At 41.6% G+C, this 272,065-nt stretch overlaps 16 protein-coding genes and 2 long non-coding RNA genes across 31 annotated transcripts; 7 read left to right on the top strand and 11 right to left on the bottom strand.

The window, feature by feature from the left end:
* Nucleotides 1–24,830: 24,830 nt before the first annotated feature.
* Nucleotides 24,831–28,427, bottom strand: LOC135440027 (trichohyalin-like). Its single transcript, XM_064698985.1, has 2 exons — nucleotides 25,174–28,427; nucleotides 24,831–25,109 (listed from the first exon to the last, which is right to left on the bottom strand). Exons 1-2 carry the CDS (start codon nucleotides 28,425–28,427, stop codon nucleotides 25,058–25,060), a joined length of 3,306 nt encoding a protein of 1,101 aa, XP_064555055.1. The 3' UTR covers nucleotides 24,831–25,057.
* Nucleotides 28,428–30,740: 2,313 nt separating this feature from the next.
* LOC135440055 (uncharacterized) lies at nucleotides 30,741–31,622 on the top strand. The gene is made up of 2 exons (XR_010438228.1): nucleotides 30,741–30,929; nucleotides 31,029–31,622. It is a non-coding gene; the product is annotated as an uncharacterized LOC135440055 (long non-coding RNA).
* Nucleotides 31,623–33,425: 1,803 nt separating this feature from the next.
* On the bottom strand, nucleotides 33,426–43,372 carry LOC135440085 (NCK-interacting protein with SH3 domain). Of its 2 annotated transcripts, none has more exons than XM_064699093.1 (9): nucleotides 42,196–43,372; nucleotides 41,025–41,332; nucleotides 40,785–40,934; nucleotides 39,513–40,721; nucleotides 38,515–38,712; nucleotides 38,345–38,453; nucleotides 36,170–36,379; nucleotides 35,936–36,108; nucleotides 33,426–34,554 (listed from the first exon to the last, which is right to left on the bottom strand). In XM_064699093.1, exons 1-9 carry the CDS (start codon nucleotides 42,197–42,199, stop codon nucleotides 34,363–34,365), a joined length of 2,553 nt encoding a protein of 850 aa, XP_064555163.1. In that variant the 5' UTR covers nucleotides 42,200–43,372; the 3' UTR covers nucleotides 33,426–34,362. The 2 variants fall into 2 exon arrangements, with proteins under 2 accessions (XP_064555163.1, XP_064555164.1); XM_064699094.1 differs by lacking the exon at nucleotides 42,196–43,372 and adding an exon at nucleotides 41,484–41,614.
* Nucleotides 36,718–37,491, bottom strand: LOC135440089 (ESF1 homolog). The gene is made up of 2 exons (XM_064699100.1): nucleotides 37,335–37,491; nucleotides 36,718–37,256 (listed from the first exon to the last, which is right to left on the bottom strand). Exon 2 carries the CDS (start codon nucleotides 37,241–37,243, stop codon nucleotides 36,875–36,877), a length of 369 nt encoding a protein of 122 aa, XP_064555170.1. The 5' UTR covers nucleotides 37,244–37,256; nucleotides 37,335–37,491; the 3' UTR covers nucleotides 36,718–36,874.
* Nucleotides 43,373–45,276: 1,904 nt separating the features above from the next.
* Nucleotides 45,277–68,666, bottom strand: Gclc (glutamate--cysteine ligase). Of its 3 annotated transcripts, XM_064699095.1 has the most exons (6): nucleotides 68,499–68,666; nucleotides 67,436–68,008; nucleotides 48,545–49,171; nucleotides 47,377–48,476; nucleotides 46,240–46,421; nucleotides 45,277–46,173 (listed from the first exon to the last, which is right to left on the bottom strand). In XM_064699095.1, the coding sequence occupies exons 3-6, from the start codon at nucleotides 49,167–49,169 to the stop codon at nucleotides 45,990–45,992; spliced, it is 2,091 nt and encodes a 696-aa protein (XP_064555165.1). In that variant the 5' UTR covers nucleotides 49,170–49,171; nucleotides 67,436–68,008; nucleotides 68,499–68,666; the 3' UTR covers nucleotides 45,277–45,989. The 3 variants fall into 3 exon arrangements, with proteins under 3 accessions (XP_064555165.1, XP_064555166.1, XP_064555167.1); XM_064699096.1 differs by lacking the exons at nucleotides 67,436–68,008; nucleotides 68,499–68,666 and adding an exon at nucleotides 54,094–54,223; XM_064699097.1 differs by lacking the exons at nucleotides 67,436–68,008; nucleotides 68,499–68,666 and adding an exon at nucleotides 49,421–49,473.
* A 304-nt stretch (nucleotides 68,667–68,970) lies between these two features.
* Nucleotides 68,971–75,583, bottom strand: LOC135440087 (nudC domain-containing protein 1). The gene is made up of 3 exons (XM_064699098.1): nucleotides 75,445–75,583; nucleotides 69,562–70,890; nucleotides 68,971–69,493 (listed from the first exon to the last, which is right to left on the bottom strand). The coding sequence occupies exons 2-3, from the start codon at nucleotides 70,865–70,867 to the stop codon at nucleotides 69,009–69,011; spliced, it is 1,791 nt and encodes a 596-aa protein (XP_064555168.1). The 5' UTR covers nucleotides 70,868–70,890; nucleotides 75,445–75,583; the 3' UTR covers nucleotides 68,971–69,008.
* Nucleotides 71,601–73,016, top strand: p24-1 (p24-related-1). The gene is made up of 2 exons (XM_064699099.1): nucleotides 71,601–71,785; nucleotides 71,875–73,016. Exon 2 carries the CDS (start codon nucleotides 72,002–72,004, stop codon nucleotides 72,764–72,766), a length of 765 nt encoding a protein of 254 aa, XP_064555169.1. The 5' UTR covers nucleotides 71,601–71,785; nucleotides 71,875–72,001; the 3' UTR covers nucleotides 72,767–73,016.
* Nucleotides 75,584–78,304: 2,721 nt separating the features above from the next.
* On the top strand, nucleotides 78,305–81,783 carry LOC135440026 (uncharacterized). Its single transcript, XM_064698984.1, has 2 exons — nucleotides 78,305–78,343; nucleotides 81,178–81,783. The coding sequence occupies exons 1-2, from the start codon at nucleotides 78,305–78,307 to the stop codon at nucleotides 81,781–81,783; spliced, it is 645 nt and encodes a 214-aa protein (XP_064555054.1).
* Nucleotides 81,784–89,821: 8,038 nt separating this feature from the next.
* LOC135440025 (putative mediator of RNA polymerase II transcription subunit 12) lies at nucleotides 89,822–92,681 on the top strand. The gene is made up of 3 exons (XM_064698983.1): nucleotides 89,822–89,827; nucleotides 90,057–92,078; nucleotides 92,139–92,681. Exons 1-3 carry the CDS (start codon nucleotides 89,822–89,824, stop codon nucleotides 92,679–92,681), a joined length of 2,571 nt encoding a protein of 856 aa, XP_064555053.1.
* A 2,328-nt stretch (nucleotides 92,682–95,009) lies between these two features.
* Nucleotides 95,010–98,197, bottom strand: LOC135440042 (probable cytochrome P450 28c1). The gene is made up of 5 exons (XM_064699006.1): nucleotides 97,988–98,197; nucleotides 97,106–97,451; nucleotides 96,229–96,639; nucleotides 96,042–96,168; nucleotides 95,010–95,618 (listed from the first exon to the last, which is right to left on the bottom strand). Exons 1-5 carry the CDS (start codon nucleotides 98,173–98,175, stop codon nucleotides 95,158–95,160), a joined length of 1,533 nt encoding a protein of 510 aa, XP_064555076.1. The 5' UTR covers nucleotides 98,176–98,197; the 3' UTR covers nucleotides 95,010–95,157.
* Nucleotides 98,198–100,387: 2,190 nt separating this feature from the next.
* opm (opossum) lies at nucleotides 100,388–101,819 on the top strand. 2 transcript variants are annotated; one of them, XM_064698989.1, is made up of 2 exons: nucleotides 100,388–100,544; nucleotides 100,614–101,819. In XM_064698989.1, exons 1-2 carry the CDS (start codon nucleotides 100,542–100,544, stop codon nucleotides 101,331–101,333), a joined length of 723 nt encoding a protein of 240 aa, XP_064555059.1. In that variant the 5' UTR covers nucleotides 100,388–100,541; the 3' UTR covers nucleotides 101,334–101,819. The 2 variants fall into 2 exon arrangements, with proteins under 2 accessions (XP_064555059.1, XP_064555058.1); XM_064698988.1 differs by having other exon boundaries at nucleotides 100,391–100,544; nucleotides 100,597–101,819.
* Nucleotides 101,820–102,358: 539 nt separating this feature from the next.
* Nucleotides 102,359–103,074, bottom strand: ND-B18 (NADH dehydrogenase (ubiquinone) B18 subunit). Its single transcript, XM_064698996.1, has 2 exons — nucleotides 102,952–103,074; nucleotides 102,359–102,880 (listed from the first exon to the last, which is right to left on the bottom strand). Exon 2 carries the CDS (start codon nucleotides 102,877–102,879, stop codon nucleotides 102,526–102,528), a length of 354 nt encoding a protein of 117 aa, XP_064555066.1. The 5' UTR covers nucleotide 102,880; nucleotides 102,952–103,074; the 3' UTR covers nucleotides 102,359–102,525.
* Nucleotides 103,075–103,305: 231 nt separating this feature from the next.
* On the top strand, nucleotides 103,306–164,880 carry hiw (highwire). Of its 2 annotated transcripts, XM_064699063.1 has the most exons (22): nucleotides 103,306–103,703; nucleotides 104,078–105,173; nucleotides 105,280–105,663; nucleotides 106,566–107,670; nucleotides 107,727–108,429; nucleotides 108,510–108,649; nucleotides 108,880–109,397; nucleotides 109,817–110,903; nucleotides 110,964–111,161; nucleotides 112,135–114,757; nucleotides 114,829–114,976; nucleotides 115,052–115,154; nucleotides 115,585–115,720; nucleotides 151,667–151,780; nucleotides 151,849–154,475; nucleotides 155,858–156,369; nucleotides 156,928–158,298; nucleotides 159,437–160,828; nucleotides 160,895–161,236; nucleotides 162,665–163,129; nucleotides 163,222–163,415; nucleotides 164,183–164,880. In XM_064699063.1, exons 1-22 carry the CDS (start codon nucleotides 103,633–103,635, stop codon nucleotides 164,664–164,666), a joined length of 15,813 nt encoding a protein of 5,270 aa, XP_064555133.1. In that variant the 5' UTR covers nucleotides 103,306–103,632; the 3' UTR covers nucleotides 164,667–164,880. The 2 variants fall into 2 exon arrangements, with proteins under 2 accessions (XP_064555133.1, XP_064555132.1); XM_064699062.1 differs by having other exon boundaries at nucleotides 109,817–111,161.
* LOC135440074 (uncharacterized) lies at nucleotides 117,801–128,329 on the bottom strand. The gene is made up of 5 exons (XM_064699065.1): nucleotides 128,271–128,329; nucleotides 121,822–122,275; nucleotides 120,243–120,620; nucleotides 118,839–118,998; nucleotides 117,801–118,774 (listed from the first exon to the last, which is right to left on the bottom strand). Exons 2-5 carry the CDS (start codon nucleotides 121,984–121,986, stop codon nucleotides 118,071–118,073), a joined length of 1,407 nt encoding a protein of 468 aa, XP_064555135.1. The 5' UTR covers nucleotides 121,987–122,275; nucleotides 128,271–128,329; the 3' UTR covers nucleotides 117,801–118,070.
* Nucleotides 131,441–147,226, bottom strand: be (ben). The gene is made up of 6 exons (XM_064699064.1): nucleotides 146,551–147,226; nucleotides 137,259–137,529; nucleotides 136,299–136,453; nucleotides 135,939–136,228; nucleotides 134,014–135,107; nucleotides 131,441–132,451 (listed from the first exon to the last, which is right to left on the bottom strand). Exons 1-6 carry the CDS (start codon nucleotides 146,770–146,772, stop codon nucleotides 131,994–131,996), a joined length of 2,490 nt encoding a protein of 829 aa, XP_064555134.1. The 5' UTR covers nucleotides 146,773–147,226; the 3' UTR covers nucleotides 131,441–131,993.
* Nucleotides 164,881–173,144: 8,264 nt separating the features above from the next.
* Nucleotides 173,145–233,069, bottom strand: eag (ether a go-go). 9 transcript variants are annotated; one of them, XM_064699025.1, is made up of 16 exons: nucleotides 232,633–233,069; nucleotides 202,331–202,457; nucleotides 196,894–197,006; nucleotides 190,334–190,465; nucleotides 189,422–189,552; nucleotides 188,673–188,816; nucleotides 185,403–185,499; nucleotides 184,978–185,324; nucleotides 184,760–184,915; nucleotides 184,597–184,669; nucleotides 183,320–183,519; nucleotides 179,270–179,522; nucleotides 178,764–179,176; nucleotides 176,965–177,255; nucleotides 176,564–176,581; nucleotides 173,145–175,191 (listed from the first exon to the last, which is right to left on the bottom strand). In XM_064699025.1, exons 1-16 carry the CDS (start codon nucleotides 232,709–232,711, stop codon nucleotides 174,031–174,033), a joined length of 3,735 nt encoding a protein of 1,244 aa, XP_064555095.1. In that variant the 5' UTR covers nucleotides 232,712–233,069; the 3' UTR covers nucleotides 173,145–174,030. The 9 variants fall into 9 exon arrangements, with proteins under 9 accessions (XP_064555095.1, XP_064555093.1, XP_064555097.1 ...); XM_064699023.1 differs by having other exon boundaries at nucleotides 189,422–189,555; nucleotides 232,633–233,068; XM_064699027.1 differs by having other exon boundaries at nucleotides 189,422–189,534; nucleotides 232,633–233,068.
* Nucleotides 233,070–233,175: 106 nt separating this feature from the next.
* LOC135440091 (uncharacterized) lies at nucleotides 233,176–255,260 on the bottom strand. The gene is made up of 3 exons (XR_010438233.1): nucleotides 255,221–255,260; nucleotides 254,601–254,836; nucleotides 233,176–233,227 (listed from the first exon to the last, which is right to left on the bottom strand). It is a non-coding gene; the product is annotated as an uncharacterized LOC135440091 (long non-coding RNA).
* Nucleotides 255,261–259,123: 3,863 nt separating this feature from the next.
* pdgy (pudgy) lies at nucleotides 259,124–270,868 on the top strand. Its single transcript, XM_064698999.1, has 5 exons — nucleotides 259,124–259,737; nucleotides 265,923–266,133; nucleotides 267,640–268,182; nucleotides 268,259–268,373; nucleotides 269,497–270,868. The coding sequence occupies exons 1-5, from the start codon at nucleotides 259,462–259,464 to the stop codon at nucleotides 270,137–270,139; spliced, it is 1,788 nt and encodes a 595-aa protein (XP_064555069.1). The 5' UTR covers nucleotides 259,124–259,461; the 3' UTR covers nucleotides 270,140–270,868.
* The last annotated feature ends 1,197 nt before the right edge of the window (nucleotides 270,869–272,065 follow it).

Raw genomic sequence — 272,065 nt, 5'->3', positions numbered from 1 at the left:
AGACAACTTAGAACTAACAAAACTATTAATATTTCTAACTTCAACATTCCAACTACTTCTACCTATTTAAAGCGAAATGAATATAACACCATATCAGATGATTCAATGGATGATTCTGATCTTTAAATATAACTAAGCTCCACTTTATCTCTTCCAACGGCTACTTTAACAATTACATTGAACTTTTATTATTAATTAAACAAGCCAATCCGGATATTATATGCCTACACGAGACTTATGTCAAATTGAATACTACTCAAGTTGCAACTGCCAAACCCTTATTATTATTTTTTTATTTTTCCAATAATTCTTCCAGTCTCCATGGCGTTGGTATACTTATACGGCAAAACAACACACACGAAACTATCAATTTGATCTCACCCTGCCTGCTCCATGGGCATTGAGCTTTAATCCCATCCGAATATAATAATATTTAACTCTTATATACACCCCAACCAAAGAGTATTAGCCACAGATTCAATAAATATTGTAGAGTCAGCTCAAAAACCTATAGTGTTTGTCGGGGACCTTAACGTTTGGATCCTGCGCTCGCAATTCCAAAGGTTATCAATTTGAAGATCTCATTTTAAATGACTGTATGGTTCAGCCCAAGTCTCCAAGATCTGAGAAAACAAAAGGAGGTTCTCTATCACAACTACATAAAAGCGAGATCCTTGTTTAAAAGAGAAGCAATTAGTGCAAAACGAGAATCTTTTGGCAATTTCACCACTTTCCGATATCAACAAATTAGTCGGGGTTTTCCCAGGGCCTCTTAAATCCATCAGAGCCAATAATGTAGAGCTCCAAAATTCGGTAGACATTGGCAATGCATTTGGAGCTATGTGGTCCAATTATTCCAGGGATGATAACTTCTCTAATGTGTATAAAGTTAATGAAGAAAACTTTCTCTCTCTCTCTGGTATATTTACCTAACCACATATCCTTAGATTCGACGTACCTTGAATCTGCCCTGCAGCACGCAAAAGGAAAAACTCCTGGTTTTGACAGCATCGCGTACACTATGCTTCGAAACTTGCCAACAGAAGGAAAGCAAAGAATTCTAGAAATTCACAATAGAATGTTGGATGCGGGTAGCTATCCGCATACTTGGAGAACGGCTACAATAATCCCAATCCTTAAGCCAAGCAAACCTTCCTTTCGTCCCATATCCCTACTCTCCTGCTTGAGCAAAACAGTGGACAAAAGTCTAGCCAAAAGGATCATGTGGTACCATTGACACCCTATTGCATATCCATCAATACGCGTCAGATGCCCTTTCAACCGGAAATCATGTAACCATCCTGGCTCCTGATTCCGAAAGGACTTTTGAGCGCGTTGAAGTGCACACTGGACTAGTAGGTCCTAAGACCTTTAACCTCGTGAAGGCTCTCGTGACCAAGTGATCCATCCGTTTTAGAGTTAATAAGACCTTGAGTAATTTTTATAAATTACCCAACGGCATTCCACAAGGATCTCCACTCTCTGTGGTATTGTTCATGATTGCCTTCCATTCCTCTCACTCAATAATATAATACTAAAGCACAACAAAATGCAACTCTCTGTTTACGCTGACAATGCCATTATCTTCTACTATTCTGCTATTCCTTACCTTTAAACAAATACTTAATGATATCGTAGAATCGGGGCGAATTCTCAGGAGCCACACTTGCTTTAAACAAATGCAAACTATTCCATACATATTGTACATATCCAACTAGAATATACATCTCGTCTTAAAGTTCTTGGCCTTACGCTCGACAGAAGACCTACGTTTAAGCCACACTGTGTCAATCTTAGAGATAGCCTGAATATCATTAAGTTCCAAGCTTTCCCTTGTCCAACCAACATCGCTAGTTCATGCCACAAGAGCCTTAGTACTGACCGAAATCGACTATGGGCAATCTATGGATGCTGCGCGCCATTCAACATCAAATTGTCCCCTTCCCCCCCCTAACTCTCTTCTTACCACACCTACTCACAATAATGTCAAATTACTAATCAAATTCTTAGACATCAATAATATACTAAATAGCATATAATATACTATATATAATATAATATGTATAATACTTACAATATTATAATATATTATATTATTTTTTTTTTTTTTGTCTAATAATTAATCACGTAATAATAATAATAAATTATATTACTGTACTACAGCTAACTGAGTTTAAATTGGAGTGCATTTTCTAGCACATGATTCATTCTATTTTTTGTAATTGAGCTTATTTCGAAGGGATCAAAACTGGAGGAAACTTACCAAGGTAACACATGGAATATGGGTATATAATGGGTATATAATGGTTTTAACTTAACAGGAAAAACCTTCGACTCCATAAAGCATATACATACATATGTACATACATTATTTATCGGGACCCTAAACCATCTGTATGAAGGCTTCGTTCTCGAAAACTATATGAGCTGGAGACTTGGGCAATAAAATGTACATATACTTCAAAATCTGCTCCTATTTCGACTTTGCAATTCAATTTCTTAGATTTAGATAGATTTATTTTTTGGATAACTCTAACCATTCCTCCCAGAAGCGAACAATACCAAATTTCGAAAGATACAATCTAGGGGGTGCTACTTATGTTTAGACCGTGAAAGTACTCTCAAGTACACGATAAAAGAATTTCAAGTTATCCAAAAACGCGCTTAACATAATTTTGGGCAAGGAAAAGAAGAAGAAGAAGAAGAAGAGCAAGGACAACTCGGGGCGCTCGGGCATACCCAACTAGAGCACCCTCATCTGTCTCCAGTGTGAGAATTTAGTTGGGGTTTCTGGGGCCCGGGGCATAATCTTGGATGCAATCTAAATGGGAATCGAGAAGCGATGCTGCCCCCCACGTAGAGCCCAGAACAGCTTCATCAACGGGAGCTGCTCCGGCTGTTAATAAATCATTTGGACGCCAAGGCGTCATTAATGCCGCTTTAGCTGCTGTCGGGAATGGGCCAGTTTATTAGCTTGCCAGCCAGTCTAGAGTCTAGACTACGCAGCATGTCCTGTCTCTTGTCCTGCCATTGTTCGACACACACCCCCTCACACCCTCTCCCCTCTGCCTTTGTGTGTCGTTTAATGCGCTCAGTTTAGTCGGCTTTTGGGGGCGTGGCCGCTGGGTGTAATGCTGTGCGAGCTGGTGGAGCCAGTCGACAAATTTGAGTCAATGGCTTGGAATTGCGATATGCCGCCGTCAAAGACATTTTCATGGCGCACCCGCATCCCCTTCCCCTCCCTGTTACCCACCCGGCACATTCTCATCAAGTGATTTATGCAGCCAAGAGTACAAAAACAATAACAATAATAGCGACTGACTCTGCAATTTGGCCACATAATTAAATTAGTTGTTGCAGAGCTTTTGTTTCGAATGCCCTGTATTAAAGGCTCAAATGAGGTAAATGAGGCTACCGAGTCGCCTTACGAATATGGCTGAACAAAGCTGTCATCATTTTATTATTATTTTTTGTTCATTATTCTATTATGTACAGGGTATTTTTAATGCGGTATACCCGCTCAGTGGAAAAGTATTGCAAAAAAAAGTGGCACAATATGGTCACATATTTCCAGGCTCATATAAAAACCATTTTTATCCCTTGGTTATCGAAATTTTAATTGTTTTATACCCTGTAAAATGTGAAGGGCAATATTGCAGCTGTGCTAACGTAGGTAGGCTTTTCTCTCCTATGGAGGCGCACAGAAATAAAGACGACGATATTTTTTATGGCTACTCCGCAAGTCTATTTTAGTTTGCGGCCTTCCGCTATTTTAGCAAAATCGATAAATATCGATTTTAAAAATTACAAGAGCTAGCATTACGTTGGCTCTCGGATGGATGTGCACACCTTGTAAATACTCTATGGCAGACTTACCCCAACCCTAGCCCCTCCCAACCCTCCTTCACCCCACACTCAATGGCCTTCGGATAACCATTTATCGATCCAATGTTAAATCAATAACTAAATAGGTTCAACATTTAGAAGCTGGGCGTATTTCTAGCAGAAATACTTTCCATTTTAAAGGAATCGTGGAACCTTTGAACCCTGCAAATTCGATAGCCTGACTGTTAAGCACGGGCTCCAATGTTTTAAATGGACTTTAAAACATTTTAATTGAAAACTAATTTCGGATCGATTTACATTAAAAATATTTACAGTAGTTGTTTGGATAACAAGAAGTTGCATATATTTGAACAGGCCACAAGTGTGTGCGGATGTGTGTGTGTGTGTGTGTGTGTGTGTGTGTGTGTGTGCAACATGTGAAACAATTAAAGCAGAAATTCAGATTTGGTTAGACAATGCACATAAAATGGCTCCAGAGTCACGGATGCGTGGCAAAGGCGTTTTCGTCGCTGCGGTCAGGGTCGTGCCACACAGCCGCTGCCGCTGCCGCTGCCTCTGCCGCTGCCTCTGCCGCTGCCACAGTGCCACGTAATGGCGAACTCAAAAAATACCCAGTAAATGCATGAGGCGAAAGAATAAGCAACCAAGAGTTCGCTAGTCGGGGGCTGCCTGACTAGGTGGTACCCTGTAGACAACGATGGCTGCCTTCTGGCTCTCTTCTCTCTTTCTCTCTCTTCTTGCATTCTGAAGTAACTTCGGTGTTTGGAGTCCGATTCAAATGATTTTTTCAGTGCCTAAATAAGTCAGCGAAATATATGCCGATACCAAAGCGCAAACGGGTTCTTAACAATTTTGGCTGGTAAGAGATGAGATATCCATGAATAACAATATTCTTATTATACCAAATTCCTATGTAAACTATAAGAGAAACTATATACCAAATGTGCTGCATCTTGTTCTCATAATTCGCGAGTTATGCTTAAGAACATATGTCGCGAATTAAAGACTAATTTTGGTTTTTTTGGAAATGATAAAAAATATGGAATATGAAACAAAATCGATATATACAAAAAAGAGTATGAAGAGAGCTCATGGAGCAGGGGAATACATATTTATTTCAAATCTCTAGCCCTTGTGGTTTCCGAGATTGACGCGACGGACGGACGAGCATAGCTAGATCGACTAAGCTCGTCAGCCAAATCAAGATATATACATATTAATATATTGACAGGTCGAAGCTGTCACCTTCTGCCTGCTGCATAGATTTGCAAATACATTATACCCGTTTAAGCCATTGAAACTGGGCATAGGGTATAATAAGCAAATCGTTAAGATTCGCAAAGTTTGTACTCTGCAATTGCAAGCAGATTCACACACACACACACATGTGTGTGTGTTCGCACATGGCTGGAGGAGCAGAGTCGTTGGCACCATAAGTTCAGTGCTCATTGTTAACACCCTATATGTTTAAGCACACCTGCATATGTACATGAGTGTGTGTTCAGCTACACACACATCCACCCGCACACACACAGTGTGTGTGTGCGTGTGTTGCATTCTATGTTTTCATTTGCCATAGCTGTGGCTGCTGCTGCCCATTTGCCCTTTTTGGGGCAGGTGTGAAATGCACCTCGCGCACAGTGGGACAAACTGAAGTTTGTTTTTTACTTAATGTCATGATTTTGCACCAAGTCGTATCGAAGCCGAAAATCCAATAGATGATTAACCGTAAATCTAAACCCAAGCAAGAATATGGATATATATAGACGATGGAATTATTATATACAAATATAATTGAATATACTGTGCCGAGTAACGTTTCGAAACCAATTCTAGCTTCACAGATAGTAAAAATATAATTTACGAACCGAACTTTTTAGGCGAGGCATTGGCTTTAACTGTAAATTGAACCACCGAAAAGGGTTGAACCAGCGGCTCGCAGTCTTGACCTAAATTATGAACTTGTTCAACAGCATCAACAGTGTGACCAAGCTAGCAAAAAACAAAATAGGATTGATTTGCGTTTTGGTAATCTGCGTAAGTGTTGGTAATGTCTGAATATCTGAGCTATACCACACTAAATAAATTTGGGCTCAACTAAGTTTGATTCGTGGTAAATAAAATATGGGGAATGCGAGTTTCGAGCCGGTTCGTTTCAGTACTAAAGACTTACCCATATACCCATACACATATGTTTATTTTAGGCTCTAACCAGATTTGGCCCTAAGTTAATCGCATTGCTGCCCACGGTGCAGCCACAGCGCAATGCCTGGATCCAGCAGCCGCACAGTTACGTTCATATGAGTGCGTTTCCGTAATGTATGTACACAGGCGGGTGTGAATGTGGGTGTGAGCGGGAGCGTGAGCGTGGGAGGCGCTGCTGTATCTGGCCCTGGAGCTGGAGCTGGAGCTGGAGCTGGAGCTGAAGCTTATGACTTAATAAATACTTCCCAGTGTGCGCAACGTGGCTGGCAATTTAATAACGAAAGCAAACGGCATGGAAAAACAGTAGGAGCTGCTCCAGAAGGGGAGCAGCGGGAGTTGAGCAGCACAGCAGAGAACAGAAAACAACAGAAGAAAGACAACACTTTTGATTTACTCATATGCATATGCCACATGCCACATACCACATGCCGCATGCCGCATGCCGCATGCCTCTGCATTCCTCTGCATGCAATTCCCGGCTCTGATTCTTTCAATATACCTCGCACTATTTGGCATTTTAAGCACCCTTCCCGTGTCCGTAGCGCCGTTATTTTATACATGTATATACATAAAAAGTATCGTAATAAAGCTGTTAAGACCAGATGCCTTTCTCTATATTTAAGACCCTTTGTCCCATCTGACTGATTGGTTATCAACGCGCAGCGCAAACCGTAAAAGCTGCTAAGCTGAGACGGGCTTTTGGAATGTGGAAAAAGCGTGGAAAATGATTGTGTGATAGTTTCTTTTTTGCCCTGCGATAGGCCTTTTCGTCGAAATGCACGATTCCTGGATACGGCGAGTCGAAGATTTTTAGGCAATCTATTTTTTGTAGTAAAACTCAATGAAAACGTTTTTCACTCATTTTGAAAGTTTCACACGCAAATGTGGAAAAGTAGCGGAAAACGTTTGTATATAAGTTTTTTGGTTCCTTCACACTTTTCGTCAAATTCATGCGTGGATATCGTGAGTCGAACATTTTTTGTGCGAAGTTTTAAGTTGTTTCGTTTTATTTTCAGAGCTCTACAAATAACTTTATGAATATGTGTGTTTCGGTCAGTTAGGAAATTTCACACACAAGTGTGAAATAGTCGCGGAAAACTCAACTGAAATGTTCTTTGTTAAAATTAGTATGCTACGTGTTTCACATTTTTCGCAAATTTCACCCCTCTTCGATCGAAAATGTGGATCAAACGTTGGACGAAAGTTTTTTTTTTTTTTTTTGTTGGTTTTAACATTGTCACCAACGTTGATTACAATCATGATTTGAGCCACATGAATGCAGGTAGCTGGTTCTAACCGTAGTACGAGCTTTACCCAGTCTCTCTGAACGTTAACGAAATTCGAGGAATACGGACATCAAAGCTGAATAGATAAAAGCAGCAGAAATCAAATATAAATTAATTGAAATTCCAAATGGAAAATGCGAAAAACAAAGACATAAGGACTTTGCTCAAAGCTAAAAATATAAATATATTTCGCTTAATTATGACATAGCAATTCACTGATTATAATAACGCGCCAGGTCCTCAAAGGTAGTCCCCAACTATTGTCGGACTTGGCATTTTTTGACTAAGGTCTGATGCTGGCGGGTGGCGGGTGCCGGGAGGGGGCAAGGGGCGCCTGTCCCCTAAGTGTGCTGGGTGTAAACGGTTCGCGATGCTGCTAAATATTTGTTCTATCAAATTCAATTAAAGTTGACATGGGTTCACAGCTGGCCAGAAACAGAAGCAGCATCCAGAAACGGGACCAGTTCCAGACAAGGACACGGACACGGACACGGACCCGGACCCGGACCCGGACCGGACCGGAATGGCGTTGCCAGGCAGAGGCTCAGCCGTTGCCAAAGCCGAACCAATGGGGGTGGGTCAAAAGTCAGAGACGTTGCCACAGGACACTGCAGTCTCAATTAGTGATGGGCGTGCAGCGTGCTTCCTTTTGCTGCAATACGACACGAACACGAAAAAGAGATTTCAAGCAAGACACGAGACAGGAAGACTCAACTATTTTCATGGACTCTTTTGGGATAAATCATCAAGTTACTTATGTAAAGATTTACTTAAAGATTTATATGCAAATCCCGCATCAATATTCTCTAATATATGGTATAAATCCATAAGGTATTGTTTTTTTTTTCTGCATAGGATTAAATATTATTAAAGTTAAGAATTAAGGGCTCAAATAGAATAATAATTTATCTATAAACTATTATTTAATTATTATGTTCTTTTGATTAATACTTTTTTTTGTTAATAAATATATCTTCCTATATACTTGTATGTTTAAAGGTATTTTTCGTGTTAAGTCGCGCTTTTGTATTGTTCAATTGCCTTGAGTGTTAAATCATGCGAAAGGTTCTTGATTCGTTAGTGCCAAGTCATGTTAAATCTGTATTACGTTTCGTGCTTAGTCGTGTTCATTGGTCGTATTGGGTCGTGTTCTTCTTGTGTGACATTTGGCATGACTTAGCCACATTGAGTTAATGTTAGATTTATGATTAGCTTATTGAGTCTTGTTAAGGGCTGATTTGTCGTGCTAAGTCGTGCCTAGAGTGTCGTGTTTAATCGTGTAAAGTCAGGTGTTTCGGCGTGTTGGGTCGTGTTAATTCGTGTCACTTAATACTCTTACTCGTGCTTACTCGCGTTGGGTCGTGCACGATTGTGCTTAGCTATTTTGACACGCACGCACCAGCGCTGCTTCGACTTCGTGCGTGCTCGTGTCAGGCCAGAAACCAAAAATCACGCGCCCATCACTACTCCCAATGACCGCTCGAGTTGCCTGAAACCAATATTTGATTCAATTTGAACACGACAAACACACACGGTTCCGCCCAGCGATATTCGCGTAAGGAGCCGGCCGGGACAGCGACAAAACACGGTCAAGGCAAAGTGAAATTCAAAGGAAATCCTCATAAAAGAGGCTCCAGCCAGCATGTTGGCGGAACGGGGCGTTTTTGGGCGTGGACTGGGGAGGGGCGTGCCAGTGTGAGGCGAACAGTTTGCACTGATACGCACAGCAGGTCCTGCTGTAAAGTTGGCAACGCCCTCGACCCGCGACCCTCAGCAGGAAGAGGCGCAGCAAACACAGGGCCGTAATAAGACACTCGGAGCCGAGGAAAGGTTCCAGCGTTCACGGAGTTTTTTATTTTTATTTTTTTGGGCAATTGCTGTGCTGTGTTCCCTAAATTAAAACGGGCACACACAACAACGAGAGAGAGATGGAGAGATGGGGAGATGGAGAGAGGGAGAGAGGAAGAGAGGGAGAGGGGGAGTGACTGTTGCTGCCTCGGGGCCCGGAAGCGCAAACACAAAATTTACAACTGGCTGGCGCGCTGCTCAAGTCCCATTTTGATCTGGCAAACAGCTAGCAGGAAGAGTGGGCCAGGCACTGGCCCAGCCCAGCCCAGTTCAGGCCGGACCGGACCGTACCGGGCCGTACCGTATCGTTCCGTTGGCCAGTGTTGGCGACTTCTTCTGCAAGTCGCTTTCCAAAACTGAATTCCGGTCGTGGCCGCTGCTCGAGTGTAAATTTGCTCGTTAAATTTGTTGGCACTCTCGACTAATTTGCACTTGTAACGCAACGGGCCAAAGGGCCCGGCATGGTGAGTGCCTGCACCAGGGTGGGTGGGCAGCTGTGAGGAGGCCAGGGGAAGTGTAGCTGCGAATTGCTGGTAAAAGTTTTTATACCCTTAACCAAGTGGCAAGTGCGTAGATGGGCATCATGATTTTGTGCAGGCAGTAGGCGGCATCTCCGAGTCCATCTGGCTATTACAACAACTAGAGACTTCCAATTAGATATATACCTTTTCGTATACCCCACGCAGCACGCGCTTATCATTTATTTCTCGATATCTTCCCTTGTTTTCATTAAATCGATTTATATCGATTTTAAAGCAAGCTTGTTTTTTTCCTTTGGTATATGTACATATATGTCACTTTTTGAATACCTCCCTGTAGTTAATCACTAAAATTTTCAGAAGTATTGGACTGTCAAGACCGAAGTTATTCAAGGCTGCATTTTCACATAAGGCGCGCTGCTTGCTTTGCATACAGAAGGGAACTGGAATGTTTGCTCGGCGCTGGGACTAGGGTATCTGCTAGTTGCGCACTCCCCACTAGTGTGCTCTTGTTTTGCATGTATTTTTTGTGCTACATTCGGTTGGTAATTGAAAAGACAACTGGCCAAGAAAATGACCAACAATCGATTCGTTTGGGCACAAACTAAGCAATTGCAAATATAGTTAACATCTTTGCTAGAAAATATTTTATAGTTAGTTGCACAGTTAAGTACAAAATTATCTTCTCTCATTGAATATTCAGTTAAAAGTAGTTCAGTTGGTCCTCAAATGAATCGCATAATTATGACTGATGAATATCCCAAGTATTCAATATTATGTTATTGGATTCTGGAAAACATTCGATTAAAATCGGATTCTGATTTCTTAGAAATAAGTCCAAATATTATTAATTTTATGGGATAAGTTCGTTGGATAAGTTCGTTCCTGTTTCCTCTCTGAGACCCACCTTATGAGAAATACATTCCTGTTTAACTTCGGTGTTGCCTGTTCGAGGTTCATGAAACTTTCAGGACATGAATATAACATCCAGATATTTGTGTAAATACCAAAGCTCAAGATTATATATTCAAAAATTCCATGTTTAATCATTTCGAGTGAAACGGGGTCTTGAAATATTCTGGATATGCATGTATACTCCAAGATATCCCACATTGGAAATGTAATCAAAAGATGGAGGATGTCGATTTCGCAGATTTGAAACAAACTGGATGTACATTCCGAAAATTCTAGCTCTTGTAGCCCAACAACACATTGTGAAAAGTTTTCGAATAAAAGTAGCTTGAAGTCTTAAAGAGCGACCGCAGCCGCTAAGCACTTGACGATGTATCTGATGGATAGCAGGATGATTGGACGGCTGGGGAAGGCATCTGGGTAAATCATATTGTTGGCGCCTGGCCTGGCCCCAACAGCCTAAAGCCACACCCCCCCCCCCCCCCCCTTCATCACTCAATGAAATGAATAATTGTGGCACATTATGCTGCATTGTTATACGTCAACGGCAAATCAGTTGCTAAATTAATCGTATTGAATTCATTGGAGGAGCCAGCTCCACGAAGCCAGCTCCATTTGCGCAGCCTGCCTGATTGATGGCCCCCGACTATAAACAGATATACTTACATATATACCATATATCTGTGTGTATATGTACATACATATGTATGTATGTATATACACACATATCGATGAGGCACTGCGTCAGTGGCAAGAAGAACTTTTGCGGAACTGGAGGAACTGGGATTGGGTGTGGGATTTGCGGATTGGCTTCTCGCTCTGGGAAGCTCACTGATTACTGCGACCGCTGGCGCCTATTTGCGGACTAAGAGCCTGGCGAGCCAAGCCGAGCCAAGCCGCTGTCTCATTATTATGCAGCTCATGAGTCTCGTTAGTGGCAAAGTTATATGAGCATACATCAGCAAGCCGCACAACTTTCCAACATGCGGCGGCTGTGGGCGGGAGGGGGAGTGGCATCAGCGTGGGAGGCGGCAGCAGCCTGTGGGACTGCGGCTGACAGAGGCTGCTCTGCCCTGCTCTGTTCTGCCCTGCTCTGCAACTGCGACGACGAGTTGCAGGCGGAAAGTGTTAAGCACAATGTAGTAAATGCTACCAACTTGGCCAGTTGGGCGACCAACAACCTTCCCCCCCCCCCCCCTTTTTCCGCCAGAGTGTGGCCCACAATATTGTCATAGGGCCAAAAGAACGTTGCACCGTGGGACCGGGAGTTCTTGAGAGGTAAGAAATTACGAATTTTAGTGATCTCTTTAAATAAAATTCAAATCAGAACGAATTTCATCAATTCATTGAATTTATTTCAAAATTACCCGGCGTTGCTCGATTCGAATGCATAATATGAAATATGCAAGTGACTGTTTGTATAATTCCTTGTCTGGGTTTCGAATTTAAACAAACAAGTTGTTTCTTTATATTATCCAATACATTTCGACTGCCCTGTTATGTCTTGCATCTACACGAGAGTTCGATCTCCAGACTTCGAGCTCAGTCAAGGAACACTAAAGACAGCTTTATAGTTAACCAGTTTTTGGTCTTATCATCTCTGAGATGGATGGGTTCATATATGTATATGGACAGTCGGACGGAGGAATAGAAGAAGGCGCGGACAGACAGCAAAAGATACATGGCTAGATCGACTCAGCTGTTGATGCTGATCAGCAATATATACATACTTTATGGGGTCCAAAAAGCCCCCTTCTGCCTATTTCATACATATGTTAGCAAATATCTAATTCTTTTAATACACTTCGAAAGGGTTCACGTTCTAAAACTGACAAGTACGATGCACCCTGTAGACGTGCCACCCTGTGTGGACATTCAAATAAAAGCTTAAGAAATTCTCTTTCTTTTTAAATTTGGGCAATATGCCATTGTTTATGATTTTGGGAAAGTGAGAAGTTTCCACGGTGCATCTTCAACTGAACAGGACGCAGCTCAGCAGCTGAAGGCGCGTCCATGTGGCGGAAGTGGCCCTGGCTTGCCGACTACCCCTCTCCATTGGGCACACATCAAACCAATAGCCCCTCCTCTCCTTGCCAGCCGCCCCTTACCGAACGACCGCACACACAGTCAATGCGAAGCTTTCTTGAATTCGCCGCAAAAGTGTAACGGGGCGAATTTGTCACAAACGCACCGCCAACACGTTCGGGTTTTGGTATCGGTTTCGAGTTCGGCTTTTATTTAACGCTGTACGCTTGGTTGATGGGGCGGCGGGGGCGGGGTTGGAGACGAGATTGGGTTTTGTTTTCAACAAATCGACTATGTTTGCACAGTCGAAGCGAGTGCCTTGCCCCTCCCCTACCCGACAAAGCCCAGCCAGCCAGTACGCTTGTTAGCTATACCTTCGAGAATGTTGAGAGAAAGCGTAACTACACTGTGGAAAAGGGGGGGAGCTAAAAGTTGCGTTTTCTATCAGCTTGATATTTTTAAAAGACTATCAAAAAAGTGATTATCATTTAAACATGATTCTGATTTCAATTTTCATTGAATTTAATTAATTTTACAGCAGAATATATTCATTTTCTAAAAGAATGCAGTAGATTTTTTCTTAAACTTTTCGGTAAAATATTCAATTTGAAAGTAACACCAAAAATATAATTGGCCTAAGAAGGAAACTTCAATAATATTTCGCAATTTGAGCTTAACCACCAGAAATATATTCAAATATTATCTGAATATATTTTAAGGTTAATGTTATTTCAATAATTTTGAATAGATATTAAAAGATGACATTAGTATTAAAGCTCGACAAAAGGATTCTGATTAAATATTACGAATGAAATGAATGTCATCTCATGTTTTATGTTTCCAGCTTGTAAGACTCCTTGTAAATTTTGAATTTAAACTAAAAAAGTAAGATTGAAGTTCTAAACAAAGAAACATGTCTACAAAAGTGCTACCGAATCATAAAGTGTCGAACACATTCATTTCTCACAGTGTATAGCACTTACAGCAGACTCAACTCGACAACACGATTAGCTTTAATTAGCTGCAAGTGGACAACGAGAGGCAGCTCGAAGTGGACAAGGACAATGAACACATTGGCCCAAGGAATTCAACTGAATGCCTGGCGACAACAGCAACAACTAAGTCTCTAATCGGCATTGCCCGACTATGAGCCTAAGCTCAGATGACGAGCTGCCGTGCAAAATATTCGAACTTCTAATCATACACCAAGAAACACACACACACTATTATACCTGCTATGTCTTATGTAAGCTTGAGCAGCTCGGTGCTTATTGTCCGATCACTGTGGAATTTTCAGTGCCCAAAGCGCAAGGCTCTAGCTTAAGGAGTAAAATTCTCTTTACTACACTTTGGGGAGAGTGAGAAAAACTATCAAAAAAATCTGATAGCCCATACAAGAACCTACATATAACATCTGCTGCATCTAGCACTTTAAAAACCAGTCTGAAAATCGATTTACCATCGATTTTGTGAACATCGAACAAATATAAAAAACTCGTGAAATTATATGAAATTTTAAGTCTCTAGCTTTTCTAATCTCCAAGATCGATCAGGAATATATATGCAAGTGAGGTTTGGTGTACCGAATGTCGCCTGTGACATACATTTGCACAAAACCAATATACCCTTTTTGCCCATTTTCATGGACAGGGTATAACAACAGCGCGAAAGTCGTCGTTCCAATTCAATTATCCAAGTTGTGGATGCTGTTGATCCACCCACCAACCTTACACACCCCCCTCTCCCTTGTCACATGCCCCCGGCCCCTCTCCCTCACCCTTCCGTGTCATTTGCGGCATTTTGTGGCATGAGTTATGTGGCAGCTAATGGAGCCGAAATGAAGTCCAAATGCGAGTGATTTGTGTAAAGAAATTTGATGGCCGATGCGATGATGTGGCGAGGAACATGTGCAAATTGCAGCGATTTATGGCCACGGCCTCGAGCACAATTGGCCAGGTGGAGCGCCACGCGCTGCCGACAGCCAGCCACGCCCCGCTCCGCCCCGCCCAGCGGCGCAAGTTAACTGTTTAACAAGGCAGCAACAGGAGCAGCTGCTGCCAACAAAATGCATCCCTCGGGTGCAGTTGCTGCCGGTTGCATCTGTTAAAATGCGCTGCAATCGTTTCTGGTAGCTAGGCGACCGGCGGGGCGGGGCAAGGTGGCAGCTGCAGCGGCACCATTGTGTGCACTCAGCTGGCCGAAAGCGCAGCGCAGCAATAATTAGCAACAACTGGGGACGGTAAGTGGAACGGGGACGTGGACGGGGAAGGGGACGTGGGCGGGGAAGGGGACGGGGACGGGTACGGGCTCTGATTAAGGCAGAGCCAGCGAATGGATGCCACATGCTGCAGGCGGTTGGGCTATATGCTACGTGACGGGGCAATTTTGTGCGCCGCACTTAATTGAAACGAGCGCCAGTTGCAATTATTTTTCAGTCTAATTCCGAGCTGCTCCTCGGAGGCCAGCTCGGAGGCCAACAGCCACACGGCCAGAAGTTGCCAAAAAAAAAATAACCAACAAAAAATAAAATAAAAGCCAAGTTTCGGTTTCCATTTCAGCAGCAGCTGCATCAAAGTATCCGCATTCGCATCCGCATCCGTATCCGCCTCCTCATCCGCATCCACTGACCCGCTCACGTTCTAGTCCGTAATCTGCTGTATTCAATTTCGCATCGGCTGCTGCTCCAAGTGAATTGCAATTCCAATTGAATGCAACAAATAATAAAAAACTTGTTATCTTTGGCAACGTCAAGAATTAAATACCCTACATATCTAAAGCACCTTGATGATGATTTGGCCTAATCTTTAGTCATATGAAAATCCCTTAAATAATCAACAGAAGTAGAGAAGCATGTTCGAGTTAGAACTAGAGAAAGAATAGAGAAAGCTAGAGAGAGACAGAAAGGGAAGAGAAAGGGAACAGCATGAAGTTATGAAAGTAAGAGAAGAGATGAAGTTCATTTGATTTCCAAGACGAAAACTTCAGTTAACACTTATAAACCAATCATGGTAAATTGCAAGGCTTACTTGAATTCATGAGAATCACATAGAAGGGCTTTCTTTTAAGAATACGTTTTAATCGATTGGTAAAAAGCAATTATAAACTTTCGCTGTGTTTGATATTAGGGAACATATACATACATATATATATATATACATATGCAATAAATAAAAGTAAACTTCATCTTTAAATCGAATTATTCACTTTTTCCGGTTTCCTTCCTCTGCTATCTGCTCCTTTCCTCTCAAGGATTTTATTTAACCGCTGAATCACTTTTAAACGAAATATTTTACATAGATGATTGAAAATGAGATTGAATTTGATCTGACAAATAAGTAATAAAGTTGACAGCAACAGTTTTGCGCTTGGTGCACTTTTTGAAATCAATCGGAAACGTTTTCATTATATTATTTTCCGATCGGAGGAAAGTAAAGCTCTCGCCCAGTCATCCGGTTTTCCCAACAGCTGCAGTAAAAATTGCATCATCAATCAGATAATCAATCAGTCGGTCAATCAGCCAGAGCAAACAGTTTTATTTATATATCTAAGCATCATATGTGTATTTGGCATTAGGACATTAATGTCCTGCTGCAAAGGGTAGCCGGTGCCTGGGGTTACGATTTGGCAGCTACACGCCCACTGCCCTCCGCCCTCCGCCCACTGCCCCCTGCAACTGTCCAGGCTGGTAACAATTTCAGTTGACGCTTTGCAGCTTTCATACAATTTTCGCGTTTAATTAGCTGCAACGTCATGCGGCCGCAGTGAAGCGCAGCGCATTTGGCCAGCAGCTTTTGGCCATTTGCCAAATTCGTGTCTATGTCCGTTGCAATATGCAATTTGTGTAACCATGTCGCAGTCCATCAACACCTTGTTATACCCTGTACCCGCAGCAGAATGTGCGACCATAAAAGGGACATCATTAATTTGTCCTTACGTATGTTACAGGCAGCGAGAAAGAGGGGCAACTGCGAACCCATCAAGTACTATATATATACATATATATTTTCTGATCAGGACGGCGAGCCATGTTGATCTAGAACACGGAGATTAAAACAGCTTAAGATTAGAGCTATACAAAATTGCACATTCAAGTTTTCCTTTCATTTTCGCAGCATCGATAAATATCGAATTTAAAACAAGTTTTTATTCAGGCATAACTCGAAGACTATAAGAGAAAAATACTCCAAATTTGGTAAGAATATTCCATTGTTTAGATATTACCCGCACATGCCCCCTTCGAAATGGAAAAGCCCCCATTTTTTAAGTTCAAGCCTTGCGCTTCGGTATGCACACACATTTGATCGACATATGAATGTACTGAAAATTTCATAATGATCGGACCATAAGCACCGAAGTTATTTAAGAATGTGTAGGATCGGTGTAGGTATAGGGCGGAGGAAAGCAGAAGCACAGCTGCTGCGACGACCAGGCTATGTGAGCGCTGGTTCCAGGGTATCATGGGGACGGGATTGCACCCGACTGTCTGCCCCGTCCGCTTGTCTGGCCGCAAAAATTCAATTTGCCACACGCTCTGTTGCACAATGGATGAACATGTGGCTGTGGCTGCGACTGCGACTGTGACTGGATGCGAATGCGAATGCGGATGCGGATGTCGATACAGTTGCCAATGCGAACTGTGCCAGGGGCCACCACGCAACGGTGGCCAATTGGACCTCGCCTACAGCATCAGAGGGGTTGGGTGGGGGGGTTATGCCGATGGGGTTGGGCACTGCAACTATGTAAATTTCTAATTGAATTTTTCGTCCCCCTGCAGGCAGGCGGCATGTTAAAGTGCAAGTCAAGGCTTACAACATTTGGGACAAAAAGTCGCGGCAAGTGCAACTGGGGCAGTAATAACGGCATAACGGTAAACTGTAACGACAACCATTTTTTTTATTGCATTGCGCGAAAAATCAATTATGTCCACGACTGTAAAACTTGAGAGGCCCCCCAACTGTCAAGTCTGCACAATGTTGTGCTGAAAAGCTCGGGATCTTCGAGTCGCATAGTCAGATTTTTTTATGTTTCAGTTTAACTGGCTTTTATTAGAGAGCTTTCAAGCTCCATTAACTATATTAGAGCTTTAATGTGCTTTTAAAGTAACTTTATCTTACGCGATCAAACAGAAAAGCTTTAGGTCAAATCTTGGAAGTTGTTGCCGCATAATCCGACTTCTTATGTTTTACTACGCTTTTGGAGAGCTTTGAAAGCATCTTACCTTAATTGATTGTATTCATTCGAGATTAGAGCTTTAATATGCTCTTAAAGCTTCTTTCTCTTATGTCAAGAGCTTTGAAAACTCTTTGGAAGCTTTAAGCCAATAACTTGGGTTTCTATAGATATTCTTGCCCTAAAATCAATTCTCCTTTGGCTAGCAGCTTTCATGTGCTTTCACTTTTGATGATTCGAGGCTGAAATTTGCTTTTTAATCTAACTGCTGAGCGTTTAGTGAAATTATGCTGTAACTTCAGACCATTTTGCCCAAAACATTAACTTAATTTCACTGTCGAACCTCAAAGCTTAAAGCTGGAGTAAATGCACTTATTCTACACTAACTTTTTGCTTTTTCACAGCTTTAATTTTAACTTAACACAGCTTTTACAATTTTGTCTGGCTTTCAAGCGCTTCCATACGAGCTGAAAGCTTTTAGTGAAAATTAAGTGAAAAAACGAGTGAATTTCTAAATAACTTAAATCTTTCGATATCGAACTACTTTATTATATGAGAGAGAGAGACCATCGAGGGTATTCAGGCTTCAGCGTGGCATAGTTAGCCGTCCTTGCTTGTTTTATCTATGTTCAAGTATTACCCGTGGCAAGTGTGTAGGTAATGCTTTCCAGAGAAAATTGCAAGGCTATACAATATGTTAAAAGTCCTTTTGACCACTGCCTCTGGGGGGAGTCCAGCTCTCTGTCAAACACTAGTCCATTCGCTGGCCGCCCGATATCCACCCCACTTGTTACTCGATTTCTTTGCTCTTTGCTTTCTAGGCCCCAACCACTTTTTCCTACTTGCCTTATGGTATCAGCAAGGACATGCCACTCGAGGGTGACTTGAGATCCTTTTTCTTCTCTTTGCCAAATTGACTTTGATTTGCCGCTGCTTGGCGTCTCCAGCTCGAACTGAAGGCATTTGCCGTGTCCTGAATGCAGCCATTTTTTATGCTTCGTTGCGCAACAGCTCCCGCACACACACACACAGACACTTGGATTGGGCATTTGTTGGCACACACAACTTTTGCTGGCAGCCACCAAACCCAGTCAAAGCAAAGCGATTGTAAGAGCGCAATCTATAAATATCTAAAAATCCCATAAAACTCAAGGACGTGGCATATGGCAGGTGGCATGTGGCAGGTGCAACGAGCTGGGCGCGCCAGTAAATGTCATCATTTGGGATTGTGTGCAGCAGCAGCATCTTCAGCCGAGCCCTAACTCAGCTACAGAACCCACAGCTGAGCGTCAGGCCAAGCACGGTAGGGTTATGTAGGGTAGTGCAGGGTAGGGTAGGGTAGGATACGGCTGGGTGGTATACTGACGGTAGAGCCCCAGGCCACGCAATGAGTAGTGGGTAGCAGTGGGGCAAGTTAGGGAACCGTAGTGAAAGGTCGAATATGGTACGGCTGCTAGAGCGCCAGGTCGCGCAACGTGTAGTGGGTAACAGCGGGGGTAGCTTTGGGGTAGTGTACAATATAGTTAAGTAGAGAAAGGTAGTGTAGAGTAGAGTGGAGTACGGTAGGGTAGAGTAAGGTAGGATAGGGTAGGGTAGAGTAAGGTAGGGTAGGGTGGAGTAGAGTACGGTAGGGTAGAGTAAGGTAAGGTAGGGTAGAATAGGGTTCTGTAGTGTAGAGTAGGGTAGTGTAGGGTAAGGCAGGGTACGGTAGTGTGGGTTAGAGCAGGGTACAGAGGGTAAGGCATCAGACCATGCAACAAACAGTGAGTAACAGTGGAGGCAGGCCAGGGTAAGGTAATTGACGGCTGGTAGAGCTGATTGCGATAGGGTCCTGCCTTGCGCCTACCAATTGACTTGCGGTTGCAATTTATGTTACGGCTGCTTTCCAATTGATCAATTCAACAACGAGCAGTGGATTATCAAAACTTCACAAGGCGACAACATGAGTGTGGGTGTGGTTGTCAATGCGGGTATCGGTTGGGGGTGTGTTTGTATGTGTGTGTGTGTGTGTGTGCGCTTAGACAATATTTGTGGATGATTGCATGCTTGTGCAAACGGCTTTCATGTACGTGAACAGCAAATTTATTTGCACGAATGCAATGGATGCTGCTGCAATGTTTTGGACCCAGAGAAAACCCCAACGACCCAGACAAACGCCCAGGCCCCTACGCTAGCCCCCAGTCGAGCTGAAGCTGTAGTCGCTTCTATTTAGAAAATTTGCCTGCGACTCTGCGTTGCGCTGTCAAAGTTTGCTTCGGCGCCGGCCTGACGTGCACCATAAAAGTCTGTTGCATAAACCAATTTCCCATTTGCTCGCACAAATGCATCTCTGTGGGCGCTGGGGGCGTGGCAAGCCAGAGTTAGGCTGCTTGGGCCTTAACTCAGTTTTGGGTTGCTTTGCCGGCGCGATGGGAGCGAACGAAGGGGGGGAGTTGTAGGGTGGCTGATTGCTCGTGGGTGGGGATTATGCAAACGTTTGGCGCTGTCAACGCAAGTTGTTCGCATTGGAAATTCGATTCGAACGCAACTGGCCCCAACTCCGCTAGCTCCCGCCTGCAACCCACCCCCCTTCAGGCAAATCGTCGCTGATAACGTAAACCGCTTTGATTTTTATTTAACTGCACATTTCGCTTAGGGCGTCGCAGCTTCAATGGCATCCCCCCTCCCCCAACTCCGCCTAAAAGTTCTACTGTCCTATTCCTCTATAACACACCGCCCACCCCCCCCCCTCCTCCTTCACCGACCGAACTAACTCCTCCCACTGCAATCTACCAATTTCTGAGCCCCATTTCGCATTCAGCTCTATTGACGTTTAATGGCAACTTGTGGTGAATTTTTGCTGTCGTTGCTCGAATTGCTGCGGTTTTCTGAACCGAATTTTCATGAATTTTCACGAATTTTACCAGTTGGCAATTTCACAATGTTTTTTTTTCGTTCTGTTTTGTGCATTTTCCATTTTCCACGTATTTCTTTTATTTATGTATTTATTTATTCGCTGGCTGCTCAGTTGCCGTTGAAATTGATAATTTAGAAAATTGCTAGCAAATATCAGAGCAAATGTCGCGACACCCACTCCACTCCACCCAAACACCCAACCCCCCCCACCCACAAAACCAACCCGACCCGCAATCATCGATGCGGGCGTAAAATTTGCTGCATTTGCCAATCAATTTGCAATGGATTTTGAGCACGCGTCTATCCAGTCACACGATACCCCTATTGGATGCCCAAATCATTAAGCATATGCTTTGCATAATACTCTGGCAATATGTTTTTAAATTCTCAATGCAAAGATCAAATTGTTAATATAATATGTTGCTAAGCATTCCAATTAAATACGATTATTATATATTTAGAGTAAAAAGGATATATTAGTAAACATTCTTTAATATCTATATATACAACTTTGCAACCAGACTGACTGACTGACTGATTTACTGACTGATTGACTGAGTGATTGACTGGTTGACTGACTGACTGACTGACTGATTGACCGACAGACTGACTGATTTACTGACTGATTGACCTACAGACTGATTGACCGACAGACTGACTGATTTACTGACTGATTGACTGAGTGATTGACTGATTTACTGACTGATTGATTGACTGATTTACTGACTGATTGATTGACTGGTTGACTGACTGACTGACTGACTGATTGACCGACAGACTGACTGATTTACTGACTGATTGACCTACAGACTGATTGACCGACAGACTGACTGATTTACTGACTGATTGACCTACAGACTGATTGACCGACAGACTGACTGATTTACTGACTGATTGACTGAGTGATTGACTGGTTGACTGACTGACTGACTGATTGACCGACAGACTGACTGACTGACTGATTTACTGACTGAAACTCTTTTGCTTACCATCCGAACGGCCTCGAACTCATATTCAAAGATCTTTGTTCAAATTCATTGGAGGGGTACTTCAAACATTTCGAAAAATCCATTCCTCCTTAGTGTAAATCGGGGTCCAGGGATTCGACTCAAAGTATACTTAACTTTGGTATCGATTGCATTTATCCAAGCATAATTGGCAAATGCCAGTTTCGGATGGAGCTCAAATTCAGTCTGCAACTTTTAAATAAAAATATAATTATTATTAGTATGTTAATATTATTATTATGAGAGTTGTCTTATATAAATTTAAAAAAAAATAACGACAAGTCAAGGTTTAAACGAAAAGCTGGATGCAAGGCTTTGGAGAGCTAGTTTCACGAACCGAGCCCAAAGAAAGGAACATTATTAAGCACATTATTTCCTCATATAAAGTAACTTAAGAAACTCCAATAAATCTATATAAAAAAAAACATACCTTTAACCTTACTCTTCAAGGTCTAGAAATCCCAGCTCCGTAGCCTGGCAATCGTAATCAATCAGGGCCGACTTTAGCTTCTGAAACTTTCTCACACAGCTGACTGCTGCATTTAGTTAACTCTGTCAGCACTGAAAAAAAGGAGAAGCGCTTACCAACACTTTCTTTTTCTGCTACTGCTACTCTGCTGATGCATTGCACCCACTGCTTATGGGAGAGCAGCCCATTAAGAGTGTACGTATCTATTTGGCGCTTTGCTGTTTATGTTATAAACAGTACAGGGTATGACAATTCTGTCACTGGGCTTGTAACAAATTGAGTTACTATTTATATAGATGTTAACGTGACGCTAATCGGGAAATTATATAGAGGCGAGCGTGTGTCTAATTCAATGTTTAAAGCTCCAGTGTTATATTTTACGTTTAACAACACGCACCAATAATTTTATATATATGCATATATATAGGATAAATGAGAGGGTATTCGGAGTTTGAGACGCACCGAAAATAGAACATTACTTTCTTGTTTTTATTGAAATTTATGATTTCTGACACAAAATTTATGTTGTTTTGCATTATGTGTGTACACTTTTGTGTGTGTGTGTGGTTAAAAGCATAAAATAAACCTCGAATGCTCGTAAAATGGCATACGTACAAACCCCAAACGACCCCACGCGGAACCCGGACTCCGTAAATACCATCGCCTTTTTTTTTTTTTGTTTGTTCAGTTGCGCTTCTTGAGCCCTTCCGGTAGTCTAGCCACACGTATACACGGGCCAAATTGCCCAAACCCTGTCTCTCCCCTGGCCACCCTCCCCCCCCCCTTACCCCTTCCCATACTCACGCTATCACTTTCGGTGTGCGTGTGTGTGTGTGTGTGTGGCTTGTGCGGTTTTCATTTGGCCCAGCGTTGGCGCCCAGACCAACGCGCGTGAATTATTTAATTCGAATAAATATTGAAAACTCAATTTTTTATGATGTTTTCTTGTTGGTTTATTGCGCTTTTGTGGCATTTTAATATCGAATAACCTTGCCCCGGCAAGTGTTGCCCGTTGTCTGCCTGTGCGAGTGTGTGTGTGTGTGTGCGTGTGTGCGTGTCTTGAACCTACAGTCAGCCCGAGTGTGCTGCGTGTGTGCTGCATGTGTGTGTAAATAAACAGCCGTAAAACTCAAATTATTATACTTATCCACATAATAGTTAAGATACACATGAAAGTTTATTGATGCCACGCACACAGTTTATCGTTTATCGCCTTACTCCACATTTGTAAATCGATTGTCTTTTACACAGTTTATCGCTCTGAAATACAATCGAGCTACAAATTTGAAGCGATGCCAAACAATTTCGAGCTAATTATGTGAGAGAAGCAAGCGATTATATAAAATGGCGCCCAACGTGGGACGCAGTATGCAAATCATTTTTAATTGTATTCCAAGAATAAGCGCTTCAAGAGATTTTTATGCTCTTAAGTACAAGATAATTAATCGATAAGTACCGAAAGCTGCTTTAAAACTAATTCCACTTGGACATTTAAGGCAAGCCCTAGGCAAAAGCGTACCTATAAAGCCAAAATGAATTCAGACTAAGTCGACTTAGTTTATGAATAAATATAACATTCACCTTAACTATACGAATTGAATGGGTCAAACTCAAGAATAAGAATGAGAAGGATCTTTGTCGTCTACTTAAAATATTTTTAGCATAGAACGTTCAGGAATTTATAAAATGAGTTATGATTTTAAAGATGTATGAAAAGCCAAGACTTGAACCAAAGCCTGGCATCATAAATGTGGAGTTCCTGCCACGAATCGAACCACTGACAGAATTTGGGTTTGCTTTTGCAGACTTACCTTTAAATTGTGTTCGGTTTTGAAGTCATGTGTAAAATTGCAGCCCTATGCACTTGAAATTGTTTAGTTTTACTGTAATCCCTTGCGGGGCAATACAAATGGGCAAGTCTTCGTCTCTTCGTCTTCCAAATAAGTAGATGTGCATATACATATTTTAGGCCATAACTGTACGAATTATCCACACAACTGGACTGAAAACAGAAACAAGCAAGTCCGTCTGACCATATGCCCGTGTGTTTGTTTTGTGTGTGTGTGTGTGTGCTTAGCCATAAGTTGACTGTACACACATTTACTATGCGAAATAATCCCCAATAGAAGAAAATTGTGTAAAATTTTGTGCTGGTTCCACTGATTAAGAATGGCTTACTGGCTGGTTGTCGGACGATGCCAGTCATCCAGTCATCCAGTCAGTCAGTCAGTCAGTCAGTCAGGCACCCCTGGGGAAATCCTTTGAAAACCGAAAGATGTATGGACCATTCCAGCATCTAATATGTGCGAATTTTATCAACAACGATACTGTCTGCCATACAAAAGGCGCACAAGGATGAAGGCAACCGACATGGAAAATCGCAATAATAATTTTCCATTTCGTCCTTCTGTTTGTCTGCGTTTCTCTCTCTCTGTGTGTGTGTGTGAAGGGTGGCTCCTAACTCTTAAGTGGGTAATACTCGTAGTTGTAACCGCATACTGTATGCATGGTATGCCGGGTCCGGGCATGTGCCCAAATATGCCAAGTGGACAATTGCAGTGGCCAGTCCCTGCAGGCGGCTTCAGGAACTGTGCAATGGGCTCTGGTGCTCCAATTAGATGTGATTTTGGGCAACGACCATTGGCGGCGAAATCTGACAGGCAAATTGAAACAGACTCCTCGCTTTGCATATGCTCAACTATATATAACTTATATTTGTTTGTAGTTCAGTGTAGATTACAGTTTCCGTAACAGTTGGAATAAATTGTACAATGCGTTTACAGATACATCTCAGATCCACTCTCGGCCTTAAACTCGTTGCTCATTAGGTTATACGATATTGGGGGTACATGGGGCTCATAGGTACTTTATGCGTATCAGTATATCGGGTTTCTCGTAAAGCCTTGTTTTAGTATCTTAGCATTCAACGGGATGCAGAAAGCCCCGGATATGTTCAGCCAGCCGGTTTCTGCATAGCAATACAAATTCTGTTAATATTACTGATATCAATTAATAAGAAACCGAATGCTTACCCCAGATGCTGTCCCTTACGGCTGGTCAACTTGGAATACAGTACTAGCAATATCAGCGCCTGACCAGCTATCAAGAGTCCTTGTTTGGTGTAGTTGTTGCTTATCCAGATACTGGGCTTCTTGTTTTCCAGATTCTTTTCGGCATACAGTTCCGATAAGCCTCGTTCCTGTCGCCGTTGGGCACTCAACCTGCTGTCTTCCAGATTTTCACGACCATAAAGATTATCACGCGCTTCTTGTCGGAGGCTAACGCGTTGTTCTCGGTTAAGATTATCTTGACGCAGATCAGTGCGTTCTCCATGCCGAGCGGGATCGGCGTCCCGCTCTTCTCTATCTGATACATCACGCTCCTCGCGTCGAAGATGGTTGCGTCGGGTTTGCTCGTCATTGGCATCGGACTGACGATTGACTCGTTCCTGCCTTCGTGTTATATCTTTCACCTCCCGTCGCAGATCCTCCCGATTATCTTCATCCACACGTTCTCTTCGTAGAAGGTTGGCACGTTCCTCACGTCGGAGATGGTCGCGGTCATCCTGTCGGCGATCGCCGCGTCGTGCTTCGATGTCATTTACATTACGCTCCCGATTTTCCTGTTCCTGTCTTTGTGCTAGGTCGTCCTCCATTCGTCGCATCGCCTCACGACTCACACGCCTTTCCGTGCGTTCCACATCGACACGTTCCTCTCGTTCCACCAGTCGGTTATCGACTCTATCCTCTCGTCTGCGATCATCACGTTCTTCACGTCGGGAAAGCTGTTCTTGTCGTGTGCCTAAACGGTTCCAAGTATCGAACCTCTTAAGCTCATCTCGCTCCTTTCGTCGTGTCAGCACATTCTCTATTCGATTTACTCGCAGCTCATGTCGCTCCACATCCGCAATTTGGCGGGTTGCACGCTCCTGTCCTCGAATTGTCTGTCGGCGATCGTCGCGTTCCTCCCGTGGAGAGAAATCATCTTGTCGCACTTCTGTGTAAATAGTATGACGATTTGTATCTCGATCTTCACGATCTTGTCTTCGAGAAACAGATCGTTTCTCACGTCGTAGATCGTCTCGTTCCTCACGGCGATATAGCTCTTCCTGTCGGACTTCAACCCGATTAATCTCTTCACCATAGCGAGAATCCAACCCGTTTTCTCTTTCCTGCCTTCGTGTCAGTTCGGTTTCCTTCCGTCGCATACTGTCTCGATCCATTCGCCCTTCCAGTTGCTCAGTGTTTACAAGATCGAGTTCTTCTCGCTCCTGTCTTCGAGAATCATCTCGTTCTGCCTGTCGGAGAACTTCTCGTTCATTGTGTCGATTTTCATGCCGAACTTCCACATGGTCCCGTTGTTCTCGCTCCTCTCTTCGAGATACTTCTCGTTCCTCACGTCGGAAAACGTCTCGTTCTTCATTTAGGAGGTCATTACGTTCCTCCCGTCGAAAATCATCTTGCTTCTCCCGACGGCGATCATCACGTTCTTCACGTCGAGCGAGATTGATGCGTTTCATGTGCCTGTGCGTTACATCAAGTTCCGCCTGACGCATGCCCTCTCGACTGACTCGCCTTTCCATACGTTCTGTATCCAAACGTTCAACTCGTTCCTGCCGTGCAAGATCGTCGGATTGCTCCTGTCGGGGATCCTCACGTCGAGCGAGATCTCCACGTCGTACTTCCAGGTCAATGGAACTACGCTCACGACGTTTACTTTCTTGGCGAATCGGGTCAGTCCCCACTTGTCGCATATCCTCTCGACTCACTCGCCTTTCCATACGATCTGCGTCCACACGTTCAACTCTTGCCTCACGGCGACGATCATCGCGGTCCGTCTGTTGGTTAATCTCGCGCCCCTCCCGCAGGGATCGATCGTTTCTTTGTGCAGCTCGAGTATCCACCAGCTGGAGATCTTCTCGCACTAGACGGAAAGAACTTTCATTTTGTCGATTTAATTGCCTGTCTTCACGCTCTTGTCTTCGAGATACATCCCATTCTTCACGCCGGCTATCATATTGTATCTTACGATCATCACGTCTAACAAATTCATCTTCACGCTCTTGTCGTCGGGATGTATCTCGTTCTCCTTGACGAAGATTGGTTCGATCCTGTCTTCGGATATCATCGCGCTCCAGTTGACGATAATCTGTCTTTTCGTCTTTCCGGAGATCAGCAAGGTCTTCTTGACGATAATCGGCGGGCTCTTCTCTTCGGAGATCTTCGCGATCTTCTTGGCGAAAATCGGCACGTTCTTCTCTTCGGAGATCTTCGCGTTCTTCACGAAGATCGGCGCGATTTTCTCTTCGGAGCTCTTCGCGTTCTTCTTGACGAAAATCGGCGCCTTCTTCTCGTCGGAGATCTTCCCGTTCTTGATGAAAATCGGCTCGATCTTCTCTTCGGAGATCTTCACTTACTTCTCGACGAAAATCGACGCGTTCTTCTGTTCGGAGATATTCGCGATCTTCTCTGCGGAGATCTGCGCGTTCTTCTTGACGGAAATCGGTGCGTTCTTCTCTGCGGAGATCTTCGCGTTCTCGACGGAAATCGTCGCGATCTTCTCTTCGGAGCACTTCGCGTTCTTGACGAAAATCGGCTCGATCCTCTCTTCGGAGATCTTCACGTTCTTCTCGACGAAAATCGACGCGTTCTTCTGTTCGGAGAACTTCGCGATCTTCTCTTCGGAGATCTTCTCGTTCTTCTTGACGGAAATCGGTGCGTTCTTCTCTGCGGAGATCTTCGCGTTCTCGACGGAAATCGTCGCGATCTTCTCTTCGGAGAACTTCGCGTTCTTCTTGACGAAAATCGGCACGTTCTACTCTTCGAAGATCTTTGGGTTCTACTTGAAGAAAATCGGCGCGTTCTTCTCCTCGGAAATCTCCGCGTTCCTCCCGTTGAATATCATTTCGTTGAATTTCCATGCGACGGTCTTGACTGTCTTCACGAGCATCCAACTGGACACGTTCTTCCCGCTCTACTCGTCGTGACAGCTCGTTCTCCACTCGCCGAAAAGAACGTTCAGTCTGCAGATTGTCTTCTCGATTCAACTGGCTGCTGCGATCCTCGAGCTTTTCAATGCGCTCACTTGGTTGTCTATAAACAAGATGCTCGTCATAATCATCCATCTCGCTTCGGCGACTTTCCATCAAACGATGCAGTGGCTGTAGAGTACACTGCTGCTGACGGCTGCTGCATGCCTGGTTGTTGGCCTGGGCAATCTCCAAGCTGCCCAGTTGGAGAAGGAGTATAAGAAAGTTAAGCCTCATCCATTGTCGGTTAGCGGCCATCCTGGCGTTGCAGTTACTCCCAAGTGAAGACGTCTTTCAGCTACAGTTATCAGCACCGGTCTTGGGATTGAAGTGGTCTCTGTGGTAGCCGTTACTTCAGCAAGCCTCGAAGCTCGAATGACTTATCCGGTTGCCTTGCCGTGTATTTATACCAAAAGTTTAGCCCAGGACTCTGTACGGCAACGCCCACGCGGCGCTTGAGACGCAGTATTCCAAATGAACCTCAATTTCCCGTTGATTGATTCAATTTCGCTTATCGCACATGTGCACCACTGCGCTTTGGCCAAGGCAAACGACTTCAGCACCAACTCCGCTCAAGTGGGTCTAATGTGTCAGGGCTGTTTTCAATTTAAGCATTTTATGAATGAAATTCATTTAGACCCACTGAGCCTGCGACGTCACTGATGACAGTGTAGGGTAGTCTATTGATTCCCATACCACTTGAGTCCCGAGGAAACAGGAATAATTTAATGGAAAGTAGAGCGGACGCATATATAGTATACAAAGTTCCAGACATTCACTTATGTGTCTGTTATAAACACATCCGCTCAACTTTCCATTATATTATTTCGATTTCCCCAAGACTCAACTAGTATGGGAATCAATATATATACATATATATATTGTATACCCTTGTAGAGCGCATTATAACTTTGTTATGAAATATGTAACGCTTAGAAGGAGACATCTCCGACCTCAACAGTCGAGTAGATGGCCATGCCCTTCTGTTCGCCTGTCTGTTTCTATCCTTCTTAAAGGTTATATTTTATCTATGACTTAGGCTTTAAGTTATAGAAACTTTTTAGATATATATTTGTTATTGCGTACTCACCGGTAAATTCACACGCATGATTCCCTTATCGTCATTTTTCAGTTGGCAGGCGACGAACTTTCGTTTAAACACAACTCTGAAGAAACAGAAAAGCAGAGATATTGGCTTATAAACGCAAATTGCTTGATAAACCTTACTTGAATTAGTGAGAATCGCGTAGTAGAGCAATATTTCAAAATACGTTTCTTGTTCATTCATATACTCAGATGTATTTGAATATATGCAAACAAACATGAATGCATACGATCGTAATAGTTGTTACTTTTATTTTAAACATATAATAAGACATAGTTATGTATACAATACGTACCAGTTTTTTTCAATGGCTACATTTAAAATTGATGCCGCCTCCTCTGCCAAAGCCATAGCCACGGCCACCTCCATATTTGAATCTGCCTCCTATATTAAAGCCACCTCCTTCTTAGTTGAAGCCGTGTCCTCCTATATTAAAGCCACTGCCTCCTTATTAGCTCAAGCCGACGCCATCTCTATAGTTGCAGTCGTCTCCTCCTATGTGAAAGCCGCCTCCTGCTTAGTTGCAGCCGCCTCCTTCAGTATTACAGCCGCCGCCTCATATACTTTAAGTGAAGCCTTACTTGAGTTTATGAGAATCGCGTAGTAGGGCATTAGTTAAGAATACGGTATTTTTTTAATTCGAACCGCAGCTAGAGGTAAACTTTGTCTTGCATATAAACATACAAAATATATGCATACAATCACATACATATATAAATGCATACATATTTATATACATGCATCCACACATACAGAAATGCATACATACGCACACATACATGCATGTATACATACATACATACATGCATACATGTGCTGCATCTTCCCAAACTATGGGAAATTCCTTCTTCGGTGCTTTTAGTCCGATTGTTCTAAAATTTTCTAGAGGCAGGTATTCGTAAATTCAAATATTCTGGATTTGTGCTCAGCTTGAAGATGCTTAGATATGATGAAGAAATCCAATCTGAAAATGATATTTAACAAGATTGTCTAAGCGGGATGAGATATGTAACTGAGGATGTCGCTTGTTGCCTGTTGCATACTTTTGCGCAAGTCCAATATACCCTTCTCTCGGCAGTTCAGTGAGTGAGTTCGGGGTATAGAAACCATTACCATTACATTGCATACAAGAGAGCACAATTTATGTGTATGTGTATGGAACTTTAGATTTAAGTACTCTAGACCAATCTTTCCAGTCGAGCTCACTCATTCAGAAAACTTTATATAAACATATTTTTGTATGTGCAGCTATATGGGCCTCAATATTTTATATACTAACCACTGGAACGGAATAAAGTAGAGGCGTGTGACGTCAAAGCTATATATCCCGGGCAGGCTCTTCTTAGCCCGGCGCTGCGCCTAGGCCGTGTGCACAAGTGCGATAAGCGCGCCTGCAATCAAAATCGAATTAGGGCGCAATTGAACAATATGCTGGCTCAGTGTTGGACAAGCGCTAAATAAATGAATTAGGTTAGATGCGCATCGGGGCGTTAAATTGTCTCCACCAGCGACGCAAATGCGACCCAGCCGAATCGCTCCTATAAAAGCAGCTGCCAGTGTTCCACACGCCCGACAATTGTGCTCCAACCTGGGGCCGAGCTGGAGGCGCCGCGTCCTCGATGCGGCGGCGGCGGCGGCAGCCGCGAGTCTACCAGGTGAGCTAAGGAGCCTACCAAAAGTCAATCCTAATACTTGGTCACACCTTTTCAGCGACTCGCAGCAGCAGCTATTTTTTTTTGAACAACACTTTTAAGGACTACCCTACTAGCAAGGAAGATGTGAGTCGCCGCTATGGAAAATTGAAAAAATCAAATCAAATAAAATTCGTTAAACTTTGTGTTCCTTGAAGGAAATTAAGCACAGCTACAGTTGCAACCATTTGTTAACCGGCCCAAAATGGATGTACGTAAACTACTTAACCCCATATTTTACATATATGCATCATAATATATATATACATATGTATAACTACGCTAACTCAGCGATCGTATACCAAAGTTAAATGTTGCTGTTGTTTGGGATCGTATTGTCAACAGAATATATATTATTGTCAAGATTCGACTAGCAATCGACACTATTACTCAATATCTATACCATATTACTATATATATATATATATATATGATATATGTATTCGTTCAACTTATTTGGCTATTGTTACTATTATAACTATGTATGTCATGCCTGTAAAGACAACATACAAGAAGCACATATGATAATATACTTACACAATATATAAACGTGTCCATGTTCGGCACAGGTATTCTATAAGCACAGAAACCACTCAAAACCTATACTCGTAAATCGCAAAATAAACTCCTATTATCCATATGTTGAGCAAACGAAAACTTAAACCTATTGTTATTATTAGCATTGAATAATCTGTGTGGCTATTTCAGCAAACTTTCTGCTTGGGGCTTGGAATTCTCAACTAGTTACAGCTTCGAGTGAAGGCATTGACAAGCCCAGAGTCGATAGAAAAGTCTGCTGATGAAAGCTATAGTTGCCAGATATAGTGGATGCCAAATTAATCAAGAACCCAAGAAATGATCAAAGACCCAAACCTCGTGAAAATCAGATGAGATTTGAATAAGGTATAGGGGTGGAAATTTTGATCATATCTATATAGGATATTAGAGGGTACCATTTGCACATGAATTTTGACCAAGAATAATGTTGTCAGATTAAGATGCCAAATTGATATAGAGGCCAAGAAACGAACAAAGACCCAAGCCTCGTGAAAATCAGATGAGATTTGACCAAGCTATGGGGGTGGGAAATATTCACCTATGTCTATATAGGATAATAGCGGGTATAGCCCGGATTTGCCAGTGGCACATTTAAAATAAATTCTCTGAAAGATCTTTGAAAATGAATTTGTGGCCGATCGCATGGTAAAGAAAAAAGTTGCATACAAATGTTTTCAGCGAAACCTCGTCTTAACGTGCACCTTCATCAGTCAGTCAGTCAATCAGTCAGTCAGTCAGTCATTTCATAATAAAATTATAATAGATAACATTTTACAAAAACTTAGTTCTCAAAAGATAGTTACCATGCGCCGCGATGCGGTCCATTGCGAACGATTCCAATATATAAACTGCCTGCAATAGAAAAAGAGACTTGGCTGTTGGTACTGATCGAGAATATATATATATATATATGCTTTAAGGATTGTCAGAGATCTTCCTCTATGTGTTACACATTTTATGAGAAGCTTAGTCGAAAGTTAATTTTTTTTTTGAAAGTTTATATTTTTATTTGTTATTATATTTTGTTTACTCTTTACAATTATTGCAATTTCATTGTTTGTTACATTTTCAATGCCCTTTGCTGCGTTGCCATTTTGAATTGTCTTCTTTTAGTTTGTTTTCATCAATAATTATTTAATATTCGTGTGTGTGTGTGTGTGTGTGTGTGTGTGTGTTCTCCTTGTTTAAAAATGAGCAAATTAACAAAGTTGTAAATTGTTTGCTAATTTTCATTTAAATAGTTAAATGTTCATTTAAAATATTATTTCCGTTCTTGTTATTGTTGCTGTTGCTGTTGTTGTTGTTGTTGTTGTGGTTGTCATTTGAATCGAAAGAGTTTAAAAACGTGGCACATTTGCATAAATTTGAATTATAATTTGTTATTTGTTTTGAATACGATCCTTTGTATATTTGATTTAAATGTGCGGCTTATTAATCGCATTTAGCTAGTTTTGTTGTCCTCGGTTTATCGTGTTATTAATAATTCATTTGTATTTTGTACATTCCTGTTACTTAATTCAATTCAACAATGTTCTTATATGTGTTGTTTCGTTTTTTTTTTTTCTTTTGTTTAACAATAAACTTAATGGTTTTATCAACTTTGTTACCAATTTTAAACGTCTTACAAATAAACAAGTTTTGATTAAAAACACATTTAAAATTTCACTTGGCCAAAGTGCGTTTCGATTGGTTCGAAAGAGAGAGAGAGAGAGAGAGAGATAGTGTAATATATAGGAAGAAATAGAGAGAGAGAGAGAGAGAGAGGGGGCTTGCGAATAAGTGTGTGTGTCAACAAATTTGTATAATTTTCTATTTGCTTTTTTGTTTGTTATTAATATAAATTTTCTTATGTTTTTTTTTTAAGGTTCGCTGTTTATGCTGAGCTTTAACAACAGTCGTCGATTTTGTGTTTTGTTTTTTTGTTTTTTTGGATTTGTTTCTCATAGATTATATAAACAAATTTAACATTAGTTTCGCACTTCGATTTGATTTGATTAAATATCATTTCTCATATTTATTATTGATTGCAATTAACATTTCATATTTTGCATTAAACATCATTTTCATAGTGAGTTTATAATTTTTGTTAATTTTTTCTATAATTTTTTTTAATTATTTTTTTTTTTTTTGCATGCCATTTGTTTTTTAACTATAAATTTTGATGTAAAATTTGTGTCTTGTTCGTTCTATAAATTTGGTTGTTAATCTCTAAAAACTACATATATATATATATATATATATGTATATATGCATGGGTGTGTATATATTTGTATTATGCACTAAAATAGTTAAAACTGAAAAATGCCTGCATTTCATATTGCATAAACAACATATGGTTTCTCTATAATTATCCAAACAGCATTGTGATAAATGTTAGCTTTGGCTTCATTTGCTTTATACCCGACTTAAGTGTAAATGTTGTATGTATATTATAATATTGTTCGTGATATACTAGAGCATCTATTAACTAGTGTGTGTATAGCTCTATATAAAGATTGCGCTCAAGCGCAACATATTTGAATTTTCATATGCAAATAGTTGGCTGTCTCATAAGATACGCTACAAAATGCCGCAAAATGGAACTTAACTTAAAACAATTAAATTTGTATAATAATAGTAATAAATAAATGTTCGCGTCAGTTGTCAGAAATGCAGTTCGAAAGTTATAGAATGCTGCTAATGCCTGACCTAGAACCTATAAAATTGATAAATTTGAAAATGTTGTTGGCTCACTTTGTTAGCCTCACTAGCAACGCTTTACATAATATTACTTTGTTTAATTTATAGTGTGTGGTTTTTCTATTTTGTTTCTGTTTTTGCTTTCGGTTAGTTGGGGGGCTTATGCCTTAAACAACTGGGGAAATTCGTTGGCTATCTCGCGCACCAGCTGCTGATCGGATGCGCTGCATTCGGTCTCCTCGCAAAAGATGCGCGTAAAGATCTTCATCAGATCATGCTTGCGATGCTGATGCTCCTGATAGTTTGTGTTGCGCAAGATGCGACGGCACAGCTCCAAATAACAAGGGCGTGTCTGCCAACAAAAGAGACAGACAGAGAGAGAGAGAGAGAGAGAGATAGGTTAGTCGATTTTATTTGTCCATCTCATCTTACACATTAATTTCACAATTACAAACAAAATTGTAAGAAACATCAAGAAGTATCTCGCCTTGTCCGGCACATTTAAGAGCCCCATATTTAGCGCTGGCTAAGAAACTCTTTACTACTCTCCTTCATATACACTGTCCCGCCTCTATTGCACAAAGAAAACTTGTTTTCATTTAATATATGTAAAAGACAATCCCACATTTCCCATTTGAGCCCTTAGAGCCTTTAACTTCGTGCTCAGTGTGCCAATGTTAAGCACACCACGCTGCAAATTCGAACCATTTTAATTAATATCCACTAATTTTCAATTTATTTTTTATGTATTCAATTAGTTTAGAGCTTTTTCTTTGTGAATAGTTACTGCTGAATTTGAACTGGCCACCTGACGCTTAAAAGACAGCTTAATTTAGAATACAGCTTTTTAACCCTTGTAACCCATTCAATCATTCAGACAGTCAGGACTATCCCTTTTAAGTACGAATAAAACCAATTTTAAACAAGTAAGAGGTTCTAGTCGGGAGCTCCCGACTAGGGGATACCCTGAACCGTCTTCTTCCGACAGGCGATAGGTATAAAATGAAAGATACTTGATATATATACATATACTATTATGGAAGCTACATGTCAAGTTTGGTGACTCTAGCTCATATTATTTGCCGAAATTGCTCAAATAACAGGATCGATTTCGAATATCGGAAACAAACTCGATCTGCGCGGGCACTAGGAGGACCTACAGCTAAAATTTCAAGTCTCTAGCTCTTATAGGTTCTGAGATCCTTGCGTTCATACATACGGACAGACGGACAGACAGACAGACTAAATCGACTCGGCTATTAATGCTGATCAAGAATATATGTACTTTATGGGGTCGGAGATGCTTCCTTCTGCCTGCTACATACATTTGCACAAATACATTATACCCTCTTTACCCATTTTCAATGGGTTCAGGGTATACAAAATGAAAATTGCTGTTGATTTTTGAACCGGCAACCTACCACTTAAGGGGAATCTTCAATTAGAATTCAGCCTAAGACTGACCAATAAATTAGTCAGACAGTCAGGCCGAACCCTTTTAAATACGAACAGCAAATCTAACAATTGAAAGTAACCGCTTGTTGGTCACGCAGACAACACAACTATATCTAAATTGTCTTTGATGCTTTTCATACAAGCTTTAGCGACCGTCTTCCCTCAATTGGCGATGGACTATTACAAAAGTCCGTCTCTACTTTCGAGCCTTACGTAGCCTAAAGTTGGTCAGTCAGTCAATAACCTTTTTTTTATAGATATAAATAGGTTGTACGTACCGCACTGCCTGCATCCAAATCGGACAGCTGACGCACCACAATATCAATTAGCACCTTAATGTCATTGGTATAAAACATGCCGGCCGTATCCGGATGGCTGAATATGTCAATAAACATGCGCAGCACCGTATTCATATGCTGATTATGATGCTTCAGCAGACGCGTCGGATCATCTGTCGCAAATTGGAAAACGGAATTGAGTTAAGCATAATAATGCAGAAAGGAGTCGCTTACCCTCTCGATTGAGCAGCAGCAATAGCTTCTCGGTGAACACCTTGGCCGTGGGCAGATTTTGCATGGCCTCGATGATCACATTGACCGTATGCTCACCAAATTGTTGATTGAAGGCAAGTATGAGGGCAATTACCATATCCACCAGCAGCTCCGGATTGTTGCCCTCAACAATTTCCAGCAGAAAACTGGCAAAGTGCACGCCCAAATAATCTGCAAGGACATATTGAAGAGTTTTTAAATATGAATACATCAAAGAGTATAAACAATTTATAACATTCGCATTGGCTTTTCTTAACTTACTTAACTAGTTTCTAAAAGAAGAGTCTGGCAAGGTCGTTATTCGTAGATTATAGAAGACGACACACTTTCCCCAAGTCCAACCGTTGGCAGTTTCCGTAATCAACGCACACACAGACGAATGGACCCTAGAGGCGGACGGACGGACGGACTCAAGTTTTATCTCGATCAAGAATAAGCACTTTTATTTTATGGCATACAAACTTCAATTTTTACCCATTTTAGGTGGGTTTAGTTTATGAAAAGAAATATTTGTAATCGCGTTGCATATCGATTTATTTGTATTTATTTTGTTGGTTTTTGTATTTCTTCTGGAAGGTCAGCCGGTACAGGAGCAGATGGCGGTTCGTGTTGCGCGTCCTCAAGCCGCAGCGACGCTCCGTTACTTTATCTTCTTACGGACTCAATTTAAGTTTCCTCCTCCTCGTCCTCTTCCTCGTCATCCTCGTCCTGCTCGCCCTCCGAGTGAGACTCGCTGGTCGGGGTGCCCGTGGTATCGGAGCTGGTGTCGGTGTCGCTCTCACCGTCCTCCATGGTCTGCACTGCCTGGGCGTGGACAGTCGAAACGTTGTCCATTTTGGGCAACTTCTGCTTCTTCTTAAGCTCCTCCAGCTTCCTTTTGTCAGCTGTGGCTTCTTTCACATTTGGACTTGTGGATGGATCGACGGACGGGTCCACAGTTGTATCAACGGTTAGGTCCACGATGGGATTAACGGACGGATCCACAGAAGGATTCACGGATGGGTCAGCGGATGATGGATTCTCAGTTGGATTCATTTTAGGTAAGCACCTTATGTTTAATCATTGACGAGAAATAAAAAACAAGCACTCAATTTCGTCGTTACGAGAAAACTAAACACAGACTCACTTATTCAATTCTCTACGGGAAAAACTATTAGCTTTTCTTGCTTTGTTTGTCTTTTTCTTTGAGAAAAATTGAATTTTTTAGTTCTGCTCTCAACTCGACTGAGATCAAATCACAAATGAAATGTTTTTATAGCTTGAGACGAGAGTCAAAACTGTTGGCAAAGAAAAAAATGCCCGGCCAACTTGATGTTCAATAAAAAGTATTGTAAAACGCGTAAACAGTGCTGTCTAATAGTGTTGATAAACCGTTTCAGATATGTTCTTCCTATGAGTTATAATATTCAAAGTCTTAATCTAACTAAAAACTGTTTTGGACTTGTCGAATGTAAAATCAAGTGTGGAAAATTCATAAAAAATAAATATATTCAACTCTTTTGATCGGATCCAAAACATTTTCAAAGATCTCTGTGAAAACTCATTGAAAAAAACCTCACCAAATGTATAATGCGATACAAAGCTTCTACGAACTAAAGTTTTTCCGGTTTCAGGCTCATTTCCAAAGTCCTACATTGTTTAAGAATACGTATTGCACCGATTTTCGGTTCATAGCTGGATAACGCTCGTCGGCATATAACATATTTATAATTCATTTGTCGGAAGCTTTAAATATTCAGTCTGATGCGATTTTGGTGTGGGAACCAGAAATTGGTTGGCACACGTTGCCAAAGTTTGTCGTTTAGGCTCGTGATATCAAGCTTTATAATTACAAAATCAATAAAAATCGATTAAAAGCGGCCCTCACACAAATATGCAATTATTGCTAAGCATTGCCAATTGGTTGCAAGTTGGCTAAACCGAGGACACCTTTTTATAGAACTATAAAGGTTAAAAGTACACAAACATTTTAAATGTACAGATGAGAAAGGTCGCCAAGTGACCAAGTGACAAGTCAGAGAGAATTGCGAATATCTACCCAAAAATATCTATCTATATAGAGCTATTAAATATAGATACGGCAAACGTCAGGCACAAGTCTTAAATCTATATAGCTTAATGCTAGGAAACACGCACCCTGATGATTCACGGGCATGGGCTGGCCCAGCGAGAAGATGATGGTTAACATTTTCACCAGCTGCTTAAAGCGATCCAAATTGGCAAAGTGCGTCTTCATATCCTCCACCTGAAATGGGAAACAAGCTAATCAATCTGATGTGATCAAATGGCTGGCAATGCACACTCACAATCTCCAAAGGCAGCACCGAGGTTAGCAGTATGTCAACAATGATGTGATCCAAGTGGCAGGCAGCTGTGAAAGTCTTGAGCAAGAGTTGTTTGATGGACCAACGTGTCTCCATCTGATAGTATTGCACCAGATTGATGAACATCTGATATTGATCGCACGACATCTCGTAGCAGCTGATGTTCTCATCAGCGTTATTCTGCAAAGACAGAAAACGGCAGCCGAGATAATCGGCCGATATGTATAAATATATATATATATATATATATATAGGTCGATATATATAATATAAATATATCTGTCTGTTTCTACTCAATGTCATGAATTCTGACGAGAGACTAGTTTAAGTAGAAACAGACAGACAAACGCAGAAGGCTTTTATAGACACGACTGCTAATACGGATCAAGAATATATATATATATATATATATATATACAATATGAAGTCTGTGAAGTCTTCTTCTAAGCGTCATTTGACAAATTTTATAATAACCTACAAAAGGCTATCAGCATCGACATGCGAAATTTGGTGTATTCAGTTCGTATGTCTTTAAACTGTTTATGCCAAAATATCTGGACTGAAAATCGATATTTATCGATTTTGGCGCAACGGTAGAGGTTCGAGAATGAAATTAGTTTTATATGAGCTTAGTATGTGAGAACTTTCATATCACATTTTATGTCTCGTGTTTTGATCTCCACGAAAGGCACATACATATAATCGATATTTATCGTTTGGACAAATGGGCAAAGCTATCGGACGTAGAATGCATTTGATCTGTAAGCGAGACGCTATATGCCAAGCTTACATAATCACAAGCAGAGGGAGATGGCTACATCGATGCATATCAATAAATATTATGGGGTCAAAGATGTCTCCTTCTATCTGCTTCATACATAAGCATAGCACACTTATTTCTAATCATTTCTGATCCTTTTCTCTTAAACAACAAAATTCGCAACTAATTCAGCGAATGTTTGGTCCCTATTTCTGCTCACCAGTATTTCGACGAGCTCCTCGAGAAACTGTATAATGTCCTCCTCGTCCTCGTACAGCATCCAGGTGCGCTGTTCCGTATCGTTCTTGCAGTCGGCCAGCTGGGCGAATAGATATTGCAGTCGCTTGGAGTCGTGCGTAATGCCCAGCAGCTCTTTGGGTGTGGCCACCTTGCCGGTGACATGCACGGCAACTGCCTCCAGATACGGATTGATGGCGCCATTGTATAACTGCTCCAAGCTGGTTAGGACCACGCGCAACGCCTCGCAAGACAAATCGAAGCTTAAATTCGTATTGCGACGCAAGGCATCCACAATCTGATACACATCCGATGATTCCACCTTAAGCTGGCCACGCCCATTGCTGGCGCCCGCCGCCAGAATCACGCCGTGCCGATGCGACAGCGATGCACTCTCGATGCTCTCATCCAACGCCTGGCTATTATCCGCACAGCCATTGCAGCCGTCGTCGCTCGCCTCGGACTTGTCGGGCGCACTGTCCGCGCCCTGGCTGAGGCTCAGGCTGAGCTGATCGTCGTGGATGGCTGTGCCGCCGCCGCCGCTGCCGCCGCCGCCGCTGCTGCCGTTGTGCGGCTTCCCTGCTGCCGCTGCAGATGCTGCTGTTGTTGCGGTTGCCGCTAACACGGCCGCAGCAGCAGCAGCTGTTGATGTGGCTCCGTTGCTGGCACTCAGCTGGCTGGTCTCCTTGTAGGTGGTCACCACATCCTCGCTGGTGGTCGTTGTTGTTGTTGTCGTCTCCGACGGCTCTGAGGTGATGCTGTTGTCCTGCGCCACATCCGAAACGGACGCGGATACCTTTTGCGTTTGCGTAGCGGCTGCTGATGCCGCCGCAGCAGCTGCTGCGGATGTGCTGGCCACCAGTGGAGGCGCCGGCAGCGGTTGCTGCTGCTGCTGCTGCTGAGGCGTTTGTATGGTGCAGCTGCTGCTCGGCAGCTGATGCATGCTGCCCATGCTGGGCGACTCCGGCATCGACTGCTGTGGCGCACTAACGCCCACCGCCGGGCTGGACATGCTCTTCTTGCTCATGTCCAGGCGTTGCATGGCAGGCGGACTATTCTGTTGCGATTTCTGCTGATGCGGATGCGTGTGCGAGTGCCGGTGCGAGTGGCTGTGGCTGCCGCTCAGCTGCTGCTTCTCGCTGTAGCTGTGCGAATAGGACAAGGATGAGTCACCATCACGCTCCGAGCTCTCCTGTTCAAGTTAAACAGAAAATGTGTATATTGATTACATAATTTAAATGGCTAGCCAACAGACCGCATAAAGCCGCTCCATGGTGTGCTTCTTCTCGCGCAGCCTGTCGAGCAGCTCCTCCCTGGACATGATGCCATTTATCTCTGGCTCAGTGCACTTCTCCAGCGACTCAATCGAAGAGTTGAGAAAGCTGATGAGAAAGTCATGTTCCACCTGTGAATAGCAGAATGAACGAATTTGATTAGACTGCATTTGGCCAGGAGGCCAGGAGGCCCGGACGCCTGAAGGCAGGCGACACTTTACCTTTATCTTCATTACGTAATTGGATGGCACAAAGCCAATGTTGCCCTTCATGCTGACCACCTGCCACCAGTTACGCTGACGTGCGGACGTCTGATAGAGTATAAAATATTCGCCCTCATCGAAACTGATTGTTTTCGGATAAACCGCTTGGAAATCGTAGAGTGCCTTCAGCATCTCGATGCCGTTGCCCGTATCGATGCCGCCGCTGCCGCCAACTGCGTCAGTTGCTGGCGCTGCCGCTGCTGCTGCTGTCGTTGCTGCTGCTGCTGCTGCTGTTGTTGTTGTAGGCGATGTTGACGCTGCTGCGGCTGCAACAAAAAACAGAGCAACGTGTCCTTTTAGTTAAGTTCGTTTACAATAAATGCTAAAGGGGCGTAAACAGGACACACACACACACACACACACAGACACACACACAGACACACACACACACAAATAAACAAACACATAAACACACACACGAACAGCAGAGCGCAGCGAGGCGTGTTTCGTGTTGGATGCGTTGCAGGCGGCTGGGCTTTTGCCTGTGCTTGCGGCCCTTCCTGGCAGCCACGCGCTAAAAAGTTCACTGCCGAGGGCCCAAATCGCTGACGGACGCTTTGGCCATGCCGACACACATACCCCTAAACACACACGCACACACACACACACAGAAAGAGAGAGAGTGCGAGGCTCGAGCGCATAAACGAACGGCGCCTGCAGACGACAGTTATAAAAGACACAAACAAGAATAAATACGAAAAAGGAAAAGCGTAAATGCCGAAGAAATTACAATAGCGCACAGGAAAAATGCAATTTTCATTTGCAGTATCCTTGTAAGCCTATTTAGCTGACATTATGTTCGCCCCACACTCGCACACATAAAAAGAAACGACAAAAAAAAAAATGAAATAAAATAACAGGACATGCCACTGGCCCGCTCTCGCGCTCTCAGCGGCTTGCGCTCACGCGCTTGCTTGCTATTTCTTGCTCGCTTGCTCTCTCTCTCTCTCTCACTTACTTGCGCTCTCGGCGTTTTGTATCTAACCCATTCAACTGCCAATTGTTACTGTGACCATTGTCACCAGCAAGCTCGACGACACTCTCCACTACACACACACAGGCACAGGCACAGGTAGCCACATTTAACTACACACATGCAAATTCGTCAAATGTTAAACAGCCCACTTACCCATATTTTTTCCACCACACCTAGGCTTTTTTTTCGCTGTATGTCCCTGCCGTCCTTTTTCTTATTGTTCTTTTTATGCCTGTTCCAGTTTTGACGTTTGCCGTTACCAAGGACGTTACGTTTATTCGACTTATTGTTACACTTTGCGACACTTGGCAACACTGTCTGCTGCCGCTGCTGCTGTTATTGTTATTGTTGTTTCTGTTAATGGGCGTTGTTGACGAGTCTTTCTTGTAGGCAACACTTTATGGCTATAGCTTTGGGCGTGTTCCGTTCCTTGTCAGAAGTATGTATGTGTGTCTGTGTGTGCACATGCGTGTGTGTGTGTGTGTGTTTGTTATTTACAATTGCAAGTTCGGCTGCAGTGTGCAGTTGCTTTTTATCACTTGTTGTCACTGGCTGCCAAAGGTGAGGGCGGGGTCACTTAGTTTTTAGCAAACATGTGTCATAGCATCCATCCCAACACTCCGCCTGTCGCCAAACGAACGAGTCCCGATTTGTGGCAATTAATTGCAATTTCGGATAAATTTACCCCGTTTTAGTTTCTAAGCATATTTTTGCCCGATTTCTTCGCCTGCCCAGTTTATTGTTTCGCTATCATTATGTGTTTTAAAGAGCGGCACACACACACATGCGAAGCGTCAGTGCGAAAGCTGAGCAAAAGGATTCAACGAAGCTTCGTACTGCACGGACACATGTACATATGTACATGTATACACATGTACTCCGCCGAAAGCACTTACACACCCTCACGCGCAGCGACGCGCTTACAGTGTAACGGTATTTTTCGTGTTTGTTTTGCTCGGAATGCGGGATGTGAATCACAAAACAAATTACATAGTTGCAATGACGCATGCACAAATTAGATCCTTTGCTTACAATACAAATTGCGGTTGATGATTGATAAAAAGCACGCCGTAGTTCACAAAAATAACAAAGAAAAATATGAAAACAAATCGCTTGCGGTTGCTTGCAGCTGATTTTCTTATTCAATCAATTGTTTTGACCAATGCAACTGCATTCAAACATGTGGACATGCACACAAATACACAACACTTAATGCAATGCTTAATAGCTGTACTAGTGCGCGAGCATTGTAACTTAACATTTAAACGCACGTTGTCTGCCAAAAATAACAAAAATATGTATATGGCAATTGAATGTTAATTTTGGGGCTTGGTATGTAAACAAAACGACAAAAACAACGCAACGCAGCCCAACGTAGGGCTAACATGGCCTGCTAACATCAACAGCGCCCTGTACAGCGCAACACAAACGCAAAACGGAGCAATGCAAACGCAAAATGAGTAACGTTCACTCTGTAAACTAAATTAAAATCTGTACGCTGATCCACAAGCAAAAAGGCGCTAAAACCGACTATGCGGCCAATTGTTTTTCTCTTGCGCTAGTCATAAAGAGAACAAATCATATATTTTGCTGCAAAGAACTTTTCGTTATACTTTCTCTTTTATTTGCTTTCAGTGATTGGTATACATAAGTATGTATTTAATAATATGCACTTGAGGTTATCAAAATACAGTTTGTGCTCATGGGCAGGGCAGGAAAAAATCAACACGAAGCCAAATACAATATATAATATTATTAAAAATATATCAACTTAAATGCTGTGCACAGCATGCCATGTGCAAGACAATATTCAAGTGCTGTAAATTTCATTTAAATTGGCTAAAAATATTTTTGATTTTTTTTTTAATTTTGTTTTTTTATTAATTTTTTTTAATGCCAAAACATGTGTGTGTGTGTGTGTGTGTGTGTGTGTATAACTATATTGTATAAGTACAATGTGAATTGTTTCAAGAATTGTTTTTCCAAGTCAATTTAATATATATGTATTGGTGTTTATTAGCAACTTTTTGATTTCTCTATTAACGCTAGTCTAGTAAAAAGTTCATTGTTTTTCCCTAACATTGCTCCATTCCAACTATTTGCTTGTCTCTAATCATAAGTCCTAAGTACATTTTGCGAATTTGAAACATACATATATATATATATACATATGTATATACATATATATACTCTTTCCATTCAGAAGGCATTTTATCAAAATGTTGTTTTTCATTATGCTCGTATATAAATTTGATTTGCTTTCATAAGTACTATATTGTAAGTGGCTTGTTTAAAGAACAACGTTTTGTTTATTTATTTTTTACTTGTTTTTTTTTTTATATATATAAATATCTTCTTTATTTTTTGCACAACAAATTCGCGTAGAATCAAGCGTCAACAATAGTTTTTTTTTCTTTTTTTTTCAATTTGTTTGTTTTATTTATTTTATTTTATTTTTTTTTTTGCTTGGCTTGCGGTCACAATAACTGCATTAATAATATTATAATATTTATAATAGTAATAATAATAATAGCAATAATAATAATAATAATAATAATAATAATAATAGCAATAATAATAATAGCAATAATAATAATAATAGTGTTCGTGATACAATTACACACAGACAATAATAAATTATAATAGCACAAGTTTCTCTCTCGTTTTTTTTTTTTTTTGTTTTTTTGTTGGTTGTTTTTTTTCATATATATGTAAAAATTTAATAACATTAGGCCACAGTTTGTTAAATGAATGAGTAAAATAAAAACCAAAACAATATAAAAAAATATGCGTATAATATGTGTAAAAAAAGAAAATAAAAACAAAACTTGTTGTTCACTTTGCAAAAAGAAAATAGAAGAAATCATTTGTTTTTACTTTCAAAAAATAAAATAGAAAATAGACAATTTGTTTTTTACTTTGAACTATTCCGTTATGTTTAGGTGATTTTTTTTTGTTTAAATTTTTTTTTAAATTTTTTTTTTTTTATTTTTTTTTATTGCGTCATGTGGACCGGCACTTGGTTGAGATTTTGCTAGCTGCGCCCAGAATTGTTGGGCGTGTGTGTGTGGCATGTGTTGTGGCACGTGCGGCACGTGTGGCACGTGTGGCCTGGGCTTGCAACAACTTCAAGCACTTGCGGCTATATCATAGTAATAATAATACAAACATACGCATGCATATATACATACATATATATATCTATAAAAATCTATAGTTACAGTAAAAAATTGATTTAAAAAACATAAAAAAATATATTTTAAGCATTAAAGTAGCCAGATCGAGTAATGTAATATTTGTTGTTTGTTTTGTTTATTGTTTGTTGCAACCCACCAAACATGCCACGGCGGCGGCGGCGGCTGCTGCTGCTGCTGCTCGTAGCCAGCCAGGGGCCAATGCCTTGCCTTGCCTTGCCTTGCCCCATTGTTGCCTTGCCCCCTGCCACGTGCTGTTGCTCAAATTAGAAATTGTTAGAATTATGCTACAAAAACAAATATTAATATTGATAGATTTTGCAACGCCCCTTTTCGAACCGAAATCGGAGCGATGCCCATTGCCCGGCGTTGCACGCGCTTTGCACTCCATACACAGCTCTCACTCTCTCTCACTCTCTCTCTTGCTCTGTCGCTCTCTCTCGGCTGTGGTGCAGCCAGTGCTGAGCCTGGTCTGCGCTAATCCCCTCCAGCTGTAAGCCTTGCCACGGGCTCAGCCACACAATATATATATAAATATATATAGATATATGAATATAAATATATATATATGTATATATATAGATATATGTATATGTAATGTATGTTGATTTGCTTTCATTTTTGCTGCTGCTGCTTTTGTTGTTGTTGTTGTTATCGTTTTTGTTTTGTTTGTTTTATAGTTGTTGTTGTTGTTGTGTGTGTGTGTGTGTGTGCGCGCGAGTGTGTGTGTGTGCTTGAGCTATATCAGCGCAATCATTTGTCCTCACAGCAGCCAGTCTTGGCCAGCTGCTTCTGGAGTGCGGGCGGAATGAAATCTTTCGTCTTGGAATGATTGCCCTGGCCAAGCAGCGCCGGCTCCACATGCTTGCCCTCCTGTATGCGCTGTATGCACTTGAGCAGATCATAGTTAATCCGCTCGCTAACCACCGAATCTTTTCTGTAATATCAAAACAAATGCATATTGAGATAATTTTCTAGAATTTTGTTGCTCCTTAGCACTCACTTGTAGTCCGGATGGCTGAGCACCTGTTCGCGTATCCAGGTGGCCGTTGTGATTAGCTCGCCGGCGGCGCGCTTCTGTATGAAGCGCAGATACTGTTCAATGGTGCAGTGCGTGTCCGTGTCCACCTCCATGGACTGCAGATAGCTGCGTATTAGCGGCACCAGGCCAGGAAATACACCAGGCTGCAAAAGAGTTAAGTGCAAAGTATTATTCGTGGTGTCTGCATATTCAAAATGTATTAGAATACAGCTCGCTTCTAGTTTATATTGTTATTCTATTAAAATCTTTTATTTAGCTAGAAGCACAGCCCCAACATGGCATCTAATTCTGTTGTTAATTCTATGTTTCATATACATATTCAATTTGATTCGGGTATAACTCTCGACTTCCTCTCTTTTTTTTACATAAACAGGGGCATTCCCTTAGCATATCTCATTTAGCTGTTAAATTTGGACCACTGTTAGACCAAAGTAACAGCGCGCTGTTATTTTACCAGCTATAGCTGAGCTAACAGCACTTTAACATTATATACGTTAAGTAATATGGAAAGCAGTGCACTGCTTGACTAAAGCAGTTAACCAATTTTATCTTGTGCCCGGTAAGTTAACACGTACTTTTAAATTGTATTTCAAAAAATGGTTTATCTAAATGTTAGACAATTGCAGCAATATTCCAGAAATTAACAACTTTTTGTTTTTTTTTATATTTTTCTTTAAGCTATCATAAAAATTAAAATGTTGGACTCTTTTGTTGTAGGTAAACGAATTACTTTTAATATATTTTTAAAAGCCGAAATCTAATTTCGCTTGGTCTAAATAAATTTGTAACATTTTCGTCGAAAACAATAATCTAATTCTGCAGGCTGTGAAACTTGCTATGACTTATTTATGTTACCCAACGCTGTCTTCTTGTTTTTTGATATAGAAAGAAAAATTTACCATTGACTTTAACAATAGCATTTTGTAGGCATATTATGTCTGCACAAGCCCTTTCAATTTGCTTAGATGTTGCCAGGCGTTGCCACTTTTGCAAACAATGTTAACATTGCATACAGAGCAGGCAATGCCCCCTAACATGAGATTTAACCGGGAACCTGAGCAAAGTGCATAGTTGGTGTTGTCCAGTTGAGAGACTTACCTTGCCATTGAAGATCTCATTGATGGTCAGCAGCTGGAACAGCTCGTTCTCCTCATCATCCGTGTCGGTGTGATCGCTGTCGGCACCGTTTTGAGTGTGTGTGCCATTGGCGTTGACATTCCCATTGCCATTGAGTCCAATGCCATGTCCGTTCAGCTTGGCGGTGCCATTGTAGAGTGGCTCAGCATTGCAGGCTTCATCGCTGCTGCTGCCATTTGTGGCGCTCGAGGTGCCATTGAGCTGGACACAGGCGGCGCGCTGTTCCGTTGACTTGGACGATTTGCGGAACCAGAATTTCTCCTTGCGGCACGCGTCACGCTTCTGGGCCGTCTGCATATTCTCGTCGACCTTGCTGATGGGCGTTAAGAAATTGAGCTGATACGATAAGATGACACGGGTCAGGAGCACAACAAAACAGACAATGGCCGCATTCTCAAAGTCCGAGATTTGCGCCTCGCACGGACGAAACTCGACGCGCCAGCCAATCGAGCTATTTGGTGGCGGTGGCTTGAAGCGCATCGTTTGCCAATTTGTCGATTGAATGTTCTCAAAATGATCGGTGTCCTCCTTATCATTCTGATGGACCTTCTCGCTAAACAGGGAGACGGTGTCCCTGATGAACAGATGGGCCACATGCTGGGCCAACAGATGATCGATGCCGCCCTCGACTAAACGCTTGTACACATCCTCATCGTATGTGAGCTTCACATCATTGTATTTGGCACCCTCCGGTGACAGATACGAATCGATGGAATCGTAACGCGATTTGGCGATATGAAATTTGCTATCTGTTAGCGGTTCAAGGCCGCGCTCCTCCAATGTACGACAATCCACCGAGGAGCTAATCACATTCCAGCGGCAATCCGATTCGGTTAGATAGCCCCGATAAACCGGCGAGGCGGCGGTCAATGCCAGCATGATCGGGCAGAGCGGTGCCAGTTGATCGTAAAGACGACGTGCCTCTGTTATGTTGCATGCCTGAAAGGTCAATTGGAGGCAGCAACAGCCCATGCCAAAGCCCATGGCATCCAGCAGCACAACATCCGGTTCTCCAGGCGGTGCACCCTCGACGGGCAGCTTTGTGTTCACATCCTTGAAGACTGCAAACGGCAAGGGGAGAGCATTAGCTACCATTAAATATATATAATAATTTGATTTGGATATTTACCCTTCAGCTTGATGGAGACCTTCTCGCCGCGTCGCATGCGTATGTTGCGCGTGAGCGTCTTGAAGCGTGGATGGCCCGGAAAGATGGCCTCGTCGGGAAAGTAGAGGGAACGCGCAGCGCTAAGCGGATCCTCGGGCCGGGGCTGATACAATGGATACGTAAAGTTTGGCGCACCAAGACGTGGAAAATTTGTTATAGACATCACACACTCGTCGCTGGCCAGCAGCTCGGTGACCTCTTCGCGACGATAACGCATATTCGCCTCGACCAGATTGAAGTGGGCCATAAGGCCGCCAAATGGCTTGCCCGGCGTGCCCTCGATCATGTAGGCGCCGTATTCGGGGCGCCACAAGGATTTCACGCCCTTCGGATCGGCCAGTTCCTTTTCATTGAGCTTTGCCAGCAGATCCTTGGCCTTGAGTGCGACACGTGCCACCTGCTGGTCATCATCGAACTTGACGATTATATATTCAACCTCATCGCCCCATTTGAGTATATCGCCCTGGCGATCCTTTAGTCTGTGATACAGATTTATGAACTGATTGACGCCATGCTCCCGTACATGATTTGCCAGTTTTTTGGTCTCCTCCCAGGAGAGTGGGTTGCCCTCGCTTAATAGGCCCATTGCTGCAAGGGAAGAGAGTGAGAGTGAGATGGTGATACAGTCGGAGACAAAAATAGAGAGATAAGGACACGAAGAGTGAAAGGAGCAAGGAGAGAGACAGATAAACAGATAAACAGATACAGTTAGATATGGAGGGAGAGAGAGAAAGAGAGAGACAGATAAAAAGACACAGAAAGAGAGTTAGACAGAAATAGAGAGAGAGAGAAAGAAAGAGAGAGAGTGAGTATCTGTTCTATTAGAGAGTTTGTCACATTTGAGATATCTTTGGAATTTTGAATTTCTAAATAAAATGTTAGCCTTCGGCTGACTTTCAATTGATCAGCTACTCTACAATCCCAACTGTCTCTATAATACATATATATGTATATTCCTGGTCAAGAAACTCTTTGATTGAGTGCCAAAATAATCTTTGAAGCAATTAAACACAATACACATTTCAAGATTCCAATCGTATGCAATATAATAGAAACCATATCAAGAGCCCCACAAATCGCGTCAAAATAGCTAATCGGTCAGATAACTGGCAGATGATGATAGCCCGTGTCCATGTCCATGTCCGCAAAAGCCGACACAGCAACAGCGGCAAAGACCCCAAACGCCAACAGTATCTATGCGAGCTAATTCCACAGTTAATGTATCGCTAAAGACCTGAGAAACCGTAACTTAATGCAATGAAAATCGCATAGAAGGGCGAAGGTAAACTTTATGCAATGAAAATCGCAAAGAAGTGCCATTAAGGGAGAAAAGAAAAACAACATAAATCTATTTAGGCAGCAAATAAAATCTTTGTCCAAGTTTTAAGTGTGACTAGATTTATAGAAGTTATGAGCCAAGGCAGAATAAATTCGATGACATATCCTTTGCATACATCTATTTGATTATATGAGAGTAAGAGTATTTAGTTAACCAACAAAGAAAAATGAACTGTACCTTGCTCTAGTCAAGTGTTTTTCCCATGCCTCATGCGATTTTGGATTTCCGATGGATCTTACGTTTATTGTTATATAAAAATTATGAAAATAAAAAAAAGTTATATCGTCTAGCCGCGATTAGATGTATTTCTGCTGTATTTATAACTATTAGCAAGGAGGCTACGAAATTTACAACATTTCGATTCAATTAATTGATGAGCACAACGAACAAAAGAAATGGCAAATCGATAATGCGCACCACACCCTGACCACACAAACACACACTCACACACTCACGCACACACACACACACACACACAGTACAAACCTTTGTAATAAAAACAAAAATTAATCAAATTATTGATAAGACATATTATAACAGTGCATAGGTAGTTTTTATATGTATACATAAAAATAATATATATTTATATGTATATATGTACATATATTAATATTTATGCATGTACGCGTTTATTGTGCCCGGAACCCATTGAAAAAGGTTAAGAAGGGCATATTGGTTTTGCGTAAACGTATGTAACAGGCAAGATCTGGGTACTACGAACCCGAAGAATAGGTCTCTATATTTGATCAGAGCGACGAGCTGAGCCTAAATATCCCTTTCCATCTGTATTAATGCATTTATATTGGAAAGTACAAAAGCTACAGACTTCTCATTTATAAATATACTTTCACCAAAGTCATAAAACGAAACGAGTTTATCAACTTCTTTTAAGATAGCTTCGTTCTTTTTTATAATATCGATAAATATCGATTTTGAGACTCGATGGTTATTATGGCTAGATATGCTAAACTTCTTAGGTATGTTCTCATAGCGTGAGTTAATCAAATTTCATTCGATATCTACGCTCATGTTCTGATTATCGATAAATATCGATTTTGGAACAAGGTTTCTTAAGGCAAACCTCAACGATTATTGAAGCTAGATACGCCGAACTTTGTAGCTAGTTTCTCGTAGCCTTAAGCGGAGTGAATTTATCACATTTCTTTCGATATTTACGCTCAGTTTACTAATATCGATAGATATCGATTAGTTTACTTTTACAGCTCGAGCCTTGCGCTTTGGTTGACTGTTGAACTGACTGTCAAAGTTTAGGACTGGAGGCACAGCAGCTCGGCGTTAGGTGTAGGGCATCTATTAGTCGTGCACTCCCCACCGGAGCACTCTTACTTGTTTGTTTATGGCCACAATTGTGCGCAATGTGTCTGTATTTTATTTAGGGTACTCAAAGAGCTGTTGCTGCTGCTGCTGCTGCTGTGCGACACTTGACTTTAGTTGATTGAATCATGCACTCAAATGGGTATTTGCCAAACAGCCGCCTCTCCCCACCTGCCACCCCCCCCCCCCCCCCCCCTTCACACTTGTCATAGAGCGAGCCGCCGGGGTGGTCCCGCTGACACACTTGTTATGCGCAGATTTATGGCCAATTCAACTGGCAATATTAACAAGAAAGACAAAGCCGCCAAACAGGGCAAGCGCCGAAGTTTGTATACCCTAGCATGCAAACAAATTGTATATATAGGATATATGGTAAGCTGATCTTTAACCAAATCGTGTCGGAGAACAAAGAGGCTTAGCTTGATAATCGGTCAATTCATTTTGATATATATAAATATATATAATATACCTATATGAAAGGCATATTGAAACTTGTATTTGTGAATTTGTGAGTTGGGATATCTATTAAAAGCGAGGCAGAAACCAGATTTTGCATATTTGAATTAACTTCAAACGAGCCCTAAGTCCAATTATTGGAATAAAGAAAAGTCGTTGGAAAAAAAAGAGCTGTCGTAATAATTTTTGGTTCGAGGTCAACTTAAAATAATAACAAAATAAATTGTTTACTTCCATTGCCTATTTTTATTTTTTTTTTCGACCTGACCTCGAGACAGGCCGCATTAAAGTCTCAAGCCGTAAGGTTGTTTATAATCTGGAAAAAACTATTTGAATTATTAGAATCGAGTCCAACTCTGTAAAACATAATAAGACCTATAACTGTTGAGCGGGGTCAGGATAGTTTCTTTTGCTTACAAGATATAGAAAATGGTATTGTATAGCATAGTCCAGTATAGTATAGTATATATAGCACAGTATACTATGGTATAGTAGAGCATAGCAATTCGAATTGCACAATTTTGATTTAATATATTTGTCTGAAAGCAGCTATGCCAAGTCTCATCAGCGTCTCCTCAGTGAGAGACTAGTTACAATAGACTCGAGGCTAAATATAGGAATAAATGTGTGGAAGGAACATGTTTATAAGAATCAAGTTATCTCTGCTAAATGACTATGACAAGGGTATTAAGACCAATTTGTGGCACTTTTAGTTGGGTTATAAAAAGAAAGAAGATTAAAGAAGATTGTATTTCTATACAAGGTCAAACAAAGGGTTCTTCTTAAAGAACTCGGTTACAGATTTCGTATTTGGTTGAGATATTGTTGAAAAAATATAAGAATATTTCGATCTGGCAGAGTTGCATACATATGTATGTCTATATGAGAGAGAATGAGAGACTAGTTGACAGACAAACAGAAGCCCGATTATCAACTCGGCTCGTTGTAACTCGCACATTTGATTTGGCATATTTGTAATGACCGTCGGTTAGGGTATCAGAACGCAACAACAACAATGGGCAACAAAATGTGACTGCGTCTATAATTGCAATTGCAATTGAAACCGAAACCCAAATACCGAATCGAAACAATTCAGAAGACTGAATTGTTGTGCTGTCGCATTATTATAGCTATTAGGAAATACAAAAATCGTTCGCTTGTGACAACAATTTCAGTTTCCAGCCAAACTAGTTGCAATTACAAGCGACTGCGGCAAGCCGAAGTTGAAATACTCTATTAAAATAGGGAAATGCACTTCAACAAGTAATGGAGTAGAGCTTGCTCAAGATATCTGAAGAGGGAAAAAGTATTTCATACAAAAAGTGAATACTCGAGCCGTCTTCCTTCTTCTATTAGAACTATGTATATATCGACCCGACTTCCTTCATGCTTTAAAGAGCTATATGATTTAATAGATCGCTTCTAAAAGGTATTTGTTTGTTTGTTAGCATATATATATAATTCAGATGGATCATTCCGATGGTAGCTATATAATGTAATGACCCTATGTTAAAGAGGTTTTAATCATATATAAGACGGACTTGGTCAACATATTTTCATACACTTCACTTGTGACCGATCGTTCCTATGACAGTTATATGATATAGTTGTCCGATCCGAACGTTTTCGAGTTATGTATCTGCATTAGAAAGACGCGCCCAGGCGAAGTTTCATGACGCTAGCTTTAAGAATGACAGACTCTTTGGCACAGAAGCACACAGAAGGACAGATTAATAAAGGCCAGGCAGTTGATATGGATCAAGAATATATATATATATACATATATACTTCAAGGGGTTACGCACTGCAGGACCAATTTGTTCTACCCGCCGCGGAGGCATAGTAAAGTTCTTAATTAATTATGCAAATGTTAAAATCCGCTCAAATACACAACAGATCATTTTCAGCTTGCATATATACTAGATATACTATTTGGATATATACTATATTGTATATAAAGCTGGCAAAAGTTAACAATTTGTCAGCTGCACGAGTTGTCAGTCACATATGAGTTATTGCCATTGGTTGATTTGAGGTTTAGCTTCGACTCGATTCGATCTGATTCATTATTCAAATGCATTTCGTAATGCACGCGATTGATTAAAGTTGATAATCATCTAGTTTTATGAATAAAACAATTATTGAATCTTATTGAAATAGCACATTGTAAGGCAAGGAAATGTCGGAACCGAGTTGGGCATAGTTCATTGATATTATATTCAACCGACTCGAACTCACAATCAACTAAATTACACGATATATGCCTTTAATTATAAACAATGTTCACTTTCACAGATACAAAAACAACAAAAAGAAAAATAGGCAAAAAAAAAAAAAAAAAAGAAAATAGAGCTGGAAAAAACTCGGAAAATGAATATACCTTCAGGTTCGTCGGAGTTAGTTGCACGTTTATAATAATACTAAGGATACACTCTCGCTCTCTCTCTCTCTTGTAAGTTGCGCCCCTTTGAGGCACGGCCCAACTAGAACTTGATCGCTTCACGGCCAAACGACGACTAAATATACCCGCGGCCAGACTCCAGCTTATTATGCAGCGGATGTGGACGACGCTCGGCCAGCGGACAGGCTGTTCGTATCATGAGTCGAGCGGCCGATCCATCGATCCGTATCGATCGTACCGCCGCTGCCGTTGCCGTTGCCGTTGATGACGACGAGCCGCTGACAACAACACCAAAGAATATACCTTGCCGGGGAGCCACCGTGGGGCAAACATCGCAAAAACTTGGCGAGCTCCAATTGATTTGTTTCAGATATCTTTCAAATAGTTTATTATAGAAGATTCAAAGTTCTATGTCGACTTCGTTTATGAGTTCTTGAAAAACAAACAAGATTTTCTATTGCAGCTACAAAATATAGTCAACCGATCTGACCGATTCCGGCATATATACTGTCTGCAATAGAAAGACGAGGCTATTCATGAGCATACTTTTGAACTGAGCGACACGGCCAATATGTATATAACGATATATATATATATTTAGATATACTTAGGATATAGTCATCCGATCTGGACGATTTCGACATATATACTATCTTCCATTGAAAGACTTGCCTATTCCAAGTTTCATGACAATAGTCTTACAACTGAGAGACAAAGCTGTTCATATTGAACAAGAATATATATAGTCATCCGATCTGGCCGATTTCGAGATATACACTGCTTGCAATAGCAAGACGAGCCAGACAATAGTTTTAAAACTAAGAGACACGACTGTTCACACCGATCAAGAATCTATATATATACTCATGATATCAAAAATGTTTTCCTCAATTCCAAAATATATGCTATTTTCCCAACAGGCAGTTAAAAAGGCAAAAGAAAGTAAAGTGTTTGAGTTAGGTTAGAGATAGAGTTTTCCAGTCCCCATTTTTGAATGGAATAGAACAAAAGACAAGGATCTAAAAGTCAATCAAGAGATATAGATGAAAAGTGGCAACAGTGCACATTTATCTTCAAGCCAAATATTTAACAGCTAGATAGGAAACAAAGTTTGACAAAAAACTGTGAAGTATTTCAATCGCAAGAAAATGTTTCATTTTTGCAACGAACACATTCAGTTGGTTCCACGGTGCACAGGGAAGTTCTGCCCATTTGGGGGCTCTCATATCTGTGGAGGAGCGGATGTCGCCACAGTTGTGGCCAGGTCGAAAGGCGGGGTAGCGTATTGTGGCACTTGAAACTATTGATTGCCATTATAATTATTTGGACTATGTAATTTATTATGCATATTTAATACCAGGCGCAAATAAAAATACTTTGTCTAGAGTACAATATTTTTTCTATTTTTTTTTATTAAATATTTTTTTTTATTATAGATTTCAATTGTTTGATTTGGGCGGCATTTTGATTTATTACACTATAAAGATTATAATTAGAAGGTGTCGTAATTTGATAGACCATAACTAATGCACAGTAGCTACATAAAAATAGGTATTATACGAGGGTAGATCAAATCATATATTCCATTTAATTAGATCGTATATTAAATATGTAAGATTTCACATGGCTTATCAAACGTTTTAGGTATTGAAAATTTGGGGCAGAAGTCAACAAGAAAACTTTGGAGTATTTGTTGATTGTGATTAAGTTAAGTTAAAAGTTAAAAGACAAAGTTGATGAAGCTAAACTTCCAGCAGGTGGCAACACTGCACATTTATCTTCAAGCCAAATATTTACCAGTTAGATAAATTACAAAAAAGTTGTGAGATTTAGTTAAGCTGTCGGTTTGAAGCCATTTAGATATATGGTTCGCTATTAGGTGGCAACACTGCACATTTATCTTCAAGACAAATATTTACCAGCTAGATAAACGACAACACTCAACGGGCCGATAAGCTAATCAGAGCATGTTGAAGTGCTTGTTAGGCACGTGCTAACGTCTACCAACAAATATTGAATGTGACATAATATTCTCTTCGTTCAGCCCTCGCATTTATAATAAATATATACCTATATATATATATGTATATATATACATATATATTAAATACTAGTTGACGCATTGTAAATCTCACCGAAATCAGCTCAAGCTGAATTATTTAAAGCGGAAAAAAAATACAAATATGAATGTACTTGGATGCCGTTTTAGTTTTACCAGAATATCAGTTGAAGTAGCACTTAAATAAATTGAATCAAGAATGCGAACAACAACATCTATCGAGGAGCGGAAGGTGGCCGAAGGTGATTATTGGTGACTGGTAGCCGTTACCTAGATGGCTGGGTAGGTGGGTGGGTGGGTGGTATGTGGTGTGGTGTGGTGTGGTATTGGATTGGATAGGGTAGTGTGCTGTGTGGTGTGTTCTGGTGTGGAGTGGAGATATTGGGAACTGTTACTTTGTTTGTTTTAGCATCGAAAAAGGCGATCCGATTGCTGTTCTTGGTACAAAACAGTGGAACAGCTGTCAGATTGCGTTTACAATTGAGTACATTATGCATCAGCTGAAGTTCTATATAAGATCGAAATCGTATAATTCTGTGGTTCGGCCTCAGCCGCAGCTGTGTCTAATTATAACGAAAAAAAATATTCCACACAAACACACACAGATAGCCACAGAGCTTTGTAATTCGTTGAAACTTGTCATGAACCGTTAATGTAATCCAAAATCGACTTTAAAACCAACAATTAACGTCTAATTGGATGCTATAAAAAATTATATGAGGTAATATAATGTGACCATGGAGGGCAAGGAGCGACATTGCATCTAATAGAGGAAGATCATAGAGATAAGTACATACTCTTATAGATATAGATATAGATATAGATATAGATATAGACATAGATATAGATATTGATATAGATATAGATATAGATATAGATATAGATATAGATATAGATATAGATATAGATATAGATATAGATATAGATATAGATATAGATATAGATATAGATATAGATATAGATATAGATATAGATATAGATATAGATATAGATATAGATATAGATATAGATATAGATATAGATATAGATATAGATATAGATATAGATATAGATATAGATATAGATATAGATATAGATATAGATATAGACATAGATATAGATATTGATATAGATATAGATATAGATATAGATATAGATATAGATATAGATATAGATATAGATATAGATATAGATATAGATATAGATATAGATATAGATATAGATATAGATATAGATATTGATATAGATATAGATATAGATATAGATATAGATATAGATATAGATATAGATATAGATATAGATATAGATATAGATATAGATATAGATATAGATATAGATATAGATATAGATATAGATATAGATATAGATATAGATATAGATATAGATATAGATATAGATATAGATATAGATATAGATATAGATATAGATATAGATATAGATATAGATATAGATATAGATATTGATATAGATATATATATAGATATAGATATAGATATAGATATAGATATAGATATAGATATAGATATTGATATAGATATAGATATAGATATAGATATAGATATAGATATAGATATAGATATAGATATAGATATAGATATAGATATAGATATAGATATAGATATTGATATAGATATTGATATAAATATATGGATATAATATCATCATTTGGTCAGGCTATGTGTAACACATAAAAGAAGACATCTCCGATAACATAAGGTTTGCATATATTTCTGATCAATACCAACAGACGAGTCGAAACTTTGCTTAAGTTTTTTGTTTCTGTTGAAGTACCCAAACAACCAGATCGGATCACTAAAATATAGCTGCCACAACTAAGTTCTTGTACGAAAAATTATCTGTATACCATGAATCCATTGAAAATTGATAAAAAGGGGGTATGATTATTTTGTGCCAATGTATGTAACAGGCAGTAGAAAGCATCTGCAACACCATAAAGTATATATATTCTTGATCAGCATCACATACACAAGTCGATCTAGCCAAGTCCGTCCGCCTGTCCATCCGTCCGCCCGTCCGTATGTATGAACGCAAGGATCTCAGAACCTATAAGAGCTAGAGACTTAAAATTTGGAATGTAGATCCTCCTAGTGCTCGCGCAGTAGGATCGATAATCGATAAAAATCGATATCGAGCTAGAGTCTCCAAGCTTGACAAGTATCTTCCAGAATAGTATATAAATGTCAAGTATATTTCATTGAAAACCTTTCGCCAATGCAATTGCAGTTGATTCGTATGCCGTGCTATTTTTATGTGCTGCGATTTTAGTTCATTTTTTTCTATTGAGAGTCTAGATAGGCTGGTGTAGCTCAGCATTTACATACTTTATTATACGCCGAACAGAAGTGTATTCAATCTTAAGAATTAATAATATAAAAATAATTGAATGCAAATAATAAATAAACTATAAAAACAATTTTGTGAACATGAAGGAGAACAACAACAACAAAATGGGATTAAATAAAACTTATTAGTCAGCAAAACTTTTACTTGTTAGATGAACATAAATATTGAACATGAAATAAAATACTTCGTAATAGCAAAAAATAAAAGAATAGAAAGTAAAGTAACGAAAATCTTTCGGGTAATAATAATGTGTTTAATATCACAAACAAATCTGAACAAGGTTAAATTTGAATACATTGACAAATAATTCGGCAATATATAATAATATATAGAAACAAACCCAAAAGAAGTAAGAATTAAAAGTAATTACACATGAAAGGAAAAAACTCGCATGACTTTTTAATCATTTCAAGTGTTTTCGACTTGCGATTACGTCAATTTCCTTACATATCCCTCTCTTCAGGTGATATTTTTATATATGTACATAATTAAGGGTAATTAGAAAGAAAAGAAAACCAAAAGGAGGTAAATATATTTAAAGGGTTGACAACAGAGTTAAATTAATGAGAAAAAAAAAACAGGTAAAAGTTATATAGATAGTCGTGACTGACTAGCAGATACCCTGTGCCCAGGGCAGAGCTGACATTATATATATATATATATATACTATAATAGGGTAACTATGGGAAAATAGCTTCGGTATTTATTGTCCCATTTAAATGAAATTTTCACGGCACAAATGTGGCTTCCAAATATGTCAAAGAATCAAACTCGACAATTGGTTTTTCTTTTTACAATTTTCGGTTTGACGAAGGGCGGATAAGATGAAACTTTTCTCATCTGTGTATACTCTACAAGAGCATACCTACAAAGTTAACTCTACCAACTCTTTACACTTTCAAATTATGTTCAAAAACCGATATTCCAAATCGATATTTATCGATAAAAAAAAACACGAAAATGATTAGCTATATGCGAGTCAAGTTTGTTAATCTTTCGAATTACTTTGCTCTTCGTTCAGATCAAAAATCTAAAGTCTGGCTTGCGCTCCTTTGCCTGTTACACGCACTGCCAGCAAACTAATCGACCCGCTTTGCCACTTTTCACTGAGTGCAGGGTATAAGGAGAAGAAGTAAAAAGCACTCGAAAGACAGAGTTATCAATTGAAGTGCTTGGAGAATTCAGTACCTGTCAATCAAGAGTTTCTTCTATTTCCTTCTGATTAGGGCAAAAGGCGAGTGGACTATTTATAAAGATTATTATATTAAAGATACACATAACAATATACATATATACTTGAATTGATTTCCTCTAGCACTAAGCACAAAGAAATACATCAGCGCTTGGCACTAAAAATTGTGCAGGAACCAGTTCTGATTGTTGGGCGAACAAGTTTTTCCCCAAACTTTAAAGATAAATGCAGGCTCGGGCTTTCCACAAGGTAACTTTCGTGCGTATAGTCCTTGGCATTCAATTGTGCTTTGTTTTTATGTGCTGTTTATCACATGAGCCGAGCGCTACGTAAGGTACTTTGGAAACATTGTTGGAAAGGCAAAATAAAAAACTAGAAATTAGATAGCGTGGGTGTTTTTGAGTGCTACCGCTTGTAGGTCAAATGTTTCGATAAGAGTCGCTGTAAGTGGACCCGTTAATAGTTTTTTTTGCATAGCTCGACGTCTACTCATCGAGTCAATTAGTTATTCAAGCTGTGTGTGGCTGTTAATCAATTCCAGCTATATAAGATACAAAGAGCGTTCGGAACAGAGAAAATTAACTGGCTTTGTATGTTGCAAACGATTTTTTTGCTATTTTTAAGCAATTTTTGTTTAATTTGAACCGGCGACTTCTCGCTTGCTGGTTCAACGCTCAGAATTACAAAACAAGGCAGGCTCACGAAGTCTCATTTTGTTGAGCACCAGGACAAACTCTTCTATATAGCTTCTATTACACATGTTTGTTTATTTAGATAAGTTCTCAGGTATCTGTATTATGCACACAGCTGACCTGACCAACGCAATTTATATTGCTTTGAGGGGGGGGGAGGTGGAAAAAAAACGTTAAAATACTGCAAAGTCATTTAGGAGAAATACCAAAGTGTGTCTGTGTGTGTGTGTGTGTGTGTGTGTGTGCTTTAGTGGAAACTATAAAAATAACCTAAGCCATGTGTGTACGAGCGAGAGCATGATTCACCTTTGCGCACGGCTTGAATTTCGCTAATTGCTTTCGACTCTTTGTTTGCACAATACCTTGAGGCCATTAAATGGATAAGAAGGTAGTCATAAAATGAAACAATTTTATGAAATAGGCCACAAATGCGTACAGACCAAAGAAAATTCTATTTATATGCCTTTGCGGAAGGCATTCGAATTTTGTCGTGACTTCTGCAAGGCAAATATGTTTTTTTTTTTACCAGCATCAAGACCTGAGTTTTTATAGTCATGCCTGTCGTTCTAGTCTCAAAACTTTCATAGATCTCGTCCTGCTGTTGCAGATCGTATCAGTTCACTATATTAAATAGTTGCTGTGGAAATTATCGATCGTAACTCAGCAATCATTGAACTATTCTGCTAACATATTTGAGACCTCGCATGAAATCAAACCTTATGACTAGGCGAAGAATCGATTGGAAACGGTTTATAAGAGTATTTAATGTTCGGCTTGCCCTAATTCATATTATATCATAGTAAAGCTTTTTCTTATTAAATTACACATTTAAATGAAATAAATAAAAAAATATAAATAGTAATAGGATTTATCCATCTTTAAATTACACATGTATATGTATTCCGAACTTTCTATAAAAGTCATTCGATAGCAAGCCCAATTTTCTGAGGGCCTTACGTAAATCTTATAAATTCATAGCTTGCAAATGAATTATAACAAATAATCGAACTGATAAAGTATAAGAAACATTATTAATTTATGAAAGTGCTTTAATTAAAGTATTGTGCACAGGGTATCCCTTAGTTGAGAACCTTTTAACAATAATATTTCCATATGTTTTACTGCTAAATTTGAGTAATATCTCAAAAAAAAAAGCTATGATAAGCCGCAATTGATAAGCGAGTGTTGTAAAATAAAAGGGGTGGTCGGGAGAGGGGGAGCGGTCAGGTTAAAGGTGTGTTTGCGTGTGCTTCGTTTGATAAGAAGCGAAGATAAATGTTGATGAAGAGCAGATGAAGATCATTTACAGCGCAGCTTATTGTCAGTTGACATTCGCAAAGCCCAAGCGGCGTATACGTAATGTCGAAAGTCGCGAATCAAATGCGGAAAGAAGCAAATACATAAGAGAAACATCGAAAAGCAAAAACAACAACAAAAACAACAATGAAGGCAATTTTCAGGGCCAAACAATGTAGGCACATGAAATAGAAAACATACAAAGTCTACCGACAGATGCAAAGATACAAATGTATCTAAATGTATGTCTACATATATGTGCATACATATATGTACATATATATGTATGTATCCAGTTAGGTTTATCTGCAACGGAATGTAAACAAACTGTGTTTGCCGTATTGTAATAGGCAATAGGAAATTGCAGTCGTTGCACTTGAAATAATTGCACGCCATACAAGATTACGAAAGATTACGTATACGACGCATAAGCCGGGCAAAAATTACGAATCTAAGCAAATAAATAAAACTAAAGAACTAAGAAGAGGAGACGGAAGGAGGACACAAACAATTTGCGACGTAATTGAAATCTATGAGCCCGTTCAAAGCGAGCGAGCGAGTGAGAGAGAGCGAGAGCAGAGGCTATTGTTGCATAGATAAGTCGTGTGTGGGGCCCCAACAGTTGAATACTAGACACGCGGTTGCTCAATCACACTCAAACATATACAATATATACATATATATATATGTATATATACACATGTATATGCATGTGTGTCTGTGCATATACGTTTGTATGTGTGCATGTGTGTTCATTTATGAATATGCTACTCAGAATTTGGCAGCTGTCAATACAGAAATATGCCCGGTTGCATACTGTTTGCTCTGACTGACTGATGTACAGATTGACTGACTGACTGACTGATGGGCTGACTGATTGACTGACTGACTGATTGAATAACTGACTGATTGAATGAATGAATGACTGACTGAATGACTGACTGATTGACTGACTGAATGATTGACTGACTGACTGATTGAATAACTGATTGAATTAATGAATGACTGACTGATTGATTGACTAACTGACTGATTGACTTACTGACTGATTGACTGACTGAATGATTGACTGACTGACTAATTGAATGACTGATTGAATGAATGAATGACTGACTGATTGACTGACTGACTGACTGATTGATTCACTAACTGACTGATTGACTTACTGACTGGTTGACTGACTGATTGACTGACTAACTGGCTTACTGATTGACCGTCAACGCTCAGCTAAAACCGTTAGAGCTGCGCAGCTGAGCTTAGGGCTTAATACGTACGAATTTAGGCGTAAGTTGGAGTTATGATCGGATACGCCTCAAACTTAAGGCTAAAGTTTTACATTTAAAAAAAATGAATATGTTTTTTTTTTTGCCAATTTTAGCAACATGCGCGAAGAGCTTCAGCATGTGTAATTTCATACACTCGCCTAAATCCACGCTTCATGGTGGAAAATGGGGGAATATACCCCAAAAGACTTGATTAAACAGCTGCGACTGACAAATGGTCGGCAAAAAGATGGCAAAACAGATAGGAATTCCATTGAATCACAATCACAATTATTATTAACGTTCATTTAGCATTTGATTATCGAGGCATTTCAAATAATACACATTGAGTTATCTAGAATTTAATTTCGTTTTGCTTTCTTTTGTTTCTATGTGAAAATGTTATTTGTGTACGCATAAACAGAATCCACATAAATGACAGCCACACGTGTTAGCCCCAGTTTTTTCAGTATTTCGTATTTTATTTTGTTTTTATTTATTTTGTTTTGTGTAGTCTTATTAATAACTACAAGAATCGAACCTGATATGGAATTCTTGAAAGCACTTGTGCAAATGCAAATGACGATGAAACTTCAATATAATATTTATATTATACATTTTTAATTTTGTTTTAAAAAATTTGTTTAAACAGGTTTTCATTAGTAATACGCAGGCAGGCTCTACTAGCGAGTGCTCTAACTAACAGATACTCTTTCTTTGTGTTTATTATTTTGAAAAGATATTCACTTTTGGTGATCGGAAATAATTTCACAGTTTGTTGTGGATTTTGGAAATAAATTCACATTTTCTTGTGGATTTTGCATGATTTTATGTGAGATGCAAAATTTTAAATATTTCATTTATTATAGATTATAGATCAATTTTGATATATTTTTATTTTTATTTATCTATTTCATATATTTAGGCTGTAAGTTCTGATGGGTTGGCCGAAATAAATTTTCGGAATATATAACTAAAATATTTTGTAATTTTTTCTGTGTTATCCTATCTAAGAATAGTCACAATAGCTACAGGGTATCAAAATTGGATTTGTGCAATGATTGTTGTTGTTGTTGTTGTTGTTGTACTTTAATCATTTATCTTGTCAATTGCGTAAAGTAAGCGTGCAAATAATTAAAGCACTCAAAAACTAAACATCAGCTCTTACAATGACGCACTGCAAAATAATTGCAAAACACTTTTGTCATCAACATCATCATGATGATGAACATTATGATGATAATGATGATGATGATGACGATGACGCACTAGAGCAGATATTTATCTGAAATTCGTTAGGTATTTTTCATTGTCAATTAAACAACAGAAGCTCAACTGAGCTCACAAATTGAAAGGGAATTAGTTTGTGGGAACAGAGGAAAAATGGTTGCTTCAGTTAAAAGTGCACGACTAGCAGTTACCCTGTTGTTTCTATACAAATGCGGCAAGCTGCCTACTTTATACAGTTGCTGGTGCTTCTTCTTTTTCCCTCAGACTCACTCTATAGGAAATGGTTTCTTGAATAACTTCGGAGTTTATTGTCCGATCTTCATCGTCTTTGCAGAGCTTCAAAGTGGCATACAAAAAGGTGTGAATACCAAAGCACAAGGCTTTTGCTTGAAAATTATCTCTATTTTAGAGTTTTGGGAAAGTAATATAGACAATTTTGGATCTATGTATACTATACAAGAATTGTTAGCAACTCTTCCTTCTAGCACTTAAAACCTCCTAAATGCTTAAAGAAAAACCAAAAAACGGTACGTCGTTATAGATGTTTATCGATTTCATAGAACAGGGGACTTAAGACGAAGCCAGGTCACTAAATTTTAAGACTCCAGCTCTTATTTTCCGAGATCGTTGCGTTTACGGACAGACGGATACTGTTAGATCGACTCAGCCGTTAATGCTGATCAAGAGTATACTTTATCGAGTCCGAGATACTCTTTTTGCCTCTTAGATACGTTAAACAACAAAAAAACAATTCTACCCTTTCGACACATTTTAAATGGGCTTTCAAAATGCAAACATATTGAACCACATTTCATGTCGCTGTCAAAATTTTGCACATTTATAAAAGTATAGAAGAAAAAAAAATAAGTAAAATTAGCACAAAGCGAAAATTACAACTTTTCGCATCAGTTCAGAAATGTATTTCCTGGCGACGTTACCTAATTAGCTAGTCTAAACTCTTGTCGTGCCCGAGTGAAACTCAAAGGCTTGAGGCTGTTTGCAGGGGCTGTGGGGTACTGAACTGGGGAAAACAACTGTTAGATCTTGATGACAATGAATGATAAAACGTCAAGATGTCCAAGAGTGGGTCGTATTATCTTAAAACTGGCTAAAAGTTTTTACAACGAAGCTTAGATACGCTTAAATATTTGACAAGATAATTTAGCCTTTTATGGTTTTATGTCTATAATCTATTATCTTATAATCTATTGAAATAGATATGTATGTATTCCCTTGTTAGAAAAGCTCCTTTTGTGAAGACGAAGTATAGATTTCTTCTTCTTGAATTACATATATTCTTTTAAGAAGTTTCAAGTTCTTCTTGAGTAATATTCTTTTAAGTAGTTTAGAGTTATTTTTCTGGAATTATACACTCTAAACAAATAGTTTTCAGTTAATACATATGTCAATATGAATTTCATCATATTTTATCTGCATTTTTTTTTTCATTATTCGCGAACCTTCCTAGCTGTAGGTAATTTAATGACTGTTTTCAATATATCGAATTTCTAATCTACTTTATTTAGCTATTTGGGAAAATTTGCAGAGATAGCTAAACTAGTTATTCAAATTAAACGGGCTACTTTTACGGGCATGAAGATCCAAAGAAATAGCTAAATTCATTTAAATTGCAAATACATAGCTTCTGCAATTAGCCAAAAAGTTGGCTTTCAAATAGCTGAATGTGCAACACTGATAAAGCGAATAGGTTTTAGCTCTGTTATAATTTTTGATTATATGTACATACATACATACATACATACATACATACATACATATGTATGTATTTCATCACATCTCATCATAGGGAACTTGCAGTTCGAGAAACTTCCTTAAGTTAGTGTTTTTCTTGTCTCTCTCTTCTTTCCCCCTCTCCCTTTTCTTTTTTTGCGTCGTCATTTGACATTGCGATTAGCCCAAAGGAAGGTGGCGTCAAGCAGCCGGGGTCGGGGTGACAAGGTCGACTTTTGCACACAATAGATAAACAAATAAAATAGAAAACGAAACAAATACAATAAATAGTTATCTATGTATATGTGTTTTACGGTTACTGCGATAAACAATACACACGGCACATGGCATGATTCCGATACCAATCGATCGTGTCTATGCGTATCTGTCATGTGCGAGGCCAAATGCAAGCACGGTCGTGTAGTGTCGTGTCGTGTCGTGTCGTGTCATGCCCTATTGTGAGTCATGGCGCGTTGGCTATTTCTGCTGATTCACGATGATGTTTGAGAGTCTTTGGACAACATGATATGCTAATTCTCAAATTTGCCAGTGCTTGCTGTTGTTGTTCGGTTATCTTTAGTTTGGTGTTGTTCTTGTTGTTGTCTTGTGGTGAAATTGCAGCCCATGTGGGAAGCACATAGAAAACAGATACCAACCAATACATGCGTGCGTTCGTGCGTGCATGCGAACATGTATATGTGTTAGTGCTGATCTCTCTCTCGTGCGCTCTGGGCGATTAACTCTCAATTTTGCGAGTGCCTTGAACTTCACAGCTTCCACAGCCACTCCCGCAGACCCGTAATCCACAAGCTTGGACTTAAACCAGTTTAAAATGTATTGTACTTTTTGTTTATCACACGCGACTTGTGCATGAGTAATGCGGGAGTGACGTCACAGCAGCAGTAGCATATATATGTATGTATATTGATTTTTTTTGTTGGTTTGCTAAGCTCGTTCTCAGCTAATTGGTGATCAAAAATAAAAAAAAGTTGCGCTGCTCTCAACTTAAAAAAGTTGCCGATTTTGGCATGTGAATGACTTCACAGAAATGTGACAGGCAATAAATCGCGTATGATATGTAGGTACATACATATATATACATATATGTATATGCTGTGATAAGTTTCTAAGTCGATTAAAATATCAAATTAGAAGCTTCCAGGCCAAACGCTCAAGGCCACTGCTGTTCCAGTCCAATTGGACAGTGTGTAAGCCGTACGCCTCAATCAAACACATATGTATGTACGCACATACCCATCGGCATGCACATAAATTTGTATGGAAAGCTAATGTCAAGGTTATGCACGGCCTGGAACTGGACAACAAAACGCGCTACTTAAACAACAAAACTAATTGTCATGTAATTACGAGCCAAAAAATCAATAAAAAAAAAAAAACCCAAACCCACTTGTAGAGACTGAAATTACGCACTTATTCAAATAATGGACACATTAAACACACATGCATGCGCATGTATAGTATAAGTAGCTTGTTAGAAATTACGGCAAACACTTACCGGTAAATGCTGTAGAACAATGATAAAAGCAACAAACGCGTGCGCTCCAATCAGAATTTTTCGGCTTCTTGTTGGATGCTGCTCAGCTGTTGCTCTCGGCGTTTGAATTATATGAAGCGGGTGAGGAAACCTAGCGGCGGCGGCGGCGGCAGCGACGGCGGCGTTGGCTGCACAAACAAAAATGACCTGTTTGTTGTTGGTGCTGCTGCCCTCGCTCTTATTGTCTGCGCTGCTTACGCTGTCTCTTTTGCTCGCTCTCGCTGACGCTGTCTCTGTGTGCCGTGTGTTTGTGTGTGTGTGACCGCGTGCTGATGTTTTTCACACACGTTTTGATTCTGATTTCGAATGCCGATTCAGAATTTATTTTTGTTGTTGTTGGTTGTGTAACCAAACGACAAACTCAACTGACCAACGTCAATTTAACGAACTTCTCTTTAATTTTTCCGATTTTTCGCAGCTCTTGCTGGTTGGCGCTGTAGTTGTAGATGTTGTTGTTATTGTTCTAATTTGCACTTCTGTTTGTGTTCTTGGGGTTTATTTTAGTTGATTGTTTTGCCACGATTTCACAATATGCTTAATAAACAAAAGAAATTCATATACATATACATACATTTAGTATCATCTAAGCTGAATGTGTGTCTGTGTGTGTGCGTGTGTGTGTGTGCATGAAAACAACAAAATGTGCAGGCCGCGTGTTTTTTTCTTCTATTTATTTTTGTTTTTGTATTTGCTTACTATGTAACTACCGTTACAGCTGCAACGTCAACTCTGGCGGCGACTGTAATGTCGGCCGCACGCTTATGCAGATTTTAAATATTTATTAATAATAGACGCTGTTCGCACTAAAAGGAAACACATACATGTGCACATTTAAGAACAACAACATAAATGTGCGGCTGGGCCTTTTAAGACTTTTTTTAATATCGCATATGTACTGTATGTACGTGCATGCACATGTACGCATGCATGTGTGTGTGAGTTGTTCTAATTAGAAGACGCTGCTGCTTTGAGTGTGTGCGTGTGCTTTAATGAGTGTGGGTGCGCTAGCGATCCAATTGCTTACTGCTTATAATTCGCTTTTCCGATCCGATGTCTGGTGCCGCCACCAACAATTTCACAATTCCACAAAAATGCACACAATGTTTTTAACTAGAAATTTCACTTGAAACTCAATTTAACGGCGGCAATAACGATTTTGTTTCTGCTATGTGTAAATAGTTGTTAATTTCTAATTGCCAGCGTGAGAACGACAGCGCTATTTAACACAAAAATTCCAAAAAAAAAAAAAACAAACTAGAAAACCTGCCACTGCGCGCGGCTATTTATGTAAAAAAAAAAGGTTGTACGCATTAAATGCATGGTGCTGCCAGATAACGCAAATGCTCCAATACACCATGCGGTGTATATGGCAGCGCCAACAGCTGATAGTGTTGCAAAGCGCGCGCGCGCGCGCTCCCAAAAAAACCATTTCAAATTTCAATATGCAAATGAATAAAAATGATGTATAATAAATGAAAAGATGATGGGTCATTTTTTTTTCTTTCGTTTTTTTTTTGTCCATTTTAAATAAAAACTAAACCTGTAGATAGAGTACAGCATGTTCGGTGAGCACCGTAATCACATTTGTTGCAGTTACCAGACCCAGCACCTCGCCCAGATCGTCGTCCAGTGTGACCAAATTCTGTTTGCCAATAACCACCTGCGGACCGTTGCGATTGCGCAGTCCCCCGGCGGAATCGTAGCGCGGCTTATAAATGAACACATGTCGATAGCTCTCCGAAATGACCGCATAATCCAGCTGGGGGCAACAGTCAATAAATTTACGCTGCTGCTTGGATGCCTGCACATAGCCAAACGCATGCAAATTGCCCTCGTGCCGGACACTCCATTCGCCCGGCTTCGCCGGCTGATATAATTGCAGCCAAACGGACGCGTCCACGCCCTGACGTGTAACAAATGCCGCCGGATAGCCGGCGCGCAGCGAGGTGGCAAACAATGGCGGTATCGCGCCCATGAATATCGTGTGCGTAATCCCAGATGTGCTCAGATTGAAGCGCACTGCGAATGCAGACGGATTAGCAAGGTGTGTGTGTGTGTGTGTGTGTATGTGTGTGTGTGTTGCATACCCATTTTGATGTCATCGTCGCTGTTGCCCAATGGAAAGTCACATTCTTCGATGGGATCCTCGAGATTTGGTATGGGCAGACGCTCTGGCTCCGGTTCGATATCCATTTCGCTATCGTCCTCCGGCTCCGCCGGCTGCTCCGCCGGCTGCTCCTCCTTCACCGCCTCCACCACCACGTGCTCTGTTTGCAGCAGTCGCGGCCACTGCTCCTGCCGCTGCTTGACTAGCGTCAGCTGCAGCGTCTGCCCCTCCACCGTCCAGCTGGTCAGCTCGTCCTCCACATCCGCATAGAGCACGCCCTGCAGCAGCGTCTCTTCCCGCCGCTTCACCAGCGCCTGCCGCGGCGTACAGCTTATATTGAATTCATCGCGTGTGGCGCCCGATCGCAATGGAAAGCGCACGATCACATCCTGCTCTGTCTGCGTCCAGCTGTAGCTGGGCTCGTTGTCATGATTTAGCTGAGCCTCGGCAGCAGTCGCTGCCGCCGCCGCCTGCTCGGCCTCGGCCTTGAGCTGGGCCAGCGTCTGGAGCTGACCATTGGAGCAGACGACCAGGGAGTCGGCGCGCGGCTCAAAGGCACAATAGTATATTGAGCCGGGCGTCTCCAGCTGCTCGCACAGCTTGTACGACCAGCTCGCCTCGGGCTGGCTGTCCAGGGTCCAACGCGACCAGATCAGCTGCATCACATGCACGTCCGCCTGATGCGGCGCGGCGGCCTCGCGTCGCCTCACATGGCCGGCAATCAGCGAGATTTGCTTGCGCTCCTGCACCATGTCCAGGCGCGCATCGTACAGCACAAATCCGCGCTGCTGCATGTCGTTGGTGACCGGCGATCGGGTGACCAGCTGCCAGCTGGTGTCGCGCATCCGATCGCCGGTCTCCAGCAGATGGAAGGTCAGCATGCCGTCGCACACCACACAGTACTTCTCGGATATGAAGCGCAGCGTGTAGTTGTAGTCGCCGACCAGATGCTGGTACCCATCGCCGTGATCCTCGCGTCGCATCGTGTAGACGACACGCTGGGCGCGCGGCTGGCCGTGCTGCTCATCGTAGGAGCAAAGGACCAGCTGGTGGGCCGTGTTCATGTAGTAGCTGTTGTGTCGGGCCCACGGATCCGAGAAGAGCAGATTGTGCTTGGCAAAGAGCTCGACGTGCAGCAGCGAATATTGATTCAGGTGCGGCTCCAATTTGAGCGGATCGCGATCGAAGCCTTGACGGAGCACCGGCACCGCATCAAAGGAGAGCTTGTACCCGTCGAAATTGGGGCACAGCAGATTGCGATCGACAGTTAGGTCCACCACCGGCATGCTGGCGAATCAATTGGCAATTGCTATGAGCCAAAACAAAAAAAAAAACAAAAACACAAAATTCAACAAACAAAATGCTTTCAATTTCGATTGATGCACAGTGTTGCAAAGCGGCGATCAGCCTGCTGTCATGTTAACGTATCTGTTCAAATAACTAACAGTGTGCCGGCATGATACTTGCATGAGCATGTTGTGCTGCTCTTGTGCTATTATGTTAGCGTATCTGTTTAGGCAATTAGCAGTGTGCCGGCATAACATGTTAATGTTAACGTTATGTTAGGGTTTCTGTTAAGCCAATTAGCAGTGTGTTGGCATGACACTCGCTCATTTAATGCAGTGCTCTTGTGGTGTTCTGTTAATGTTTGTTTTGGTCCAGTGCTGTTATCTAAGCTGTGTTGCCGGCATACATCAGGGGTAGCCATGTCAAAAAACATCGATGTATCGACTGACAGCAAACGATTTTTTTTTTTTATCAATATTCTTATGTGTTTTCATTTAAAATAATATAACTAAGAATTCTTATTGAGTTAATTTGGTTAAAACACCAAACACGCGTATTACATAATTAACGTTTCTGTTAAGTTATGGTTAACAGTTACAAACGTTGTTATTTCTAAAATTGTGCAATATTTCCTTATCAATATGTCCCTGTCAAAATATATATCTATACAGCAAGTGTCATTACCGCACAGCAATTGCCAGCGCTGTTAGCTCAAGACATACGTGTTCTTTGCAACTCTGCGCGCACAGTGCTGCACAACGCACGCCCCAAATAAAAAAAAGTGTTGACACGTTGACAGAACATTTGGCCCGTCTTTAACGAGGAATTGACTATTATTTTTGTTGTTATATTTACAGCCAACAATCGAGCCGAACGAACAGTCGAGCGACAAAACTTTGCACTAACGAATTAAACAGGTGAGCGCCGGCACTCGAAAATTCGCTAGAACTTGAATAGATAATAACTTGTATGCGTGTATGTGTGTGTGTGCGTGTGTTTTTTGCAGCTGTAACTGAGCAAAAGCCGATATTGACGCAGGATTTGAGGCTTGTCAGCTGCTGCGTGGCAGCAAATGCTCTTTTTTAGTCAATAACTAGCCGCAAATACCAAATAGAGAAAAAGAAAATAGCGAAATGCGCGACGAGCAGCTGAATAACCAAAGCAACAACTGCAGCAGCAACAACAACAGCAACAACAACAACAACAACAGCAGCAGCAGCAAGAAGAAGAACAACAGCAGCAGCAGCAGCAGCAAAGTGAGAAGCCCAATGTTGTTGCTGTCGCTGCTGGTGCTGGCAGCGCTGCTGCAGTGCAGCTCCGCTGTGGAGTTCACATTCGATTTGGGTGACAATGCGGAGGATTGCTTTTACGAGGAGATCAAGCGCAATACGAGCGCCTATTTTGAATTTCAAGTATCCGCCGGCGGTCAGCTGGATGTGGATGTGGTCCTCAAGGATCCACAGAATCAGATCATCTATTCGCTGAACCGCGCCACCTTTGATAGCCATCAGTTTACCGCTGAGACAACGGGCGTTTATACCGCCTGCTTTAGCAACAAGTTTTCGGCATTCTCGCACAAAATCGTCTACGTGGACTTTCAGGTGGGCGAGGAGCCGGCCCTGCCCGGCGTCGATGAGCACGCCACGGTGCTGACCCAAATGGAGACATCATCCCAGGCGATACACAAGGCCCTCAACGATATACTCGACGCCCAGACGCATCATCGTTTGCGCGAGGCGCAGGGACGCAAACGTGCCGAGGATATCAATCAGCGTGTCATGGTCTGGGCCTCGCTGGAGACGGCGACCGTTGTCCTGATCGGACTCATACAGATTTTGGTGTTGCGCAACTTCTTTACGGATCGCAAGCCCAGCCAGGCGCGCTATGGTCGTCTGTAATCTGTAATCTGTAATCTGTAATCTGGATGAACTGGAGCACGCAGTGGGAGAAGCGCAACCATCTCTACCATATAAACATACATACATATATATATATATATTAAATTTTTTTTTATTATTTTTAATTTTATGAAACTGTTGTCAGGCTAACTTCTCACATGTATTCCCATTGCCCAGCAAATTGTAATTGATTTGTTTATAAGCCCTTCCCCACGTCCAGCCCACACCGAATGTATCCTACACCCCCGCCACCCCCCCCCTCAAAAAAAAGAGAAATGTTTTTCTTAAAAAACACAAACAAGCAAAAAAAGAAAACTAAACAAAAATACAAGAATGATGCGGTTTTTTTTTGCTGAAAGCTTTCGCATTTGGCCGAAGACGCTTGTGGAGAATGTGATGCCATAAATGTTTGCCATAAATTATGGACGCTCGTTATGGCAGCACTGGCAGGATGCCACCGTTATAGTTGTTGTTGTTGTTGTTGTTGCTGTCTCGCTTTGCAGGAAGCAATAGCTATTACCTAACAGGCGGAAACCAACAGAGCCAGAGAAAGATAGCAACTGTTACAGCTGCCGTTATTGTTGTTGCCGTGGCATTTGGCACAGAAAACATCATATTTCGATCAAATTATTATGCATACATATTTATTGCCGCAGGGCAAAGCGGCCCCGAATTTAACTAAAACAAAAAAAGAAGCAGTAAACAACAGTAAGACAACAACTGTATCAACAAGGAGCGCGTCAGAGCGAGAGAGCGCAAACAATCAAACACACACACACACACAAACAAACAGTTGCTTAGCTGTGCTAAGCTGAGCGACGGCGAATTCGATGCGGCAATTTCGGCGGGCTCATAGTTCAACCGTCGCAATTTGTACAAACGAAAAAACAGCAACATAGGCAAGCGTGCTCTAGTCGGGGGTGCACGACTATTGGATACCCTATACCTAGCTGAAGAGTTCATATTTTCTCTCAATTATGAAGAAACGGGTAGAGGTAACCATAAGTTGAATATTCTGGATCTGTGTATGCTCTACGAGAGCCAAGATACTACATTTGATGAGTCAAGCTCTATCTCTAGGTCAAACCAGTATTTCGATATATGCATGTAGATTCTTATCGATTGCATAAAAACGAAAATAATCTCGATATATGAACGTTATAGGTGGATCTACGGTCAAGATTTCAGTTCACATATGTACATACATACATATGTATGTAGTTCCCGACATCGACACGTTCATACAAAAGCACATGGCTCTAACGGACTAGAATAGCATATACATACATATGTACATATGTGCGTATGTGTGCATGTATATACATATGTATTCCTTTTGCCTGTTACATACGTTTGCCAAAAATGAATTTACTCAGCTGCAGCCATTTTCAATGAGTACAGGGCATACAAAAAGAAAACAAGTTTTGTTCCAACTGCGATGACAGCGTTCATTTAAATGAGCCGCAATCTGTGCTGCTGCAACAACAACAACAACAACAGCAACTTGAGCGTCGCTGCCTGACCTGCTGCTCTACTACACTACAGAGAAGCAGCACTACAGAGAAGCAATGCCGCTCACTTGCACCAATACAAGCACAGATCCACACACGCACACGCACACATACACATGCATGCATTTGCCTGCACATAGGTCGAGGTTGTCGCGATTTTGGATGCTGCTTCCTCGTTGGCGGCTTAAAACAAAGGCAGCTAATGCATGTCGAAGACTGAATGCCCTTTCATTTCATCAAAAGTAGCTTCAAACAAAGAATTGCAATAGAAACAAAAGAAATAACGATTACATTTGGCACGCCATTAATTAACTAAATATATGTATGTATATTTATGTGGCTTACAAATGCTTTTGAGACAAAGCTTTTTTTCCGATCCATTGTGTTTATTACGGCCATATAGTAAACCGATTTAATACGGTTGTGATTAGTTACCTTAAAAAAAAAACAAAAACGTTTTCCATACAAACACCCATTATTTAACCGATTTTTTCAATAGAGATATACGATATAATCGTACGATTCTGATGGGTTTTTGGATACATAATAGGAGCATAATAAGGTCTGTAAATGCCAAGTTTGGGCCAGTTATGATGCGAATTAAACAAGTTTTTCATAATAGAACTGAAATTTTGACTGATTAATCCTATGGCAGCTATATAGTTTAGTACTGATAGAAGTTTCCTCATACAAGTATGTATATAAGGCGTGTTTGATCAAGTTATCTGTAAAATCAAGAAAAAATAAAAAATGTTGCACCGCTTCATGATACTTAATATATACTTCTGAGATCCGGATGATCTGCATTGGAAAGAGCTACCAAATAACTGAGAGACAAATGTCAGATAAACTCGTCTATCGATACCGATATAGAATATATATATGCACTATATGCTCAGCGTGTTCAATTATGCGTTACACATTTGGCGACAAACTTTGAATACCCTCAGGAAGTGTATAAGAAAAAGGAGACCAAAGATGTGTCGCAGTGGATGCTGCTGTTGCCAGCGACGGGCGGTTAGCACTGAATAGTGCATACCCTGCATTTTCAGTCTATGGAGTGTTTTTAACTATTTTCTTTTATTTTTTTTATTTTTATGGATCATCGAATCATTCGTTGAATACTTCTCTATACCATATGAATAATCTAGCTGAATGCATACTCACATTTTATTTATCCACGTAAAAACTGGTTTTCGTTTACAATTTACAAAAGTTGTTCTCAATTACCAAAACTAAATTTAGCAGCCTTTCGATTGACACACAATTCAAATTTCTATCAGAGTTTTTTTTTTATGTAGTTTTTGTTTTCGATAGTATTTTTTCTAAACTTTGTGTGAGGTGCAAAGCGATTTCTGATTGAGTTCAATAATTTTCATAATTATCATTATAATCGAAGAGATTCGCTCAACAAACAGTATTTCGATATCGATTTTTATCGATTGCTTGGAAACGGGGCAAGTTATCGATTATCGGAAACAAACTCGTAATTCGAGGGCAGTAGAAGGACCTACGTTCAAAATTTCAAGTCTCTTGCTCCTTTGGGCTCTGAGATCCTTGCGCTTATACATATGGACGGACAGACATAGCTCGATCGACTCGGCTATCGATGCTGATCGAGAATGCTTCCTTCTGCCTGTTACATACATCTGCACAAATGCACAATACCCTTTTTACCCATCTTCATTCAGGGTATAAAAAGTTAGAACCAGCAAGCTTGCCCTGAAGATTCAAATACCTGGCATACTATTCAAATACTATGGGGTATAACAAGCCGCATCACCCATTAAACTGGAAAAAAAGGGGGAAATAGTAAAGTGTTCGCATATTATTATTAATACAATGCACTCGTATCTCACGCAAAGCGATTTATGCTCGGGTCTACGTCAAACAAATGAGGGGAACCTACCTCCTATATCATTATCCCAAAACGGGCTGCCATTGACAGTTGCCAGTTGCCAGCTGAGAGTCGCGGCTTTTTATACCCTGCATCCATTGAAAACGGCTAAAAGGGGTATAATGTATTTCAGAAAATGTGTGTAACAGGCAAAAGGTAGCATCTGCGTCCACAGAAAGTATATATATTTTTGAACAGCATCAATACACAAGTCGATCTAGCCAAGTCCGTCCGACTGTCTGTCCGTCCGTCCGTCTGTCCGTATGTATGAACGGAAGGATCTCAGAACCTATAAGAGCTAGAGACTTAAAATTTGGAATGTAGGTCCTCCTAGTGCTCGCGCAGTAGGAATTTCTTTCCGATAACCGATAACCTGTTCCGTTGCCAAGCAATCGATAAAAATCGATATCGAAATACTGTTTATTGAGAGTATCTCTGCAATTTTAAGAGCTAGAGTCTTCAAATTTGACATGTAGGTTCTAGAGTAGTATATATATATATATGAAGTATCTTTAATTTTTTACGGTGATAGAAGAGGGTGCAGGGTATCTGCTAGTCGGTAGCTCCCCACAAGAGCCTCTCGCTTGTTTTTATATGCCTTTTCGGTGTCGTGTCTTGGCTTCTTCACGCTTCTTCTTCTTCTCCTGGCTTATATATATGTATTTCGTGGATCTGGTCTCGATGATTTGCAACTGGCATCGAGAGACTTGGGGGATGACTCGCGACGTTGTCTTTTGGCCGCCTGCACTTCATTTGACTTCGGCAGCAATTTCGAGCTTTTTTCTTATTTACTTTTTGTTGTTTATTAATTTGGTTTTAACTTTTTTTTTTTCGTACTTGCTTGCCGCTTACCCCTCCCGGCGATTGTGTAAGTGCCGCTGATTGCAGTTTTATGATTGCATTTTGTTTGCCTGACAAAATACACAATTTGCAAATTCGCATTGTGCGTAACCAGTTGCCGCGGCGCGGGGGATGAGTGTGGCAGGGGGAAGGGGGGTGGGGGGGAGAGAGAGGGTATTTGGAAAATATGTTTGCATCATCTTGACAATTTTCTTGGAAATGTATCCCGATTGAATAGCTGAAAAGCTTATTGAAAGCATTTCATAACATTTTTGTGCTCTGAGGTTTTTTTCTCTTATAAATTTATTGCAATTTCTTGTGTTTTTTTTTGATTTTTTTTTTTTTGTTTTATTTCTGCATACCAAAAATATCTTATCAGCTCGCCTTATCATAATTGTAGCGCGTTTTCTTGACACTCAGCTAAATTAGGTTCCACTTCACAAATGCCGCGACGAGTGCTCAATTAAGACAATTATTTCATATTAATTTATGTTTGTTCTATTGAAAATATATTTCATATGTTGCCAAAGTCTGATAATTGAGAGTTCAGACAGTTTATTTACACAAAAAGAAAATATCTTAACTAATTGGGAAGGCAGCTGAAACGTTCCGTTTTCTTCTCGCCTAGTTCAATTCCAGACAAAATATATATAATATAATAATAATAATAAATATATTATATTTGTTTTTAGATCAGAAAGAGTAGAAATTTCCAACTTACAATACGTCTCCGGATTTGGTTAATCCAAAAGCGTATAAAACTAACCTACTTTGGATCAAAAAGCTTCTTTTTTTAAAAAGGAATTTTAACAAAGACCTCTGAATATGAGTTTAAAGCCTATCCGGATCGGCAGAATAGTTGCATGCAACAAATTTCCGCTTAGTTTCCACAGTTGTGCGTGGAATTCCCATGATTCGTATTCATTAAGTTCTTTTGTAGCGCTTTGAAAATAAATTAGAAGCCAATCGGTTAAAACTTAAAATTTAGTCGAAAAAATAAATTTGTGGCCGATTGTGGATGGCAAACTAAAAAATTGTATGCTACCGCTTTTCGCGAGTTTTCCACTCTTGCGGGTGGAATTAGCCCGAATTAACGTGCACGTCCATCACATAAGATAACCTCTAGGTTTGAGCTGTGCGTTGATAATCGATCAGTCACTTATAATACAACAATCAAGAGGCTCTAGTCAGGAGTTCCTGATGTTCAAAATTGTATTTTTAAATTTCCAAGGCTCTAGCTCTCATAGGTGCTGAGATCTTGCGTTTATACATATGGACTGACAGACGGACATGGCTAGATCGACTCGGCTATTGATGCTGATCAAGAATGTATATACCTTCTGCTTGTTACATACATCTGCATCTTGTTGGTGTTTTGATTTATGGAAACTTTGGACCCAAGTTTCGCTTAGCTGAAAAATGTAATCTTTCCACTTGCTAAGACCCAAGACTTAGGCTATCAAATGCTTTTGTATATATGTAAGGATATATGTAAGCTAGAAAACAATGGGTTCAGGGCTAGCAGCTGGCTTGCCGCAAATCTCGTTTCGCGGGCATTGAAGCATTGAATTTCTCAAGTATATATTATATATATGTTTCAAGTCAGCTTGACCATAAAGTCACTTAGCTAAGCAGCTGCTGACTAAAAATTGCCTTCGCTGCCAATTTGATGAGTTTTGCGGTTCTCACAAACGCTTACGCGAAGGTGTTCAACAAATTGTCTGACCCTCAGCAAATGATGCATATAATTTGCAGTTGAATTCCAGGCAAAAGCGATTCATGTGCTCGCTGTGCGATTTATAAATTGCGTATACGCTGCGTATGCGTGATATTTGGACAGATTGCGCATACGCAGCGTGTGGCAGGCGAATATGCTAACTAGAATCGAGAAGCGGCAGCAAGTGCTGCGATTTGCGAACGTGCAACAAATTTAAAGAAAACAAAAAAAAAAAAAAAAACAAAGGCAGATGTTAATCAACTAATGGCCAGCAGCGGCAACAGCAACAGGTAAAAGGGGCAACAAGTTGCAAGTTGGGCTGCAGCAGCCGTTGCTTATGTAATGGGAAAGGTGCAGTTAATGCTGTGGCTGAGGTTGCGGCTGCTGCTGCTTCGGCTGCTGCGGATGCAACACAAACAAGTCGCCACCAACGCTGGCAGATGCTGCTGTTGCTGCTGTTGCTGCTGCTGCTGTTGCAGATGGGACAGCAACAGTTTGTTGCCTGTTATGACTTGTTGCCACTGCCTGGCTGGCTGGCTGGCTGTATAAGGGCAGGGGTTATGGGAGCGGGGGGGGGGGGGGACTCTGCGGGCGTCTGGCTGAGTCTCACTTTCGCCTAATGGCAATGATGCGGCAGCATTTGGCCCATATTGCCAGGCACACTCACACCAACACACACACACAGCGAGAGAGAGACAATGTTGCAGACGGTTGGCAATAATCATGACAACGGCGGGAAAAATCGTAGATGCCACACACCGCAACACACCCCACGGCCTGCCTTGGTGCATGCATAGCGAATGGTTTTTGGAAAAACGTTTTTCCGGTTAATGTGTGCCAACTTGGTAGTTGGGTATAAAAGTCTGCTCAGCCAGCTCTGGTCATGTCAGTGTTGTTTCGTGCTCCACTCCAAGCAGCCAGCGCAGGATATCACAAGAGCAACAACATACTTATATATAATTATATGTATATATATATATATATATATATATACCGATCAATCAGTTAACAAAGTAATCGCATAATTCAACGTGCAGCCATGAAAGTACGTACGGTGCCTTTCGAACGTGTCAATTTACTCGCCGCGTGCAACATTTAAATTTTTTTTTTTTAATTACAATTTTTTATTTATTTTTTTTATATTTTTGTTGTGTTTGTGTTGCCAGAGACTTGAGGATTATATTGGTTTATTGTTGTTGTCGCCAGCTAGGACTTTATAGTTTTTAAAGTCACAGTTTTGCATTCACAGGGAAAACAAACTTGGTTTCACACGATCACTTCCATTTCCGCAAATTGTCAACAAGTGCAGTTCACGATACCGAAAATCGGCTACAGTTTTAGAGTCACTGTTTGTAGTTTACAATTTTAGAGTCATAGTCGAGAGACTCACAGTCAGAGATTTTTAGCTCGACGGATCACAGCTGAGTAGCCGCAGTAGCATATTTAGTTTAACGTCAAGGATCTAGGTTTTAGAGTCACAGTTTGATTTATCAGTTATCGAATCATAGGCCAAAGAGTCTCAGCTCAGGGATCACAGTTTTAGATTCACCGTTTGTAATTTACAGTTGAAGAGTCATAGTCGAGAGAGTCACAGTCTCACAGTGCCAGCTTAAGGATCAAAGTTTTAGAGTCACCGTTTGTAATTTACAGTTGTGAAGTCATAGTTAAAAGAGACACAGTCTCAGAGTCCCAATCTCAAAGTCTCAGCTGAAGGATCACAGTTTAGTGGACACATTAGCAGATTTAATTAAAAGTAATAGTTTTCGAGTCACTGGCCAACGGGCACAGTTTGCGAGCTATAGCCCAACAGTTGCTAATAGTTACACATTTTAAATTCACAGTTTTCGAGTCACCGTTTTAGAGTCACAGTCAATATATTTAGAAGTTCAGCGGCACAGTTTTGAAGGCGCAGTAATATGTTAAGGGGATTAGAGTTTGAGAGTCGAATCTTAGAGTCACAGTTTTAGAGCCCCAGCGGCATGTTAAGGAACTTAGAGTCACAGTTTCAGAGTCAACGACTAAAGGACACAGTTTTGAAAGTCCCATGTCTTTCAGAATCACAGTAATTGAGTCACAACTTAACAGGCATAGCTAAAGAGTCACAGTTTGCGAGTCACAACAAACAAATCACAGTTTTAGAGCTATAGCGAATAGATTTAAAAGCTCAGAGGCACAGTTCTAGAGCCATAACAGTATATTTGCACATTTAGACTCACAGTTTTGGAGTCCACCATTAAAAAAGTACAGTTTGAGAGTCACATAGTTGTTGCTAACTGTAACAGTCATTGTTGAGAAATCACAGTTGGCGAGTCACAATTGTCAAGTCACAGTTTTAGAGCCGCATAAGTATATTTCGAGGCTTAAAGTCACAGTTTTAAGGTCAACGACTCGCAGTTTGAGAGTCATGTAGTTGTTGCTAACTTTCCTGTTGCTTTTTCCATTGCAGGCCTTTGTCTGTCTACTGCTGATTGGGGCGGCCAGCGTGACGGCCAAGCCTAAGCCAGGTGGTGGCGGCTGGTCCTCAGGCGGCGGCGGTGGTGGCGGTGGCGGCTGGTCTTCGGGCGGTGGCGGCGGCGGAGGACATGGCGGCGGCGGCGGCGGCGGTGGCGATGTGCAGGTGATCAAGGTTATCACCGAAAGCGGCGGTGGTGGCGGTGGCGGCGGCTGGTCCTCCGGCGGCGGCGGCGGCGGCGGTGGTGGTGGCTGGTCTTCGGGCGGTGGTGGCGGCGGACATGGAGGCGGCGGCGGCGGTGGCGATATAAAGCTCATTAAGATCATCAGCCTGGGCAGCGCTGGCGGCGGCGGTGGCGGACATGGCGGCGGTGGCGGCGGCGGCTGGTCCTCCGGTGGTGGCGGCGGCGGCGGCGGCGGCTGGTCCTCCGGCGGTGGCGGCGGCGGCGGCGGTTCTACCAAGGTCATCAAAATCATTAAGCTGAGCGGCGGCGGCGGCGGTGGCGGCGGACACGGCGGCGGCGGTGGCGGCGGCGGTGGCTGGTCCTCCGGCGGCGGCGGCGGCGGCGGTGGCTGGCAGCCAGCTGGCGGCTGGGCCTAAGCCCGACCAACCAACAAAATTAGCCAGGCGCCTGTAAATACTGTATATAATTGAGACATGATTTTTTGTTAATTGTTGTTAATTTTTTTTTTTTTTTAATTTTTTTATTGATTTCACAAAATTTTCTATGTAAACGAAAAGAAAAAAAAATGTTGTAATTATTTAACCAAATGTATTTTTTTGTATTATACAATATTGCACATCGTTTGGCCCGAAACTCGGCCAAAAGACTACCGAATATTTGCAGACAATCGAAATAAATATTATCAACTGTTATTTAAAAATTTGGCGTCTGTTGTCTTTAAAACCGCGTAGATCCATAAATCAACAACTGAAGAATCATTGTGCGCTGATAATGATATAATGCCGGCCCGCAAAGCGTTTTGTTTAAAGCCACGCGAAGAAAAGCTGCTCTAAAGTGATTTTAGTTTTTTTTTTTTTTTATATATTTATAGCTCTTGTCGGGCGCGATTTATCAAAGGTTGAGCAAAAGAAATGGGTCTGGCGTATGCGACGCGCTGATGACCTCTGTGTGTGTAGATGTGCGAGAGTTGGACCAGCAAGCGAGAGGTTGCCGGCTCAAACCCAAAAGCATTCTTTTCTCTATAGCTTTAATATTTGGTCTTTGGGTCTTAGATTTCGACAATTACACAATTACAATTTCTCTTCTATTTATTATAATAGATTTTATTCTAATTTATCCTAAAAGATATAGAAATATTCGTGCTGAAAGACACTTCTATGCCAGAAGGGTTTCTCCAATATTTTGATCTTATATATATCATGTATTCTCGTTAAATAATTTATTTATTACAATATTATACAAGATTTATACTATGCAATATTATGTTGTATCTGATTCCTGAACCTTGAACCTGCATTCATGTCTATAAGAATCGAGAAAGTAAGCATACCGAAGATTTAATACCCTTGCACATGTTGTGAGAAGGTTGAACTCTTGTAAATTCGGAGTTTTGATGAAAACATCTAGGAAAACAGAATATTTTGCCATACAAGAATCTACTTTTCGACCGATTCTTCCCATAGAGCTATATAATGTAGTATATGTAAGCATATCAAGATATCTTGATAAACAAACAAATGTTTAATTTTCGATCGATCGTTCCAATGGCAGCTATATGATATAGTGCTACGATCCAATTCCGACATATGTACGGGCAAAGTTGGCTATATCCAATCGGCTATTGCTGCTGATCTAGAATATATATACCTTATAGGTTCGAAGATGTCTTCTTCTATGCCTTACACATTTGATGACAATAATAATAATACCCATAAAAATGTTTTCTAACGTACTTTCCCATGTTTGACTTCAGCTTAAATGTAACTCCTGCTGCCCAAATGCGTGGTATCTTCTCGTCGAGCATGCCTGAATTGCCTGCCTGGCCCTGGCTTGTCGCCTGCCAAAGCTATTGTTGCCAAATTGCTCAATTTGTTAATAACAAATAAATAGTTAATAAATGGCAATTAGCAAATGGTAAAATGTTGCGAACAAAAAAAAAAAAATAAATAAATACAAAAAAAAAAACAAAACGCGCGCGTGCTTAGTTTTTGATGCGTTTTTAGCCGCTGGCGTTTTTCTGCTTGGGCCACACACGTGTCGCCATAGATTTTTCCCAACGAAAAGCTGCATAAAAACAAAAAAAAAAAAAAAAAAACAAAAAAACCAAAAACCGAAACTGAGAGCCGCGCCGTGGCAGGTGAAAGGTCGCCGTTGTTGTGAAGGACATGTGTAAATGGTGTGATTGAACAACGATTGAGCGATTGATTGATGTAATTGGGTTTAATCAAACTGCCAGCACAATTTGCTAATGCTAATTATGAGAAGCCATAGGTAGGCCAGAAAGCTGATGCGACCAACACGTTTGCCACACATTAAAAGCCCATTAAAGATCAGCCAGCCCCCCTCCCTTCCCCGTCCGACCGCTGCATTAATTGTGTGTTTCCCCATCCATTCAGATTTGCATCCATAGCCATGCATAATAGATGATGCCAATCAATGAATCTCAGGTTCCAGCTTAAAGCAAAAAATCGAAATGAACTAAAACCGAAACACGCCCCAAAAATCGGCGGCGACGCTTTGGCTGTCGCGGCTGCTGCCTGTTCCCAAAATGCTCGATGCTTTATGTATCAATTAGCTGGCTTGGCAACCCAGCTGAGGGGGGAGGGGGGACGGGGGGGGGGGTTTGTGGTGCCTGCAGGGGCTCAAGGTGGGCAAACCGCGAAGAGCCCAAACAGCCAACCGACAACTTCAGCGCCTAACGCGAGGCGTTCGTTGAGTTGTAATATCTGAAGCATACGTAAGTTGGCAAACCGGTTACTTTTATTGTGCTGGTTCAAACCCGAAATTACATTTTATAGCTTCATTTTCCCTATGAACCGAACCGGTAGCCGGTTGGTCAAGAAATAGTTAAAAGGCAAACCGAATCCCTATAGACATCATAAAAAATGAGAATGAGGAAGAGGGAGAGAAAGAGAGAGAGAGAGAGGGAGAGAGGGAGAGAGAAAGAGAGATAGAGACGGAGTTATAATCAGAGATAAAGGTTATAAGCTTCCGTCAAACAAAGCATGAAAACCGGCTAGGCCTACTTGTATATGTGAGAATCGCATAGTAGGGCGATATTTGAAAAGTTAATTTTGTGCAGCACAGTAATATGTAAAATAGAGTAGGTAAGTAGGCTAGAATTCCGCGATTATCCTCAATCAGTCGATCAATAAGTGAGCATCAATCAGTTATATATATATCTTTATAGATTCTTTTGTGTGTTTGGATTGATTTTGATGCATTTTTGCTGTGAACCTCAACTTGGATCTTGTAGGTAGCGCTGCCATTGAATGCTTTTTTATATTATATATTTTGACTGTTATTTTTTTAAAAATTTGTATAAAGATTTATCCTCCAAATACCCGTTTCCAATCATATATATATTTATATACAGATGGATATAGTTGATATATTTTTATATCGAGTGCCCCTCGCTGCGAATTTCATATTCAATATTGTTTTCCCTTTCTTTGCATATGTTTTTTGTTGATTTTATTTTGTTATAGTGTGTTTTTTTTATGAGCACAGGCATTGGCATGCTTTTTGTTGGGACAACTTTTGGCATTGTTTTACGGGTGTTGCCGTTGCTACCTGATTGTTTAGCTGGGGATTGGGATTGTAATACTCGGCGATACAATAGCTATACGAGTATCTTGTCTCTGACATTAACGCGCCGAACACTTAAAACATTGATAAATAGGCTTACAAGACAATTCATGTAAATGCAAATCGACAAAGACAAAGGGAAAAGATGGGGAAAAAATGACAAACAAAAAATATGCCAGCTTTGGCCTTTGGGTATATTATAGATTAAATATTTGTTATGATTGAAGAAGAGTTGAAATTAATTTATTAGCTTGAATCGATTTTAGAGCCTTGTTTGAATAGAATAACATCAAAGAAATACCAATAACTATTGCGCAATATAATAATAATAAAAAAAAATACTTCCATAGTAAACGACAATCATGTTAAAGTGGTCTAGTCGGGCGTGTCCGACCAGAATATACCCTGCCGTTACATATATCAAAATACACACAAACACAAACTATCTATATCTATAGGAAATGCATTCTTGGGTAACTTCGGTCTTTATAGTCCGATATTTATGAAATTTACTTCATAAAACATACCAAAGGGCATAGCTGGCACTTCTAAATCTAGGTGTTTTTCAATTTCTATAGATAACGGAGGAGGTATGCCAAAAAGTGCTATATGCTTTATGTGTGTATTCTATGCTAGAAGCTGCACGTCCAGTTTGGTGTTGCCAGCTCTTAAAATCCTGGAGTTCGTGCCTAAAAGACCAAGTCACACCATCGATATTTATCGATACAATTTTTAAAAAGGAGATATCGATTAAATATTAGCTACTTGTTTTTATATTTGTAGTCTTTAGCTTTTATAATCTTCAAGTGCTTAATGAAGACTCACAATCGATATTTATCGATAGTTGTAAGCAACGGGCAGGCGCTATCGAACAAATATAAAAAACTTTTTATTTTTGTTCAAATTTGTAGTCTTTAGCTTGTATACAAATAACAAATAAGGTTGTTTTCCAAATTTAAATTTTTTAAATTTTAAAATCTTCGAGTTTGTGCTTTAATGACCAAGGCTCACAATCGATATTAATCGATATTATAAAACAGGCAGAAGATATCGAATAAATATCAAAAACTTTGTTATTTTTTTCAAAAGGTTGTTTATCGATATTTATCGATAAAATAATGAAAACGGAACGAGGTATCAAACAAATAAAGCAAAGGGTTTTTTTTCCAAAATTTGAATCTTCGAGTTTGTGCTTAAATGACCAAGACTCACAGTCGATATTATGAAACAGGCAGAAGATATCGAATAAATATCAAAAACTTTGTTATTTTTTTCAAATTTTAAGTCTTTAGCTTTTATAACCCCCGAGATAATCCACACAGAATGACAGATGATCCACTCAGCGCGTCGTACTGTCCAAAATAAGAAAAACTCCATGAGCTGAGCAGATGCCTCCTTCGGCCTGTTACTGGCAGCTAGCCTTTTGTTAGTCATTTTATTAGATTATTTTATTTTGTATTTTTATAGCATGTCGATAAACAAATAATTTGTTAAACAGATTTCGGTTGCTTTTGTTGTCCGTCTCTTAGGGGTGGTCAGTTATGGCCCATTCAGTTGGCCAACTTGTTAACGTTTTTTGTCTCGAACAGTTACTTCAGCTCCGGCCTACTAGCTTAATTCATGGGCCAAGGTTAATTGTTAGGAAAGTGACACAAATAAATATAGGAAAAACAACGAAAAATGCCGAAGAAATATGGCTGGAAAAATATTTTGATGTCTGTGCCATTGATTGACATTGAATAAATTTTTATGAGTGATTCGGAAATAGATTTGGATGCATTTTCAAAAGTGAAAGTATTCAAAATTAGTAGCCGAAATGAGTGTGTGAACATCTGCTTCTCCCCCCTTCGAATTGAAAACCATTTTCAATATTCCCACAGCATTCGTGCGGCCAGACGTAACGCGAGCCAGAAGGTTAACCAATAAGAAAAAAAAAAACCAAAATTAAAAATGTGAATGAAATGTGATCTGGTTTAAGCGTGAACCAAAATTAGTTAGTCAAGCTTAGATGTATTATGGATGTCATTGGCATATATTGCTGACTCTCAAATTATTGCAAATTCATTTCGCTCGACAGATACTTATCATATCCAAAGAGTGAAGAGAATAGCTTCGAGTCTATAAAGTACTATGATATAGGAGACTTGAAACTAGCAAAGAAGGTACAGAAAGCGGGAGGTATGCAGAATCGGATATATATTTATAATCTAAAATTAGAGAGTCTGAGAGAGGAGAGAGAGAGAGATAGAGAGGGGGAGAGAGATAGAGAGAGAGAGAGAGTAAGAGTAAGTATAAGAAGAGATTAAATTTATTGGGTTCCCAACACATGAAAACTTCTCAGGCTTACTTGCATGCATGAGAATCGCATAGAAGGGCGATATAAACAAAAATATTTATTAAGTCTGCAGTTGAACGACAATAAAAGAATGAAAGAAATATTTAAAAAGAGTAAGAGTGGAAGCAGAGATAAAGTTTATTGGATACGAAATACATTTGTGTATATAATACTTAACGGCAAACTAAGAAAACTTCTCAGGCACATTTAAATTCATGAGAATCGGATAGTAGGGCGAGAAACGATTTTCTTAGTCTGCAACTAAACGGCAAAGAAACAAAAATTTATCTGCGTTTGCTAACGAAAAAAAGAGAATATATTCATAAGCAAATACACACATATATTGATTTATGTATTTGAGCATGAAGTATATTGAACTCCTTATTCTTCTTTACGCAATATTCTTAAACACTTTGCAAGTAATTTTGAAAATGAATTTCTTTTAGGCAACAAAAGGCTCGAAATCATCAAAATAACGTGCATTGAATGAAAAATGACTAAGAAAAAGTCAATATAAGTTTAAAGCTTAACAATTAATTTAAATTTTTATTTCATTGATTTTTAGCTGTGTATTAAAAGCGGTATAAAATAAAAACTTGAGCTATTCCACGAAGCCGAGTCTCGAGATTTTGTGCATAAAATATATACAAACAAAATATTTGTTTGAAAATTATAAAAATTTGTTTATTTGTCATTTTAAGAGGGGTTCGTCTCAATTAATTGCTGAACATGTCCAATAAATGAATATTAATGCAATTTAATTAAATTATTGCCGCTGCCGTGCCGTATATATATATATATATATATATACATGATCTATTAGATAATGCCGCGGCCTGTGCCAAATGCAATGCATATAAAACTCTTTCATCAATATTTATAGACAACATATTTAAGAGCTTGGCCCAGAGGCAAAGGCACACCCAACTTCGAGACGTTCAGCCAGCATTTTATGGGCCCGCATAACGATAAGACGATAGGCGATAGGCGATAGACTCGTATGCATCGATATCACTTCCCTAATGAGCCGACACGTATATTAGCACATAATTAATTGCCTGGCATTAAAAACTGGCCGCAGCTACCAGCTAAGTATATGGTATACACCCATTTCCCCTGCCCGAATCGGAACCCCTTTAAGCTAATGATATAATAATTTTGATTTTTAATTTATTTTATTTTTATTTATATTTTTTTTGGCATTGTTAGGCAATGACAGAAAACTTTAGCAAATATTTTCGTAAGACGCAATCAGATTAAATGAGGCATATCTGCATATGGACGTACCAAGAGCTGGAATACGCTCTAGATAGGGTATAATGACTGTGCGCCAAACTATGTAACAGGCAGAAAGGGGCAGTTCCGATCCCATTAGATCGATCTAGTCGTGTTTGTCTGTCATTTGGGACTTCAGATTTATCTATCGATATCTCCTTCCTTTTTCTAAGTATCGATAAATATCGATAGGCAGAAAGGGGCAGTTCCGATCCCATTAGATCGATCTAGTCGTGTTTGTCTGTCATTTGGGACTTCAGATTTATCTATCGATATCTCCTTCCTTTTTCTAAATATCGATAAATATCGATTAGTATAGTAAAGTATCGAGATAGTAGAGTAAAGTATAGTATATAATACGCCTAAAAAGGAAAGAAAAACTCCTTGTGCTTATATTTAGCCGCTGAAATTCGCAAAAAGATCGGACTATAAGCACCGAAGTAACTCAAGAATGCATCTCCCATAGATGTGTGTGTGTGGCAAAGGAAGAATTCACTGATTGTAGGGTATCGCCTAGTCGCACACGCCCGCCCAGAGCGCTCTTACCCTCTTTCGGACTTGCAGTCCTTCTATACATATATGCATTGGGCTAACCCAGTTTGTTCTCTAAACAGTACAAAAAAAAAGCAAGAATTGAAAAAGCAAGAAAATTGAAATTCAAACAAATGAAAACAAGTTTCATGAATTTGGATGATGCACAATTTGGGGCTAAGCTTTAATTATGGAGCTAATAAATTGTTGTTGTTGTTGCTGATGTTGTTGTTGTTGCTGTTGTTGTTGTTGTTGTTGTTGTTGTTGTTGTTGTTGGCATATTAATAGCATCCGCACTGCGCATACATCCGCGGAATTGGCATAGTGTCGAATTTCGGAGCATTACGAATGAAATGTTTGTAATAACTCAATAAATAATTTGCATTTCAAGCGAGCTAGAGAAAGAGAGAGCGAGTGAGAGAGAGAGTGGGAGAGAGAGAGTGGGAGGGAGAGAGAGGGAGCGAGCTAAAAGCTGAAGCGCAGCTGCCAAAAATGTTGCGCATGCGCCACGTTGAATTAATGAAAGGCCAGCGCAGTGTGTGGACCATGGCATTGGGATGGCATCAAAGAGACACACACACACACACACATGCAGAGCCAGAGCTACTGAAGACTGAAGCAAATGCTGAACTAATGCGCGCCCTTGTATAAAATGCGTGGCCCGGTGAAGCTGGGCCATCATTGAACGATTGGACATCGAGGGCTCAAGCACGACCAACGTGAAGATGAATGTAAGTGCAACAGCAGCAGAAACAGCAACAGCAGCAGCAACAGCAGCAGCAACAAGTGCAAGTGATCAGAAAAAAAGAACACAAAAAAACTAAAAACCAAAGGACTTAAAAGTGTTATGCAATATAAAAAATATGTTATGCAATTTCTAAATATCACAATTTACATAGTAGAATTTTTTTTAATGTGCTAATTTTGTTGTCTATTTTTGTTTTGTTTTGTGGCCAAAAGTTAATTGGCGCCTTGTTAACGCTCGCCGCCGCCTGCTCGCAATGTGGATTAATCGCTGCGGATATATCGCTGAAGCCGCCGAATCGGTTCGAGGAGAGCAGCTATGGCAATTCGGGCTATCAGATCTTCGAGGTGCACAATCATTACGAGGGCAAGGCTCGTGCGTCGTATCTGCCGCCCGCGCAGCCCAGCCACGAGGAGATACACATACATCAGCAGGCGCCACAGCAACATGCTGCCAGTGCAACGGCAACAGCTGCCGACGATGACAACCTGGATGTATCGTATCTGAGCTTTGCCGATGACGATGGCCATTTGCAGGCAACTGTTGCCCGACCATTGCCGGTGGCAACTGTTGCCCGGCCATTGCCGGTGGCAACTGTTGCCCGGCCATTGCCGGTGGCAACTGTTGCCCGGCCATTGCCGGTGGCAGCGACTGCAGCTGCTTCGGTGCCGTTTCCCTCCAGCTATCAGCATGATTTTCAACGCAAGCAGACGCAACAGCAGGCTGTGGCTTATAGCGCGCAGCCCTATTTGCCGCCCACTGCTGCCACGCCCAGCATACAACAGCAGCAGGTATATCAATCCACAGGCAGCGGCAGCTTGAGCTCCGTGTTAAGCTCAACGGCACCGCAGGTATTCTCCGAGCCACCAGCAAGCTATCAGGCGCCTGACTATTTGCCACCCACCGCCAGCAGCTTGGAGCAACAGCAGCAACAGCTCGTCCCCAATCCTGTCTATAGGGCCAACGATTACTTGCCGCCCACAGCAGCAACAGCTGGCAGCTATGCACAGCAGCAACAACTGCAGCAACAGCAACAACAGCAACAGGTGTATCGTGCACCGCCCTATTTGCCACCCATCAGCAGCAACAGCATTGCCAGCAGCAGCAACAGCATTGCCAGCAGCAGCAGCATCGCCAGCGGCAACTCGCTGCAATCAAATTACCGTGCGCCTGGCTACCTGCCACCTGGCTATGACTTTGCCAATCCAGAAATTTCGCAGCAACAGCAGCTGCCAGCAACGCAGCAACTCGCACAAACTGTGCCGCAAGCAACACTGCCACTGCCAACGGCGACAACAGCTGAATATCATGCTCCTGGCTATTTGCCGCCTGGCTATGACTTCAACAATCCCAATCAATTACCATTGGATCAAATCATAGAACAGCCACAGCTGCCAGCACAGACAGTTGCTGCCGTGCAGCCAGCAACAGTTGGTGAGTATAGTGCACCAGACTATTTGCCGCCTAACTACGATGGGGCCAAGACACAGCCACAGCAACAGGGCAATCACAATTATCAGGTATCGCAGCAGCAGCAACAGCAACAATTGCAGCTGCAGCAGCAGCAGCAACCGTTGCAACAGCAACAACAGCTCAGCCATCCTGGCGCGCTGCCAGAGGGTTATGAGTTTAGCAAGCCCGAAAACTTTGAGGCCGCCATTGCCGAGCTGCACAGCCTGCAAACGCAAACGAAATTGCTCAAACAGCAGCAGCAACAGCAGCAGCAGCAACAGCAGCAGCAGCAACAGCAGCAGCAGCAACAGCAGCAACAGCAGCAGCAGCAATTGCAGCTGCAACAGCAACAGCAACAACGGCAACAGCAAGTGCAGCCACGACGTCAGGCTGTCCAACCTGGCTCTAATATAATTTACGGCGTGCCCAAGCAGCAGCAGCAACAGGTAAGGACAACAGCAACTGCAAGCAGCACGCTGGCAGCAGCAACAACAACAGCTTATCGGGCGCCCGCTGTAATTGCCGCCCCACTGCCCGCTCCGCCCACACAGCACACACACATACACGCGCTGAGCAGCTATATGAACACAGTACAGCCGTATGCACGCTACGGACAGCCACAGCAGCAGCATGCACAGCAGCAGCATGTGCAGCAGCAGCAATTTGTCCAGGTGGCGCCAATGTACCGTGAGCAATCGAAGCGTCCGCTCTTCTATGCGCCAGCCATGCCCTACGCTCGCAATGCACTGCCCACGCAGTACCATCAGCACCATCACATACATCACGTGCAACGGCAACACCAGCAACAGCAGCAGCAGCAACACCATCAACAGCAACACCAGCAGCAGCAGCAGCAGCAACAGCAGCAGCAGCAACCGCTGCAGCTGCCACGGCCTGCGCTCAGCCTGCAGGCGCAACAGTCGCTGCAAAAGTTCATGCCACGCGAAATGCAATTGGCCGTCAATGTGGCTGTTGCTGCTGCCGCGCCTGTTGCACGTGGCAGCTCCAAAGTGCGCACCGTACAAATTGTGAAGCCGCATGCGGTGCGCACATTCAAAGTGCTCGAAACACTCGATGCTGCCGGCGTGAAGACCATCAAGATACTGGGCACCAGCAATGAGCAGCCGCGCGGCCAGCATCATGTTGTCAAGGTGGTCACGCAGGATGAACACAATGTGGAGAATCACGTGCAGACGGTAAAAATCTACGATGATCAGCAGGAGTATCAACAGCAGCAGCAGCAGCCACAGCGCCAGCCCCAGCCCCAGCCCCAGCAGCAGTCGGTGGCGCCTCACGGTTACCTGCCACCCTTGGCTGTGGCCAGGCCACGTGAGCGCGTTGTGCGCCAGACGAGGCCGCTGCGTCTGCTGCCCGTGCCCAGGCATTGAGATAACCAATCCGCCTCCCACACACACACACACACACAAACTCACACACACACTCACGCACACAGCCGTAGCACTGATTAGTTGTTTAATTTCATCATATCGAATCGAATTTGTTAGCGTTTTGCGCGCTGTTTAAAACGCGCGCTTCATTATTTGAACCTAATTTCTATGTTTTTTTTTTTGCTCGTTCAACTTAACCGATTTCCTAACTAATAAATTTACTTATATATATGTACATAAATTGAGTTTTCATTGTTTGTCCAGAGCATGGCCGACTGGCAGTTACCCTGTATCTGAGAATATTCGAGCGTGATAAAAAGACTGAACGATAGACAGAGAGGCTGGCTGACTCACTGATAGACTGACTGAATGATTGACTGACTGACTGACTGACTGACTGACGGACTGACTTACTGACTGACTGACTGATTGAGGTACGGACTGACTGATTGACTGACTGACTGACTAACTGACTGACTGACTGATTGACGTACGGACTGAGTGATTGTCGACGGACTGATTGAATAACTGACAGACAGATTGACTGACTGATTGACCGACAGACAGATAGATTAGTTGACTGACTAACTGACTGACGGAAGGATCGACTGAGTGACTAACTGATTGATTGACTGACTGACTGACATGCAGACTGATTGCAGGACAGAATGACATGGCTAAAGAGGCTCAGATCGAATATGTCTCTCAACTTTTGTTCAGCTACCTCTGTAAGCCATATCATACCCATTGACGCTCTTTTAATGGGTATAGCGATCAATCGCTTTGCGAAGCTTAAGCTGCGCTTAGCTGACCTTCGCCGCATTTTCGGTTTTCGATTCGTTTTGTGGGGTTTAATTTAATGTTTATCTCTAAATTGGCTAATACGGCGCGGCCCTAGCAACAGGGCTTAGAGAAAGTCACACGAACACTCATATGTAAATTTAATAGTTGGCGGCGCTTTGTTTGCCTTAGTGCTGTGACATGATATTTGGCTATGAAAATTCAATGAAAAACCCACAAAATGGGCCGCAACAATGGGAAACTCGAACAAATGCCAATCAAATCATAATCAAAGCCCAATCGATGCTCGTTCATTACAACTGATTGATCAGTCGTCTCTCTGGCTCTGTCCATCTCTTTCACTCTCTCTTTGTTACTCATGACTTTTATTGCCTTGTGACATAACTGGGATGACACACAACTGGGCTACACCCAGACCCAAGTGACGAGCCAATGGGCCAATGTCATCGGGTGACGGGTTTATTTGTCAGTTTGTCAAATGTTTTGTCTTTCCTTTTTTTGTCTACTTGTCTCAATCTGTCCACATGTTTATCTTTCTATTTGTACTCATTGATCTCGGGAACTGTTACAGCTAGAAAGGCCGAATTTGTTATGTTGACACTTGTTTTGGATTTTGTGTCTTTTAACTCTCAAACGGATGCAATCGCATGCCCTGTACTTGGATATGTTTTAAGAGCGGGTAGCATGCAATTGCTAAAGTATGATCAAAATTATAATATAACTATATATTAGCATTTATCGTGCTTTCCAGCTACCTGTTGAACTCTCAGCACGAGGTCGTCGAGATGTTAGGAACAAGTTTTGTTTTGGGTATTTTGGAAGGGCGGTAACCAAACGCGAAGTACTCTCAATCTGTGTATACTTTGCGAGAATCTACAAACGAAGTTTAATGCATAGAACTTGTAAATTCTTCGAGTCTTTAAATCTATACTTTTCGATATGATGTAAATGACAAACCGTATCGATTTTTATCGATATGATGAACATTTATCGATTTTAATCGATTTGATAAACATTTATCGATTATTACCGATATGATGAAAATATGAGGAGATTTTGATGTAAAAACGTCTGTCTTGAAATCAATATTTATCGATATGATGTAAATGTATCGATATAGATCGATATGATGAACATATATCGATTTTTATCGATATGGTGAAAAAATGAGGAGATTCACATGCGGAAAAAAGCATGTCTTTAAATCAATATTTATCGATATGATGAAAATGTATCGATATTTATCGATATGATGAAAATGTATCAATTTGTATCGACATGATGAAAATGTATCGATATTGATCGATGTGACGAAAATATGAGGATATTCAAAGGCAAAAAATGGCATGTGTTTCAATCAATATTTATCGATATGATAAATTATTATCGATATAATAATAATATAAAGAGATGCATATGCAGAAAAAGGCAGCTTCAAGCCTTTCAAAGTAGATCCTATGCCTAAGCAGTCAACTTTTAAGACTAAAGCTTGTATTTTTCTAATACATGTGATTTTATATCATCTGGTCAGAGTTTAATAAGGTTTCGATAGGGAATACAATAGCTATTTAACTAAATAGTGCAAAAAAAAATTCCTCTATGTACATGTGAGCGCTATTACATAAGGTTAACCTGAGGCAACAGTACGGGGCATTGCCTAGTCTATCAGACTCATCTATAACACACTCACTGCCTTCGGCCTGTTGGGACGCGCCTTTAGGTCCAGCCAAATGCCGCCCTTGTGGGCGCCCACAAAGATAAACGGATCCAGTTCGATGCCATCAAGGGTACGTCCATTGACAAGCACCTCGTACCGCCTGACAATGGCCGCCAGCGCGGCCTTGGTTTGGGTCAGGCCCAGGCGTATGCCCACACACTGACGCGGTCCGTTGCCAAAGCCCAGAAAGACGCCCAGCTGTTGGAATCGCTTGAGACCGCCATTGAGAAAGCGTTCGGGTCGAAACTCTTGCGGCTCTGGATAATAGTTGGGATCATGATGCAGTCCATAAATGGGTATCATGACATTGTCACCCGGATACATTTGCAGCGGGCCGCTGTGATGGCTGCCATGAAAGGTGTAGGGCTCTGTGCAGGTCTTGGAGGCCCAACCGCCAGCCGGATAGATGCGCAGGCTCTCTGCAAAAGGATAGAGAGAGTGAAATCTATTACAAATAAAGCACAAACATTAATATGCACACAGGTGTATGTGCGTATCATAAATGCTGAAACAAGAACGTTTACGAATGAAGCACAAAGAAGAAAATACGAAACATAGCATAGCGTGTGTACATGTGTGTAAAAGATAGAGGAAGCAAAAGTTGCAACAAATGCTAATACGAAAACGTTTACGAATGAAGCACAAAGAAGAAAATGTAAATCGATGCACAAACATACACATAAGCAGATGTAAAGGGAGAGAAAGCAAAAGAAACCGCTTACATATTATGCTTAAGTACTTGCCAACACAAAAACGTTTACGAATGAAGCACAAAGAAGAAAAGTTAAGCTTCTATGTATGCATATGTGAGCAATGTTAGGTAATGTCCGAATTTAACCCACCATTTAAACAGGCACTCAAATAGGGCAGCTCACTTAACAGCTCAAAGTCGGGCAGCAGTTGATCTGCGGCACAGGCCTTGTCCAGCTCCAGCCACAATCGCTGCTGGCACTCCGGATAGCGGCCGAGCTGGGAAGAAATAAGCCGCAGCTTAGCTCAAGTTTGTGCTGATTGCGAAAGGCGACTCACGAGTAGGAGACAATGCGCAATTGTCGAGGATGTTGTGTCCAGGCCATCGAACATGAAGGTCATCGCATGCGATGTCAGCTGTGCTTCGGTGAGCTGATAATCCCGCTGCATGTCCAGCAGATGATTGATGAAATCGTTGCGCTCCTGTCGCTTGCAGCGCCTCAGACGGAATGCCTCGTGCAGCAGATCGCCAAAGAAGCGATCGTATGTGGGCGGTATGACCTTGGGGCGCAGGCAGCGCGGCAGGCGCGGAAAGAGGCCGTTCAGGGCGCCCGCCAGGGCCAGCCGGTAATTATCCTCAGACATCGCCTTGTTGTGCTCGGCAACGGGCAGCGGCGCATCGGTAAAGCTGCGTGCCTCGATGCCCAGAACGCAGTCGAAGAGATTCTCGCTGGTGAAGCGCAAGCCCAGCTGCAATATTAAGCATTAATAATGATAAAACTTAAAGCTTTTAGGCTTGGTCAGCTGTAAGCCTAAGCTTTCATTTGTAGCAAATTTGAAAAGCTTCTGACTTAAAGCTCTCGCCGAGCACAATTAAATTAGCTTAAAGCTCGCACTTGTGGTCGGATTATTAAGCTTTCAAGTACCAAGCGCTAATATGCTTACTTAAAGCTTTAACTTTTATGAAAGCTTTCGCGTTCAGGCATTTGAAAGAGTCAGATTATTAAGCTTTCACGCTTAAAGCAGAAATTTGCGTACTTAAAGCTTTAACTTATATTAAAGCTTTCACGTTAAGACATTTGGGCGAGCTTTTAAATTTTACTTTTAGCAAAAAGTCTAATTGAAAGCTTGCATGTGCGCTGTCAACAATGCATTCGGCTGTTGCAGCGTTGAAAAACAGGAGAAAAAATCGCACTATTATAAACGATCTACTCACATCCATGCCATTGTAGGGCTGACCGCTCTCCGACAGCTGATCAATGTAGGCGCAGAGCTTGCCACAAATGCGCCGCATATTGCTGTAGGCATTGCGTATACGCCCGCTGGTCAACAGGGGCGAGAAGATGCCCCGCTGCACTCGCCACTCGTCCCCGTCAAGCACAAAGGGATTGCACGAGACGAGCCTGTCCTTGTCCGTGTCAATCATGCGCGACGCATCGTTGTTCTCAAAGTGCCGGAACGCGCTCACGAACACCTCGTTCACCAGCTTGGGCTCCAGCAGCAGCAGCTTGGGAGCTCGCACCAAATAGGTACCCACATAGCTCTCCGTTAAGCGATATTCCCTGAAAAATATGATGCGGAAGCCACAGTCAGAAATCAATTATTTTCTTATAAATACAAGATACTTGAAATGCGCAATATGAATTCATCCTACGCTCATCTTTTTTGGTTTGATAATGCCTTTCATTTTCTTAATATCGATAAATATCGATTTGTAGTCATGTTCTCGAGGATTATAAGCGCTGGAAGTGCCAAATTTGGTATGTGGATTGTTGCAAAGCAGATATAGATAAACAGTTTTTCACCTTTTGTATATCTACCCCTGTTAGCCCGAAATTTTGGAAATAACTCATCTTGAAAGGTAGAGCTTTGTGCTTTGGTATACACGCGCTTTTGAATGCGTTATTTAGGCCCTGAAAATCTCGTTAGGATCGGACTACAAGCACCGAAGTTACTCGAGAGTGCATTACCCATAGATGGTAGATGGGGCAAAGGAAAAGAAGAAGCATATCTGTTGTATAGAAATAGCTAGAATGCTTATCGATCGACTCCATTTTCAGTGCCCAGTTTTAACTAGTATTTCGTATCCCTCACTCACATGTAGAGATCGCGCATATCGTTCAGAAAATGCCGGCGCGGCCAGACCATGTTGGGAAAGGAGCCGAGTAGCGGCAGGGCGCGCGGCTCGCGAATGCCGCGACGCCGCCAATGCCCGAAATTCCATACCAGAAACACGTAGAGCAGCGAGAGGAGTGCGATGAGGGTCAGCAGCAGCGCCAGATACATGACAGCAGCGATTCCGGGCAAACGTTCGGCGGCAACTGACGCGAGGCTCTGTCAAGTGCCGGCAATCGGAGCTCCGCGAGCAACAAACTTTTGATTGGGCTACGGATTGTACGCCTCCGCTCGAGCAATCAATCAAGTCACAGCTGCTAGCTGTAGGCAGGCATATCATTGCGTAATTTGACTAAAGCACGACAGTTTCCATGGCTGAGTGACGTCGGGAAATTGGGCATTCCCATTATCGAATTAAACGCTAAGTGGCCCGGCTGAAGTGTGTAAAGTGCATTCAGAGCTTGTTTGGATAAACAAACGTTGTAAGTAAGCGTAAGCGTATACGTTATATTGTGTTTATCGATAAATGCAACTATCGATTAGCGATAAATATCGAACTGCGATTCATAGCTGCATTTCGAAATGTATGCTGTATTACGTTATATTTTGTCTATCGATAGGTTCAACTGTCGATTGGCGATAAATATCTTCAATCGATTCATAGCTGCATTTTGTTGTATGTTGCATAAGGCTATACGTTATATTGGGTTCATCGATAAATGCAACTATCGATTGGCAATAAATATCGAAGAGCGATTCATAGCTGAATTTCGAAATGTATGCTGTATTACGTTATATTTTGTCTATCGATAGGTTCAACTGTCGATTGGCGATAAATATCTTCAATCGATTCATAGCTGCATCTCGTTGTATGTTGCATAAGGCTATACGTTATATGGTGTTTATCGATAAGTGCAACTATCGATTGGCGATAAATATCGAATTGCGATTCATAGCTGAATTTCGAAATGTATGCTGTATTTCGTTCGCATAAGACTATACGATATATTGTGTATATCGATAAATGCAACTAACGATTCGCGATAAATATTGAAGTTCGATTTATAGCATTTAGAAAAATTCCAAAGGATTCCCTTTTAATCCATTAAATAAGTCATTATGCATCTTTAGTTTTTTTTTTATAAGTAATACCTGCTTCGCCTAACAAATCACAACTATCGATAGTTTAATCGATAGTTTTTAGTATCTGCTCTCGCAACAAATATGCTTACAGTACATATTATATATTTTACTCTCAATTAAAATCTTAACAAATTTTTCGATGTTTTATTAAGCATTGATCTTTTGTTGTTTCAAGTTTCAATCATCGTTGCGCGTTTAAGTATCAATCAATCATCCAAATCGTTTGAGCGGCCACAGTTAATATTTGTTTTGACTGGATCGATTTATAAACAGCTCTTTTAAGCCGGTAGCCGAGTATATTAATCACAGCTCTAGCAACAGACGTAACTTGTTAGCAATGCCCGAGAAGAAAATTCCCATTTCACCTTTGCACCGGCGACATTGACATTGTTTCCCGGATCGTGACCGATTGACTGTTAACTGCCGGCAATTCGGTATCTAAATTTAGAGCCGCTTTTAAAGATACTTTTGCACTTAAGTATTGCAAATGGGTTTTACAATATGTGAATGGGCTATGTTTGATATCCGTAGCACGCAACAGTTAAGGCTAATAATAATAATAAGGCTAATAATAGCTTACAGTCTGCAGTCCATATTTATAATATAAGCTGTATTTTCATTGAGTTTCATTCACGATCATATAAATCAATTGTCAGTAATAATATCATCATAATAATTAATTTAAAACTATGATTATAAGCAATCAATTAACTAAATATTCTCAAAGATCTTTGAAAATGAGTTTGAGGCCGGATCGCATGGAAAATATCAGCTTCCTAGCTCTTACGGTTTGGGCTTTGCGTTGATCTATATTATATTATTTGGGATATTTCAGGGTACGATTTATACATGAGTTTTGAAGAGTAGTATAGTGTCGTAACTCGCACTTTTTGAATTTCTCACCATTTGCTGGCGCCATCTGTTGGCACTGGCAATAAACGTGGGATAGCATTTTTATTGTTATGGGCATACATATTCCGAGCTCTTTTCCACAATCAAATAAGCAGGATAAATATGTCTTTGGTGCTCAGTAAAACCTTATAATATGAATATGTTTTAAGATATTAATGCGAATAAATAAACATAAATCTTACATTTGTCTTTTGAAAATATTCATAATTTTAATAACACTTACCAATTAGCTACTGGCGCCATCTATTGAAAAACGTCAATATACCTCTGCCAGCCGATATATTGTAGCCCTCACAAAAAAACATCGAGACCTTGTTGCACGCAGCAAATGTACATGAATATGTTGTGAGTGCAATTCCTTGGTGAATGCAATCGATGTGCGATATTTTTAAAAATAGTATCAACAATCATAGTGGATGTATCGCCATTTTCAGGCACACCGATTCGCGATTCGCATTTAACTTCTATTTACCCGAATTGAAATGGTAAGCGGAATGGTAATTAAAGCAAATGTTATTATGCACGCTATTTACTAAGCATTTGTCATGGCACAGGTGAAAAAAACTTGCCTAACCTGGCTGGGCCTTGTGGCGGCGGCATCGATGCTTTGGCCAATGGCCCTCGTCAACGGCTTTGACAAAGAGATGACGGTTTATGTGGAAGCCGGCAAAAAGGAGTGCCTATACCATACTGTCAAGGTTGGCGAAACAATTGACTTTGAGTATCAGGTAATTGATGGCGGCCACGGTGATCTGGACATTAGCTTTGCGCTGCTCGATCCCATTGGCCTGGTGATTGTCAGCGACTACAAGAAGCCGGAGAACTTGCATCAGCACCAGGTGCAAAAGGATGGCGACTATCGCTTCTGTTTCGACAACAGCTTCAGCATGTTCAACCGGAAGACCGTCTTCTTTGAGCTGATCGTGGAGCGCGAAGGCGATCAGCATCATGGCGATGAACAGTGGAAGGAGGTCAATGAGCTGACTGGCCTAACACCGGACGAGTATTACGACATGAAGGTACAGGATATTATGGACTTCATTGGACGCATACGCATGCAGCTGACCAAGGCGCGACAGCTACAGGATCTGTTGCGCTCCCACGAGGCGCGTGATCGCAACCTGGCCGAGGCCAATTTCCAAAAGGTCAACAACTGGTCACTGCTCCAGATCAGCGCCATGATCGGCGTCGGCCTCATCCAGGTCTTCATGTTGCGCAGCATATTCGAGACACACGGACGCATGCATCACTTCTGGCGCAAACTGGGCATTTGATGAGGCAGCCAGCGTTTGAGGGCGCAGGCCCAATGTTTGTCCTCGTAGCGTTTACCAAAGATGTTTGTTTGCATTTAATCAGGGCAACATTTGTAAGATGCAAGTTGTTAAATATTAGTCACAAACTCCTTATCAGTGTCAACAACATAGTTAATAGCTTTAATTAGGACTGTGTGCGTGTGTGTGCAACTGTGTGTGTGTGTGTGTGTGTGTGTGTGTGAGTCTGCATTTATTATACAAAAGCAATTGTAATTTAAGGTTAACATTCGGATTACTCTTGAATGATCATTATGGAATAAAGCGTTGACCAACTGTTTCACAAAATGAAACTGAACCATATATAAATCTGCGCCATATACAAGTATTTCGCTTGACCCTTGCGATTCTCAATAAGTTAACGTTTCGTAAGGCGAACAAGTTGTTGAACAATTTGACTCTCTGTATTCAATAAATTAAATAAAACTTAGCTAGTCTCTGAATACCATATCATTCAGCTGTTTTGAAAACATTTCATATTTTTACCAATGTCTGTGAAGTAATCGCTCGGAAATTGAGAACATTTTTATTTTTTATATATTAATCTTTTAAATGGGCCAATTGGTCCAGCTTTGTGCCACCGGCAAATAGAAGATGATCCTATTATCCGAGGAGCCAATTGGCCCGGCCGTTTACCACCAGGGCATAGGCGACGGCCCCATTTGGCCAGGTCTTGGCCTGGAGCAAACAAGAGTCAGCCGAGGAGCCTATGGTTCCGGCCGTGTAGCGCTGCGGGATGGTATCCAGCAGTCAATTCGATGTGAGAAAATTAAAAAATATAAGAAATCCTTGAAAAGTGCTTGGGCAGACCGACATGCGCTCATTCCTAAGGAGTAGACTCTCAAGCTTTCCGTATGCGCTCCCGATGTGGTCGATTTTAGTATAGTTAAGTTAAGTTTTAGTTAATAAGTCTGCACTTAAAATTTCCATTTGTGGTTTCAACAGTTTTCGTGCTCATTTAATTTACTAAAAAAAAAAAAACAGATCCATATTATTACTAGGCATAGTATTTATTGAAATTTCCGCTTGCGACGGGCAGTGTGTGGAGTGAGTGGGCGGGTTGTGTTGACCGCTCCGCACGTTGGATGCTTGCAAAGTTGCCCACAGTAAACGCTGCTGCTCCGCTTGCCGACTGAACTGAACCGAACGCTTAAGCTTAGCCCTGCTTGTTGAGACGCTTCTGGCGCTCCAGCAGCCGGCGTTCCCGCTCGAACTCCTTCATGCGCAGCACATAGTCCTCGTATTCGCAGGTGAGATAGTCATGCTTCTCGTGCGCGCACTGGTAGACGAAGGGGAACTTGTCGGCGCGACAGGACTGATAGGCGAGCAGCTTGTGGGCACAATAGTCGCGTGCATCCAGTGGCAGCTTGGCCGATTCCATCTCCTCTTTGGTGGCAATCATGACGCGCTCCTTGCGCGACTCAAAGCCCAACATGGGATCGAAGCTGGGCACCACATCCGGCCCGGGCGTTACATCTGGCTTCATATAATGGTTCAGAGCGTTGCCCATGCTGTGCTAGCGTTAAAAACACACACGTTAAATCCATGCAAAATGCAATTGAATATAACAAATATAAATTACGTAAAATGTTTTCCTCGATTGTTGCTGCTGCTGCTGCGGCGCTGCTGTCAGTTCAGCTGTTGTTGTTGTAGGCCGTTTGACAGCTGTTGTAATGCAGGGCTGCAATCACTAAACATCGTGCAAGAACAATCGATTAATATCATTAGAAGTTTTTTTTCAGCGCCCACAAAATTTAAATTATAGAAAGGCACGCTAACCAAAAAAAATATATATATAACAGAAACTCACGTACAGTTTTATTAAATTTTCAAATGAAAACGGCATTAAATATATAATCGATAGTATCGACATTTCCAGGCATTACAATCGCGAAGCATGCGAATGTCCTGTTGCAATTAATCGATAGATTTATGGCTCGTATAGCCAGTGGTGCAAGCATACAACAAGAAATATGCATTAAGTTTCGCTAATAGAATAGTTAATTACTTAGTTATTTTGTAAATTTTTGTGCAATAAATTTTAGCCAAAAATCAAGCTGACAAGCGTTCAGCTATTAAGTTATTGTTGCTCCGGTGGCAAGCGCGCGCTCTTCTCCCACAAAATAAAGCAGAAAAGTGTCGTGTCGGTGTGTTAACGGTATAACTATAACGGCATACAGATGTACATACATATGCATGTATATATGTAAAACGCATACATAAAATCGATTTTGCAAATTGTTGAACGTCTTGCGCAAAAGCCATGGTTGGATTATTGAATCCAATGAAATATGGCGATCATTTCTACGAATTATATACGAGCAATACACGCAGGTAATTGTAAATAATGTACGGCGGGGTGGTGACGGCAGCGGCAGCGGCGGCACCGACATTGCATTGGGGGTTGGAAAAATCGATCGATTTGCGGCGCGGTGTAATGTATATTGTATGTAGGTCTTCAACCCCTAGCAGGCGGTCTGTTTGTCGGGGTTGAAAAGTTGGCGCCTGCACTTATGCACGACAAGTGGGCAGCACTGGTCGCAACAGCTGATCGATAACAGCTGAGCGTTGCCAATCGGCTGCAGCACCCCGACCTGCATTAATTCGTTTGTTGTTAAATCAATAAAGCTGCTGGATATGAGCAACAACATAATCGATACAAATTTGTGACCCACTCTCTTTCCCGCTGTCCCTCTTTGTAATTGCAGAAAACTGCAAAATGAGCGCAAGGCTCTCACGAAGCGCAAGAGCCGCAAGGAGAAGTCGGCTGCGGCCCTGGCAGCAGCTGCCGCCGCCGCTGTGCTGGATATCAATGGCGGTGGCGGTGGAGGCGGCGCTGGGGCTGGTGGTGGTATTGTAAACCCATTGGATCCACCGTTGGTTAAGGATCAGCTGCTGTTTATACCGGCATTTCCCGTAGCGCAAATTGAGCTCGATCCGAATGCATCGAAATTTGCGGTATTTTCGGCCATTCGCTCCACGGTTCTGGAGGCAGAGACACGCTTTGCGCTCTTTCACGAGGGCAATGGACATGGTGGCAATAGCTCCGGATCGGCGCTTCGAAAATGGAGCGGCAATATGGGCTCCTCGTGCTGTCTGGTCTGCGCCAGCAGCTGCATGGTCAGCAATCTGGTCGAATGCTCCTGCCATGCGCAGCATGCCGTGGGCGGCGGCGGCGGTGCCGGTGCAGCTGGTGCCGCTGGCGGTGCAGCATCTGCTGCTGGTGCTGCCGGACAAGCAGACAAACGGACAGCAAACAGCGCCAATAGCGATGCCGACTCGGATGCAGAGGAGCCGGAGGAGCGCGAACCGGTCTATGCCACAGTTCCGCTCATTGTCGGTGCCGGACTGCGCAGTCTCTTCGAACTAATTGCGGACGCACGTCATATCCAGCCGCTGCTGTGCACCAAGGCGCTCAAGGCTCTGCTCGATGTCATCCAGGGCCAGCAGCCGGAATCGTTTAAGCTCGAACCGGAGGATCTTATCAATCCGCTCTACGACCTGCTGCTAGATCTGGCCACCATGCCGGCGGCGCTCACATCCAGCACCGGCGCCGAGGCCAACTGGTCGGCGATGGCATGTGCCGCCCTGCTCGGCCTGTGCATTGCACGCGGCGACACGGGCAAAATGCTTAAGGCGATTGCCGCCATGCTGATGTCGCCCAGGCAGCTCTCAGCACAGATTATCCAGCTACCCGCCGTGCTGGCTGCACTGCAGCATACGGTTGTCAGTGCGGCGCTCAATAAGCCAACGCGTCCCGACTTCCATAGTCATGGAGTGCCGCACAATTCCCTGGTTGATGAGGTGAGTACGAAATGTAATACACTCATGGAAAATGCGTGGAAATGTGGTAGCTACAAGTTAAGTTAAATGTTGTTTTCTTTCTAATTTATCTTTTCACATTTTGCAGTTCGCCTTGAAGTTGCCCTCGCTGACGGTTCCACAGCAGCACACGGCGCCAGCCATGGCCTGCGATGGCGTCTTTGTTTATGTCCTTTATGGCGGTGCATTGTTAAAGATTGGCACCGGCTTCGGTGGCTCCTACAAGGGGCACATCTATGCACAGAACGACGAGTTCTGTCGCGAACGCAACGCCTGGCTGGGCTACAGCGGCGGTCAATTATATTTTCGGCGCAATTGCAAACGCAGCGCCGATCAGCTGCAGCTGGTCGGCATGGACACGCTGGCGGTCAAGTCAATGAATCCACTCAATATGCTCTCGATGCGCGAGGGCCTCAACTATGTGCTCTTCACGGACGACGATTCATTGCATGCCATTTGTAGCAATCGCGATGTGAGTTTAAGTCAATATCCATTAGGGGTTCTTTCTTAATATTATTATACCTTTTAGTATAATCATAATAGTAGTCTATTAGTTAACTTCACTAAACATATATACCCTAAGAATTAACAAGTTAGTAGCAAATTTTTGTTAATCGACCATTTGAGGAGCTTATCCTTAACATTCCTTCCAAATTTGGTCGTATCTGTGCCAGATATAGTTCTTTCTTGATTTTTCACGCTCCCCAGTGGGCATAGCCCTGTAAACTGAGCAATATTTTACGCGAATATACACAAGTTTCGAGTCTCCAATTCCCAGAATCGATATACTCTAATCACTTTGAGAGCAGAGTATAAATATTCGCATAATTTGTACAAAATTTAATCCTTATTTTTGGTAACTTCATAGAAAGTAAAATCTCGTATAGCCTTTTAGATATAGACTACGTAATACATAAAAAAAGTATATATCTTTCAATAACTTTCAACAAAGTTTTCACCCATTTAGGTGAATTTAAAACGTTTCTGTTTCATTTCAAGCAGCTTTCACAATATGTAGGAAAATATGAAATCCGAAATTTTTGTTATTTAAAAAATACATATACTATTTATAACTGCAACTAATAATGCACCGAAAAAATTGACCGCAAAGCGCAAGTGCTAACAAAATAGCTTGTGTAACTCGCGCCAATTGCAGTTGTAGGCAAAGCGGCTTAAAAACTAACCCGTATCTAGGCGTACGCCCTTAAAAAATGATTGAAAATTAATAATTTGAGCCAGCGACTTCTTGCTTGTCGGTCCGACGCTTCCTTTAGGCTGTGCGTTGATTCCTAAACTTTCAGTTAGAACAAACTATTTGATATGCTTGTAATGTTACTAATCATAATTTTTCCTGTTACTCTTATTGCCTTGCAGGACACGCTGGTGGTTAAGAAGCTTAACCTTTATCACAATAGCTACAGCAGCGAGCCGCCGCCGTTCGAGCTGCCGCTGCAGCTGGCGCGCAAAAAGTTCCGTACGCTGGGCTATGCGGCATTCGAGGACGAGCTGCTCAATCAACAGCAGATCCAGCGCATACAGTCGGCGCACAATAGCTTTGAGCCAAAGTTGCCGGCGCCGTGTCGCGATGACGATGTGCTGGGCATGGCCTGCGGCAAGGAGTTCGGATTGGTACGTGCCAGCAATGGGCGTGTCTACTATTATGGCAAGTCGGCGGCGCTGGGTCTGAAATGTGTGGGTCGCACGCCCACACTGAAGCTGACGGAACTGATTGTCTCGAAGGCGGCGCACATTGTGCATGTGGCCGTGGGACACGATGGCATACATGCGCTGCTCGTGAACGATGACGGCACCGTCTATTTTGCGGGTACGGCGCGGCGTGGCGAGGATGGCGACAGCTCCAAGAATCGACGCCAGCCAAAGGCGGTGAAGCCCAAGAAGATGACCAAAATCGATGGCCATGTGGTGGTGCATGCCGCATGCAACAATGGCACCTCCGCCTTTGTGACCAAAACGGGCAAACTGATCATGTATGGCAAGGATACGGCACACTGCGATTCCATGGGCTTTGTCACCGAGCTGCTCGATCAGCATGTGACCAAAGTGGCGCTGGGCAAGGCACACTGTGTCGCATTAAGCGCCAAGGGGCAGGTCTTCACCTTTGGCCTGAACAACAAGGGTCAGTGTGGGCGTGTCTTCAACAAAATGATGCCCGTCCGTGATGTGCCCAGCTCTTCGGCGGCCTACGCCCTGCTCGGCCTGCACTCCGACAAGCTGCGCCACAAACTGGACTTCTCAACGCTCTGCGACTACGATGATCATAATTTGGTTCAGGGCCAGTGCCGTGTCTGTGTCATGTGCCGCGAATGCACCGGCTACAATGTCAGCTGCGTGTCTGCGCTGAATGTGCCGCTGGAACAGCGTCTGGCGGGCAGCATTTGTCCCTGCGGCCATGGCGATGCTGGCTGTGCCAAGTGCGGCCTGTGCGCCGCCTGCGTTGCGCTGCAGGAGAGCGAGATTGGTAGGTGTCAATGTTTCTATTTTTATTTGGTCCAAATACTGACGACTTGCCTTCAGTTGCAGCCGATGCGAAGGCGGAACTGAAGCCGCTGCCCGGTGAACTGCAGCGTCAGCAGCGCTCCAAGACGCTGATCATGCGGCGCAAGGAAAAGAAACCCTCGGAGCTGGAAACTGGCGCCGCTGGTTGCACGGGCGGCGGCGGTACACCCACCGATCTGGAGAAGGATCCGCCGCGTGTGGCGCCGCTGGCACCGCAAGTGCTGCAGCTACCAAGTGGCTCGCCGGTGGTGCAAGTGGCCTGCGGCCTACACCACACCGTGGTGCTCACCCTGGCCGGCGAGGTCTTCACGTTTGGCAGCAATCAATACGGCCAGCTGGGCAGCGGAGATCTGCAGGCGGTCACCGGTCCGATACGCGTACAGGTGCAGGGCGCCATTAGCCAGGTGGCTGCTGGCAGCAATCACACGGTGCTGCTCACGCACAAGGGCATTGTCTACACATTCGGCAACTATCAGAAGGGTCAGCTGGGTCGCTTGCCCAGCGAATATGGCCAGAAGACGGTGCCCAACAGCGCTATTGCCCAGCAGCAGCTGCTGCAGCAACAACAGCAGCAACAGCAGGAGGAGGAAGCTGCCACACAGGAGGCCGCCTGTGTGCTGCCCGGTGGCTCAAAGGAGACAATTCTTATACCGCCCAATACGGCTGCTCTCATAGCGCAGCGTCAGAAGTTTCTATGGAACTGTGCGCCCGGTGCCGTCTTGTAAATACCTTCTCCTTATTCCATTTATTCAAGAACCATCCATAAGTATATAGAATTTATACATAATCTTTACTTTGTAGCGGCCTGGGCCCCAGCTATGGCAAAAAGGTAACCTGGATCGGTGCCAATGGCGACCAGACGTTCATCAAGATTGACGAGTCGCTGATCACCGCTCAAATGCTGCCCAAGATGCATGTGGTGGCCAACAAAAAGACCATAAGTTAGTATGCAACCAATTAAAATAAGTAATTATCGAAGTTTAAATACCCTTCTGGAAAGTGCTTGAGAAGTGTAGAGAACGAATGAGTCCTCAAATATTAGGTTCTACTTCACAATTTGTCTAATGTCCATAAACCGTGAGCCGCAGGATATTTGCCATTCTTCTTGCAAGCGATTTGATTTATATTTTATGGATCATCATTAATTCATATGCTGTTGTTTCTCTTCCAGTACTCATACCAAGCATACCGCTGTCATTTAACACGCTCTCCATAAACCGAAGCGATGGCAGCTGCACACCGCATTATCACGGCCAAACGAACTTTGCGCAGCTGCTGCAGGCGCAGCAGCCACTTGGTCAGCCGGAGATCAATCGGAATGTGGACGTGGCGACGCCTTTGGTCGCCGAATTGCCGCTGGCCAGCAGCACCACGGCCGGTGTGCCCATCAATGAGCAAATGTCGCGCAGCATGCACGAGGCGCGCAATCACATCTTCGAGGAGCAACAGCATATGGAGACGGCTCAGGCCACATCGCTGGCGGCCTCGCCACGGCTGCAGCGACGCGTACGACCGCGGCCAGAGGCAGCCGCTTGCCCGGCATCTCCCGAACAGCAACAGCAGGCGCTGCCGCCGCAAATCTCCTTTGCCATGGATCCCAGCTACAATGTTCTCTGGGTATTCGATGGCGGCGCCCGCAAGCTGCGCTGCCACAATGTGGTGGCCAGCGAAATAGCCGAATGTGATGTGGTATGTGGCAATCAATTTAATCCTTAGCTATATATATAAGCTAGCCATAGAGCTGGGCAGAGCTTAAGATTCTATTAACCACACGCCTCAAATAACTCAATTAACTTCGAGATTGTTGGCAACATCGTCTTACGAGCAACAGACTGTACGGGGTTATAATGTTTTTGTGCGAATACGTAGAGAAGGCAGAAAGTGAAATCTATGACTCCATAAAGTTAATATATTGCTGAACGTCCTCTGTCCGTATTGCTGTATGCGTAGAAGGAAGAGGTTCGGGATATCTCCTCTCGTTTCATTTCCTCTTTTCCCAAAATGTGTTTGCATTATTTATATTTGAACTAGTTGTGCATGTAAAGGAATTGAATTTAAGTGATTTATGCCGTGTCAAAGCTGCTTAACTGAACTCAATTATGTTGCAGAACGCGGGCAACTATCGGGCGCTGCTGTCGCCGGAATTGTCGCTGCCGTGCAAGGCGGAGGCGCGCGTGTCCCGCTCGCAGGCATCGCTCAATTTGCTGGCCTGCCTGGATATACTGACATCGGCACAGGACAATATACCCGGCTGCTTTGAGCAGGCGCTGCCACAGCAGCAGCAACAAACGGCCGAGGAGCAGAGCGGCGAATACCAGGTGGTGAATCGTTTCGACAACTTTGGCGGCGGCTGGGGCTATTCGGGGCACAGTGTGGAGGCGGTGCGCTTTTCGGCGGACACGGACATTGTGCTATGCGGCTTCGGCATGTTTGGCGGACGCGGCGAATACAGTTGCAAGCTGAAGCTCTACGATCTGGGCGCCGACGGCGGTGGCTACGAAAAGGAGGGTGTGCTCATTAGCGAAACCAAGGAGGTGCCATACGAGTGCGCCGCACGCAGCAAATATCACATTTTGCTGCCGAAGCCGGTGAGCGCAGCTGCGGGTCGCTGGTATTTGGTTTGGGCACGCATCGCGGGCCCATCCTCCGATTGCGGTTCGTGCGGCCAGGCATCGGTGACCACCGAGGATCAGGTGGTCTTCTCGTTCAAGTCCAGCAAGAAGGCAAACAATGGCACCGATGTCAACTCCGGCCAAATACCCGCCATATTGTATCGCCTGGTTACCCAGGACTGCAAGCAGCCACCGTTGCCGCTCGATGCGGATCCCGTGCAGCGCATATCGCGCGCCTTTGCCAACAGCGTCAGCCGCGAGTGCTTCGAGAGTTTGGTAGTTCTGCTCAGCTGGTCCTGGGACTGCTTCAAGACACAGCTGCGTGAGCAACGCGACCGCACAAGGCCGCTGCAGTTGCAGCAAACGCTTCAGTATCTGGGCTATGTCAATAAGTCCTGTCTGCGCCTGCTGCGCAAATACACCAATGAGATATATCCACAGCGTGCAACAACAGCAACAACAATAACAACAATAACAGCAGCGACAACAACAGCTGCGTCTGGTAGCAACACATCTGCGAGCGGTTCTGCTGCTGCTATCGCTGCCCTTTCCAAGCTCCAACAAGCCAAGACAGTTAATAAAGGTATGTTCCATCAGTTTGTTGGCTCTCCAACCGTTTCTTATACTTTCTTTCCTTTTCCAGACAAGCCACCAAGTCGTGCGCTCAGCAATGCAGCCACCGCGCAGACCGGCGCAATGTTCGCCATGGGCACGGGCACGCCGGCCACGCGCAAAACCAATCTGGAGAACATTCAGCTGGCCGAGTGTATTGGCAATGTGCGCGCCCTGCTCATTAGTATCTTTTGCGACGACATCTTTAAGGACATCGCCACCGATGAAGGTGAGATATATGTATATATATGTTAACTTTATGAACAGCCCATCTGTCTGATTTACTGCAAGCTAACGCTTGGCGAGCGACTTATCATTCTGTTGGTGGCAGTAATTATGCTAAAGAAACGATCGGTTGTTCATTGCGTTTCCAAATAAACAAATCTGTTGTTTTTATATGCTCACTAGGAAATTCGCTTTACCCTTTAGTCAATATACGAATTTTGTTTATGCTTTGAATTCTTTGAATCATAAAATATAGCCCGCTAAGTGTTCCAAAAATAGCTCCTATGTTTGTTGTCCGATCTTTAAAGGCCAACAATGTGGCATTCAAATGTGTGTATATAGCAATTCACAGGGCTCTAGCGTTAAGACTGAGCTATTTTTCAATTTTGAAGGAAATTCCCCCCCTTCCCTTAGTCAACAAGTTAAATATTCATACAAGATGCATGCCAAACTTGGTGTACACAGCTTCTATAGTTCTTGAGTTATGCCTACCAAAACCAAGTCTGAAAACCGATATTTATCGATACTTTGGAAATGTTACGTGGCATACTTTAGGAGCACATAAATTTCAAGTTTCAAGTAGGCTTGATATCTGAAGATACATAATGGGCTTATCATCTTTATATTTTTTTTTTTTCAATATTTCTTCCCAGTTTCAATTTATCGATACAAATCGATTTTGAGCCTTGGTATTATAGGCATAACTTGAGAATTATAAGAGCTAGATGCGAAAAATTTGGTATGCAGGTTCTCTTATTGAACACCCTCAACAAGAATTACTTCATTTTTTGAATACCTTCACCTACCTATTCCTCCCGGAACTGTAAGAATAACCCATTTTTAAGGCTAGAACTTTGCACTTTGGCATAAATAAAAGGTTTTGGTCCTCCTTTATGTCTGGGAGTGCATTATAGAAGTCATCTTTTATTTTGTTCCCTTTTAACATGAACTCCAAACTAATCTTCTCCTGCTTTTAGGCTATGCCCTGGTACTGGAAATCCTAGACGAATGCCATTTGAGCTTTGTGGCCTGCTTCGATGCATTCTATCCAACATCCTCGCTCAAATGGAACTGCCTGTGCGATTTGCTGGCCCAAATGGATCGCGGTGCGCTGCATTCCCGACTGCTGAGCGCCATTCTGGCCGGCCTCTGCTCGCCGACAGTGAAGCTGCGTGCCACATTCTCGCTGCTGAATGCGGCTGGTGGCAATGAGCGTCAGTCGATAATCAGTCCCAGCGATAATTCGGGCCTGCCCATGCTATCTTCAACGGAGGCCCATCAGTATCCCATATTGGTCGAGCAGATGATCTATCGCACGCAGCAGGAGAAGAGCGACTTTTTGAGCAACTCGTGGACATTTAAGGATGTTCTGGTGCGCCTGCTGGAAATCATAGCCAGCCCAATTAGGGCGCGCATTGAGTCCATCTATAGTCGTTGCCTCGGCGGCAGCTATGCGTTCAAGGAGTGCATCAATCAGGGCCTCATTGACAACTGTTGCCATCTGTTGGCCCGTGTCCTGGCCGAAATTGTCTACCAGACGGCACTGGGCGAATATGATAAACTATTTTTGCCGCCACGCACACTGCACTCGACCAGTTCACGTTTCGCACGCTGCGACTTGAGTCGCACCTGGAATACAGGCAACTTCGGACCGGATGCGATTGCCTTCTCGGTGGATCGTCCAGGTATTGCCATCGCTGGCGCCATGATCTATTCCGGCTCGGGCAGCTATGACTATCAGCTGGAGCTGCTGTATGACAATACGGTTGACCTGCAGCCGCAGCACAAATGGGAGACGTTGGAATCGATATCGGGCAGCTATGATCAGGAGGCGGTGCACAATGATCTGGCCGAAATCAAATTTGAGCATCCGGTGCACATCAAGGAGCATGCACGCTATGCGTTACGCCTATGCTCCCAGGGTGCACGCACCTGTTCCGGTGATGCGGGCATGCCCACAGTGCGCGGCCCGTGCGGCGCCAATTTTCATTTCTATGCCTGCGATCTGAGCTTCAATGGCACCACGCCCGCGCGCGGCCAACTGCCCAGCATACTCTACTACAGCACGCCCATCAAGCAGCAGCAGCAGCAGCAACAACAGCAGCAACAGCAGCACCATCACCAGCAGCAGCAGCAGCAGCAGCAGCAACAGCAGCAGCAGCAGCAGCAGCAACAGCAGCAACAGCAGCAGCTGCAGCAGCAGTTGCTGCAGCAGGACGCGGCATCGTCTGGTGGCGCCGGCTGCTCAGCGGATGCGGCACATGGCAGCGCTGTGGCCAGCAACGAGATATCCACACGGGATACGGCGCTGCAAATAGCCGCTGATATAACAAAAAAATGCACCGAGCTGTTGATATTGGCGCGCAATGCGATGGCCGCATCCTGTTCGCCGTCAGACAACTCATCATCGAATCATACACAGACCATCGATTCGGAGCACAATATAACGCCCATTGAGGAGCATATGGACATTAATTGGGCCAACAATTCACGCACCGCAGCGCTGCCCGTTGATCCGCAGCTGTCGACAACGGCCAGGGATTTGGGTAAACGTATCGAGTCCTTCTCCAAGGGCATCATGGAGACACTTAAATTTGACAAACGCTCAACGAATCCATTCGAAATGGAAATCGAAATTGGCGCCACGGAAATTGGTGTTGAGGAGACGGCCGAAATGAATTTCTCCAATGTCCAATTGGCCGCCAAGCTCAATGGCAATGAGCGTGCCGAGTACGAGCTGGCGGCAGAGGAGCCCGAGAAGCAACAGCTGCAGCTGCAGCAGCAGCAGCAGCAACAGCAGCAACAGTTGCCGTCACAGCAACAGCAGCAACAATTGCCGCCGCAGCCGCAGCAGCATTCATCACAGCAACTGTTGCATTCCGACTCGGAGGAGGCACAAATTGTTGGCGGCAGCGGCGGCGGCGGTGTTGCCGCTTTGCAGCTGCTGGAGGTCTTCAATTTGGCCGCCTCGAATATGTTTCATACGCTGTTGCCGCTGGTCTATGCGCACATCGCCAACTTGGCCTGCAGCGATCCCAAGAGTTCGGTGCAGATACTCGGCCTCATCAAGGAGATATTACCGCACATTGCAGCGCTCAATCAGCTGCATGTCTCCAAGGAGCAGCGCACAGAGCAGCCGCCGCTGCTGCGACCCGAACCCACAACGACCGCCAGCAGCAACAGCAGCACCACCACCACCAGCAATCACTATTGCATTGTGGAGAGCGAACATCCGTATCGTAGCGCCAGCATCAGTTGCTATCGTGTCGAGTTTCCGCCATGTGTCCAATGGCTAACAATTGAGTTTGATGCACAATGTGGCACCGCACAGCTTGAGGATTATTTGCTGCTATCGATACCCATGCGTCCGGCGGCTGCAACACAGCCCTGCCAGGCGACGACAACGACGCCAGTAGCTACTGCTGCTGCTGCTGCTGCTGGAGAGGATTACTATGATATACTCGATAATAATGTGAGTGCACGACGCGCCCATAATGCCCAGCTACAGATGACCAGCTGCTGTCGCACGCCCGGCACAGCGCCACTGCGTCAAGTGGATGCAGTCGATCACGATTGGATTGTGGTCAAGAAGTTTAATACGTACGCACACAATTTATATATATTCGCGAATTCCAATTGATTTTCTCTTTGGATTTTTCCAACGCTTTCAGCGCCTCCAATTGGCTGCAGAACGTTCTGATTTTGCCCGGCAATTGCGTTGAGTTCTCACTGGAGACGGCCTCGCTATATGCCCAGGATCCGCACAACAATCGCTATGGCTTCAAGTGTCTGGTCGTTGGCTACGACAATCCCACGGCGGTAAGCGACCTACTTTCCAACATATATCCATCCAACTTGTACTTAACTATACCAAACTATTGCCCTCTCGCTCAGATCAATGCCAGCAATTCGTGTCTGATACGACTGGAACAGGAGCTGGCCTATCTGGGCGGCATGTGCAGCGCCAATCTCATGAAAAAGGATCTCCATCTGCCGGGTACGTCATATCTGCTTATATTTTCGCAATTCTAGCGCTGCGCACAACCAAAATTTGAAGAAAAACCAGGAAAAATTGCATAGCCTTAATTTTGTTGATTTAACCTTTTCTTGGCCTTGCAGAGGGTTGTATAGTTTTGACGGGATAATGCATAAAAGGAGATGACCCCATGAAATATATATATTCTAGATTCACCTTAGCTGAAAAATGATTTATTATATGGAAAACTTTGCTCTTTTTCAAAATATACTAACCAAGCTCGACAATTGTGAGCGTCAGCCATAGAAATAATCTGTCCATATTATTTTTTTTTTGTAATTTACTAAATCGCCGGCAGAAGATAGCCTTTCTATCTTCTAACATATTTATGTTGAAACTTTTGCTATTCTTATTTATCTTCTCATAATCCGTTTTAATCCATTTTGTGCAGATGACAAGGACATGGACGACATGAGCGGCATTGAGGAAACAATTAGCGCTCACCATGCGCTGCTCTCCAAGGGCTTTGCGCTATCCGAGCCCCAGTTAACCGTGCATCAGGCATTGGAATCATATCTGCCCATTGGGTAAGTGCCATTCACCATGATTATAGTTTGACATTAACCTGACGAGTTTATTTCTAAATGTTAACTTTTTCAAGAGTTCCTTCGTTAGAGACATTTCAGTGTATTCGCTGTTATGTTAACGAAGCACTGTTAATGTCGCACTGTTAAGAAACATGTTAATTAACATTCAAATGCATCGCACTACAGATTTACCACACGGGTTTTTTTTGCCATACAGGTTTAAGCTTTAGACCAAATATTCTTCAAGGTTTCGAATACAAGTGTTTAAGTGAACCCTTTTTTTTTTAGTTTAGTTAACATACTCTGTTATGTTATCGTCGCAACATACTTCACCAAGCATTAGAGATGTTAAGGTTAAGGTTTGAACACCAAAGTCTTCGCCTAAAAATGATTCTTCAAATCGAACCTACTATGCGGGCTTGAACCCGAGAAACAAACATTTTGAACATTATCTCTCAGTTCAAAATTTGTCAATTTTATCCCTAAGTTGGGCGCATGTGTGATTCTATTTGAAGAGTAGATGATTTGAGCCTTGCCATCATGTTAATGTGACGCAGTTAACATAACATGCACTGTCAACGTGCTGAATGTTAACATAAAATGCACTGTCAACGTGCTGAATGTTAATAACATTCTGTTAAGTTTTGTGCTTACGAATGGGTCATTGAGTAATAAAGAGACAGAGCTGAAGGCTTGCTCCGAGCTTTTTTTACCGTTTTGAAAATCATGAGAGGTAGATCGGGATGGTCCGCAAACGCAAAATCCAACTCAAAAATAAAGCTCATTTACTATAGGAAGCAACAACAAATCATTCGCAAAACAACAACAGTGCGCTTTTGTTTTTATCGTCGTCCGTCTTGATCAAAAGTTTCTGCGCGATGATGAGGACATAGGAAACTCAGTGCAAAGAAAAGGGACAAATAATGCCACTGTGTTTGTTGCTGGTTTCTCTGTCGTTCCAACAAGGCAGCGCGTAGAAACAACAACAACACTATTTGGGTTCTAATGTTGTTGTTGTAGAAAAATCGAATGCGAGCAGGCCATGCCATTTAAATCAAAGGGTTACGCACACGGCGTGTCAACATCATATACTATTACGTTACGTTTTAAAGAATTTCATTTCTTGCGATGCTTAGAATATATTTATATCTTTATTACGTACTTAAAAGTAATCTTTTATAATAATGCATGTATTTAATAATGTATTACTTTATTGTACGCAACGGTCGCACACAAAAAGCCTTAAGCTGTGACGTCACATGCGCAACAGAATGTTGCAATCTTCTCAAACTCATTTAATCCCTTGGCTGGGAAAACACATACATGCATATTTTTTGCCAATGTGTGTGAGATGAGACACACATGCCAACAACTATTTGGCGTGTCGAGGCATTGATACCCTTATTTATAGAAATGGTATAGAATGTTTAAAGAAAACAATTATTATTGATTGTACTAATAGTTGCACACTAAATACGAAATTATATTTTTCTCAGACATTGGGTCAAATATGTGTATATAAGAAGGTTAGTGGTATTTGGTTACAGAACTTATAAATAGTTAAAATACCCTATTTGAGAAAGGGTGCCTTGCTGATCGAAAAATGAAAAATTATAAAATCTGCCGGGCTGCTTGCAAGTTGAAAGCGAGTGGAGAAGAAGAAGACATGACTTTGCGAATTAAAGGCATAGCAGTGCTTAGAAACCACAACAATAAGTTAGAAGAGTGTAGAAGCTTAGATCATAGGCTGTAGCTTTAAACCAAAAAGGGATAGCAGGGACAGAATTTGGGGTGTGCTTTTTTCATTGTCGAGTCGTTTGTTTTGATTATGGTTGTTGTTGGTTCATATGGGAAATGTTCTGAAGTTGTCTTTGATTTTTGGGCAACGGCAGAAGTGGCTGTAGACAGCCTGGTGTTGTGCTTGCAATTTGTCATTGAGTTATACTCAATTTTGTTTGCAACCTCGCTATCTCTCATGAAGTGTTTCGAAAAAGAGCTTTTGATCCAAAAGCCTCCTCTGTCTCTTTATTACTCAATGCGAATGGGTTAAAATTTAAAGCTTAAGTGAATATTAAAGAAAACAAAAAGGAGTCGTTTTTCTTATTTACAGCTTATATAGGTTTTAGGTTTAACATAGTTGCGATATTATATAGATAGGATGGATAGCATAATGTTACACGATACAAACTAAGCGTAGGCTATGAATTTGGTACAACGAAAGGTCACTCTTGGTGGTTCTTGGTGGTGCGCCGCGTCGCTCTGCTTTAGCTAGCGTCTGTCAGCTGTGTGTGTGTGTGTGTGTGTGTGTGATTTGTGTGTGTGTGTGTGTGTGTGTGTGTGGCTTGTAGCTTTACAAATCAGTCTTGAGCAGGCCTGCGTTCTCGATTTGGTATACAATCTGCGTCTCCTTGTAGGTGCGCGGCTCCGGCTGCACCACATCCAGCTTACGTCGCCGCCGCCGCTGCGCGAGGCGCCACCACAGCAACAGAAGCAGCAGCAGTAGCAGAAGCACCAGCAGCACGCTGCCCGCCACAATGTATGCCACATAGCTGCGGCGCTGGCATTGCTCGCCAATTAGCTGACGCAGCGGCATAAATGGCGCTGTGCCACCGACTGTGGCGGCACCGCGGAACAGCAGCTGCTCGCTGTGCTGGCGAAAGAAGTCGGCGCGTGGCTGCGGCGGCTCTGTGCTCGTGTCCAGCTGCTCACAGCTCCAGACATTGTCGTAGCACAGCTGGCGTATGCTCAGCGCGAAACGCTCATTGAAACGCAGCGGCTGAGGTGGTGCCGACGCCGCCGCCGCCGCCGCCGCAGCCCCCGCTTGATCCAGGCTTTTGCCGGGCAGCAAACTGTGCACCGTGTTGTTGTGAAATCGCAGCTCCAGCCGCTCGCTTAGCTGGTAGTCGCGATGCACGAAGAGGCTGCGAAATGCAATCTCGCTGGTGGCACCAAACAGATTGCCACGCAACGTGACCGCGTCCCGTATATGCGCCTCCAGCCACTCGCCATCAACGGCCGCAAATCGATTCTCGCTCAGGCTCAGCTTGGAGATGACTGCATGAGAGATTTATATAATGAAATAATAACAATGGAGCTGATCCTGTCCAGCTGCACTTACGCTTGAAGGAGAAGGCGTGCGAGTGCACCTCCTGGAACTGATTGTTCCGCAGCGCCAGCTCGTTGGTCACCTCCAGCTCGTAGAAGGCGCGCGTTGGCAAATTTCCAATGAAATTGCAATTGATAATTATCAGCTTCTCCACGGCAAACTTTTTAAAAGCCTGCAAAAAATCAAGTGATAATTTTAAAATGCGAACAAGTAATTCTGTTGCTCAAATGTTCCATTTCGTAGCTTAGCTTCTTGTCATTCATCTGTTTTTTTTTTTTAATTCTTGCTCTATTAGCTCCTAAATTTGTCCTGTTTTTTATTTTGTCAGAGGATGTGAATGTTAACGTCACATAAACATAACTAAAACATGTTAACACAATGTTAACGACAAGCTACTCAAATGTTAACTTAAGTAAAATGGAAGCAAGTACGTTCATGTAATTCGTAGCTTCTGTTAACGAGCAACCGATTCAATTAGTTTGCAGTTTGAAGCAGCGCAAAAATATAGGTTTTTGGCTAGTTTTATACTTCGTTGTCTAACTCCTAGAGCTAATGTTGTTAGGCTGATGTTAAATACACTTTGTCAGTCATTTGTGCAAATGTGGCAACGCTTTTAAAAAATTGGCAACATGACAAAGCGAGAAAATAATAGAATAATCGAATAAATATGCCTGTCAAATGTTCAACAAGCAGCTAACCTATAGGCAACAGTTAGACAGACAGGAACAGAGCAGCCAACCAAAGCAGATACAGGCAACAGTTTTACAGGCATAGATCAGACCAAATCATCAACCTTACGTTTGACAGCATGTCTTACTGGCTGTTATATATAACAGATACAGATAAACTACTGTCAACGGTTTTACAGCCGCAGAGAAGCTAGCCAAAACATAAACTTCGTTTGACTGCATGTTCAACAGGCTGTCAAATTAAATAGAAGCTACTGTTACTTTTCGTTAACTTCGTTTGTTAACATTTCTAACTGGCTGTGAAATTCTACATAAGCCGATAATCTACTGGCAACAGCATGTTTAACTTGCTGTCAAACTTAATTGAAGCTACTGGCAACAGTTTGACAGAATCAAAACAGCTGGCTTAACCTTTAGCTTCGTTCGTTAACATGCCCAACTGGCTGTCAAATTCAACAGAATCCGTTAAACTAGTGACAAGTTTGACAGGAACAAATTAGCTAACCAAAACATAAACATAACGTTTAACAGCATGTAAAACTACCTGTTAAGTTTAACAGTAGTAAATAGACTGTTGTCAACAGTTTGACAGGTAGAGAACAGTTAGCCAAACCTTTAGTTTTGATAGCATGTTTAACTGACTGTCAAAGTTAACAGGCATTTAACAGCTTCTCTGCTGAATTTGTAGAGCTCTACTTTCTAGAGACTTGAACTCCAATTAACTTACCTGACTTTCGATGCGCTGTACGGTAACTCCGTCCAATTTGAGCAATATGGCACTGTCCTTGATGGTGGTGAAGCCAAATGGATGCATTTGCTCGATGCGTCCACCGGTGAATGAGATCTCCTCGATGTTGCCGCTAATGGCATGCGAGTCGATTAACTGAAAGTTAACATTCTCGAACTCGACAATTAGCGCCTTGTTGCTGGCATAGCGGGACGCGCTTAATGCGTTCTGCTGCAGCATCAGGCGATTGATGTGCTTAAAGTTGATCTTGCGCAGACCCTCGGTGTTATCCAAAGTATTTGGCTCCACGGTTAAATCGCGACAATTGCGTATTTCCACCTGAAAAACGGCGCCTTGCAGCTGTGGCATAACCATGGCCTGTGTACGGCAGGTAGAGAGAGAGAGAGAGGGGTAGATGAGTGTTAGCATATGGTTAATAGATTGCTTATCTACACTCAGAGAAATGTGACGTACTAAGTTTCCAGTGTGAACGAAAAAATTTCAATTGAATGCAGCATGAATCATTCTAGTTACATAGATTTTTGGAGTTAGTGAAAGGGGCCTAAATGAAGTGCAAAATGTTATTGACAAGAATTTTGCAACTTGAATTAAGTAAAAAAATTACTTAAATTGAGTCCTGGCTAGTCAATATTGAAGATAAGCGTAAATGTGGATGAGAAGAATTTTTTGATTGCTTAAATTGAGTTTCGCAACGTTTTTGACTCGTCAATATTAAAAGTATGTGAAAAATGCTAGAATTAAGCACAAAATATTAATGATGAGAATGTTTTGACTTGAATTAAGCATGACAAATTGCTTAACTACTTTATCATTTCTGACTTATTAGCAAGTCAAATTAAATAAAAAATTTAGTCAAAAAAAACTCAAACTAAGTTTAAAATATTATTCGTATGAATGTTTAAACTTGTATTAAGCATACAAAAATACCTCAATTAAGTTCTCTATCATTGACTAGTCCATATTAAAAGTATGTGAAAGTGACTTGAATTATGTGGAAAATATTGATCACAAGTCTGAAAAAAACTATAAAAAATTGCCTCAATTGAATTTTGTATCATAACGCGTCAATATTGAAGACAAGTATTAAGGCTTGAATTAAGTACAATATTTTAATGAGAAAAATTTTGCAACTTTTTGACTCATCAATATTAGAAATAGGTCAAAAAGACTTGAATTAATTTGAAAATGTAAGGCACTATAATTTTTAAGCTTAAAAAAGCTTAAACATTTGCTTAAATTGAGTTTTACAATAGAGATTCATTTTTTAATACGTGAAAGCCTGTTGTGATAAGAACTTGTGCGCAGTTTAAGAATTTCAAACTTGGCTGGGCATAAAATTGCACAAATATTAAACACAAAATGAAGAGAAAAACTCTTAAATTAAGAATTCGAGAGTTATTATTGGGCTTTGTACGAAAGAAACGAACTGATACTCATTTAAGAATTTTGAGCACATTTTTAAAAGAGAATGCGAGCTCGTCGGGCAAACTTTATGCACTTCGTTTAAATTTGTTTTTATTTTTTTCTGAGTGTAAACACAGACACACGCGGCACTCACCTGATCATCGCTGTTGCAATCGCAGGTGATTGTTGTGTCGTGCTCGGTGCAGCTGACCTTTGGCAAAGCCGTCGAGATCGCCGTCGTCGTCGCCGTCGGGCAGAGCCAGAGCAGCCAGAGCAGCAGCACGCCGGTGGGATCTTTGAGATTTTTGATGTTTCGCATTTCAGAGCGTCCTTCTTCGTTATGGAATTTCAGATATTTATGGGAGATATTTCGGAGTGTTTTCTTTATGGCAAATTATTCATAATCTGAGGGAATAGTGCGCCGTTTGCCGTCGATTTTGCTTCTGCGTTTATGTCTCTGTTTCAGGTATTCTGTTTCGTTTCACGCTTCAATTCAATACACATGCGGCTTCTCTCCTCCCTCTCTCTCTCTCTCTCTCTCTCTCTTCAGTTGCTGTTCCGTTGTTTCCGTCGTTCCTGTTGTTCCGTTTTCAAATGTTTCATAGGCGCTGATAAGAGAGCGAAAAAAAAAAAATTTTTTATCGCCGAAGGTGTTTTATTTTTTTTCTGCTTATCAATGCTTTTGGTGTGCATGTCTCTGTGTGTGTGTGTGTGTGTGTGCGTGTGTGTGTCTGTCTCCGTGTGTGTGTGTGTTTTATCAGCACAATTATACATTTGATTCCTACTCGTATGACACACATGCAACTGTAAACTTATCTTTAACATTTATTAGATTTGCAAGTTTGGTTTCATTTTAAAGAAAACACTTGTGTGGATTTTCGTACACTCTTCCACAATGTGAAAGTAATATGCTGACTCAATAAAGAGTATTGAATATATACTCGTTTTATTCCTGTCTGGCATCTTGCTTAAATATCTATAACTAACCCAGCTTTAAGGCTAGGTTCGCCACATTTTTGCAGGTATTTGACCATTTCCTCTCGACTCTGGCCATCAAAAAATATTTAATCTACTTTCACAGCAGATATTCTATATATTCCGATCAATTTGTGGGCTAATATGGAAGATGTTATGGGTAAAAAAAATGCTAGGATATCAGTGAGAAGCATCGCCGATCCCCTACACTATATATGTATATAGTATATATAGTCAGCAGTCGATCTAGTTATGGCAACTGTTAAGCTCAAACTCAGAACGTATAAGAACGTTGTTCCCCATTATGACCGCTCAACTCATCGATAACTTGCCCAGTTTACATGAAATCGATGTAAATATCGATATCGAAATGCACTTTATGGATCATAGCTCAGATATTAAATATATATCGAGTCAGCAGTCGATCTAGCTGTGGAAAGCTGTACAGGGTGCCCAGCCTAACCACACAAATTATCGATAACTCGCCCAGTTTACATGAAATCGATCAAAATATCGATATCAAAATGCAGTTTTTCGATCCTAGCTCAGATCTTATAAAAGCTAAAAGCACCAAATTGGTAGTTTAATCCTCGTATCGCTTGCACAAATCTTCAAGTGGCATTGATTAGGCGAACTGATATTGGTAATACATAAACTAGCAAAATAGGCCTTTTGCTGTATGAAATTTCAGTTCCCTTCTATCGTCTATATGAACGTGACAGCCCCGTAAGTTATAAGAACTTATGTACGTTTTCCGACTTCATTATATAAAATTGAAGATGTAAAATGTTCATTTTCGAAAATCAAGTGCAGAGTAAGTTTCTCTTATGTTTCTCTCTCTCGATATATAGTAAGAGATCGATAAATGATGATCGATTCGATATTTCCACATAGTTACGTTACGACATGTGTCGATCATCATTATCATCAACTAACGTTCTCGCATATTGTTCTAATTGAATCAGCGACTAACGGCACTTTATGCCACGATCAAGTTTCATAGTACACACAGTTAGTAGTTGGTGGTCGTTCGGTTCCAATCAGTGGCAAATGCTGTTAATTGAGTTTTGGAGGTCGCGCCACACAAAGAGACGCTTCCAGATAGACTCCCAGGTTCGTTGCCATAACGAACAAACATCGGCAATTATGCTTTGCCGTTTGTTTATGGGCATTTCATTTGTTTATAGACCTTTATTTAAACGAGACGAGAAAGTGCTGTTGTCTACGGCACACCGATGATTTAATACCCTGTATGAGACATATGCCTAAAGGCTTTGCAGATATTGTGAGAAAACAGAATATTTTGCGACCGACTCTTTCTATATTGTTCAATCATATAGTCGTGTGAAATGTACCTTCTTTTCGGCCGATTGTTCCTATGGCAGCTATATGATATAGTGCTACGATCCGGCCAATTCCGACATATGCACTGCCTGCCACAGAAACACGGACCTAGCTTTAGAACTGTGAGACTAGTTCGTACAGAAACAGACGGACAGACAAGTCGACTCATCGAGACAATATATACTTTATGGGGTCACATATCACGACAAAAGCACAATACCCTCATCGAGGGTATACAAATGTAGTCATCCGTCGACGATGTCGCGTTACAGCTGTGTATGTGCTTGCCCCCCTTTGGGCCGCCTCTCTTCTGGTTTCATCTGCTTTTGTGTAGTGCAAAGAGCTGGTCAAATATTTGGGAACTAGTCACGAGCATTTTCATTTAGACACTGACGCACACACACAAACACACGCACACACACACAGACAGATCGTAACGGTCATTTGAGTTATCGATTATTATTTAAAGTGATGTAACTTGTGCTTTATGCTATTTGCCAAGAGCAAAAGTTGGTGTTTTCTTTGTGAGTCACGCAAAATGAAAGAAAGTACGACAAAATAAAATCGATAAAACCGATTAATATTATGGCTCTAAAATGACAATCGATAAACTGTTCCTATTATAAATGTTTGTCATAAAAACTGGGAACGAAAGAAGAAAAATCTTGCTTTATTTCAGCTCCTTGTAGACTGTACAAAAATCGATAACATAACCGATAACACATGTAAGAAAGTAATTATTACAGTGTCTGTCAAAAGTGAAGAAGAATGCGTAAAAGATCTTAGTTTATTTAAAAACAGGAAGAATAATTGAGCAACCATATTTTAAAGTATTCTTTAAATAAAATATTAGATTATAGGCAAAAGTTATCGATTACATATATATGCAAGTAATGTCTACCAAAGGAGAGAGTAAGATGTGCGATTTAAATAATCGATAACATTATGCAGAAAACTTTGGGTTTGATGAATATATATTGGAAAAGAGAATGTTTTGCTATACAACAACTAATCTTTCGACCGATTCTTCCTATAGGGCTATATTATATAGAAGTAATATCCTTTACAAGCATATAATGTGAATTAGCGATTGATAATAATCAAAATATCGATAACAAGATACACAACAAACGATAGACATTAGTTAATTGGCTGTCAATAACGATTTAAGCGAGATCAAACGAGAGAGAGAGAGATATTGGAGAGATAAAGAGAGAGACAGAGAAAGAGGAATAGAGAGAGCCAGAAAAAGAGAGAGATATACAGATGAATACTTTCTACTTGAGTAAACAGCTTGCAGCGGATGCAACACAGACACACACTCACACACACACACTCACACACACACACTCACACACACACACACGCACACACAAATTGTGCTTTGAAGAACTCTTTAATTGTTGAACTCTCTTGTTAATGGACTTTATTAAATCGTACTCACGCATGGAAGGAAATTGAATAAAAGCCAAATTGCATTTCCTGTGCGACACCTCGCTGCGCTGACAATCAATTGAAGCGATTTACTTGGTTAATATGGCACAGGGGGAGCGATTCGCAAGCAATCCCAATGTAACGCCCAGTTTTTAATCTTATCTCTTTAGCAAAACAATATATGTAACATTGATTAGATATGCACTGAGTCAGTGCGAAGAGTAGGCAAAAGTCTTGCGACATTTCCAGCTTGGTCCGATGAGAAATTTTCAGTAAATAATGAGTAAAAGGTCAAATGAAAGAAGAGTGGAATTGAAATGGGGAACGAAATGGAAATGGAAACAAGTAGTACAAGTGGACGGCAAGCGACAGAAGGCAGCTGAACTAAAGTAATGTGGAACATGGATAGAACATTGTAACATGTTTCAATTGAAAGGGAATTTATAAGGGGATTCATTGCAAATTAAACATTAAGTACTTGGAAATAAGACAGTTGAATTTAAAAGGCAAAACAGTGGAATATGCAACTGTCACAGCTGGTAATGGGTAAAGTGAAGGAATAGGGAACGAAACGGAAAGGAATATTCAACATTTCACATAAAACAGTCGAAATGAAAATAGTTTATCAGAAAATCAAGGAAAAGATCATGGGAATAATACTACTCTAAAGTGGAAAGCCAATTTTATGGGGGTATGTGTAATATGGAACGGTGGAATGTGAAACAGAGCAGCAAATTAATTTATCAAGCATAGGAATTAATTGAAAATGGAACAGTTGGATAAATAAGGCATGAAATAGAATTTTAAATACCAACTAAATGCAACTCAAGTAATGATACAAAATACTAACTAAATGCAAATGGAATGGAACATTTGAATGAAAAAGACCCGAAATGCTAGAATTTTAAATACTGACTAAATACAAATTAAGTTTCAGTTAAAAATACAAACTAAATGGAAATGGAATGGAACATTTGAATGAAGAAGACCCGAAGACTAAATGTAAATTAAGTAATAGTAGAAAATACAAACTACATACAAATGAAATGGAACATTTGAATGAATAAGACACGAAATGCTAGTATTTTAAATACTAACCAAATGCAAATGAAGTAATAGTAAAAAAAATACTCACTAAATACAAATGAAATGTAACATTTGAATGAATTAGACTCAAAATGCTAGTATTTAAATAATAACTAAATGCAAATAAAGTATTAGTCAAAAATACTAACTAAATGCAAATGGAATTTGAAGAAAGAAGACTTAAAATGCTAGTATTTTAATACTAACTAAATACAATACAATTTAGACAGTAGTAAAAAAATACCAACTACATGCACATGAAATAGTAGTAAAAAATACCAACCTAATGCAAATGAAACATAGTAAAAGAAAATACCAACATCTTATCTTGAAAAAGGCTAATAAAATAATAAATAGTTAGTTAATTAACTGTTGAGAAGAATGAAGCAGATTATGTGCCCGCAAACAATTACTCAAAAGTGCTTAAGCTGTATTCCCTTTGTCAGACGCACGTGCTCGGAGCTCAGGCAACGATCCCTCAATACATACATACATATGTATGTATGTATTTTTGCCACTATGTGCCGAGCACTTGACTTGGGTTAATGGGGTTTTTAGTTCTTTTTGGTTCTGTAGTGTTTGTGATTTTCATTCTTTTGTGCGCTTTTTGCATGTTGCCGCAAAATTCGCTGAACTTTTCATAACTTTGACTTTGAATAACGACAAAAAATGTGTGTGGTTTTTTTTCTTCATTTTTTTGCTGTAAGCTAATTTCAGCTTTTTAGCATTTTTATTGCCCGCCAACCCATTCCAACAACAACAACAACAGCAGCGAACTAAAAACAGATTTTGTTCGTCATACTCGTAACCTTGAAATATTGAAATAATTTGCTTTGGATATGGCAATATGGCAATAAGTATGGAAAGGTGCCATTTGTGATGTTTTGTTCGACAACTCCCAATTGGTCGGGGCGAGTATGTGTTGTGTGTGTGTGTGTGTGTGTATCAGGGGGAGTGTGTGTGCGGATTAGCGTAGAAATGTCATTTGTTTGGCTGTTTGCGCCTTTCTTTGCGATTCTTAAGAATGCGCCCTATCTCGCTCGCACATGCAAATTCCATCAGCAGTTTCTTTTTTTTTTTGCAAGTTGTTATTGTTTATTTTGTTTTGTTTTGCTTTGGTGCGTGGGGGCGGCTGATCTCAGTTCACTGTTCTCACTAACTTACGCAACTCACACAAACACACTCACACACACTCACTTATTTAGCTGAGCAACGTGAAAAATGTAGAGTGACCGAACGGGAGAGCGTTAGCTCCTGCTAAGAGAGCACACGATCCTGTCAAAAAACGAATTACGCTTTGCTTAAGCATTTTAGCAGCAGCGCTGTTTGCGTCGCTGCCTGCTGTTTGTTTAAGTTTTTTCTGCGCGCGCGTTCTCTCTCTCCCTCGCTCTCTGCTCTCACACGTGTGCTGCTGTGTGTGTGTGTGTGTGTGTGTGACGGCGGTCGCATGCAAAAATGAAAAATGACAAAAAAAAAAAGGAAAAATAAAATACAATTTCTGCTGCTGCAGTTTTTATTGCTTTGAACTTTTTGTGGCCATTGGCCGTTGGGGGCGCACTGTGGTTTTTGGGCGAGACACACGCACACACACACACACACACACGCACGGCTTAGTATTCAATATGTATAAACAACAACAAAAATAAAAGAGAATATGACAGCAAACAGCTAAACGCAAATATTTGCATTAGCTATGAAATCAGCGCACGAAATTAAAACACAAATACAGAGCGATAGCAAATGAAAACAACGACAACAACCAACCAGCGGCTAGGCCTGGGCTTTCGGCTGGCGCGACCGGCGTAAGCGCGTGCAAATGTCAAACTGAGCGCCAAACGGACAACGAAACATTTACGAGCCGCTGCCGTAGTCGCTGTCGCGCCAGCGTCAGCATCAGCAGAAGTCTGCGCTCACTCTCACTCGCTCTCTGTCTATCTCGCTCTCACGAGCGCTGATCATGTGGCAGCGCCAGTGCGGCTGCTGCTGCTGCTGCGCGGCTGTGGCTGCGGCTGCGTCTGCGCAGCTTTGTGAGCTTTAAGAATTTTTGCGTTTTGTTTGTCTTTTGCTCTTTGTTTGTTTTCATACTCTGCACACAAAGTGAAGTAGAGCATATTAGTTTTGGCAGCTCGAAGGCAATTTTCTCTTGATATATGTAGTATATAATCGTGTATATTCGCGTCAAATTGTTCACAAAACTTGCGGGCCATATAGCTCACAATTTTTGAAGCAAGTCCTATCAAATTCTACTGAAAACATCTCTTAAAGATCGACCAAAGCATGTGAAACAGTGAAACGGAACATAATTGTAAATGAAACAGTGGAATTTAAAATGTAAAACAGTGGAACGTGAAATACGGAAGTGAGAACATAAAGAACTGAGAAAACAAATTGTCAAGCAGAAGATAAAGGAACCTACTAGTCCAAGTGGACTAATGCTAGTTAAATTGGAATTTAAAAAAAAAATAATATTGTTGAAATCTGAAACAGTAAAAAAGAATATACAAACTGGACTTGTTAAATTTGACAGGTAGCCTGTTCTATATGTAAAGAAAAGATTAGATTAGATCGATCAAATATGTTTGGGTCACGCCCACAATATGACGCACAGTTTTAGCCCTCCTTGATAGTCTTATCGAGCTCCGATCTTATCTGAAGTGTGGACACGCCCACAGATACCTATACAAAAGGCAAAAATACTGTCACGATTTAAAAGTTCACCAATAGCATTAATTAAGGAAACCCTGTTTTTGACTGCTTTTACATAGTCAATTATGCGCTGTGAATAGCGTATCGCGCAGTCGTTGGAAACCGACTGCGAATGTTTCTAATTGGTTGCTTTGGTTTTTTGTTTTTGTTTTTTTGTGTACCCGATTCCCGCACGGTGGTCTCTTGTTGGCCGTTGCTTTGATTGCTCGCGCCGCGTTTAATTGAGTGCGCGTCGGCCTGACACGCATCGCTTGACACTTGCTGCCGCTGTCGCTGCCGTTGCTGCTGTTTGTTGTTGTAAGTGTGTAATATGCCCCCGCAAAAAAAGAAGAAAACAACATAAAACCCACAAGTACGCCCGGAGCCAAGCGGCCACTTAGAGAGCTTGTTAAGGTCCATCATCTGCTGACGGATTTGCCGGCGGCTTGAAGCCAAAACTATGTAAATTAAATGCCGGTTAACATAGTAGATACATGTTAGCTGAGCTTAACATAAAGGTCTTTACATAACTCTCCGCTGTTAAGTGCATGTAACATGATGTTCTGCCTGCTTGAGGCAAATATGACGCGTTGTCGAAGACTATGTAAATAAAATGTCAACTAAACTTAACATACAAAACGTTCGCCTCACTCTTAGCTGTTGAGTGTATACATCCCATAGCTGTTAAATTACATAGCATATATTAGCAAAAAGACTATATAACAGTACGTAAAGCGTGCCACAATGGCTAGCTAAGCACAATATGTAAAGCCCTGGCATGCAACTGTTAGACAAAACCTACAAATGTAAACAATGCCTAGCGTGCCATAGAACCCCGTCACTAACAGCTGTTACACGAGACATTTTTCAATAACATCATCTGCGAATGCTAACTGTACTTAATACTTATACTTATTCTAGCAAGCAGCACGCCAGTCAGCCTTTTATTTACATAAACATTTAACATAATGCACAAATGTGAATAACATCTGAACCATAACTGCATTTAGAATACCAGCCAAAGCTGTTTCAAGGCAGATTTATGTAAATAACTTCAACATTAGATAACAAAACCAGAATATGCCAACTTAAGATAACAAACAACGCACTCTCTTTTCTAACAGCTGTTAAGTGACAAATGTTAAGCAACATAAATGCATTACATAGCTATTAAGAAGCATCGAAAACATAGCATTGCAACAAAGCACAGCGACAACTGTTGTGCTATAGTTTTGCAGACCTATTCTCAACAGTACACTGTAGACTTAACATAATGTTAACCGAAAACTGTGAACCGGCCTCTTGAAAAAGTAAAAAAATATGTTTAAAGCTCTTTAATATGTCCTCAAATTGCAGATGTTTTATTAAGAGATCTCTGCTTTGAGGAGCACAATCTTACACTGAATGTAATTAACATCGTCTAAACGAAAATCCAGAACTGAAAGCAAAGCATGCTGATTGCGCTTGCAAATCAAGTTATTCAACAATTCAACAAAATGCAATGCATATATAAATATATATGTATATAAGCAATCATATTAACAAGCTGTCAGATCCCTTGCCCCGCCGTTTGAATACGTTAAATGTTCAACGGACTTTAACAAAACTTGACTAGTGCGGCAAAATCTCCATTAATAATAAGTATGCCACACGCAAAGCGGCTTTTGTTTATGCAACCGAAGCATTTTCAACCCAATATGGCATCGGTTGACTGATTGAGAATATGACTCAGTGCTTAGCTCAGGCACTTTTAAGTGTATGATCTGTCGAAATATAGTTCCTAATGCGTCCTTTCAATCTACATTACATATATGTATAGTATGCATCTATAAAAGTGTTTTGTCTACGCACAGTCCAAAATTAAGAATTATGAAGCTGCTGTTGTAATAAAAATATATGCTATTTTTAATTCAATACAATAAACATTTATATAAACAAAAAAAGGAAGCTGAAATTTGTACATAAGAAAATTTCTATCTCCAAGCTGAGAAATACAAAGTTCAAAGTTTCTATGAAAGAACAACAACAATAACGCAGTCATAAATGTAAGTTTGTCAGGCAAATGTGACGTCAGGAGCCTGTAGAACTCAGTTGTGTGCGCGTCGGACCAACAAGTGCGCAGTCGCCGGTTCAAACGCAGCAGCAATTTAACAACTTTTATATACTTTTGTTGCGTTGGCTTTGTCAACAGTTCGACGAAACCTCCCGAGAAAAGGAAAAACAAAATAAATTGTATAAAATTGATAATATACATTTGATTTTTTTTTTTCTTTAAATAATTTACAACAATAATAGAATAGATCGCGACATGTGTGAGCAGCAGCTGAAGGAGACGCATATTATATCTAATTGGGAAAAACTAGCCCACTTTTGTGACACTTTTTTTTCGGGGGGGGGGGGGGGGAAATCAAGTTCGGAGCATGAGAAAATACTTTGTTATACAACAAAAGTTTTAATCTGTTTTAATTTGTTGTCTTTTATTGTGAATGCTGCCTTTTGCAGTTCTTTGAGAGGGAGAGGGGGGGGGGGTGGAGCTCTTAAATGCTGAGTTTGATGAAAATTGTGGGGAAAACAGTATTATATAGTGGTTTATAATAAATAGTGGTCCGATCCGGACCTAGCTTAAAATTGAGAGACATGGCTATAGCAACTCGGCTATTGATGCTGATTTGGAATATATGTATGTATATAGTTTCTGGGGGTCGGGGATGTCTCCTTTAATGCGCTACACATTTCATGAAAATATTGTTTTTTTTTAGTTATCACATGTGTTTTTGTTATATTATAATATTGATTAGTTTTTTAGGCATCAACGTATTCTATTTCGTCGATTTTGACAGTCTCATCGCTCCCCCCTGAATGATTTGAGCCAGAATCTGGCGGCATCGCAGCCATATCCTCCATGGCGGCCAAACTGGCGGCTCCATCCAAGTACTGAAAACTTCGCATGGTGTTTTGGTTGCTGGGAAAGCGAGACTGGCTGCCCGAGGAGGAGCTGGCTTGATTGGGATGCAATTGTGACATCTCGAGATCTGGACGCTGGTCGCGTGCATGGCGTTGCGTTGCCGGCTGGGCGGAGAATGTTGTTGTTAAAAGTATGGGCGTGGCATCGGCCGTTTGACGCCAAACGGGCGTGGCATAGCTGGCATTGCTGACATTGCTCACACTTCGGTGGGGCTGGCCACGCTGGGATGTGGCTTGGCGCTGCAGCTGGGCGTACTGCGGCAAAGCCTCCAGATCTTGTGGCATATCGCTCGCATCTGCAAATGGAGCAGAGAGCAATCGATTAGTTGACATATTTGCATAGATGGTCAGTTAGTGAGAGGGTGAGAGAATGCGCCCGAGAGCGAGTGTGAGTGGAAGAGAGAGCAAATGTCCCAACAGCTAAAGAGACAAAAGAACAGATATTCAACTGGTAGAGAGACAGAGGAAGAGAGAGAGAGACAGAGAGAGAGAGAGATGAAAGAGAGAACCGGCACCAATGTTTACTACAAATCAGAACTTTTCAAATTGTATACCTTTTTGGTTAATGCGTTCCTTAAATGTGGCTTGCCCTTAGTACCTGTGCATACTTTTGTGTGTGTGCCTGTGCGCGTGTGTGTGTGTGTGTGTTTTTGTATGTGTGTGTGTGTGTGTTGTGTGCATTATCATTGCCTATCGTTTTAACAAAATGCATTCCAAATATTAACTGCGTGTCTCTTTTTGGGAGCACATGTATAGTAGGCAGCATGTGGATCGTATATGGATCGCGTTTTAATCTTATATGTTTACGCTTTTCAATGCGACCAGCTTTTGCGTAACACTTGGGGTGTGGACCGTATGCGTAGATCCCATATTTCAATATGTGTACTTATTGTAGATCGCAAGTAAAATTTACACATTTGGTGTGCCCAGCTCTTGCAATTATTGTGTGTTGCATTTCAGGTGTGGATCGCATGTGGATCCCTTGTTTTAAGTGTTTGCTTACACTTGGCTCTGTTAAATGTGTGGACCGAATGTGGATCCCAAGTGTTTGCGAATTTCAATGCAATTATTTTTCATCACATTTCAAGTGTGTATCGTATGTGTGGATTCTATATTGCAAGTGTTTGCCTAATCGATCTCTGTTTATTGTGGATCACATGCAGATCCTAAGTGATTTTTACAAATTCGGTGTGCCCAGCATCTGCACTTTTCTTGCATTGTTTTATGTGTGTGGATCGTATATATGGATTCCATGTTCTAGGTGCTTGATTAATCGCTTCACAAACTACAGTGGTGAGTGGACCGAATGTGCTTTTGCAATTATCTTGTGGATCGTATGTGTGGATGCCATGTTTTAAGTGTGCATTTAATCGATCTAACTAAATCCAAGTGTTTTAAGCAACCAATGCGCCCAGCTTATGCAATTGTGCATTGCTTTAAGGCGTGGATCGCATTTGGATCCCATGTGGAACGCATGTATTTTTGTGTGCTGCGTGCTTACTACTGGCTAACAATGCGTTGTGTATCGTGTTTGTTGCTCAAAATATGTTAGTTTTTGGTTCTTGTTGTTGTTGTTGTTTTTAGTATATAGAATTCAATGTTAATTTTGGTACAACAGATACATGGATATAGCATATAGAAATATAAAACGAAATACAATTGTGTTCGCCAGTTAAGTATAATATAACTAGGCACACATTAAGAATTTCGAATTAAACATAAAATATATGCGCACAGCCACAAAAAAAAAAAAAAAATAGATGTGTAAATTGCCAATTTTGTACAGATATGCACATCGATATAAAAAGTCAGGAACGTGTGGAACAGCATAACAGCTACGCTCAATTGCCATACTCACTGGCTTCTGAATTGTAGGGCTCCGAATAGAAGGACGTTGCCGGCGGCATTGGATCCGGTGGCACTGAATATTGAGCGGATAGCAATGGCTCGGCATAGATGGGCTCCTGATCGTTTGCATCGTGCGTCGGAGCTGTCGGCAGCGGTGAGTGCTGATGATGATGATGATGATGTTGTTGTTGTTGTTGATGATGATGATTGGCAAGTGTGTAATTGTCGTCATCTTCTCTGCTGTGCGCCGATGCCATATGATTGGCGAGCACACGATTCGATGTATCGGATAATGTTTTCAAATCCTGCATCAGCTGCATAACAACGTCTGAGCATTGTTCGGGCGTTAGCCTGTTGCTGGTTAATTTCTTGATTAGCTTTTTGGCAACGTTATCATCCGATCTCATTGACAATCGCTCCTTTTCCAATATATTGCGATCCGTATCCGACAAAATGCATGTTTCGCGCGGACCCGCACAGCATTTGGAGAACAAATAGCACGCAAAGAACGCGACCACGCTGCAGACCAGAATAACGCCAAAGACAACTGCGATTACCGTCCAGTACGAGATGCCCTTCATCTGTTGCTCTCGCTCCTGTTCCGTATAGAAATTATCGCGATACCATTTCATGGTATTGCCGCCGACACAGCGCAACGTGGTCTGATTAACGCCGCACACCTCGTTCACGTACCGCCGCAAATGCACCTGGCTGGCATTGAAGCATCTGCCCAAACGCTTGCCCAGCTGGCAATAGAGCTCCGAGCTGAGATCATGATCGGTCAGTGTGGGCAGCCACTGTTTGGCATCGTCGCAGCTGCACTCATGATCCACGGTTATGGCGCGCACCTCACAATTGCTAAAGTTGAGGCTATTCGGCTGCGGGTTGCCCAGCCAATTGTTGACGAACGTGCAGTTGGTTCGCTTGCGATGATCCTGGTTCAGTTGCATGGGCGCAAAGTTGCCAAAATGATTGTCCTCGATCGCAATCAGCTCGCCATTGTTCACGTGGATCCAGTTATCGCCCAGATACTTAATCCAATTCCTTTCGAAATACACAAAGACGCTGTGCACCAATATCGCGTCCTCCTTAATCGTATCAATGCTGCAAGTGGAAAATTGAAAGGTTTCAATTAGTTGAGGGGCTTATAGACAACAAAATATATTCCAGCTGGCAAGTTTTGTGCTTCACATTCTAAATACAACTTTTTCACCCATTTTCCGCAAAATCTAGCCGTAACAAAAAAAAAACGTTCGTTCATAATACCTTAGACTCGCATTTCCATACAAGAGCGTGGATTTTGCGAAAAACATTTCAAATAAATTATTAATTTGAGAATTATTTTAAAACCTTTCCGATGGCAAGCAAAAAAGTTGCAAACTTTCACGCGATTTTTCCACACTTGCGGGTGGAATATATTGATGAATATTTGATGTCAGAATGAATGCTCGACTTGGAGATACTAATCTCAACCCTGCGCCAAATTAACGTTACATTCCTTATGCAGCGACTATTCTACTTCTTCTTGATTAACTTCGGTATTTATAGTCCGATCTTTATGAATCTTTTAGGACTTAAATATGATATGCAAAAGTAGGCATATATCAAAGCACATATAGCAAAATTGTCCCAAAAATGAAATATTCTTAGTCTGTGCAGTCTGTACGAAAACCTAGACACCGTAACTAGCTTTAGAATCAAGTGTTCAAATGGATTTCAATTGACATTAGGGAAATGATAAGCGAGAGTACGGACGCATTCATACAGATTGACATACGATAATCGATATCTTATCCTTATCCTAATATCGCATCTTATCGTTATCTTCCTCTCTGACTTAATCTTTATCGCTAGGCGATTCGTATTCGCATCTTGCGCGATAAATGGCATAAGCCTTGTCATAGCTAAATCCCTACTGTTGTCTTAGGCACTCACGTATTCTCCTTGAGCGTCAGCTTGGATATGCCGCTGCCCATGATGGCTTTGCTGTCGATGGTGCCGATCTGGGTGCCTGTGATGGAGACGTGCTCGCTGAACAGTTTGCTGGTGAGGGCCCGCTCCTCGATCTTCCCGATGCGGCAGTTCTCGAAGGCCAGCTGTTTGATGTTGGTTACATCGAAGGCCTGACTCTGAACGCTGCCAATGGTGCAATTGATGAATACGATTTTATTCATCGATACATCGAATCTGTTAATGTGCTCAATGTGCGCGTTTTCGATGTGTAGCTGCAATTGTATAGATTATTGTTATAAAATAGATCCACATTGAATAGGTTAAACTATTTGTTATGCTCACGTTTACGAAGGACTTGAGAATGGGATTAAAGGATTTCTCGTTTATCACCAAGCTGCGTATGTTCGTAAAGTTGCACGACATGTTCATATTGATGAAGGCATTCGAGAACAATACCAACAAATCGCTGTTCTCCACACGTAGCTTGATCTCACCACCTGTCGGAATACAGAGAGAGAGAGAAAGGAGAGAGAGAAAGGGAGAGAGGGTTTTATATCAAATCTGGCACGCAACTGCTTCAAGTATGTCTAATTGCGCCTACTTCATTCAATGAATCCCTTCCTGCAACTTAATTAAAGTGTTTAAGCACAATTATTCACACTTAAAGCTCTGAATTACAGTTTTTTGCCTCTTCTGCTTCTGATTTTACAGTTTAAAGCTTTTCCTAGCTTGCTTTTAGCTTACAGCTGAATAAATGATCAATAATATTAAAGCTCTTTTACATATTCCAATTTTTTTTGCCTTAAGTAATCAAATCTCTAGCTAACAGAATATATCTTGTTAATATTGTCCTTTTTATAGATATTTGAAACTTATTAATAGCATCCTTTTATTTGGAGCTTTAAGTGGCCTTTAAAGCTTTTTTCAACTATCATTTTAGCTCAAAGCTTTCTGTAATAAATACGTTTGAACCTTTTTATTTTTAAGAGCCCTTTACCTTGCTTTTTTGTTAACATTAAAACCTAGTATTGCTCGAGCTTTTTAGTTTTTATCTTGCTTTTTTGTTTCATACTATCTATTCAGAATATTAAAGCTTGCTTAAAGCTTTTTAAAATTCCTCCATACTTCAAAGTCTTTCGAGTTACTTTACATTTAGCAACTAACAACTTAAAGCTTGCACAGCAAGCTTAAAGCTTTCAAATATTTGTATACATATTATATGCTTGAGCTTTTATGTATGATTCAGGGCTTTATCGACTTTGTGTTAATCTGTTTACTAAAAATAATAATTGGTTAACTCACCTGAGAGCGAATAGTTGCGCACAAATACAGAGCTTACGCCGAGTATCTGCAGATCCGGATAGCCAGCCTGATTGCCGCGAAAGGCGTTATCTATCAATTCCACCTGATCATTGCCATTGGGTACATTCGGTCCCTTGACCACAAACCGATTGACGCGATTCTGCTGAAAGAGGCCGCCATGCAGTTCAAATTCCGTTCGATCCGTCAGCGTCAGTTCCATGGCGTTGATATTTGCCGGCACCGAGTACCTACTGTCCAATATGGGCGACAGCTGCGAGCAGAGAGAGAGAGAGAAAGAGAAAGAGAGAGAGATATAGAGAAACTCAGTTGCACAAATTGTGCCCGGCTAGGGGAGAGGCACAGAGACAGGGGCGTGGCAGACCAGACAACACGTCACTTTTTCTTTTTGCATGCTGCTTGTGGCAGATATTTCTATGTGTGCCCTAACAAAGGGTCTTGTGATTCTGTCAAGAGCTTGTGATATTAAGCAAAGGTACCAAATCGATAAATATCGATATACAACAACATAATTTGAGGTTAGTTTGTGATAACATAGTCCGATATGTCGCTTCTTTTTGTTTGAAAATAATATTCGTTTCATTAAAAATCGATAATTATCGATAAACATTTCCTGTGAGGGATTTACGTGTGCTGCCAGGCTAAGTTCTTATTTTAAATGAAATTACCGCATCATCGTTTAATGCCGATAAATGTTCATTTGTGTTTGATAAATCTCTTATAATTTGTGCAAATCGATAAATATCGATATAGAACAACACACATTTTGCTTTTCAAGCTAAAGACATAAACTTGAATATGTGAATACTTTTTCTAATGTGTGAGTTATCGTTCGCTACAAAATCGATAAATATCGATAAGGAACAACACACTTCTGGTAATGTGTGAGTTATTGTACGCTGCAAAATCGATAAATATCGATAAAGATAACATGATATTTTCACTTGTGGCCCATTAATTATTGCAAAATAGCAATTCGTTTGTATTGTTGCCATCGAATTCGATTAATATCGATATATTTTAGCTTTTGGGTGAGGGTATCACAACATGGACTCGAGCTCGTTTCCACTTTGGCGTTTAGTTACTTTTAATGTGGTGCTCCGTTGTCGATGTGACGCTTGACTTACATTTCTGTGCCCGGGTGCGCTTGGTATTATTTTTAAATGTCTGTTGTCGCGACAACAACAACAACAAACACAACGACAACAATTGCAGCTTTGCTGCAGACAACGGCAAGTTGACCGCAACGTTCATTGCTCCAGCCCCAACAGCGACGTTGCACGAATGTGTGCGAGAGCAATTTTCTTATTAAATTAAAGGAAAATAGTTTGACTTCCAAGTGCTGGGGTGACAGCAACAACAGCAACAACAACAACAACAATAGCAACAATAGCAACAACAATGTGCTGGTTGTTGGACTCGAGTCTCAGATGGCAAGTGCGACTTTTTGTACCCTTGCATAGGGTATTAAAATGTCGTCATCGTATGTGTAATGCTTAGCTGGAGACATCTCCGATCGCATATAGCATATTTATATTCTAGATTAGCTGCCGAGTTGATTTGCTAGGTCCGTCTTTCTGCTGCAGTCAGTGCATATATCGAAACCAGATGGATCATAGAACTATATCTTATAGCTGTCATGGCAACGATCGGTCGAAAAGTAGGTTCGATTAGTGTCTCTTTAGAGATATCTTGACCCAACTCCACATTTACAAGTTTCCCTATGCTTATCATATATACTATATGTAAAATCTTAGCTTCATCGGACTACTTGCCATAGAAACGATCGGTCGAAAATTAGGTTCTATGGAAAACTTTTTTGCTCATCAAGTTATCTTGACCAAACGTGGCATTTCCCCCATGCACATGCAAGATCTTATCGACATCGGACCACTATATGATAAGCTCTCTCAGGAACAATCGGTCGAGGATTAAGTTCATGTATGAACGACTTTTTTGTTTATTAAGATATCTGGACCAAACACGGCATTCACTACTTAGTTCAACAATGCTGCTTATATTTGAGCCAAATCTTATCAATATCGCACTACTATATCATATAGCTCTATGGGAAGAATCAGTCGAAAAATGGATTTTTGTATGGCAACATTTTCTGTTTTCCAAGAAATAAACATAATTCGTTTAATTTATGATACATATTCTTATTTTCAAGAAGAAACGCCTGAGTTTATAAACTCTTGGGTCAATTTGTAAATTCCTACTAATAATAAAATATATTTATTTGTTTAGTTATTAAAAGCACAGCCAACGGAAGGTTTCCATATTCGGAAATTATTTTCTTTTATTTTACTCCCAAATTTATTTTTCCGCTGGGCAGACGTCCGTTCTTTAGACCGGATGCGAAATCTATTAATATTATTTTTTATTATTACAAGACACGCACACACTGCGAAAATGGAATTTCACAAAAAAAGCAAGACCAAAACGGTTGATCGTAACATATGTTATGTTACATAATTATGTTATGTGCTATGCGCTGTTAACTTTCTTTTAACATGCATTCTGCTGGCCTCAGCATAGATCGCAATCACTTGCAATCAATTTAGATAATCTTATGATACACACTATCTCTCCCTCTCTCTCTCTCACACACACACACACACACACACATACACGACTCAGCTATGCAAAGTTATTGTTGGAAATTAGTCGGGAGGAGCTGGTCTACGTGCAAAGTTAAATGTCTGCTTGGCTTCCGCATAATTGTCGTAAATCCAACTGTGCGTCGCCCGCCATATTTGGTTCACAATTGCAAAGTGAATAAAATAGGGGGCGGAGCGGTGCGGGGCGGGGCGACACATTGTTATACAAGAACATGCAGCTGTTACTTTGATCAACGGTAAACGGGCTCCAAGCCCAGAGATAAGACCGTGACAGTTTACCTAAACAACGCTAATAAGCCATTTAAAATAATGATTAATATGTATTTATCTATATATATATATACATATGGGTCCCCAAGAAATATACATATGTACATATACCGATTAATATTGAGTGTTCATAAAATTAATTAATAAAACGTATATATGTATGTATATAGTTCCTCGAGGTCTCCACATTTTCCGATTTAAGTTAGGAACTTTAGTAATTTACTATATCTGATCTATTCATGGTATTTTACCGATTTATATAATTATATATACATAAATAACATAATGTATGTATATATATATACGCTCACATATGCATGTAGTTCCTCGAGGTCTCCACTTTTTATACCCTTGCAGAGGGTATTATAATTTTGTCGTGAAATGTGTAACGCATAGAAGGAGACATCTCCGACCCCATAAAGTATATATATTCTTGATCAGTATCAACAGCCGAGTTGATATAGCCATGTCCGTCTGTCCGTCTGTCTGTTTCTATGCGAACTAGTCTCTCAGTTTTAAAGCTATCTTTATGAAACTTTGCAGAAGTCCCTCTTTCTGTTGCACGCAGTTCATATGTCAAAACCAGCTGGATCGGACCACTATATCATATAGCTGCCATAGGAACGATCGGTCGAAAAGTAGGTTCTTGTATGAAAAACATTTTTGTTTATAAAGTTATCTTTACTAAACTTGGTATTTATTAGTTTTACTACGTTCCCCATATATATGCAAAATCCTATTAAGATCGGACAACTATATCATATAGCTGCCATAGGAACGATCGGTCGAAAATTAAGTTTTTGTATGGAAAATTTTTATGTTTTTCAAGATATCTTGACCAAACTCGGTACTTATTAGTTTTACTAAGCTCCCCATATATATGCAAAATTCTATTCAGATCAGGCAACTATATCATATAGTTGCCATAGGAACGATCGGTCGAAAATTAATTTTGTACGGAAACCTGTTTTATTTTTCATGATATCTTAACCATACTCGGCATTAACTATTTTCCCTGTGCTTCTTAGATACGGGCAAAGCACTATAAGCATTTTGAAAAGGTTGGGTCTGCAAGGGTATTAAATCTTCGGTGTGCCGAAGATAGCACTTCTTTCTCGTTCCGATTTAAGTTAGAATATCTAGATAAGCATTATCTGATCTAGCCGACTTATACACAGTTATAAAGCTTATACAGGACCTTAAATCGAATTAGATACAAATAGCCTCAACTATTTATTTGGATAATAATTTTTTATGCCGAATAATCCGAAATCGGTACAAATATAACTTATAGTTATATTTGCTCTATAAACAAATATTTGTATTTTATTTGACCAATTATTCCAATCTATCGGAAGTATATGGCATAGAAAGACATAAATCCGACAACATATCTCTCGCCGCGTACATTACCCGGACTCATATCTGACGAAATTATGACGTCTTATTATGACAACCAGGAGACTAAAATCGTGGCCATTAACAGTTCCATTTTCGGGATATTTATTTAATGGACTTTTTACTTGTTTTCCAATACATACGTATTGATTAACCAGATATATTAAAGGCTACATTTTTATGTCAAATTAAAGTCAATAATGAATCATAATAGAGCGAGAGAGAGAGACACAGAGAGAGAGAGGGAGAGAGAGAGAGAGAGAGAGAGAGGGAGAGCGAGAGAGGGAGAGCGAGTATTGCACAGTCAGTTGCACCTGACTTGATTTATTTTCTTTTCTGCCCCATTCGTTCTTTTTCTTTTTTTTGCGCTCCCCCCACTTGTGCTTGCGGTACAATTTTGTTGTTGCTGTGGTCTGCGCGCAGCTGCGACAATTTCCAGAAGTCGCCGCGACGCAACAATTGTTGCCCACCTCTCTCTCGCTGTCGACCCCACCGCCGCCGCGACTAAACACACACTTGCCCGCACTTTGCGTCTTTCGGCTCGCGCCCCCTTCCCTCCCCTCCCCACCTCCTGCCCTCACCCTACCTCTTCGCTCTTGTACATGTATTCTGCATATATTTTCAGACATTTGCGGTTTATTATTGTTATTATTCATATTAATGTGGCTGCAGCTATTGTTTGTTTGTTTGTGTGTGTCTGTGCGTGTCCCCTCGCCAGCCCCCGCCCTTCTTCCCCTTGCCCGTCTGTTGTTGTTTTATTGCATTTACTTTACAACCCATCACTCAGCTTGCGATTGGCTTTGCTTCGGGCGCAATTTCTTTCAATTGCTCCAGTTTTTTTTTCTTACTCTTCTTTTATTTTTTTTCTGTTTTCTTCTCATCTCGTTTTCGTTTCTTCCAAAGCGGAAATTTCAATTAAGTTCTGCTTGTTATCTTTCGATGGAGCAACACTCACCGCGGATTAGCTGTAAACTTGCATATATCAACTTTTGAGGGCTTTACATACATACATATGTATATATGTTTGTTGCATGTGTATATATCTGTATATGTATGTGTGTATATGCATGTGTATAAATGTATTAGGGCCCACTTGTAAGGCACAATCTATATTTAGAGAACTTCTCTGTGCATTTGTGTGCTTTTAACTTTGTCTACTTTTTCTGCTTCTTCCTCTTCTTCTTGTCCCACCGACTGCACTTTTCCTAATTTTCCAGCGCATTTTTTGTCGCCGTCGCATTTATATTTAGAGCCCAGCAACTGGAAGTTGTGTAAATATATACATACATACATATATACATATTTATATATTTATATATATGTATGTATATAAAGAGGTTTGTTTGGCGGGCGGGTTGCGGGGCGCTGTGGGCGGAAATAGCAGCCGACATTTGGCTGATATATGTTTATATACATATGTATGTATGCGTGTATACATGTATGTATGTATATAAATAAGCCAAACTGAAAATCAATTTAAAATAAATTATGATGTGCATTTGCGTTGAAGATTTTCGCGGCACATGGTGAGAATATTTTACAGTTTTCTTGAGGAACAACAACTTACGCACGACGCACGCACGCACACACACATATACATACGCACACGCACACACACACGCTCTCGCCCATATGTGTGCCGCATGGCGTGGCAGGATTTTCCAATTGCCGAACGCACAGCAAGCGTCTGGCCAGCAAATCGTCCGTTTTTCATTCTTGTTTGTGGCTCACGTGCGCGTATCTGACAGATACCATTGTATCTAGAAGTCTACGTGAGGCAGAGATTGTGTGCATTGTCCAGCAGTACGATTGCCCAGCCCCGATAAGCGAGCGGGTCTTGTGTATCAAGCAAACATTTCCCGATCATTCTTTGTATATATGTATGTATAATATATGTATACATATATTCCTATATCTCCTCGCCTTTGGCCAGGGGAATATTCATGAAACGTCATTTCTTGGGCTTATCTTATCGAACTTCGAACTTGAAATTCGAGTGATAAATATAAAAAAGTATTAAGAATGTAAAGTAAAAATTGCATCTGTAACATCTGGTAAAATCCACCTACACGGGTGGAAAATGAACGAAAATCGATTGTTTGCAAAAAAAAAAAAAAAAAATAACAACAGTCGAGCAATGCCTGGCAATATTTTGCATATGAATCATAGTATTTAAAGTCTTCGAGCATATTAGCTATGTGCAGGGTATTTCGAGTGCGTAAGGTAAAATCAAATGAAAAGATCAGAATTTGCAAATCAATTGAAAATGTTTTTTAAATTGAGGAATTGAATTGGAATTTAGGTTATATTTTATGGCACTTCGTTGACTTAACGAAATATCTATAGTTTCTTCTATAACATACAGATTATAAATAGGAATGTGCCATAAATCGCAATTGCCATTAGACCCAAGTCTAGGGGCTTGGTGTATACAAATCATAAATTTGGGTGCTTGAAGATGATTTTAGAGCATGCAAATGGATCTATAACTAGACTAAAACCGCATATACCTATATCTGCATGTAAATATGTACATATGTGTATATTCAAATTGTAATTCAAATTGATATCTATGCAAATGAAACATCTGGAGGCCGCTTGCATTCTGTTGCACCTCCCGCCGGGGTGGAGGGGAGGAGAAGTCCAAAGACTTGTTTGCCACTTGATGGATTTTTTAGTAGCTCTCGTGCCCATTTCCCATTTCCATTTCAATTTCAATTTCCACTCGCATTTGGTTTTAAGTAGTTTTAGTACCCATTTCAATGGTATTTAAACAGTCATTCCTAAAACAAACACACAGAGAGCGAGAGAGAGAGAGAGAGAGAGGGAGAGAGGGAGAGCGAGCGAGAGACACACAAACACACACACATGCATTCGCCTTCCAAACAATTTTCCCGTCTCACTCTAGAGTGCGTTGCATGTTATTTATGTGCCTCGCATTGGAAAACTGAACATTTTGTTGATTTCAAAATGTGGAAAAACTTGTGCGTTCACTAAGTGTGTATTTCGAACATTTTGATACCCTGTAGATATTAGAGCACAATTAACGCTAGTTTATTTCATATTTTCGATATAGTTATCGGGCGTTTCAATTAGATCGATAAATATCGATTTGTCATGCGGTTTTTAGCGGAACTGTAAGTGCTCGAGAACGGAAATTTGCAAATATATAAAACTTTTTTTGTATTATACAAACGAGCTTATTTATCTTCCTTATACTGTTATCTGCTCTCATTATATCATTATGAAAAAAATATCGATAAATATTGATGCTGAGACTTGGCTTTTGAGTACGCACAACTTACAGATTATAAGAAGCATCAAATTATCAAATTTACAAGGCGAACAAGTTTATTAAACATTTTCGATACGATAGTTATCGGCCGTTTTGACAACATCGATAAGTATCGGTTTGCCTTGCGGCTTTTAACGTCATTTATCTCGGAATTGTTAGAGCTGGAGAATTGATAATTTATAACATATTCAACATTTTATCAGCTTCTCTCATTTTCATATTATCGATAAATATTCAAAGGGAAACTTGGCTTTTTAGTGAGCATAACTAGAAGATTATAGGAGCTCGAAGAGGTATTATAAGAGTATACAATTTAGTATGTGGGTTTTCTTAAGAAATAAACAGATTAAGAATATTTGACTTTTCGGTTAGCTTGTTGCTCGCTCCGTGACTTGGTTATGACTTGGCTCTTTGAGCGTAACTAGAATAACTACAACTAGAAGTAGACACCAAAATTTTGATGCCTCCTCTTGTCTCAGATACAGATACAGACATAGATATCGATATAGATACAGACACAGATACAGATACAGGTGCAGAAACAAATACAGATTCAGATACAGATACAGTATATACAGATATATATTAACAACCCTTTGACTTATATTTTGTACTCACAGTAAACTCTCCCTGAAACAATCGTTGATTGTTTCGTTAACTTTGCACATTCTCCGCAATATGCAATGAGCGTGTGTGTGCGGTAGTGAGGAGGAGGGAGGGGGCTATGGCGGATAAGCCGAGCGTTTTATAGTACATACATTTTAAGCTATCTATAAGATGCCGACACACACACACACACACACACACACACAATCACACACATCAGCTGTCACGCCATTCGAGCGACAGCAGCAATTGGCTGCCGCCACGCCCACTTCCGGTTAAACGCCCTTGCCTCGATTTAGTTAAAAGTTATAGTTAAATTTATCAGCAGCAGCAGCAGCAGCAAAATGCATCCGGAAGCAGGCGGCGACAACAACAACAAAGGCGAATCGCGCCCCAAAACTTGCAGCAGACAGAAGAACCGAAGATAGACAACAGAGACACGCACACACTCACACCTGCCTTACACCTGATTCATTAACATAACCAGTTGAACTGGTTGTTTTATTGTTCTTTTGAGCTGGTTCGTTTTGCCCGTTAATTGCCCGCCCGCTCTGTGAGTTTATTTACGTTTTCAATCTTTGACAAACGAGTGCTCACAACTACATGAAAGTACATATATATATATATATATAGTTATACAAATATATATATATACATATGTATATGCAGACAAAATTTGCGTCCACTTGCCAAAAGTCTGTGGGCAAAGACAGCATAACAATGCGTTCCATTAAAGAGGCAACTGTTCCGATAATATGTACAAATATATGCACACATTGTGCACACAGGCGGCACTCGCTATAACGCACCAATCATAAATGGTTATAGTTTACGAGATCAAGAGGTCAAAAAAAAAAATGAATAAATGAGAAGTCAAGTTCAGCTTCACTTTATTTGTTTTGTTTTCATTTCATTTCGTTTAACTTGTTTTTTTTTTCACATTTGTAAGCGGAATATTCGCATTAGCGTGAAATTGCTGTAGAATTTGCTATTGGGAACACTTTTAGCACAAATGGAACGCGTATTGGGAACTGTTCTAGATGCGTTCTAAACAAAATTCAATTCAATTGGGAACACTTACCGATTTGTTATGCGCATAGTCGCATATGACCGTTAGGCCGTGACAATGGCAGGGTATGCATATGCTCTGCGGCTCCCACTCGCCCGCATCTCTGCTGCCCCGGTTGATGATGTGAACAGCAGCAGCATCGCCAGCCAAGTGCAGACAGAGAAAAACCCATGTCCACATGATCGTGGCTTTGGCGCTGTTCACACTGCTGGAGGGGGGCAACCGCTTCTTCATGTTGACTTATCTCTTCCTTTGACTGTTCTGTTTTCTGAAGTGTGTCCGTCTCTCTGTGCTCTGTGCTGGGTGTTGTTGGGGTTTGGAGTTGAAAAAATTCGTTGTTTATCTTCTTCTTCTTTTTTGTCTCGTTGTTGTTGCTGTCTTTTGTAGATTTTGCACTTTTGCTACCGATTGATTCACAGCTTGCTAATACACATGCATGCACAATGTATACATATGTTTATATGTGTGTGTGTGTGTGTAAGAATTTCATCAGAGTCAAAATCTTCTTTTGCACATATACTATACACATTAATGTTGCTCGTCATCAACAAAAATATTTTTTTTATTCAACACAAAAAAGAATAAGAAAAAAAAAGTTTTGAATTCATAAACTCGTTAAAAAAAAATACTATTTTTTGGTCGTAGCAAACAAGACGCTCGTCAACCCAACTGCTGCACACAACCGTTCGTCGCCGAATTTTCAATAACACTGAACGCGATCAACAGTCGTCGCTAGTTGAAGTCAGAACTGGCCGACGCTCTCTCTCGCTCTCTCTCTTCAAACGACTACCTATGCATTCGTCGTGCGTGCGTGCGTCAGTGTGAACGAAGCAGCGCAGCTAGCAGGCAGCATTTAGTTTTAATGTTTCTTTAGCTGATCCCATTTAAGCTCTCAAATGGCTCTCCTGCTCGCGCTCTCTGACTTTTTTTTCGATGCCATTCATGTAATGGCTCTCTTGAAATCAGCTGAGAGCTGTCTGATTCTTAAGTTTTCTTATGTTTTCTTTTCGTTATGACAAAGAATAGCAAACCACACAAGTACAACTTTTTGTGTATGTGTGTGTTTGTATAGGGACATGTTTGTTCATGTCTGGCGATTTTTGTAAACCGTTTGATAAGAGATTCATCAATAAGCAACTATATACATACATATGTCCATACATTTGTATATAACATGTACATATAAAAGAGTTTGTACTTATACTTCCCTTTGGTTGGAAATTTAGCACATATGTATGTATGTATGTACATAGATACAGATAAAAAACTTGTACACAAACGAGAAATTAATCGAATTTTATTTATAGGCTATTATCATATATTAAAATTTTGTAAATTGAAAAGTGGGTTCTAAGTGGAAATTATTTATAACTCATGCGGTGCATGCCATAAACTGTCTCAGAGAACAGTTTAAGGGTATTTCAATTGGGTGACATACATATGTATGTATGTATGTATGCATGTATGTACATATGCATGCATGTGTGTGTGTGTGTGTGTGTGTGTGTGTGCCCCTGGCCGTAACTTAATTGCAGCTATTTAGAGAGTCTGAGACCCATTGGCAATATCTGCTTAGGGTCTGTGTAAGTGGAGCGCGCGACTTGGCAATCAATTTGCGTTCCATTTGCTGTGACTCTGGCACTAGGCAGCGGATGTTGCCCCCCCCCCCCCCCCCTATCTGCCTCTCTTTCGATAAACCATTGCAACTGTCAATGCGGGCTCAACTGTTCCCACCCCTTACGTACACCCCTCCAGCGTTTTGCTGCCTCAATTATTAGATCATTGAATCGGTGATTCAAGCATTTCAATTGTTTATTTTGGCTATTACTTTGTTTCTCTGCTAAAGTTGTAAAGGCATTGATAACTTATGTATGTATGTATATAGACTTGTCTGCACGTAGACCTGCACGAACCGAACTTTGCAGTAGATTTGTTCGCCACAGTTGTAAATAAAAAATAGCTCCATTCTACATGAGCTAAGCATAAAAATGGAATCAGTTCACTTTTTAGTACATATGTATATATTTAGACTTCTGAGTCTTATATAAATAAAAAAAATTACAAAAAAATATTCTTGTCTAGATATGTATTTAATTCGTAATAACTCGATAACCGTTCGTTCGTTTATTTTGTTCGTCTAAATACTGGACTGTTACCGTTAAATACGTGTAGCGCCGGGTAATTTCTGCTAGAAATATTTAAAAACATAAACAATATACGTACATATATCGACGTTGTTTTTTTTGTTAAAGTTACTGTATACGACGCGCAGCGCCGGGTAATTTCTGTTAGAAAAATTTTAAAACACAAGGAATATGGCTTGAGCTCGTATTGAACCTAGAAGTTTCACATGTTTCTTCAACCAGCTGAAATTCTGTTCGAAATTTGTTGGATGCGCTTCGTCAGGTGGTAAAGTTCAGCTGGGTCTCGCGTCTCTGTCGCACTTTATTGAATGCACGAATGAATGAATGAATGCATGAATTGTGGCGGCCTGCAACTTGTTGTTGTTTTATCCATTCATTATTTTTTATTTTGCTGCTCTACATTGAGCTCCATTTGTGCGGTCGCTCGGTTGGGCATCGGGTCGGGTCGGGTCGGGTCGGGCTTTTGGGTTTTGGGTCTGGGTCCAATTGCACGCGCGTTGCGTTCGAAGTAGATACATACATATGGATGCAAACGTGTTTCCCACAGGTAGCACACACGCACTCACACACACACACGCACACATACACACATTCCCCAGTTGGTTGCTAGCGTTTGTTGCTGTTCACGTGTTTGCCCTTTGGAGCTGGGGCGGCGCACACACACACACGCCCGACACACACACCCGACACACACACCCGACACACACACACGCACGCCCTTTGTTTTGCTGCCCATTTCGCTGGAAAATTGTGATTCTTTCATTTTCATTTCTCTTTTTTTCGGGTATTGTTTTATTTGCCTTCAATGTAAACGCGCGCAGTTTGTTTGCTCTCTCGATCTGCCCCCACTGTCCGCCCCTCAAACCCTCCCTCCCTAGCTTATCGTCCATAAGTGCTGGGACGAGTGGTTGATAAGAGTCAGCACACACACATACACACACACACACACACACATACACACACACACACACACACACACACACACACACACACACACACACACACACACACACACACACACACACACACACACACACGCAAAACAATTGCAGTTGGAGTCACCCCACAATTGGAAGCCAAAATACGATCGTCGATATCTTTCCCCGTTTCGAAGCAATAGATAATATTTTTTTTTATCGATATGCTGTATTTTGAGCAAGTTTATAAGGTTTTAAGAGCTAGAGGCTACAAATTCCATACCAAATTATTTTACAGCTATCATTATACCCCGCCTTTGCCCCATAGCTAGCTGTAAATCGATCAATTAGTTATATTGCTGTTTATCCTTTTTGAGCATATACGAATATTGTATAGCACACTAAGATCTAGTGCTAAAATTTGCATTCAAGATTGGCTAAGAAACAGAAAAGTTATTGAAGAAAAACTGTGCGCATATTGCAAGAATTTCAATAAATGTACGTATGTACATACATACATACACATGCATACACATATAACGGTAGCCGACGATTAGATATTAAACAGATTACAGAAGATAATAATTACATACATACATACTTATTGAATTATTTTTAAGCTATGTAACAGTACATAAGCAACTCCTCGCGTATGTATGTATGTATGTATGTATGTATATGCATGTGTGCGTATATGTTTGCACGTGTGTGTGTGTGTGTTTATTGGGCTGATCTAGCCCACTCGAGCACATGCACATGCATGTACGCTGCAGACTAGCTAAAACATACGATCCCACACACACATACACACACACACATACACATTCACATACACAGACACAGACACACGCATACAATGAGTCACCTGCTGTGTGAGGGCGCGCCACTACGTGCTCTTTACCGCCCGTCCCGTTGCCGAACCCACAAGCCAAACGCACAGACGTGACTTTTCTCAGCTAGAGCGAAGGAGAGCGCCAAGGTTAAAGCGTGAGAGCGGACCGTGTCGGGCAGCCTTTGAAGCTGCGTTCTGATTGGAATACAACGGCACTAGCTCAACTGGATTCTTATGGGGATAGACCACGCTAACATATCAATGTGAAATCAGAAATTATAAAACAATAAAAAATAGTATCAGAGAATTGCTTTTGATGAATGATAAGTTAAAATTCCGCTCACCATATACAGTAAACACTTACTTATTTTCAAATTGTTTACGATAATTCAGTGATAACGTTTTCCCTAGTCAAATTAATTAGTCAACCATAGTTATGTGATTCAATAGAGTACCCACACATATATATCTATCTGTAGAACTGTTTATCCTGACTGACTGATTGATGACCTGAATGACTGATTGAATGAATGACTGGCAGACCGACTGACTGACTGACAAACTAATTGACCGAATGACTGACAGGCTGACGACTGACTGATTGAAGGAATGACTGACTGACTGACTAAATGACTGCTAGGCTGACGATTGACTGACTGACTGATTGATGACTAACGCACAGCCCAAACCATAAGAGCTAAAAAGCTGACATTTTCTCGGTAGGACAAGATTTTAATAAATGCCACCCGCATGTGTGGAAAAATCGCGAAAAACGTTTGTATGCAACTGTTTTGTTTAGCATCCGATTCGCCACAAACTCATTTTCGAAGATCTATGTTCAAATTCACGTGTGGCATGTTTCAAACTTTTCGCAAAATCAATACCTTCTAGTTTTTGTCGCCCATTGGTGGGTGAAGTTTAACGTGAAATTCATTTCCAAGGATCTTTGTCTTCACAAATCATTCGAGTCGTCCTTCACACCTTTCGTAGAATCGAAGCTTACTTTGGGCCTTTATGCGATGGACTTTAAAACAAATGTTCAAAAAGAGTCCGTTTTTCAAGGCCGAGAAAATGGGTGAAGAAGATGTATCTAAAATGTTAAGCACAAATTTTGTCACGGGCAATGCCGGATAATGCCCGCTATATAATTATATAATTATTGCAATATTCCAATTGATTATTTATTGTTTGTATGAGCTCATCTAATGCCTGTTCCACTTCTTTTGTGCTTGCAGCTCGCAGTCAAATGAGCGTCAATTTCTGAAGGATTTCATTAGCGGCGCGCCCGGCTCCTCGGGCGCTCGTCTGGCCGCCTGGCTGCAGCCGGAATCGCGACTGGATCCCAATAAGTGAGTAGCTGTTGATAATCCTTAATAGCCAACTAATATCGACTCTCCACTCCCTAATCCGTTCACAGATGCGAGCTGAACACGATAACGGAGCCGCTGCGTTATGGCTGGCCCACCCAGGTGACGGTCACGATACGGGATCAGTATGGAGATGCTGTCCTGGTGCCGGAGCTGAAGGTTGAGATAAAGGCGATACCGACGGGACCGGATCGCAGCGGGGGAATGGGCGGCAATCAGAAGATGCGACGCACCTCCTATGCGGACGAGGGCGCCAATGCGAACGGGCACAGTCTGGGCGCCCAGCTGGGCGGAATGGCGCCGCCGCCGCGCCTCAACTATGAGGCGACCACCAAGGAGAAGATGTGCTTCAAGGCGATCACATTCATGAAGCCCTACACGAACTATTCGTTCGAGGAGCTGCGCTTCAGCAGCCCCATCCAGACGCGCACCACGGAAGCGCTCAATGCCCAGGACATGGAGGATGGCACCTTCAGTGTACACTGGACGCCCAATTCGGTGGGCGGCTACTGTTTGGCGGTCACCATCGATGGCATACCACTCGAGGAGGTCTATCGCGTTGAGGTCAAGGAGGGCATGCTGCCGCCGCCGACGCAGCGCTCCAGTGCGACGCGCCGGCCGCAGGCGCCGAGCAAGCTGCGCCGCTTTCAGGCCCAGCACAGTGCCGGGCTGCGCATACGCTCCCATCCGACGCTGCAGTCCGAACAGGTGGGCGTGGTGCGTCTAGGCGGCATCATATCGTTCATTGACGAAATCGAAAACGACGACGGCATCTGGCTGCGCCTCTCAACCGAATCCATACGCCAGCACTGCACCATGGGCTGGTATCCGACCGAGGCCTGGTGCCTGCAGTTCAATCAGCACTTGACGCGCACCCTGCTCCAGCCCGTTACCGATGGCACGGCCGCCAAGTCTGGCAGGTCCGCAAAGTCGGCGACAGCTGGTGCAGCTGGCGGCGAGCTGGCGGAGGCGCCGCCCAGCAGTCCCAGCGGCAGCAATGCGCACAGCCCTAGCAGTCCCGGTCGCAGGCACAGCAAATCCCCGACAGAGCGTAAAATCTTTGAGCCCGCTATCGCGTCCAGCAGCTGCTCGACGAATCCGTTTCTGCTGCCCGCCAAGTCCAACGAGCAGCTGGACGCGGACAGCACGCTGGCGTCCGCCACGACGGAGCTGCTGCCGGCCAATCTGGGCTCGGCGCTGGCGGGCGTTGTGGGCGTTGTGGGCGGCGGCGCCATCAAGCTGCAGGCGCTCCAAAAGTGGTTCAAGGGCGATCCCAGCGAGCCGCCCGCCACAGATCCCAGCCAGCCAGCCAATCAGTCGACCTCGGCCTCGGCGTCGGCGTCGTCCCCGCCGCTGGCCGCCGTCTCTGTGCGGGAGCTGGTCCGGGCAATGGGCGGCCCGGAGACGCCGCCGCGCGGCAATGGCAACTGCCGCGAACAGGAGCCGAGCTCTGCGGATGCCGTCTGCGATTTTGACATAGCCAGCGTGCGGCGCATGAACTTTACGGCCAGCCAGACGGCGGCGCTGCTGTCGACGCCGAAGCATACGCCGCGGCGTGCCGCCCAGCCGGCCGCCAGCGAGGCGGAGCAGCAACAGCAGCTGGCACAGCTGGAGGATGAGCTGAGCGTGCTGCAAATAACGACGACAACAAACGCGGCCAGCGAAACGCAAAGTGAGCTGCAAATTGGCGGCGCAGACGCCGCTGCTCCAGCGGCTTCCAATTCGAGACGCGGCCATGCAATGGGCCCCATAAAGCGTGCGATGCCCCCATCCTTTGCGGAGAGCATTCGTGCGGTATTTGCCGCCCTGCTCTGGCACGAGGGCGTCGTCCACGATGCGATGGCATGTGCGAGTTTCCTTAAATTTCATCCCGGCCTGCCCAAGGAGGGCGCCACAGTGATGACGCGTCGCGATCCGAACGATGCCCGGCTGCAGCTGTCCCGGGAACAGAAGGCCCAACAGCGCCATTCGGTGGAGGTGGCTAATGCCGGTCACTATCTCAATATACGTCCCTCGACCCTCGAAACGCTCGCCAAGAGCGGCAACTGTTCGCTGCACAATCGCAGCAAGCATCGCAAAGCAGCCGCCGCCAATGTCGCCGCCGCCGCCGCTGGAGAGGATCAGACGATGTCGCAGCAGCAGCAGCAGCTGCAGCCGTTGCCGGAGCTGGTGAGCGTTTTGCCGCCGGCTCTGCGCTGCTTGGTATATCTCTGGGAGCAGATCTGTGCCGGCTGCGTACACATTGTCCAAACGAATGGGCTCGAGCAGCGCGAGCCGCGTCTCTTGTCGCCGAACGGTGCTCGGGATGGCGATCCGGATGCCAAGGGCGATGGCAAGGGCAACGGTGATCTGGGCGGCGACAGCAAGGATCCCAGCAAGAAGGGTAAACGCAAGAAAAAGGACGACGGCAGCTGGTGCGAAATCTGCGAACTATTTCTGCCCATGCCCGTCACATATCATATGCGCATCGCCCATCCCGGCTGCGGCAAGTCCGCCAAGGGCAAGGGCTACAATTCGGTGGGCATCTTCTGCGAGGGCTGGGCCGGCAATTGCGGCGAGGGCGGCAAAGGCGCCTCCAGCTGGTTCCTCATGTGCGACGCCTGCCGCGACAAATATCTGGCGAGCAGTCGCAGCGCCAACAATGTCAACGCCGCCGCACAGCAAGCCGCCAATGCAGGTGAGTGAATCCATGAATTTGAATAGTTCTTCCCAATTATTCTCTTTTGTGCGGCATTCGTAAACGTTTTCGACGACCGACTGTTTTATCAACGCACAGCCAAAATATCGTTAAAGCTGAAATTCTTACTCTAATTATTTGATTTTTGGCGTTTTCACCTGCATCTGCCTGTCAGTCAGTCAGGCAATCAGTCAGCCAGCCAGTCTGACTGTCAATCGCTCAGTTATTCTGTCAATCACTCAGTTGGTTAGTCAGTCAGTCAATCTGTATGTTAACCAGTCAGTCAGTCACTCAGTTAGTCAGTCAATCATTTAGTCAGTCAGCCAGTCAATCTCGCTGTCATTTGGTCAGTCAATAAATCAGTCAGTCAGTCAATCAGTTAGTCAATCAATCAGTCAGCCAGTCCATCTGACTGTCAATCAGTCAGTCAATCACTCAGTTAGTCATTCAATCAGCCAGTCAATCATATAGTCAGTCAATCACTCAGCTAGTCAATCAATCAATCATTCAGTCAGTCAATCAGTCAGTCAGTCAGTCTTTCAATCAGTCAGTCAATCATTCAGTTAGTCAGTCAGTCACTCAATCTGTCTGTCAATCAGTCGGTCAGCCTGTCAGTCAGGATAAACAGTTTTATAGTAAATGCGTGTTTTACTGATGTTGAAAAGTACGCGCTGCGGCCTTGAAAATATATGTATTTCACAATAGTATTATTTATGGAAGTTCCTCTCTTTCGGACGTTAAACTTGACTCATATGTCAATCAAGTGTATCTATAAGTAAATATAGGAGCCAACGCGCGATAAGGAAATGTTGACCATTATTAAGTAATTTTGCTAGATTATTCTACACGAAGTATATGGTAAATAAGATTCCTTATCAAATGATAATTTTAATGCCAACAAGAATGTTATACAAAAAACGTGATGATGAACTACCTAAATCATATTTATGAGCTACCTGACAAAACGTATATCAAGAAAACAGAAAGTGATTCGTTTTATAACATTATTGGACATGACCGAAGAAACCCAAAATCCGTAATGCTCTATAAAGTATATACAATGCAAAACAATCCATGTGATCGATTAGTGGAAAATTCGTTTAAGTAAAATGTTCGGGTGCTGCCCATTGAACGACTCTCAAGTCGCGTTCCTACGCTGAATAATCACCAAAAATGAACGCCTCATAAATCTACCTATAACTCGGATTGTACGGGAGTTATTTCAAAAGTTGAATATTCTCGGGTTGTGTATGCTAAACGAGAGCCTGCATACCAAAATTTGGTGTCCGTAGCTCCTAAAATTCTCGAGCTATCCATAACGATTCTTAGCGATATTATGATGTTTTATTTGTTTTAACATTGTGTTGTGTTCTCCTTTGCAGCTGCGGAATTGAATTTGTTTGGCGTGAAGACAACTACGCTGATCGCCAACTCGGAGGTCTATACCGCCATGCGGGAGAATGCGACATTTTTGCTTGAGCTGTGCTCATCCTCCGCCTCCTCCACGGGCAGCCTGCAGCCCACCGCAATCGTTGGCAGCCAGAAGCGATCGCCCCAGCAGCAACAGCAACAGCAGCAGCAGCAGTCGATGGCCATGCCGGTTGTGGTAGAGCATCAGCATTTGGGCATGGGCATGCCCGATCTGAATCTGAGCAGCAAGCCGAGCACAAGTCGCGCCGACTCGGCGCGCAACAGCCGAATTGGACGGCTGAGCGGCAAATTTACGGCATTTCGAAAAAGTTTTGTGGGCGTGCCGCCGGCAACGCCGGACAATGTTTGGCTGGCGCCCGACAGTTTTGCCTGCTTTGAGTGCCTCGGCACCGGCGTCCATGAGGATCTGCCCTACGAGATGTTTGGCCTGGGCGCCAATGCTAATGAGAACGGCTACGATCGGGTAAGTCAAGGCAATACGCCTAGGTTAATTTGGAATACCCTGGCTAAAGAAAAGGGCATATTGGTTTTGTGCAAATCGTATGTAACAGACAGAAGGAAGCGTGTCTCCGAGCCCGTAAATTCTATAGATTCTTGGCTCAGCATCAATAGTCAAGTCGTCCGTCTGTCAGTCCATACAATTTCATAAAGATCGGACAATGGAGACCGAAGTAAATCACAAAAGCATTTTCCTTGTTTTGGGGCAGAGGGAAGAAACAGTAAAAGAAAGCCAGATTTATTTATTAGGCGAGCCGAGTCGATCTAGTCATGTCCGTCCATAAAATTGCATAAAGATCGGACAATAGAGACCGAATAAAATCAGGAGAGCATTTCCGTTACTTTGGGGCAGAGGGTAGAAGCAGCGCTGCAAGCGTAAGGAAGCTTGATTTATTTATTGGGCGGCAACCCGGTGCGGGATTTGAGCTGGTAATTTCTGCTGTGCATTTGACCCGATCAAAGCCGGATAATTTCCACCTATAATACATATAATTGAATCTCGAATTGTTGTCTATTTGCGCAGCCCTTGTCGGAGATCTCGTACGAGTCGTGTGAGCCCAACAACTATGAATTGATGTCCGGATCGTTGGCAAATCCGACCTCCACTGGCGGCACATTGTCCAAATTCCATCGCAGCTACTCAATGGGCCAGGGCTGGGCAGCTGTCGCACAGCAGCAGCAACAGCAACAGCCGCAATTGCATTTGCAGTTGCAGCACCATCAACAGCTCCAGCTGCAGCAGCAGCAGCAGCAACAGCTGCAGCAGCCCTCGGTGGTCGCCTTGCCGTTGGATGCACAACCGAAGGTTGTCTATCGTCGGCGCAACAATTCGACCAGCGAGGGTGATGGCTCGCTGCTCATCTGCTATCCGTCGGAGCATCTGCGTCGTCTGGTGCCGCCGAAGCTCTTGGCCAGCGTCGCCGTGCTGCCGCATGCCCCCAATAATGCCAACGATACGCAAACCAAGCCAACCCCAGCCGAGGGCAAGGAGCAGGCAACGTCGCAATCGTCGCAACCGTCGCTGCCGCCGCCGCCTCCGGTTAGTCCGCTGCTGGAACAGAATAGCGCACTGCTCAGTCGACCCGCGATGGCGTTCATCACACAGAAGCACGAACTGGATCGTCTGCGTGGCGCAATGCGACGCAGTCTACGGATTGCCGCGTGCCGCATTTATGCGCTGCAGGCGCTCAACTGGCTGCTGCGCAGCGTTACGCAGGGTGTTTGCCTGCACGATCTGATGTGGTGGTTCGTCAGCTCGCTGGCTCTGGGCAGCTCTGAGCTGGTCGATGGCAAGTATGAGGAGGCGGAAGCGGCACTGGAGCATCCGGTTGCCTACACACAGATAAGCGGACGCTTCGCACACCTGATTACCCAGTCGCTGCATGTCCTCCTCCAATCGGTGGCAGACCTGACGCTGCACCTGCCGCTGGGCTCGCCGCTGCAGCGTGTGGCGATTCAGTGCTTTGGCATACGCTTCCGGCAGGCGGATCATCAGTTTCTGCACAGCTCGCATGTCTTTGGCAACATCTCCAAGATATTGTCGAAATCGGATGAGCAAAACGACGCCATGGCCGTTTCCACATTGCTGGCGGCCACTGGCGAAACGCATTGCGATGCGGAGCATAATATAGCCACCGCCAGCAATCAGCTGGCCGCTGGCAGTGTGCCCGGCGCCAGGGTCATCAGCTATACCGATCTGTCGGGTATGTTCGAGGTGACGGTCTCCTCGCGTCCGGCCATGGCCGAATCCCTGACAGACAACTCAACGGAAACATTCTGGGAGAGCGACGAGGAGGATCGCAACAAGTGCAAAATTATCGAGCTATCAATGAACAAACTCAGCTATGCCTGCAAGTTTGTGCTCGTCCACATCGACAACAGCCGTGACATTCAGGTGGGTAAAGACTGCCAAGCTGACTCATTTCCTTCTTTTATTTTTTGGTATCTTAGTCTTAGTTCCAAGACAGACCTTGCCAATTGTATTTCACTGACAAGTTCAACAGTACCGTGAGGTATTACAGTAGCTCGGTATTGCCGGTTTTACATAGATTCCTTATCATTTTCTTAAAAGGTATTCTCTAGCGGAACAGTTATATAAAGTATTTTCTTTGGCACCCGGTACTGCGCTAGATCGGTAGGGCCCTGTCTGTTTTTATTGTTAATGTCAACAGAGCTCGGTACTGCATTTTAGGATAGGGCGCAGCTTATGTCAGTACCAGGCACATGCTCTATTTAATAGAAATGCTTCTACCGTATTTATTTAGTGCTTTTGGTACCTGGTATGTTCTCGTTGATATAACAACTTGATAGAATGTCTCTATTTTTCAAATATTTCAAATGTGCGTAAGGCTTTTGACAGTAGAGCTCGGTACTGCACGATGGAGAAAGGTGCACTTTTAGTCTGTACTAGAAACTGGTATCAGTACTCTTTTTAGCAAAAACTTTCAAAAGTATTCATAAGATTTGGTTGCCACAATCATCAGGTGCTGATTAAGACCCGGTACAGCACTAGAATGGAATACAATGAAAAGTGGCTAAAAAAAGTCTAAAGCGAATATAGGGAGGTACCCATTTTTCAGCAGCCCGGTAGTGCACTTTGTTGGTATTTAACATACATTTGCAGCCGGGTACCCATCTTTCAGAGTACAGGTAGTGCAGTTTATTGTTCTTTGGCGTATATTTGCAGCCGGGTACCCACTTTTCAGAGTCTTAGTAGGGCACTACTTTCTTGTTTGACGAACACCCACTTTTCAGAGTCCCGGTAGTGCACTATTTTTTGATTTAACGAACAGTTGCATTTGGGTACCCACTTTTCAAAAATTGGGCAGTGTACTACTTTGTGACTTGCCGGATAGTTGAAGCTGGTGACCCACCTTTCAGAGTCCCGGTAGTGCACTTTATGGATCTCTAATATGTTTTTGAAGCCGGGTACCTACTTTTCAGAATCCTGGTAGAGCACTATTTTGTTCCTTAGCGAACGAAAAAGAACGCAAAATTAAGCATATCAAAAACGGTCTTCTTTATCTTCACAGAACAAGGTGCTGAATGTGGTATTCTATGCTGGTCAGTCGCTGGGCGACACGAATCTCATCAAAACAGTGGATGTGGACCAGAAGGCGTGCGTGTGGATTGCGGCCAAGATCAGCGACGAGACCTGCACGCACTTTCGACTGGAACTGCACGGTCCGGAAAATACGCTGCGTGTGCGTCAAATCAAGCTGCTCGGTCTGCCCAGCTGCCAGGTGGGTGGCGGCGGCGTTGCCGGTCATGAGGAGCCGCCGGTCGAGCAGCGGGCAAATGTGCGTTTGGCGCACGCGGCGCGCATCCAACAGCAAATCTGCGAGGCGGAAACGTTGCGCGTTTTCCGTCTAATCACCGGACAGGTATTTGGCAAGCTAATCAGCAATGTGAGCGATGCGGTGACAGCAACTGGCGCAGCCTCATCGGATGCGGCCAACTCAATGCTGGCGGATTCGCTGGATCTGCGCGAGCACATGGTTGGCATTCTGTTCTCGCGCAGCAAGCTGTCGCATCTGCAGAAGCAGGTAATTGTGCACATTGTGCACGCCATCAAGAAGGAGGCGCAGCGCGCCAAGGAGGACTGGGAGCTGGCCAATTTGGCGCATGTGCTCAAACAGCAGCCGCCTGCGCCGCCGCCGCCGCCAGTAGCAGCGGGGGGATCAGCCGCTGTCACGTCCAGCGAGAGCAGCTCGGAGCGCAGCCGCGCACCGGACACCTATTGCTTCGAGATGCTCAGCATGGTGCTGGCGCTGTCCGGCAGCGTCGTGGGTCGCTCGTATCTGTCGCAGCAGCACGGTCTGCTGCGCGATCTGTTGGGGCTGCTGCATACGGGCAGCGATCGGGTGCAGCGGCAGGTGACGGCGCTGCTGCGTCGCATTCTGCCCGAAATAACGCCCGAGAGCTTTGCGGATCTGCTGGGCGTGCAGCGTTTGCCGCCCGCCGATTATAGCATTGCACATCAGAGCGCCAGCGATTTCGACATGAGTCGTTTGGGCTTGTTGGACATCTTTTTGGCCGTCATTGCCAAGTCGCTGCAGCTGCAGGTCAAGGTGAAGACCAACACAGCGAATCCAGTTGGCGGCGTCGGAGTCGGCATTGGCGTGGGCGTCGGCATGCCTGCGGCCAGCGTCAAATCGGGGCAGCTGGAGAAGACGCCCGCATTTGTGCGGCTGTGCAGCTCCCTGGATCTGTCCGTGCAGCTGTTGCGCTCACGTCCAACCACAGCGGAGCAGCAGCTGGCGGCGGCGGCGGTGCCGAGCACAACCAGCGATCCGTTTCGCTTTGATTCCGCACCTCCCAAGAAGGAGTCCAAGCGCAATTTGAACCAGCGCTGGTTCCTCAACGGAGTCATATCCACCAAACAGGCGGAGAGCATCATTGGACTCATACGTGATCTGGCTAGCGTAAGTAATTGTATATATGTGTTTCTCAGAAGATTCAAATCGAGCTAATAAAACACTTATTAACAGGGTAAGCTGAGCGAGAAGTGGTCGCAGATCACCAAGGCGGCCATTGCGGAGTCTGTCCTGAATCTGACACGGCTCGAGGAGATCTACCGCACGCCGGAGCATTGTACAAAGACGGCCACACTCTGGCTGGCGCTGGCCAGTCTCTGTGTGCTGGATCGTGATCATGTGGAGAAACTATCGTCTGGACAATGGTCGAAGCTCTGCGACACGCGACCCATGTGCACCAATCATGACGATGGCGAAACGGCGGCCATCATTCAATGCGAAACATGCGGTTCGCTCTGCGGCGATTGTGATCGCTTTCTGCATCTCAATCGCAAGACACGCACACATAAGCGCACGGTAAGTCAATCATTTTAGCTATCAATCAATCAACATTCATTTGTTGGTCAATCAGTTGCGCTGTCAGTCAATCAATTGAGTAAGCACATTAGCCCAGCTTCAATCATTCATTTTATGAATATCTATGAATTGATGTATCAATCCATCAGTCAATCATTCCATTTACATTTGCTAGTCAATCAGTTGGGCCAAGCTTCAATCAGTCATTCATTTTATAAATATCTATAAATTTATATCAATCCTTCAATCAATCCCTTATTGCACCAATTACAAAACAAATCAATAATTCCATTAGTCGATTCTAAATCAAAACATTCATTATTCAATCAATCAAGCTTTAAGAATGAGTCAACGACCCCATTAATTTTACGAATCTTTAACAGTCCATTAACTAATAAAAAAAGTGTATTGATAAGGCTTACCATGAATTCGCCATATTTTTTTATCAGGCATTTAACTTATCAACCAGTAATTAATATTTTATTGTTGATTGTCAACCAATTTGTCAATGAATTAATCATATTATGCATTGAACTTATCAAATAACAAAGTATTCATAAATTTTGATGTTCAATCAGCTTGTTATGCAATCAATCATACTTTTCAGTCATTCAAAGCTTATATATTTTTTTTATTATATCTATTATTCTTGTTTGATATATCATTCTTATTGATCAATCAATTTGCTATTCAATCAATCACAATTTCAATAAATCAATCAAGTTTTGAACTCATCTGCAACTCGTATGAACTTTTTTATTAATCAATTCATTTTTCATTCAATCAAGCATTTTCTGCATAAAACGACTTATACATTCAATTTGATTGACAATCAGCTTGTTCTCAATCATATTTTTTTTATTAAAGTTTATATATTTTTATACATTATTCTTATTGATCAATACGTCTCTTTGATTTGTTTTTCCTGATTGTCATTCAATCAATTAGTCATATTTTTCAATCACTCGTAACAAAAAATTATACATCTGTTAATGGTCAGTCAATACATTATTCAAGTACTCAATCAATCAAGCATTGTACTATTAAAACTGAAATGAATTTTATTCTTGATGATCAATCAATTAATCATATTTTTTAATCAATCAATCAAGCATTGCACACATAATTTTTTATGGCCAATCAATTTGTCATTCAATCAAATAGTCATAGTTTTCAGTCAATCAAGCATCGAACTCATCAAACAAGGAATTAAATAGTTTTTTTTGTATGTTTAATCCATTTGTCATTCAATCAATCATATTTCTCTATTAATCCATCTGATTGATAACATTATTCGAAAGTTAATATACAATTTTTGGTTGTCACTCAATTTGGCTTTCAATCAATTATTAAAGCACTCAAATAAATATTCATATTTTTGCTGGCGGTCAATCAATCAATCAATTTATGTTTTCATCAATTAAACAGGTTTGCAAGGAGGAGGAGGAGGCCATACGCGTGGAACTGCACGAGTCCTGCGGCCGCACCAAGCTCTTCTGGCTGCTCGCCTTGGCGGACTCCAAGACGCTGAAGGCAATGGTGGAATTTCGCGATGGCAGCCACACGATCATCTCGGGCCCCCAGGAGGCTGTCGGCCGGTGTCGGTTTTGCGGGCTCACCGGCAACTCGGGCCTGCTGGAGATTGGGAACGTGTGCGCCGATGCCCAGTGCCAGGAATATGCATCCAATTCCTGCCTCAAGACAAAGCCCTGCGGTCATGCCTGCGGCGGCGTGGCCGGCGAACGCAAATGCCTGCCCTGCTTGCAGCATGTGTGCCATGCCCGCGAGAATGAGCTGGCCGAGGAGCTGCGCGATCCCAAGTTGACACAGGATGCCGACGACATGTGCATGATATGCTTCGTCGAGGCGGTCTCCTGCGCGCCATCCATACACGTAAGTGGAATGATGATGATGACCCAGACAAATACCAACATCAACTAATCTCCCCTCTCTCTCTCTCTCTCGCTCTCTCTCGCTCTGCACAGCTGGAGTGCGGTCATGTGTTTCACTTTCACTGCTGCAAGGCCGTGCTGGAGAAGCGCTGGAGCGGTCCTCGGATTACCTTTGGCTTCTCGCTGTGCCCCATCTGCAAGGCGGATATACAGCATCCGCTGCTGGCGGACATATTGGAGCCAATCAATGGACTCAAGCAAGATGTCAAGCGCAAGGCGCTCATGCGGTAAGTCCAATGAATCAATCCAATATTCATAGTCAATTTCCACGAACACGGGTGAAAACAGAAAATGGCTAAAAAGAAGTTTACCATGCACATTTTCTTCGCTTTTAAAGCAAACGATTTCAAGCAACCAACTCACCGAACTGTGCGGAAAATGTGTGGAAAATTACTGAAAACTATTTCTCTATATGCATTATAGAAAATCTAGCTTATGGTCGGAATAAGGGTGGAAAACTTTGTTCATTTTTTTAACCCTTTTCATATGCCTGCAGAGGTTTAAGAGTCTGTTATGATTTTACCACGAAATGTGGTTTTATGAAATGATCGGAAATTAAAAAAAAAACAAAGGTTTTTCTTTTGCGATATTTTGAACCAATTTGGTATTTGGTTGTACCAAGCTGCTAGCATATACCCAAAATCGTTTCAACAACGGACTGCTATAGAATTAAACGAAATCGGAGTATGGACAACTTTTCTGTTATTCAAGTTATCTTCAGCTTCGCTTTTCCACTAATATATGCTGCAGAATTGTGTCAAATGGCTTGACTTTATTATATGGCAACACTTCCAAGCCGTATATCTTTCCAGTTCTTTGTCATAGACACGTTTTCGTATTATTGATTCCTCTAAATTCACTTTAACATTCGGAAAAGGGGTGGAAAACCATCAAAACCATTAAAAATCCACACATACACATGAGACACTCTCGCCACATAGACCAGGAAAGTCAGCTAATTGTTTCTTCCAACTGTTTTAATACCATCCAAAAGCATTAAGTACGAGGGCGTGGTCAAGGATACGGACAACAAGGATGTGACACAGCTGGCAATGGATCGTTATGCATATTACGTATGCTTCAAATGCCAGAAGGCCTACTATGGCGGCGAGGCGCGCTGCGATGCGGAAATTGGCGAAAAATTCGATCCCGAGGAGCTCGTCTGCGGCGGCTGTTCGGATGTGGCACGCGCCCAAATGTGCCCCAAACATGGAACCGATTTTCTCGAATACAAATGCCGCTACTGCTGCTCGGTGGCGGTGTTCTTTTGCTTTGGCACCACCCACTTTTGCGATACGTGCCACGATGACTTTCAGCGCCTGACGAACATACCCAAGATCAAGCTGCCCCAGTGCCCCGCCGGACCCAAGGCCAAGCAGCTGCTGGGCGACGAGTGTCCACTCCATGTCATCCATCCGCCCACCGGCGAGGAGTTCGCACTCGGCTGTGGCGTTTGTCGCAATGCCCAAACATTTTAGCAACTCCGTGCTAAACAGCTCCAGCTGGAACTTAAACTGGAACTGGAACCGGAACTGGATCAGTCGCCAGCGGAAATGCCGCCGCCGCCAGAATACGAGCGCAGAGAGGATGACTCTTAGGCATCTCTCATGAAGAGAGAGGGGGAGAGAGAGCGCGAGGGAGAGCGCGGGAGCGCAATTAGGCATAATAATTATATACATATGTATGTAAATTATCATAAATGTTTTTTTTTTTCTAAATAATATATATATATATATATTTATTATAATTCAAAAGTTGCAATTTTTAGCTATATGTGTATTTAACTAAATTATTTATTTATTCTAATTGTAATCTAAACGGCATTTTTTTTCATTTATTTTTATTGCTTTAACTCAATTTTACACATACCCACACACACACACACACACACACACACACACACACACACACACACACCCACACACCCACACACTCACACACACATACTTTTAAGTAGGTTGGAAAGAAATGGTTACGGGAATTGGGCGTGGTTCTTTATAGTTGTGTAAAGATTGATAAAAGAAAATATATATAAAAGAAAATAAAATATAAAAAAAAAATGCATACACCGAAAGAAATATATATTTACACACATGCAATATTATTTGTAATACTCACAGAACAGACTCATTTTCTTATTATATATTTTCCATTCGCTGAGAATGTTAACAAAATTAAAGCATATTTATATACAATTTATTGTAATAACTCAATAATGTTTATTATGAATGTGACAAGAAACCAAAAGAAACAATAAATAAAGCAGCAAATGTAATTAAATATATTAAACAAATAATGCAATTAAACAAGTTCACGGACTTCTTCTGGTTTATCCCTGAAGTACGCTAGGAATATTGCAAATCGACTGCAATCGTGTGAAAGATATAAAGTATATAGTATATAGTATATAGTATATAGTATATAGTATATAGTATATAGTATATAGTATATAGTATATAGTATATAGTATATAGTATATAGTATATAGTATATAGTATATAGTATATAGTATATAGTATATAGTATATAGTATATAGTATATAGTATATAGTATATAGTATATAGTATATAGTATATAGTATATAGTATATAGTATATAGTATATAGTATATAGTATATAGTATATAGTATATAGTATATAGTATATAGTATATAGTATATAGTATATAGTATATAGTATATAGTATATAGTATATAGTATATAGTATATAATTTATAGTATATAGTATATAGTATATAGTATATAGTATATAGTATATAGTATATAGTATATAGTATATAGTATATAGTATATAGTATATAGTATATAGTATATAGTATATAGTATATAGTATATAGTTTATAGTATATAGTATATAGTATATAGTATATAGTTTATAGTATATAGTATATAGTATATAGTATATACTATATAGTATATAGTATATAGTATAAAGTGTATACATAGCTGCTATAGAAAAGATCGGTGGAATAGTAAGAGTCAACTATTCTTACATATCTGCAAATGGGAAATGTCTACAAGGGTATTAAATCTTCGGAGTGCCGAAGATATCCCAACTCTCGTTATTATTCAAGATAACTTGACCGTACTAGACATTTTCGAGCCCTTACTAAGCTCCTTACAAGTACGACAATTTTTATGAATATTGGATCAGTAAATGATTTAGCGCTAGGGAAAGATCGGTCAGGAAAATGTTTTTTTGTATGGCAAATATCCTAAAAAACAACTCTTACCTATAAAGATTACGTTTAATGTAAGGTATTTTCCTATGAAAAAGTGTTTATTTCAAATTTATTCATTTAAATGCTTTCAATTTCGGTTATTCCCGATTCGCAGCTCTCTTTTTTTTCGACCATGCCCTTTCTTTTCTTTCGTTACGCTGTGTGACCGTTTTGTTTTAGCGCCAAATTTTATCGATAAATGTCTATCGCTTTTATATTATCATTTGTCATTTTGTGTGGTCGCACTGATTTTGTCAGCAAAATGAAATTCAAATCTTAAGCGTTAAAATCAGTAAACTTTTCTGTTTTTATAAGATATATACATAAGTATTCCTTATATATATATAATTTATCATTTTGTTTGGTCACACTGATTTTGAAACCTTAAATTCTCAGCCTTGACAGTAAACTTTTATAGTTTTGTCAGGATATCTTTAATAAACTCAAGAACTACGAGCTTAACTATTTCATAACTATATCATATAGCTGCTAGAGGTAGTCTATAGGTCGGGTAAAAAGAACAAAGGGGCCATAAATTCTTTGCTATACGAAAATGAATCCATTTTGAAAACCTGAAAACTTTAATTTACCCCTTTTAGGTTAATCTTTTTAATAAAAGAATCTAGTTATTGCCATACAAAAATTTGCTTTGAACTTTCAGATTTTCCACTCAATCATGTTTAAGGATTCTCAAGAACTTGCTGAAATAAAAATCTTCCACCATTTTGGAAAGCTCTTGAAAAACCTGCCAAATCTTAATTGGAAAGAAAAAACCGGCTTGTTTTTAAAAACATAGATGTATTTGTTTTTGTTTGTATTTTTTTTAATTTTTTTTGTTTGTATTTTGTGTTTTTATATACTTCCCATTTTCATCAGCATTTTTGACTCGTTCTGCATATTCTTTGCTGTGTTTGGATGTATTTATTTCATGTTTTTTCTTTAAATATTTCTAACAATGAATGTGAATACAGATAATATTTAATTTATTTTTTATTTATTTTTTTTTTAAATTATGCTTCCTCAACAAAGTCAAGAATTTATTAACATGAGTTTGTGTTTAGCTGTGTGTGTGTGTGTGTGTGCGTGTGTGTGTGTGTGTGTGTGTGTGTGTGTGTGTGTGTGTGTGTGTTAATATCAATGTTAATGTCATAATAATTAATTTACTATACACATTAATTACAGCAATAATTAATTGATTTTTCAAATAAATTTAAGTACTATGTTTTATAAATTTTTAATTTTTGGGGATTTACTTTAATTTTTTTTTTTTTTGGATTTTCTTTTTAATTTTTTTTTTATTTTAGTTTTGGTATTTTTTGAATCTGTTGTTCATAAGTTCAGCTTTGTTCTGTCCAAGCATTTTGCGGTATTTCGTATTACCTAAATATGCAGTTGTAAATCTTTAAGTTTTCGGGCGCCATTGAACGAAAAAACTCAATTTTGTTTACGTACGTAAATTATTGGATGCATTTTTTGTGTTGCTATTTTGTACCCTGAACCCAGTCAAAACTTGTAAAAATGGATTTGATGATTTTGTGCACGTGCTCCGAATATATATATATATATATATATATATATATATAGACGAATAATTCTAACGATCGATCTGTCTGTCGCGTTGATCCCAAACTGCAAGGCCTTGAGCCTTAAGATCTTGAATTTTCCATGTAATCGATAAAAATCGATAGAGAAATTTTTGTTTTTTGAGCATATCTAAAAGCTTATAAGCTAGAGAATATCAATTTGGCTTGTAGACTCTCAAAATATTTTACCTATTGGTTTGTATGACACGTATTTTTCGAGGTCTAGACTTGGGCTTTGGTAGTTAAAGACATTTGAATGCCATATTAATTCCCTGAAAGTTTCTTAAAGATCGGACCATAAAGACCGGAGCTCATCAAGAACACATTTACCATAGCAGGGAGCTAAGGGAAGAAGAAGCATGGCTGTATATATATATATACTAATCGATCTAACGATCGATCTGTCTGCCGCGTTGATCTGCAATGTAATCGATAAGAATCGATAATGAAATTTTGTTTTCTTTTTCGAGGTTTATAAGCTAGAGCCTCGCAATTTGGGATGTAGATTCTCGTCAAGTATGCACAGATTCCGAATATTTTAACTTTGGGATTGTAAGAAACGTATTTTTCGAGGTATAGTCTTGGACTTTTTTATTTTCGCACATTTGTAGGTCATATTTAGTCCCTGAAAATTTCATAAAGATCGGACCATAAAGACCGGAGTTCATCAAGAACACATTTACCATAGCAGGAAGCTAAGGAAAGAAAACATATGCTTGCTACAGAAGCTGCGCAGCACAGCAAGCAGTGTAGTACGCCGCACAGCAAGCAGTGTAGTACGCCGCACAGCAAGCAGCGCGCGTGCATGCGTGTGCGTTTGCATAAAGGGTAGCTACGGCTAAAACGTTTGTGATGGCTGCTCGGCGCTGGGTTCAGGGTATCAGCTAGTCGTGCACGCCCGACTAGAGCATACACTGCTTTCACTTTTTTAATTATCTGATAATTTGTTTTGTAAATGTACAAATGGGCAGCTTTTTCATGTTCAAAAACTAGGGGCGCGTGTTCGAAAACATTTTCATGAATCCATTGTTCAAATTTTTGTATAATATATAGATATATATATATATATCTCAATTATGCTCATCAAATTGGTGGAAATTGTTTAACGTTCGCTTTCTTAGAATTGATTTTCATTTTTCTTTCAACATTTTTGTTTCTTGGTTGTCGATTTTTGTAAAATTTTGGTTCTTTTTCGTCTAGAGACTAGAAACTAGCGTCTAGCGTGTAACGCTTAGTATTTTGTTTCGGTATATTTTGCAGTATTTTTTTTTCTTTTGTTATCTTTTCGCTAGGCTTGCCAGAAGTGTTGGGTTTTTCAAAATGAGGCGTGTGTTTGGTATTTTGGTATTCAAGTGTTTAAGGCTCTGGTATTTTGTATACACATATACATATATGTATGCAAGTATGTATATATATATATGTATATAGTATGTATAATTTAATTACAATCCATTTAGTTTTTGTATACATAATTCATAATAAAGTGGCGTGTTTTTTTTGTTTATGTTTTTTTTTTTTTGGTATTTGTTAATTGGTATTTTTTGTTGTTTTTGTTTGTTTATCATATTAATATCGTCATGAATTATTTTAGTATTTTTTTTAATGATTTTGCTTAGAAAAAAAATTCTGGCGTATAAAAGCTTTTTAAGTTTTCAGTTTTTGTTCATTAATCGTAATATTTTGTGTTTATCTGTTTAAGCATTAAAGTGTTTTGTATGCGGTATATTTAGTACTTTTATGTATGTATGTTTTTTTTGTGTGTCAGTTTGGCGCTTCTAAGCATTTGAAGCAGCTATATCTATATGTAAACATATATAGTAGGTATATATATATATATATATATATAGTGTTTACTTGTATATACATTCGATCTCTGGCATAAATTCATCATAGGCTTGTTTGATTTCTTGAATATAGTCTAGTATCTATTAGTATTTAGTTGGGTGTGCCTGCTGACTTGGAGTTCTTCGTTTTTGTGTGTGAGTTACGCAATTCCTCGTCTGTCTGGTATATATATATATATATATAGTGATATATATATGTATATATAAATATCATAGGTAAATATCTGCTCTTATTTATCATAAATTTTACTTTTAATATAAATTTTTGACTAATCATCGCTTGCATTGAGCGTGAACTATAAATTGTAATTGCACCTTAATTTGTTTGGGTTCTTTTATCAGTTTTTTTTTTGTTTTTTTTTGGTATTTTTGGTATGTAGGTATTAAATTTGTATTTCTTTTATATATCATGTATGTGGTTAATTGGTTTATTCATAAGTGTATAAGGCTCTGTGTATTTATTTAGCACTCAAAACTCTCAAAAGGTGACAACAACAAATACCCAAAAAAAATACTAAACTAGTATTTGAAAATTGGATGCCGCTGCAAGTTATGAGCTGGAAGCGAAAGCGTGGCGCAAACGCTGTTCATTAATTTATGTATTTTTTATGCGTACTATTTTGGTATTTTTTTTTTTTTTTTTTTTTGTATCATATATTGTATGCAAAGAAAAGTCCGTTGAACAAAGTTTCAAAAACTGTTATACAGTTAACTCTAGTACCGCTAGTCATATTTATCTATGCTAAACTATACTATATATATATATATATATGTATATATATGTATATATATATTAATATATATGTACATATATATATTTGTGTAGGTAAGTAACCTCGCCATGCCTTTAGCCTATACCATTAGCATGGTATATACCAAAAAAAAAAAAAAAAATACTTTTTAGTATATACTTATGTTTGCTTTTAATGCTCTTACGCTAGTTGAGTCATTCAATTTGCCATTTGACTAGTGCGCCTTAAACTGAGTAGTTTCCATTAACATTTATATTATAATTAGTATTATTTATATTCATACTTTTGTGGACTATTAAGAAAAAAATACCATACAACTATAAACCTTAACTTCTAGACTACATATGTATACACAATGAGCCCACAGCTAGTTTCTGTTCATAGTACATATACATATAGATATACATATATATAATTAATTGTTCTAAACATATGCAACAGATTTCGAATATATTTCGTGTTATTTTAAACTTTTTTTTTTAACATTATTATCAAAACTTTTAAATGAATATCATTTTATGTAAAATCTGAATTCTATGCCATGTTTTTTTTTTATATGTACATTTTATAATTAAAATTAAACTCACTTTTTTTTTAATACCACTTGAATTGCTTTTCGTCTGCTGACAAACAAAAATTTTGCAACACTTAAAAAAAAAAAGAATTAAATTGAACAAATTTTTAGTAAATTCAGTACAAATTTGTTATTTTCGTTTGTTAAAATGTTCTATTTGCGAAAAAATGTTTATATCGGTTATATATAAACAAGATAATAAACTAAAAACTTGGAAATTTGTTTGAGAAATTGTTTTCAGTGTAGTTGTATTTTTTTTGGTTTTAGTCAGCCGGATTATGTAATATAATGTAATAACTAAGTAAAACTAACTAAGCAACTCGCTACAGTCCCAGAACTTTAGGGGAAGACAAAAATTTGTATTGCTTAATGTGTGTTGAGTGTGTGTGTGTGTGTGTGTGTTGTGTGTGTATCTTGGGCTGGGTTCTAACCGGAAACTAGAGAACTCAGACTAACTATGGAACTAACAAAATGCCAACTATATAAATCTGAATCATTCAAGTGGGGCAAGCGAAATAATGCGCTTAAGTGTTATGAAACCTTTGCCATATACATATATATATATATATATATATATATGCATGTGTCTGTGTGTGTGTGTGTGTATGTATTCTGTATGGTTTTTATGCTCTGGAATATGTCCAGTTCAAAAATAAACAAAAAATTTGATCATATCTTGTAAGTTTTTGATGCTCGAATTTGTCAAATATTTTTTAAAGAAATTTTTCAGTTTTCTCTTTTTTTTTTCCTCTTATATTATTATAAACTATATGCAAGTGCAAGCCTTTTGTTAATAAACCATATAATTTAAATGTTTAATTAATTTTTATAGTATTTCACTTTCTTCTTATTATCACAAAGTATGTTATGCAAGTGTGTGTGTGTGTGTGTGTTAAACAATTGGAATTTGTAATTAACATTTGTTATATTTACTCGTTAATTTGTTTATATCATTTGCCCGCCTTTTAATTTGCATTGAAAATATTTACATAAACAAATATTGTTGTTTTTTTTTTAAGTATTCTGTACATGTTTGCTTTTCATATAAATATGTATATACAAATGTTTGTTGGTTTTCTTTTTAATTAACTGCTTTTTTTTTTGTTATTTTCTTTTTCTATATCTGTTTTGGTTTTTGTTTGTTTTTGGGTTTGTCGATTGTCGTTTCGTTTTGCGGCAACATTTTCTTGTGTCTTTGTCTTATCTTTGTTTTTTTTCTTCTCTTTTGTTTTTGTGGCTGGGATCTTTCGTATAGTTTGTTATTCTTGTTAGTTAGGGTATGTTTAGATGTATAGGACGGGTATCATGACAATATAAACCAGTTGGTGGGGCGGGGGGGGGGGGGGCTAGCTGGGCCACGCCCCCAAGCATAAATACACTACTGCAGTGAGTACAGCTAAAAATAAAAAAGTACTCGATACCAAGTTTTTTGAGCATCGAAAATGCCGCTAGGCATAGCTCAACTGAGTCTTGGACCAGAAGCTGACTTAACACATTACTTTTTCAGCAGGAAAGTCAGCGATTCGCTTGAATATTAACATTTCCATTGTTGTTCTTTGACATTTTTTTTGTTGTTGTTGCATTTGTTGATTTAAAATGCACACTTTTGCTACAAATTTCTTGTTGGCTCTGCCCCAAAAATATGCAACAAATATTTTTGAGGTTATGTTCGGCAAATGGAAATGAATTTCACTTGAATACGGACACATCTATTATACTTTTAGGCTAAACAAAAGGTGCAACAGCAGCTGGTTAATTTTTTAATTTTGATTATATTCTACTTAAAAATCCTATAATATCTGAGCCGGTTTGGTTGCGAGCTTGCCACTGCAATCGATCCATTATAATAACTTTTTGTGGAACTGAGTCTCAAGTGAGATTCGAAAAATGACATCTATACATATATATGTATATATACCAAAATTTTGTTGGGTTCGGCTCGAAGTAACTATTTTTTCTTAGTAGCGCTGACTTCTCTTAGTTTGTTGTTTTTTTTGTTTTTTTTTTTAGCACATTCTACTTGTATGTACAATTCACTGGCATTTTTTGCTGTTTGCCTGCTTTAGCGTTTATCACAAAAATATTCATAAACATCATGTATGTCATGCATACATCATGTAAGTGTGTGTGTGTGTGTGTGTGTGTGTGTGTGTGTGTGTGTTTGTGTGTGTGTAGTATAACTAGTTAGTTCGCCTCTGATCTGATCTAATATAATATTGTTCGTATATAAAGGTAAATAATTGCAGTAAATGTAGCAAATTCGTAAGCAATATGCTATATGCTCAATGCCTTAATTCATAATCAAAAACGAGCGTCTGAGCTCCTACATACATCATCCGATACATCAGAGATAGAGAGAGAGAGAGAGAGAGCGAAAGAGAGAGGGAAAGGAAAATTTGTACCGCTAGCAAAATGTTGCCTGCGAGTCAGGATAGAGCGAGAGACATAGAGATAGAGCATTAAGTGCACGAGTTAGGAGAGCAATCAATCAATCAATCAACTGATTGCTCAAAGCGTCAGCGAGTTTGTGTAGTATAAAAAGAGACATTTCCAGAAATAGATAGGTAGATAGTGAGTGTGAGTGTACGTGTATCTAAAATAGTTTACAGCTGCACATACATCGTGTATACATAAATATAAGTATATATATATATATATATAAGTATATATAAATATAGAGCTATACATCATATAAGGACTTAGGCATAGACACTAGTTTGTATGCACAATCAATGGACTAGAGACTAGCTAAGCGTATGCATAGGCAAACTCTGAATGGCTTGTACCCCCGATCCGCGTCAGTCGGCGCGATTTTACTGCTCGAAGCTGCTGCTATCCGCCGACTGATGGCGCACCAGTATTTTGGGCTAGAGGAACTCCCGCTTGATGCTGCGTCCGCTGCCCGTTGGCGTTGTTGTCCCGCTTGTTGCCGCTGTTGTTGTCGTTGGCGTCTGTGTGCCGGCCGGCGGTGTGCCGCCGATTGTTGTGGGCGTGCCAGCCAGACTGGTCGGCATCAGCTGCGCGGCACTGAAGTCCTCCTCGAGCAGACGCAGATGCAGCAGCTCGACAGCGGCAGCTGGAGTCGTTACTGCTGCTGCTGCTGTTGTTCCAGTTGCAGACGCAGTCGCTGACGCTGTCACGCTCGTCGTACCAGATCCAGTAACAGATCCAACAGCAGCCGTTAGCGTTGTGGCCGTTGCGGCGTGTGTCTGCTTAGGAGGCGCCGGTGCTTTCCTGCTCTTCGAGCGTCGCTTTTTGAGCATCAGCGGCCCCAGGCCGTTGCCTCCCGTGCTCGACACAACTTGGACGCTTGGATTTAGTAGACCGCTGCCAGCGCCAGCGCTCGCTGTTGTTATGGCCGTGCCGGCGGCACCAGCTGTCGGCGATGAGATGGTTATCACAGTGTCCACCGGCGTGCTGGCCGTTGCCGTTGCCGTTGCTGCTGCTGCTGCCGTTGTCGGTGTGCCTGTTGATGTTGTTGGGGCGCCGCCAGCGCCGCAGCCGGCACAGATTTCGTCACCAGGCGTTGTCTGGCCGCTGCTGTCCATTTGCGGCGCCACCCGCTTAACCAGCTCACCCAGCAGATCCTCGATGCGGCCGATGCGCTGCTGCATGCGCTGCAGCTCGAGCCGCACATCCACCTTCATGTCCAGCACGGTGGCAATCAGATCGCGCTGCGCCAGCGTTGGCGGCGTCTCACGCAGCCCCGTATCGTATGTGTCCGATGTGGTTGCCCGCGAGCTGGCCATCTCGATCTGGCGCTCCCGCTCCAGCGCCAGATTGCGCTCCTTGGCGCAGCCACTCGCTGCCGCTGCTGGTGCTGCTGCCACGCCGGTCGCACTGGCCGTTGCGCCAGGCGCCAGCGCAGCTGCTGGCACCGTTGCGACAGTTGTCGCGGCGCCGCCGTCGATGACCACCCGGCTGTCCCGGCTGGGCGGCGAGGAGTCAACCTCGCCGCCCTCGTCGATGGTGTCCTGGCGCGCCAGCGTCGCCTGGCTGGCCTGCAGCTTCGGCGCCTTGGGGAATACCTGCAGGGTGACGTATTTAATGGATGCATAGCGGGATGCAGAGGCGTTTCGGACAGGCAGTTAGACGGGTTGACAGATTGAAGGTGGTGACAGTTGCGATCGGTGACGATGACAGTTAATGGCGGGCGGGCGGGCGGGCGTGTTTGGGTTTTGTTTAATCATTCGTTTTGTTTTGGGACAGGAGAGAAGTGAGAAAAGTGGATTTACAGTTATGTTAGGTTAAAGTTGCATTTGTTGTTGTTGTTGTTGTTGCGCATTCATAGTTGGTGTTTATTGGTTTTGTTGTTGTTGTTGTTGTTGATTGCAAAAGGTTGTTAAAGGTGTTAATAGTGCAGTTCGATTTCCAATCGGGTTGTTTTTGTTTGTTTTTATTGCAAGTGGCGCGCATTTTGAGCGTCAAAGTTGTTTTCAGCATCCAATTCAAAAATCGAATTCAAGTTGTTGTTGTTTGTTGAAGCAAGGCAAGCAATGTTTTTGTTTTTTATTTTTTCGTTTATAGTCGTTTGTTATTGGTTTTGTTTGCAAAAAGTTGGTAAGCAATAAACGAAAAATAGAAACATATCAATCGAGTTAATAGTTATCGCAAGAAACTCTAATTGGCAGCATTTGCTATCGTGTTCGGTGCATACACACACGGACACATACATGCGCACCGAACATGTTCAGTGGGCGCGAGTGTGTGTGTGTGTGTGTGTGTGTGTGGGAGCAGAGCAGCGCGCTAGACTAAAATGTCAACTAGGGAAGGCAAACCAGACAGAACGGCGACGCATTGCTGGCACGGCCAATGTATCGATATACTTATCGATAGGCACATGTATACTAGTTGTAAGCCAAGACAATTATCGCATAGCAGCGATCTACACTAGAGTTGGGCGCAAGTCGTGATTGTCCTCGTGGCAAACGCACGCACGACGATATCTTCTTATTGAAATATCTAATGCTGTGCAATTGCGTACTGAGAAGTTTTCATATCAAAATATGGTAATATTGAAGCTTTAAATTATTATTACAGCCCAAAAGAACCAAAAAATAAATGTTCAAAATATAAATGAAATATATAAATAAACACCATTAAATTAACTTTAAAAAATGCATTACAAAAGGCCATGCGTGCCGTATGTGTGATATATGTATTTTATTGTGCGTGTGTCGCATCGCGTCTGATTTTTCTAATACGACAGGCGCCCATCTCTCAAGTGCAAACTATCAATTAATCAAATGCGTCGCTGTGCTGGCTGTTGCGTGTGCATAAATATCGATATACCTTTACCGATAGCGATAAACGTGGTGTGTTTTGGTGGAAAAAGCAACTAAATATCAAATTGACTTATTTTGTTAGCAATTAAACAACAAATGATCAGTTAAAACTTACTTTGCTTAATTGTAAATGCTTTTTATGTTTTATTTTTTTTTTTTTGTATTTTGTTTTTGTTATTATTACCGAACGCAAAAGTTGAGAACAAATCGAATAAACGAAATGAAAGCAAAATGGCGAAGAGTTGGCATCGAGAAGAAAGAACAAAACGAAAACAGGTGAGCATTAAAATTTACTGCTAAAGTATATATGTATATATGTAAATAGTAAATATACAAGTTAAATAAATCGTGTGACAAGAATTCATAACAAATCGAATTATGAAACTTTTCTCTTTTGGCTCAGTGAACAGTTTCTTGTATTCGTTTTTGCTAGTCTGTTAACGGTTGACTGTTTAATTTTGTTGTTGTTAATTATTGTTTTTTTTTTTTTTGTATTGATTGGTTAACGGTAATTACTTTATTGCCTTGTCCACCATTGCTACTCGAAGTACTACTCTGCCTCGCTTGGGCAGTGCTCTCACGCAGACTTTCGCGGGCGCTCAAACTTCTCGAGACGGCTACCTTGGCGCTAGTATCGCTAGCTGAATCGACACTTGAACTGCCCAGAAGGCGTCCCCATTTGCTAGCACGGGTACTACGTGCAGATGGTGGACCCGATGAGGGCGAGGGTGATGGCGATGGTGAGGGTACGACGGCGGTTGTTAGGATGCGTGAGTCCTCGGTTAATGTTAGTTTAGCGGGTAGCTTCTTAGATATGTTGATAAATTACAGTTTTTTTTTTTTTTTTTTTTTTGGTTCGGTTTATTAACGAGCAATTGGGAAGATTTATCAATGGAGTTTTGGTGAGCACAGGACAGCAGGCATAGAGAGAGAGAGAGAGAGGGAGAGAGAGAGGGAGAGAGAGAGAGGAAGAGAGAGAGAGAGAGAGAGAGAAAAAAACAGTGTCGTCGTGTGTTGTCGGAAAGGGGAGCGGGGGTCGGAGACATATACAGTTAGAGTTGGAGTTGGAATTGGTAAAGGGAGCATTTGATCAAGGCAAGTGTTTTTTTTTTTTATGGGGTTTCAGTGTTGCAAATCGTGTCAATGTCAATTTTGTGTTTGTAGTCATGGTTGGTCGAGGGAGGAAAAATAATTTACAATTTTTCGTTAGTAATTTTGTTTAGTTCATATTTTCAATTAAGCCAATTGTCAACAATATTTATACAGAAACAGAACAGTTTGACAAACAACAACAGCATGAAACAAGGAAAGAGAGAAAGATAGAGAGAGTCAGAGAGAGAGAGAGAGAGAGAGAGAGAAAGAGGAAGAGTGAACGCGATTTTTAGTGAAGTTGGGAGTTTGGCGGAACGGAAGAAGGCATAACATCGATATTGATATTGATAACGAGCGATTAGGTGCGTGAGTGAGTGACAAGCATGTGTGTGTGTTTAAGCGATTGTGTGAGAGCGAAAGAGAAGAATGAGAGAGAGAGAGAGAGGCAGATACAGAGAGAGAGAGAGAGAGAGAGAGAGTTATGCAGTTTATGTAGTCAGTTAGAGCGTAAGCATGTGTATGGAAGACAAAGAAAGATATACAACGAGCATAAGTCACTTGTATGCATTTGATATAAAATTAATACGATATTTTCAAAAGGTTAACGGTTAACAGTTAACGGTTTAACGGTAAACGGTAACGGTAAACGTTTAACGGTGCCAGCTTGGCCACATGGCCCAACAAACCTGAGCTGTGGCTGTGGCTGTGAGTGGATTAGTAACGATAATGCTTCAAAAAATATAACGTTAGTTTAATTACTTTGTTAACAATAAATGTGGCAGATATACAGACACACATATACACTATTTTGAGGCACAAATACACATTTAATAAGTATGTATGTAAAATCAAAGTGAATGAAGTTGAACAAATAAAGATTAAATTCGAAGTCGAATTTAAGTTCAAAGTACGTAAATTCGGATCGAAACTCAACCAAAGAATGCGCCACGCAAAAAGTACCAGGCGAGAGAGCGAAAAAGTCACAGAGAGAGAGAGAGAGAGAGAAAGTGACAAGACGCGCTCTCTACGTAGGCTCACGTTTTGGTTGTGCATTCATCGAAAACAAAATGGAACTGGATGACAATAACAGAATATGAATAACGGCAACGTTAACGGTATGACAACAAACAGTTAAAAGCATTGCACGAAACACAACGGAAACGGAATACGGAACACATGGAATTCGGAAAAAAACACAAGCATAATAGGTAATGTTTACTAACCTTGGTGCGTTCGACCTCGCCATCGCCTTTCTCGATATCGCTTTGGCCGGAGCCAACGTGCTCCTTGCTGCCCGCTTGAACCTGGGGTGTACGCCGGAATTTGGAGAAGATTTTTCGTACAAGATGATCCTGATTCTGGGGCAATTGCGGCTCATTCTTACGCCGTTCGGCCAATTCTTTTTCGCGCTTCACATCGGCCACCTTGCGAAAAATCAGTCGATGTCTGAGATTGTAGGTGAGCACCAGATTGCGTGCAAAGCTATTCGCAAATGCCGAATAGAAATCGAGGACTTCGAGCAATTTATCACGTTTGATGGCATGCAAATCACAATAGGTCAGTGCACGCACATTGGCGGCACTCTGGCCAACGGCCGAGTCCTTCCAGAATTGATCGCCGAAGACGTCGCCTTTGCCTTGAATGATATATGTATATACATATATGGTAATCGAATATGATCGATATTTATCGATAGCTGAAACTGTGCGTTCTGTCAATTTGTACATACCCAATATTGCCACAACCTCGTCGTCCTGTATAACCTCCAGACTGCCAGTCACAATAAAACAGAGACTATCGATACTCTCGCCGGTATGATAGAGCAGATCCCCCGGCGCCGAGTGGGACATCATGAAGTGCATCGCTAATGCGCGCAGACAACCATCCGAGGCCAGACGAAATGCTGGATGCTCGTTAAATACTTTGCGATTTAGATGAACACATATGTCAGCCTTCATATCTTTCGGACAATAGTTTAGTACCTGCGAATTGTGAATGAGTTGCGAGTTGCGTTGTGTGCTCTGCTACTCTTTATCGTCACCAGTAACCCGCAACCCCCGATCGGAATCGTAACACCCACCATGGGATTGGATTGGGTTATCAGGAAAGTCGGGATATAGGAGTTTTATTCGGTTCTATCTTTGTTTTTTTTTTGGACAGGTACGGACATTGTCTGCGGGCTCTGGATGATAGTTGGTCAAGTGATACACAATAGAGAGAGAGACACACACACGCACACATACACTAATACACATATACAACATTGAACAGTGTACAAAAGACTTGTGTCTGTGTTTCTGTATAGGTGTTGTGTCTGGGCTACATTCTCGGTGTGTCTGTGTGTGTGTGTGTGTGAGAGAGTATTGGCTGTGTTTGAATTGGTTTTTCGGTTAGTTAAGACACCAAGTAGCTGAAAACCTTTACAGACGCATATCAGTTACTATTTTCTTTCAGTGTGTTGAATTTAAACTGAAGCTGACTGCATTTTTTGTTTGGGTTCTGTGTAGAGCTGGACAAGGTGGGGCTCTATTGCTTTCTTTTAAACCCTTGCAGAGAATATTATAATTACTAAGACAGTTAATCAAAACATTTGGACTACCATTAATTTGTTACCTATCCGAAATTAACCTCGATTAAGATCAACTTCTGAGATTTGACAAAATTGATACTATTTTGCTAGAAGTCGGAACTAAAGAAATTTAAACACTATCTCTATACAGTAAACTATTTTTTCGGACTGCTGATTGGCGATCAACGCACAGTCGGGCTCAAATTTATTGTCAAGGAACTTAAAACAATTTTTGTAGAATGGAAAATAAAGGTTAAAGGTTTTATGGGCGATATTTTTAAAGTTCGCCACATCGTCTTTGAGCTTGTTTTCAAAGCATACGAACTTAATGAATACGAGTTTCAGCTATATTGCAAATTCCACCCGTAACTCTGTAAAATTGGCGGAAAAAGTTTGTATGCAAAAATCTGTGTGCGAGACGGAAAATGCAGCTTTCTTCGATGAAAATGTTTGGTTCGAGGGTTGTCTGAACGAAAATGTTCTTTTACGGCATCTAGGTTCACACCAAGCAATTAAAACAGGCAGGAAATTTGGATTCTTTTGGTTCCTAATTCAATGGACCCCAAACTAATCTACAGATATCTATTTATTTCTGCCAAATATAGTTTTTATATGAACAATATTTGGTTTCTTAAGATACACTAACAAAACTCTTCAGTAAAATATTGTATGAGTTAAATTATACAACAACGGACTAGTATATCGGCTGGAAGCTAAGTTTATTCTTGAAAGACCATTATAAAAAAAGACGAATATTGCTTTTGTGGCCAGTTCGTTTCATAATACGTCTGCAAGGGTATTCAAACATCGGCTAGCCGAAGTGGTTTGTACTTTCCTGAATTTTTGTTCATTGTTTTTTAATTTTTGTTTCTTTTTTTTTTTTGTAATTATTTTATTTATGTCGAATTGCGGCACAAACTACAGTCAACGAAATAGGTATAAAGGTCAGTTGATTTGCTTCGGGCAATTTATGAATTGTTTATGTAAAACATAAATCTTTTACTTTGTTTTTAAACCAAACATTTCAGTTTTTGTTTCAAATATATATCAAACGTTGGCGTTTGGCGTTTGGTTTAAGTTCATCTAAAGGCATGAATTTGACGGACGCTTTTCGTTTTGGCACGGATTTAGCTCACGCGCATCGAATAAAGAGAAGAACGGTATAAATTTCAATGGAATTACAAAGAATATTGTTTTGTTTGTTTTTAATAAGATATGGTGTTTTTTTTTTTTTTTTTTTTTTTTTATTGTTTTATTATAAGTAGTCTGGCACAACTGCCAGAGATATGCACAGAAAGAAAGAGAGAGAGATAGAGAGAGAGAGAGAGAGAGAGAGAGAGAGCTTACCTCGACCTCGAGCTCGACTTGGACCTGTAGCTGTGGCTGGACCTCTAGCTGGTTCTGTACCTGTACTTTTCGCTTGAACCTTGAGCATTGTGCTGCTTCTTGTTCACATGGCTCTCAGTTCACTTAAATTTAAACTTTTGGCTTTGCTTGAAACTTCGCAACTACTTCTAAGTTTCGGCAACAAAATGGAAACGTGCCATTGGCAAATTTCTATCGTATCGCATATATATTCTCAATTGGCTGTTGTTGTTGTTTTCTTTATTTATTTTTATTTTTTCATTTGGGAAAGCGTTTGAATCAAGTTCTAATATTTTGCTTAGAGCGTTTACTGTTAGATGCGAGAAGCGATTTCAGCATAAGAGGAAAAACAAAGCAAACAGCAGCGAGCAGCGGCAAATGGCAAAAGCATTTTCCCATTTTCATTTTGAAACTACTTGAGAAATGTGAAGAACTTTGCTGTAAGTTCGTGTGTGTTGATGTGTGAGTGTGTAAGAGTGTGAAAGTTGGTGTGTCTGTCGGTCTGTCTGTCTGTCGTCTGTCTGTCCTTGGGTTGTGTGAGTTTGCATGCGCAATTTTTGGTCTTTAAGCACAGCAGCTGTGAGACAGAGCGAGGGGCTACATATTGCACTTGTTAGCGAAAGTAGCGAGTGGGTTATGTGAGCAGCGAGAGAACAGATGAACATGTTTATAAGCATTTACATACAAGCTTGAGAGAGATGGTAAATATTGATTAAGTGTAAAAAGTATAAAATTATGTAGCATAATTCGTGGACAAATAGCCAATGGTTAGTTGCTTCTAGCGAGTTGAGAGTAACGAGCGGGCGGAGCAACGAGTAAATCACTCTTTGTGTGTCGAGTAACGAGTAGGCCGAGTATGAAGTAACGAGTATGCCGAGTAACGAATAGGCCGAGTAACGAATAGGCGAATAGTAACGAGTAAATCCCACTTATTCGGCCGTGTTACGAGCAGAATGAGTATGGAGTAACGAGTAGGCCGAGTAACAAGTAAACAATTCTTATTGTACCGAGTAGGCCGGGAAACGAGCGGGCCAAATAACGAGTAAATCACTATTTTATTTGGCCAAGCAACGAGTAGGCCAAGTGTTGACTGGCCGTAAGCGATTTTCGTTAGTATTTAAATAAGATTGCAAATTATTTTAGATAATAATGATTTTAATAGCATAACGTGAGCAGTAAGTGGCGACTAAAGGGTAACGAGTGGGCTTGAAGATTTACTCGTTGTAAGACTCGCGTGTTAGCAACAAGTTAGAAACAATGCCATTTCATATGTTTTCTTGGCTTAGCTCAATAAGTGACAAGTAACGAGTTAGCTGCTCGTTAGTGTTATCATTAGCAAGAGGTGTTGTGAAAGCTGCGAGTAGCCCGTGGGCCCAGAACTTTATTAAGCCACTTATTAACATTTAACCAGCACTACGGTCGCATATAGATAACTTTTTGGGATGTAAAAGTGAATGGAGTTTGCTTTTAGTATGTTAGCTATATAACGATCAAAAGTGATTAGCGAGTGATTCTAGCAGCGAGTAAGCACGTTTGATTCAAATGATTTGTGCCTATTTATTACGTCAATATAATTATAAGCAATGAATAGTTAATGCAAGAGCGAAATGATGCTTAAATTGAGTGTTAGAATGTTGGGCGCAATATTCTAAAAGCACGCTGGCAAACTAAAGGCAAATGCACAAGTTAAATTCACTACAAAAACGCTAAGGAATCGCGAACTACTTGTTGGATTCACTTATATTATGGACGATTCCATGGCCCAGTTCCCAAGTCTCTTCCCACGCAATTGCGCATGGATATAGATAGAATAGATGTGGATGCCAACTACTTGGCCGCACTCACCTTTTCGGTATCGAGGCCTTTGGTCATGGCCCACGTGGAGACGACATAGTCCATAACGCGCTCGCTAAGCGCCTTCGGAACCTCGTGCAGCTTCATGAACTCCCGCACATTATTGAGCATGTCGTGGTACTTGGCGGTGGCCGAGGTCATTTGCTGAATGATGGTCGTCACATGACCAAAGATCGTCGCATAAAGCAGAGCTATAGTTGTTATGCGAGAGAGAGAGAGAGAGAGAGAGGAAGAGAAAGAGAGGTATGGCATTGAAAATAAACGAGCGTGAAATCGAACGAGTTGAGTCACAAGATTCGTTACATTAAGACACGCAGAAGTAGCGAGACATGTCTACTCGTTATGTTTGTTTTTGTGCCAGGAATTCTATGTGTGTGTGTGTGCGTGTGTGTGTGTGTGTGTGTTTGTGAGTGAGCAACAGTAACGAGTACAAGATGTCAACGAGTTGAAGACAGTTTTGCTATGATGTAGAGATTTAAGGCAGAGTGTCAAAAATTTCTACTCGCTGCAGATGAAACGCGCAAGCGCACAGCTAGAACGGTAATAAATGCGAAGAATTGGACGAGCGACATACAACGAGATGAAAAGAGAGAGAGAGAGAGAGAGAGAGAGAGAGAATAGAGAGACACATTACACAGGCGCACCAGGGGCGTGGCTGTTGAGGCTTTAGCCCTGCTTTAGGGGTTGACGGTGCGTATGCGCAATATGCTCAAGACGTTCGTCTCTATAAAAAGAAGTATTGAATGGATTGACAGATGGCAGCTGGGTACATATGGCATCTGATAGTGTCTGTTATGGTAAACAACAAAATTACAAAAATAAAAGGAAACACGCACAACAAATTGTAACGAGACGTAAATTAACGAGAACTCACACATGGCGACGAATTGTGCAACTAGGCGTGTTTTCAATCGGTATTGTTATTATCATTTCTCTTGATTATACGCAACAAACAAACAAACAAACAAAATAGAATAAGTGTTAACTATCGAAATTTGTAACGCTTTAGGGCGGGGGCGGTCGGTCGATAGGGCGTGGCACTACCATAGATGAGATGCTCATATGTCAAAATGACTAGGGCATTATGAGTTAATGTCTTTGGTTTGTGGCTACACCAATTCCGGCAATTTATTAGTTCTAGCGGCGCTTTAATTGTGCCTAGCTTTTGCAATGAGAGTATTTGCATTATAGCTAAAGCGTTTGCGGGTTGTTTAGCGGGTATTTTGAGAAACTTGGACGCGGCAACGGAACGTGTTTGGACACAGCACCTGCAATGATCATCATGCAGATGGTGAACACCTTCTCGTTGTCTGTCTCCGCTGCGACATTGCCGAAGCCCACCTGTTAGAAACGAGAGAGCGAATATCACATATTAATCAAGCTTGGCCAATTGCATAACGCCAGCCATTTGTTGGCCAAAGAGCAACTTACCGATGTCATGCAGGTCATGGTAAAATATAGGGCCGTCACATACATGCTCTTTCTGGATGGACCATTGACCAGCTCGGGGCCCGTATCATTGCTCCATATATAGGAATACGGCGATTGGGTCACATTCGCCAGCTTCCACAGCCAGCTATATTGGATCTGTGGCATGCAGCTGGTTTGAGCAGGCAGAATCCGAAAATCAATTCGATTTAATGACTTACCCCATTATCCGCATCGCTGCGCCCAATTGAATACCAGATGCAGGCCAGCCAGTGGGCAACCAGCATATAGAAGCACAGCAGAAGTATCAGCATGGCCGCACCATACTCCAGATAGCGATCCAGCTTGCGTACGACACGGCCCAAACGCAACAGACGGACCACCTTGAGGGCGCTGAAGAGCGAACCGATGCCGTCCTCGTCGCGATCGAACGCATTGAAGACATCGTAGGGCAGACAGCTGAGCAGATCGATGATAAACCATGACTTCAGATAGTTCATTCGTATGACCTTCGGATCGCTGACCACCTCACCGCCGGGGCCCACAAAAGTGGTGTGAAAATTTAACACTGTGTGAGAGAAAGAAGTATAAGTATATGCATATATATATATATATATATATACATATATAACTTGTCTGGACTTACCGATATCTATGAAGAAGATGACGTCAACTATTGAATCGACAACGAGCAGGGAAACATCCTCTGAGGTTTTATTTTTAAACGCTACATTATATGGCACCTGTCGACAGCAAAAAACAAAATACAATTAGCTCTAGTCAGGGACAGGCTGGATGCTGGGAAACCTGTTGAGGTCCTAAGGGCCCAGGACAATCAGTGGTCAACTTAAAGCTGCTTAGCTGATGTTGACTATGCAACAGGTTGGGCCAACAGTTTGTTATCCTTAATCCTTAACGTTGTTATGCGCCACTCCCCCAAGTTCTTGAGTGGCATGCTACAAGCCTCTTAGGCACAGTTCTCTGTCGCTCTCTGTCTGTCTTGGCTTGTATCGCCCTCTCCACTCTCTGTCTCTCTCTTGGCGAATATTAATTTAAACACATAAAACATATACACGCCGCATGGCCAGACAGAGGCAGACGCAGTCGCAGACATAGACGTAGACCCAACCCCCGGACGTTGGAGCCTAGGCACTTGGTCATGTAAATGTCTGCACTTGTCGCAGTCCGTGTAAGTGTCAGAGGGACGAGACTATTATCTGATTTCTTGACTTGTACTTGCTTTTATCTGGCGAACGGGTGAAGAGCACTTAATGCAATCCCTCTTTACTGCCATCCCGGCCACGCAACGCCCCCATTCAGCGAAACGAAACGGCGACCTGTTAGTGCCAGTTATGGTCGGGCTTGGGCCTTGTGTCTTGTGCCTTGGAACAGCAACAAGTGCGCGAGAAGTGCCTTAACGAGGCCAATTCGTTAAATTGCCACACAAATGATACACAAACATTTAAATATTAACTCCCACTCTTATTCCATCGAGATAATCTCTCAGCTGAGCAGCAAATGCGCAAGCTGCTGAAACCGGTTGGGTTTTCATTTTAAAGACGGTAAACAATTTCTCTATTTAAAGAGACTTCTCAGTTCTCTCTATTTACATAGAGATGAGGGCACAGAGAGAGAGAGAGAGAGAGAGAGAGAGGGGCAGCTTAGGCTCTAAGTCTAAAGTACATTCAAGATAGCTTTGTGCAAAATGTTGTAAAAGGCAGAAGTTGGCATCTTTGACCCCATCCGAGTAGATCTAACCATGTCCGACTTTCTATCTCTCTCTCTATCTATGTTAACGACTCGATCTCGGGAACTACAAAAGATATCTTCATAATATTCGAAATATATATTCCTGTATATTCCATAAGCAGATCGACTTGTTCTTTTCTTATTGCATTTTCCTCGCATTTTCATAATATCGATAAATATCAATTTCGGGAATAGGTTATTTACGCATAACTCGAGAACTCGATAAGAGCTATATAGACCAAACTTGATATGTAGGTCTTTGTATGTATTATACGGCTTATAGATTTTTCACTTTCTGCATAGCTCCGCCCCTCGAGTCCCCTTTCAAAATGGCAAGAGGGGTAATTGTTTAGGGTACAGCCTGGCGTTTTGGCCTGTGCACACAGTTGGGTGCCATATTTGGGACCTGACATTGTCGCAAAGATCGAACAATAAATATCAAAGTTAATCAAGAATGGGGCAGAAAGTCCAAAGTGCGTGTGCGTGTGTGTGTGCGTGTGTATATGTGTGCTTTTGTGGAAAGCATGAAAGTATCTTCTAATTGTTTATTTATTTTGTTTTCCTTGTAAATAAATAATTGATTTATTTAACAGAAATCGGCGCTGGGCTGAAAATTTAATTAATATTTGTTTAAGGAATTCTATTTATTGAATTTATATTACTATTGCCAGCGAATTTCGGAAAATCCATTCGCAATCAAATGCTAGCCTTGACCTGAAGCCACAATCAAAGCAGCGCAGGCATTTTTTAAGGAATTACAGCTTTTAGAATATTTCGAAATATTCGCGACAGGCCTTAAGGTCTTAAAAGTCTTAAATCTGTTCTGTGGAGCTGGAACCACATTCATTTGGTCTTCCTGTCTAAGGAAGCTTTGGCTTTGCACAACATTTTGAGCGTATCTCAATCTCAATATCGTTTCGCCCCAGTTTGTTTGGCTTAAAAGTTGTTTTCGGCCATTGTGCTGTCAGGGACTAAGCCGAGGCGAGAAGCCGCAGTTGTTCCTAAAGTTGGGAACAGCAACAAAATGCGGCGTCGCCGCCAAATTGCATTAAACAATAACAAAACATATGTGCGAATGCACCAGGCGAGTGCCAACGACTAACAGATGCCCTGTAGACAGCTTCGAAACTCTGCTCTTGCTCTTTCTCAGCCCCAAAGCCAAGGAAGAGTGAAAATTGATTTTGAAATAACTTCAGCATTTGGTAAGATAACAGTTAAAAGCGTGCAGATACTCTATATCCCTATATATACACGTATTTCCTAGCAGAAGTCACCCGACGTTGCTCGAGTCAAATGAAAATCTTTGCAAATTCATGTTGTACTTAAAAAGCAAATTTGTTTTGACAAAGCTGGTCAAGGGTTTAATCTCTCAACTACAATATATGGGCTCGTAGATGTTTTCTGCTGTCTGTAACATACGTTTGCATAATTTCAATATGCCCTTTTTAAACATTTTAAATGCGTACAGGGTATAACAACAATGTAAAACCGATTTCGAACAGAACAACAACAGCAACTCGCAAACTAAAAGAGCAACAAAGTAACTTTCGACCCAAACTCTCTCGAGGATGTTTACACCAGATACACGCACACACACACACATAGGGTATGCGTATGTGTGTGTGTGTGTGTGTGTGTGAGTCAAGTTGGTTGTGCGCAATTTAAGCGAAAATGTTAACATCTTGTTGACGGAAATAGGCACAATTTGAGTAGACAGGCGACGAAACAACAGCTGCCCCGCTTTGTGGCATGCGGCATGCGGCAAGTGGCATGCGGCAAGTGGGTGTGGTTACGCCTAAGTAGCCAGACCTATAGCACCGTGCCAGAAAAACAAATGAGTCAGCTGTGTGCGGTCATAAAGCGGAGCAGAACCTTGACTGAGATGAAAAATGTCGCCGATAAACGAAAGCAGCTAACTACATTTTATAGGGTATTATGAATTTGTCGGAGAGCGTGTAACGCCAATAGAAATTCATGTACCCATAAATGTCTTCTAATAAGTAAACCAAGGTAAGGACTAAGTAAATGATGAGTAAATGAGCACAGCTTCGGCCTACTTAAATATAAAGCGCCAATTGGAACAATCGGGGCATAGAACTTAAGAATAATCTTCAACTGTGACACAAAACCAAATGTTTCGATAATCTGGGCTGGGGGCTTTACTTACCATGATGGCGGTATAAAATGTTAAACACAATATCACCCAGTCCCAAATCGCTTTAAATGCACAATAATGCAAGAGTATGTGTGGGGGCGTCTTTGGCGCTTCCTGTCTGTACTGTGGCATAATATCCGCGCTCAGTGACATCATCTGCAAAAGATATGTTAATCGAGCCATGTATAAGTATATTCTATGCTAGCGCGTATTGCCCGACTTGACCCGGGCTTAAGAAATGTTACCCAAATTTTGAATTTTTCCACCTTTATCACTTTTTCCACCCGTTTCTCGCTAGTGGCGAGAATACAAAATGAAATTCAAGAGAATTTCGAAGTCGTTTGAACCGAAATTTAATTTACGCTCATACAACTTTTATACCCCATATTTTCCACCAAGAAATTTGGATCCCAAACATGCTTGGACCCTGGAAAGGTTAGTGCACGCATTTTTCGCTATTTTTCCACGGCTGCGGGTGGAATTTATAAAATCGCTGAAACTATTTCAGTTTCTATGCAGAGCTTTGCAAATGAAATAAGTTATAGGCGGATCGGACGATAAACGCAAGGCGATCGGACGTAGGTAATAAAGTTTCGCACAACCTTTTTACACCAATTTTCCACTGGTACGGGTGGAATTTTTTTACTTTAACATTAGGCAAGGTAATTACAGTTTCATAGCATTTACGATCAGTCAGACATATATATATATATATATATAGAGAGAGAGAGAGAGAAAAGCAGAGATTGATTAGAACTTACGTGCGCCAGATTCGACTGCTTCGTTGGATCCTTGAGCGTAGGCAAATGAGCGCTGAACTGGCGGCTGCGTGTGACGGATCGCGCCAGTTTGGCGAATTTGGAGAGACCTAAAACTGGAAGGAATAGATTAACTGCTACGATATGGACAGACACGCACAGGCCAAAGACAACAGAGAAACAAGCAAAGAATAGACAGAGACAGAAAGAGAGAGAGAGAGAGAAAGATAAATAATAAAAGAAATGGCAAACGATACAAAGAGACGAGCGATAAATCGATAAATCGATAATGCGATTGATGAAAGAAAAATGCAAAATCATCAAGAATATATACAGATATTCGATATATACATAAAGTACATCGGTTCAGTTCATATATATGCATACATATGCATAAATACATATATATATATATAGAATTATATACGGATATTATACAATGCGTAAGCGTGTGTGCGTGTGTGCAGTTTTTGGATATCGGGATAAATGTGGGAGAAACAGAGACAAAAGAGAAAAAGAGAGTAAAAGAGTAGAGTGATGTACATTTTGGATTAAGAGATTAAGAGAGAGAGAGAGAGACGAAGAGCGCAAATTGTAACAAACAGTGCAAGCGCGCGACGCAGAGAGAGAGAGAGAGAGAGGGAGAGAGGGAGAGAGCGAGAGAGAGAGAGTGCAGGGGTGTGCAAGGAAGTATGCGGGTGTGTGTGAAGTGCAGTGCAGTGTAGTGTATAACCAATTCGTTGAGCTGATTTTAAACAAATTCTCAAATTGTGTGTGGCATTTGGCTTGGTTGCAAAATGATCCTTTGCAATATTTATATATTTAGGCACATATATAGAGATAAGGGGGTGTAGAGTGGTTGTGCGGGGGTAACGGGGTAACGGGGTGCCGGATCATACAGCTGGATGTACTTACCACCTTTGGTATCCTCGCTGTCGATGGGCTGTTTCAGTGCCGTTATATCCCGAAACGTCAATAGGAATAGCACAACCAAATCCCTTTCGTTGCGTATGGGCGCCACCTGAAGCAGCAGCCATAGCGGCGTTTCTGAGAGAGAGAGAGAGAGAGAGAGAGAGAAGAGAGAGAAGAGAGAGAGGAGAGAGAGGAGAGAGAGGAGAGAGGAGAGAGAAGGAAGTTATTAGTGAGTGTAAAAATATTCGGCTTAATAACCATCAGATAAACTTTTCCCTTGGAAGCATTTCCAATATATTCGTGTTCAGAAAAGTCCTGAGTGAGCGCATATTTCGAGCGCTATCCAGCACTATTAAGTATATAAATAGACCAGAAAACGAGAAAGTAAGGATATCTCCAGCACGCCAAAGATCTTATACCCTTGTTATTTATCTTAAAGCTGCAGACGTTTTACGAAGAATGAAGCTCGTAATATTTGATGAAAATATCTTTGAAAACAGAATATTTTGCCATACAGAAACTAACTTATCGATCGATTCTTCCTATAGTGCTTTATAATAAAGTATCTTATGAATACTGAGTTGGGTCTAGATATAGTGTTAACCAAAAAAGTTGTACATACAAGAACCTAATTTTCGTCCGCGCGTTCCTATGCCAGTTATATGATATACTATCGGGTATACCTTGCCTTGGCCTTGGCCGTGGTACGTATAAAATAAATGCTCTCAAAGATCTTTGAAAATGAGTTTAAAACCGTTCGGACGGTAAGCCAATTTACCACTGTTCCCAAATTTCCCAAAAACTAAAAACAAGAAGAATGTTGTCAGATTTAGATTCCAAATTGATCTAGAGGCCAAGCCAAAGAGATTTGATCAAGTTATGGAGGTGGGATGAACTATGACCTATGTCTATATAGGATATTTGAAATGCGAACAACAAACGTCACAGAAAACGCTGCTTGAAACTTTGCTTAAAACTATTTTTGATGTTAAATAAAATGCCTTAGTTTGCTCGCAATGCATAAATCCTATTCAATACACGAATGCGTATCGCCAAACTATCCTCCTCGATTTGCATTGAATGCAATTAATGAACGGACTGAATACAAAGGCACGTAAATAAACAGATGCTTGTGCAAAAGTTTTGCAAACTTTGAACAATTGTTGCAATTGTTGCAATTGTTACAATATTTGCTTAATGTTATTTATTGACAGTTTTTCGAAAATTGCGAATTAATGTGAAATTTTGAGCAATTATTTAGGGCAAGTGCTGCAATGCACAGAACGATAATCGAATTGCAGTCGAGCTGCTCAAATGCATTGAGGTCACAATGGACGCACAGGGACGGAGAGGAAGGGAGCGAAAGTGGGAAAGGGGCAGGGCCAGGGCCAGGGGCAGGGCCAGGGGCAGGGACAGGTGAAGAGGCACGAGCGTGCTCAGTTTGGCATTGCAATTACGGATATTACGCGCGCGAGGCTCAAAGAATTGTTAAAACGAGGCCCGATTGCAAAGTGTGTGAGGCTAAATCAATGTGTGTGTGTGTGTGTGTGTGTTAGTATGCATGCGTGTGCGTGCGTGTGTCTGTGTGTCCAATCAACAATAATTGCAATTGAATTTGCATTTGCAGCGCTGACCCACGCGGCGTATGCGCAATTGTTCTGCTGTTATTGTGTTGATAGAGCTCAGCGAGGGGCGATTGAGGGGGGGGGGGGGGGCTGCGGCGGCACGTGCCTGTTATGTGGGCGGCATATTAATAGCATAATTATTGGCTAATTTTATGCACAGTTTGCTGTTAACATTTCCGCTGCCACTTCCGTTTCCGTTTCCGTTCGCCTTTTGGCCTCACATTAAATGAAAGCTTAAAGAGCATCAAATAGAATCTATATCTATGTTTCTATGTATGTATATGTATAATTTTTTATTCGACAGCAATCGGCCAAACAAGACAACCATAAACTTATCCACGGCGCCCCAGAGACACCTGTCAGCCAATTCAATTTGTTCGCATATCGAATTGCCGCCACATAGCAGCGCGCCTCCTTTTGTGGCAACTTTTCAAAGTGCTACGTGCCACACACATATTTCACGATTATGCCAGCAAAGGTTAGAGGGAGCGAAAAAAAATATATATATATATAATATAATATATAAAATGTAGTAAACGAGGGAGCAAGGAATAGCTAATGGCAATGAAAAACTGAGCCAGAAAGAAGTGCGAAAAACCGAAGTTTATACTCGCTTGGCGTGAAATAATAGCTTCTCTTTCGATCGGTTGGCATATTATATATGTATATAGTATATAGTTTGTATAGGCACAAAGCATAATATATGTATATCGTATAGCAATGCGATATGATGCGGTTAAGATAACTTGAGAAAGTCAAACAAGAGCTTAACCTTAGCCCAAACCTTAATCTCAACCTTAACTTCAACCTCAAACTTAACCTTTATCTTAACCCTAACTGCCATAGGTATTATGGCAGCCATATCATATAATGCTATATATAGCTATATCAACTTAAGCTATCAACTATATATATATATATATCTACTTTATGGGCTCAAAGCCATCTCTGTATGCGTCACACATTATCTGACAAACTTATAATACCCTCCTACAAGGGCATAACAAAAGCTAGGCCAAAAGTGTGACTCAGCTTTGATGGAGCACTTTTCTTTTCGATGGCTCGCTCTAATATTTAACAAATAGGCGACTTTTATTTTGATATGTTTCTTCGCAATAATCATGATAATGTTTGATAATCAACCCATCATTTTATGCACGCTCCCTCAATGCATTACTTTAATGCATTCAATTAAATTTTCAATTTTCCACAAATTTTCCATCGCATACAGTTTGCGGCGTACGGAAACTATTAAATATTAACTTTTAGACAAGCCCACAAATATGTTTGCCATCAAATATTAATTGGAATTACACGAAACTGAAATTAAAATTGATATATTCCGACTGCCATGGGCTTGCGTCGAACTTTAAATACCCTTGCAAGCAAGCAATATATTTATCAGCTGGGTATATTAGATAGTTTATGGATTGTTAAGTTATTTCTCAAATGTTGCAAAGGCTGCCATAGCTATTCAAAGTCTTTGCCTCTTTTCCATCTGAAAAACTGTCAAAAACAAATCCACGCTATAACGGGGGATTTTATTTTAAATCCACGCGCAAGCGTGGAAAATGGTTGGGATTCTTTTCAATGGCTGCCATATTAAAAGTCTACAAATATTAACAATTGCTTGGATAGTTTTCCCTCTCTACATCTGTAACTGTAATACGATTCCATGCTAAGGTAAGGTTTCTTCCATTCCATGCGCAATCCACGAAAATTGGCGTAAAATGTTTGTATAAAGCGATTGGTTTCGAGCTAATTTTCGAAGAGCTAGAAATAAGTTTGCGTAAAAAAGTTATTCAAAAAAATGAGAAAGTTAATTAATATCTCCAAGCTAATTTTAAAGTTCTTTAGGTGCTTGGAAGATAAGCTGAAATTCTCACTGTAATTATTTTATTTGACGTTAAGACTGGGTTTCAGGAAATTCCACCCGCATGTGTGGAAATATCGCGAAATACATTTTCTCTCTCATTTTCAAAGATCTTTGTTCAAATTCATTTGAGAAGTGTTTCACAACTTTCGGAAAATTTAGAGTTCAAATTCATTTCCAATGCTCTTTATGAAAACTCATTGAAGAAATGTTTCACACTTATCGTAGAATCCAAGCTTCCTCGTCCGATCGGCCTCAAACTTATCATGAAACTTAGCACGGGCAAGGCCGGGTAATTTCCGATAGAGTTACACATAATTTGAGATAACATATAACAGCGTATATAACTTAAAGGGAGATAATTTTTTGCTTTCCAGCTGCCCTCAAAAGTAGGCTGCAAATGTAAAAACATGTCCAAAGCCGTGTTTAATTTGCCTTTAAGAATAAGTTTACTTTGACTGGAAACTATTTGGCTTGAAGGCATTCGTTTTTCCTGTCCTTCTTTGAATTACTCCATTAATTTGTTTCTGTGTAGCTTTTTTTTTGAAGCGTGCATCAATTTGATTAGCCGTAGCATATTAGTTAATCGAAGCTCGAGACTCTTTTGATTTGGTCGCTTGCATAATGCATAACAATCGATTGGTGTGTTGATACATACGCACACACACACACACACACACACACACACGACACACGCACGCACGCGTACACCATATTGCAATTGATTTATGCATATTTTATGATGATGCCCTCCAGTTGCCAGTTCCTAACATTGCCAATAAATACAAACAGAAGGCGACTGTGCTGCGAGATGCTGCCAGGCCCGCTGCACAATAACTCTTCGATATATGTACATACATATATTTATGTATATACATTCGATATACGATAACTAGATGAGTGTTTTGGTTGTACCTTGGGTTTGTGCCTTGCCAAACTGCGAGAGGGCGCAGCCACATTGTATATCTGTAAATTGATACCCGAAGGCGTTAATCCATTATAATTGCGAGTTCAAATTGGGAAACGAGCGAGCTTCAACTAGCAACAGTTTCACATACATCAGCTGGCTTCTAGGTGTCTGGGGGAGTAAGCAGAGAGTGGTTTTAGGGGAAGAAGGGGGAGGGGGGAGTTAGGGTTTGGGGTTTGGTGAGGTGGTCTGCTTGATTGATGGGCGCCACTCAAAAATTGTTGCGCCACTTCAACTTGTTTGCATTAAAGAGCTGGCACGGAGAAAAAAAAAAAACAGCAGCTGCCAGAAAAACAGACGGAGCCAGCATATAAAAAAGCGGGTAACGAATATAAAGTAGCGAGTGGCAAGTGGCGAGTGGCAAGCGGCGAGTTGAGGGAGTTGCTGAAGTGTGAGTGGGATTAGAGTGGCATGAAATATATGAATATATATACATATATGTGTATCTGTGTGTGCGTGTGTATATGACTGTCTATGTGTGTATGTGTATGTGTGAAGGAGCGAGTGGCGAGTGGCAAGTGACGATTAGCGAGTCGAGGATGTTGTTGAATTGTGAGTGGGATAGGAGTGGCATAAAATATGTGAATATATAAACATATATCTGTACCTATATGTGTGTGTGTGTGACCGTGTATATATCTGTCTATATGTATGTGTGTGTAAAGGGGCGAGTAACATGTAACGAGTGGCGAGTGGCGAGACGAGGAAGATTTTGAAGTGAGAGTGGGATTAGAGTGGCATGAAATATATGAATATATGTGTGTTTCTGTGTGTGTTTGTGTGTGTGTGAATCTGTCTATATGAATGTGTGTGGAAAGGGGCGAGTAACGAGTAACGAGTGGCAAGTGGCGAGTAGCGAGCCGAGGGACTTTTCGAAATGTCAGTGAGATCAGAGTGGCATGAAATATATGAGTATATATATATACACATATATGTGTATATGTTTGTGTTTGTGTCCGTCTATGTATATGTGTGCGTGTGAAGGGGCGACCGCACACAAAGTGCAACAATTTATTATGGAGTAAGGGACGCAACATAAATCTAAATCGTCCTTCAACCCTTCCCCAACAACGGGTTTGTTTTTTGAGTAGGGCAATAATGTATATATTTCAGGGCACGTGTCTACACCTTGATACCGCGGCTAATTAAACATAGTCAAGCTTACGTTTTGGCTTAAATAGCTTAAATAGAGGTAATTATTTAATTAGCCAGTTATAGCTGCAGCTACACAGAGGGGAAAGGAGAGAGAGAGAGAGAGAGAGAGAGAGATAAATGCGCATACACTCAGAGAAAAAATCAATTTCCTTGGTTTAAGTATTAATTTTCGAATGTCGACATTTCTTAATACAAGAACAGGACTGCAAACCAAAAAAAAAAAGAACGAAAAAGTAAGGATAACTTCGAAGACTTTAGACTTGTAGACATTTGCAGATGTTGTGAGAAGACAGAAGCTCTCAAATGCTGAGTTTGATGAAAATATCTACGAAAACAGAATATTTTGCCATTCATATAACCCATTTATCGACCGATTCTTCCTATAGTGCTATATAGTTGTGTTATCTTGATATGATTTGGCCAATATGTAAGCAGCCTAGTTTAAAGACGGACAGATGAGTAGGGGGACAAGTCTATATCAACTAGGCTGTTGCTGCCGATATAGAATATACATACATATATGCTTTATGAGGACGGAGATCTCGGCTTCTATGCGTTACACATTTGAGGACAATATGATAATGCCCTGTAAAATGCATTAAACCAGGCCTAGGTTGAAACCTTGGTTTGTCATAATTTGCAGGGTTCGGTTCATGTTTAAAATTAAATGGAATTTCAGCCTTGTTCAAAACGCAAATACATCAATTACTTTGGGAAATTCGTAACGAGCTCAAGTCAAGTTTGCAAATACTTGTATTATATATCCAGTACTTGATATAAATTGTTTTCTCTGATTTTACGCGAAACATTGAGCGACACAATATTGAAATCAGAAATGATTTCCAACAAGTGCGATTGTGATATCAATGTCAATAAGTTTTTTCTCTGAATGTATGCTCTATTGGGGAATCGCAGCAATAGTTGTTATTTGATATATACTCACTGTTCTTTTTGTAGAGCAATATTTCGAATTGATCCTGCTGCTGATTCTCCAGCGTATACTCCAGCCGTCCCACCGTCTCCTTGTCTGTCAGCTCGCCGTACATGAAGCCGCATCTGTTGTGTTGTTTGGGGAATACACAAGAGCAGAATATCGCACATATACGAGGTATTATTCTTGATTAGCTTTAGACTGCAGGCAGCAGTACATACAGAACGCACACAGAGTTAATTATTATGACTAATTATAATTAATGTGACTAATATAATTAGAACATGCTGAGTACGTGAAATTTGAGGTAGCGCAAGTCGCAGACGCCGCAGCAGACATCTTACCTGAAAGCTGGCTAGGGACTGGGTCACAATTCTGAGAGGTCTTTGCTTTCTTTCATAATTGAATAATTCCAATTTGTGCCCAAAAGTGGTTCTACTTCTTAATAAGCCTAAAGTCTAGAGTGTCAGCCACAGCTCTAAAATAATGCAGCTTGAAAGTGGTTTCAGCAATATAACTCAGATATATGTACTTGTAGGTGTCTGTAGACATCGAGAGCTATTGTTTCAGTCTAATTAATTTAAATAATATATATATATATATGTGTATATATATATAGGTGCAGTGCACTAAATAATTGACTATACCCTGAACCCGTTGAAAATGGGTAAAGAGGATATAATGTATTTGTGCAAATGTATGTAACAGGCAGAAGGAAGCATCTCCGACCCCATTAAGTATATTTATTCTTGATCAGCATCAATAGCCGAGTCGATTTAGCCATGTCCGTATGAACGCAAGGATCTCAGAACCTATAAGAGCTAGCTGTAGGTCCTCCTAGTCCCCGCGCAAATCGAGTTTGTTTCCGATATTCGATAACTTGCCCCGTTTCCAAGTAATCGATAAAAATCGATATCGAAATACTGTTTTTTGAGCAATTTCGGCAAATAATATGAGCTAGACTCACCAAACTTGACATGTAGCCTCAAGAATAGTATATATGAATATATCAAGTATCTTTCATTATATACCTTTCGCCTGTCGGTTCAGGGTATCCCCTAGTCGGGAGCTCCCGACTAGAACGTTTTACTTGTTTTATATTCATTTGTTTCTTACACTCGAAATGATTGTTCTAGGGAAATATTTGAGATACAATAGACAGATTAGATAGATGAATGGGTTCCTAGAATTATAAATCCAACTCAATTGAGTTAAGAGGAAATTATTTGCTGAATGGAATTAAGGCTTTTTCTGGGAACTAAAAGGGATTAGCATATCATGTTCATTTCGCAGGAATTGTTGCGGTAAAATGTACTCCTAGCTGCTATTTCTTCTCTTTCATTCAATTTGTTTTCTATGGAACCGAAAAACGGATGCGCAAATTGTATTTAAGTAAGTTTCCATTTGCCAAAAAATTGAGTTTGGCACAACATGTTGTTGCTGCAAATATTTGGTTAGCTAAAAAATGAACTATAGCTAAAATTGCAAACATACCCGATATAAATTGAAAATATAAGATGTTTTGTGTGAGGGAATACGCGATATACTCTATTTGATTGAGCTACAGCGAGAAACTAATTCATATTTCCAATCTATTTTTGCTTTGTTTGGATATTGTAGAGCACAATGGAGGGGAGGGGGCTTCCACAATTGTTTTATTTAAATTGCCTGAAATCTGTTCTTTCTTTATTGACTTGCAGCTTTAAGTTGAGAATTTGAGAATTTGAGTTATGCGGAAATATATAAGACTTCAGCTTTTCCTCTTTGAATTAGAAATCAATTCCCAGAAATCGCTGCGCCGTTTTTGATTTGAGTTGGCTTGAGATAATAAATACGAGATTCCCAGAAATCTCGCTCTTTTATCTAAGAATTGCTTTCCGTTTGAAAGAGATATATGTATATATTCATTGGTGACACTCCTGTGCTGTCAGGTCAGGTAATATGCTAAATTTGCCTGCCTCTGGCCACGGTGGCGGCCATTTATTTTGGCCAAGTTGACACCGAATGGCCGTCGAGCACGAGCGATGATGGAAATTACCATATCGTGTGGCACATCTTCTAGCTGATGGCTACTACGGGCTGGCGGCCCTCTGCTGCCGCTGATGCTATCACATGCGCGGGCAAAAATACTGAAAAATAACTTGAAAACGAAGTGGAAGAGGAACGCGAGAAATAGCAAGTGCAATGAAAAATAGAAAACCGTTGCCAAGGCAGCGCACGTGCTGAGCTATAAGCAAAAAAAAAAAGAGTGGTGAAAAAAGTGTTGCATGCTTTTAGGGCGCGCGCAAAAATATGCAAAAATGGCCAAGCGCTCAGCGTGCGAGCGAGCAACTAAATGACATAGTGAAGGAGCGAGCGAGAGGGCGAGGCGAGGCGAGGCGAGGTGAGCGAGTGACTGCAGCTTAGTGTGAGAGACACGGTCGTTGGGTGAGGGGGAGGGAGGGGCGACAGGGGCAGAGTGCGCAAATCGCAATGACGTCAGCAGTCAGCAATGGGTGAAGGCGAATTCGAATGCGAGTGCAGAAGGAGACACAATAAAAACTGTTAATTTGTATTTGGCGCTGCCGCTGCCGCCGTCGCTGTTGCCGTCGCTGTTGCCGTCGCTGTTGTTGTTGTTTCTGTTGCTGCTGTCATTGCATTTAGACGAATGCTGTTTATGTGCATGCATTTGTTAGTGTGTGTGTGTGTGTGTTTATGTGTGCCCTTGTATTTATTTATGCCATGACAAAGGTTCAACAAACTGCGACGGCGGCGGCGACGCTGGCGTCTGTTAAGTCGCCCAGCGACGTCACGAATAAAAAAGCAAAGCGACTCATTTCCTCTTCGCCGGCCATTTTGTGCAATGAACTGTTTTACTGCAGTAGATATCAATGCACGTGCGTGTGAGTGTGTGTGTAAGGGAGACAGGCACAGAATTGGGTTAGAAGGCAGGCAACACAAAGGCCCGAACAGGTTAAAGGGAAGCGTTGGCTAAGGTCCCACTTAATAAACTCTAAACTAACAGCAGAGCAGTCGGCAGAGGAGTGAGTGCGCTGTGGCGGGGAAGGGGCGACAGGGTTTGAGTTAAAAGGCGCCGCAAACTGGCAAATTGAAAGAAAGTGCGCGCAGTTAAGCAAACAGCAATAAACAAACAAACAAACAAACAGAAAGAGATAGAGACAGAGACTGCAAGAGAGAGAGAGAGAGAGGGGGCAACAAATAAAAGGATTTTCTTTTTTGGTCAACCTTTTGCTTGGATTCTCTTTTAGCGCGCGGTCACACACAGACACACACACACACACACACACACACAGTAGCAAAGTAGGTCAAAGCGCAACAATAAATAACTTACAAACACACACACACAGATACACTCTAGAGTAACAGAGCAAAAGATGAAGGGCGAGAGGGAGAGGGGAAGATAGCGCAGTCAGCTAAACGCCTAGATTGGCATTACAAAAGTTTGGCTTGTCCGAGCAAAAAAAAAAAAGAAAGAAACCAGCCAGAAACGGGGCGGGGATGTGGTGGGTCGCTGGGGACATGGCACAGGGATTGCTTGCCTGGCACTGCATACGCTTCCATTTTTTTGTTGGCTTGCTTTTTTTGGTTTTTTTTTTTGGCTAGGCCAACCGCTGTGGCAATTTTCGCTTACAAATTATAAAGAATTCGCTGGAGAATTATACATTGTGCGCAACTTTACAGTTTTGCAGGCACTTGGGTCATGCAACAGTCGCCCGCCGACCCCCTGTTTCACTCATTTTTCCAAGCTAATTTGCCAGCTGATATGCAACAAAGAAAAAGATATAAAGTAAATGTATCGAAAAATCGCCTGCGTCACAATTTCGGCTTTGGGCTTTGCTACCTATACAAACAATTTGTGTGTTCATTACACAAAAGTTTGCTCAAAGCCAGTAAAGGTACATTAAAGTCAGCCGCATTTTCTTTGCGTCCTCTTTATGCCCCGAACCCATTGAATCGGGCTATAAAGGGTATAGCTGGCTTTTGTCAAATCCTTGTAACAGGCAGAAGGAGGCATTTGTGACTACGTAAAGTAAATATTTTCTTGCTCGGCATTAAACGACGATATTTTTCTGGTTCTATAAGAACTAGAGACTATTTGAACGAAAATCTAGATAAAATTGTAAATGATCGATAGCTCGTTTCCATAAAATCGATAAATATCGATATCATATTCCTATTCTTTGAGCATATATCGAAGCTTGTACAAGCTAGAGACGCCAAATTATGTAGGCATAATTTTTTTTCGATATCTTTAATTAAAGCACTAATTTAATTTAGGCGCAACCTCGGGCATTGGGATATGCACCCCTTAGATGACATTTAATGGTCCTGAGAACTTCATAAATATCGAACCTAAATTGCAGAGTTGAATTGAAGAATGCATTTCCCAAAAAGTAGGGCTAGATAAAGTGCATACATAGAAGGAAGCTAGGTGCAGGGTATCGTCCAGTCGGGCATTCTATTTTCGTTTTTTTTAATTGTGCCGCATTCTCGCATGCAGCAACCAGTGAATATCGCCCGGCGGAAGAGCACAGTTAGCCGGAACTGCGGTGTTTTGGCCTTTAATGTCTACTTAATGCCCTGATAAATGGACTCGGAGGCTACAAACTGGCCGTGAACCGGCTGTCTGCTGACTTTTGACTGAAATCTGTACGCTTTCATAGTGCGCTGTCACTGTCAATCCGCTTACTTGTCAGCCATAAAATGAGCACAAGTGTGTTTATAGTTGCAGCAGAAGGACATTTTTAGAGCCAGTGTTAAGTAAGTGCGCAAAGGGTAGAGCTTAAGAGCTTCGAATCAATTAAAACAGTTCTTTTCTTGTAACAAATTACAAAAGGAAAACACAGTCGGAACTATTTACAGTACTAAAGGAATCTAGGCAAATTTACAATATCAGGAATCAGTGTTTGAAAATGGGGCAGAAATAGTTGAAAAGTGTTGGAAAAGAGCTTGGAGAAACAAAAGATCAGCTGAAAAAAGATTCTAGATTATAACTACTAAGCGAAAATGTTGTAGATAAATCTAAGTTTGGCATAGATAAAACTATTATATATTTAAATGCTGCGAATGCAAAATGAATCTAATGGACTAAAAAATTAGACATGCCATATAAAAACCAAGCAAAAAGTCGATATTAACGAAAGCTATATAGCTATATATCTAATGGGTTGCAATTGATAGTAAGAGCATAATCTCAGATGAGAAACACTCTGATTTGCTGTGAATATGAGAAAGAGACAGATGAATAGATAAATAGATAGACAGAGAGAAGGATAGAGAGAGAGAGAGAGAGAGAGCGCGCGCGTTGGGCAGCTGTTGAGCGCGAGAAGTGCGTGGATTACAATACTTAGGCTAGGCAGATACATATATAGATATATGTATATATAGATAAATAACATTTAGCGAGAGAGCGCAACAGAGCGAGTGAATATAAATCGGCAATACGTACACATACCTGCACGACTTCTGCATGACCTCGGCTCGGTTGTAGCCGCTAATCTTGCAGAAGGACTCATTGCAGTAGACGATCGGAAAATCGACGATTTGTGCGTTGGCCAATAGAAACGAGCTGTCCGCTGTAAGAAAGCAAGAGAGAAAGGCAGAGAGTGAGCGAGATAGAGAGTTAGTGACATTGCGTGAAAGTTAATTAAATTACGAATGATTCGTTGGCATGATGAAGATTAATTATATTTATAACGAGAACTTATCTTTTATGTGGAGCGTAATACCTGAAAGACAAGTTTGCAGTAGAACTATATCAGTTATATTAAGCTATAGTTGGGGCATGATTTATGAATACACTGCCCAAGCCATAATAGTTAATAAGCAGAAATGTTTACTGTAGTTACCCTATATGATGTAGGGTGCAGACGGCCTTTTGGTAAATTCCACCCGCAACTGTGGAAAATTGGCGGAAAACGTTCGACACTCATTATTAAAATCCGTTTATGTGAGACGTGTCACACACTGCCCGTAAAAATCACGCCTCCTAAGTCAGGGATGGGAACCCCAATTGGTTGGGTTTTAATTTGCGGTTTCAAACTCACTTGCAAAGCTCTATACTATAAATGATTTCAGTCTACACCAAGTGATTTAAATGTGCGTCAAACCTTGATTAAAGCGTTTTATTTGTCCGAATCGCTGATTATAAAATAGTCGATACAAAGTTGGCTGGCAAATGAATGAAAGACTTGTGTCTCATATTAAATATATTTATTTATCTATATTTAAATACAAGTAAAGATTTAATTGAAGACTACGCCACTTTTCAACACTAGCCAGCATACTTAATTTCGATAATTATCGATAACTGTCGCTGGCACTGCTTTGCCTGTGTTGACATTGTGCCCACGCTTCAACGTGTCAGTCAGTCAGTCAGTCAGTCAGTCAGTCAGTCAGTCAGTCGGTCTGTTAGCTTGTCATTTGGTAAGTGAAGCAACGCGCATCTATCAAAATATTTGCGCGTAATTGGAACATTTCAAATGTTGTCATTCATAATAAAATGCCATTTGATAGTGCAGCCCGCCACACCCAACCCTCCCCTCCCAGTGTTCCATTCCGTCACTCGACTAATGGCGGTTGCTATTGGCCCTGTTCTTGGTGTTGTTGTTGCTGTTGTTGCCGTTGGCCAATTCGGGTGCAGGTAACGTGTTACAACGAACTGGGTACATGGAACATGTGTTCGTGAAAACCACGCGCTGGCATCGCATGGCTTCCGAAATGACATTGCCTGACTTCATGTTTGCCTTTTCCGAAGGGGACCTTCTGGTTACAGTTCTTATTGCAAGTAATTGTTGTGGCACACGCACACGCACACACACACACACACACACACTCACACGCACACTCTCCTTGCATTGTGCTCTTATGTTATGTGGAACTAGTTACTGGTTCCAAAGCTAAACATCGCTTTAATGTCGCAACTAGTTAAAGGTAGGTTTCAGTTGACGCTTGAATTAAACGCCAATTCATCAAAAATCCCAGCTTATTTTCAATGAATCTTTCTCTTAGTTCCAATAGCGCAACAGCTTAAAACTGTTTCGGTTCTAACTCTTGTGGTTCATGAACAAGATTTTTCTATTTGCATACGTGAACAAACTCTCTTAAACAACATCTGAATTGCATACAAATTTCAGGAAATAACGAAATCAAAAATCTATTGATTTGCTACTGAACTTAAAGTCCTTCATAATATTCAAAAGAACTAGTTAGCAGTTCCAAAACTTTTGAAATCTGGAAAATATATTTGTAATTGGTTCAATTCTGAACGGGTTTCGGCAAGAAGATACATTCAACAAGATTTTTTTTTCCGCAACACTTCGTTAAGCAAACGTGAGCTGCATTTAATGGTTCGGTGCCTAAGCATAACCCTGAACGGAACTGAAGAACTTGATTGGGGAACCTATTTGGTTGCCTTTACAAAGTTTACATCATGAACTATGCAAATATGTATAGCTGGAGCTAGTGTGCGTGTGTTTTGGGAACTGGTTCTTTGGAACCAGCGCGCGCCCAACGAAATGAGCTGCCAAATCGACAGCAGTAAAATGCAATATCTTTCGACATGCGACAGTTGAATATAAGTTGACGTTGAATATCTACTCTATTTTGACATACACTATACTTTTCGGGGGCGTGCAAGAGGGCGGGCGGTGCGGGGGACGGGGGGCAGGGGCAGCGATTTCAGGTGGGCGCCAGCAGGTGCCGCGTGCGGTGAGATGCATGCCAAGCGGGCACAAAAGCAGCACAGTAGCCCACATACAAATACATTCAAATATTTAGATGCACAATTCACGTGGCCGGCCAATGAATACCTATATGAGTGTGGCTGTGAGTGTGAGTGCGAATGTGAGTGCGGGTGTGAGAATGAGTGTGTGTAAAAAAATATGCACATGCAATCGCTGGCAGTCGGAAAATGGGCAAATGCATATTTATGCGATAGGCACATACACTCCGTCACACAATCACACCCAAACACACATACAGACACACACAAGAGCAACAACAACATTTGCTACTTTACAGTGTCAACAGTTGCTGCGCGGCCGGCGCCATCGCCAATGCCTCCGCTTGCCACGCCCACCTGCCCGCTTTAACATTGGCTCTGTTCGGATCCAAATCGTGGCCTGAATCTGGGTGTCTAGTCCAACTAGAGATGAGCGCGTGCCATAAAGCACAAGCACGACTTGACAGCAGCTCAGGTGAGCCAAGTAAATATTTTATATATATAATATTTATATTATTGAATGAGAAATTCCCTTTTGAAAGTCCAAATTTGTGCTCAATAAATAATGCATACAATTTAAATGTCAATTTAATCTGGAGTAACTTATAACTCTAAAAATATATTCCTTCAAAAAAAAAAATCATTTTAAAAAATCGAGTTAAGAGCATTTCGAAAGCATTTGAATATTTTGTGCATTCGAATGCAAATTTTGCCTACCCAAAAAGGTATATCGAATTTTATTTTTCGTACAGCGTGTCACGAGTTTAATTGCTAACTATCGAGCACGTGCCCATCACTAATCGTAACGCTTCGCATTCGAGCATGTTTGTTATTATAGCGGCACTCACTTAATCCTGTGGGTGTACTCGTGTATCAGGGTGTGTGTTTGTGTGTCTGTGTGTGTGTGTGTGTGTGTTTGATTTTGCCATTATGTCAACGTCACGACATTTTACTGTATCAACTGGCACTTGCAGAGTGGACAAGGGAACTGATATGGGCACGCAGGCAGCCAGGCAGGTAGGCTAGCAGAGGCGAGCAGGTAGACAGCCAGCTAGGTGGAATAGCTGCACTGTACAACACTACCACTACACTGCAGTACACTGCACAACACTTAATGGCATTCAAAGCTGTTGGCTGGCAAAGTTTTGCAATTTGTGTTTGGGTCATTTGACAGACGCGATTTATTTTTAAGCCCGATGTAGCCAGGCGCCACATCGTGCCAAGGGGGTAGCCGAAGGGGGAAGGGGGGGGGGGCGCCAAATGAGCCACAGTGCTTCATACATATCCAAATGGGTGGGCAATAGGTTGAGCCATAAGGTTGTTATGCATACAGATGACTGGCAGGTAAGCTCTAAATGGAGACAAACGCGTTATAGAAAGCCCCGACTAGTTCGATTCGCATTAGCCAGGGCGGCTCTGTTCACGGTTCGAACTAGTTCGCTGCCGTTGGCTATGGTTCATCAAGGTGGCAGACTGCTAAGGCTTAAGGTTCTAGTAGTTATGTTACATTTTTAAGCGGCAGCTATAGTTCCGATTTGCAGCCTTGATATAAACATGAATATACTCATCCTTCGAACTTCATATGCCTATGAAACTCTGGAAAATAATATTCCATGTATTTAAGTCTCAAATTCCATTTATAATTATTTTATGTCCAACAAATATCGTATGCATAGTAATATTTAAATTCATTCTAGAAAGCTGCGCGTGATTTAGACATTGAAAGTCGTGCAAAGGGATGGGAAGGGGAGGAGGAAATCATTTGGAGAGTTTAGAAATAATGAATTCTGTTTCAATGTGTTCCTTATAGACTTGGAATCTTAGAACTGGTCTAACTGGAAACAAAAAAAAAATTAAAAACAAATAACAATAATAAAATTGGAAGGGAAGGAAAGAAGTTGGAATTAGACACGGTTGAAGGACGTATGTAATTCCAACTAGGCGCACATGGTAGACATGGTTGAAGGGCTTTATAGAATGGGAAGAATGAAAGTAGTTGGAATTACATAAGACCGACACGTTAGACACGGTTGAAGGACTTATAGGGTGTGTATAGAATGGGAAGAATGGAAGTAGCTGGAAAAGGGGAAGCACAAAAGCAAGTATGCTAAATTTTGAATTGGGCGAAAAAAGAAGTGCTTAATAGAGAGTAGTTGGAGTCTCTTTATGATCTACTATATATATAAGTATATTAATCATGACTTTACTCTTTGCTCCTGTTGCACATTTGTGTGTTCACATGAATCAAGGGCTGCATAAATGTCAAAAATAAGCCACAGTCAAAGGTCAGACCGCAGTCAGTTGGTAATTAATGCGAATTTCAAAAAAAATGTACAAAATGGAGATAAATAAAGCTGCAAAACGCGAACAAAGAGCATTTTAATTATAATAAATTCAGCAACAATTTAACAACTAGGCACTGCAGGAGCAGGAGCTATGCACAGGATATGACAGGACTCGCACCGGGCCAGGCATCGAAACCATGTGAGAGCTCCAGTTGAAATGTCAGCCCTGCGACGTCGCGTATGATTGATGAGCTGCTCTGCTTACTCTAGTACTGTCACCCAACCCCCCCACACTATAAGCAGGATGTTGGACTGTCTGTGTCCATGTGCGTGGGCGTGGGCGTGAGCTGGGGCGGGGCAGGGCGGGGCGGGGCTGTTGATTGATTCGACTTTGGTTTTGGTTTGGATTTTGGTTTTTGTATTGGCTTTAGCTGGTCGTAAGTGGTGCGCCTCTGCCTCTAGCCACTCGGCAGCGGAAGCACAACAAAACTAGTCCATTAACTAAATACTATATAAATGCAGCACACACACACGTGGCACACACACACACACACACACACACACACACACACACGTGGCACTGAGTGCGGTTGCAAGTTGTTTGTTGTTGCATAAAACTTTCATTTCCGCATGGACGATGCGGCTGCTGCTGCTGCTCGCCAGGATTTGTGCCTGCCCGACTGCATGCGGCTAGGTGGAGGCGTGTCCCTCCTCTTTCCACTGCCCCGCCACCATCCCCTCCCCCTCACCCCTACACCGGCACAGCAGCTGCTGCTGCCTGTTGAAGCCATTTTGTGTCATTATTTTCTGTGGTTTTGCATTTTCCATCTTGTCGTCGTTTGCCTTTTGTTTCGTGCTTGCCACACCCACACACATTCACACACTCACACATTCACACACACTCACTCACACACACACACACACCGACAAAAGCTGGTTTTAATGACATTAGCGAGCGCTTGCCGCTTGTTGCCTTCTCTTTCTTGCCCCCCCCCCTTCCACAGCGCGTGCCTTGCAATTATCCTTTATGCCACACACACACACACGCTCACACACTAGCTTGCCACACATAAGTGGGCACTGACAATAGCTGGCTCCTGTTGTCCCTCCAGCCCCTCTCTCTCTCTCTCTCTCCCGCTCTCTCCCTCTCAGCTGCAGCCGCCCACGCTTTGTTTTTGTCCGCACGGCTGGCGATTAGGCCACAGATTGCCAGCTGGGCATGTCATTTAGTTGCGCTTTATGCAGAGCCCCAAACCCCACACACCCCTCCAAAGAGCCCAGCCCCGCCACCCGCCACCTGCCACCTGCCACGCTCCATACGCCACGTCTGATACACCTACACACGCTTTAGCTCTGGCCTCAGTTTGCACAGTCGAGTGCATAAATTTTATTGTCCGAATGGTAAAAAAACAAAAATACAACGTAAGACTGCGCTAGTCGGGTGTGTCCGACCGACGGACGCCCTTCTATGCGAGCTTCAAAACGGCTGTGCTTCTTCCTTCCTTCGTCCCAGACTATGGGAAATGTACTCAAGCTTAATTTCGGTGCTTATTGTCCGATCTTTATGAAATTTTCAGTGCATGAAACCTGATCAAATATACCTCATGAGTTGAAAGCTGCTTTTTTTTCACCTGTTATCTTTAAAAAAAAAAAATGGTCGCAGAGTATAAAAAGTCGGGATCTAACCCCTTTTAACAAAGCGAATTAATAACATTACAACGGGATGGGGGAAAAACAGGTGAGGGGCACCTGGGCAACAGATACAAGACCCGCAGGTTCAGTGGTTTTAGGGGTTGTGAGTGGGGGGGGGGGGGGGGAAGTGTGGTGAGTTAGACAGATAATAGGGCTATGTGTACAAGGTAATATGCTTTAAGTTGACGGCGCAACAATTCCTTGGGGCATGCTTCAAACAATTGCAACAGCCTCGCAACAACGAACTTTTTTTTTGCCACACTCCCCCCTAAAATGCCACAACCCCCTTCCACCACCCCGCGCATGCCGCACATCCCTTCGCTTATACACCCATCTAAAGGACAAACTATGCTGGCTCTTGGCCCTCTTTCCCTTTCCATCGCGCCCTGCAACTGCTTTTTCACGCGCTCACCTAATGGCATTTATAATAAACTTTACACATGCCCTCTCTCTCTCTCTCTCTCGCGTTCTCTCTCTCTGTGTGTGCGTGTGTGGCACTTTGCATTGTTATTAAATTTGCATAATTAAGTGCAAACCTGCCCAGAGATGCGTTGCGCTGCCAGCGAGTGTTTGTTTATTATTGTTATTTTTTTTTTTTTTTTGGGTCTTTTGTTGTTTAATTAGAAACTTTACACATTGGAGAGGGCGATATGGGTTGGCTTATGGGGGTTGTTAGGTACAGGTTGATAAATTTCTGTTGCATTTTTAAACACACGAACGAAAAAAATGCAGTCGTTAAGCTTTAATCGAGTGCTCTTTTATCAGATACTGCCAAGACTTTAAGCGTGCAGAGAGTAGATTTAAGATTTCAACTGAAGACTAAATACGCTTGAGAAGTGCGTAGAAGGGCGTTTTTGATACAAGAGTCTGACACGCAAACATCTGTCCCTATTGATGCCATATGATATGGAAGTTCGCTTGAATACAGTTGGCATCCAAATAAGTTTTAGTCAAGTTTTCGTCTTTAAATATCTATTGACTCCAGCCAGTTGCTTGGTTAGCCAAGCATCAAAAACGCCCTTCTACGCACTTCTCAATCGTATTTGGTATTGGGCTCGAAGCTTGGGGATCGAAACATTTCGATTTTTTTTCTTGCAATTTGTACATTTATGAGGCTCAAGTAAAAGACATGTTTTCCTTTTCTGCTGAAAATATAGTTAAGTTTTTTGCACCGCGTTTGTGTCACAAATTTCAAGTTTTCGCCTGTGCTTGTTTTTGTTGGCCTATTTTGCAATGTGGCCAATTCGGACTTTGGACTGGGGTTCTGCTTGTTGTTGTCGCAATTTCCATTAGGAATTCAAGGTCAATTGTGTTTTCGTGCAGCAACTGCCACGCCCAGTCATCATCTGGTTCAAAGTGGGCGCGTGAAGGAGGAGGTGGGGGGGAGGGAGGGTGTGGGTGTAAGTGTGTGTATGCCGATTGTTGTAGCTGCGGGGGTCGTCAGGTCACATCAGAGAGTCATCATTTACATTTGGTAACCAGAAACTCAAATTATTGCCATTTCGCTAGAGCTGTGTGTGTGTGTGTGTGTGTGTGTGTGTGTGTGTGTGTGTGTGTGTGTGTGTGTGTGTGTGTGTGTGTGTGTGTGTGTGTGTGTGTGTGTGTGTGTGTGTGTGTGTGTGTGTGTGTGTGTGTGTGTGTGTGTGTGTGTGTGTGTGTGTGCGGGTGTGTATGACTGTGTGTGTGTGTGGGTGAAAGTTTATGTGTAATTGGTCACATGCACACACACACACATAGACACACAGACAGGCACACACACATGCGGCGCCATTGGTTTTCATGCTTCGCAGCTTTTGCTGAAGTTTTGTCCTCGTTTCATTTGCCTCATTATCATTTGTGTGTGCGTCTGTGTGTGTGTGTGTGTGTGTGTGTGTGTGTGTGCTGCTCTGTGGCTCCACATTTTTGCCAGCGCCGCCCCACAAGCTGCCCCCGCCGCCCCACAAGCTGCCCCCGCCGCTAGCACAAAAATAGTTGATTGCGTAAACTTTTTGGCTAAAAGCAGCAAAAGCAAAATTCAAGCAGCAACTTTTCCAGTGTCCGCTGCAAGCGCTATTTGTGCGTGCGTGTGTGTGTGTGTGTGTGTTGTGTGTGTGCGCTGGATTGTTGCTGTTTTGCATTTTTGGCAACTCGGGCGGGTTGCGTGCAGCGACCGAACCAAAAAGCGTGCAATACTTTAACCAAATTAGGCAACACACACACATACACACACACGCACACCCATGCCCCTGTATATGAGTGTGTGTGTGTGTGTGTGTGCGCCTTGTGCGTGCACTTGCCTTCGTTTTTTTCTGGGTTACCTTTTCATATTTTGCGAAAATTTTTGGCTTGGGGCAGCGTCAACTAAGCAAATTCGTCGCTCTTCGACACGCGAGTCGCGACGCGACGTCACAAAGTTGTTGTGAGTGCGTGTGAATCAGTTTGTGAGTAGCATATGAATAGTATATCAAGTATTCATAGTGGCAAACTTGACTTCACGCAATAAATATAACAAAACTTTGTTACTTAAATTCTCTATTGCATGATTTCCATACAACTTTGTTAGAGAAACATTTTTCAAATGCTTGCAGCTAAAGCTATTTTTCTCTAAATCTACATTCCTAGATCTACAATCAAACTAATATGTTTTTTAATCAGCTAACTCATTAAAATACTGATCCTTTTTCTTAACTTTCATATTTCATAAAGCCTGTTCGGGAACTGAAAGCCGAAGTATCCTAGATAGAACCTATGTACCTTGTCTTAAGTTCCTAGTCTTTAATCCCTAGTTATTCCTCCATAGTCGTAAGTTTCCTTTCTCGTAGACCCTAGTCCATAATCCATAGTTTCTAATCCCTAGTCCTTTGCTCTCTCAGTGTTAGGATTCTTAAATCAACCCTATGTAACTAGCCTTTCGACCCATAATCTTATGGCCCCTTGTCTTATCCTTTGTATTTAGTATCGTGAGTGAAGGAATATAAATGACTTCAAGACCCTAGTCAGTAAATCCTAGGTGTTAGTCTGAGACCTTTGCTTCCTTAAAGCTAAGTTTTTAGTCCCTTTTGCCCCCTAGTTGTAAGTCGTTCGTTCCATATGAAAGTCCCAGTCCGTAGCCCCAAGTTTGGCTCCTAGTCCCATCGTGGACCTTAAGTCCTTAGTCTTTAGTTCCTTGTGTTTTTGGGTCTATTATTTAGTTATATCTTTATCCTTTATTTCTACTGCAACTAATGAGTAGTCGTAAGTTCCAAGCTTGATGTATCTATACTTAAGATCTTAGTGGTAAATCATCTCTAATGGCTTCTCTGACGCAGTAGCCCATAGTCCTTCCTTCTGCCCATGAGCCCTAAACCAAACTCCCACATCCCAGTCCTTATTTCCCAGCTCTTAGTCCTTGCTGCTGCTAGTCCTTAGATACATAGGCATATATACAAGCACAGTTATTTATATGCATAGATTATTTTATTGTTATATTGTATTACGTCCTGGTTGAAAACCCTCCATCGACTTCATTTGCATCCTAGTCAGAACTGGATCAGGTGAATGCTTGCTGTCTGACACTGCCGACTATTCATGAGCTATTCAAACGCCATTTGAGTACCAAAGCGGGTTGCAGTTGCTTCTGCACTGCTTCAATTGGAGCATGACCTCAAGTGAATAGTTATGAGTGTATTCATGAGTGTGAGCTCTTGGCTTGAGTTTGGTCTTTGGCTTTTATGCGGCCTCATCGTCAGCCACGGGCCGGCACTTGGGAATGACAAGCTGATAGCAGACGCCCCATTCCACCCACCGCTGATTTCCCTCCACCTGCGCAACACCTGACGGCAAACACATGACACACTACACAGAAGCCTCCACCCGCCAACCATACAAAACAAAAGCGGCAGCAACAACTTAATCCAATTTGATTGGCCTCACCGGTTGGTGTGAAGGGTAGTTCCACGTTGGTCAGTGCCAATACACACTACCGCCCTCCGCCACAACAGTTGCAGCAGCTCTGGCTGTTCATATTTGATGAGCGTAGCAGGCTAGCAGGCCCGCCCATCGCCCAACCTCATAATCATGTGACCCACAGACTGGGGGCAGGTCTTAAATGGCATTTTATTTAATGCTAAGTGTCTCTAGCAATCCAGGCCCCGACACCGACCCCAGTGACCCCTCCATGCCCTCTATGTTCTTGCTGTCTAATTATAGCGGCAACGCATGTCGATTTTATCGAGAAATCCTGTTATGATCCAATGCAATATGACGTGCCCGAGACTTGACCACAAATCAAATGCTAATGAATTATGTCAGTGCTTAAGGTTAGGGCTAACGTGCGGGCCGTAAGCTGGGGTTAAAATGATAGGTTAATTCAGGGAATTAGGTTGTCATATATAGGTGGCGGAACGCGGAGGCAACCTACGGAGTCAAGGTTAGACGGGAAAGGCAAAGCGTGAAGAAGGTCTAGTGGGTGAATAAGGTATTGAAGGCCAGACAGAGTCAGGGACTATGGTTAGCGGTAAGGCTGAGAAGGTGCTGGTTGGGTAAAAGCATGCGTAGGTAGGTTTGGAGGGTGGCGTTGAGCTAAAACTTAAGCTAGGAATAGGGGGTATAGTAGTGATAGAGTGTGAGGTAGAAAGCGAGGGTCTGGAGCTATGGCTAGGACTTACGTGTAGAGGGTTCGTGGAGAGAAAAGGTTATATAAAGGAGATGGAGGGTAAGGAAGGGATGGAGGACAATTGTGGACTTCAAGGAGTGAGATGGAGTCTGAGGCTACGGTTATCGCTGAGGGTCAAAGTATTGGTGTAGTTAGAGGGTGAGATCTCGGAAATAGGAGATAAATAGTGAAAGAGTGTTTGGCAGAAAGAGGAGGACAGGAGTTACAGCTGGGGTAAAAAATTGAGTGTGAGGTAGAAAGGGAGGGTCCGGTTGTGTCAGGAATCAAGGCTAAGCGAAATGGTGAGCTAGAAAGAGAAAATCAGGTTGTTTCAAGAGATAGAGCTAGTTCTAAATGGAATAGTGGGAGGTAGATTACGGATAATCATGGCTACTGACGTATGCGTAGAGAGCAAAGAAGAGTGTTCGGTAGGATAAGAGTTGGGAACCTTGAAGAATAAGAGGCTGAGGTAGGAGTTGAGCGGGAAGTACAATTGACGAATGCATGGGGAGCTGGCTAGTCCTGCAGCTGCTCAGTTGAACTTGACTACTGTCTTAAATCACTGAAACCCTATAGCTATTTATGGGCCTGGCCCTGACTCAGCTGTCTGGAATGTATAAGTCGTTGAATCAAAAGGTCAAAGAAAGAAAATCGTCTGAAAAGGGACACTTCGTGAAGGTGCTAAGCACCAACCGGTGCTTTGTACCACATGGCGTATGATTTACGGGGCACTAACCAACTCATTAGCCATGTTTTATACCTTCTTTTGACGCAAAGCGAACTCTCCATTGGGTTAACCAAACACTCAGACAAGTTAGCGTTATTCCTACTGCTCCGGCTATAGCGACGTTTGACCTTCTCGGGCAAGAGTGGAGCAGCGTGAGCAGAAGGAGGCCAGGCTACCGCACTCGCGCATTTCCGGGCACACCAACCTGCTACCCAAAAAAAAAGGGACAAAAAAAAACGCAGAAAAACAGGTCAAAGACGCAACCACGTCAAAAGTTAAGTGTCACAAAGCAAAGTAAAGTAAAGCAAAGCAACGCTAAGGTTACAAATGGCACAGCAACAACAATAAACAATCGACAACAACAACAAGAGCAACAACAACATGCAAATGGCAAAGCCAAACGGGGCGACCCACCAAAAATCGATAAATGTAATGGCAAAACTTGAAGGCAGCCGCTGCCCAACCCCGTATCCGGCAGAACCCCAGTTCCAGCGCCTGGCCCCACAGCCCTGCTAGTCAACGTTAATTTACACGGCGACAGCGAAACAGCAACAGCAACAACAACAAAAATGAAACACAACAAGCTAAGGAAAATCAATAACTCGCTTGGCTAAGAGCAGTCGAAGTATTCTACTGGACGGGCAGTCTTTCGGTCGGTCGGTCGGTAGGTCGGTCGGTCGGTCGGTCGGTCGGTCGGTCGGTCGGTCCTTCTGGGGGTCAGCGGTTCAGTGGGTTGCTGTTGTCTTGCTGTCGTGTTGTTGTTGTGCTGTGTCGTAATTGCAATTGTTAACTGCTGCTGCGCTTACATTTACAAACACCCCCCCCCCCCCCCCCCCCCTTCCCATACTCTTCGGCTTCCTGGCCAGCCACCACCCGCTGATATCCTTCGCCCACCTGCAGAGACATTCAGTTTCACGGGGCTTGTTGCATTTGACTCTGGCTGGGTGGTTGCTGATTGCTTGATTGCTTGACCGTGTCCGGATACGGCCACTGTAACAATTTCGCCCGCGCATCCAGTGCGGGGGCGGGCTGGTAGCTGGTTCGGCGTGCGGAATACCAGAAATGCACGCACAGAAATATTTATGCACAAACGGCGCGCCGAACTGTGCAAATGTTTGGCCAATCGTAATGACTAACTGGAGAATGAGCCAGCTCCATCCCCCAAAACCTCGAGCGTGCGGCTAAATTTCATGTTAATTAAAGCGAGTTACTCGAATGGCATTCGCCGCTGTTCAGCGAGTATTCACTGTCTGTTCGCTTAGCTGGCATTCAGTACACACTGCGTGCTCGACTGGTTGCCGCTTTCCATCTACGAGTCGTGCCCATTGCGCTCTTGCCCATTCAGCAGCATTCATCAGAGGCTTGTTCAATGGGCATTCACTTCAGCTGTTATTCAATGTTATTCAATGTGGTTCATTGCCATTGATTCGGGTTTTCATTCAAGGATCATTAACTGACAGTGCTAACATTTCTTGATCGGTCAGTTCTTCGCATCTTGGTTAGTTTTCGCTCTGTGTTCATTTTGTATTTATTCCTTGTCCAAATATTCGTTGGGCTTTCAGCCATTTTTCTTTTAAAGCTCTTATTCCGTAGTCTCTGCCGGTTCTCATTTAGTTGTCAGTCATTCAGAGCCCGTTCATTGTTCATTCAGTGCTCAATTAGTGCCCGTTCTTGATACTTATTCCCAGCACATTCAGCTGTCACATACTGGTCGATTGCTGCTCATTCCATAGGCAATCAGCGCCTAATTGATTGTCATTCAGTCATCATCATCATTCCGCAATCATTTCGTGTTTAATCTGTTCATATTTATGACGCGATTATTGCTTTCAACTTCACAATGGGGCTCTTTGAGTCTTTGCCAAGTCACTGAATTCATTTAAAATGGCTAATAAAAGGGTATATTATTTCTGTGCATGTGTTTGTAACAGAGGGAGAAAGCAGAGGTTATTATGCCTTTGATCAGGACGAGGAACTGAGTCGTTCTAGGCAAAGACTTGTAATTCAAAATATATATATACATACATATATATTTTAATGTAAGTCACGCAGAACGCGCTTAAAGCCATATCTTCCATTAGCTCTTCTCATTTCCACCAAAATTTGTATGTAGCTGCTCGTATAGTTTATAGTAATACTTGACAATACTTCACTTTTTTTTTTTATCATTTATTGTGCTTTTGTGTATAAACAATTTTGTGAGTCATATTTAAACCCTGCAAATATCATTAAGATCGGAACCTAAGCACCGAAGTTAATCGAGAACGCATTTTTCATCGGACGAAGCTAAGGGAGGAAGAAGGAAAGTCCTCTGTGTGTGTGTGTGTGTGTAGGGTATTGACTCGTCGGGCACTCCCGACGAAAACTCTCTTGTTTGCTATTTGCTGCAACTTTCAATTTGATTTTCTTTGGCTTTCAAAACATATCGCTTGCACTTAAGTTTCCGAAACCCAACACTTTCAAGCTGCTCAAGTTTGGGAATCAGCCAGTTAACTATCTGGCTGTTAACGGAGCTCCATGTACAACTCTTTTGCACATGTTCAATGTCAAAGGCTAAACCACTTTCTGAACCACTAATGAGCCAGTGTCCAGGGCCAGAACCAGTTGACAGTGTTTAAACATGACCTATGCAAATTTTAGCGTTCTGCTTTGGCTGAGTAAGCGGCAAACAAACATGAAATTGACCTTTTCTAATTGGCCCAAGCCTAATCGTTGGCCACACACACAAAATGCCAATAACAACAACAACAACAACAAGAACAAGTGAAAATCTCGAGCACAGCAGCAAAATTCACAAAAGCGCAAAATTGGCAAAAAAAAAGAAGAAAATTCTGGGAAAAAAAATGTGTGAAAAGGAAAACTTCAAAGCGAGCAAGTCAAACGAGTGGCTGACACTTTGTTGTTGTTGTTGTTTGTGGCGATTGTTGTTGTTGTTGTTGCCGTTTGCCACTGGCTGCTGACGAAGATCAAACAGCGCGTGGCCGAGGCGAGATAAACGTGCGAGGCGCACCGCAAAGGCGACAACACAAATTTCAAACATTGCCCATGTTCAGCAGCGTGTAAGTGTGTGCTCCTGTGTGTCTCTGTGTGTGCTTGTGTGTGTGCTCCTGTGTGTCTCTGTGTGTGCTTGTGTGTTGCACAGGCTGAAAACCACGGTAGAACGCTTTGGGTCCGGACATGGCTGGGCGTGCCGAGGCTCGTTTTTCTCGGGTTCAGCATGTGAAAAACTTTTGGCCTCAATTTCCACTTTAATGAGTTTGCACTAAAAAACAACAAACACCAAACTTGTGTGTGCGTGTGTGTGTGTTTGTGTGTGTGTGTGTGTGTGTGTGAGTGTTTGTGATTGGCAGCAAATCGAAATGCTCACAGTTTGGGCCAAAACTGGCCTGGCCCCCCTCTTCCTCCCCCTCCCCCTCCCTTCCTACACAGTTCGTCCCACTCGGCGTTAATGCCAACACATCCAACGATAATTAAAATTAGATTTTTTTATTTTGCACTTGGAATAAGCACTTAAATCTTAAAACAAGCACTCAAAGTCTAGAGAAAACAGAAAAGCTTTTAGTTAACACAATTTGTTAGCTGTGCTTTTAAATATATACCAACTGATACCCTGTAACTGGAGAGCTGCTCGGCTTCAGGCGGTTGTCAACGACTTAAAACTCGTTGAGTGTAACTGTAAATTATGAAAATAGCGGCCAGTGTGGGCGTGGCAGCTATATTGTTGGCCTTAACCTTAGAGAAAGTTAGCTGCAAATTTGCCTGTTGATTTTTGAGACTTTGGCTTTTAAGCTGTGCCATAAATAGACTTTAAACAGAGATTTGCAAGCTTTGCTTATAATACTTGATGATAGTCTAACTACAGCACATAATGTACATACGCATATATAAGTACAGGGCATCTGCTGAGCGAGCATTATTGATCCAAACATTTTTACTTTTTATAAGGCAAGTTTGAGCTTGACGCTCTAAGAAAGACCGTAATCATTGAACACATAAAAAGGGTTAAGAGTCGACCGTCTTTCGTTTATAATTCCCAAATGGTTTATGCACCGACTGCTTCTTGATTGGGCTAACCACTTGACGCGGAGTTAAAGGCGCTGCGAGACCAACATAAAAGCGAGCTGGTTATTTGCCTGACACAGTTAAAGCCGCTTGTCTGGGCCAGACAAGGCCTTGGCCAGGCAGCTGTCGCTGTGGCCGAGTTGTGGCTCGTTAATAAGTTTGTTGTTATAATATATTGCATTATGGCCTTAAAGCTATTGTGAAAATGTGCGCTGCTCAGTTGGCGGCTGTTCGACGATTTGTTAACGTTGCTCGAAAAAACGCCTCCACACAAAAAACCAATCGACCCAAACAAACATCAGGCGGCCGGGAGGGAGGGGGGTGGTGGGGGTCGAGGCTGGTGGCATGATTGAAAAACCGTCGAAACGAAACGGTCGAACGGTCCGAAATGGCACAGGCTGCGTATACGTAATGTGCCTGCTCCGGAGTCTCGCGATTCGATATGCAAATGTTTGGGTGAGCTGTACCCCATATACCCCCCCACACACTCTTCCCCCCTCGTGCCGACATGAGCCAACAAAAATACAGCTAAATGCATTAAGAAGTCATGGGAAATGGCAGGGCTTGAAGCCAGCTCACATTTGTTTTATCCTTCATTGAATTACAAGCTGCAAAACTGTGAAATAGCCCTGAGCAATATTCGAAAAAGGGAACTCAAGTTGCGGCATTGTTTTTGCCTGCTGAATGTGGCATACACACGGCCCTGGACAGTCCGCTGAGTAACAGCCTCAGGTAACGCGGATGTAGAGCAATACGGCTATAGCTGAAGGTGGCCGGAGGGGGAGAGGGGGAGCGGGGGCTGGTTACCCATACACAACCTGCCATACACAAAATGAAAATTCCTTTATGTTCGCAATTTCTCGTCAATTTTGTATACCCTCGCTGAATAGATAATTGCAAGGAGTATGTGTAACGCGCTCAAGTGGGTAACTCCGATTCTTGAAAGCATGTAAGGAGCATGTACGTATTTCGAATATATCTAATTTAAATCAACTCAATGCGTAATTTCTTAAGTTCGTTTATTAAGCGGAATCACTTATATAAACTTTGTTCGAATCATTACGAAACAGAAAATATGATCTGTCGGAAAGAAATATTAAAAAAAAAAGATAAAAATGTATTTATTATCTATTGATGGCTCTGGCGACCTTTCCATATTTCAATATTTATTTGTTGGCTGGCTCGAGGTCCGTGTTTGTTAAAACAAACAATGAAAAACAATTTTATTTAATATTTGCTTCCGATATATTTCGGTTGCACATCGGCAAACCGTCTTCAGGGCACTAACACTAAGATACAAAAACAATTAACAATTATAATACAATAAATTAAACATTATTTCGATCATTTTACATACATTTTACACGTCTGCGCTTTTTGACGTGGAGATTGTTACTGAGGTTGTTTGGCTGTTTAAGAGGTGTCTGTACAAGTGAGCGCAATTTTCTGTGTCTGTCTTGTAGTTTAGTCGTTTGTTGGTTGGTGTGTTAATTATGTGTAGCATTTCCAATGTGTGTCGCTTGTTATAGTGTTGTTCTTGTTGTAAGATTGTTGTTTCATCAAAATTTGGTGTGTGGTTGCTTTTTATACAATGGGTCATAAGTGCTGTTTTCTGTATATTATTTTGATGTCTTAGTTTGAAGTCCGATTTATGTTGACTAATCCTTGTTTTTAGCTTCGATTTTGTTGTACCTATGTAGACACTATTGCACTTGTTGTTGTTTTCCCCGCCACATGGTATTTGGTAAACGACGTTGCTTTTGTCGATCATCGGGATTTTCGACTTTATCTTGTTAAAGAATTTTTGTAATTGTATTCTTCGGTTTGTGTGCTACTTTTATATCTTGTTTGTTATAACAGTCTGAGTTTGTGAGGCGTTCTGATAGTCGTGGTACATATATTAGTGATTTGTATATTTTAGCAGGTTCTGTTGGCTTTTTTCTTTCGATTTGTCGTCTTTTTAATAATGTTTTGATTATATTTGGGGGAAAGTCATTTTTGGTCAAGAGTTTTTTGATTTCATGTTCAATTTCTTTGTGGTATATTGTGTCCGATATGTTCATCATTCTATTCATACAGCCTAGTGCTGTATTGATTATCATACTCTTTGGGTGGTTTGAATTGTAGTTGAGTATTCGTCCGGAGGCTATGGGTTTTCTATACCACTTTATTTTGAGTGTGTTGTCCATTCTACTTACAATAGAGTCTAAAAATGGTAATTTCCCGTCCTTTTCTAATTCCATGGTAAATTTTATCTGTTTGTGGAAGGAATTCAATTCTTTTAGAATTTTCTCCACTTCTATTTTGTTAGTTATGGCAAAAAGGTCATCTACATATTTGGTCAAGAGTCTTGGTTTTATTTTTAATTTATCTGTAATCTTGTCCAACAGTTCCTCCATTAATATATCTGCGATTACTGGGGAAGCCGGTGATCCCATTGGCATTCCTTTTAGTTGTGTGTATATTTTGTCTTCGTATTTGAAATATCTGTTTTCCTGAATGCAAAATCTAACTATGTCCATAAATAGTTGTTTCGGTATACTCGTGTGCTCTTGTAATTTGGTCCATTTTTGTCTTATTGTGTCAAGTGCTAATTCTATTGGTATGCTGGGAAATAAGGATATTACGTCAAAAGATACTAATGTTTCTTCTTCTCTAATATGGGAGTTGTTAACTCTGTCTTTAAAATCTACCGCGTTCTTGATGTTGTACCTAGAGTCCATTGTCAGATTTTTTAATATTTGTATTATATATTTGCACAGCCCGTAAGATGGAGATCCGATGGAAGAACATATTGGTCTCAGTGGCGTTCCTTCCTTGTGTATTTTTGGTAGTCCATATATCCTCGGAGGTACCGCTGTTGTTGTAGTCATCTTATTTCTTTCGTCCTTTGAAATAAGACCCATCCTGAATAATTGTGCTACGAAGTTGTTATTCTTTGTCTGTAGTCTTGATGTCGGATCCAGTCTCAGTGTTCTATACGCGCATAAGTCGTCTAAAATATTTGTCATTTTATTTTTAAATTCATCCTCATTCATTGCTACGGTTTTGTTGCCCTTATCTGACGATAGAATTTTAATATTTATATTTTCTTTCAATAATTTTCGTGTCTGTTTCACTGTGTCCAGTATTGCTCGATCCCTACTGTTTTGGTTGTTCTTGGTTTTATGCTCTTTGACTAACAAAGAGAATTTTGTGCGCGCCGACTCTTGTGTTTCCTTTTCTTTTATGGTTTGTACTAGCTCCTCACCGTCTGCGATGTATTTCAAGAGAGGAAAATCTTTCTTGCTGATTGGGAGAGCGAACTTCGGCCCTTTTGCGAGTAACGCTACGACGTTTGGCGGGAATTCTATTTTTGTTTTGTTTACGAACCACTCTCTTTGAGTGTTGTTGTCCGCTAAGGCTAGGTTCCGTTGATCTCGTAACTTATCGTGTTTCGTTTCTTGTCTTTTCTTAAGTGTTGTTGTTATTTTGTTTTCTATATTTCTCTCGCTCTCAAAAAACGCTTTTGCGTCATCTGTGGTCATCAGTTGTTCTATGTTTGTTTTTGCTTTTTCCATATGTTTTGCTTGTTCTTGTAATAGGTTGTGTTTGTGTTTTATAAGTAAGTTTAATATTTTGGTATGGTAAAAATGTGTGTGTCTAGTCAATGCTCTTGTTATGTCAGGGTGGGTTTTATTGTCAGTGGTCAGTATGGTCAAATGCTGTGTCAAGTTTTTGATGAAGTTAGGTATTAAATTTGATTTTCTACATTTTAACAAAAATTTTAAACTAGATTTAAGTTTAGTTAATTTTACCAGTGTTAGTTGGAATTTATTAATTGTTCTTTTGGAATCCTTGTATTTAGTTTTTATTTTTGCGTAGCTCATGTTGGCTGCTGTGCATACGGCGTGCCTTCCGTTGATATTTATTGATGGCTCTGGCGACCTTTCCATATTTCAAAATATTTGTTGGCTGGCTCGAGGTCCGTGTTTGTTAAAACAAACAATGAAAAACAATTTTATTTAATATTTGCTTCCGATATATTTTGGTTGCACATCGGCATTCCGTCTTCAGGGCGGAGAGATAGATACAAAACAATTAACAATTATAATACAATAAATTAAACATTATTTCGATCATTTTACATACATTATTTTACACGTCTGCGCTTTTTGACGTGGAGATTGTTACTGAGGTTGTTTGGTTGTTTAAGAGGTGTCTGTACAAGTGAGCGCAATTTTCTGTGTCTGTCTTGTAGTTTAGTCGTTTGTTGGTTGGTGTGTTAATTATGTGTAGCATTTCCAATGTGTGTCGCTTGTTATAGTGTTGTTCTTGTTGTAAGATTGTTGTTTCATCAAAATTTGGTGTGTGGTTGCTTTTTATACAATGGGTCATAAGTGCTGTTTTCTGTATATTATTTTGATGTCTTAGTTTGAAGTCCGATTTATGTTGACTAATCCTTGTTTTTAGCTTCGATTTTGTTGTACCTATGTAGACACTATTGCACTTGTTGTTGTTTTCCCCGCCACATGGTATTTGGTAAACGACGTTGCTTTTGTCGATCATCGGGATTTTCGACTTTATCTTGTTAAAGAATTTTTGTAATTGTATTCTTCGGTTTGTGTGCTACTTTTATATCTTGTTTGTTATAACAGTCTGAGTTTGTGAGGCGTTCTGATAGTCGTGGTACATATATTAGTGATTTGTATATTTTAGCAGGTTCTGTTGGCTTATTTCTTTCGATTTGTCGTCTTTTTAATAATGTTTTGATTATATTTGGGGGAAAGTCATTTTTGGTCAAGAGTTTTTTGATTTCATGTTCAATTTCTTTGTGGTATATTGTGTCCGATATGTTCATCATTCTATTCATACAGCCTAGTGCTGTATTGATTATCATACTCTTTGGGTGGTTTGAATTGTAGTTGAGTATTCGTCCGGAGGCTATGGGTTTCCTATACCACTTTATTTTGAGTGTGTTGTCCATTCTACTTACAATAGAGTCTAAAAATGGTAATTTCCCGTCCTTTTCTAATTCCATGGTAAATTTTATCTGTTTGTGGAAGGAATTCAATTCTTTTAGAATTTTCTCCACTTCTATTTTGTTAGTTATGGCAAAAAGGTCATCTACATATTTGGTCAAGAGTCTTGGTTTTATTTTTAATTTATCTGTAATCTTGTCCAACAGTTCCTCCATTAATATATCTGCGATTACTGGGGAAGCCGGTGATCCCATTGGCATTCCTTTTAGTTGTGTGTATATTTTGTCTTCGTATTTGAAATATCTGTTTTCCTGAATGCAAAATCTAACTATGTCCATAAATAGTTGTTTCGGTATACTCGTGTGCTCTTGTAATTTGGTCCATTTTTGTCTTATTGTGTCAAGTGCTAATTCTATTGGTATGCTGGGAAATAAGGATACTACGTCAAAAGATACTAATGTTTCTTCTTCTCTAATGTGGGAAATTAATATTGGGAAATAAATATGGGAAATTTAAAATTTTTGTTAAAATGTAGAAAATCAAATTTAATACCTAACTTCATCAAAAACTTGACACAGCATTTGACCATACTGACCACTGACAATAAAACCCACCCTGACATAACAAGAGCATTGACTAGACACACACATTTTTACCATACCAAAATATTAAACTTACTTATAAAACACAAACACAACCTATTACAAGAACAAGCAAAACATATGGAAAAAGCAAAAACAAACATAGAACAACTGATGACCACAGATGACGCAAAAGCGTTTTTTGAGAGCGAGAGAAATATAGAAAACAAAATAACAACAACACTTAAGAAAAGACAAGAAACGAAACACGATAAGTTACGAGATCAACGGAACCTAGCCTTAGCGGACAACAACACTCAAAGAGAGTGGTTCGTAAACAAAACAAAAATAGAATTCCCGCCAAACGTCGTAGCGTTACTCGCAAAAGGGCCGAAGTTCGCTCTCCCAATCAGCAAGAAAGATTTTCCTCTCTTGAAATACATCGCAGACGGTGAGGAGCTAGTACAAACCATAAAAGAAAAGGAAACACAAGAGTCGGCGCGCACAAAATTCTCTTTGTTAGTCAAAGAGCATAAAACCAAGAACAACCAAAACAGTAGGGATCGAGCAATACTGGACACAGTGAAACAGACACGAAAATTATTGAAAGAAAATACAAATATTAAAATTCTATCGTCGGATAAGGGCAACAAAACCGTAGCAATGGATGAGGATGAATATAAAAATAAAATGACAAATATTTTAGACGACTTATGCGCGTATAGAACACTGAGACTGGATCCGACATCAAGACTACAGACAAAGAATAACAACTTCGTAGCACAATTATTCAGGATGGGTCTTATTTCAAAGGACGAAAGAAATAAGATGACTACAACAACAGCGGTACCTCCGAGGATATATGGACTACCAAAAATACACAAGGAAGGAACGCCACTGAGACCAATATGTTCTTCCATCGGATCTCCATCTTACGGGCTGTGCAAATATATAATACAAATATTAAAAAATCTGACAATGGACTCTAGGTACAACATCAAGAACGCGGTAGATTTTAAAGACAGAGTTAACAACTCCCATATTAGAGAAGAAGAAACATTAGTATCTTTTGACGTAGTATCCTTATTTCCCAGCATACCAATAGAATTAGCACTTGACACAATAAGACAAAAATGGACCAAATTAGAAGAGCACACGAGTATACCGAAACAACTATTTATGGACATAGTTAGATTTTGCATTCAGGAAAACAGATATTTCAAATACGAAGACAAAATATACACACAACTAAAAGGAATGCCAATGGGATCACCGGCTTCCCCAGTAATCGCAGATATATTAATGGAGGAACTGTTGGACAAGATTACAGATAAATTAAAAATAAAACCAAGACTCTTGACCAAATATGTAGATGACCTTTTTGCCATAACTAACAAAATAGAAGTGGAGAAATATTCTAAAAGAATTGAATTCCTTCCACAAACAGATAAAATTTACCATGGAATTAGAAAAGGACGGGAAATTACCATTTTTAGACTCTATTGTAAGCAGAATGGACAACACACTCAAAATAAAGTGGTATAGGAAACCCATAGCCTCCGGACGAATACTCAACTTCAATTCAAACCACCCAAAGAGTATGATAATCAATACAGCACTAGGCTGTATGAATAGAATGATGAACATATCGGACACAATATACCACAAAGAAATTGAACATGAAATCAAAAAACTCTTGACCAAAAATGACTTCCCTCCAAATATAATCAAAACATTATTAAAAAGACGACAAATCGAAAGAAAAAAGCCAACAGAACCTGCTAAAATATACAGAATCACCTCACAAACTCAGACTGTTATAACAAACAAGATATAAAAGTAGCACACAAACCGAAGAATACAATTACAAAAATTCTTTAACAAGATAAAGTCGAAAATCCCGATGATCGACAAAAGCAACGTCGTTTACCATATACCATGTGGCGGGGAAAACAACAACAAGTGCAATAGTGTCTACATAGGTACAACAAAATCGAAGCTAAAAACAAGGATTAGTCAACATAAATCGGACTTCAAACTAAGACATCAAAATAATATACAGAAAACAGCACTTATGACCCATTGTATAAAAAGCAACCACACACCAAATTTTGATGAAACAACAATCTTACAACAAGAACAACACTATAACAAGCGACACACATTGGAAATGCTACACATAATTAACACACCAACCAACAAACGACTAAACTACAAGACAGACACAGAAAATTGCGCTCACTTGTACAGACACCTCTTAAACAGCCAAACAACCTCAGTAACAATCTCCACGTCAAAAAGCGCAGACGTGTAAAATAATGTATGTAAAGCGATGATATGAATTGTTAATTGTTTTTGCATCTTAGTGTTAGTGCCCTGAAGACGGTTTGCCGATGTGCAACCGAAATATATCGGAAGCAAATATTAAATAAAATTGTTTTTCATTGTTTGTTTTAACAAACACGGACCTCGAGCCAGCCAACAAATAAATATTGTATTTATTATCTAAAAGGGGGAAAATTGTAATTGGATACAGGATGAATTCTTGTATCGACAATCCTTGCAGAGGGTGCATTTGATTGCGTCACGAATTGCATTTGTCCCCATAATATAATGTAGGCTATTTGGTTACCTTTTTAATATTTATATAATATGTCGGCTATCTCCAGTTCAAGAGTCAAGAAATTCAATTCAAGCAAAGTAAAGTAAAATTTAAGTAAAGTTAAGTAAGTGAGACCTTGTCTAGCTGTTGCAGGCGGAGCACTATATCATATAGCTGCCATTGCACTGAAATGTCGAACATGAGATTCTCATATGAAAATCTTTTCTGTATTCTTACACATAAATCAAAGTAATATCAGCATCGCTCTACTATATCATGAAAAACTTTTCAATTTATCAAGCAATACTTTCTCAGTCAATCCCCATCAAATCGAACTACATCATTATGTAGCCTCCACAATCGTTCGTATAAAAGCATTTTTTAGTCTGCAAATCTATTTCATTTTCTAAAGAAAACTTTCTTTTCTCTGGTCGCTTTGTGTCTGATGCTCAGGTTCACTTTTACTCGGACACAAGAAATCACATTAAAACGGGGACTTTCTCTTGGCTGCGCCGCTCAACAAACGCAATTTGCCCGTCCTAATACGCGACACTTCCTTAATTCGCTGTGGCAGCCACTGCATCCATCCAGCACTTCCTTATCCTTATGCCCATGCCCGATGCGCTATCATTTTTGCTGTCCCCCCCATTCTGTTGCGTCTGTGTGCATTTCCTTTATGTCATTTTCATTTAAGGCTCTCGAGCAAAAAACGAGTCGAAGAAGAAAACGAAAATGTGAACAGACAAATAGCAAAAAAACAAGTAAGACGTTCTAGTCGGGAGCTCCCGACTAGGGGATACCCTGAACCCTCTTCTTCCGACAGGCGATAGGTATAAAATGAAAGATACTTGATGTATATATACTATTCTAGAGGCTACATGTCAAGTTTGGTGACTCTAGCTCATATTATTTGCCGAAATTGCTCAAAAAACAATATTTCGATATCGATTTTTATCGATTACTTGGAAACGGGGCAAGTTATCGAATATCGGAAACAAACTCGATTTGCGCGGGCACTAGGGCAGACCTACCTAAAAAATTTCAAGTCTTTAGCTCTTATAGGTTCTCAGATCCTTGCGTTCATACATACGGACGGACGGACAGACGGACGGACAGACAGACGGACATGGCTCGGCTATTGATGCTGATCAAATATATATATACTTTATGGGGTCGGAGATGCTGCCTTCTGTTTGTTAAATACATTTGCACAAATACATTATACCCTCTTTACCCATTTTAAACGGGTTTAGGGTATAATAAATGTGAGATAGTCGCATCTTTTCGCAGTTCGCTTGGTTGTGGACATTAACTAGCTTTTATCTCTCTATCTCTGCATCTATTTCGCCTTTTCCTACCTGTGCTTTTATTGGGTGGGTTTTCACTTTGCCCTGCTCGGTAAATCCTTTTGAAAAAGGTTTTATGTCTGATTTGGCCGCTCGGTAATCCGCTTTCTACTAACTCAGGTCCCCTTCTCGATACATAACATATAAAAATAAAATGCATGCTTATTAGACGAGAACCACTCAGTCACCCACCTGCACGTGCACGTGCACCCACCCGATGACGCACCTCGCCCTTGAAATGGTCTCTTGTATGACAAGCGGAATGCTTAAGTTGACATCTCTATGAAATGTGCTTGTCAAACTTTCATGGGGCCGTGTTCACTTCAAATTGTATTAGCAGCTGTGGCGCGCTTTCGTTAACATTCGAATGCAGTGCTTAGCGCGTGCGTTAACATTAACAGCAGCGGCTTAGCTCTTTTTATGTAAAGCAAGCACTTAGTTAACATTATCATTGGAAATTCCAAAATGTAAGACTCATTAACATAATAGGCTTAGCATATATTAGCTTGTACAGCTGAAGCTTAACACTTCAGACTAACAGAGTTCGTGCTGACTGACTGACCAACTGATTGACTGACTGATTGATTGAACATTAGTCAAACGCGTAAGAGCACTAAGTGGAACTTATATAAAATTCGATGAATCACACCATGAAGAACTAATCCGTATAAATGTGCTTTGCCAACGCGACGTCCTGAGCCTGTGTTGCTTAGTTGCCTGAGCGTCGGACTGGCAAGCGGAAGGTCGTTGGTTCAAACCAGGAAGGAATTTATAATTTGTATATATTCTTTTGTTTACTTAATTTATGAAAACTTACATAACACAATAACAATTAATTAAAACGAAGATTTAATAGCCTAGTCGACATTTGCCTTACGGTTTTGCGAAATATGAAGCTCGTAAAAGCTGAGTTTGGTTAAAATATCTTGGAGAATAGACAGAATATGTTGCCATAAAGAAACTTTTATAACAACTGGATCTTCCCAGAGTGCTATATAATGTAGAAGTGGGATCTTTGATCATAAACCAAGAAATTGTTCATACGAGAACTTACTTTTTGACAGAACGTTCCTATGACAGCTATATGATATAGTGCTACGATCCGGAAGGCTTCGAGGTTTGTACTGCCTGCAACAGAGAGGCGGATCTAGGCAAAGTTTCAAGACGATAGCTCTAAAACTGAGAGACCTTCAGCTCGAATGATATATACTTTATGGGCTCGGAGATGTCAGTTCTCTACGTTACACATTTGATGGCCAAATTAGAATACCCTTTAGCCTTTACTTGCAAGGTTGAAAATTTCGCTAGGATAATTTCTCTTTAGTATATTTCAAATCAAGATAAAAAAAAGTGAAATCGAAGTCTTGATACCAGCTTGATGGAATAAAAGCTGGTAGAACTTTCTCACTGAAAATGTGAGCCATTTTTTTTTTGTTTGTTTCTCGAATTCGGCTCCGCTTTGAGCTGAACTGATTTTGTACTCAGACTCTGGTTATTTGCAGTCATTAAGTCATTAAGTGCGACAACAGCAACTGCCAAAGCGATTCAATGCAACCGCACGCCCAGACAACAGTCAGCCACATCTGCTCCGACAGCCAGTCATGTTGTACGCGCAATCATTTGACAGAAAACAACTGCAACAACAAGTGCAACAACAAGTGCAACAACAAGTGCAACTGCAACTGTGGCTGTGGCTGTGTCTGTGAGTGTGACAGCAACGACTGCACAAATGACAACTGTTTGGTTGCGTTGGGTTTGGCTTTTGGGTGGCTTTCAGCCATCAGCTTGTTAATTATCTGCGTGTTGCTGTCGTCTTGCTGTTATTGTTGTTGCTGCTGCAACATGCCGCGCTTTACATTGTGCAGCTGATCAAACCTGACGCATATAATTGGCTTATCCAGCAACATTTGCCCATACTCCACCTATGGGAATTCATTTCCATGTGTCACCTCTTATTCGAATTCCCATCAATATTCCCCTTCTTTTTTTTATACCCTGAACCCATTGAAAATGGGTAAAGAGGGTATAATGTATTTGTGCAAATGTATGTAACAAGCAGAAGGCAGCATCTTCGACCCCATAAAGTATATATATTCTTGAGTCGATCTAGCCATGTCCGTCTGTCTGTCCGTCCGTCCGTATGTATGAACGCAAGGATCTTAAAACCTTTAAGAGCTAGAGACTTGAAATTTTAGCTGTAGGTCCTCCTAGTCCCCGCGCAGATCGAGTTTGTTTCCGATATTCGATAACTTGCCCCGTTTCCAAGTAATCGATAAAAATCGATATCGAAATCCTGTTTTTGGGCAATTTCAGCAAATAATATGAGCTAGAGTCACCAAACTTGACATGTAGCCTCTAGAATAGTATATATATATCAAGTATCTTTCATTTTATACCTATCGCCTGTTGGAAGAAGAGGGTACAGGGTATCCCCTAGTCGGGAGCTCCCGACTAGAACCTCTTGTTTTTTTTTTGTTATCCGTACGTTGACGTACATTCTGCCATGCTCTGATATGTGCGCAGAAATACATATATGAGTGTCAACTATCGATTGGAATTCATTTTCCATCGAAATTCCATTTTTTTCACCCTTATTGGATTTTACTTCCTGTCGAAATTCCGCTCGCTCATCTTTATTGGGATGCGCTCCCAGTTCTTCCATTCTTAGTCATTTTGACAATTTAATTCTAATGCGTATCCTTATTCATATTCGTACCCGTTGCCCTACCTTCCATTCATATCGGCTCTTCCTTTCCCAATTTAGCATCTGCTTGTCCCTATTTCCATTTGAAATTCCTATTCTATTACTATTTGCTTACTTATTTCACCTTCCTTCCTTCATTTGTGTTTATTTATAATCTTAAGTCCTTCCAACTCGCTTCCAATTGTTTTCGGCCTTAAGTTTTTATACAATTTGAAACTCGATTCTGGTTCTTGAACTTATTGAGATTGCCATTTTTGTTTGAAGTCCTTTTGTCTTATTCCATTCATATCTTTATTGACAAACCGTTTCAATATCCTTCTCCTATTCCAATTTGAATCTCTTGCCTGTGAACATTCCTGTATGCATTTCGGAGTATATCAATTTCACTCTCAATGCATTATCCTCTCCTTATTCTCCTCTCCCGATTTAATTTTCCTTCCCTAGTCTCAGCTATTTTCGATGGCATTCCTTTGGTTGGTCCTTAATTCCCACATCTTTGTTTAAAGTTCTATTCACATGCCTATTTTTTCCTCCCTCACCCCTGCTGCAATTCCTATTCCTATCTGTATTTCCAGTCATGCTCACATTTTAATTTCTATTCATTTACCTAGTTTTACCCCTGTTTCAATTCCTATTCATTTTACCTTTTCAGTTCACAATCCTATTACTATTCTCATTTCTATTCTCATTCCCAATTCTCACTTCCTGTTTCTCCTTCCATTCTCAGCTGGTCAACAGGTTGCTGCCGCCGTTTTAATTGGCCCAGCGGCGACGACAACCCGCAATCGACGTGTGCTTCTTCTTCTGTGTATGTGTGTGTGTGAAGGTGGGTCGGTGGTTGGGTGGTTTGGTGGTTTTGTGGGTTGGCTGTGTGCTGGTATATTTATAAAGCTAAGCGGTTGCGTATGTGCTGCGCCCCGCTGCGCCCCGCTGCGCCCCGCTGCGCCCGCTGTGCGCGGTGTCTGATTGCGGCTGAAGCTGCAAGCGTTGACAACTTAGCGGAAAATGATTTCACATTCCGTTTCATTCCAGCAGACCAACCCATTCAATTCTATTAGCCGTCAGTTGACAGCCGCAGAACTTTTGCCCACAACTGACCACAAATGGATGTTAAAACTTTGCGTGCGTTTGTTGTTAGCCCTCTTCTGCCACCTCATTGCCTTTGCCCCCCAACACTAATTTAAACTGACCTCAGAACTCGGCAAATATGGGAGTTATTCACCTGAGATTTTGTGCTCTGGGCTGGTCTGCTGTGGTTCCATGCGAAGAACTTGGAAAATTTGTTTGCAAATCAGTTCCACAATTGTCCAATTGTTATCGATGGCTCAGATTGATTTGTAAAATAATTTATCGATAGCAGTTCTGGCAAACTATAGATTAAGGCTTTGCCTAACATTGAAAAATATCGATAAAAGTTTTGGTCTAGTTAGTTTATCAATATGATCGATATAATAAAAGAAGCTATTGGATATAAGAATCGATTCGAAAACCGATAGTCGCCACATCGACATATTGAATGGGTTTGATTCATCATCTTTGAAAAGCATATTGATTGAGGTTTTACAATATAGCATCGATAGTTTCTACATTTATATACCACAAATATCTTTGAGAAGGTCTTACACTATAATATCGCTAGTTCGTCCATATATATTGAGGTCTAACACTATAATATCGATAGATCCTGCATTGATATTGAGGTTTTACACTATAATATCGATATTTTCCACATTGATTTTGAGGTTTTACACTGTAATATGGGCAGTTCCTCCATTGATAGTAAGCTTTTACACTATAACATCGATAGTTCCCACATTGATATACCACACACATCTTACGAAAGCATATTGATTGTGGTTTTACACGGTAATATCGATAGTTTCTACATTGATATTGAGGCTTTACACTATAATATTTGTGGTTCCTACATTCAAATGCCACAGATGTTTTTAAAAATCGATAATTTTCACATTGATATACCACATACATCTTGGAAAAGCATATTGATTAAGGTCTTACACTATAATTGCGATACTTCCTACATTGAAATACCACAACACTGATATACCACAAACGATAATTAAGAGATCTCATGATAGCCGAAGCGGGATTTATATATTATCGACACATTTATATATTTAATAGTACATGCCACATGTATGTTATCGATAGACGCCACATAATAATTATTATGGATAGACGCCACATTAAAAATTTATTCAACTGTTTATCGAAACTCTACACATTGTTCTGATGTTAGCGTTATTTGAAATGGAGGACAGTTGCCTGGATGAACAGCGCCAATCACTTTAGGTATATTAGGTGTTACTCTCGTTAGTTCACTTATCGATATCTTTGTGAGTAGCTTTATTTAGCAATTCGAGTTTTGTTTGTTGTTTTCTTATTTGAATTTTTATTTGTTGTTAACAAATTGTTGTTTTTCTTTGTGTACTTACGCTGCGAATTGGAGCGCCGTATTATGTTCTCAAGGAATGTGTTCTGCGGAGCAACAAGTCCACGTCGTCCGCCAGGCATTTTGGTGCGTAGTCTGTGCGCTGCGTCGCCGCTCTGCGATGACTGAAGTCTGGCACCTGAACCGCTTAACCGCTTAGCAGCCGCTTGCCTGCGGCGGCAGCTGCGCAACTTAGCTGTGGATGGATGGATGGATGTGGCTGCCTGGTTACCGTCTAGCTTTCTCTATTTCTCTCAGTCGCTCCTGTTCTGTCTGTTGCGCGCGCTCTCTCTCTCTCTCTCGCTCTCGCTCTCGCTCACGCTTGCTCGCTATGTGCTCGATCTATGCGCATTCGTTTAGAGCAGCATCGCGGCGACGTCGACGACGTTGCTGAGCAGCGCTGCATTTTGGCTGCGCCGGCCGCCCGCCATTTTGTTGAGCACTCGCTCACACACGCACACTCGCGCACACACGCACACACACGCCGACTAGATTGTTAGCTGCTGCTGCTGCTGCTGCTGCTTCAGTTGCTGTTGTTGTTGGCGCTTGTTGTTGTTGTTGTTGACCACTTCACACAGTCTTATCGGTTGCATATGGCACTGCAAAGATGGGCAAGAAGAGGACAAAACAAAACTAGTTTATAGCATACTTTCAAGAGCAAGTTCATATATTGCAAAGATAACGAGTACGAGCGAGACAAATGGATAGAATGAGCAAATACAAAGAGTTCGTTTTGCTGCATTGCCAACCCCTAAACATATCCCCCTTGTCAAGCACAGCCCACGCAAATATATAATCCTTAACACCCCCCCCCCCCTCCCCCACCCCCTCCCCCACAACTCTGCAATACTTGGAGTATCACATCAGAAAATAAAAGCAAACATTTTCGCAAAATATCAAATATCAAAAATTATCACATCAGATTTCCGCTCAGCTTAAGACTGACTGAAGCTGACATTTTCACTGCAGTTACCTAATGTAATGGAGGTGCGCGTGGTTTTAAGAATTTCCACCCACAAATGTGGAAAAATCACGAAAAATTTGTATACATCTTTTTTTTTTTTACCACTCGATCGACCTCAAACTCATTTCCAAAGATCTTTGTTCAAATTCATCTGATACATGTTTCACACTTTTCGGAAAATCAATTCCTCCAAGTTTTTTGGGCGAACTTTAAGTTTTTTCCCATTTGCTACAACCTTATTTTCAAAGCTCTACATAAGAACTTAATGTTTCAGCGATTTGAGAAATTCTACCCACAACAGTGATTTCAAACTCATTTTCAAAAATATTCCAGAGAATTGTTTTTATACGTATAACGGGCAAGGCCGGGGTATACCCGTTAGTATATTATGAAGCTAGCGAAATATATATGTAGAAACTTGAGGCTTAGACTTGTTACTTATTGACTCTTGAACTGGAGATAGCCGACATATTATATAAATATTATAAAGGTAATTAAATAGCCATATTATGGGGACAAATGCAATTCGTGACGCAATCAAATGCACCCTCTGCAAGGATTGTCGATACAAGAATTCATCCTGTATCCAATTACAATTTTCCCCCTTTTAGATAATAAATACATTTTTATCTTTTTTTTTTAATATTTCTTTCCGGCAGATCATATTTTCTATTTCGTAATGATTCGAAGTAGGGTGCTCGAACAAGGTTTATATAAGTGATTACGCTTAAAAACGAATTTAAGAAATTACGCATTAAGTTGAGTTATATCAGATATCTCTATATAAAAAACTGTTTGTCCTGACTGACCGACTGACTGACTGACTGACTGACTGACTGATTGATGATCAACGCACAGCCCATAGCGTAAGAGCTAGGAAGATGAAATTTTTACTGTAGTTGATGTGATGTAGGTGCACATTAAGACGGGGTTTCGGAAAATTCCACCTGCAACTGTTGTAAAAATCTTTGGGAAAATTCATCAGCTACGAGTTTCACACTTTTGGTTAATAAACACGGGTCAAAAGTTGATTGGGTCAAGCCCTGAGTTTTGTCCGCTCGGACTCATAAGAACCTAATGAATACGTAGTTCAGTGATTTTGGAAATTTCACTCGCAGCTATGAGATATTAGTGGAAAATATCCATATTTTCTATGTATGTGAGTCTATATATATATTTGTATGTAATCACGCATGTATGTTTGTGTGTATGTATGTGTGTGTATTTATGTGTGCATGTATGCATGTTTGTATGTAGGTATGTATGTTTGTATGTAAGTGTGTATGTATGTATGTATGTATGTAAATGTGTGTATGTATTTATGTATATACATATGTATATGTGAATGTATGTAAGTGTGTATTTATGTGTGTATGCATAAGTGTATGTACATGTGTTTGCATTTGTGTATTTATGCGTGTATGTATTGATGAGTGTACGTATGTATGCATTATGCAGTATATATGAATGCATGAGCGTATGTATGCACATGTATATATAAATATATAAGTGTATATGTGTGAATGTGGGTAAGTTTGTAATATATATACTTGTACACGTATATATGCATATATTATGTATATGTAATATTATGTACATGAATGTATGCATATATTTTAAATTTTCATAATAAAGACCAAGTTTAGCTCTAGCTGCGTTAAAAATGAAAGAAATATGTATTTTTGGGTAATGCCCTACTATGCGATTCTCATTAACTCAAATAAGTCTCATATGCTTCACTGAAAAGTGAGGAGACTTGAGCAAGGAAGGAGACGCCGGCTTGAACAATAGAGGAGGCGGTGGCTAAGGCTTTGACGGAAGCCATTGAAAAAACGGGTAAGTATTATAAACATAACTATTTTTTGTTATATTTAAAATAAAAGTAACAACTATCACATTCGTATGTATATGCTGCTTTGCATGTGTTTGAATGCATACATCGTGAAAATCCTCTTTAAAAACCTCACCGAAAACGACATAATGCAAATTACTCGTAAAATACTATAAATAATATAATATGTCAATTAATATGCATGAAAGAGAAGTGCCAAATAATATTGTTAAATCGCACTGCAATAGGTCGTCGCGTAATCGATGGCAAGTGGGGGAAATCGTATTCGATGCAGCCCGTTGTCAGTGGTAATCGGCCATGTCTATTGTTCGGCTCGATTCGCGCCTGTATTATTAATGCAATTAGTATGTGATGACCATGTCCCCTCGGCCCCCCCCCCCTCGGCCCCCCTCGGCCCCCCCCTCGGCCCCCCTCGGCCCCCTTGGCCCCCTTGGCCCCCGTTTCGTTTCCGTTTATCTAATCACATTGATTTTGCGTGTGCATTTATGCAGAAATTGTGCAAATCGTGAGCTTGTTTCGCAATTAATTATGAAAGCAGTTGCCGTTCACGTTGCACCGGGCGTATACGCAATCTGTGCTGATGGTATGTGTGTGTGTGTGAATGGATGTTGGAATATGCGGTGGCTGCGGCTTTAATTCACCGACAACTGACAACAGCACTCACAACAGCTGCGGCTTTATTGGGGCTGAAGCGAGCGCTACGCCCGAATATAATAAACGGAATAATCTGCATAACACGCATCTGTATCTAGATGGATTTCTCTTAACTGCACTCGACAATGCTGCCACGCGCATTGCAAATTGTTGTTTGTTGTTTTTCGACTGAAATCCATTATAATTGGTTTATTATTTATTTACGTGTGTAGTCGCTTCCATGTGCGTCAGCAGGTTGCATTATGCCTAATAAGAGGCTTATCCTCGTCCACGCATGTAACGTGTGCCTGCTGCAGCCAATATTGTTTCGATCCCAATTAGTTTGCCCCAAGTCTTTTCTTTGTTATTCCCTCTCTTAGCCCCACTCGAACTGTGTGTGCAAGTGCAAGCGACAGGCAGTAGGAAGCATCTCTGTCTGTCCGCATGCACGCGCCGAGCTCGTTAACTATAAGAGCCAGCGACTTAAGGGCTTAGACATAAATGCTCGTTAATGACGCACAGATTAAGTTTTCGATTGATTGGCCAATAGATTTAAAAAGAAAAGAACCTTTTAAGGTAATTTTCAGGCGCTGGAGACTTACACTTTTGAGCGTAGGGAAATCGATTGTAAAATCTGGTTTTTTGCGCTTCTACAGCTAAGGGGAACCAAATTTCGTATAGAGATCAGGAATAGTCGACATTTCGGATACTGCAATATGCATAAAGGAATTTTTATTTACTAACTAAACGATAAACAACGCATAGCCCAAGCTGAAAGAGCAAAGGGGCAGCTGCGGGACTGACCCTTTGGGTAATAAAATTGACACTTAGACGGGATTTTGAAAAATTCAACTCACAAATATGTTCGTAGTTCGTATGAAATGCATAAAAACAAGTTGTGCATTGGAATTGTGACGTCATGAGTCTGTGTCGCTTAGGTATCAAAGCGTTGGACCAGCAAGCGGCAAGATGCTGGCTCAATTCCCGCAGAAATTGTTCATTTTTTGAGCCAAAAACACAAAAGCGTGATGGCAGTTTGCAATCATGACGTCATGATTCTGTGTGGCTAAGGTATCTAGGCGTCGGACCAGCAAGCGACAAGTCGCTGGCTCGACTACCGCAGCAGATGACCATTTTTTTTTAGCCGAAAACACAAACGCGTGATGACAGTTTGCAATCCTGACGTCATATGTCTATGGGGCCTAGGTATCTCAGCGTCGGACCAGCAAGGGGCAAGTCGCTGGCTCAACTCCCTCAACAATTGTTCATTTTTTGAGCCAAAAACACAAAAGCGTGAATCCTGAGGTCATAAGTCAATGTAGCTAAGTGTTCTGAGATTCGGATCAACAAAAGTAGCTGGTTCAACTCCCGCAGCAATTGTTAATAAGCGAGAAATTCAGTAATACATTGCATTTATAAGATTACGCGGCAACGTCCGTTAATTGCCCGCAATTATCCATTCTATTCAACAGCGGAAATGGGGTCAACGCTTGCGTTTAATTATTACCTTGTTAACTAAGACATTGATAGGGTTGCGCATAAATTGCGGGGTAAACATTTCATCGGCCTAATTAAGACGAAAGCGGGCAAAAGTTGGGTCAGAAGATGCAAATATATATAGTATATATTACGCGTAAGGGATGTCTGAGATGCTTCGCTGCGCCACAGTTAATTATGGCCCCTTGCAGCCATATCCAAAGGTGCTAGTCGCGCTCTAGTTATAGCCTATCAATTACAGAGATGACTCAAATAAATGTTGCAAGCAGCGGAAACGCCCCAGATTGTTGTTGCAATTAAAATGCTGGGAGACTGGCCGCTGTGGCGGCGTGTTGGCTCATTAAAAACTTTTCAACAATTTTCCAGGGACGCGCAAAATGGCGACTAACGCATTCGAGCCAAGCGCCATTTTGTAGCTGCAGCGCCCTCTGTTGTTGTTATTATTACTTAATATCTTGTTTGTTTGTTGTTTCTGTTGCTTGTTGTCTTTTGCTGCTGGCTCAGTAATGTTTAAATTCATTAAAATGCAGAAAACAACAACAAGCGACAGATTATCTTGTGCCAGGCACATTGTTGTTGTTGTTGTTGTAGGTGTTGTTGTTGTTGTAGTTAGTGGCTTATTAGTCGACGCGGATTTTGGCGAAAAAGGCTCTCAGGCATTAATGAGTTTGTGGCTGGCTTTAGTGCGTTTTCCAGCAGGTCTGGCGGCAAAGTGCATTGTGGCGCCGCTGACCCAGTTAAGAACTTGACTCAAGATGTAGCTTATTATGGTTGAAGTGGTCTTAAAGCAAAGCGGGCATATTGGCTTTGTGGCTGGCAAGCGATGCCAGCTAAAGACTTTAACATTTCAAATTTCTCGCTCTCGTGATGCGCTTGCAAAAGGTTTGAAAATTTCCTTGCGTAATCGATAAATATCGATTTGCTGTCTATGCTGATCTGTCGCTAGAAGCTACCAAGGCATTATGGCATGCCTTTAGCTAGTATTTTCTTTTAGTTTTCTAAAACCAAAATCGAACTGAAAAAGTTGAATAGATTATAAGTATTAATTTTTGGTCTATAACAGCCATTTTCGATCGAGTGTGCGCATACAGGGTATCTCGTAGTCGGATACAGGCACATCGTGCGCTCTCGCCGCTTTGTTATAAACTTAATTAAGGAGCAACAGGCCTTGCGGCTACAACAACGACAACCACATCAACTGCAATCAAGTCGGGCGCACAATATTAGCCGTGACGTCACTCGGATATATGTACATATATTTTTCGTTCTGCCTGTCAAAAATTGGTCAATATTTCAATGTGGGCGTGGCAGGTAGCCATAAACCGACGCTGTCAGCGGCACATGCATTTTAAATGCGAACCGCAAAACTGTTGCCCCAACTCCCACTGGAAGGGGGATGGGGGGCTTGATGCTGTGTGACAGAGCACTGGACAGAGGGGAAGGGGAAGGGGTTGCCGAACAGGGGTAGGGGCTGGGGGTGGGTTATGTGGTGCTGCCAAGAACCACAACTACTTTGGCTTTGGCTGTGGCCCGTTGACGTTGACGTCGTTTGGCGACCGAATGACCGACCACACGGCGTTTCGCCTCTGACGTCGACGCCGACGCCGACGTTGACGTCGCTGCTGTCGATGGCTCTGACGCTGGCGACAGGCAGCGCGCGTCAACGTTTGGGTCTCAGCTTTCACCTTGCCCCACAAAAAAACGCAGGCAGCCAGGCAGCTGGCCAGCTTTTCTTGGCCTCAATGGGTTGGACACATATTTTAATTATACCCTGTACCCACAGAAAATGCTTAGAAAAGGTCATGATAGTTTTGTTGATATGTATCTATGTATCTATCTCGGTTGCTTTTCAAGCTGAAGACTTGTAAATTGAAATTGTTACTCTCGAAATTATCGACATGTTTGCCCATTTCTCAAAAATCGATTAATATCGATTTTAAAACAAGATATCTTGAGCGAAACTCGGAGATTGTAAGAGCTACAGGCATCAAATTTGATATCTTTAATCTCGTTCGGATCCAGATTCTGAAATACGATTTTGATTATTTACCCACGTTCCACAGCGAAGCTGCTTATGTAGATGCCGTCTTGGTCTTTGTTAGATAACTACATTTGGATGTCATATATAAGAATTGAAAGTTTCAATAGGATCGGACAATAAACACCGAAGTTGTTGAAGAACGCATTTCAAAAAGTGGAAGTATAAAATCCTGCCGCAGGTAAAGAGCGAGAGTCTATGTATGTGTGTGCCTATGTTTGTATGAGTGTTAACCTCAAGATATGCATAGAAAGAAGTTAATTTTTAACGGCAGCTCGTCGCTGGGTACAGGGTAACTGCTAAGGCGGATACACCCGACTGGAGCACTCTAACCTGCTTGTTACTGCGATAGGCCACCTGCCCCGTTGCGTCTACTCACGCTGGTCGTTCGTTTATTTTATGGCTCACTTTGAGCACGTCGTAAAAATTAACACGAGTGGACAAGGCCAACGAGCCAAGTGCACCAAATGGAGCTACAAATTGCCGTGCAACAGCATCGCAATGCCACAGTGGAAAAGTTGAAAATTTGTCGATGTTGCAGGGGAATGGATTAAATCCGTTTTGGTATTTTCTTAAGCTCTTTTGATAGAGCCAAATTCAATTCCGGCTAAGATGCGCCCAAAGATTTCGTTGACCTGCGGCTGTCAGTCGTTGTGCTGGCTCTTCCCTGGAATTTAAGGCCCTGATTAGTTTTCCTTTGGTAAACTCCTAAGCTGAAAAGGTTATATTTAAAAGGGATTTTACCCCTTAACCCTTTACCTGCTAGCTCCCTCGGTTGAGCTTTGTCTTTTTTCGTTAGACTGAGTTTTCAATTCGAAGTAAGCTTCAAGTTGAGATCTATAAAGTTATTCGCTTAGGTTGCTCGGAAGTTGGTGCTGCCAGAAATTTCAAATATGCAGAAAGTAATGAATCTTTCACGCACAAATCGAGTTCCACTAGCAAACAGTTTGCCTTAAGCCTTTCTCTCTGATAGCTTTATATATCTGCCCTATTTCATGGATGCCTCAACAGTCAGGCGGAAGACTTGGATGCGTCTTTGATGAGCTGCTTTTCCTGACCACCCTCCGACTATTATTATTCCTATGCCAATATCTTAAGCTATCTACTTAAGCAGGTCCAGCAGTTCTTTTAGGTAATGAAAGTAGAGATTTTTAGCCTAAAAGGTTTCGATGATTTCAGCATATCCAATATTATTGCACATTCCCCTGCTCAGTTGTCAGCCTATAACGAGACAAAGTCTAGGAGTCATTACTGTAGAGTGGAAGATTTAGGGGCTTGGTGAATCTCTAGTTTGATAATCATGGCTGCGACCCAGATAACGTTATCGTTGGTTAGATTAAGGATTGAATATATGGCTACTGCCATCGATCGATCGGTTGGTCGAGTTCACCCGAATCGGTTGGCAACCGTTCCGTATACCAGCGAAAGCTTCGGTTAGGCCCTGCTCTTTCGACGTGCACACATTTAATTTCCGGTGGGTTTTAAATATTAATAGAGCATTCGCATTATTTATGAGAGTTTGTCATCAAGTAAATGAAGCAGCCAACAGGCTGGCAGTGTGGCAGCAGCCACCCAACCGGACCGACCCAGCTCTGCTCCATTAAATCCACCCGGTCGACCCACCCGGTCGACCCAGCCGAGTGCTCATCTTGAACGTCTTCGGCTTCGTCTCACCTCTGGCCATTTCTGACGTTCTCAGCTATTTAAAAATTAATAAACTTTTGGGGCCCGTTTCGCTCTGTTGCTTTGCTAGCTGGTCCGGGCCAAAGAGCCCAATCCAATGCTTAAAGTTATCTATGGCAGAAGATGTTGCATAAAGTTAAGAGCACTTTTTGCCGGCACACATAAAAACCCCAAGTGAAATCGGTGCCAAGGCTGCAGCTTTGACTGTTGCTCTCATTCCTTCTCATTAAAGTTGTAATTTGTAGCACAGCCTAGCTTCTGGCTCTTCGGTTTCAGACATAAGCTTCATTTGCTTTTGTTGCTGGAACAGATTTGTCTTACAGTCAAGTAGCCAGCCCAACGCAAACTGCTTAAGCTCTTGAGCTAAAGCAGAAACTCCTTAGCCCAGCCAGAGGTTTGTTCTGTTTGCCAAGTGAAGTTTCCAGGAATTCCTAAAGCACTTTAGCTCCCGTTGCAGCTACTTTGCTGTGGCATTTCCGCTTTGCCCCCGATCGCCCCGTTGCCCCGCATAACTTGCTCTCTGTCGAATTGAGTTAAGGGCTCTACACGGACTTATCTAAGCTTTTCTTGCACTTGACTAATTGCTTGATTTTTCCAAGATCTCTAATATTTTGCTCTGCTCGAAACTGGGTTAAGCCGACCCCCGTTCCACCCCCCTCCCTCACTCTGTGCCAGCTCAGGTTGTCGTGCTGTCAATGTTGCTGACGACTGCTCAAATGCGTGTGTGCGTATGTGTGTGTGTGTGTGTGTGTGTGTGTGCTCTGCTGTTGCATGTGCAACAAAATGCAACAATAACATAGATATAACTGCTCTCCACCCGCAACCTCTCTCTCTCTCTGTCTCCTTCGCCCTTTCCTATTACACGGCATTTTTACGCTAACCAGGCAACACTTGTTATATACCCATTACAAATTGACTGCTAAAGGGTATAATAGTCTTAAGCAAACACACGTTACAGGCAGAAGAAGGCAACTCCGACCTCGTAAAGGGAATAACTTCTTGATCCGAGTCTTGCTAGAGACTTACAGCTTTGAAAATAATCGATAACTCTTTGCGTGACGAAATCAAGTTTTATCAGCATATCTCGGCGCTTACAGCAGCTAGAGCTACTGACTTTAGAATATAGACTCTCGTATAGTATACAATATATATGTATATATAATATCATATTTCTATTCCTCCCCGTTCTTTTGTATGCCATATTTATGATCGAAGCACAGCAAGAATGGGGCAAGGCTGGAATGCTTGTCTTGTCACAGGGCATCTCCTCGTCGAGTACTCCCGCCTTGAGCACTCTTGTTGTCATTGCTGCTGTTGCTGCGGCATAGCTCGCAGCATCGTGCTACATAATATGCTTTGCTTATTTGTTTTGGCTTTGCCCCTTTGACCCTTACGGCTGCCGTACCCCCGGCTCGCTCTCCATCTGCCACGTACACAATTGTTGCAACAATTACACAAAACACAACTCAGAATACAAAGAGCTCACAAAGACAATGCTTGCGCTGTGCCTGGGTGTGGATGTGGGTGTGAGTGTGGGCGTGGCCACGCCCAGCTCGAACTCAGCCGGAATATAACTAAGAGAATGAATGCCGGGCTAGGGAAATCAGTTGGGGGCGAAGTCAGCAAAAAAGAAATCGCAGATTGAATTGCCAGCGAGCGCAGTTGAAATACATATGTACATGTGAGCCTGATATCCCTGAGAGGTGGGGCGAAAAGAAATCCGTTAGCGGAAATTAAACGGTAAGGGAATTGCGGTTAGGTGGGAGCAAGCCAAAGGGATTGCTCAAAAATAAACAAGGACTAGATTTGAGTTTAAATTTAGATGCCTTCAAGTTATCTCTAGCACAAATAATACTTGAGAGCACAGAAAGGTCTAAAGGAGAAAAGCAAGAGTTGACATGTAAACATTGGAAGAACTTGACTTTCGACCGATTGTTCCTACTCCCGGAGTTCCAGGAAAGAACACAACTAAACAGACTTCGTAAGGCAATGGAGAAATGGACTTACAGACACAATGGATTCCTCCAGCTGTCTATGACCTCCATGTGATAGCCCTGGATACTAGTCCAGCGAATGGTGACTGCACGGTACTTGACTCGAGCTCATCCAAGCGATGATGTTCACGAAACCCTAATCCGACAACCAGATGGAATAGATCGCGAAATGAACTATTCCGTGTTAGGCATTGCACCAAAAATGAGAACTAAGCACGACTGCGAACGGGAACACGGGATGGACTTGTGCCGAGGCTAGCCTCTGTTAGAGTTGGCTTCCTTTGTGACAGTTTTGTGGTGCACACAAATGCGGCTAAAACTATGCTCTGCGTATCAGCCGGATGCTTTGCCCATAGACCAGCAGAGATAGGCCTCACCTCCCATCAATGGGGTGCATGTTATGTGCGCTCCACATGCATACAATTGTTGCCAACGAGATGTATTTTTTGGTCATTGTTTTGGTTCACTGTGAACGGAAGTCATCAATTCTGAATCATTCAAATAAGTAGCTTCAAGCAAAACATGAATGCAGAGCATTACGAATAGGCTGATTGGGACTCAATAGTCGAAGAATTTCATTAAACTCCTGAAGATTAGGCTTTCAAATTCGTCAAGGATAGAAATTGAGATGGTACGACAAAATTAATTGAGAGAAATTCTGTTTTCTTATTGCAGCTGATTAAACTTGATTCCAATTCCGAAGGCTAAAAAAGCTCTCTTCGATGCACCAAAATACCTTATTATACCCAAAAGCTGATGTAAGCGTGAGTCGACGCTCAGCTCGGGCTAATTCGCTTATACTTAGATCAGGCCTTAAGTGCTCGCCGTGGGTCCAAGTCCAAGTCCAAGGCTCAGCTAATTGATTGGCATTTCCTATCGTTGCGCGAGCAAAGCAAAAGCCCAAACTAACAAAACCTATATCTTTATCTATATATACATATATATATATATATATATAGGCGTGTGCATTTGCTTAGCCTTGATTTTGGGAAGACGGCTTTCAGGGCCCGGCGACAGGATTGGGCTTCTCTATCCACGCTGCGTGCCTTGGGCCTTCATCTGTGTGGGTCGGGCATTTGATTAAGCTGCCATACTATACGCGTGTTGCAAAAATATTCCTTATGGAACATGGAATAAATATCAATTGCAAACAGGATAATGTCTGAGCTGGTCTATGAAGTACTATGAAGAATTAAAGGAAATATCTTGAAAAATTCCGGAGAATAATGATAGCAACAATGATTAGCGAAATTCCTAGGAATAAGTAAGCTAGTTGGTAAGAAGAAAACTGGCCTGATACTTGAATCTTGAAACTTGAAAAATTCCTGGAAATAGACATATCATTCAGGCTTGTTTTGAGGAATATGGGAATGCCGACCTTGGGATCACCGGAATTGCCGGAAAACCTTGCGGAACTTAACTTCCATCGAATTATCCAGCTTCCACGCGTTCAAGTTGATTTGGTTGCATTGAAAGTGCCAGAAGTTTTCGTAGAACTTAACCCGTGACTGGGTGCCCATTGAATTTGCCAACTGGCTCAATTGCTGGGCTATTAAGCGATTAGAGATAGCTTTAGCGATTATATCCTTTCATGCCGCATTCGGGCACGCACAATGGCATCTAATCACATGCTCATTCAATTCAGCTGCACAGCTCGACGAGCGACTCATAAATCAGTCAAATTTTGTGAATTGTGAATTGTGAAATGAAAGCGAGTGGCAGCCAGCTTGGCGCTTGGTTAAGGGCTTTTGGCTGGAACGTGATTGGACTTGATTTGCTTTGATTTGATTTGATTTGATTTGGTTTGATTTGATTTGATTTGGTTCGACTTGACTTGATTGTTGCGGCGGCGGCTTATCAGCTTTTGGATGGCCGTGTGCCTCGCTGCACGCGCTGCTGCTGCTGTTGTAGCTGCATTTAATGCGTTGCGAATTGCCTTGCCACGCCCCTCGAGCGCCATATCGATTCGCTTTGACCCAGAGACCGGTTGAGCAGCGCGTCTCCCTATCCAATTAGAACTGTGCCCAAAACGTGCAGAGCAATAAAATACACGGGCACACAGACAGTCGAACACCTGGCCAAGTCTATGCACCTTGCACCGAGCTACCCACTGTACAAACCCTCTCCCCTCCCCTCCCCTGCCCTCACCCGTTGGACTGCAGCGCACGCAAGGTCAGTGCGGCGCACGTAAGTATGCAACACATAATTTTCTCTTGAGTTCATTTTCTTTTTCATTTTCATTGCTTTCGCGCTGCTGCAGCGCGAAATTGCAAAACGTCGTTTCGTTTCAGTGTCTAACACTGCAACGCCCCCCCCCCCCTCGCCACCCCCTCGTGCCACACCTCTCCTCCTACCTCTGCCCTTCGTCCAGTCGACCCCCCATCCCCGCCCCTCGCCCAGCACATGACATGGTAGTTTTCTTTGCATGCAACTTCTTTGCATTGGCCCCAGCGACATATTTCGTATCCTTGTGCCGCTTATACGTTCGCGCGCGCCGGCCACGCCCACACTCGACGCCCCAGTTTTGACGCCCCAGCGACAGCTAAAAATAGCTGCCAAACCGAAGGCGTTGGGCGTGGCAGTCAAGGGTTTACACGAGCATTTTTCGGCAGCCGGGCGCTGGAGCCAAGATAGCCACAGCCTTTGAAGTTCGAGCGCCAGAACCTAGAAAACCTAATCCCAAATCGAAAATCGAAAGTGTGCCAAGCAGAGAGAAGAAGAAGAAGAGTGGCAGCTGTAGCTGATAAATAGGAAGAAGCAGCAAAGCAAATGGTAAACACAATAGAAAATTGTGTCATAAAAACTTTTTCGATTGCGCGACGCGACGCGACGCGACAACAAAAATGGAACAAAATGAAAGAAGTAGCAGAAGGGGTGCAAGAAGAGGAAGAGGAAGAGGCAGAGGAAGAAGCAGAAGCAACAACAGCTATCTGCGTGTGGCCAAAGCAAGAAATACTCTCCGGCAAACATAAACGAGAATTGTGGAATAGAAATTCCATAATATCTTCCATTCTATATCATAATATTCGGGAAAATTCGGAAAATCTTGTCTTATATGATATAGTAGTTCGATCTGTAAAAGATTTATCAAGGCGATATCAGGTGATCGGGCGTAAAATTTAATCGAAGATCTTGAAAAACAAAAATGTTTCTCTGACGGAAATTTAGATATTTTAGGATATCATGAAAACCGTTAGAAGAAGTTCTTCTTCCCGAATAAAAGTCGATTCTTGACAAACGTTTTTTGGGATTCATTTTATTTTTACAAAAATTCAAATTCGCTTCGATTTATTTTTCGAAATTCTAGATTCAAAGGTAAAAAATAGAATGGATATAAATTCGTGCAGTTTCTAGCACTAATTTTTGATTCCATTCCATTCCAAGCGTCGAGTGAACTCTGTAACTAAATCCCTTCATATAACGCTGCTTGGCTGACTGATTACTGATTGACTGATTGAAGATCGACTGATTGATCCACGCACAGCCCTAACCTTCACAGCTAGAAAGCTGACATTTTAATGTAATTAACTTATCTGATGTTAGTTTACTTTAGGATATTTCCACCCGCAAGCGTGGAAAAGTCACGGAAAACGATTTCACGAAATTCTTTTGTTTATCGATTGGCTTTACACTTATTTCAAGTGAACTTTATGCAAATATATTGGACACGTATTTCAAGCTTTTCACAAAATTCACCTCTTTTGGGTGGAAACTATAGGCCAAAGGTTGTATGTGCACAAGTTTATTTTGCGGCTTTTAGGCTCACACCAAGGCAGTTAAATAGGCGAAAAATATCTTGGGACTTGGGAGTTAGGGATATAAAAAATGTAAAAATTTCCACGAGCGGAAAATGAGTGAAATCGTGATATAAAAAATGTTAGGCAATACACCTGACCCAGGCAAGACTGAGATATATATATATATATATATATAAATATATATTAATAGAGGCATATATTTTGCCTACCTCAAAGAGCTGCACGCCTGTTAACATAATTAATAAACCCTTTTAGAGGGTATATAAAAAGAACACCAGCGACAGCAGCTCTCATGGAAAAACTTGGAAAAACTTTAGCACTTCCCTCTTGCGGCGAAGGCTTGAACAGAAAGCTGGTGGTAGGGTGGAAGGGGGGGGGGGGAGGTCTGAGGCGGAGGCTGCGACGAAGACTTTGACTTCGACTGCGATTGCGACTGGGCAAGCTGTGCTTTGTTTCAGTCGAGCTGCCATATTTACTTGTCATGTGGCTAAAAGCAAAGGCTCACGCCAAAAAATATTGACACAGTAAGCAACCACACACTCACACACACACACGCACACACACGCACACACACGCACACACACATGCGGCAGGCAAACAATGGGCCAAAGCAAGGCAAATACGAGGCAATGGCAACAACAACAGCAACAGTGCCACGCCCAGCCGCCCCAAAGCAAGCCACACAACAAGCACAAAGATCCCGCCAACAACAACAGCAACAACAACAACAACAACAGCAACTGGGCATAATGGTTTTACAGCGACAGCCAAAAAGTATGCTGCGACTTTGCGGCAGACGACAAGCTGGCGTCTACAGTTTGGCAGCCACTGCAGAATCGGCACCAGGCCAGCCAAGTCGGATTGCTTTAATTTTTAATTACAGCGAGCGTTTTGCCAACTCCGTTCGCTGCTTGCCATTGTCTACACACAAACCCCCCTCCCGCTCCCCACCCCTCCACTACCCTCCCCTCCCCTTCTATCGCCACATTGCCGACAGCAGCGGACAAAGTCATAAATTAATGCGTGGCGTGTTGTTGGCTATTAAAAGCAATGAGCAAGCGAGCGCATGTGAGCGTACAAGCTGCTTAGGCAGCACACACGCATACTCCGACACACACACACACACACACACACACACACACACTCGGAGAAGAGCAAGAAGCGTAGTCCCGAAATAAAAATTTACATATTGCGCACGTGCTTGACCGAGCGGCGCTGAAAAGTATGCTACGCAGAGAGGCGACTTCGCGGCGACGGCCACGCACCGTGGGCCGAATATGCGTTTTATATGCCAAAAAATAAAACAAAATAATATATATTATTATAATTATAAGAACGTGAGTTTTAGGTGGAAAAAACAAAAAAATTCAAAGAAATATATACAAAAAACATTTAAGAAATAAATAAAACGAATGTTTTATGTGGAATTTTAAAAAATATTTATAAAAATAGTAATAAACAAAAATAATAATAAACAAAAACAAATACAAAAAATGATTATAAAAAAAATAGAAAATGTATTTAAGAATAACAAAAAATATAAAAAATATTTAAATAATTATATGTATACACACAAAACCTAATAAAAAAATCAAAATTTAAGAACTGAATAAAAAAAAAAAAAAAAAAAAAGATATTCCCTCACGAAACGGAAATGCGTGTTTTATAATTAGGATATTAAAATATTATATTATATTATAATATATAAATATTTAAAAAAAATAGGTAAACCAAAAATATATATAAAACACTTAATAAAATAAAATTCTAAAATAAATATAAAAAAAGTTTAAAAATTAAATATATAATAAAAGTTTAAAAACAAATAATAAAAAAAACAGAAAATAGACACACCTACCCAAAACGCGAATACATATTTTAATTTTACATTAATTAAATACAGCCTAATTAAAGCGCTTAACATGATTAAGCTCACATTTACCAAAGCAAAGCCCACTAAATGAACTCATAAAAGAAGCTAATTAAACTAACGCAAGCTTTGCGTTAATTCTAGCTTCTGTCATTAAGCTGTAAAAACTGCAATGTTAAGCGACTGCTGTTACCTTACCAGCTGTTAAGCGACAGCTGTTAGCTTAACGGCTTTCAAACACAAACAATATCCCATGTTTTTAACATATCTGTTCTCACTTTTATAACAATATTATTATTTGCTGCATCTAGAACTGTGCTTTGCTGTACAGTGCCACTTCAACTGTGACTGAAGCTGACTCTAAAACCTACAACTCAAAATTGTGACTCTAAAACAGTGAAACTAGACTCTTATCGTTCTCTTTAAAATGTTAACTTTAACATAATTACTGTAAAGCTTAATCTCTAAACCGGTAATTCTGCAACTGTGACTCTCAAGCCATTAAAGCTGTGACTCTAAAACTACGGCTATTTGGCTGTGACTAAAGATGTGACAAACATTATTACGCTAAAACTGTGACTCTAGAACTTTGCAATCCGTTTGAAACGATGGACTCTAAAACTGTTAGCTTTGCGATCGGACTCTGAAGCCATGCTTAGATGTGATAGTTTTGAGTCACAGTATTAATATACTCTTCTTTATGTGCATACTTTATACATAATACTCTTGTGACTGTAAAACTATCGCTGTTTATCTGTGACTAGAGCTGTGACAAGCTCTAAAACTGTGAATCTATAACTGTGCAATATGTCTGTTATCAGCACTGTGACTCTGTGCTATATTGTGCTTTATCTACACGGTGACTTTCAAACTGTAACGCACCGACTTTAGAGCCCTTATATATGTACATATGCATATGCCCAATGGGATCGGGATGCCTCCTTCTGCTTGTTACATAAATTGTCATCTACCTTTTATCCCCCATTCTAACCATTTTCAATGGATACAGGGTATCAAAATGCCGCCCGCAAACTGTGCCAGTATTTGCCCATTGTGTGGCCCAGCGCACAGTGCTGCTTAAACTGTCGCCGCGGGGTTTGACAGGCGCTGTCGAGCTATGCACACACATGTGCTCCCTGTGCCGCTGGGGAGCTATAAAATACAGCTGCCAGAGGCTATTGGTTTGAGGGTGGAGTCGGCGGGGCAGGGGGCGGTCGGCTGTATAGACTGTTAATAAACTTGTTTTGATACGGCGGCAGCGGCAGCGGCAGCAGGCACGACAATATCTTTGGGCCGAGCACTTGACACAAGGTCAACGAGGACAAGGACAGGACATGCCAAAAAACAAAAAACAACAACCAGGAGGAGGTCAGCAGGTGGTCAGCAGGCTGACGCCCCGCACGCGCCTCGGCCCGCGCAGCAGCAAAATGCATTCGAAATGCAGAAAAACAAATATGATTGGGCGGCGTGGGCGGCGTGGGCGGGATGGGGGCGTCGCGCCGTTAAGCCTGGAAGCAGGAAGCGGCCGGTTAGCAGTTGACCCCTGCGGAAGCGGAAGACAGATGGCCTTTCAATATGGCCAACGGATATGGCAAGCCTGCAACATTTGTGCGGCACAACAATGCAGGCGCGGCGCGGCGGAGCGGGGCAAGCTGGGATTGATTTGTTTTGCGGTCTGTTCGGCCCAGCCCCAATCCCAATCCCAGCCCCAGCCACAGCCCCAGCCACAGCCCCAGCGGGCTTGTGGACACGTGGCAATTGTGTGCCCGAAAAGTGCATAAGGCCCTGTTCTCATTTGCCGACTCGAATCAATTTCTATGCCAAAAAAGAAATCCAAAAATATTTGTGGCATACATTTTGGGGCATAATAAATTGCTGCAAATGTTAAGGCCTTGCTGAGTGGGCGGGGGGGGGGGGGGGGGGGGGGCACTTGATAAACTCAATTTGTTTTCTGTTTTGGACAAAAAATGTATTTGGTTTTCTTTTCATTGGACTTGAGTAAGTCATTTCTCAAGAAGTTGTTAGAGAGAGAGAGAGAGAAAGAGAGAGAGGGAGAGAGAGAGAGAGAGAGAGAGAGAATCCATTTGGGAAGATTCTGGGAATAACATCGAATCTTCTTCTTGTTTTTCTAGTCGTAGCAAACCAAGCTTCAGTCAAAAGGGAGCTCGTCTCCATTCTGCGCTTGGCTTGGGCAGATGGAGTACGTCTTCCACTTGGGTAATCCAGATTCTTCTAAGGGTTTTACTTTCGGCTCTTGGTTTCGGCATAAGGGCTATATCTTCCAATTGGGAAACTTTTAAGTACCTCATCCTTCTAAGGCTTTAACTTTGAGCTCTTGCCTTCGGCAGAAGCGGAACGTCTTACACTTGGGAAACTCTTGGGGTCCTCTCAATGCAGATCCTTCTACGGATCTTGCTTTGTGCTCTTGCAGCGCATACTTCCATTTAGGATTCACTTAACTGTGTTCTAAATTTCACTTTCGCCTCAATTACGCAAAAAACGTTTTTGCAGCATACTTCTAGGCGCGCTAATAGTTTCCAAAACTGCGTTTCCTTAAGTATATTTTAAGACTCGAAAGCCACTTACTACTAGACCAACGTAATATGTAGAAACTTCTCTTAGATACCTGTTCCCAGTTTCACTTTCGCCACCCTTTCTCCATGATTTCTTCATGTATTCGCCAACAACTAGAAATTGCTTTAAACTGTAAAGGAAAAGAGACAATCGAAAATGAATTTGAGTAGAGACCTACTATGGATTTCGTGGTAAGTTTCCCAGGAAGACTCCAAGTAGGATTGAAATACTTCCGAAATATATCCTCAATCATATTTCCAACAGAAATAGAGCTTCAAATTTGCACAAAAGACGACAAACTTTAAGCTTAAACCAACTACCAACGCAACGCAGCGAACCTATGTCAAGCAATTGCATTGCTTTTCACGCGCCGCTTATAATTCCCAACCAGTTAAAGCGTCGAGTTGAATATGAGGTTCTGAAAGTCATTGGCAAAGTCAATTTAAGCTGCTGCTGTCTAATGTGCTTATTTGGCCTGTATCATGCGAGCCCCTCTCGCCCTGCTTCCACCGACTCTCTGTCTCTTCTGGTCTGTGCCTGCAACGGATTGTGGCAAGAAGCAACTCAATTTCGGGCAAGTAGCATGCGTACATTTCTGGCCGTCATCGTAGAGATGATTGGACAAACGGACTCCACAGATTTCATTGCCACCTCCAGTTGCTGGCCAAAGCAGCTGCTGCTGCCAGATCCCTGCTCCACGCCCCACGCCCCAGCCCTTCCCCCTCCCCCTCCTGGCTGGCGAAACTGATTGATTGGCTTTGGGTTTTGGCTTTTGATGCTGGCCTCAGCGTAGCGCAAATGGACGACGCCTGCTCTGGGGCCTTTGGCTTTGGTTATGCAATAAATAAACATGTGCAGGCCAGAGAGGGAGAGAGAGAGAGAGAGAGAGAGAGAGAGAGAGAGAGAGGGAGGGAGAAAAATAGAGTTAGTTGGGGCGCTACGACTTTGGGCCTAGTCGAATCAGTCAAGCAATAAGCGTGGGCCACACTTCATTAGGCACAGCAACTGTCGCACACACGCACACACACACGCACAAATCGCATTTAGGAATTGTCATATTAAATATGCAAAAAGAAACGAACACAACTTGCAAGTGCTTGCGACTGAGCAGCTACCCTGTAAAGCAGCTCTTGCATATAAAGCGAGACTCCATAAGCAACCAGATCTTATCAAATTATATTAATTTCTATCGATTTGCGAATTCGGGATATTTAGTTTTTAAGTTAAGTTAAAGTGCGAAATATACGAAATATGTGAAGTAATTTCACATTCGACTATTATCGATAAATGTTGTAACTGGAAAAGTTATCGAAAGGCTTTGCTCAGGGCAAATAAAAACCTGCATAGCAGATGAAGTTTCTACAGTTATTGTTATCTCCGCGAAATGCATATAGAGATACGATGCTAAAGTTCGATTTTTATCGATTTGGCACATGAATCACAAATCAAATAAATCGAATTTGTTGAAACGCGTGAGTTGCAAATGTGATCTATACTTGTGTTCTATTTATAAGAAGCTCTCTATCTGTTTGGAATATAGACAACAAGTCGCTCGACTATTTAGGCTGTTCAGGAATATATATGTATACAGAAACATACATATATACATATCATATATATTTCTATCTTTTCTATCTCCACTTCCTTATCTTTATGTTAAATCATATCAAAGATTTCAGATGACTACAGGGTATTAGAAAGTCTATATATTCGATTTTGCGGTGGCGCCTAAAAGCAGGCAACATAAAAGCGAATATAAAAAAAAACAACAACGAATTTTCATGCTGTTGCTGTCACAACTTTTTTCGCATTTTATTTATTTTATGTTAACAGCAAAAAAAACCTAACCAAAAAAAAGACAACACACACACACACACACACACACATACACATATACAGACTCACCTACCCCCCGCCCGCTTGCTTGACCCAACGTGCGGGCTGCTCGCTCGCTCGCTTGCTTGCTTGTTGTTGTTGTTGTTGCCAATAGATTTGCTTGTCATTTTTTTTTTATCTTTTTGCCATTGTGTTTTTCACACACACACACACACACGCACACGCACACAGGCGCCCCTTTTTTGCAATTGCTTTAAATATTTAAGTAGTTGTCAGTTTCAGTTCCTGTTTTATTATTCTCTCATTTCGCTAACCGCACACACACACACACACACACACACACATACATATGCACGCCGTGCGTGTGTTACTGTCACGTTGCGTTTCACTCAACAGCGCTGTCAGCGTCAGCGTTAGCGTCTAGCGCTAGCGTCGCAGCCGCAGCCGCTGCTTGTTCTTGTTCTTGCTGTTAACCCCTTTTTGGAATTTGCTGCCACGCAACATTGGCGCACTTCATTCCGCTGCAGTGGCTCTCCAACTGTATGCGTGCTGCTGCTGCTGCTGCTGCTGCTGCGGTTGACACTTATGCAACCGGCAACCGCAGCGGCGGCGGCAGAGTGGCATCGGCAGCGGCTTCGGCAGCGGCAGCGCTCTCTTTGATACTTTGTTGCTGTTGCATACTTTTCGGCTGCACTTGAAAAAGAAAAAGGCGACCAATTGTTGTTGCCATTTTGCTGACATAATTGTGCTGCGTGTGTGTGTGTGCGTGTGTGTGTGTGCTTGGAATTCCTTTATGCCTTAACAACTGACACACATTTCAGCCAGCAGCAACAACAAGAACAACTACAACAATAGCTGAAAGTATTCAAAGTTTTTGCTTTGTTGCTGTTCGAACTTTTTGCCTAGCGCAACAACAACGACAACACCAACACCAACAACAACAACAACTCTCCAAGACAACAATTACAAGTGTGTTTATGCCGCTCGCTCTCCTTCCCGCTTACTCTCTTAAAGTACCGCACTACTCGCACACACACACACACACGCTGTGCGTAACTTTCGCACATTTCGTTGGCGGCGTTTTGCTCCCTGCCCACTAAAAAAAAAACATAAGAAGCAGCAGGCGGCAGGCGAACTCAACTTCATTACACAATACATGAAGTACTGGAGAGAGTGTGCGACAGAGAGGGAGGCGAGAGTGGCTGTATCTATGTGTGTGTGTGTGTGTGTGTGTGTGTGTGTAAGTTAGCGGCAATGGCTCTTTAGTGATTACCTTTTGTTGCTGTTGCTTTTTTGATTGCCTTTTTGTGGATAATAATAATGTATTCCTTTTTGCTTTGCGCTCGGCTTCTGCCCGCTTCTTGCCTTTTTTGTTGTGTTCTCGCTGTGTGTGTGCTTCTTCTTCTTCCTCTGCTTCTTCTGCTTCTTCTTCTTCTTGTTTGTTGTATTAATTTTGATTACTTTTAACGCGTTTTTCGCCTTTCACATTTGTTTTTTTTTGTTTTTGCACTGCAGTCGTTTCGGAGGGAAGAGAATAAGTAATGAAAATATATGCATATATTTAGCTAGATCTAGCGTGGTTCGGATGTCACCGCAAAAAAAATGTGAAAGAAAATGTGCTGAAGCTGTTGGGAAACTTGTAACGGGAATTAGCCAGCGGCTCCGTTATATGCAACAATTGCCGACTTGAACGTGGACTCTGACCAAGTTGCAAGCTCGATGTCCTTTTTGACTGGCACGCGGCGCGCGCTCTGTGCCACACTTTTGGCTGGCTTGGCTTGCTTTGGTTAATTTTTATGTGTTGCAAAAAAAAAAAAAAAAAAAAAAAAACAAGCGCAAAAATCACAAAAAAAAAAAACAACAAAGGCCACCAGTACAAATGGCACAGCACACCGGAATTTGTTATATATTTGTATTTCTGTTGGGCAACGCTTTCGGTGTGAGAGAATTCGCTTGAGAATTGGCTCAGATGGCGTATGTTGCGCGCGGCTACGCACCTAAAAGTAGACTACGAACTCGTTACGAACTCAAGCGGCGCCGACAACAGAAACTCGTGCTCACCGCCGCCTACTCTCTCACATTCGCACTCTCTATATCTTACGCTCGCCCACTCTCTTTCAGTGTAGACTTCGGTCGAACAGCTGCGGCTGTGAAAGCTCCAACTCAAGCTTAAGTCCAAGTCTTGCTTTTGGGCAAGCTGCGCGCTTTCAACAGCTGCTTGGCGAGGCTCACAACCAGACAAAAGCTCAGCTTGAGCTTTCATTGGGTAGCTCCACCTGGCGTCTGTTAGCCGAGGCTTGCGCCTGCGCCACTTGCCCGCTTGGCTTGGCTAGGGTGGGTTTCATCGTATGTGCCCCTGCCACAAATGGCAAAAACTAACCCCAAACCAGGCCAAGTTGTGGGTCCAACAGTTGCAAGATACACGCTGGCCACGGCAGGCACGCAGCTTGAGGCACTAAACCGATTAAAGATATATCGATTAACGATTAAGCGCCAAGTTAACGCATCTGCGTGTGCGTGTGCGTGTGCGTGTGAGTGTACACGTGTATGCGTGTTGTGCAAACCTGTGGCAATTATTTGCATATAGAGAAAAAGTCAAGTGAAATTTGCTAATTAACAGAGACTGTTAAAATAGCATTAATTGATCGACAGACAGTTAACAGTAAGATCAAGATCAAGCAAAAGCAAAAGTAAAAGTAAATGCGTGAAGCAAAGCCGAAGTAAACAAACTGAGCCACACACAACAAGACGTACCATATGCAATAACAACAGCAGCAACAACAACAACAACAGTAGCAGCAGCCGCGGCGGCAGCCTCAGCAGCAGCAACAACTACAACAACAACAACAACAACAACAAACGGTAAACTGGTTTGCTTCGCATTACCATCATTTATTTACATATATGTATTTATTTGTGTGGCGACTGCGACTGCGACAGCGAGCGCTGCCGCGACGCAACTGAAAGCGGAGAAGCCAGCAATTTGGACGGCGTTGACGCTGAGCGCCGTGCGCCGTGCGCCGAGTCCAAAGTTCACAACACACAAGCTGAGCGCAACAAGAAAGTAAACAAGTGTCTGGCCAATGCAACAACACGAACAGCGTGTGCACTTACCACAAAAGAGTGAGAGCGAGAGCGAGAGCGAGAGAGTGAGTGGGAGTGTGAGCGAGCGCGGGTGCAGCGCTTAAGAGAGCGCGCTTAGCTAGCACTTAGTGGGATTAGCTGTTATTAGCATTGAGCGCAAATTAATCCTGTTGACTGCTTGAGTGCTTTTATAGCTGCAATAACTGCACATTGCTCAAACGCATTCAATGTGATTTATGCTATACCCTACATACATACATATACATATCAGCACTGCTTCAATTTTGCGATAATTAAGAAAATCAAAATTTTAAAAGTGTGTTTAAATATATAAACAAAATGTTTTTTTGTAATCAAGCAAGCTAATCGATCGAGACTGTGACGAGCCAAATTCCAACGAATTGATAATTTTTCACAGCCAATTTTCTGATTGGACACCAAGTCGATGACAAAGTCCTGATACACTTAGCAGAAAAGTGCATTCGAAATGAGAAAAAGAAAAGCAAAAGACAAAACATAATATGTATAAATAAACGAATGCAAATCGAGTCGTTTACTCTGTGTGTGTGTAAGTGTGTGTGTGTGTGTGTGGGTTAGGCTAAACTGGCCTTGAGCTAGAAATACCTCTCCTTCTCTGTCTCTGTCTCTCTCTCTCTCTCTCTCAGCAACAAGTATTTAAATGTGGCTATTGATAAAATCACGGATCCATTTCCCATAAAATGCTGTAACTCGCCGCCAGGTGTCGCCTTACGCACAGCCCGCAAAAGTTGAATGCCCTCCGGGCGCGGGGACCAGGAGGCGCGGTGACCGTGGCGCAGGTCCAGCCGAAACCCAGGTCCAGTTTTCGGTGTCGAATTTCGGTGCGTGCTCTTTTTTTTGGCTTTAATTTCGTTTTTATTTCGTTGGACTTTGCACCGTCCGTAATCCCAAGTTTCACTTGTTGATTAGAGTAGCGTCTCGTACTATCTAATTTACACTTTCTCGGCTAATCAGCTGCAATTGGACATCTGAGCTCGCCCATAAACGTAATTATAATAATAACACTCGTAGTGATAAGTGATAAGAACCCTGCAAGTCATGCCCACAAGGCCGAAATGCGCCTGAAAGACAATAGATGGCGATAAGGCTTATCAAGGTAGACCTCGGAGGGGGTGGTGGGTTGGATCGGCGGGGGGGCACATACTATGTAATAGACGCATGTAATTGTCAATTAACTTGCTGATGTGTGTAACGCTGGCTGGGTGCTGAGGTGGAGAGGGGGGACTGCAAGTTTTGCGGTAACTTGCGTTTGCAGTCCCCCCTCCCTCCCTGATAAACTGTACATATGTATTTATATACGGATTCCGGGAATTGGGCTCAGAATGCGAGCAATACGAAGCGTGTTTGGAGTTAGGTAACATAATAGATCAAGCATGCCAAACTTCGACTAATCCCAGAACCGATAAATTGAGTTGATTCTTTTCTAATAAGGAAAGATACAAGACTTAAGTTCCCAGAATATTTGTGTGTAAAGCAAAACCTAAATATATTATATAAAAACATTTGAGGTATCTGTAAAGTCAATATCTATCTAAACAAATTGTCGCTGTTTCGAACATATTATAGAAATTAATTATAAATAATTTTCAATCTAACGAAGACCTGAACGATTATATATAATATATATATGTATTATTGTTTTTGATATTTATATACATATATCTTAAATACTATTTTTCACTTTGTGTATATATATTTGATATATCTTAACATATTTTGTATAATATATTGTAAAGTTCACGAAAAATTATAAAATATCTTTTATCTTTTCAGTTATAACAGATTCTATGAAAATACCCCCTGATTGTTATACTTCTGTGTACATACATATGTATGAGTGAATATATTGATGTATATGTATGAATGAATACATCAGTATATACTTAAATCCCACCTAGCTATATTAGCAATTAATGCTAAAAAGTATATGCACCTCGTCAGTGCGTTTGATAGGGTATTACAATGGGTGTATTTGTGCATATTTTGTTATACACCCGTGTTACATTTGATTAAACGTGTTAACTAGTGACAATTAACAATTAAAATCCGAAATATGTTTTATTTGTATCAATCGTTAAATTCCAATTGAAGCAGAGCTTAAATTTCACACATGCATATGCACACATGCACATGCATATCTACATGCATGCGACATGTGCATGTAAGCATGTGATTTTGGTCTTTCAGGAATTTCAATCAACATATGCACACACATGCATGCCTACATATTGAGTGACAACTCGATTCTGCTTGCGGTAAATGCATAAGAGAGACATGCACACAGCCAAACACATTCACTTGATTGCGAGCATGCTAGACTGCGATGCCAATAAAATTACTAATTTTATACACACACACACACACACACACACACACACACACACAAATTTATATATGCAGTGACAAATATATGTTAGCATAAAATTGCATCACTGACTTACAATTTACTGTTACAGATATGCAGCCAGGCACACGGAGAGCGTCAGCAGCATGCGCCACTCAAACAGCGAGAGAGAGAGAGAGAACTAGCGAGTGAGACTGATCATGCAGCTCCAACAACAAACATGCACTACAAAATGAACGCGTAGGCGCAGATGAGCACAGCGTAAAACAAAACAAAAGAGAAATAACAACACACGCCCATTTCGAACGCCAACGCCAACGCGATCTGTTTGTGTGCGTGCGTGTGTGTACACGGTCGCTTGCTAGCGTATTGGTGGGCCCGGCGAGCCGGCAACGTTGCCGCTGCGACGCCAACGGGCAGTCGTGCCTCAGCACTTCAAAGCGATAGACGTGTGTGTAGCAGCCAGCAGCCAGCAGTAAGCAGTAAGCAGTAAACAGCCAGCAGTGCAGTCAAAACAAAACTCAACAACCCGACAACAAACTAAAAGAATCCAAAAACCAAGCTCAAGCCAACTCCAATCAGTCGTTACATACGCGCGAGAGACTGTGCGGTTCTCACTGTAAGAGAGCCAAAGAGAGCGAGAACCAGATCGATCCCGAGTTAATCAATGAACATGTATCCAGCCCAGATGCTGCGCCTGCGCAGCGCCGCGCACGCATTCGGTGCGGCAACCGCTCGCACAATCACAACCAATCGGCGGCAGCGCAACACGGCGAGCGTCGAGCGCGCCCAGAGCATCAACGAACGGGACAAGTTTCTGCACTACAATGCCGAGGACGGCTACTATAAGACCTCGCCCTATGACCCCATCAAGGTGCCCAATGTGCCGCTGCACGAGTACGTTTGGCGCGACTTCAAGAAGTGGGAGAACTCCACAGCAGCGGTGAGTGCACCAAATTCCAGTGTTGTTAATAACCCAAAATAAAAGTGTTCACAATTATTGAAAAAAAGAAGCAAGAAAAAACTAAATCGCAGCTTAAATGACACACGCAAAGGGTTTAGTATCCAAAATTTCTGTGAAAAACTGTAAACTAATTTTTTCCAGTGTTTCGTAAAGCCAAAAAGTGTTTGTTAAGTGAATATTGACACGGTAAATATTTGACTCGTTCCTTCTGAAATGAGATCAAGATACTTTTTGTGAAATTCCTGTGAGAGCAACTGATATTATACCAAAGTAATCAGTTCTCAATATGCTTGGGAAACAATATTATTCCCAAATGAGATCCGATGAGAAACAAATTACTTGAATTCCTGTCCGTTTTCTGGAAACCTTTACTCCAAACTTTCCGCTGTCTCTTCAGAAACTTTTAAGGTGTAATGAAAGTAAAATCTTTCCCGTAAATCTTTACATTTTCTATATGCTCTCTCAACTTTTTCAAAGATATACAACATTTTTTAAGGAATATGAAAGATTCTTGTCAATTGAATTAGTTTTCTTCAAGAATTCCAACTTGTATTTATCATCAAGTTTTCCACGATTAGATAGATATATGTATAACTGTTCTTCAAGTTTCTTACGGCTACCAAGTGCTTCTGTTCAAGTGTAAATATATAAGCTCTATACTTTATATATATGTAGATAGAACCTATTGGGGAGCCATAAAAAGAAATGTATTGCAGCTACTTGAGCATTGTGTGAAATCTCAACTGATTAGATGGTTCTGCAACTGGAAAACCCTTGGAATTTGTTCGTCTAACAATGATAATGCAGGTCCCAAAACTCCATATAATACCCTTACTTTTGCGTTGCAGGCAACCTTATCGCATCTATATATACATACATATGTATATATTTGTATTATTTTGTTTATGCCCAGTTTATTGAACCTGAACCTATGCCAATACCTGTGCGTATAAGTGTGTGTGTGTGTGTGTGTGTGTGTGTGTGTGTGTACTGTACGTCTGCTATATATATATATATATATATATATGTCGGTGTCTATGCGTACGTTTGAAATCACGAGTCCAATCACGAGTAGATTCACAAAAGAAACTTTGGTGTTTCAGTTCCACCGATAACTCACGACATCTTGCGTGTTTAACATATGTATGTGGGTCACGTTGCGGGGTGTACGTATATATGTATGTAGCTTATCGGCTGACTGATAAGACGACGTGAAATATTCAAAAAAAATAAAATGAGGAGATAAAGAACTTTGCGCAAAATTCTAGATATGTAAGTACGAATGTGAAATATCGTTGAATATGAAATACAACCACTTTGCTACGCCCTGGGATTGTGGGATAATGCCGAGGAATAGTGGCATAAGCCCCAATCCCACGAACTTCTTCGAGTAGTTCCACTCGAGTGTGAACTGGCATCAAATTGCTGTACATGCCCGATAAGAATGTGAACGACAGTGGAAAGCGGGAAAGGGTGAAAAGAGAACTCATGACGCTTTCCAGCCTCGCCATAAATAAACATGCAAGCACGACTGTAGTCGACTGCCCAATACTCTGCTCACAATGCACAAATGCAAGCGTTTGCTTGCTTAGGACTCTTGCGCTTGCGGTGACTCTAAAACCGCAATACAATGACTCTCAAACGGTGCCTAAATAATATATGTAGATGTTTGTGAACATTTGTGAACTTAATCGTTTCAACAAAAATTGCCAAATCTAGCAGTAAAATTGGCCTCCCTACTTTCACTACTGACCCGCCTCCCTCCTAGTGGGCGTGTCCGATAAAAAAGTGATACCTTGAGCCGAAGCGAATATACTCTAACATACAAACATGCCAAGTTGCGCGTCTTCAACATCTGTAAAAAATAACGAATAAGAATGCGATATACTCCATTTCAACTTGCGAACAGAGTATGAGAAATAAATGCAACTGTAAATAAACCAAATGCAAGGCGCAATGGAGACAGCAATAGGCTGTGCACGAGTTGTGTGTGTGTGTATGTGAGAGAGGAAGAGAGAGAGAGAGAGAGAGAGAGTGAGAGGCGCTGCTGATGCTATAAATAGATGCAGCGGGCAGCTCTTGGCTTGCATAAGCAGCGCCCACGCTCAGCCCAAGCGATCATCTAATGGCCCCTCTTCTTACAACCCCTCCCCCCCCCCCCCCCTCCTACCGCCCTACCAGCTGACTGCGCTTAACTAGCCTTAGGGTAGACACACGCTGGCCAGACCACCCCCCCTCCCCCCCCCCTCCCCTCTGGCCACAGCAAGGCGCATTTCACTTTTTGCTCGGCAAAATCAAAGTGCAAATGTTGTTCATTGAAATTTATTAGCCTACAGTGGGGCGATATCAAGTTTTGCTTACACTAAATGTGTGTAAAGCTCATAATCAGCGGCTTGTGCATGCACACACACACATGCATATATATATATATGTATGTATATATGTATATATATGTGTGCTATAAATGTACTATGATTGGCATGTGCTTGAATTAAATGCAATTAAATGCAAGGCACATAGATACCACACATACATACACACACACACACACACACATTGATTTGTATATGTATGCACTGTAAATTGCTTGCACAGTGGGTGCAAAGTGCGATTTGTGCCAATTGAATTTCGATGTGCGCTGGAAAATAGAAAATCATAATAAACACAAACTGCACAAACGTCCAATTGTTTCGCTATATGATATACCCTATACTATATAGCATGTAGAGTATATGTATGTATGTATATGTATATATAATATAACTGTGCTATTTTCAAGCGACTTGAAACTTTGGAACTACACATCCATCAATTTGATCACACTTGTTAATGCCGCAGTTAATTAAATATATATATATATATATGTATATACTATATTATATGGTATTCTAAACTTCCCCTCTAACAACCCACCCCTCGCCAACGGGTCGCAAGTTGGCAAACTTATCAGCAAACAGTTGGCAATGTGCAAAACTTTTGAGTAAATTATACGACAAAATTCTTGATAATACAAGCTAAACGACCGATTCGCTTGACAATCAACTAGTTTGTGCTATTCTTTTGGTTAAAATTTTAATTAGCAGCTAGTATTCGGGTATACAAAGTTCATATTCTTGTCTACAACTATTTAGTATAGTCTAATTTTAGATGCGTTTTTTAACAGTTACGTTCTGGCATTACCTTTAAGTACCCAAGTAAATCCAATGTGGAAGATTAAATAGACTTGTAGAGATACGGCTTGGGGTTATCCAGTTATCTGTGTGCATACTAAACCTCCTGATTGCCGAGTTTATTTAAGATATCTGACAAAACAAAAGATTTCTCTAGACAAAAACTTAAACCGATTTGTTTTATAGAGCTGTTATGATATAGTAATCCGATCTATAGAAGATTGAAGATTGCGCTCTTTGATATGCGATACATACATACATATGTATGTATAGAATGCAGCTGAGCATAGGGTATCTGCTAGTCGACTAGTCCGATGCTCCTTTTGCATAGTAAGTTGTTTTCAATTTAAAATCCTAAGTCTTGTTTATTATGCCCCCCCCCCCCCCCCTCTCTCTCTCTCTCTCTCGCTCTGTCTTCCACTATCTCTCCCTCTTGCGCTTCTTAGGCCCCAGAATTTATCGCCAAAGAGCATCAAACTGTTCGTTATAAGCGAGCGCTGTCCAAGTTTTAATATGCTTTTAATTGCCAAATTATAACTATAAAAACATGCAAACAAAAAAAAAACACACACACACACATGCATACAAATGTATTTCCAATCATGCACACACGCATGCTAATTGTGATTGTTTTGAATTTTTATTTTTGCTCATAACGAGTGTCACCGGTAAATCAACTCATCTCATCTCATTTTATATATTTTTTCATTTGCCTTTTGTGCTTTTGTTTTTGCTTTTCGTGGGCCTGGCCGCGGACACGGCCTCCGCTTGAGCGTGACAGTGGCAGTGGCGTTGCTTGATCGATGGGTGGTGGTTGAAGAGAGGGAGGGGGGGGGGGGGGGGGTATAGTGGGGGATCGCTCACGTCACTCGAGTGCCTGCTGAAATTTGCTGCTCAGCGTCGTTGAGTCGTTTGGGCAAACGAAAAAGTCAACAAGCGTCGCTCAAAGCAGCAGCAAGAGACAACGCACACACACACACACACACACACACACACCACACACACACCACACACACATGCAAAGAGAGCGAGAGAGAGAGAGCGTGCGCGAGACTGTTCTCTGGCTCTCGCGGTTCAGTCTTTTGCAGACTTTGTACTTTGCCCCACTGAACTTTGATCAGTGGCCGCGGCGCGGCTCGAGCGGCACACAGAAACGCGTCAAATGCTCGAAATCATTTTTTTGTGCTCTTATTTTTTGAATTTTTTATTTCGTTTTCTTCTTCTTTTTTTGTTTTTTTTTTGAGGTTTAATTTAGTTGATTTCTTTAAATTCGACATTTTTTATGCGCTTGTTTGTCTCTGTCCCACGTTGTGTTTGTTTGTGTTTATTTATAATTCCCAATACCTACATATATTAATGCCAATTTGTGCTGCGTAAATAATAACAGCGCAGAGTGACCCTCCCCCCCCCTCCCTGCCGCCAACCGGTCCAACCTAACCTCGAATCGCAATGGCCAGTGAAGAAAAAGTGGGCTCAACTTGGCCTTGACAAAGGTCGTTATTAGGGGGAGGAGAAGGTGTGTGTGTCTCAACTTGCCGAAACGTCAAGACTGAAGGCCAACGACCTTCGGTCGATCATATTCATAAAGTTCTCAATTTTCCATACTGGAAACGGGAATGGAATTGGAAATGGAAATTGAAATGGAAATGGGCAAGTGTTTGCGAATTCGCTGAGAGAAATAATACTGCAAAACTTTAATTACTGCGCATATCCAGTCATAACTAGAGTATTTACTGCAAATATTGAGTATTCGCTGCAAATATCGAGTATTCGCTGCATATATTGACTATTCGCTGCATATCTTGAGTATTCGCTGCAAATATTGAGTATTCGCTGCAAATATCGAGTATTCGCTGCATATCTTGAGTATTCGCTGCAAATATCGAGTATTCGCTGCATATATCGAGTATTCGCTGCAAATATCGAGTATTCGCTGCATATATCGAGTATTCGCTGGAAATATCGAGTATTCGCTGCATATATTGAATATTCGCTGCAAATATCGAGTATTCCCTGCATATATTGAGTATTCACTGCATATCTTGAGTATTCACTGCATATCTCGAGTATTCACTGCATATCTTGAGTATTCGCTGCATATCTCGAATATTCACTGCATATCTTGAGTATTCGCTGCAAATATCGAGTATTCGCTGCATATATCGAGTATTCGCTGCATATATCGAGTATTCGCTGCAAAAATCGAGTATTCGCTGCATATATTGAGTATTCCCTGCATATATTGAGTATTCACTGCATATCTCGAGTATTTACGCTATGTTTTAGTATCTGATTAACACGTAATATGTCTTATCTACATGCAAATATGGTACTTAGTCTAGTAATTATGTGTGTTTTATGCATTCCATTGAGTTCCAGGCTAGGTCATGGCCTTACCTAAGCGCTATTCATTGAATTAAATCTTTTTGAACCATGACCTAGAATACTTTGTAAAAAACATTAGAGCTCCTACAAACGATATTATTTCCCCCTATTTTTATGCTTACATACTACTTTGAGGAGCCTAGAATAATAGTGTGAATGTATATAATTTTAGAGTTCAACTTAGGGAGAAAGAAATTTCTTTATTATTCGAATTTGAAGTATTTTAGAAAATTTGTTTGAATTAAAAGACTTTTTATTCTATTCCGATTTCTTTTAATTTGGCCTAAACAATATTTGGACTGTACAAAATCAAAATAAATTGTATTTAAAACATTCTTTTGGATTATTCGAAATTCAAAATTTGTATATTCTGATCATATTTGGGATAATTCTTAAGCATTTCCTGTTGTTTGAAATTCTGATGGAAATCGAGAAATAAAAAAAATGCCATAAGGAATTTGTTTCTCTTGATAAGACGCGAAAAGAAAATAGATTAAGTATTATATATAATATATATTTAAATATGTTCCGTTTGTCCAGGGCTTTTCTATTTCATGCATTCTATTCAGATCTCATTAAATAATACCCTCTATCCTGATCTCTTTATAGGTCTGCGTGATCACGGATCGTCAATATACCTATGCCCAGCTGCGCGATGCGAGCGCCGCCTTCGCGGTTCGTCTGCAGACAAAGTTCAAGCTCTTCAAGCCCGACGTTCTGGCCATTTGTCTGCCAAACATGCCAGAGTATCCGATCGCAGCTCTGGGCGCCATCGAGGCTGGACTCGCGGTGACCACCATCAATCCCATTTACACGCCAGGTGAGTGAGCTTTTGCGATTGGGACTGGGACTGGGACTGGGACTGGGACTGGGACTGGGACTGGGACTGGGACTGGGACTGGGACTGGGACTGGGACTGGGACTGGGACTGGGACTGGGACTGGGACTGGGACTGGGACTGGGACTGGGACTGGGACTGGGACTGGGACTGGGACTGGGACTGGGACTGGGACTGGGACTGGGACTGGGACTGGGACTGGGACTGGGACTGGGACTGGGACTGGGACTGGGACTGGGACTGGGACTGGGACTGGGACTGGGACTGGGACTGGGACTGGGACTGGGACTGGGACTGGGACTGGGACTGGGACTGGGACTGGGACTGGGACTGGGACTGGGACTGGGACTGGGACTGGGACTGGGACTGGGACTGGGACTGGGACTGGGACTGGGACTGGGACTGGGACTGGGACTGGGACTGGGACTGGGACTGGGACTGGGACTGGGACTGGGACTGGGACTGGGACTGGGACTGGGACTGGGACTGGGACTGGGACTGGGACTGGGACTGGGACTGGGACTGGGACTGGGACTGGGACTGGGACTGGGACTGGGACTGGGACTGGGACTGGGACTGGGCTGCGAATACGTGTCGCATCAGCTGAACGTCGCACTTGTGATAAGGTGACACAATTAAACGTTAAATCTCGTATAATTAGTTCTTATCACAGCGAGCATTGTAAACTTTATGGGCGAGCGTAGTTCCAAGTCGAAAGATCATCGTTAAAGATAGCCCGCCGCCAAATTATTTGTGAGTGAATGCGGTGCGAGGTTGCGAACTCGAAAAGATTGACGTAGGTTTCTATAACAATTGTGTGTCCCAAGCTTAGCTTAACGTTTACGAATGTGACCCAAAGCAACTAGGCAAAAGCTCATTAAGAGCTTGAGAGAACAAGAGTGGAGCAGTGGGAGGGCGCAAAGAGTGTAACCAAACTAACCAAAGTTAAAATGCTTCTTAAGAGTTGCCCTAAAACGTTTACGAAAGTGAAGTAAAGGAAACACGCAAATTGTTTGCTATCTATATAGGCAAAAGTGATATATAGCTTAATATGTGTTATAGTTTGCTTAGCTAAAATGTTTACGAATGGCATGCAAAGAGGAAAAGCAAAAATTGAGTGCCCTACCGAAACAGATTGTGAAAAGCCTATGTGAAATGCAGTTTTTGGGAGTAGAATTCAAAATAAAGTCCCCTTTAAGCTAAGCCAAAACGCTTACGAACATGAAACACAAAGTGAAAGCGATAAATTTGATGAAACGAACAAAAATTGCAAACATAAAATTCTTTCAAAAGAGATTTAGCCTGAAAGAGAATAAAAGGGAATAGCTTAGAAGAAGCAGATGCTTTAAGGCTGTAACGTTTACGAATGTCACACAAAGAAGAATGCCCAAAACGATAAAGACAAACCTTTTAGGGAGACAAACCTTAACGAACTGTATAACAGTTAACAGCGTACTCCCTGATCTAATCGCCCGCATGGAATTCCAGATGAAATTGCGCGCCAGCTGACGTTCAGCGATGCCAAGTTCCTGGTGGGCAGTGCCCAGGGCTATCAGACGCTGCGCGAGGCGTGCCAGTTGAGCGGCAAGCAGATGCCGATTGCGGTGGTCCGCAGCACGGCGGGTGAGGCGCTGCCGGCGGGTGCCATTGATTTCTTTGAGGTGATGAGCACGGAGAATGTGCGCTACGATGAGCTGCGCACTGCGAAGGATGCCAGTCCCGAGGACATGGTCTTTCTGCCCTTCTCCTCGGGCACCACCGGCCTGCCAAAGGGCGTGGTCCTGTCCCACAACAACATCAGCAGCAACTGCGAGCAGGTGCAGGACGCGCTGCCCATTGACTCGCTGCAATTCCAGGACACGCTGCCCGCCGTGCTGCCCTTCTTTCACATTTACGGGCTAACCGTGGTCATGCTCTCCAAGCTCGGCCAGGGCTCCCGACTGGCCACCATGCCCGCCTTCAAGCCCGACGACTTCATCAAGGCCCTCGACACGTACAAGGGCAGCATTCTGAACCTGGTGCCGCCCATTGGTAAGCGCCATTTTCCCGCACTCTTTTGCCCATCTCAAATTAAATATAATAAATAATTCCTCTTAACTCTCGCCAGCGTTGTTCATGATAAACCATCCCAAGCTGACGAAGGAAACCGCCGACGCGCTGCGCGTCGTCATGTCTGGCGCTGCGCCTATTGGCCAACACGATGTCGAGCGGTTCATGAAGAAGTAAGCAAAGCGCCTGATATACTCTGATAACTTCTGTTAACTTCCTGGTAACCTAAGAAGCTACTGTTAACTTCCTAATAAGCTACTTTTAACCTCCTAATAAGATCCAGTTATCTATTTAATAAATTTCTGCTAACCTCCTATCAAACTCCGGGCAACCTCCTGGCAAGCTCCTTGTATTCAGTTAGATTCAGATATATATAACAAGCTTCTGTTAGCCTCCTTACATACTCTTGGCTACCTCCTGATAGGGAGCTCCATTTTAATTTCTAATAAGCTCATGTTAATCTTGAACAGGCTCAGTAATAATTTGCTGATAACCTTCAAATAAGCTCCTGTAAGCCTGCTAACACACTCCTGACAACCTAATGATAAGCTACTGGTAATGTTCTAATAGGCTGCTACAACCTTCCAACAAATTCATGGTAATACTCCTGTTAACCTAATAAGCTTCATTTATCTTTCTGTTCATCTTTATTGACCATCCGTTAACCTCTTAAGTAGCTTATGTTAATCTCTGAATAGGCAGCTTGATATGCTCCTATTTACCAAAAAAACAAACTGTTGTTAACCTTCTAAAAATCTGCTTTAAACCACCTGCGAAATTGCTAGCTAGATCTAGTTATATTTCTTAAAGGCTCATGTTAACCTCCTAATAAGCTCCTGGTAACCATTTATACTCCTGTTAAGCTCTACTTAACTTTCCAATAAGCGCATGCTAACCTCTTTTTAGATTCTGTTAATCTTTGAATAGGCTTTTTGAAATACCTTCTTCAAATAGCTCCAAATTAACCTCTGTTAACCTCCTGATAAGCTCCTGGTAACCTTCTAATAAGCTGCTGTTAACCGAATCTTTGATAAGCATAACAAAAGTAGTTTTAAGACACATAATCCTGGCTCCTCTTCATGTTGTCGAAACAGGCGACAAACAGTTGCTTGCAACTTTGCCAGGCGCCTTGCCAACTTGTCGTTTGGTGTTGCCACCTTTTGATTATGAGTGTAGCCGTATTGCACGTAGTTTTTACATCTCGTCAAAAAGAGTTGAAGAGCAAAGCGAGTTCTGCCTGGAATCCAAGCAATTCGATTAAAGCTAATCCCAATATCTGAACTCTACTCCCTACAGATTCCCGAAGACGCGCTTCATGCAGGGCTACGGCATGACGGAGGCATCGCCCGTTGTTCTGATGACGCCCATGGGCAATACGCGTTATGCGTCGACGGGCGTGCTGCCCGGCAGCACGGAGGCAAAGATTGTGCCGCTGGATGGGTCCGACTCGAAGGGCGTGGGAGCGCGCACCACCGGCGAGCTGTGCGTGCGCGGGCCACAGGTGATGTCCGGCTATTTGAACAATCAGGAGGCCAACGACGTGACCTTCTATCCGGGCAAATGGCTGCGCACGGGCGATGTGGCGTTCTACGATGAGGACGGCTACTTTTATATAACCGATCGCATGAAGGAGCTGATCAAGGTGAAGGGCTTCCAGGTGCCGCCCGCCGAGCTGGAGGCGGTGCTGCGCGATCATCCCAAGATCCTGGAGGCCGCTGTCTTTGGCATTCCGCACGAGCTAAACGGCGAGGCGCCGCGCGCCATTGTTGTGCTGCGCCAGAACGAGACGGCGACCGCCGAGGAGATCGCCGCCTATGTGGCGGGACGTGTGGCCCACTACAAGAAGCTCGAGGGCGGCGTCATCTTTGTCGACGAGGTGCCCAAGAATCCGACGGGCAAAATACTGCGCAAGGATCTCAAAGAAAAGTATTCGGACTGAGCCACACACAAAATTGTTGCAAATTAGCTTTTTCTTTGTTATAAATGTTTTTGTTTTTTTTTTTGTTTTTTTTTTTAACTTTGACTAGTGCTTGGGATCTACGTAGATCCGATAATTTGAAACCCGCCAATGTTGGCAATTGCCGGCAGTCCAGCGGGCCTTGTGAGCATTGCATTTAGACGAGTGGCCCCCAGGGTGGCTGCGACAATAGCGAGTAGCGAGTAGCGAGTAGCAAGTAGCGAGTAACGAGTAGCGAGTAGCGAGTAACGAGTAGCGAGTAACGAGTAATAGTCACCGGATTGGTCCATAGCTTGTAAGTGTCGTAGGGCTATTTAGACACCTAACTTAGGATCTTATGCACAGCGTCTCAGGTTTGTGTGTGCCTAAATTGCAACTGAATATATTGTTAAACTCGTTCGAAACACTGGACCTGCATAAACTATATATATACATGCATAAATATATATACATATATATATATCAGTCCCCACCACAGCGGACTTAATCGTAGGCTAAAGAAATATAATAAATATATACATATATACCGTTTTTTTTTTTTTTTTGTTAACCATATATATAGTTCGTAAGCTATAGTTACACGTGTATATTTAGTTTAACGCAAAGATATTACTATATTTACTCGTAACACTCTATGTATACCATGCACGTCTATATGTATTGTGTGTATATGAGGGTTTTGTAATAAAGATTTTATTGACCAACAACGTATCGATACGCATAGAGCAGTTGGTCTTTGCGATCCTGACGCACCAAGTCCTTTGAAAAACTGCAAGGATCTGTCAGAGCTATAGCTATTTTTCTAAAGAAGATATTCGTTTGTCATTGACTATTGCTTGGCATTCAAGGATTTCCAGGATTCAATCATAAATTTCACATTTAAATGTTCTTGGGGGGCTGGTCGCAAAAATTGACCTAAGCGCACAATATCCGGGCTGATCGTATGGATCAATACTATCGATTGGCATTTAAACAAATTCTAAATCCATGGCTTAAAAAAAGTTGTTGACCAAAAAACAATTCGTTTCTAAAGTCAACCGTTTTTTTATGATTTTTTGGAATATATCCGCCAAATACTGTCAGATTTTGGAATTTTATACCATTTTGGACTCGTAAGGATCAGTACCATCGATTGGCATCAAAAAAATGAAAATATAAATTTTGAACCAAAGCGTCCAAAAAGCAAGGGGTTACATCACGTTTTATCTCATAATCGGGGTCGGTTCGAAAATCCAAATTTTTTCGATGATATATTTTGAATATCTCGGGTAAATACTGTCTGATTTTGAAATGTTATGCTTTTTTTAAAATCGTACGGATCCCATTTTTATGGATTGTCGGGATGTCCCTTTGCCAACAGAATGTACATAATTGCTAATCGATTAAAACAGCTGAGAAAAGTGTTTTGAAAATCTGCAGGGAAATGGCAAAGTTATGGCTATTTCTCTAAAAAGGACATTCGTTTTTTGCCATATATTTGTTTTATTTCTTTTAAATTTATTTATTTACGACAAAATACACAAAATTTTAGATTCGATTTATTTAGTTATTCTTCTGCACTCTGAAACATATATCAATTTAAGTTACTTGCGCTTAATATACAATAGAAAAAAAATATATTTACCATATATATATATAAATATATATATATATATATATATTCTTTTTTGTTCAAATATATATATATATATAAAATTATAGTTCTGTTATTTTGAATTGTGTGTAAATGCTTTTACTTTGCTGATTCTTCGGTTCATCTAGAGTTTGTTACATTTTGTTATTATTGTAATTATTAATGTTGCTTCTTCTTATCGACAAATGCACAGTTTAACATTTTGTGTATTCGCATTTCGGCTTTATCATTGTCATAAACAAATCTCTGTGTGTGTGTGTGTGTGTGTGTGTGTG

Source organism: Drosophila montana, unplaced genomic scaffold, assembly GCF_035044405.1.
Source record: "Drosophila montana isolate Dmon_TW-CO22-7 unplaced genomic scaffold, ASM3504440v1 contig_787_1, whole genome shotgun sequence".
In the NCBI taxonomy this organism is placed as follows: Eukaryota; Metazoa; Arthropoda; class Insecta; order Diptera; family Drosophilidae; genus Drosophila; species Drosophila montana.
This window is presented reverse-complemented; position numbering and strand designations above follow the sequence as displayed.

Bases quoted from the DNA above. Each gene is read 5' to 3' on its own strand.
- LOC135440027 (XM_064698985.1), bottom strand. From the start codon at position 28,427: ATGGCCGCTAACCGACAATGGATGAGGCTTAACTTTCTTATACTCCTT. The intron at 25,110-25,173 runs GTAAGCATTCGG...ATTGCTATGCAG, and splicing joins CGTAAGGGACAGCATCTGGG to AAACCGGCTGGCTGAACATA.
- LOC135440089 (XM_064699100.1), bottom strand. From the start codon at position 37,243: ATGAATCCAACTGAGAATCCATCATCCGCTGACCCATCCGTGAATCCT.
- LOC135440085 (XM_064699093.1), bottom strand. The intron at 40,935-41,024 runs GTAAAGTGTCGC...TGCTATTCACAG, and splicing joins ATTACGTAATGAAGATAAAG to GTGGAACATGACTTTCTCAT. The intron at 36,380-38,344 runs GTGCGTGTTTCC...ATGTCCTTGCAG, and splicing joins CATGCCCGTGAATCATCAGG to ATTATTTGGGCGTGCACTTT.
- Gclc (XM_064699095.1), bottom strand. From the start codon at position 49,169: ATGGGCCTATTAAGCGAGGGCAACCCACTCTCCTGGGAGGAGACCAAA. The intron at 46,422-47,376 runs GTAAGTCTCTCA...ACTCTTTTGCAG, and splicing joins ATGAGATCTTCAATGGCAAG to CCTGGTGTATTTCCTGGCCT. The intron at 46,174-46,239 runs GTGAGTGCTAAG...TTGATATTACAG, and splicing joins CTCAGCCATCCGGACTACAA to AAAAGATTCGGTGGTTAGCG.
- LOC135440087 (XM_064699098.1), bottom strand. From the start codon at position 70,867: ATGCCGGTGGTGGACCTAACTGTCGATCGCAATCTGCTGTGCCCCAAT. The intron at 69,494-69,561 runs GTATGCAACACA...CTGCATTCGCAG, and splicing joins CGACGATGACATCAAAATGG to TGCGCTTCAATCTGAGCACA.
- p24-1 (XM_064699099.1), top strand. From the start codon at position 72,002: ATGCGCGACGAGCAGCTGAATAACCAAAGCAACAACTGCAGCAGCAAC.
- LOC135440026 (XM_064698984.1), top strand. From the start codon at position 78,305: ATGGCTAGATCGACTCGGCTATTGATGCTGATCAAGAAT. The intron at 78,344-81,177 runs GTATATACCTTC...TTTCCATTGCAG, and splicing joins TATTGATGCTGATCAAGAAT to GCCTTTGTCTGTCTACTGCT.
- LOC135440025 (XM_064698983.1), top strand. The intron at 92,079-92,138 runs GTGCAACGGCAA...CAACACCAGCAG, and splicing joins AGCACCATCACATACATCAC to CAGCAGCAGCAGCAACAGCA.
- LOC135440042 (XM_064699006.1), bottom strand. From the start codon at position 98,175: ATGTATCTGGCGCTGCTGCTGACCCTCATCGCACTCCTCTCGCTGCTC. The intron at 96,640-97,105 runs GTGAGTAGATCG...TTAATATTGCAG, and splicing joins AGCCCTACAATGGCATGGAT to CTGGGCTTGCGCTTCACCAG. The intron at 96,169-96,228 runs GTGAGTCGCCTT...ATTTCTTCCCAG, and splicing joins TTGCGCATTGTCTCCTACTC to CTCGGCCGCTATCCGGAGTG.
- opm (XM_064698988.1), top strand. From the start codon at position 100,605: ATGGCACAGGTGAAAAAAACTTGCCTAACCTGGCTGGGCCTTGTGGCG.
- ND-B18 (XM_064698996.1), bottom strand. From the start codon at position 102,879: ATGGGCAACGCTCTGAACCATTATATGAAGCCAGATGTAACGCCCGGG.
- hiw (XM_064699062.1), top strand. From the start codon at position 103,633: ATGGTTGGATTATTGAATCCAATGAAATATGGCGATCATTTCTACGAA. The intron at 105,174-105,279 runs GTGAGTACGAAA...CACATTTTGCAG, and splicing joins ACAATTCCCTGGTTGATGAG to TTCGCCTTGAAGTTGCCCTC. The intron at 115,155-115,584 runs GTACGTCATATC...CATTTTGTGCAG, and splicing joins AAAGGATCTCCATCTGCCGG to ATGACAAGGACATGGACGAC.
- LOC135440074 (XM_064699065.1), bottom strand. From the start codon at position 121,986: ATGCGAAACATCAAAAATCTCAAAGATCCCACCGGCGTGCTGCTGCTC. The intron at 118,999-120,242 runs GTAAGTTAATTG...GATTTTTTGCAG, and splicing joins TACAGCGCATCGAAAGTCAG to GCTTTTAAAAAGTTTGCCGT. The intron at 118,775-118,838 runs GTAAGTGCAGCT...TCTCTCATGCAG, and splicing joins GCACGCCTTCTCCTTCAAGC to TCATCTCCAAGCTGAGCCTG.
- be (XM_064699064.1), bottom strand. From the start codon at position 146,772: ATGAAGAAGCGGTTGCCCCCCTCCAGCAGTGTGAACAGCGCCAAAGCC. The intron at 136,454-137,258 runs GTGAGTTAACCA...GTATTCCGACAG, and splicing joins GCGCAACTATTCGCTCTCAG to GTGGTGAGATCAAGCTACGT. The intron at 135,108-135,938 runs GTGAGTGCCTAA...TTCCACTTGCAG, and splicing joins CTGACGCTCAAGGAGAATAC to CATTGATACGATTAAGGAGG.
- eag (XM_064699023.1), bottom strand. From the start codon at position 232,711: ATGCCTGGCGGACGACGTGGACTTGTTGCTCCGCAGAACACATTCCTT. The intron at 183,520-184,596 runs GTGCTGTGTCCA...TAACAACTATAG, and splicing joins CTGCATGATGATCATTGCAG to CTCTGCTTTATGCGACGATC. The intron at 177,256-178,763 runs GTTAGTAAACAT...AACATATCTAAG, and splicing joins GCGAGGTCGAACGCACCAAG to AAGCTACCCGCTAAACTAAC.
- pdgy (XM_064698999.1), top strand. From the start codon at position 259,462: ATGAACATGTATCCAGCCCAGATGCTGCGCCTGCGCAGCGCCGCGCAC. The intron at 268,183-268,258 runs GTAAGCGCCATT...AACTCTCGCCAG, and splicing joins GAACCTGGTGCCGCCCATTG to CGTTGTTCATGATAAACCAT. The intron at 268,374-269,496 runs GTAAGCAAAGCG...TACTCCCTACAG, and splicing joins GTCGAGCGGTTCATGAAGAA to ATTCCCGAAGACGCGCTTCA.